Below are 249,710 nucleotides of genomic sequence, written 5' to 3' on the forward strand. Positions count from 1 at the left end.
TGTGGAAATAAAAAATGTCTAAATGTGAAGAAAAATATTATTGGGAATATTACATATGTTCAAGTTATTTAAATGTTAATAGGCAGGAAAACATTTACGGTGGTCACTGGTGTGAAATCTCTTATTTGAAATGTATAGGCCTTTTTTACTTAAGTTTTGGTGCGTGTGCATTGCACCGTCTTCAAATCAAAGTTTATTTGTCACGTGTGCCGAATACAACAGGTTAGAGCCTGAAATTCTTGCTTACAGGCTCTAACCAATAGTGCAAAAAAGGTATTAGGTAAACAATAGCTAAGTAAAGAAATAAAACAGTAAAAAGACAGGCTATATACAGTAGTGAGGCTATAAAAGTAGTGAGGCTACATAGACACCGGTTAGTCAGGCTGATTTTGAGGTATTATGTGCATGTAGATATGGTTAAAGTGACTGTATATAATGATCAGAGAGTAGCAGTAGCGTAAAAGAGGGGTTGGTGGGTGGCGGGACACAATGCAGATAGCCCGGGTAGCCAATGTGCGGGGGCACTGGTTGGTTGGGCCAATTGAGGTAGTATGTACATGAATGTGTAGTTAAAGTGACTATGCATATATGATTAGCAGCAGCATAAAAAAGTGGGCGGGGGGGGCACACAATGCAAATAGTCCGGGTAGCCATTTGATGACCTGTTCAGGAGTCTTATTGCTTGGGGGTAAAAACGGTTGAAGCCTTTTTGTCCTAGACTTGGCACTCCGGTTCTGCTTGCCATGCGGTAGTAGAGAGAACTGTCTATGACTGGGTTGGCTGGGGTCTTTGACAATTTTTAGGGCCTTCCTCTGACACCGCCTGGTGTAGAGGTCCTGGATGGCAGGCAGCTTAGCCCCAGTGATGTACTGGGCCGTACGCACTACCCTCTGTAGTGCCTTGCGGTCGGAGGCCGAGCAATTGCCGTACCAGGCAATGATGCAACCAGTCAGGATGCTCTCTGTTGCAGCTGTAGAACCTTTTGAGGATCCCAGGACCCATGCCAAATCTTTTTAGTTTCCTGAGGGGTAATAGGCTTTGCCGTGCCCTCTTCACGGGTGTGTTTGGACCATGTTAGTTTGTTGGTGATGTGGACACCAAGGAAGTTGAAGCTCTCAACCTGCTCCACCACAGCCCCGTGGATGAGAATATCTAGCCTCCGCCCACCTGCCTGTTGGATCAATGGTTGATCATCTGCTCGCACCAACATGATATTTTGCACCGTGCGCTAGATTTCCTGCTGCTGTTATTCTCGCAGAAACTGATTTGATTAGATAGTCTTCACTGCATCAACAGCTAACATTGTCAAATAACATAGTGTGCCGTAGGATCGACGACATGGGCGTTGATCTTGGGGTGGAAAAAATTATTCCAGTCTATTTTCTCTGCAGTTGGCCGAATCAACTGATGTCAGTGGGGAAGCCCAGTTGATTGTGTGTGTGCGATACAGGACATTTTTGGAAATTTAATTGAGCACATTCTGTTCACCAAGAAGCTAACGGGGAGAACTACAGGTGAGAATGTGTTTCACGTTGACTGCATTTTCTAAGAGCACAATCTGGATTGGAAATCCTGTCTTCATGTGTATGGATTTTGTTGCATCAATGCCTGGGAGAGTGAAATGAAACTATCATTCACAGGAAGGCATTGGCCAGCAAGAGGAGTCCTGAGTTACGTGATATTTTGAATGACCAAGTGAAAATTCTTAACTTTATCCAGTCTAGGCCTCTGAATTACCGACTATGAAAGGCTGTGTGATGACAGTGGGACTGAGCACCAGCAGCTACTGCTTCACACTGACGTCCGTTGGCTATCCAGAGGGAGAACGCTACAGAGGCTTATTGAGCTGCGCACCAGTGATTTTCTGTATGAGCACTCATGCCCCCTTTTGGATGTGTTCACGGACACAGACTGGGGAGCCTGCCTTGCCAATCTTGCGGAAATCTAACTCTGCTAGGTAAAGACACACATTCTAAACATGTATGACAAAGCGTGTGGATTCATGAAGATCAAACTCTGGGAAAGGAACTGTGAAGATATCAGTTGTTTACAGCAGCTTGACACCTACCTTTCTATATGTGATGTTGACAGAGCTCCTATGGTGCAAATAGAAAGTTCACATTTATCCAAACTCAACACTGAGTTCAACTCCTACTTCCCTGACATTGAAAACAAGTCTGCCAAACTTGACTGGGTGCGTAAACCTAATTTTGGTCAAATGTATACCTAATCTATGAATCACAACGGTCGCATGAGGGGGTATTTCTAGTGTTTAGAGCGTTGGGCCTGAGCGTTGGTCCAGCTGACAAGGTAAAAATATGTTCTGCTCCTCCTGAGCAAGGCAGTTGCTGGTTCAGTTGGGTTAAATGCGGAAGACACATGTACAACTGAATGCCTTCAACTGACAACTGACTAGCTATTTCCCTTTCAGGCAGGTCAGTGTTTTAGGGGTACAGTACCCCAAAACAGTTGGGAACCCCCGCTCAACATCACTCGGTCATTCATTTAGTTATCATTTTGTTCCTCAACACAGTCAGCTGTGTACCCAACCTTAAGTTTGCCAACATTGTTCCATGTCTTGTGTTTTGGTAACACTTTACATTAAGATACCCTTTAAAGGGGTTCTTAGTTAAGACTGTTAAGAATCATTTAATATGAATTAGAATTTAATGGGTTAAAAAATATAAATGCAACATGTAAAGTGTTGGTCTGTTTTCCATACACACAAAAAAAGCTTATTTCTCTCAATTTTGTGCACCAATTTAGAGCGCATTTGTGAGAGCATTTCTCCTTTGCCAAGAGTCAATTCACCTGACAGGTGTGGCATATCAAGAAGCTGATAAAATAGCATGATTATTACACAGGTGCACCTTGTGTTGGGGACAAAAGGCCACTCTAAAATGTGTAGTTTTGTCACACAACACAATACCACAGATGTCTCAAGTTTTGAGGGACTGCGGGAATGTCCACCAGAGCTCTTGCAGGATAATATGAATGTTAATTTCTCTACCACAGGCTGCCTCCAATGTCGTTTTAGAGAATTTGGCTGTACGTCTAACCGGCCTCTCAACTGCAGACTTGTGTATGGCGTTGTGGCCGAGCGGTTTGCTGATGTCAACGTTGTGAACCTAGTGCCCCATTGTGGCGGTGGTGTTATGTTATGGGCAGGCAAAGCTACAGACAATGAACATAGTTGCATTTTATCAATGGCAATTTGAATGCACAGAGATACCGTGACGAGAACCTGAGGTCCATTGGTGTGCCATTCATCCGCCGCCATCAACTCATGTTTCAACATGATAATGCATAGCCCCATGTCACAAGGATCTGTACACAAGTCCTGGTAGCTGAAAATGTCCCAGTTCTTACATGGCCTGCAAATTCACTAGATATGTTACCCATTGAGCACGTTTGGGATACTCTGGATCGATGTGTACTACAGCGTGTTCCAGTTCCCGCCAATATCCACAAACTAACCGCCATTGAAGAGGAGTGGGACAACATTCCACAGACCACAATCAACAGCCTGATCAACTCTATGCAAAGGAGATGTGTTGCGCTGCGTGAGGCAAATGGCGGTCACACCAGATACTGACCCACGCCCCTACCTTTTTAAGGTATCTATGTGACCAACAGATGAATATCTTTATTCCCAGTCATGTGAAATCCATAGATTAGGGCCTAATTCATTTATTTCTAATGACAGATTTCTTTATATGAACTGTAGCTCAGTAAAATCTTTGAAATTGTTGCGTTTATATTTTTGTTCAGTGCATCTATAAAGTAATAATTAACTACTAATGTAAACCTTTAACAACCCAATTAGTGTTCTTTAATGTAAGGAGTTACCAATGTTTTCATATCATGCCTTTAGGCCTATTTCGGCAAGTCTTCAGTTTTTCCCCTTTAGATGTAAGTAATTATATTTATTGTAAAGCCTCTTCTGATGTTCCATTATCTTTTTTTCTCTCTAATTTAGCTTAATAGACATCGCCAGCTTGTAATCCTAAAACCTGGAAATTAGTTACCTCTGGTTCGTTCAGCCATCCCCTATGGGAAAAATTAATAGGGTTTTGGAATAAAAATAAGGTCTGAGGTATGAGATAATAGCAGTCAGTTAACATGACCTTTATGAATTATGAAGCCTTTATCTGGTTTTTATTATACGAATGCTTCAAAATTCACAGTGACGTTAGCTGATGAAGATTAATTTCATAGGAAATCTTGTACATTTTGTTCTATCACGGAACAGAAACCGGCTGCGCCATCGTGCATAAATGTACACTGCTCAAAAAAATAAAGGGAACACTTAAACAACACAATGAAACTCCAAGTCAATCACACTTCTGTGAAATCAAACTGTCCACTTAGGAAGCAACACTGATTGACAATAAATTTCACATGCTGTTGTGCAAATGGAATAGACAACAGGTGGAAATTATATGCAATTAGCAAGACACCCGCAATAAAGGAGTGGTTCGGCAGGTGGTGACCACAGACCACTTCTCAGTTCTTATGCTTCCTGGCTGATGTTTTGGTCACTTTTGAATGCTGGCGGTGCTTTCACTCTAGTGGTAGCATGAGACGGAGTCTACAACCCACACAAGTGGCTCAGGTAGTGCAGCTCATCCAGGATGGCACATCAATGCGAGCTGTGGCAAGAAGGTTTGCTGTGTCTGTCAGCGTAGTGTCCAGAGCATGGAGGCGCTACCAGGAGACAGGCCAGTACATCAGGAGACGTGGAGGAGGCCGTAGGAGGGCAACAACCCAGCAGCAGGACCGCTACCTCCGCCTTTGTGCAAGGAGGAGCAGGAGGAGCACTGCCAGAGCCCTGCAAAATGACCTCCAGCAGGCCACAAATGTGCATGTGTCTGCTCAAACGGTCAGAAACAGACTCCATGAGGGTGGTATGAGGGCCCGACGTCCACAGGTGGGGGTTGTGCTTACAGCCCAACATCGTGCAGGACGTTTGGCATTTGCCAGAGAACACCAAGATTGGCAAATTCGCCACTGGTGCCCTGTGCTCTTCACAGATGAAAGCAGGTTCACACTGAGCATGTGACAGAGTCTGGAGACGCCGTGGAGAACGTTCTGCTGCCTGCAACATCCTCCAGCATGACCGGTTTGGCGGTGGGTCAGTCATGGTGTGGGGTGGCATTTCTTTGGGGGGCCGCACAGCCCTCCATGTGCTCGCCAGAGGTAGCCTGACTGCCATTAGGTACTGAGATGAGATTCTCAGACCCCTTGTGAGACCATATGCTGGTGCGGTTGGCCCTGGGTTCCTCCTAATGCAAGACAATGCTAGACCTCATGTGGCTGGAGTGTATCAGCAGTTCCTGCAAGAGGAAGGCATTGATGCTATGGACTGGCCCGCCCGTTCCCCAGGCCTGAATCCAATTGAGCACATCTGGGACATCATGTCTCGCTCCATCCACCAACGCCACGTTGCACCACAGACTGTCCAGGAGTTGGCGGATGCTTTAGTCCAGGTCTGGGAGGAGATCCCTCAGGAGACCATCCGCCACCTCATCAGGAGCATGCCCAGGCAGGTCTCGTCACGTGGAGGCCACACACACTACTGAGCCTCATTTTGACTTGTTTTAAGGACATTACATCAAAGTTGGATCAGCCTGTAGTGTGGTTTTCCACTTTAATTTTGAGTGTGACTCCAAATCCAGACCTCCATGGGTTGATAAATTGGATTTCCATTGATTATTTTTGTGTGATTTTGTTGTCAGCACATTCAACTATGTAAAGAAAAAAGTATTTAATAAGATTATTTCATTCATTCAGATCTAGGATGTGTTATCTTAGTGTTCCCTTTATTTTTTTGAGCAATATATTTTGTCCCCCCACACCAAACGCGATCACGACACGCAGGTTAAAATATCAAAACAAACTCTGAACCAATTACAGTGGGGGGAAAAAAGTATTTGATCCCCTGCTGATTTTGTACGTTTGCCCACTTACAAAGAAATGATCACTCTATAATTTTAATAGTAGGTTTATTTGAACAGTGAGAGACAGAATGACAACAAAAAAATCCAGGAAAACGCATGTCAAAAATGAGGGAAATAAGTATTTGACTCCTCTGCAAAACATGACTTAGTACTTGATGGCAAAACCCTTGTTGGCAATCACAGAGGTCAGACGTTTCTTGTAGTTGGCCACCAGGTTTGCACACATCTCAGGAGGGATTTTGTCCCACTCCTCTTTGCAGATCTTCTCCAAGTCATTAAGGTTTCGAGGCTGACGTTTGGCAACTCGAACCTTCAGCTTCCTCCAGATTTTCTATGGGATTATGGTCTGGAGACTGGCTAGGCCACTCCAGGACCTTAATGTGCTTCTTCTTGAGCCACTCCTTTGTTGCCTTGGCCATGTGTTTTGGGTCATTGTCATGCTGGAATACCCATCCACGACCCATTTTCAATGCCCTGGCTGAGGGAAGGAGGTTCTCACCCAAGATTTGACGGTACATGGCCCCGTCCATCGTCCCTTTGATGCGGTGAAGTTGTCCTGTCCCCTTAGCAGAAAAACACCCCCAAAGCATAATGTTTCCACCTCCATGTTTGACGGTGGAGATGGTGTTGTTGGGGTCATAGGCAGCATTCCTCCTCCTCCAAACACGGCGAGTTGAGTTGATGTCAAAGATCTCCATTTTGGTCTCATCTGACCACGACACTTTCACCAGTTGTCCTCTGAGTCATTCAGATGTTCATTGGCAAACTTCAGACGGGCATGTATACATGGGCTTGCTCCTACCTATCTTTCCGATTTGGTCCTGCCGTACATACCTACATGTACGCTACGGTCACAAGACGCAGGCCTCCTAATTGTCCCTAGAATTTCTAAGCAAACGGCTGGAGGTAGGGCTTTCTCCTATAGAGCTCCATTTTTATGGAATAGTCTGCCTACCCATGTGAGAGACACAGACTCAGTCTCAACCTTTGTCTTTACTGAAGACTTATCTCTTCAGTAGGTCCTATGATTAAGTATAGTCTGGCCCAGGAGTGTGAAGGTGAACGGAAAGGCTGGAGCAACGAACTGCCCTTGCTGTCTCTGCCTTGCCGGTTCCCCTCTTTCCACTGGGATTCTCTGCCTCTAACCCTTTTACAGGGGCTGAGTCACTGGCTTACTGGTGTTCTTCCATGCCGTCCATGGGAGGGGTGCGTCACTTGAGTGGGTTGAGTCACTGACGTGGTCTTCCTGTCTGGGTTGGCGCCCCCCCTTGGGTTGTGCCATGGCGGAGATCGTTGTGGGCTATACTCGGCCTTGTCTTAGGACGGTAAGTTGGTGGTTGGAGACATCCCTCTAGTGGTGTGGGGGCTGTGCTTTGGCAAAGTGGGTGGGGTTATATCCTGCCTGTTTGGCCCTGTCCGGGGGTATCATCGGATGGGGCCACAGTGTCTTCTGATCCCTCCTGTCTCAGCCTCCAGTATTTATGCTGCAGTAGTTTGTGTCGGGGGGCTAGGGTCAGTCTGTTACATCTGGAGTATTTATCTTGTCTTATCCGGTGTCCTGTGTGAATTTAAATATGCTCTCTCTAATTCTCTCTTTCTCTCTTTCTGTCTTTCTCTCTGAGGACCTGAGCCCTAGGACCATGCCTCAGGACTACCTGGTATGATGACTCCTTGCTGTCCCCAGTCCACCTGGCCGTGCTGCTGCTCCAGTTTCAACTGTTCTGCCTGCGGCTATGGAACCCTGACCTGTTCACCGGACGTGCTTGTTGCACCCTCGACAACTACTATGATTATTATTATTTGACCATGCTGGTCACTTATGAACATTTTAACATCTTGACCATGTTCTGTTATAATATCCACCCTGCACAGCCAGAAGAGGACTGGCCACCCCTCATAGCCTGGTTCCTCTCTAGGTTTCTTCCTAGGTTTCTGGCCTTTCTAGGGAGTTTTTCCTAGGGAGTTTTTCCTAGCCACCGTGCTTCTTTCACATGCATTGCTTGCTGTTTGGGGTTTTAGGCTGGGTTTCTGTACAGCACTTTGAGATATCAGCTGATGTACGAAGGGCTATATAAATACATTTGATTTGATTTTGATGTATATGTATTCTTGTGCAGAGGGACCTTGCGGGCACTGCAGGATTTCAGTCCTTCACGGCGTAGTGTGTTACCAATTGTTTTCTTGGTGACTATGGTCCCAGCTGCCTTGAGATCATTGACAAGATCCTCCCGTGTAGTTCTGGGCTGATTCCTCACCGTTCTCATGATCATTGCAACTCCACGAGGTGAGATCTTGCATGGAGCCCCAGGCTGAGGGATATTGACAGTTCTTTTGTGTTTCTTCCATTTGCGAATAATCGCAACAAATGTTGTCACCTTCTCACCAAGCTGCTTGGCGATGGTCTTGTAGTCCATTCCAGCCTTGTGTAGGTCTACAATCTTGTCCCTGACATCCTTGGAGAGCTCTTTTGGTCTTGGCCATGGTGGAGAGTTTGGCATCTGATTGATTGATTGCTTCTGTGGACAGGTGTCTTTTATACAGGTAACAAGCTGCGGTTAGGAGCACTCCCTTTAAGAGTGTGCTCCTAATCTCAGCTCGTTACCTGTATAAAAGACACCTGGGAGCGAGAAATCTCTCTGATTGAGAGGGGGTCAAATACTTATTTCCCTCATTATAATGCAAATCAATTTATAACATTTTTGACATGCGTTTTTCTCTTTTTGTTGTTATTCTGTCTCTCACTGTTCAAATAAACCTACCATTAAAATTATAGACTGATCATTTCTTTGTCACTGGGCAAACATACAAAATCAGCAAGGGATCAAATAATTTTTTCCCCCACTGTAGGTATTTGTAGTTGTCCACATATTCTAGGTCAGAACCGTTCAGAGTAGTGATGCTAGTCGAGCGGGCAGCAATCGGTTGAAGAGCGTGCACTTAGTTTTACTAGCATTTAAAGGCAGTTGGAGGCCACGGTAGAAGTGTTGTATGGCGTTGAAGCTCGTTTGGAGGTTTGTTAGCACAGAGTCCAAAGAAGAGCCAGATGTTTACAGAATGGTGTCATCTGCATAGAGGTGGATCAGAGAATCACCAGCAGCAAGAGCGACATCATTGATATATCCAGAGAAGAGAGTCGGCCCGAGAATTGAACCCGGTGGCACCCTCATAGAGACTGCCTGACGTCCGGACAACAGGCCCTCCGATTTGAAACACTGAACTCTTATCAGAGAAGTAGTTGGTGAACCAGGCGAGGCAGTCATTTGAGAAGCCAAGGCTATTGAGTCTGCTGATAAGAATGTGGTGATTGACAGGGTCGAAAGCCTTGGCCAGGTTGTTGAAGACGGCTGCACAGTACTGTCTTTTATCGATGGCGGTTATGATATCGTTTAGCACCTTGAGCGTGGCTGAGGTGCACCCATGACCAGCTCGGAAACCAGATTGCATAGTGGAGAAGGTACGGTGGGATTCAAAATGGTCGGTGATCTGTTTGTTAACTTAGCTTTCAAAGATTTTAGAAAGGCAGGGCAGGATGAATATAGTTCTATAACATTTAGGGTCTAGAGTGTCTCCCCCTTTGAACTGGGGGATGACCGCGGGAGCTTTCCAATCTTTGGGGATCTCAGACGATACGAAAGAGAGATTGAATAGGCTAGTAATAGGGGTTGCAACAATTTCGGGGGATAATTTTAGAAAGAGAGGGTCCAGATTGTCTAGCCCAGCTGATTTGTAGGGATCCAGATTTTGCAGCTCTTTCAGAACCTCAGCTGTCTGGATTTGGGTGTAGGAGAAGTAGCGGGGGCTTGGGCAAGTTGCTGCAGGGGGTGCTGAGATGTTGGCCGGGGTAGGGGTAGCCAGGTGGAATGCATGGCCAGCCATAGAAAAATGCTTATTGAAATGATCCATTATCATATATTTATCGGTGATGACAGTGTTTCCTATCCTCAGTGCAATTGGCAGCTGGGAGGAGGTGTTCTTATTCTCCATGGACTTTACAGTGTCTCAAAACTTTTTGGAATTAGTGCTACAGGAAACAAATTTCTGCTTGAAAAAGCTAGCCTTAGCTTTCCTAACTGACTGGGTATATTGGTTCCTGACTTCCCTGAAAAGTTGCATATCGCGGTGGCTATTCAATGCTAATGCAGATCGCCACAGGATGTTTTAGTGCTTGTCAAGGGCAGTCAAGTCTGTGGTGAACCAAGGGCTATATCTGTTCTTAGTTCTAAATTTTTTTGAATGGGCATGCTTCTTTAAGATGGTGAGGAAAGCACTTTTGAAGAGCAACCAAGCATCCTCTACTGATGGGATGAGGTCAATGTCCTTCCAGGATACCTGGGCCAGGTTGATTAGAAAGGCCTGCTCGCTGAAGTGTTTTAGGGAGCGGTTGACAGTGATGAGGGGTGGTCGTTTGACTGCGGACCCATTACGGATGCAGGCAATGAGGCAGTGATCGCTGAGATCCTGGTTGAAGACAGCAGAGGTGTATTTAGAGGACAGGTTGGTCAGGATGATATCTATGAGGGTGCCCATGGTTACGGATTTGGGGTTGTACCTGGTAGGTTCCATGATAATTTGTGTGAGATTGAGGGCATCTAGTTTAGATTGTAGGACAGCCGGGGTGTTAAGCATGTTCCAGTTTAGGTCACCTAACAGTACGAACTCTGAAGATAGATGAGGGGTGATGAATTCACATATGGTGTCCAGGTCACAGCTTGGGGCTGAAGGTGGTCTATAACAAGTGGCAACTATGATGTTTCTGGAAAGGTGGATTTTTAGAAGCTCGAATTGTTTGGGCACAGACCTGGATAGTATGACAGAACTCTGCAGGGGTGGAACAAAAGGGGGGGTGGAACAAAAGGGCTAGCTAAGGCGTATTGAGCAGGGCTGGAGGCTCTACAGTGAAAAAATACAAAAATCATTAACCAAAACAGCAATAGAGAAGGCATATTAACATTAGGGTGAGGCATGTGTAGCCGAGTGATCATAGGGTCCAGTGAGTAGCTAGGCGAGCTGGAGACACGGCAATTCAGACAGCTAGCAGGCCGGGGCTAGCAGCAGGCTAGCAGATGGGCCTCAGGGGGACGTCGCAATGGAAGAGCCTGTTGGAAACCCCCTCGGACGGTTACATCGGCAGACCAGTCGTGATGGATCGGCTGTGCTCTGTGTCTGCAGCAAAGGGTCCAGGCCATATGGCAAAAGAGGTATTGAAACCCAGGAATTGTCTGATGGATCTCTTCGGCTAGCCGAGAGATAGCCTGGAGCTAGGCCCAACTGTTGCTTGCTTCGGGACAGAGACGTTAGCCAGGAGTAGCCACTTGGATAGCTAGCTAGCTGCGATGATCCGGAGTAAAGTTTCAGAGCTTGCGGTAGGAATCCGGAGATGTGGCCGAGAAAAAGCAGTCCAATATGCTCTGGGTTGATATCGCGCTGTGCCGACTGGCAGGAATTGACCTGGCTGAGGCTGGCTGATGTCCGAGTTAACGGTGACCGCTAGCAGTGGCTAACTGACTACTAGCTAGTAGCTAGTTAGCTGGCTAGCTTCTGATGGGGGTTCCATGTACTGTAGTTATTACCACGCATGAGATCCCCCACATTGTAGCCTGTACATTGAATATATTCACTGATCATGTACACTTCCTTGGCAAATAAAGGTGCAGTTCAGATATGAATCTTTGAGACATTATTTTTCAGTCATATCAAACTCCATTATTTGAATGATGCTGTGTCTGCATGTATATTACATTTATACACTTCAACAGTGTTTACACCACTCCTGCTCCTGGGACATCAATGATTACACATTAGTCTATTGTATAGTTACAGAAACATGATTTAAGTAAAGGCTGATTTGTAATTCATATATACAGAAAAAAACCTATGCATATCTAACTCCCTTCATCTGCATTAATCTGAGGACACAGAATAGAATTTCAATGAGAAACTTAATTTCAACCAGTGGAGAATCTGAAGTGTGCATTATAAAACGAGGAAGAAAGACGAGGTAGGGAGAGAGGTGTAGAAGACAGAGGGAAAGAGGTAAGAACAGCGGCAGACAGCATGTGATTCATGAATTAGTGCTACCCTAATATCTCACATCAAAACATACCTGCAGACAAGAGACAGATGGATAGAGAGAAAGCATGATTAAGCCTTGTTTTTTTATTCCAACACTGTCAGTCATCTTAAATCAGGTGAAATGCAAAACTGACCTTGGATCATTAACTCTGGGACTACTACATCTCTATCTGTATTTCAATGTAAAGCATCTCTTTAATAATACCTCCTGTTGACCCGACCAACTGACCTCTCACCTATGATCATGCTGTGCCCTCTGTGTCAGCCAGTTCAAATGTGGGAGGGTTTCACCAAAACAGCTGATATAACCTAGAGGATTTAGGGAGACGGGAGAGAGGGATGAAGTGAAGAAGAGAGACTGTTATTGTGTGTGTGGTCTCACCTGGTGTCCACACTAAGTGGCCAGAGTACTTTATGCTGAAAAACAGACACATGAGGACAAACAATAGAAGATTATGTCAATAGAAGATACTGTATGTGACGCAGACACCTATCGGAGTGTACCTGAAACATTTAAATATAGAGGGCTATGTGTCTCACCACTTGGTTATTGCAAGGCTAACCACCAGGGAAATCATGACTTGGCAGCAACAGATAAACAGAGCCATTGTCACTGGACTATGTGGTGTAAATCTGAAAATTAGCAGCTGACATCTTAAGGGTTTTTTAATGAAACATTGTGAGACAGGTTCCATGTACAACAAGATAGGAAGAGAGAAAAAGAACACAGAACAGTTTAATTACCTCTGGTTATGGACACTTTTGCCAGCAATAAAGCTTCCACGGCCTGTTCCTCGGACAGTTAACATCTGGCAATATCTACATTTTTGACGCCTTGGTCAACTCGCTCTCTGAAATTAAAGAAAACGTTATTTTTTATAGATATGAAAACAATAACTGAGTTATGATCGTTCAATCTAAACCAGCGGATGTCATTTTTAAGATATGTCAATACAGCCCAGTGTTGCTTACCTGAGATGCCATCTTCGTAGGTGTCCGCTTTGACTTCCTTTGTGTCTGAAAAAAGTAGCTTTCAGAACAATTTTCATTGAAAATAAAAAAGGTTTTGCTCTCGACAAAAAGACAAATTTACCTCCATAGCATATAACAATTTGCCTGTGAATAACCACACCTTCATACAAACGTGGTACTGTAAGCAGAATTCTTGACGCACAACCGAAGATGCTGCCATATCCTGCCAGCACGCCCACAAGCGAGCCACTCAGAATGATGCGTGGAAGAGGGAAAGGAATGAGATGGGAACAACAATTTGTTGTAACTTGGGGAGGAGGGCTAATAGCTGAACAATAGACTATTCAACCTTTACTAAAGAATAGTCTAAAAGCCGAGCTAGGTGTGAAAACCCCCCCTCCTAACACAGACCAGATTTGCCCTAACGACCAAGGGGTAGCTTCCTATTCAATGTAATAAAGTAATGACTTTTCAAATAAGTTACCTTACACGTTATGTTGGCTGACAATTTGTTCGCTACGCTGTCCTTACGAACCACATAGCATATCATTACAGCAGTATGTACCGGTATGTTAGCTACCTACCTAAAGTTAGTAGTTATATATCAAACTTGCCAGTATATTAACTATAGGCGATCTAACTACCCAACGTTTATTGTCTTGATTATTCTCGTCATTCTTAGTTTCGATAAATGGTATAATCGTTGTGCTTTCTCAATGGACATTCGGGTGCTTTTTTAAAATTCACTCTGGCTATCTATAGGCTGGACAATAGAACGAGTAAAAATTCACCCAAAGCTGAAAAATGGTTTAAGAACATTGGCTAAACTGGAACACTAGCGCGAGCCCATAGCAAATTAATGGAATCGAACGTTCGCAGAGCCTGTTTTGACTGGAGTGATGCTTAGAATTCCATAAAAAATGTATCTCTTTTTATTTTACCACTACAATCTGTTTGTCGGACCAAACTGGAAAAAACAACTTGTGCAGAAAGTAAACATCCGCACCTCGATGGTGTCAACTGTGCTTATGTCTGCGTAATAAAATTCCCTACTTTTTCTTTAGCTTCTGACTATTTCTGGTCTAGCAATCGATGACAAATGAGCTCGCTGCCCAGACTTAAAATGGTGCCCGTGTAACAGTTTTGCTTCCGTCCCTCTCCTCGCCCCTACCTGGGCTTGAACCAGGGACCCTCTGCATGCATAGACAACAGCCACCCTCGAAGCATCATTACCCATCACTCCACAAAAGCCACGGCCCTTGCAGAGCAAGGGGAACAACTACTTCACGGTCTCAGAGTGAGTGACGTCACCAATTAAAACGCTATTAGCACGCACCCCGCTAACTAGCTAGCCATTTCACACCGGTTACACCCGACTTGAAAAATATAAATATACACATTGTGAGATATTTGGCGAAATAGACAATATTTCCCCTATAGGAAACAATGGGAAGACCACAGAGTTCCAATATTATTTTTGTTGTTTACATTTTGTTGTTTACATTTTAACTATAAAACAATGTGAGCAGGTCTCGTTGCCAACAATGGCGAAGCAGGCATTGTGATGTTGAACAATAAGCTGGGAATAGAACGTTCGGAAGGCGAGTTGGTGCCACGGTGCTCAATAGAACTAATAGGAGCTTGCAGGGTGAAAAATGCACTAAAATAAGGCCTGTTTTTGCGCGATTACTTCAAAATGGCGGCAAGCAGCTGGGAAATATGGTCATATTATGAAACTGGGCTCCATGGATGCAATGAACTAGTTTTTAATCAGAAAAGAGCGTTGTTAAAAATGTCATGTGTCCAGCCAACTATCTACACGGATTTCAGAGCACTCTCGTCTGAGTGTACCAGAGCGCAGAATAATTACTTTATGAGCGCTCAACACCCGTTGAATATGGCCGCTGTCAGTAAACTTCGGAAAAAAGCACAATTAAATTGTTTCCAGCAGCTCACTCTGGTTAACACGAAAACTGCCTTACCTGCTCTGCTAGGGCAAGTAAAATGGTCAGAGTGGTCTCATTTGTGTCTGGAAGTAGCTATCCAACGTTAGCTTGGGTGCTTGACTGCCGTTGTGAGGTCAGAACGCTCAAATCAACCCTACTCCTCGGCCCGAACGTCCAGTGTGCGCTCTGAGATCGAAACGGTCTGAATTTACAAACTGACAATTTTTCTCTGAATTGAAACACCAAAATATTAATCAAATTAATTAAGCCAAGTTTCTTAAAATCAATTTCATATACAATGTTATTACAAAAAAGGTTTTAAATTATCTAGTAATGCCAATACGGAATACTATCAAATGCTTCTCATAGCCCTCTGGTGGTCAAACTAGCAATAACTTGCAGTAGTAGAAGAAATGGCTGAAAATTAAATAACTTGCCACAGAATGCTGCAGCAGCACGCAAGGTGTGCCGCAGTATGACACAACTTTTAAAGGACAAACCACTGTATGTATCTTAATCTTTGAAAATGTTCCCAGAGCTTCCCACAACAATCTGTTGTAAATCACAGTATTCAGGATGATGGTATAACTGCAACTCAATTTTGTCTGTCATTTTAGATCCATTACTTCCATTCCCTGGAGGGGAAGGGACCTCAACACCATGGTGTGCAAGGTCCTCTGCAAAAGTTCTACCAAAGATGTCCTCAAACATTACAGCTTGAGAGGGTGGAGGGAGAAGCGATCCTTCCAGGACCTGGTGATTTGCGGGATAATAACCAGTAGGTTCAATACTATCCTACACTGATTGTAGAAAACATTAAGAACACCTTCCTAATACCTTCCTAATATTGAGTTGTTGCCCTCAGAACAGTCTTAATTCGTCGGGCATGGGCTCTTCAAGGTGTCGTAAGGGTTCCACATGGATGCTGGCCCATGTTGGCTCCAATGCTTCCAACAGTTGTGTCAAGTTGGCTGGATGTCCTTTGGGTGGTGGACCATTCTTGATACACACCGGAAACTGTTGAGCGTGAAAATCCCAGCAGCGTTGCAGTTCTTGACACAAACCGCTGTGCCTGTCACCTACTACCTTACCCTGTTCAAAGGAAATTCATGGCCGAGCAGCTGCACACAAGCCTAAGATCTCAACGAGCAATGCCAAGCGTCGGGCTCGAGTGGTGTAAAAGTTCTCCGCCATTGGACTCTGGAGCAGTTGAAAAGCGCTGGAGTGATGAATCACGCTTCACCATCTGGCAGTCCGACACACGAATCTGGGTTTGGCGGATGCCAGGAGAACGCTACCTGCCCCAAGTCATAGTGACAACTGTAAAGTTTTGGTGCAGGAGGAATAATGGTCCGGGGCTGTTTTTCATGGTTCGGCCTTGGCCCCTTAGTTCCAGTGAGGGAAATCTTAACACTACAGCATTCAATGACATTCTTGACGATTCTTTGCTTCCAACTTTGTGGCAACAGTTTGGGGAAGGCCCTTTCCTGTTTCAGCATGCGCACAAAGCGAGGTCCATACAGAGAATGGTTTGTCGAGATCGGTGTGGAAGGACTTGACTGGCCTGCACAGAGTCCTGACCTCAACCCCATCAAACACCTTTGGGAAGAATTGGAACGCCGACTGCGAACCAGGCCTAATCGCCCAACATCAGTGCCGACCTCACGAATGCTCTTTTGGCACTCACTTGATTTGATTTACAGTTAAAGCTTGGTGTTTCTTTTCTTAAATTCATAATTGCAATATGTCTTAATACACCACTTGAGTATGTTTCATCCTTCCTCAGAGCGTGTCCAGTTCTTACACTTGCTTCCTGGCCCCATCATGACCAGATGTTTGATGGTTAGCAAGGGCTATTGGTTTGGTTGAGAGGCAGGCAGCAATGTTCCTGAGCAGCCAGAATAGATCCCTCTTCTTGTAGAAAGGTAATATTCCCCTTGTGCATTTCCTTTCTTTTGTACACTGCTCCAATGAGTGACCATCTTCACAGATCAAACTACATACATGGGGTGTATTTTCAGTTAGCGTTAGGAGAGTTTGACTTATGGGTTTCACGAACGGCCTGAGTCTACTGGTGGAATCAAGGGCTCTGACAGATACATGGTTGAGCACAAACATTTCTGGGGGTCTGATTGAGACATGGGCCAGAGGCCTAGGAGAGTCAGGGGGTCTGGAGGAGGATTAATATTGTCCTTGGTCCTTCTGTGTGTATATCCTATCCTTAGGCTGCACCAGTGCTTAATTGGTAAATCGGGAGGTGACGGCACAAAAAGTGAGCACGAGAGGGGGGTGACCTGGGGAGCTCTGTGGTACCGGAACGCATGAGAAAAAAAATCACCTTTTATAGTAAAGCATTGCATGCACTACATTTGAGTAGTGGCGTAGAGTAGAGGCACTTAGAAGACGTTTTTGACCTTTTTATAAACGCATTTCATGCAATTCTACATCCTTTTGCATGACTGGAGACTTCGCTATAATCTTTTTAAGGCCCCTGATGGGTACTGATTTCTGAACTTGAAATATCCTTATTCATGTTATTGATGGAGAGAGGGGAATATGGATTGTTTACTTTCTGTAAGAACATGTTATTGTTAGGCGGCAACCGAAAGGTTTCTGGATTGAATCCTAGAGCTGACAAGGTAAAACATCTGTTGTTCTGCCCCTGAGCAAGGCATTTTTAACTGTTCCCCGGGTGCCGTGGATGTCGATTAAGGCAACCCCCTGCACCTCTCTGATTCAGAGGGGTTAGGTTAAATGCAGAAGACACAATTCAGTTGAAGGCATTCAGTTATACAACTGACTAGGTATCCCCCTTTCCTTATAAGGTATCCTATGGAGAGGAGAAGGACCACAGTCTGGTTCCAGTCAACAGGACAGCCGTGAGTTAGGTATCCTATGGAGAGAAGGGCCACAGTCTGGTTCCAGTCAACAGGACAGCCGTGAGTTAGGTATCCTATGGAGAGAAGGGCCACAGTCTGGTTCCAGTCAACAGGACAGCCGTGAGTTGGGGAGGAGTGAGGAATTTGGGCCAAGGTCAGGTCAGATGAAGTGAGAAAGAACAGGCATCACTAAAGTCCTGTCCAGCAACAGAGATGTATTGGTTGTCCAGATGTGTAAGGAGACTCAGCATAGGAGGAAGGAATACATATATGTGCTTGTGTTAATGTCTTTGTAGCTTTTTGACCCAGGTTGTGAATAAACTTTGTTTGAGCTTCCCCTAGTTGTCCGATTTGTTTATGTAGAACCTGAGTATTAACTAACATCGCGTGCAAAAGAACTGGGAACTCTGAGCTAGGAAAACTTTGACTTCCGACTTCAGTGTGTTCAAGACTGGGAAATCTGAAAAAAGTAGCTCCGACTGGGAAAGTTTGCTTTGAAAGGTCATTCAACTGGGAATTCAAATTGGGGAATTTCTAGAGCTCCGACTTTCCGACCTGAAGATCACCAACACCATGATTCAACCTCGTTTTTCTTCTCACGAGTTCCCAGTTGTCTTGAAAGCACCCCATAATACCACACAAATTACCGAAATGACAGGCCACTTTGACACTGACTAACTGAGAATCTGAGATCAATGAAAACGACCTTGTCTTGAATCCATCATTAGCCTAGGCCTAGGTGTGTGGTGTTGTATGCTATAATTTGGCGACGAAATAGGTCCTAAAAATGCTTTCCAGTTTCACTAATGTGCAGCTCACTCGCCGGTGAGGCACTCATGCCAACAGACAGCAGTAACTCTATAACTTAGGCACATTTATTTCAATTCATCAGGTGTGCTGCAGCTCCTCCAGAACCATTCACGTGGCTCTATAAGGAAATAAATTATTCTAGTTCTGTGAGAGATACAGGTGGGGGGGGGCACGAAAATTAACGAAGCGGTAACTCGAATGAACTTTGATCGCATTCATTCAAATTTTTACTTGCAAAAAGTGACAATTATATTTCATGCCACGAGAGGTACCGGATCTGGCCAAATACGTTCCGGAAATAAACAGTCCAAAACGGAGAGGTGCCGAATCCTGTTCTAGCAGGATCTTGCTCAAATTAAGCACTGGGCTGCACATTCTGAGTGTGTGACATGGAATTAGAGTTTGTGTTTTGTTTCAGTGTTAGCCATTGAGCAATTCGTTTTTTTGTTGAGTCCATCCTAGCGGGAGCTATCATGTCATCTCAAGTCACTCCTCTACTCATTGCTTTTAAACATTGAGGGCATTAGTATTGCTAGATACTGTTTGTTTTCTCTCTCATTCCTTCAACACAAGTTTCTCTTCGAGAGTGTGTACAGCAAGAGTTGTCATTGTGAGTGCAGAGGCTTTTGATGATGCAGGATAAATGCTTCCTCTCCTTACATTTACGTCATTTAGCAGACGCTCTTGTCCAGAGCGACTTACAAATTGATCCTTTGATTGCACAATTTGAGGCACTGCCATTACAACCAATGTCACTACTATACAGAAAGTAATCAACCTCAGGGCGCTTTGCCGTTTTCACGACCACATATTGGCAAAATACACCAAAATTACACCAACAGTCAGTGACAATAATTTGTCACAGGTGGTGACCATCTTTCCTGGTCAGGGTTCTGCCGAGGTCCTTCTCCCAGTCTGCTTCCTGACCAATACAGCATTCTTTCTCTCATCATCTTTGTGTATGTGACATGATTTGTGTTATGTCCCGATTCTCTACCTCAGAGGTTCAGTCGAGACCCAAATTAGGAATTAACTGTCCAACAACCCAAATTAAGAAGAAATAGTATATGTGATTATCAATGTATTAACTTGTGACCCACCTCTCACATACCCAGTGCCTACTTTGGCTCCTGACCCATAGTTTGAGAAACCTTGCTAGACCTCCCTAAGTGTGCACCAGTGGCACCCCTCATTAAAGCATTGGATTGAGTCATGTTTTATTTTTTTATTCTGGTTGGGATTTAAAACCCAGCAAATGTATATGATTTTTGATTTCTGGTCAAAGCACTGAACATTTTTTAAGCACAAGTTAAATACCAATGCGCAATGATAGATTTTGGGAAGGACACTATCCTTAAGAACCCTAATATTAGTATTTAACTAATTAGGAACTCTTTGTTTTACAGGTTGCAGGGGAGGTGGTGGAAGAGTGAGCTCTTGAGTCCCCTGTACCATAGACAGTGTTCAGATGACACAATTATGTAATCCCGTGTGTGTGTTAATCAGATTGCAGATTCATGAATTGTTAACTAAAATTGTAAGTGTTAACTGTTAATATTGTACTTTTTTTGTAAAAAATTAAATACATTCTAACAATACAAACGACATCATACCATTACAAACAATTATCAACGACAGCACACCTGGCCAGACCCACCTGCTCACAACCCATCTATCTCCAGCGCTTGTATCACTCTACGCCACATGACTTCAAACTGCAACATTTTGTTTCTGTCGCCCACGCACTTTCAACATTTAGATAATAAAGTATGATAATAAAGTATTATCAGTATGATAATAAAGTATTATCCAACCCGTCAGGTACCTCACTGCTCACTCTTATGGCATGTCTTGAAGTATGCAGATGGATTAAAAGTACATTTACATTGTAATACTTCTGACAGACAACTTTCTAACTCCACTGATAACTTTTGGACTTAATAGCATTTGCAGAAGGCCTGGATTATTGAGTCATTGTTAGTTTTACACTAAAAACATGACTGCCGTTGTGCTGTAGAATTTGTGATTTCCCCTGTAGGATACATTCTATACATTAGTTTATACTGGATTAAGTGTACTTTTGTTAACTGTAATTTTGTTAGTGATGTTCCAATATACTCTTCATCTTGTGCCAATATCAGTTATTTTTACGTTTTGGAAGACTTAAAATGTATCTTTTTATTCTATGAGTTTTATTTGCCCATATAAAGTGTTATTTTTTTGAAAGTCTTTTGTATTACCGAGAATAAATAAGAACTGTTCATATTTAATTGTTCCAGCCTGTTTGTGTGTGTGTGTGTATATATACAGTGCCTTGCGAAAGTTTTCGGCCCCCTTGAACTTTTCGACCTTTTGCCACATTTCAGGCTTCAAACATAAAGATATAAAACTGTATTTTTTTGTGAAGAATCAACAACAAGTGCGACACAATTATGAAGTGGAACGAAATTCATTGGATATTTCAAACTTTTTTAACAATAAAAAAACTGAAAAATTGGCCGTGCAAATTTATTCAGCCCCTTTACTTTCAGTGCAGCAAACTCTCTCCAGAAGTTCAGTGAGGATCTCTGAATGATCCAATGTTGACCTAAATGACTAATGATGATAAATGGAATCCACCTGTGTGTAATCAAGTCTCTGTATAAATGCACCTGCTCTGTGATAGTCTCAGAGGTCCGTTTAAAGCGCAGAGAGCATCATGAAGAACAAGGAACACACCAGGCAGGTCCGAGATACTGTTGTGGAGAAGTTTAAAGCCGGATTTGGATACAAAAAGATTTCCCAAGCTTTAAACATCCCAAGGAGCACTGTGCAAGCGATAATATTGAAATGGAAGGAGTATCAGACCACTGCAAATCTACGAAGACTCGGCCGTCCCTCTAAACTTTCAGCTCATACAAGGAGAAGACTGATCGGAGATGCAGCCAAGAGGCCCATGATCACTCTGGATGAACTGCAGAGATCTACAGCTGAGGTGGGAGACTCTGTCCATAGGACAACAATCAGTCGTATACTGCACAAATCTGGCCTTTATGGAAGAGTGGCAAGAAGAAAGCCATTTCTTAAAGATATCCATAAAAAGTGTCGTTTAAAGTTTGCCACTAGCCACCTGGGAGACACACCAAACATGTGGAAGAAGGTGCTCTGGTCAGATGAAACCAAAATCGAACTTCTTGGCAACAATGCAAAACGTTATGTTTGGCGTAAAAGCAACACAGCTCATCACCCTGAACACACCATCCCCACTGTCAAACATGGTGGTGGCAGCATCATGGTTTGGGCCTGCTTTTCTTCAGCAGGGGCAGGGAAGATGGTTAAAATTGATGGGAAGATGGATGGAGCCAAATACAGGACCATTCTGGAAGAAAACCTGATGGAGTCTGCAAAAGACCTGAGACTGGGACGGAGATTTGTCTTCCAACAAGACAATGATCCAAAACATAAAGCAAAATCTACAATGGAATGGTTCACAAATAAACATATCCAGGTGTTAGAATGGCCAAGTCAAAGTCCAGACCTGAATCCAATTGAGAATCTGTGGAAAGAACTGAAAACTGCTGTTCACAAACGCTCTCCATCCAACCTCACTGAGCTCGAGCTGTTTTGCAAGGAGGAATGGGCAAAAATGTCAGTCTCTCGATGTGCAAAACTGATAGAGACATACCCCAAGCGACTTACAGCTGTAATCGCAGCAAAAGGTGGCGCTACAAAGTATTAACTTAAGGGGGCTGAATAATTTTGCACGCCCAATTTTTCAGTTTTTTATTTGTTAAAAAAGTTTGAAATATCCAATAAATTTCATTCCACTTCATGATTGTGTCCCACTTGTTGTTTTTTCTTCACAAAAAAATACAGTTTTATATCTTTATGTTTGAAGCCTGAAATGTGGCAAAAGGTCGAAAAGTTCAAGGGGGCCGAATACTTTCGCAAGGCACTGTATATAAACTATTGGTCGATTAATCCAGAGAAATTATGGACCATGTAAAAAACTGTTGGTCACTAAATCCGTCTAGAAGGACCACGTAAAAACAGTTGGCTGGCATGCCCTCACCCGTCTGAGCGGTCGGCTGTGAATACCCTCACCCGCTATATACTTCTAACTGATTGGTTTGGTTCTGTAGTGTTGCTCGGTTAGAACATGATGTTGAGGCCTATCACTGTACTCTTGATAGTCACCACCACACGCAGACACAGCTGTCTCCATTTGAAGACGTTTATATGATTTTGGTAATCCAAATGACTTGGAATCTTATTGGTGTGGTTCTATAAGACAAAGGTATGCACACGTAAACAGTATAAGGGTTATATAACTATGCAATATACATAAACTCAGCAAAAAAAGAAATGTCCCTTTTTCAGGACCCTGTCTTTCAAAGATAATTTGTAAAAATCCAAATATCTTCACAGATCTTCATTGTAAAGGGTTTAAACACTGTTTCCCATGCTTGTTCAATGAAATATAAACAATTACCGTAAATTCCGACTATAAGCCGCAACTTTTTTCCCAGGCTTTGAACCTCGCGGCTTAAACAATGACGCGGCTAATATATGGATTTTTTCCCGCTCAGTTTTTTGGCGGCATGAAGCTTTCATTAGACCAATGAAATTGCCGAACGGGTTAAGGTCAAACAACTTTTTTGTTTACTGTTTAGATTAAATCGAGCGCTCTCAAACTTCCCATCATTCTGATTACGGTAGTCATTTTGTCACCCTCATCATGGCAAAGACACGGAGAAATGCATATGATGCAGCTTTCAAGTTGAAGGCGATTGATCTGGCTGTTGGAAAAGGAAATAGAGCTGCTGCACGGGAGCTTGGTCTTAATGAGTCGATGATAAGACGTTGGAAATAGCAGCATTAGGAATTGACTCAGTGCAAAAAGACAACTAAAGCTTACTGCTAATTTTTTTATTTTTTGTTACAAGCCGTGTTTCGTTAAAGCCTGTGTAAAGTTCATTTGCTTCAATGTACCGGTAGGCACCTGCGGCTTATAGACATGTGCGGCTTATTTATGTTCAAAATAATATATATTTTTTAATTCAGTGGGTGCGGCTTATTCAGTGGGTGCGGCTTATAGTTAGGGGGAGTGATGAGCTCTACAGCAGAGTCTCACAACTCAATCGCTGGTTGAAAACTGTTTTCTGCCCCTCCCAAAAGATAGAATTTGTAGATAATTGGCCCTCTTTCTGGGACTCACCCACAAACAGGACCAAGCCTGGCCTGTTGAGGAGTGACGGACTCCATCCTAGCTGGAGGGGTGCTCTCATCTTATCTACGAACATAGACAGGGCTCTAACTCCTCTAGCTCCACAATGAAATAGGGTGCAGGCCAGGCAGCAGGCTGTTAGCCAGCCTGCCAGCTTAGTAGAGTCTGCCACTAGCACAGTCAGCGTAGTCAGCTCAGCTTTTCCCATTGAGACCATGTCTGTGCCTCGATCTAGGTTGGGCAAAATTAAAAATGGCGGTGTTCGCTTTAGCAATCTCACTAGTATAAAGACCTCCTCCATTCCTGTCATTATTGAAAGAGATTGTGATACCTCACATCTCAAAATTGGGTTACTTAATGTTAGATCCCTCACTTCTAAGGCAGTTATAGTCAATGAACTAATCACTGATCATAATCTTGATGTGATTGGCCTGACTGAAACATGGCTTAAGCCTGATGAATTTACTGTGTTAAATGAGGCCTCACCCCCTGGTTACACTAGTGACCATATCCCCCGCGCAAAGGCGGAGGTGTTGCTAACATTTACGATAGCAAATTTCAATTTACAAAAAAAAAAACAATTTGAGCTTCTATTCATGAAATCTATGCAGCCTACTCACTCACTTTTTATAGCTACTGTTTAACGGCCTCCTGGGCCATATGCAGTGTTCCTCACTGAGTTCCCTGAATTCCTATCGGATCTTGTAGTCATAGCAGATAATATTCTAATTTTTGGTGACTTTAACATTCACATGGAAAAGTCCACAGACCCACTCCAAAAGGCTTTCGGAGCCATCATCGACTCAGTGGGTTTTGTCCAACATGTCTCTGGACCTACTCACTGCCACAGTCATACTCTGGACCTAGTTTTGTCCCATGGAATAAATGTTGTGGATCTTAATGTTTTTCCTCATAATCCTGGATTATCGGACCACCATTTTATTGCGTTTGCAATCGCAACAAATAATCTGCTCAGACCCCAACCAAGGAGCATTAACCTGTTGGGTCTAGGGGGCAGCATTTGCACGTCTGGATAAAAAAAATGTACCCGATTTAATCTGGTTACTAATCCTACCCAGTAACTAGAATATGCATATACTTATTATATATGGATAGAAAACACTCTAAAGTTTCCAAAACTGTTTGAATGGTGTCTGTGAGTATAACAGAACTCATTTGGCAGGCAAAACCCTGAGACATTTTCTGACAGGAAGTGGATACCTGATGTGTTGTATTGACTTTAAACCTATCCCATTGAAAAACACAGGGGTTTAGGAATATTTTGGCACTTCCTATTGCTTCCACTAGATGTCACCAGCCTTTACAAAGTGTTTTGAGTCTTCTGGAGGGAGATCTGACCGAACAAGAGCCATGGAACGGTGATGTCCCATTAGACACCTGGCGCGCTACTTCATGTTGGGTACCCTCGTTCCAATACGTTATAAAAGACTATGCATTCGTCCACCTTGAATATTATTCATGTTCTGGTTAAAAAAGGCCCTAATGATTTATGCTATACAACGTTTGACATGTTTGAACGAACGGAAATATATTTTTTCCCCTCGTTCATGACGAGAAGTCCGGCTGGCTTACATCATGTGCTAACGAGACGGAGATTTTTGGACATAAATGATGAGCTTTTTTGAACAAAACTACATTCGTTATGGACCTGTGATACCTGGAAGTGACATCTGATGAAGAGAATCAAAGGTAATGGATTATTTACATAGTATTTTCGATTTTAGATCTCCCCAACATGACGTCTAGTCTGTATCGCAACGCGTATTTTTCTGGGCACAGTGCTCAGATTATTGCAAAGTGTGATTTCCCAGTAAGGTTATTTTTAAATCTGGCAAGTTGATTGCGTTCAAAAGATGTAAATCTATAATTCTTTAAATGACAATATAATATTTTACCAATGTTTTCTAATTTTAATTATTTAATTTGTGACGCTGACTTGACTGCCGGTTATTGGAGGGAAACGATTTCCTCAACATCAATGCCATAGTAAAACGCTGTTTTTGGATATAAATATCAACTTGATAGAACTAAAAATGCATGCATTGTCTAACATAATGTCCTAGGAGTGTCATCTGATGGAGATTGTAAAAGGTTAGTGTATCATTTTAGCTGGTTTTATGGTTTTGGTGACCCTGTCTTTGACTTGACAAAACATTACACACAACTCTTGTAAATGTACTGTCCTAACATACTCTAAATTTATGCTTTCGCCGTAAAACCTTTTTGAAATCGTAAAACGTGGTTAGATTAAGGAGATGTTTATCTTTCAAATGGTGTAACATAGTTGTATTTTTGAAAAATTTGAATTTTGACATTTATTTGGATTCAAATTTGCCGCTCTTGAAATGCACCTGCTGTTGATGGAGTGCACCACGGGTGGCACGCTAGCGTCCCACCTAGCCCCAAGAGGTTAAAAGTCGTGCTATAAATTCTCAGACAACCCAAAGATTCCTTGAGGCCCTTCCAGACTCCCTCTGCCTACCCAAGGACGTCAGAGGACAAAAATCAGTTAACCACCTAACCGAGGAACTCAATTTAACCTTGCGCAATACCCTAGATGCAGTTGCACCCCTAAAAATTAAAAGCATCTGTCATAAGAAACTAGCTCCCTGGTATACAGAAAATACACGAGCTCTGAAGCAAGCTTCCAGAAAATTGGAACGGATATGGCGCCACACCAAACTGGAAGTCTTCCGACTAGCTTGGAAAGACAGTACCGTGCAGTATCGAAGAGCCCTCACTGCTGCTCGATCATCCTATTTTTCCAACTTAATTGAGGAAAATAAGAACAACCCGAAATGTCTTTTTGATACTGTCGCAAAGCTAACTAAAAAGCAGCCTTCGCAAATGGAGGATGGCTTTCACTTCAGCAGTAATAAATTTATGAACTTCTTTGAGGAAAAGATCATGATCATTAGAAAGCAAATTACGGACTCCTCTTTAACCTGTTAGGGCTAGGTGGCAGTATTTACACCGCCGGATAAAAAACGTACCCGATTTAATCTGGTTACCACTCCTACCCAGTAACTAGAATATGCATATACTTATTACATATGGATAGAAAACACCCTAAAGTTTCTAAAACTGTTTGAATGGTGTCTGTGAGTATAACAGAACTCATTTGGCAGGCAAAAATGTGAGAAGGTTTCATTCAGAAAGTGGCCTGTCTGACAAGGTGTCGTTCTTCTTGTCTCTGTTTATTGAAGAGTGAGGATCTTAGCTGTCCCGTGACACTTCCTACGGCTGCCATAGGGTCTCAGAAGGCGGTAAAAAGCTGAATCGTGGCTTTGCAGGCTCTGGCTGAAAAAAAGTAGCGCGTTTGGGTAGTGGCTGGTTACAGTACTGTGAGACTCAGGCTCGTGCCCGCGTCGACCGAAAGCTTTGTTTACTTTCCTCTGTTTAGCTAAATGGACATTCCCGGTCGGAATATTATCGCTTTTTTACGAAAAAAATGGCATAAAAATGGATTTTAAACAGCGGTTGACATGCTTCGAAGTACGGTAATGGAATATTTCGATTTTTTTTGTGACATTATATGCTAGCTTGAAAAATGGGTGTCTGATTATTTCTGGCTTGGTACTCTGCTGACATAATCTAATGTTTTGCTTTCGTTGTAAAGCCTTTTTGAAATCGGACAGTGTGGTTAGATTAACGAGAGTCTTGTCTTTAAATAGCTGTAAAATAGTCATATGTTTGAGAAATTGAAGTAATAGGATTTTTAAGGTTTTGAAAATCGCGCCACAGGCTTCAACTGGCTGTTACGTAGGTGGGACGAATTCGTCCCGCCTAGCCCAGAGAGGCTAAATCTGGGTATTCCTCCAAAGCTCCATTGTCCTGAGTCTACACAACTCTGCCAGGACCTAGGATCAAGGGAGATACTAAAGTGTTTTAGTACTATATCTCTTGACACAATGATGAAAATAATCATGGCCTCCAAACCCTCAAGCTGCATACTGGACCCTATTCCAACTAAACTACTGAAAGAGCTGCTTCCTGTGCTTGGCCCTCCTATGTTGAGCATAATAAACGGCTCTCTATCCACCAGATGTGTACCAAACTCACTAAAAGTGGCAGTAATAAAGCCTCTCTTGAAAAAGCCGAATCTTGACCCAGAAATGATAAAAAATATCGGCCTATATCGAATCTTCCATTCCTCTCAATTTTTTTTGAAAAAGCTGTTGCACAGCAACTCACTGCCTTCCTGAAGACAAACAATGTATACGAAACGCTTCAGTCTGGTTTCAGACCCCATCATAGCACTGAGACTGCACTTGTGAAGGTGGTAAATGACCTTTTAATGACGTCAGACCGAGGCTCTGCATCTGTCCTCGTGCTCCTAGATCTTAGTGCCGCTTTTGATACCATCGATCACCACATTCTTTTGGAGAGATTGGAAACCCAAACTGGTCTACATGGACGAGTTCTGGCCTGGTTTAGATCTTATCTGTCGGAAAGATATCAGTTTGTCTCTGTGAATGGTTTGTCCTCTGACAAATCAATTGTAAATTTCGGTGTTCCTCAAGGTTCCGTTTTAGGACCACTATTGTTTTCACTATATATTTTACCTCTTGGGGATGTCATTCGAAAACATAATGTTAAATTTCACTGCTATGCGGACGACACACAGCTGTACATTTCAATGAAACATGGTGAAGCCCCAAAATTGCCCTCGCTAGAAGCCTGTGTTTCAGACATAAGGAAGTGGATGGCTGCAAACTTTCTACTTTTAAACTCGGACAAAACAGAGATGCTTGTTCTAGGTCCCAAGAAACAAAGAGATCTTCTGTTGAATCTGACAATTAATCTGGATGGTTGTACAGTCGTCTCAAATAAAACTGAAGGACCTCGGCGTTACTCTGGACCCTCTCTTTTGATGAACATATCAAGACTGTTTCAAGGACAGCGTTTTTCCATCTACGTAACATTGCAAAAATCAGAAACTTTCTGTCCAAAAATGATGCAGAAAAATTAATCCATGCTTTTGTTACTTCTAGGCTGGACTACTGCAATGCTCTACTTTCCGGCTACCCGGATAAAGCACTAAACAAACTTCAGTTAGTGCTAAATACGGCTGCTAGAATCCTGACTAGAACCAAAAAATTTGATCATATTACTCCAGTGCTAGCCTCCCTACACTGGCTTCCTGTTAAGGCAAGGGCTGATTTCAAGGTTTTACTGCTAACCTACAAAGCATTACATGGGCTTGCTCCTACCTATCTTTCCGATTTGGTCCTGCCGTACATACCTACACGTACGCTACGGTCACAAGACACAGGCCTCCTAATTGTCCCTAGAATTTCTAAGCAAACGGCTGGAGGTAGGGCTTTCTCCTATAGAGCTCCATTTTTATGGAATGGTCTGCCTACCAATGTGAGAGACGCAGACTCAGTCTCAACCTTTAAGTCTTTACTGAAGACTTATCTCTTCAGTAGGTCCTATGATTAAGTATAGTCTGGCCCAGGAGTGTGAAGGTGAACGGAAAGGCTGGAGCAACGAACCGCCCTTGCTGTCTCTGCCTTGCCGGTTCCCCTCTTTCCACTGGGATTCTCTGCCTCTAACCCTTTTACAGGGGCTGAGTCACTGGCTTACTGGTGTTCTTCCATGCCGTCCATGGGAGGGGTGCGTCACTTGAGTGGGTTGAGTCACTGACGTGGTCTTCCTGTCTGGGTTGGCGCCCCCCCTTGGGTTGTGCCGTGGCGGAGATCGTTGTGGGCTATACTCAGCCTTGTCTTAGGACGGTAAGTTGGTGGTTGGAGACATCCCTCTAGTGGTGTGGGGGCTGTGCTTTGGCAAAGTGGGTGGGGTTATATCCTGCCTGTTTGGCCCTGTCCGGGGGTATCATCGGATGGGGCCACAGTGTCTTCTGATCCCTCCTGTCTCAGCCTCCAGTATTTATGCTGCAGTAGTTTATGTGTCGGGGGGCTAGGGTCAGTCTGTTACATCTGGAGTATTTCTCTTGTCTTATCCGGTGTCCTGAGTGAATTTAAATATGCTCTCTCTAATTCTCTCTTTCTGTCTTTCTCTCGGAGGACCTGAGCCCTAGGACCATGCCTCAGGACTACCTGGTATGATGACTCCTTGCTGTCCCCAGTCCACCTGGCCGTGCTGCTGCTCCAGTCTCAACTGTTCTGCCTGCGGCTATGGAACCCTGACCTGTTCACCGGACGTGCTTGTTGCACCCTCGACAACTACTATGATTATTATTATTTGACCATGCTGGTCATTTATGAACATTTTAACATCTTAACCATGTCCTGTTATAATATCCACCCTGCACAGCCAGAAGAGGACTGACCACCCCTCATCGCCTGGTTCCTCTCTAGGTTTCTTCCTAGGTTTTTGGCCTTTCTAGGGAGTTTTTCCTAGGGAGTTTTTCCTAGGCACCGTGCTTCTTTCACATGCATTGCTTGCTGTTTGGGGTTTTAGGCTGGGTTTCTGTACAGCACTTTGAGATATCAGCTGATGTACGAAGGGCTATATAAATAAATTTGATTTGATTTTGATTTGATTTATATTCAGGTGCGCTTAATAGTCCGGAAATTACGGTAATGAACATGCGCCTGTGGCACGGTTATTAAGACACTAATGGCTTACAGACAGTAGGCAATTAAGGTCACAGTTATGAAAGCTTAGGACACTAAAGAGGCCTTTCTACTGACTGAAAAACACCAAAAGAAAGATGCCCAGGGTCCCTGCTCATCTGCGTGGACATGCCTTGGGCATGCTGCAAGGAGGCATGAGGACTGCAGATGTGGCCAGGGCAATAAATTTAAATGTCCGTATTGTGAGATGCCTAAGACAGTGCTACAGGGAGACAGGATGGACAGCTGATCGTCCTCGCAGTGGCAGACCGTCTGTAACAACACCTGCACAGGATCGGTACATCCGAACATCACAGCTGCCCGAGTTACACCGGGAACGCACAATCCCTCCATCAGTGCTCAGACTGTCCGCAATAGGCTGAGAGAGGCTGGACTGAGGGCTTGTAGGCCTGTTGTAAGGCAGGTCCTCACCAGACATCCCAGGCAACAACGTCGCCTATGGGCACAAACCCACCGTTGCTGAACCAGACAGGACTGGCAAAAAGTGCTCTTCACTGACGAGTCGCGGTTTTGTCTTACCATGGGTGATGGTCGGAATCGCGTTTATCGTCAAAGGAATGAGTGTTACACAGAGGTCTGTACTCTGGAGCGGGATCGATTTGGAGGTGGAGGATCAGTCATGGTCTGGGGCGGTGTGTCACAGCATCATCGAACTGAGCTTGTTATCATTGCAGGCAATCTCAACGCTGTGCGTTACAGGGAAGACATACTTCTCCCTCATGACATGACCCTCCAGCATGACAATGACACCAGCCATATTGCTTGTTCTGTGCGTGATTTCCTGCAAGACAGGGATGTCAGTGTTCTGCCATGGCCAGCGAAAAGCCCGGATCTCAATCCCATTGAGCACGTCTGGGACCTGTTGGATCGGAGGGTGAGGGCTAGGGCCATTCCCCCCAGAAATGTCCGGAACTTGCAGGTGCCTTGGTGGAAGAGTGGGGTAACATCTCACAGCAAATCTGGTGTAGTCCATGAGGAGGAGATGCACTGCAGTACTTAACCTGTTGGGGGTAGGGGGCAGTATTTGCACGGCCGGATAAAAAACGTACCCAATTTAATCTGGTTATTACTACTGCCCAGAAACTAGAATATGCATATAATTATTGTCTTTGGATAGAAAACACCCTAAAGTTTCTAAAACTGTTTGAATGGTGTCTGTGAGTATAACAGAACTCATAAGACAGGCAAAAACCTGAGAAGATTCCTTACAGGAAGTGACCTGTCTGACAAGTTTTTGTTCTTCTTGGCTCTGTTTATTGAAAACTGAGGATCTTTGCTGTAACGTGACACTTCCTACGGCTCCCATAGGCTCTCAGAAGGTGGGAAAAAGCTGAATGATGTAATTCCAGCCACTGGCTGAAAAACATTATCGCCTTTGGTAAGTGCTCTATCAGAGGACAATGGGACGGAGGCGCGTGCACGAGTCGACCCCATGTTTTTATTTTCTCTCTCTTTGAACCTAAACACGCTTTCCCGGTCGGAATATTATCGCTTTTTTACGGGAAAAATGGCATAAAAATTGATTTTAAACAGCGGTTGATATGCTTCGAAGTACGGTAATGGAATATTTATAAATTTTTTGTCACGAAATGCGTCGTGCGAGTCACCCTTCTTTACCATTCGGATAGTGTCTTGAACGCACGAACAAAACAGAGGATATTTGATCATAACTATGGATTATTTTGAACCAAACCAACATTTGTTATTGAAGTAGAAGTCCTGGGAGTGCATTCTGATGAAGAACAGCAAAGGTAATAACATTTTTCTTATAGTAAATCTGACTTTGGTCAGGGCTAAACTTGGTGGGTGTCTAAATATCTACTTAGAATATTGCAAAATGTGCTTTCACCGAAAAGCTATTTTAAAATCGCACATAGCGAGTGCATAGAGGAGTTCTGTATCTATAATTCTTAAAATAATTATGTTTTTTGTGAATGTTTATCATGAGTAATTTAGTAAATTCACCGGAAGTTTGCGGGGGGTATGCTAGTTCTGAACGTCACATGCTAATGTAAAAAGCTGGTTTTTGATATAAATATGAACTTGATTGAACAAAACATGCATGTATTGTATAACATAATGTCCTAGGGTTGTCATCTGATGAAGATCATCAAAGGTTAGTGCTGCATTTAGCTGTGGTTTGGGTTTATGTGACATTATATGCTAGCTTGAAAAATGGGTGTCTGATTATTTCTGGCTTGGTACTCTGCTGACATAATCTAATGTTTTGCTTTCGTTGTAAAGCATTTTTGAAATCGGACAGTGTGGTTAGATTAACGAGAGTCTTGTCTTTAAAATGGTGTAAAATAGTAATATGTTTGAGAAATTGAAGTAATAGCATTTCTAAGGTATTTGAATAACGCGCCACGGGATTCAACTGGCTGTTGAGTAGGTGGGACGATTTCGTCCCGCCGACCCTAGAGAGGTTAATGCAGCTGGTGGCCACACCAGATACTGACTGTTACTTTTGATTTTGACCCCCCCCCCGCCCCTTGTTCAGGGACACATTATTCCATTTCTGTTAGTCACGTCTGTGGAACTTGTTCAGTTTATGTCTCAGTTGTTCAATGTTGTAATGTTTATACAAATATTTACACATGTTAAGTTTGCTGAAAATAAACACAATTGACAGTGAGAGGACGGTTCTTTTTTTGCTGAGTTTATGTACACTGCTCAAAAAGATAAAGGGAACAGTAAAATAACACATCTTAAATCTGAATGAATGAAATAATCTTATTAAATACTTTTTCTTTACATAGTTGAATGTGCTGACAACAAAATCACACAAAAATAATCAATGGAAATCCAATTTATCAACCCATGGAGGTCTGGATTTGGAGTCACACTCAAAATTAAAGTGGAAAACCACACTACAGGCTGATCCAACTTTGATGTAATGTCCTTAAAACAAGTCAAAATGAGGCTCAGTAGTGTGTGTGGCCTCCACTACAATGCCTGGGCATGCTCCTGATGAGGTGGCGGCTGGTCTCCTGAGGGATCTCCTCCCAGACCTGGACTAAAGCATCCGCTAACTCCTTGACAGTCTGTGGTGCAACGTGGCGTTGGTGGATGGAGCGAGACATGATGTCCCAGATGTGCTCAATTGGATTCAGGTCTGTAAGCACAACCCCCACCTGTGGATGTCGGGCCCTCATACCACGGGCTCTCATGTAGTCTGTTTCTGACCGTTTGAGCAGACACATGCACATTTGTGGCCTGCTGGAGGTCATTTTACAGGGCTCTGGCAGTGCTCCTCCTGCTCCTCCTTGCACAAAGGCGGAGGTAGTGGTCCTGCTGCTGGGTTGTTGCCCTCCTACGGCCTCCTCCACATCTCCTGATGTACTGGCCTGTCTCCTGGTAGCACCTCCATGCTCTGGACACTACGCTGACAGACACAGCAAACCTTCTTGCCACAGCTCGCATTGATGCGCCATCCTGGATGAGCTGCACTACCTGAGCCACTTGTGTGGGTTGTAGACTCCGTCTCATGCTACCACTAGAGTGAAAGCACCGCCAGCATTCAAAAGTGACCAAAACATCAGCCAGGAAGCATAGGAACTGAGAAGTGGTCTGTGGTCACCACCTGCAGAACCACTCCTTTATTGGGGGTGTCTTGCTAATTGCCTATAATTTCCACCTGTTGTCTATTCCATTTGCACAACAGCATGTGAAATTTATTGTCAATCAGTGTTGCTTACTAAGTGGACAGTTTGATTTCACAGAAGTGTGATTGACTTGAGTTACATTGTGAAACATGGATTACCACAGATAACACTGCTACTCCTACTGCTCTCTCCTCGTCTGCACCCCGTGTTCCCGCATACCCCGAGAGCATCTGGCCAGCGGGGTGGTGGCAATGGAATCCTCATCTCTCCCAAGTGGACATTCTCTCTTTCTCCCCTGACCCATCTGTCTATCTCCTCATTTGAATTCCATGCTGTCACAGTTACCAGCCCTTTCAAGCTTAACATCCTTATAATTTATCGCCCTCCAGGTTCCCTTGGAGAGTTCATCAATGAGCTTGACGTCTTGATAAGTTCCTTTCCTGAGGATGGCTCACCTCTCACAGTTCTGGGTGACTTTAACCTCCCCACGTCTACCTTTGACTCATTCCTCTCTGCCTCCTTCTTTCCACTCCTCTCCTCTTTTGACCTCACCCTCTCACCTTCCCCCCCTACTCACAAGGCAGGCAATACGCTTGACCTCATCTTTACTAGATGCTGTTCGTCCACTAATCTCATTGCAACTCCCCTCCAAGTCTCCGACCACTACCTTGTATCCTTTTCCCTCTCGCTCTCATCCAACACTTCTCACTCTGCCCCTACTCGGATGGTATTGTGCCGTCCCAACCTTCGTTCTCTCTCTCCCGCTACTCTCTTCTCTTCCATCCTATCATCTCTTCCCTCTGCTCAAACCTTCTCCAACCTATCCCCTGATTCTGCCTCCTATACCCTCCTCTCCTCCCTTTCTGCATCCTTTGATTCTCTATGTCCCCTATCCTCCAGGCCGGCTCGGTCCTCCCCTCCTGCTCCGTGGCTCGACGACTCATTGCGAGCTCACAGAACAGGGCTCCGGGCAGCCGAGCGGAAATGGAGGAAAACTCGCTTCCCTGCGGACCTGGCATCCTTTCACTCCCTCCTCTCTACATTTTCCTCTTCTGTCTCTGCTGCTAAAGCCACTATCTACCACTCTAAATTCCAAGCATCTGCCTCTAACCCTAGGAAGCTCTTTGCCACCTTCTCCTCCCTCCTGAATCCTCCTCCCCCTCCTCCTCCCTCTCTGCGGATGACTTCGTCAACCATTTTGAAAAGAAGGTCGACGACATCCGATCCTCGTTTGCTAAGTCAAACGACACCGCTGGTCCTGCTCACACTGCCCTACCCTGTGCTTTGACCTCTTTCTCCCCTCTCTCTCCAGATGAAATCTCGCGTCTTGTGATGGCCGGCCGCCCAACAACCTGCCCGCTTGACCCTATCCCCTCCTCTCTTCTCCAGACCATTTCCGGAGACCTTCTCCCTTACCTCACCTCGCTCATCAACTCATCCTTGACCGCTGGCTACGTCCCTTCCGTCTTCAAGAGAGCGAGAGTTGCACCCCTTCTGAAAAAACCTACACTCGATCCCTCCGAAGTCAACAACTACAGACCAGTATCCCTTCTTTCTTTTCTCTCCAAAACTCTTGAACGTGCCGTCCTTGGCCAGCTCTCCTGCAATCTCTCTCAGAATGACCTTCTTGATCCAAATCAGTCAGGTTTCAAGACTGGTCATTCAACTGAGACTGCTCTTCTCTGTGTCACGGAGGCTCTCCGCGCTGCTAAAGCTAACTCTCTCTCCTCTGCTCTCATCCTCCTAGACCTATCTGCTGCCTTTGATACGGTGAACCATCAGATCCTCCTCTCCACCCTCTCCGAGTTGGGCATCTCCGGCGCGGCCCACGCTTGGATTGCGTCCTACCTGACAGGTCGCTCCTACCAGGTGGCGTGGCAAGAATCTGTCTCCGCACCACGTGCTCTCACCACTGGTGTCCCCCAGGGCTCTGTTCTAGGCCCTCTCCTATTCTCGCTATACACCAAGTCACTTGGCTCTGTCATATCCTCACATGGTCTCTCCTATCATTGCTATGCAGATGACACACAATTAATCTTCTCCTTTCCCCCTTCTGATAACCAGGTGGCGAATCGCATCTCTGCATGTCTGGCAGACATATCAGTGTGGATGACGCATCACCACCTCAAGCTGAACCTCGGCAAGACGGAGCTGCTCTTCCTCCCGGGGAAGGACTGCCCGTTCCATGATCTCGCCATCACGGTTGACAACTCCATTGTGTCCTCCTCCCAGAGTGCTAAGAACCTTGGCGTGACCCTGGACAACACCCTGTCGTTCACTACTAACATCAAGGCGGTGACCCGATCCTGTAGGTTCATGCTCTACAACATTCGCAGAGTACGACCCTGCCTCACACAGGAAGCGGCGCAGGTCCTAATCCAGGCACTTGTCATCTCCCGTCTGGATTACTGCAACTCGTTGTTGGCTGGGCTCCCTGCATGTGCCATTAAACCCCTACAACTCATCCAGAATGCCGCAGCCCGTCTGGTGTTCAACCTTCCCAAGTTCTCTCACGTCACCCCGCTCCTCCGCTCTCTCCACTGGCTTCCAGGTGAAGCTCGCATCCGCTACAAGACCATGGTGCTTGCCTACGGAGCTGTGAGGGGAACGGCACCTCCGTACCTTCAGGCTCTGATCAGGCCCTACACCCAAACAAGGGCACTGCGTTCATCCACCTCTGGCCTGCTCGCCTCCCTACCTCTGAGGAAGCACAGTTCCCGCTCAGCCCAGTCAAAACTGTTCGCTGCTCTGGCACCCCAATGGTGGAACAAGCTCCCTCACGACGCCAGGACAGCGGAGTCAATCACCACCTTCCGGAGACACCTGAAACCCCACCTCTTTAAGGAATACCTAGGATAGGATAAAGTAATCCTTCTAACCCCCCCCCCCCCCCTTAAAAGATTTAGATGCACTATTGTAAAGTGGTTGTTCCACTGGATATCATAAGGTGAATCCACCAATTTGTAAGTCGCTCTGGATAAGAACGTCTGCTAAATGACTTAAATGTAAATGTGTTGTTTAAGTGTTCCCTTTATTTTTTGAGTAGTGTACATTAATAAATGGAAAATGGCATTACACTAATAAAGGGCTATAAACACAGCATCAATATAAACATACGGCACTGGGCGAGGCTAGCAGAACTTAGGTACAGCCCCCTTAGTTACATGTAGCATGGCTGTGATACCTTATATCATTCCTAGCTCTGGCTGAAACACAGAGAAATATTTTTCACACAAACCATCTACTGTCTCTACAGCTGTTACTCTGTGTACACGTGACCAGTCTAGCTTCAACTGACTGATCCAGTCTCTACCAGGCAGGGCAGAACCATTTCAACTGACTGATCCAGTCTCTACCAGGCAGGGCAGGACCATTTCAACTGACTGATCCAGTCTCTACCAGGCAGGGCAGAACCATTTCAACTGACTGATCCAGTCTCTACCAGGCAGGGCAGAACCATTTCAACTAACTGATCCAGTCTCTACCAGGCAGGGCAGAACCATTTCAACTCACTGATCCAGTCTCTACCAGGCAGGGCAGAACCATTTCAACTGACTGATCCAGTCTCTACCAGGCAGGGCAGAACTATTTCAACTGACTGATCCCGTCTCTACCAGGCAGGGCAGAACCATTTCAACTGACTGATCCAGTCTACCAGGCAGGGCAGAACCATTTCAACTGACTGATCCAGTCTCTACCAGGCAGGGCAATAACCATTTCAACTGACTGATCCAGTCTCTACCAGGCAGGGCAGAACCATTTCCTTTTACCACCAGCAAGTCTAACATTTTAGTTCTCCCATTACACTTGACCTTTACTGAGATTTTCCCTCCTAGAACTAGTGACTGTTTACTGTATGTTTTAACATACAATTTGCGGGGCTAAATTTAGCCTTTTTGAACCTGTGGTTGTACAACCTCGTACAACCTCTCTTTTATAACAGACACTGCTACGCCTGTATCAACTTCCATTTTGAGTCTCACATCATCTATCCTTACATACACATAATACGGTTAGTAATGTCTTTACCTGTATCTAATGCAAACAGTTCAGTTCCTTTTATGTTACCCAACTCATAGTCAGTGGTGAAAACGGCTGAGGTCCCTTTATCAGATGTCTGATTTGAGATGTAATGCTCATCACTCTGGCACTTGAGTGCGATGCAATGTTCCTCTCTGTTGCAATGACGTTCTTGTCCTCTCTCTCACTGGTGTGCGTTGCCCTGGTGCTGATCATCGTTGCTCCTCTCGTCTTCCTGCAGTCACAGTAAGGAGGCCTCTTCCTCAGTAGCATCCAGGTGCTTGTTCCATTTCGCTTGCTTTGTGCCATTGTTTCCCACTTGACGCGAGTGGCATGCCCTGGCTATGTGTCCTTTCTTCTTCTACTCCTGACACTCAAATCCTTGTAGCGGCACTCATCTGGCTTGTGCCCATTTCCCGCGCAACGGTAACATGGTTTACCGGTCACCTCCGTTTTCTTGGCAACGCTTTGCTTCAACTGCATTTGCTTTATTTTGTGAAAACAGCTGTGCACCTTTCCTTGTTACTTCAAAAGAAAAGCCCATATCCACAGCCTGTACTAATGTAAAGTCTTTTGTGTGAGTTATGTTGAGTAAACGGTCTCTCAGCTCGGCACTTTTAACACCGCACACATCTATCATGTAATGACTCTTCAAGAAACTGACCAAATTTACATATGGCTGATAGTTTTCTTAAACTAGCCAAGTACTCACTAATCGACTCACCTTCGAGTTGACTCCTTGCATGAAACTTGCATCTTTCAGCAATAAAATTTGTCCTCGTATGTAGGGACTTTTCAACAGCGTGACCAACTCTGTCAACGTTTTTTCACTTGGTTTCTTGTGCGCACATCAGTCCATTAACAAATTGTGAGTCTTTCTCCCAACAATTGTCATTAAAATGGCTTTAGACTTATCATCCTCGAGCCCATTAGCTTCAAAATACTTTTCCAACCTTTCCAAATAGGCTTCAAAACTTTCCTCACTTTCCTCGAAATGATAATCCTCGGCCTTGCCGAACGACATTTTCCATCGAGACTGTCTTGATGGAGCTAGCACTTGCTTGGTCTGTTCCCCTTCGGACAAAAACTCTGGTACCTAGTGCCAATATGTTGCATCCCCAGTTAAAGGAAGCAGATTCTTTTTAGTTATTATAAAGAGAAACTCGACAGTAAAAAGCATTAACATCACGAAGAGGTTTATTTCCAAGATGACAGTGGATACTGCATAGCCGGTTCCAAGCTGAGTCCATCTGCATCCGCTCAAAGGAAACACAATTGAATACCTTGGCCAACAACCAATGAGGCCTGCCAATAAAACTATGTGCATCCAATCAGATACATAATAATCATGCACTGAACGCGTGCATACCATTTCAACCAGGTGTGCATAATAACATGCTGCTTATCTTTCAAACACTACAGTAATTTTGGGGGCGGCAGGTAGCCTAGTGGTTAGAGCGTTGGGTCAGTAACCAGCAGGTAGCCTAGTGGTTAGAGGGGGCGGCAGGTAGCCTAGTGGTTAGAGCGTTGGGTCAGTAACCGAAAGGTTGCTGGCTCGAATCCCCGAGCTGACAATCTGTCGTTCTGCCCCTGAGCAAGGGGCATTGTAAATAAGAATGTTGTTGTTAACTAGCTAAATAAAGGTTAAATTAAAAAAACTATAATTACCTATTATTACACAGCATATAAACCACCCCTGCAATTTACAATTCGATGCACGCACAACATTCAGACATTCTGTCGACAATAAAAAAGTCCCCTTCGGACAACGATAACACTGACCTGAGTGGGCGGGTGCAGTGTCCAGATGTGCATTTCCAAACGCTCTGATTGGTTGGAAATGGGAAGGCTATGGATGAGGGATAACTTAGGTAGGCTGAGCAGCCAAACTAACAGGATTTAAGGGAAACTGAAGTGACTGTGAGGTGAAGTTAGGTAGAGAGGAGAGAAGCAGGATGGCCTTTTTTACAGCCGCCCCAATATTTCTTATGACAATATTAACATCCACAAAACGGCTTCAAAACGGCCTCTAATGGGGGACACAGTACTTAATAATTGTAATCAGAAGATACTATTTACATGTAAATATTATTGGTAACAGAATAAATAGCAGAAGAATAACTGCAGATTTAATAATGCTGCAATTGAAAATTGTACAACCAATGTGGGCTTTATTTTGTACCTTATGTTGTGATTCTCACACTGTTCAAACCCCATAATCGAATAATCAGGTTTTGAAGCTCTCTTAGCCTATAGATCACATATTGCAAACAAATAATCTGAACTAAAAACATTCTATTTGGACTATTTGCTAATCGATTTCCAAAAAAAGCACGTTTCTTTTCCACGAACCTGCACATCATCATCTTCTCTCTTTTGTGGCACCAACGTGAGGGGTTATGGGCAGGGGAAACAGTGTTGTAGTCAGTGGAGGCTCCTCAGAGGAAGAAGTGAAGGACCAACCTACTCAGTGAATTTCATAACAATTAAAATAGTAAGACATTTACAGAGTTAACCTTTTTAGATAAAACTACACTAAATATTACATAATTACATAGTAATTGTGACAACTTCCAGAGGACGTCCTCTAACCTATATGAGCATAAACTGACATGTTGTCCATCCAATCAGAAGATCAGAGAATGAATCTAGTACTGAAAGCTACAGCAAGCTAGCACTGCAGCACATAAAAAGTGGTGAGTAGTTGACTCAAAGAGGCAAAGACAATAGTTGTAAGGTTTTGAACAAATTAATTAAGAAAATGAAGAAGCGAGAGAGCAAGAGATTTTCAGTTTCAGTAACTTTTAGCTAGCAAATGCAGCTAGCTAGTTTAGCCTACTCAAACAGAGGGATGCTATGTTAGCTAGCTGGCCATGACTATCCAACACAACACTGGAACTGTTCCAAGTCAAGGTAAGTTTTTGGTTTAACTAATTTATTGCCACGGGGCCCACTGGTGTAAGTGCTAAACTGCTTACTGACTGTACACTGTAAGTAACGTTACTGTATGATTGTAGCGGGTTTACTAACGCGTTAGTTCTATTAGCTATGATGACTATGATGTTACTTTAGCTAATATGGTGACAACGATGTAGGCTGTGTGTAGCGGTTATGATATGGTTTGTAAAGTTTTTTGGGGCTGGTCACATACAGCTGATGTGTTGTCCATTGAAGTCCACAAGTGAAGGGAAAAGGTGAGAGGAGGAAAGTGCATAAATACGAGAAGGAATACAATGTGGCTGCTATGAAAGTGAACTGTGTTTACGCGTGATCAGGGGTATATTAAATAGCCGGTTCTGTTGAAAAACATGTCTTTAACGGAAATAAACATACCTGAATTTGTCCAATAGAAACTCTTGTTTGCAATGATTTTTACCAATATTTAACTAGGCAAGTCAGTTAAGAACAAATTATTATTTACAATACCTTGTTCAGGGGCATAACAACAGATTTTTACCTTGTCAGCTTGGGGATTCAATCCCACCCTAGATCTCACCCTTACACCCTAGATCAGCTAGATGCAGGCAAGAGTGTCACTCTCTGTCGCCTCCAATTTCTCTCGACCTGTCCGCACCTACGTTGTAAACTTTCATTCACACGCTAGGTTGTAGCAACCTCATGATGGGTATAGGGAAAATTTGAGTATCATGTAGTAGCCTACACTTATCGCTGTTACATTGAACGTAATATAAATGTGTCACGACCGTCGTATGAATAATTGGACCAAGCCGCAGCGTGAGTAGAGTTCCACATTTTAATGATGGTGAAACTTTCAAAACAACAAAGATTTAACGACCGTGAAATACGTAGCACACATAGGCACTCATACAAAACAATATCCCACATAGCAGGTGGGAAAAAGGACACACTAAGTATGATCCCCAATTAGAGGTAACGATATTCAGCTGCCTCTAATTGGAAACCATACACACACACCAACATAGAAATATAATACCTAGAAACCCCCCTAGTCACGCCCTGACCTAAAACACCATAGAGAACCCCGAGGGCTCTCTATGGTCAGGGTGTGACAGAATGACAGTCATCCAATATGCTGTAATAGAAATAAGGCCTTGCGCATGAAATAAAAACGTCTTAAACAACACCAACTGCCACTGGTTGCAGTAGTCTAGTGTGTGGAGTGGAAATAATGACAAGTGAACCCTAAAAAAGGGAACCAGACCGAGGAATTCAAGCAACCCGAACTCTCCAGATGGTCTCAGTTTGGTTCGCTTCGGGGGCTCTTTTGAGGGGTCTGAGTTCCTTTGGAGTGTTCACACTTGACAAAAAAATTAAGCGAACCGCACTGAGATCACTAAAATTGTCTGATAGGAACCAAGTGTGAAAACAGCTAAGGCACATTTTGGATAGCAAGCAACCAAACTAGCAAACTTTACTGGGTGTGGAGGCGGTTCAACAAAGCTGAGCTGTGACTGGGTCAGAGATGGTAGAAGATAGTGATGGAGGAGAAACTGAAGCGAGTATGGAGCATAGTGGTGCAAGGAAAGGGGGGAGAGGGAAAGAAAGAGAAGGCAGGAGCAAAAGGGAGTACCGGTAGTAGGGGTGTGAAGGGGAGCGAGAGGTCTATGGACGGGAAGATAATTAAGAAAATGAAGCTAGCAACGTAGTTTCCAACGCCAGTTCATAGGGAGAGAGTGGCGAAGACTAAGGGCAAGCTACACCATGAGGAGATCAATAAGGGCCCAGTTTCCCAAAAGCATCTTTCCTACAACTCCCGAAAATGTAAAATGTATTTCCAAAAACACCACAGAGAGTGAATAGTCGCTAAGTGCGTTGTTGGAGCATGTGTCAATACTGATAGGATCAAAAGAAAGGGTGTACTGGTCTTGGATAGGCTTTCTCCATTCAAATATTTCCTTAACATTAGAATAATTTCATAATACTGACGATGGATCAGCTCCTAGAGAGATATTATCACCTATGGCTGCAAATATTGAGGCAGCTTATTTTTACCCAATAAAAATGCACTAAATCACTGATTTGGCACATCATTGCGCTCGTTAAGCCACACATCATGAAATATATTGAGACAAATTACAGACAGTAGGCTACGAGTAGAAAATTAGAACTCAATTGATTCAACATGAAATGTAGGCCTACTTCAATATGATTGAAATAGACCTATAACCTACTGTTCATTTTAATGCATGTGTAACAGTTTTGCATGTGTAACAGTTTTGCACACATCAACATCTGACACCCTCGAAGTATCGTTACCTATCGCTCCACAAAAGCCGCAGCCCTTTGTTAAGTCGCGTCAATTCGAATCTGGTATCGGAACAAAATAGTCAGCACATAGTAACTTCTGATTTCTTTGTACTTTAATTAATGCAAACACTTGAAGGGTAAATAGGTGGTTCGTATATACAGGGTCGCTGTGTCACCACGCAGGGCAAACAGAGAACTGAGTTACACATCCTTTGCTTTTCATTAAATACTCTGACAGAGATAGTTCCCGCTCACTGCTGGCCTGTCAGAGGGAGGATGAGCGTGGTTTAAACTTACTCATCCTATCGTTGGCGTGCAGGTTGGTCCCAACCTCGAGACGCCTCCTGTTGCCGGGCGTAGTTATTATCTTTGGCAGTTGATTTATCTTGTGACTGCACAATGCACAGTTCTCTAAAACCCCGACACCCCTCTGCATATACATTTCACCCATATCCTGCCCTTATCTTTTAACAAGCTCTTCCACATCCCTGATTCACAGCATCTGCATTCTTTCCATATGACTCACCATCCCATGAGCCCCTTCCTCTCACACAGCAGTATGCTGTTATCATATAGAGTATAAACTTAATATTATAGCATAGCTTCTTTGTTATATTATATAGGTTATGCAAACAAATAGTTGGTCAAACCCTAACACCTTGCAGAGCAAGGGAAACAACTACTTCAAGGTCTCAGAGCAAGTGACGTCACCAATTGAAACGGTATTAGCACGCACCGCTAACTAGCTTGCCATTTCACACCAGTTACACTTGGCAGTCATCTCGGTTTTCTTTCTTGTTTGTATCAATTGCAAAGTGTGTGTGCGCGTGTGCATGTGTGAGTGAGAGAGAGTGAGGCAGGCGTTTTCAAGTGAAAAGTTAATAACAATGATTTTGGGAAACAGCTCAGAGATTTAACGATGCTCCTACGAAGGTTCTAACGAGGAACTTAGCCTTAAGATGCTTTTGGGAAACTGGGCCCAGGTGAGGAGCATAAAGTGACTCTGAAGTTTGAGGAGGAATGGGGGAGTTCGAACTATGAATCCGATTAGGTTGACTGTGATAAAAGATTTGATTGGGGAAGTTGTCAATGCTAAAGTGTTAAGAAATGGGAGCTGTGAGTAGGCAGGGCAAACCCATTGAGCTGTTGAAACTACTACAACTAAAAAAAAACATGGTAATCAGAGATTTTTACATCACTGTTTAGAGGACACCCTGCAGAACACAGTCAGCTACATTTTGGAATGTTGCATTTTGATATGAGGGTCACGAGAAAACAGAAGAAACCTGAACACTGCTCTTGCTTGTATCACTGCTCTTTATTAAGCTAACGTATCGGCCTCAAGTTCTTCGTCAGATATTGGTTTACTTTAGGTAATATATGTGATGTCACGATAAAATGTGTTAATATTTGTACGAAAACAGCATTTAACAGTTAGCTAGCTTGATGCTAACCAAATTTAGCTTGGCTAAGCACTAGTTAGCTCTTGGCTAGTTGGTTTCAGTCAATGTTAGCTTACATGTTAGTGGTTAATAATGTAATGGTTGTAGCATTGTTTCGCATAGACCTTCAGTAATTTATAGTTAAAAAAAATAAATGACACTGATAGTACAGAGAGTTATATATAATGTGAATGTGTAGATGTATAGTGACGCCATGGGCAAGTCCCTTGACAGGTACGAGGAATGATGGGAGGACAATATGAAGGTAATTATCTTTCCACACAACAGCAGCGTCCAGGCCTCCAGAGTACTCACCCTATCGCCAGCTGTATGGACGGGAGCCGCAGCTGTTTACTGAGGTATACAATGCAATTGTATATACAATTATTGCATATACTGTAGTATAAAAAAATTGTGATTGACTTAGTGTTTGTCTATTTCTATTTTTGTATAACGTACTTTGAGATCACTGAAACTCCACCTGATGTGGTGGAAGTTGTCGAACCAGATCAGAACGCCTTCGAGGACCACCGTCAGGCACAGACTGAAGGATGTGGAGGTTTCTGACTAGGTAAAAATGATTGTCCACTGTTGATTTATTTTTTGGCCTTCCAAGAGATCTATAAGATATGTATTTGTAATAATAGGAAATATAATTGCATTTATTTCTATTATCAATCAAGGTGAGACTGAACAAAGACAAGGCGCAGGAGAAACAGAAGAGCCACTGGAGGAGAATCAAGGGGACCAAGTGCTTCGACATCCGGGCGAATGACTTGGCTTGGAAGAAGGACAAAAGGAAGGCGAGACCTGGGAAATATTGCTGCTCTTTCGCTCCTAGCTGGGGTCACCATCCGTTGAGGTGGATATAAAAATCTCAGATGATAACTATTTGTATTTGCCACCTCGTGATGGGCAGCATCGCCATGCTGTCAGCAGTACCAACTCTGGCCCAGGGGTTTCTCCAAATAGTCAATCTCAAGGTTAACCACTGGGTCACATTAAGTAACCGCCGCTTCCAGGTAGGTATAGTTAAGGTGTATGACTCCAGTGGTTATGACACCACCCCGGGAGTTTCTCACAACTCATATTTTCCAGGGACCATCCCTTACCTCCCTCATCAACCTCACTAACAAAAAATGACATACAGGTATCCTTTCTTTTCTGTCTGTCATTAACATTATTTAATGTCTAAACAAACATTTAAATTAACTGTATTATTACATACCTGATAAATCTGTAACCTGTTTTTGCTTGTTTACGTCTGTCTCCTACCCTGTTCTCTTTACTCTGCTCCTGTTCTCCAGGAGCTAGGGGTTCTGCCCAACATCCAGACCCACCTGATGTCCTCCATTACCTGTTCTCCAGGACCTAGGGGTTCTGCCCAACATCCAGACCCACCTGATGTCCTCCATTACCTGTTCTCCAGGACCTAGGGGTTCTGCCCAACATCCATACCCACCTGATGTCCTCCATTACCTGTTCTCCAGGACCTAGGGGTTCTGCCCAACATCCAGACCCACCTGATGTCCTCCATTACCTGTTCTCCAGGACCTAGGGGTTCTGCCCAACATCCAGACCCACCTGATGTCCTCCATTACCTGTTCTCCAGGACCTAGGGGTTCTGCCCAACATCCAGATCCACCTGATGTCCTCCATTACCTGTTCTCCAGGACCTAGGGGTTCTGCCCAACATCCAGACCCACCTGATGACCTCCATTATCAACCACCCTCCAACTTTTCATTATATCAGCTACTGTTATTGTCATGTTGTCATTATTTGCTAAGAAAGAGCAAGAAAACTATCAGACTTGGCACATAATGTGAGATGCACAGATTAGCTAAAAACACTAGCACTGCAAACACTCAGAACAAAGAGAGCAGCAGTGCCTGGACTTTTGCAGTCTCCCTCTTCGAGCCCCCTTCCGAGACTGACTGCCTGTTGAAAACAAGTGACCGGCAGAACCTCCCATCCACACAGCACCCACCTCCTCTCTATTCCACACACCATAATTCAGTTTTTCAGTCTTTGATGGCCATGTGAGTATGCAAAAAAATCTGTGAAAGTAAATTGACAGAAATGTACCAAAAAATATCAACGTTTATATATTTAAATCTAAAATATTGTTTTTCACAGCTGTTTCATAAAGTGTTCATTATTGTAAATTGTAACGTATCCCTTGATGGTATTTGTTAGTTCAACATGAATTATTGTTGTATCATAGGACATACAATAGATATATATTCAACCACAAGGATGTACTAATGAGCTATGGTTTTATTAAAATGTATAAAATTATTAAAATATTATTTCAGTGTAGATAAGGGAAGGTCTGTTTAAAATGAAAACATGCCAGCTAGACAAGCCAGTGTATTAATCAAATGTGCATATGAATGGAGTGGAAATTAGCTGACTTTGTGATCTGTAAGGAAAGCAACGATAATGTGTGGGGGGGCATCGAAATGATATTATTTATCCCCGATAACTGTTTATTCATTAAAAAAAAACAATCACAATGCTATGGCCTATGCAAATGAATAGGAAAACAAAAGCTTATTATATATTTTTTGTATATTTTATTTGAAAGGATTTTCGTTTGCAATTTAGTACAAAACAAAAGCACACAAGAAACAAAAATGAAAAAAAAAACACAGCTGCCAGACATATGAAATTAAGTATTGCATAGGCAAGACATGGGACAAGAATAGAGCAACAATGACAGTTACAACAACAGTAAGTGTACCTAGTCAGTTTTCACAGTCAGTCTCTGTCCAGATGGTCCAGAAACGGACCCCAAACATTGACAAATCTGATGGAGCTGTTGGTCCTAAAGAAATTAATATGTTCCAAGTTAATTTACTGTTAATCATTTCTGCTAGCCATCTTCTGAAGGAAGGGGTAGACTTCCATTTTGTCAGGATAATTTTTTGGGGCAGCCACCGTTCCAAACATCAGAGAATGTTTGGAACGGTCTTAGAACAGACTCTAAGCAGCCAAAGAGAGCGAGTTCTGCGTCAGGGTCAATGGCCCTCTCATATACCTTTGAGTACCAATCAAAGATGTTCCTCCAATAATTATTGAGTAGGGGCAGAGCCAAAAAAGATGAGTTAAGGAACCCTTTGAGGCTTTACACTTGTCACACAGTGGGGAGACCTGTCCGTAAATTCTATTTGGTTTTGGAGTAATGAAGTCTTTGCATGACTTTGTTTTGTATCAATTAATATCTGGCTTTGATGGAACAGGAGTGAATCCTAGACAGGGCTTCTCCCCATAGATCATCTGCGATCTCAATATTAACTCTTTACCCCAGGTGTCCTTGAGATGACTAGTAGAGGCCTGTGTGAAGTTGGAGAACAAGGAGACAAACTGAGATGAGGTGTTTTGAATTGGGAGGGCGCTGTAGAAAATCATAAAATGAATGTTGTACAGGGAGGGTGTCAGCATTTTGAATAGGTAAACAAAAGCTTATTAATAGGAATATATTTAGCCTAATTGGTGACAAATGACATGGGGAAAAGTCAGGATCCTAGTCAGGTTATTGTTTGACAAATCCATATTAATTATAGGCCTTCATGTGTATAAAATCTGTATGCGATTTTGGGCTAAATCAATAACAAACAGCTGAAATGTTCAGAATTCATTATGATCTGTGATAAAAACAGGGTGGGGTGTTTTCGGTTCCGTTAAGGTTATGCGTAAGAACGCAACTGCACTGAAATTAATAGCCTGATGCAATGGGATTTTCCTGAATAAAAAATATTTTATCTGTTAAGCTGTTTGGTCTATGCATAGACCCATACCGATTCAATCTTTTTGGTATTTTGCAGTAGGCATAGCCTACCACTAATATTCTAAATTGCGGAGCATTTAATAAACCAACCACATTTTCCTGTGATGTTGAGGCTGAGCAAGACCTTTGATAGGCTAGTAGAGTGTGGAAATAATCGTGGAGTTAATCATTGTTAGAGCTTAGATCTCTTTATACAATCTGGGCCGGTGATTTTTTCATAGGCTATGCACTAACTGCACACAAAAATAACGTTCTAAAACCAAGAAAACAATCTATAATCTACCTCCTCTGTCTACTGTAATTTGAAGAAACTAATTTTAATTGAATAATATAAAAAAAAATGCTCAACTATCACTTTTCAATCTCTATGTCACCAACTCACCAAGCTTCTCAACACATAGAACCCCCCATAATGCTCTGCGGCACAACTCCAATACAACAGACAATGTTCATTCTCTGATCTTAACCCTATGATTGGATGGACAACATGTCACTTCATACTGCAAAAGCTTTGATTGGTTGGAGGTCGTCCTCCAGAAGTGGTCATAATTACCATGTAGATCTATGGAAGGGGGTGAGGCCTACGAGCCTCCTTGGTTTTGTATTGAAGTCAATGTACCCTGAGGACAGAAGCTAGTTGTCCTCCGGCTACACCATGGTGCTACCCCAGGGAGTGCTGTTGAAGTTACAATAGACCTTCATTGCAAAACAATGTGTTTTAATCCTCCTCTGAGGAGCCTCCAGTGCTGTATGAATTTTATGGTAGAAACTGCCACAGACATAATATTATGGAAAACTGTCTAGACGGAAATTTCACAGTTGAAACATGTCAAATGACATCTGCTAGTCCTGTACAAGTGTTATGGTAGAAAGTGATTAAAACAGGATTTTTTTAGCATGTTAATGACCAATGGTTTAAAGCTGTTTAAAAATATATTTCACAGTTGTTAAATACAACACAGTCTCCTATCATTTCAACAAACATCTCCTACCAGTCGTGTTAAAGTTTTATGGAAGAAAAAAGTGCAAACATATGTGACTCGTTTCAGGAAACTAGACGCATGTTGCGCGTCACTACTTCACAGGAGCACCATTTGAACGTAAACTTTTTTTTAATCAAAATGCTTTTTTTTCCCCAGAATTGCCTTCGGGAACATTTGAACTTTCATGTGCCTTAATAACAAACTTGTATGCCATCTGTAAATATGAATAACATTTTTAAATTAGGAGCCTAGTTGGTTTAGCAACGGAAAATGACATCAACCTTCCCGCTAGCCATGATTGGCTGGGATAATGAGTGGGCTAGACATGCAGAGAGATGAGTTCGGATTGGTTTTCCATGTAGCACGCTACTGTCTATAACATGAGTATGTGTAGGTAATCCTTTCTAAAGCGGCTTTTTTGAAAGATATCATGTAGTAAAACTGCTTAAGTGTTGCTCTCCACTTTCTGGAGGACCGAGTTTTGAAATTCTGACATTTGATTGAAAAAATGCAGACGGAGTCGAAAAGAGAACACACAGAAAGCTGTTGTATAAAACACCTGTCTCCGGATTACATCTTCAAACTAAGGGCAACCATGGCATCTGTGACAGTGAGCGAGAGAAGCGTCCATCCATGTATACGGGTAAGAGAGTCTAGCTAGCTACATTTTCAGATATTACACGTTTCTAATTTTGTCAGAAAGTCATTTTCATTTCAAGTTAGTGTACTGTTAGCTAGCTAGCTAACATCAGCTAACATTAGCTGGTTGGCTAGCTAACGTTACGTGTATGATCTGTGTAGTGCTATTATTTGTGTCTCAGAGCCATTTGCATTGCTAGTTTTATCCTAATGTTAGCTAGCTAACATTGAACCTGGTTGGTTCACTACCAGCAGATTCATGCAGTAACATTATGAGTTAGGATTATGGTTAATTGTTTTGCTAGCTAGTTAGCAACATGCCTAAACAAAAGACTCCACAATGCAAGTAACTATTTTAATAGAATGTTTATGACGTCACAGCGACAACTGTCGATAGACGTAGGTGGTAAATTCTCTGGGTATCTACTCCAATTTCAGAGCACTCTCGTCTGAGTGTGCCAGAGTGCAGAATAACTGACGAATTTACGAACGCTCAAAACCCCTTGAATATGGCCGGTGTCAGTAAATGTTGGCAATAGAGGGTAATTAAATTGCTGCCAGCAGCACAGTTGCCATCACCAACTCTCTGCATAACATGAAAACAGCCTAACCAGCTCTGCTAGGGCAAGTAAAATGGTCAGTGAGCTGTTCTCTCATTTGTGTCTGGAGGTAGCTAAAAAGCTAGCCAACTTATGCCAGTTAGCTTGGGTGCCTGACTGCTGTTGTTAGGTCAGAAAGCTCTAACCCACCCTACTCCTCGGCCAGAGCATCCAGTGTGCACTATGAACACTCCGAGAGCAAAACGCTCTGAATTTAAGAATGGACAATCTGAGTTTACAAACGCCCAGAGCACACCCTGGCACTCCAGATTAAATTTACTAACACACCCGTAGTATAAACCAGCCTTTAGTCTTGAAATGTTTGATTGTTTTGTACATAGCCTCACTATCAAGGCACAAATCAAGACCCAAATGCAGACACAGGAGGCAGATGGTTGGAGTCTTACAATGTTTATTAATCCAAAGGGGTAGGCAAGAGAATGGTCGTGGACAGGTAAACAGGTCAAAGTCCAGGAGCTACAGAGTCGCAGACAGGCTCGTGGTCAAGGCAGGCAGAATGGTCAGTCAGGTGGGTACAAAGTCCAGAAACAGGCAAAGGTCAAAACTGGGAGGACTAGAAAAAGGAGAATGCAAAAAGCAGGAGAATGGGGAAACCGCTGGTTGACTTGGAAACATAAAAGACGAACTGGCACAGAGAGACAGGAAGCACAGAGATAAATACACTGGGGAAATAAGCGACACCTGGAGGGGGTGGAGACAATCACAAGGACAGGTGAAACAGATCAGCGTGTGACACTCACATGTGAATCCTTAAAGAGATGGTTGGGGCTAAAGCTTAAGAGGCTGTGATTGATGCTGAATGGGTGTAGACAAAGAAAAGCTCTCTAGTTGGTACCAAAACATTCAAGGGCCATTTCCTCAAAAGTGAGGTTACAAGTTGATCAACTTTTCCATTGTTGCGCCTCCCGAGTGGTGCAGTGGTCTAAGGCACTGCATCGCAGTTGCTAGCGGTGTCACTAGAGATCCTGGTTTGACCGGGAAACCCATGGGGAGGTGCACAATTGGCCCAGCGTCGTACAGGTTAGAGGAGGGTTTAGCCGGCAGGGATGTCCTTGTCCCATCACGCTCTAGTGACTCGTGGCGGGCCAGGCGCATGCACACTGACACGGTCGCCAGGTGTACGGTGTTTCCTTCAACACATTGGTGTGCCTGGCTTCCGGGTTAAGCGGGCATTGTGTCAAGAAGCAGTGCAGCTTGGTTGGGTTGTGTTTCGGAGGACGCATGGCTCTCGACCTTCGCCTCTCCCGTGTCCGTACGGGAGTTGCAGCTATGTGACAAGACTGTAACTACCAATTGGATACCATGAAATTGGGGAGAAAAAGGGGGTTTAAGTAAAAAATTAAAAACACTTTCCCATTGATCCTCAACTGTAGTTTATGATATACCATTTTCTAACTCTGTGTCTGTACTTTTATCCAACGTAAAAAAAAAAAAAAACTTTTCAAATTTTGCTACATCAGACTTTGTGGCTGTGTTATCTAGTGGAAATAGCTCTGTCCTTTCCTGGTTGCTAAAATTCTACGCTGTTCACTCAATTTCAGGCTGTGAGAGAAAACAAGGGATTCATTGTGCCATCTAAATCGCTAAGAAATACATTTTCAATAAGAACATTTTTTGCATTTTTACTGCTGTTTTGAAGTTGGTGGACCAAAACCGAAAGCTACAAGTTACTTTTGGTTTTGGTCCACAAGCTTCAACCAGAGGTTTTGGTCTATTGAAAATATATTTTACAGTGATTTAGAGGGTAATGTTGGGTTCTGAGAATATGAAATATACTTATAAATATATTCATGTCACTGAGGGAAAGCGATCACGTGGCAGGCATTGATGTGGGGAGAGAGCCATGGATTACTGATGAAGGGGGGGGGGAAATCGAGATCAGGTCAGGTCACATTAAGGGAGAAATAAAAGTGTATGGCCCGTATCACTTTGTGTCCTGCCTAGCAGTAAAGATACAATGTTTGTTCAGATGTGTAGGAGAGAGTCAGCCTAGGAGAAAGGGTTAAATATCAGTGCTTGTGTGAAAATGTTTGTCTAATGCAGCTGTTTTGACCCTCTGGGAAGAATAAACTTGGTTAAGCTTTCCGTTGAGTTTTTTACTCTGAGAATTAAAACCTAACAGTACATGAAGTGAAATTGAGTAAACTGTGTAGAATCTTTGCAACCAGGAAATGACAGAATGATTTCCACTAGACAACACAACCACAAAGTCAGAACAACTTTCACATTTTGACAACAGATGCTGCTCCAGCTGGAGAAATCATTAGGGCGAATATCACAGCCAATCAGAACACTGGCGGATGAGTAATACTGTGAAACACTATCATTCCACTATTACTGCAGATATATTATGGACATTTTCTCAAATTACAATGCACATTTTTTTTTTTATATCCTATGTGTCCTATGTGTTTTTTCTATCCAACCTTTAACAAAAACATAATTATGGAATTGAAACACGTGCACATGTCTGTTATTACCAGTTTATTATCACCACTTTATTATCGCCAAGTGGACCTTTAACCCCTGTTCTAGGGCTGCATTTCAAACTCATAAAAGACACACCCTCGTCCACTTACCCTCGCCTTACGCCCTTGGGGAATACCGTCACCATCTTGGACGTCGGTACAAATGATTAGCCAAACAAGGGAAGTTCGCAACGTAAGCCTCTCAGCCCTCATTTTTGATCGAGTTTGCGAGTGTACAATTATGTTCACCTCGGGGCCTTAAATGCCCCATAATTCAATTCACGATGATTGTACTTCCGCTAACAAAAATCAGCCGAAACTTAAAACCTCAACGTCAGATCCTCCTCTCCACCCTCTCCGAGTTGGGCATCTCTGGCGCGGCCCACGCTTGGATTGCGTCCTACCTGACAGGTCGCTCCTACCAGGTGGCGTGGCGAGAATCTGTCTCCGCACCACGTGCTCTCACCACTGGTGTCCCCCAGGGCTCTGTTCTAGGCCCTCTCCTATTCTCACTATACACCAAGTCACTTGGCTCTGTCATATCCTCACATGGTCTCTCCTATCATTGCTATGCAGACGACACACAATTAATCTTCTCCTTTCCCCCTTCTGATAACCAGGTGGCGAATCGCATCTCTGCATGTCTGGCAGACATATCAGTGTGGATGACGGATCACCACCTCAAGCTGAACCTCGGCAAGACGGAGCTGCTCTTCCTCCCGGGGAAGGACTGCCCGTTCCATGATCTCGCCATCACGGTTGACAACTCCATTGTGTCCTCCTCCCAGAGTGCTAAGAACCTTGGCGTGACCCTGGACAACACCCTGTCGTTCTCCACTAACATCAAGGCGGTGACCCGATCCTGTAGGTTCATGCTCTACAACATTCGCAGAGTACGACCCTGCCTCACACAGGAAGCGGCGCAGGTCCTAATCCAGGCACTTGTCATCTCCCGTCTGGATTACTGCAACTCGCTGTTGGCTGGGCTCCCTACCTGTGCCATTAAACCCCTACAACTCATCCAGAACGCCGCAGCCCGTCTGGTGTTCAACCTTCCCAAGTTCTCTCACGTCACCCCGCTCCTCCGCTCTCTCCACTGGCTTCCAGTTGAAGCTCGCATCCGCTACAAGACCATGGTGCTTGCCTACGGAGCAGTGAGGGGAACAGCACCTCCGTACCTTCAGGCTCTGATCAGGCCCTATACCCAAACAAGGGCACTGCGTTCATCCACCTCTGGCCTGCTCGCCTCCCTACCTCTGAGGAAGCACAGTTCCCGCTCAGCCCAGTCAAAACTGTTCGCTGCTCTGGCACCCCAATGGTGGAACAAGCTCCCTCACGATGCCAGGACAGCGGAGTCAATCACCACCTTCCGGAGACACCTGAAACCCCACCTCTTTAAGGAATACCTAGGATAGGATAAAGTAATCCTTCTAACCCCCCCCCCCCCTTAAAAGATTTAGATGCACTATTGTAAAGTGGTTGTTCCACTGGATATCATAAGGTGAATGCACCAATTTGTAAGTCGCTCTGGATAAGAGCATCTGCTAAAGGACTTAAATGTAAATGTATATGGATAAGTGTCACGACCGTCGTATGAATAATTGGACCAAGGCGCAGTGTGAGTAGAGTTCCACATTTTAATGATAGTGAAGCTTCCAAAACAACAGCGCTATAACGATCATGAAATACGTAGCGCACTCATACAAAACAATATCCCACATAGCAGGTGGGAAAAAGGACACACTAAGTATGATCCCCAATTAGAGGTAACGATATTCAGCTGCCTCTAATTGGGAACCATACACACACACCAACATAGAAATATAATACCTAGAAACTCCCCTAGTCACGCCCTGACCTAAAACACTATAGAGAACCCAGAGGGGTCTCTATGGTCAGGGTGTGACAATAAGTCAACATACAAGTAAGTAAAAACGAATTTAAAAAGGTTATAAATTGTGCTACTAATGCACATGATGGCACAAACACGTCTCGTAAAAGTAATGATGTTTTTGTATGGTTAACTTTTGGAAACACTTTCCTTCTTCAGAAGTTCCAGCTAGGCAGGCTAACATTAGTTAGCGAATTAATATGCTAGCTATCATACAGTAGGTGTATATTAATAATTATAAAGTTAATTTAAGTAGACATGCAATCATAATTGACTGCAGCGCATATAAAGCACCCACAAGCTACCGGTGGCTGAAAACACAATCATCGCGTAATGAACGGATGACAAATTTCCGGGCACCGGCAGTCCATTTAAAAATCATTCCTTCCTCCCTCGCCCCTCAAGTGTATACTCGGCAGACGTCATGATACGTCATCATAAGTGTCCACTTAATTTGAGGGCTGAGGGAATAGGGTGTGTCTTTTAAGTGTTTGGAATGCAACCTATGTATCTTCCACAGCCACAACTAAAATAGACCACATCCTGTCCTTTCCAATGGGAGGCAAGTGAGCCGAGTAGGTGGGATCAAGTGTTGAGATGGGTTTTTCAAAGTCGCGTTTATTGGTCTATCAGATGTCGGTCAGATGGTGTCGTGGAAATATTCAGTCAATAATATTTCACAAATACCAGAGCCACCGTTATCTTATTGCCTTACACTAATTTTAGTTTGGTTTCATATTAGGGCATGGAAACTTTAGAGCCACACCAATAGTTAAAAAATACAGACATGTTCTCGACTAAGATAGGTGCATGCATGTAGGACCATAGCAACAGCCGATAGAAATAACCAGACATGTCATCCTGCTAGCTCCTCTGAAGGTAACACCCACGTTCTGGAAAAGTCCCAAAAGGTGTAAGCAACAGTACATATTAGGCCATAACACAGTTACAGAAATAACCAGTCATGTCCACTCCCCAGACAGGTGCATCTCTAATGGTGTCTAATGACCCAGAGCACATATGGAGTGCACTAGTCTTGCTAGCTCTTCTGAAATAAATAATTGCCACACGTTCTGGAAAATTCTCACTAATGGCTTAGTGACGTCAATAAAATACATCGTCATCATATTCAAATGAAGTTCAAAATGAGATGCAGACGTTGGACTGGAGATTTGAAGAGGGACTTCAACACTTGATTTGATGTAGCTAACTTTAACTATTCGTTGTTGAGACTGTTATAACGCCACCAAGATGGAAAAGTTACAAATATATAGTTTAATGTTATATAAATTAGATATTAAAACTTTTTTAGTGGGCGTTAACTGTTTGGCTAGCTATTTTCCGTTAAAACACGCTGAGGAATAGTAACAGTAACATTAAGTTAGCTAACAGTTAAATCAATAACGTTAAATTAGCTGGGCTCTGCACATGCAAGAAACTAGCTGAGGACTAGTTAAAAAACCTCTATGGGCTAGGTGGGACGCTAGCGTGCCACCCGTGGTGCACTACATCAACAGCAGGTGCATTTCAAGAGCGGCAAATTTGAATCCAAATAAATGTCAAAATTCAAATTTTTCAAACATACAACTATTTTACACCCTTTGAAAGATAAACATCTCCTTAATCTAACCACGTTTTACGATTTCAAAAAGGTTTTACGGCGAAAGCATAAATTTAGAGTATGTTAGGACAGTACATTTACAAGAGTTGTGTGTAATGTTTTGTCAATTCAAAGACAGGGTCACCAAAACCATAAAACCAGCTAAAATGATGCACTAACCTTTTACAATCTCCATCAGATGACACTCCTAGGACATTATGTTAGACAATGCATGCATTTTTAGTTCTATCAAGTTCATATTTATATCCAAAAACAGCGTTTTACTATGGCATTGATGTTGAGGAAATCGTTTCCCTCCAATAACCGGCAGTCAAGTCAGCACCACTAATTAAATAATTAAAATTAGAAAACATTGGTAAAATATTATATTGTCATTTAAAGAATTATAGATTTACATCTCTTGAACGTAATCAACTTGCCAGATTTAAAAATAACCTTACTGGGAAATCACACTTTGCAATAATCTGAGCACTGCGCCCAGAAAAATACGCGTTGCGATACAGACTAGACGTCATGTTGGGGAGATCTAAAATCGAAAATACTATGTAAATAATCCATTACCTTTGATTCTCTTCATCAGATGTCACTTCCAGGTATCACAGGTCCATAACGAATGTAGTTTTGTTGAAAAAAGCTCCTCATTTATGTCCAAAAATCTCCGTCTTGTTAGCACATGATCTAAGCCAGCCGGACTTCTCGTCATGAACGAGGGGAAAAAATATATTTACGTTCGTTCAAACATGTCAAACGTTGTATAGCATAAATCATTAGGGCCTTTTTTAACCAGAACATGAATAATATTCAAGGTGGACGAATGCATACTCTTTTATAACGTATTGGAACGAGGGTACCCAACATGAACTCGCGCGCCAGGTGTCTAATGGGCCATCATCGTTCCATGGCTCTTGTTCGGTCAGATCTCCCTCCAGAAGACTCAAAACACTTTGTAAAGGCTGGTGACATCTAGTGGAAGCAATAGGAAGTGCCAAAATATTCCTCAGCCCCTGTGTTTTTCAATGGGATAGGTTTAAAGGTAATACAACACATCAGGTATCCACTTCCTGTCAGAAAATGTCTCAGGGTTTTGCCTGCCAAATGAGTTCTGTTATACTCACAGACACCATTCAAACAGTTTTAGAAAATGTAGGGTGTTTTCTATCCATATGTAATAAGTATATGCATATTCTAGTTACTGGGTAGGAGTGGTAACCAGATTAAATCGGGTATGTTTTTTTATCCAGCCGTGTCAATACTGCCCCCTAGCCCTAACAGGTTTTAACAATTGTCATTTTGCGAATCAATACTGGAGACTATTGGTGAAATATAATTGAGTGAGGTTATTAATAGCTAACCTGTTACTCTTCTCTTAATACGTACAAATTTCTCATTGGCAAGAAGAGAGAAATAGTAGCTAGCTTAATATATACAATATTATATATTTCTCAGCTAACGTTAGCTAGCTAATGTTGCTGTAGCGCAACAAATACGATTCTGCACGTGTCAGAAAAATAGCAGAGTAACTAGCTAGTCTAGCTAGCTAATCATTCAGGACCGCACATCTGAGAGAGAACAGGACGTAAGTTATGTTTACTCGTAGAGCTACAAATCGCTAGAACATGGATGAGCACGGACGAACAGCATTTGTATGAATGAATGCACTCTCTACAGTACTGCATTGTTACACTTCAAAAGAGCTAGAACCAGGTGTTGGAACCAAAATTATTCTACAATTGTTTTGAACAGAACCATTACCAGGCGGACATTGGAATTTGTTTCTGAGTGACAGTGATGACAAAGTACTGTTCCCCCAACTCGCGGGCCGAATTTGGCACATGGGTGGTTTTATTTGGCCCCCAAAGTTGAGGTAATTTAAAATATATATGTTTTATTGTTGTACATAAGACTGGAAAACACCAGGAAATCAGCTCCAAGTGATTTTTATTTAAGAATCTATTAATGTTATCATAACACAAGGCGAGACCCAGATGCAGACACCGGAGGCAGATGGTGGGAGTCTTACAATGTTTAATAATCCAAAAGGAGTAGGCAAGAGAATAGTCGTGGACAGGCAAAAGGTCAAAACCAGATCAGAGTCCAGGAGGTACAGAGTGGCAGAAAAGCTTGTGGTCAAGGCAGGCAGAATAGTCAGGCAGGCGAATACAGAGTCCAGAACAGGCAAGGGTCAAAACTGGGAGGACTAGAAAAAAAGAGAAGAGCAAAAGGCAGGAGTACGGGAAAACCGCTGGTTGACTTGGAACATACAAGACGAACTGGCACAGAGAGACAGGAAACACAGAGATAAATACACTGGGGAAAACAAGCGACACCTGGAGGGGGTGGAGACAATCACAAGGACAGGTGAAACAGATCAGGGTGTGACAAATGTATTCTCATGCATAATAGACACCTGATCGTATACAATTGTAAGCAAGGTTTGAATTATTATTTTATTCAAACATTTTATTTTTTGGGGCTTCTTCCAGTCAATTTGCAGTCTACAAATTATTTGTAATTATATTCCGGTCCCCCAACCATCTGCTCAAGAAAAAATTGGCACACAGCTGAATCTAGTTGATGATCCCTGGGATAAAGGGAATGGATGACTCCCCTTTTCTCTGTTTGTTTTTGTTCTCTTCACCAGGATAGTGAGACAGGAGAGTCCAGGCACCAAAAGGAAAGTACTATCCGGTGAAACAGTTTTTGCTGTGCTATGGTTTTTGGTTAGTTAACTTCACCATGTTTTTTTCTAAGCTGTGCTCGCATTCTACACAGGGTGCATTTCTTTATAATTTTTTCTATAAGGGGTAGACATGCTCGACATGGCCTTCCAGGATGAAATCAAAGGCACTAGATCTAAGTAAGACGACTCTTAGTACTTGCACAATGCCAGTTTTTGCCCAGAGACTGCTAAGGGGTTTTGTCAACTATTTTTTTGTTATTCCAATCTATAAGATGACTATGCCTACTTTGCATTTGCTGTTGTTTTTTTGTTTTTTTGTGATTTTGACAGCTTCTTTTCTAGGAGTTGTATTCTCTTAAAGTAACATCTGTATGAGATTAACTTTGTGATATTTTTCCTTCAATGTGTGTGTATTTGTTATTATACTATAGACCTCCTTCAATTGGATGATGGCCTCCTGCATGACACCTTTGCTACATGCTGCTTCCTTTGACACCTGAGCTTCTTCTATGCTCGTGAGGATGACTCCTTCCGCCACCTGTCACCTGACAGACCACCTCCTGTATGCTTGTGAGGAAGCCTCCTGCCACCCCTGTCACCTGACAGACCACTTCCTGCAGACCACCTGAACTAAATTCAGTATCTGCTGCTTTCTCTACTGGAGCTGGGTCGCCTTCACTCTCTTGTTCTCTCTGTCTTTCTCACCTAAAACTCCTACATCTGCATCCCTGTCCTCTCCTTCAAAAATAGACAATTTAAGACTTTAATCCTGTTGATATAAAATAATAACGATGCATACTTCTGGACCTTCTTTGGACACTGTGTTAACCTGTTGAGGACAGACGTTCCGCTAGCGGAACCCTGTTCCGCCTGCGGAACCCCGTTCCGCCTGCGGAACCCCAAGCCAACAGCCAATGGCATCGCACGGCGCGAAATACAAAACCAACTAAAATACCACAATTCAATTTTCTCAAACAATCAACCATTTTACACTGTTTCTGGGCAGGAGTAGTAACCAGATTAAATCAGGTACGTTTTTTATCCGGCAGTGAAAATACTGCCCCCTATCCCAAAGAAGTTTTAACTAACCTCCAGACGAGCTTCAATGCCATACAACACTCCTTCCGTGGCCTCCAACTGCTCCTAAATACAAGTAAAACTAAATGCATGCTCTTCAACCGATCACTGCCCGCCCGTCCAGCATCACTACTCTGGACGGTTCTGACTTAGAATATGTGGACAACTACAAATACCTAGGTGTCTGGGTAGACTGTAAACTCTCCTTCCAGACTCACATTAACATCTCCAATCCAAAATTAAATCTAGAATCGGCTTCCTATTTCGCAACAAAGCATCATTCACTCATGCTGCCAAACATACCCTCGTAAAACTGACCATCCTACCGATCCTCGACTTCGGCGATGTCATTTACAAAATAGCCACCAACACTCTACTCAACAAATTGGATGCAGTCTATCACAGTGCCATCCGTTTTGTCACCAAAGCCCCATATATTACCCACCACTGTGACCTGTACGCTCTCGTTGGCTGGTCATCGCTTCATACTTATCGCCAAACCCACTGGCTCCAGGTCATCTACAAGTCTCTGCTAGGTAAAGCCCCACCTTATCTCAGCTCACTGGTCACCATAGCAGCACCCACCCGTAGCACGCGCTCCAGCAGGTATATCTCACTGGTCACCCCCAAAGCCAATTCCTACTTTGGCCGCCTTTCCTTCCAGTTCTCTGATGCCAATAACTGGAACGAACTGCAAAAATCACTGAAGCTGGGGACCCATATCTCCCTTACTAGCTTTAAGCACCAGCTGTCAGAGCAGCTCACAGATCATTGCACCTGTACATAGCCTATCTGTAAACAGGCCATCCAACTACCTCATACCCATACTGTATTTATCTTGCTCCTTGCACCCCAGTATCTCTATTTGCACATTCATCTTCTGCACATCTACCATTCCAGTGTCTAATTGCTATATTGTAATTACTTCGCCACCATGGCCTATCTTACCTCATTTGCACTCACTGTATATAGATTTTTCTTTTTTTCTACTGTATTATTGACTGTATGTTTGTTTAGTCCATGTGTAACTCTGTGTTGCTGTATGTGTCGAACTGCTGTGCTTTATCTTGGCCAGGTCGCTGTGCTTTATCTTGGCCAGGTCGCAGTTGTAAATGAGAACTTGTTCTCAACTAGCCTACCTGGTTAAATAAAGGTGAAATACATTTTTTAAATATCTTTAATTGCTACGAACGTTGTTGTTGGCTTACTTATTTTTCTACTACAACGTGCATCTGTTGCAGATTGAGGGGGTGGAGTCATGCAATTTAATCTGGTAAGTACTGCTTCAGAGGACAGTGTCTTCCAGAAAAGTATTTTTATTCACAAAGATAGTCAATAATCAGAATAAAATACTCTTCAAAGTGTTCCTCGCACATACTGTAACCCCCTTTCTTCAGGTCCTCAAAGAACTTCTTCAGACTGATGTCCCTACGCCTGATGTTTCTCAGCCACATCGTCCTCCTGAATAATTACAAAAGTGTGTAAGGTTTAATCTCACATTTTATTATACTATATTTTGTGTTATTCTCACTTAAAATCTGATCACAGGGCAACAGAACATAAGTAGTTGCCTATATAACATTTTACAGACCTCTACCATCATTTAAGAGGTACTTAATGGTGTTCTACAACTCGATAAATTACTTTGCAATGACCCAGTGTCACAAATGATGGCTTCTATTGATTGTGCAGCATACGCTGGGATGGCCTTGGATGTAATATGGCTGTGCACATTGGTAAACTAACATTAACTAGCCATGCTGCCTTATGCTAGTTGTGTTAAACCCTGCTATAGATTTCTTTCATTACTGGTAGCTAGCATGTTTTATCTATCAGTGATTATTGCTTTGGTGATTGATTCGATGGGTAGTCATGGATACAGCACACTACAGAGTACATAGTCAACAACGTGTGCCTCATCATGCAATAATTACTCCAAATGCATCTTCTCGTTATTTATGACATACCTTTCAACGTCTGTTGGAAACGTGGAAAAGGGATTTTCCACCCTTCCATTTTACAGTTAACAAGGTATTTATTGATGACGTGTTCTTATCATGAAAAATAGTTGATTCACAAAAGGAGTACTAGTAGTGGGAAAACTTTCAAAGAAATCGATTTCTAGCTATTTAAGTCAAGTATGTATTTGTGTTTTTAGTTGTGAATTAGCTAGCCAGCTAGATATCTACTTGGGACAGCTAGCTAGCTACCGCCAAGTAGTGGATTTAGACTATTTGTGCCTTACTGAATATGCATGACGTTCATTAGGAAAATGCACTCGTCATAAAAAATGTATCTCCATAAACAATTAGGTAAGTCAAGTCTACCAAACTTTTCTATAACTGTTTGTTATAGATTCTAGTTTTGGAAACAGAAACCTGTATGGAGATCAACTGTTTCATTTATGAGAAAATGTGCAGAATATCGGCCAAAATCCATCTAGCTCAATCTTCTCCCACTGCCAGCCACTGGGCTTCCTGTCACATTTATACCTCCGGTGAAATATCTGTCTCGTCTATCTGTGGTAAAACCATGTCTTATTTTCATTCAGGCAGAGTAAGGGCAGCCATTGGGTCCCTCTCGTGAAGGGGGAGGTGACGTTGACGTCAGAGAGGAAGAGGCGAAGCGAGAGGTTTCACTCTTGCTAAAAATCTGTCCAAAATAAACCCAATAAGTTTCGATGGGTTTATTTTGGACCTAAGCTTGTCGCCTGCCTTCCCGCCTTTGGGACAACGACTCCCATTGTTAGGGCGGAGACATGAGCATCTCGCCATTATATATTTTTCTAAGTGAACGGGGAACTACCCTGAGATTCAACTTTCATAGGATGACAGCTGATTCCAAGACTATGACACACATGTTGGCAAGCGACTTTTTTGTAATGTGTGTAACCAATTAGCTTTGGAAGTGATTTGTAGACCGTGAACGTGTCTGTTTTGTAAAGAACATTTTATCTTACTTGCAGTAGGCGGTGGATGTGGCCGCAGAATTTTTCGCCTGAGTATAAACGAAAGACAGCAACACGGACCGAAAGTTGGATAACTTGCCAGACTGAAATATAAAGACTTGATTTGACCACTTCGGTAACTTCATCACGGATGCTACAGGTAAGCGTTCAGGAGGCAACTTTTGCTTTTATTATGCTTTTACATCAGATGCATTTTCTTTTCATGCAAGCAAAACGCATGAACGATCACATGATGAGCGACATATGTCCAGCCGATCAGTTGTCACATTATAGGCTACTTTGTAACAGTCACATACTTACCACGAATATAGGCTGCTACATTGTATTTTAACTGCTGCAGCTATGGCGATATTGGTACCTCTACAGATGTCTTTCCTCTCCAATAAGTGATCATGAAATCAGTTGCAAATTGTTATGCGTTTTACAAAACGCATATACAATTAACATGTTTTAAATTATTGCTTAATATTTGAAAAGTAATCAATTACTGTCGTAGGGCTATAGGCTACTCAACCACGTCAACAGAACCCACACGTTCTTAGGGCTACTTAACGAGGGACGTGGACTGATGTGTATAGGTTGAGAACGAGGCAGTGGATGGCATTACCAGTCATCTGACAAACGTAGCCTCGTCGTTGTCAAGGTTTGTAAGGCTAGAGAAAACATTGACAAAATATGATGCCTGCAGGCCTAGGCTGAAACCTAGGCTGAAACCTAGGCCTGCGACGTGACGTTGGAATAACCCATGCCGACAAAAAAGACGTGTAGCATGTTTTTTTATTTACTTTCCAAAAGCATAATTTGTCTTCTGTCAAAGCCTATACTTGTTTGTACACAACAGATACCCACCCTACCGTTACGCTTGTTTACACTAAGTGTGTTTTCATATATAGTCCTCTTTAAAATAACCGATTGCACTGTGGGGTAAAAAAAAAGCTAAATAACTCCGTTATTTGTATTCACACTGCCCTGGCATTTGAATGAGGACTCAATCATTTTTCCAGTTCACTATACGTATTTTGTGGTATGAATCAGCAATGTGAATTCAAAGCTATGTTTAGAAAGGACCCAAGATCATTTCCCAAAATTAACTCAATGCACTCTGGGTTTTTACAAAGTGCAAGACGAGCCATTCTATCAGAATGGTGTTATTGGACAGTTAGATATACCAACTTACATTTTGGAAGCTAATAGATTGCATTTAATTAAAATATGAGACATAATTACTTAGAAGATAATTTTAACATGTAAATATTATTGGTAACTGAACAAATAGAAAATTAATAACTAACTGCAGACTAAATAATGCTGTAATTGAAAATTGTACTCTCAATGAAGGCTACTGCCCTTTAAGAGTAGCTTTTGTACACTTTGTTGTGATTCTTACCAAGTATGTTTTCTTCTCACGCTATTCAAACCCCACAATCAAATAAACGGCTTATGAAGATCTCACCCTATAGATCACATATTGCAAACAAATAGTCTTCAACTAAAAACACATTTTGGAATTTCTGTTCATACTTGACAGTCATTATCCAAAAACGGCACTTTTTTTTCTCTAAAATATTTCACTTATATTAGTTTTTATTTGATTACTTTATTTTTCATTCCTTAGTCATCATCATCTCCACTCAGGCAGTAGCAGGCAAAAAGCCAGACAACGTTCTCTGTGATCCCCATATTGTACTGTCTTTAGACAAAATCATTTTTACTCGTTCTTCAAAGTAGTTAAGGCATACTATCCAAATCAAATTTATTTATATAGCCCTTCTTACATCAGCTGATATCGCAAAGTGCTGTACAGAAACCCAGCCTAAAACCCCAAACACCAAGTAATGCAGGTGTAGAAGCACTATCCCTCTCTCGAAGTTGCGTTGTGTTTATTCCTGTCACATTTGGTCTATGCGGTCTGTGGGTACCTAACCGGCGTAAAAGTGTATCCATCTCTATCTGAGCTGTAAATATCAGGCGCAATGGATTATGGTCATTGTAGGTAATTACCAAATTTCTGTGCTGAACTAGGTTAAATATTTGCTTAAGGAAAACTACAACTCCCTTCAGCCCAGCAACACTCAGTTCTTGATTTGATTTCTCTCTAGAGAAATGGCAAGTCGGTCTCACAAAAAAACTAAACTAAATGGAATTAAAGTATTTGAACCGACGTCAGTCAATAAGTTGTTTAATAACCAGAATAAATACTGAAATGTCTGTTAATCACTCAGCACTAGTTCACATTGCACTTCAATTCCACAGTCCGGTTCCCTTTTTAAATGAGCCAAACTCGGACCATCTCTCGATGGTCTCAGTTTGGTTCGCGGGAATCTTTTGAGGGGTCTGAGTTCCTTTGGCGTGTTCACACTACACACACAAGTTTTAAAAAGTTGCCTGAAAGGGACCAATTGTGAAACACCCTAAGCTTCACTGAGGTCGGAATGCAATCATGGTTACATTTTAAGACACCGTGGAGCCGGAGCGAGATAAGGGTCGGAAAACGTACCTCAATGCAGGGATGGGATATGCCACTCTACTTCAAATGTTACTTTTATCCACACTGATACATTGAAGATACTGCTAGTTTTTCTAGGAAACTGCCCTTTTCATCTTAATGCTTGCTAGCATTTGGCACTGCATCAAATATTGGAATGGCAGTGTCAGTGTAAAAACTGCCCGCTGGAATCGTCTGAGCGCTTTGCTTTTGAGCTTACCCGTTAGTGACTGAATGCTGATATACTTGGTTCTGACTCGCTACAGGCTGTCCAGCAAGAACAGTATGGATGCTTCTCCGTCCAGAACTTTCATTATCTTCATCACTACCGCACACTATAGTATTCCCACTGAAATCATTAGTGTACATAGGATGGACTTGTGGTTCTAAAGGGAAGAAACATATACATATGACAGTATTAATATAGTTGTACGTGCAATAGGAATATACAACAGGAACAAAAAGCATATTCACATAGCAGCATATACAGTACACATCAGCAAAAATTGGCCCGCGGGCCGACAGCCCATCCCTGGGCTAGATTTATGGCCCCTCTCTCACGACTTGGTGTTTCTGGTGCCACAGAGTTGTAAATCTGTGCATGCAGAGCTCAGAGGAACATCTCCAAGACTTCTTTCTAGCAGGTTCTAGAATTCACCAGAGCATAACAATTGCGTGAACTATGACAGCGCAGTGGTATTGTGCTCATACAAATAACCACCTGTTAACAGTATAATCTACTGTATTCAACGGAAATGTGTCTTCCGCATTCAACCCAAACCCCTCTGACTCAGAGGTGCGTGGGGCTGCCTTATCCGACAGCCAGGGATAGTTGCAGCGCGGGGTGGAATAGGCTATATAGGATTCGTAGTTCTTTGACTGTGTGCAATTTTAATAAATATAAAATTGCAGAAATGCTTTAAACAGCTACTGACTGCAGCATTTATTTTCACTATAAATGTGATCAAACTTGACTTTTATTCTCAAATGTGAGTGAAATGCTTGCGTTGTGGAGCCCTGACCACCCGCCAACGTGGCTGGTGAAAAATATATATTTGCCACTGCTCAACAACAAAGATCTTGGTTGACCAACAAACAATCGACCAGTCGACCAAATGGGGTCAGCCGTAATTTCAACATATTTATTAGAGAAACCAAAGTGCTGTAACAGCCATACATTTAAATAAAAAAGCCTAGTACACAGCAAAACCTTTCCAATCAAAAGGCTATTGCACAGAAAAACGAGGGCAGTCGGATGCATTGCAAATTCAGAACCGGGACAATTGGACAGCCACATAATAAACTAAAGCACTGACCATTGGGAACAAGATCAGAATGACTCCTTATTAAAAGAAGGCTTGATCCATGAATTCAATATTTAAATTGGTAGCCTAGCCTACAAAACCAAAACCAAAATCAAATAACACGGCCATATCCTTACCCCTCTACACAATCAGAAATGTTTAGGTTACATGAAAGGCTATGCAATTCAACACAATCCCGACATAAAAAAGCCTATTGCAGAGAATTGCATAACTATTTTTGCCATGCCTGTTGAATAACCGAAAAATAGGCTACCTAATTAAATGCTCTCCGTAGGCTAAGTAAAACAATTATTTAAGGACAAATAAACATTGCCATTTTTTTTTTTAGGTATTGATCATTATTTCGATTTTTAAAAGATGGAGTGAAAATTGTGTTAAATGAGGAAATTGTCAGTCACAGGATCTCTCTCGCATTGCAAATTCAGCACATGTACTCACAGGCCTGAAATAGCTAAAGTACTGATTAACAGAAGATGGCGCCGATAGAGATGGCAGCTTTGCTTCTAGTCCTTAGGAAACAGTGTTTAAAAAAACAAAAATGTGTATTATTTATTACATTGTTGGCCCAGAAACATACAACCAGGAAGGACTATTGGATATCAGAGATGTCAATTTACAAGCACCACCAGCACCATGACCAGGAATACGACTTTCCCAAAGCGGATCCTTTTGTCTGCACCGCCCAGGGCATTTTATCTGATTCCAGAGGCCGACCCAAAACAACGCTGCCGGAGGAGAGGGTGCCGGAATGGTCTTCTAGTGAGGCTTCGGATGCGCGCACACCACCCACCGCTCCCGAGTACGTTGATCGCTAATGTCCAGTCCCTAGTTAACAAAGTTGACGAAATTAGGGCAAGAGTTGCTTTCCAAAGAGATATGCGGGATTGTAACATCTCTGTTTCATGGAAACATGGCTAGCTGGGGACATGCTGTCGGAGTCCATACAGCCAAAGGGATTTTCAGTGCATTGTGCCGACAGGAATAAACATCTCTCCGGTAAGAGGAAGGGCGGGGGTGTATGTTTCATGATTAACGTGTCATGGTGTAATTGTAACAACATACATGAACTCAAGACCTTGTGTTCAACTGACCTAGAATTCCTCAGTCAAATGCTGACCGTATTATCTCCCAAGAGAAATCTCCTCGGTTAATTCACGGCTGTGACGATATCTCCCCGCAAGCGGATACCAAGATGGCCATCAAGGAACTTCACTGGGCTTTATGCAAACTGGAAACAAGATATCCTGAGGCTGCATTTATTATAGCTGGGTATTTTAACAAAGCTAATTTGAGAACAAGGCTACCGAAATTCTAGCAGCATATCAATTGCTATACACGAGCGGGTAACACGCGCGACCACTGCTACTCTAACTTCCGTGACGCATACAAGGCCCTCCCCTGCCCTTCTTTTGGCAAATCTGACCATGACTCCATCTTGTTGCTCCCCTCCTATAGGTAGAAACTAAAACAGGAAGCGCCCGTGCTTAGGTCTATCCAATGCTGGTCTGACCAATCGGATTCCACACTTCAAGATTGCTTCGATCACATGGACTGGGATATGTTCCGGGTAGCCTCCGGCAATAACATTGACGTATACGCTAACTCTGTGAGCGAGTTTGTAAGGAATTGTATAGGAGATGTTGTACCCACTGTAACTATTAAAACTTCCTAACCAGAAACCGTGGATTGATGGCGGCATTTGCGCAAAGCTGAAAGCACGTATAACCGCATTTGTAAGTCGCTCTGGATAAGAGCGTCTGCTAAATGACTTAAATGTAAATGTAATGTAATGCATTTAATCATGGCAAGGCGACTGGAAATGTGACCAACTACAAACAGTGTAGTTATTCTCTCCATAAGGCAAGCAAACAAGCCAAGTGTCGGTATAGAGTGGAGTCTCAATTCAACGGCTCAAACACGAGATGTATGTGGCAGGGTCACCGCCTGGTACGGCAACTGCACCGCCCACAACCGCAAGGCTCTCCAGAGGGTGATGCGGTCTGCACAACGCATCACCGGGTGCAAACTACCTGCCCTCCAGGACACCTTCAACACCCAATATCACAGGAAGGCAAAAAAGACCAAGGACAATAACCACCTTTTAAAAATATCCCATTACAAATGAACAGTTCTGTGTCCTTGAGCAAGGCACTTAATCCTAATTACTCCTGTAAAGATAGGCATTTTCTTCCCAAGATGGCGTAGCAGTTCAGACGTCCTTTGTCTTCCTCTTGCCGTGTCATTCATATATATATATATATATATATCTTTTTACATTTTTTTTTTCTTCTAAAAACTCAAGCTCAAAACACTCTCCTGCAATCCGACTCACCAATTAAAAAAAAAAAAAGAATTATTTACCTCATCTGAAATCCACAACAGAAGCTAGCCAGAGGGTAGCCAGTTCACTGGCTAACGTTGGAGTTCAGCTAGCCACCGTTAGCGGTCCTCAGCTATCCATTAGTTCGAAAAGCTATCGACAGTTTTTGTACAGCGCGACTCAGACCAGAGCATACCGGACCTATTCTCTCTCCATATCCCCGGATTTCTACCGCAGGCTCTGGACATTTACACCTGGATCTTGCAGCTAGCTAGCTGCTACCTGAGTGAAATTGTCAACGTCGGTCCCGGACTTAACCTGTTGGGTCTAGGGGGCAGCATTTGCACGTCTGGATAAAAAAAATGTACCCGATTTAATCTGGTTACTAATCCTACCCAGTAACTAGAATATGCATATACTTATTATATATGGATAGAAAACACTCTAAAGTTTCCAAAACTGTTTGAATGGTGTCTGTGAGTATAACAGAACTCATTTGGCAGGCAAAACCCTGAGACATTTTCTGACAGGAAGTGGATACCTGATGTGTTGTATTGACTTTAAACCTATCCCATTGAAAAACACAGGGGTTTAGGAATATTTTGGCACTTCCTATTGCTTCCACTAGATGTCACCAGCCTTTACAAAGTGTTTTGAGTCTTCTGGAGGGAGATCTGACCGAACAAGAGCCATGGAACGGTGATGTCCCATTAGACACCTGGCGCGCTACTTCATGTTGGGTACCCTCGTTCCAATACGTTATAAGAGTATGCATTCGTCCACCTTGAATATTATTCATGTTCTGGTTAAAAAAGGCCCTAATGATTTATGCTATACAACGTTTGACATGTTTGAACGAACGGAAATATATTTTTTCCCCTCGTTCATGACGAGAAGTCCGGCTGGCTTACATCATGTGCTAACGAGACGGAGATTTTTGGACATAAATGATGAGCTTTTTTGAACAAAACTACATTCGTTATGGACCTGTGATACCTGGAAGTGACATCTGATGAAGAGAATCAAAGGTAATGGATTATTTACATAGTATTTTCGATTTTAGATCTCCCCAACATGACGTCTAGTCTGTATCGCAACGCGTATTTTTCCGGGCGCAGTGCTCAGATTATTGCAAAGTGTGATTTCCCAGTAAGGTTATTTTTAAATCTGGCAAGTTGATTGCGTTCAAAAGATGTAAATCTATAATTCTTTAAATGACAATATAATATTTTACCAATGTTTTCTAATTTTAATTATTTAATTTGTGACGCTGACTTGACTGCCGGTTATTGGAGGGAAACGATTTCCTCAACATCAATGCCATAGTAAAACGCTGTTTTTGGATATAAATATCAACTTGATAGAACTAAAAATGCATGCATTGTCTAACATAATGTCCTAGGAGTGTCATCTGATGGAGATTGTAAAAGGTTAGTGTATCATTTTAGCTGGTTTTATGGTTTTGGTGACCCTGTCTTTGACTTGACAAAACATTACACACAACTCTTGTAAATGTACTGTCCTAACATACTCTAAATTTATGCTTTCGCCGTAAAACCTTTTTGAAATCGTAAAACGTGGTTAGATTAAGGAGATGTTTATCTTTCAAATGGTGTAACATAGTTGTATTTTTGAAAAATTTGAATTTTGACATTTATTTGGATTCAAATTTGCCGCTCTTGAAATGCACCTGCTGTTGATGGAGTGCACCACGGGTGGCACGCTAGCGTCCCACCTAGCCCCAAGAGGTTAACATAAATTATTCAGGAGCTAGCCAGCTGAAGCGTTCCATCAGCCTCTCCTGGGCTACTAACTAACTATTTTGCCAATTGGACTGGTCCCCCCCTACGACACGGAACCCCACTAATCTACAGACAGAATCGCACGAGGTGGCTAAAAACAGACCTCCCTCCATCTTCTACCAGCTTGCTACCTATGGCTCGGCTAGCTATCTAACTCTCACTGGAGCCTTTGATCACTCGGCTAAGCATGCCTCTCTTTAATGTCAATATGCCTTGTCCATTGCTGTTCTGGTTAGTGTTTATTGGCTTATTTCACTGTAGAGCCTCTAGCCCTGCTCATTATACCTTATCCAACCTCTCAGTTCCTCCACCCACACATGCTATGACATATTCTGGTTTCAATTATGTTTCTAGAGCCAATATCTCTCTCATCATCACTAAATGCCTAGGTTTACCTCCACTGTACTCACATCCTACCATACCTTTGTCTGTACATTATACCTTGAAGCTATTTTATCACCCCCAGAAACCTGCTCCTTTTTCTCTCTATTCCGGACGTCATAGACGACCAATTCTTATAGCTTTTAACTGTACCCTTATCCTCATCCTTCTCTGTTCCTCTGGTGATGTAGAGGTGAATCCAGGCCCTGCAGTGCCTAGCTCCACTCCTACTCCCCAGGCGCTCTCTTTTGATGACTTCTGTAACCGTAATAGCCTTGGTTTCATGCATGTTAACATTAGAAGCCTCCTCCCTAAGTTTGTTTTATTCACTGCTTTAGCACACTCTGCCAACCCGGATGTCCTAGCCGTGTCTGAATCCTGGCTTAGGAAGTCCACCAAAAACTCTGAAATCTTCATCCCTAACTACGTTTTCAAACAAGATAGAACGGCCAAAGGGGGCGGTGTTGCAATCTACTGCAGAGATAGCCTGCAGAGTTCTGTCTTTCTATCCAGGTCTGTACCCAAACAATTTGAACTTCTACTTTTATCTCTCTAAAAACAAGTCTCTCACCGTTGCCGCCTGCTATAGACCACCCTCGGCTCCCAGCTGTGCTCTGGACACCATATGTGAACTGATTGCCCCCCATCTATCTTCAGAGCTCGTGCTACTAGGTGACCTAAACTGGGACATGCTTAACACCCCAGCCATCCTACAATCCAAGCTTGACGCCCTCAATCTCACACAATTTATTAATGAACCCACCAGGTACCACCCCAAAGCCGTAAACACTGGCACCCTCATAGATATCATCCTAACCAATTTGCCCTTTAAATACACCTCAAACGACCTCCACTCATCACTGTCAAACGCTCCCTGAAACATTTCAGCGAGCAAGCCTTTCTAATCGACCTGGCCCTGGTATCCTGGAAGGATATTGACCTCATCCCGTCAGTAGAGGATGCCTGGTTATTTTTTTTTAAATGCCTTCCTCACCATCTTAAATAAGCATGCCCCATTCAAGAAATTTAGAACCAGGAACAGATATAGCCCTTGGTTCTCCCCAGATGTCCTTAACCTGTTAGGGCTAGTATTGACACGGCTGGATAAAAAACATACCCGATTTAATCTGGTTACCACTCCTACCCAGTAACTAGAATATGCATATACTTATTACATATGGATAGATAACACCCTACATTTTCTAAACCTGTTTGAATGGTGTCTGTGAGTATAACAGAACTCAAATGGCAGGTCAAAACCTGAGAGATTCCTTTACAGGAAGTGGCCTGTCTGACCATTTCTTGAACTTCTTTTCCATCTCTATCATTTACTAAGGATCTCTGCTCTAACGTGACACTTCCCACGTCGTCCATAGGCGCTCAGAGCCCGGGAAAAAACAGAATGTCGTCATTCCAGCCCCAGGCTGAAACACATTATCGCCTTTCTCAAGTGGCCCATCAAGGGACACTGGGCTTATGCGCGTGACCCGACCGCCCCCGCCTTTGGGATTTTTTTCCTCTGTTTGCCGAAAAGGAGATTCCCTGTCGGAATATTATCGCTTTTCTACGAGAAAAATGGCGTAAAAATTGATTTTAAACAGCGGTTGACATGCTTCGAAGTACGGTAATGGAATATTTAGAATTTTATTGTCACGAATTGCGCCATGCGCGCGACACTTCTTTACTATTTCGGATAGTGTCTGGAACGCACGAACAAAACGCCGCTATTCGGATATAACGATGGATTATTTTGGACCAAACCAACATTTGTTATTGAAGTAGCAGTCCTGGGTGTGCATTCTGACGAAGACAACAAAAGGTAATCAAACTTTTATAATAGTAAATATGATTATGGTGAGTGCTAAACTTGCCGGGTGTCTAAATAGCGAGCCCGTGATGCCTGGGCTATGTACTTAGAATATTGCAAAATGTGCTTTCACCAAAAAGCTATTTTAAAATCGGACATATCGAGTGCATAGAGGAGGTCTGTATCTATAATTCTTAAAATAATTGTTATGCTTTTTGTGAACGTTTATCGTGAGTAATTTAGTAAAATGTTAGCGAATTCCCCGGAAGTTTGCGGGGGGTATGCTAGTTCTGAACGTCACATGCTAATGTAAAAAGCTGTTTTTTGATATAAATATGAACTTGATTGAACAAAACATGCATGTATTGTATAACATAATGTCCTAGGGTTGTCATCTGATGAAGATCATCAAAGGTGAGTGCTGCATTTAGCTGTCTTCTGGGTTTTGGTGACATTATATGCTGGCTTGAAAAATGGGTGTCTGATTATTTCTGGCTTGGTACTCTGCTGACATAATCTAATGTTTTGCTTTCGTTGTAAAGCCTTTTTGAAATCGGACAGTGTGGTTAGATTAACGAGAGTCTTGTCTTTAAATAGCTGTAAAATAGTCATATGTTTGAGAAATTGAAGTAATAGGATTTTTAATGTTTTGAAAATCGCGCCACAGGCTGCAAGTGGCTGTTACGTAGGTGGGACGAATTCGTCCCGCCTAGCCTAGAGAGGTTAACCAACACAAAAACATCCTATGGCGTTCTGCATTAGCATCGAACAGCCCCCGTGATATGCAACTTTTCAGGGAAGTTAGAAACCAATATACACAGGCAGTTAAAGCCAAGGCTAGCTTTTTCAAGCAGAAATTTGCTTCCTGCAACACAAACTCAAAGTTCTGGGACATTGTAAAGTCCATGGAGAATAAGAACACCTCCTCCCAACTGCCCACTGCACTGAGGATAGGAAACTCTGTCACCACTGATAAACCCACTATAATTGAGAATTTCAATAAGCATTTTTCTACGGCTGGCCTTGCTTTCCACCTGGCTACCCCTACTGCAGTCAACAGCACTGCACCCCCCACAGCTACTCGCCCAAGCCTTCCCCATTTCTCCTTCTCCCAAATCCATTCAGCTGATGTTCTGAAAGAGCTGCAAAATCTGGACCCCCTACAAATCAGCCGGGCTAGACAATCTGGACCCTTTCTTTCTAAAATTATCTGCCAAAATTATTGCAACCCCTATCACTAGCCTGTTCAACCTCTTTCGTGTCGTCTGAGATTCCCATAGATTTTAAAGCAGCTGCTGTCATCCCCCTCTTCAAAGGAGGGGACACTCTTGACCCAAATTGCTATAGACCTATATCCATCCTACTACTCTGCCTTTCAAAGGTCTTCGAAAGCCAAGTCAACAAACAGATTACCGACCATTTCGAATCCCACCGCACCTTCTCCGCTATGCAATCTGGTTTCAGAGCTGGTCATGGGTGCACCTCAGCCACGCTCAAGGTCCTAAACGATATTGTAACCGCCATCGATACGAAACAATACTGTGCTGCCGTATTCATTGACCTGGCCAAAGCTTTCGACTCTGTCAATCACCACATCCTCATCGGCAGACTCAATAGCCTTGGTTTCTCTAATGATTGCATCGCCTGGTTCACCAACTACTTCTCTGATAGAGTTCAGTGTGTCAAATCGGAGGGCCTGTTGTCCGGACCTCTGGCAGTCTCTATGGGGGTGCCACAGGGTTCAATTCTTGGGCCAACTCTTTTCTCTGTATACATCAATGATGTCGCTCTTGTTGCTGGTGAGTCTCTGATCCACCTCTACGCAGACGACACCATTCTGTATACTTCTGGCTAGAGGTCGACCGATTATGATTTTTCAACGCCGATACCGATTTATTGGAGGACCAAAAAAGCCGGTACCGATTAATCGGCCGATTTTATTGTTATGATTTTTTAAATGTGTGTGTGTGTATTATATTATATACACTGCTCAAAAAATAAAGGGAACACTTAAACAACACAATGTAACTCCAAGTCAATCACACTTCTGTGAAATCAAACTGTCCACTTAGGAAGCAACACTGAATGACAATAAATTTCACATGCTGTTGTGCAAATGGAATAGACAACAGGTGGAAATTATAGGCAATTAGCAAGACACCCCCAATAAAGGAGTGGTTCTGCAGGTGGGGACCACAGACCACTTCTCAGTTCCTATGCTTCCTGGCTGATGTTTTGGTCACTTTTGAATGCTGGCGGTGCTTTCACTCTAGTGGTAGCATGAGACGGAGTCTACAACCCACACAAGTGGCTCAGGTAGTGCAGCTCATCCAGGATGGCACATCAATGCGAGCTGTGGCAAGAAGGTTTGCTGTGTCTGTCAGCGTAGTGTCCAGAGCATGGAGGCGCTACCAGGAGACAGGCCAGTACATCAGGAGACGTGCAGGAGGCCGTAGGAGGGCAACAACCCAGCAGCAGGACCGCTACCTCCGCCTTTGTGCTAGGAGGAGCAGGAGAAGCACTGCCAGAGCTCTGCAAAATGACCTCCAGCAGGCCACAAATGTGCATGTGTCTGCTCAAACGGTCAGAAACAGACTCCATGAGGGTGGTATGAGTGCCCGACGTCCACAGGTGGGGGTTGTGCTTACAGCCCAACACCGTGCAGGACGTTTGGCATTTGCCAGAGAACACCAAGATTGGCAAATTCGCCACTGGCGCCCTGTGCTCTTCACAGATGAAAGCAGGTTCACACGGAGCACGTGACCGACGTGACAGAGTCTGGAGACGCCGTGGAGAACGTTCTGCTGCCTGCAACATCCTCCAGCATTACCAGTTTGGCGGTGGGTCAGTCATGGTGTGGGGTGGCATTTCTTTTGGGGGCCGCACAGCCCTCCATGTGCTCGCCAGAGGTAGCCTGACTGCCATTAGGTACCGAGATGAGATCCTCTGACCCCTTGGGAGACCATATGCTTGTACGGTTGGCCCTGGGTTCCTCCTAATGCAAGACAATGCTAGACCTCATGTGGCTGGAGTGTGTCAGCAGTTCCTGCAAGAGGAAGGCATTGATGCTATTGACTGGCCCGCCGTTCCCCAGACCTGAATCCAATTGAGCACATCTGGGACATCATGTCTCGCTCCATCCACCAACGCCACGTTGCACCACAGCCTGTCCAGGAGTTGGCGGATGCTTTAGTCCAGGTCTGGGAGGAGATCCCTCAGGAGACCATCCGCCACCTCATCAGGAGCATGCCCAGGCGTTGTAGGGAGGTCATACAGGCACGTGGAGGCCACACACACTACTGAGCCTCATTTTGACTTGTTTTAAGGACATTACATCAAAGTTGGATCAGCCTGTAGTGTGGTTTTCCACTTTAATTTTGAGTGTGACTCCAAATCCAGACCTCCATTTGTTGATAAATTGGATTTCCATTGATTATTTTTGTGATTTTGTTGTCAGCACATTCAACTATGTAAAGAGAAAAGTATTTAATAAGATTATTTCTTTCATTCAGATCTAGGATGTCCCACCTACTCAACAGCCAGTGTAATCCCGTGGCGCGTTATTCAAATTCCTCAAATGCAAAAACTTCAATTTTTCAAACATATGACTATTTTACACCATTTTAAAGACAAGACTCTCGTTAATCTAACCACACTGTCCGATTTCAAAAAGGCTTTACAACGAAAGCAAAACATTAGATTATGTCAGGAGAGTACCCAGACAGAAATAATCACACACCCATTTTTCAAGCTAGCATATGTCACATAAACCCAAACCACAGCTAAATGCAGCACTAACCTTTGATCTTCATCAGATGACACACCTAGGACATTATGTTATACGATACATGCATGTTTTGTTCAATCAAGTTCATATTTATATCAAAAACCAGCTTTTTACATTAGCATGTGACGTTCAGAACTAGCATACCCCCCGCAAACTTCCGGTGAATTTACTAAATTACTCACGATAAACGTTCTTAAAAAGCATAACAATTATTTTAAGAATTATAGATACAGAACTCCTCTATGCACTCGATATGTCCGATTTTTAAAATGGCTTTTCGGTGAAAGCACATTTTGCAATATTCTGAGTAGATATCCCAGCATCACAGGGCTAGCTATTTAGACACCCAGCAAGTTTAGCCCTCACAAAAGTCAGATTTACTATAAGAAAAATGTTATTACCTTTGGTGTTCTTCGTCAGAATGCACTCCCAGGACTTCTACTTCAATAACAAATGTTGGTTTGGTTCAAAATAATCCATAGTTATATCCAAATAGTGGCGTTTTGTTCGTGCGTTCAAGACACTATCCGAAGGGTGACGCGCCCGATGCGTTTCGTGACAAAAAAATTCAAAATATTCCATTACCGTACTTCGAAGCGTGTCAAACGCTGTTTAAAATCTATTTTTATGCGAGTGTTCTCGTAAAAAAGCGATAATATTTCCGACCGGGAGTTGTTTTCGTTCAAAGAGAGAGAAAGTAAACATGGTGTCGGCTCGTGCACGCGCCTCCAGTCTCAATGTCCTCAGATCGACCACTATCCAAATGCGCTAATGTTTTTCCACCAGGACCTGCAAAGCCACCATTCATCGTTCTGGCGCCTTCTGAGAGCCTATGGGAGCGTTAGAAAATGTCACGTTATGCCAGAGATCCCCTGTTTTGGTTAGAGATGATCAAGAAGTTCAAGAAATAGTCAGAGCGCTTCCTGTTTGGAATCTTCTCAGGTTTTGGCCTGCCAAATGAGTTCTGTTATACTCAGACACCATTCAAACAGTTTTAGAAACTTTAGGGTGTTTTCTATCCAAATCAAACAGTTATATGCATATTCTAGTTACTGGGCAGGAGTAGTAACCAGATTAAATCGGGTACGTTTTGTAACGTGACACTTCCTACGGCTCCCATAGGCTCTCAGAACCCGGGAAAAAGCTAAATGATGTCGAGGCAGCCCCTGGCTGAAAAACATTAGCGCCTTTGGTAAGTGGTCTATCAGAGGACAATGAGACTGAGGCGCGTGCACGAGGCGACCCCATGTTTTTATTTTCTCACTCTTTGTACTAAAACACAGATTCCCGGTCGGAATGTTATCGCTTTTTTAACGAGAAAAATGGCATAAAAATTGATTTTTAAACAGCAGTTGACATGCTTCGAAGTACGGTAATGGAATATTTAGAATTTTGTCACGAAACGCGTCGGGCGCGTCACCCTTTACACTTCGGATAGTGTCTTGAACGCACGAACAAAACGCCACTATTTGGATATAACTATGGATTATTTTGAACCAAACCAACATTTGTTATTGAAGTAGAAGTCCTGGGAGTGCATTCTGACGAAGAACACCAAAGGTAATAACATTTTTACCAAATAAACAAAAGTAATTAAAAGCAACAATAACGAGGCTATATACAGGGGGTGAGTCAGTGTGCGGGGGTACAGGTCAGAGGTCATTTGTACATGTTGGTAGGGGTGAAGTGACTGCATAGATAATAAACAGCGAGTTGCAGCAGTGTACAAAACAAATGGAGGGGAGGAGAGTCAATGTAATAGTCCGGTGGCCATTTGATTAATTGTTCAGCAGTCTTATTGCTTGGGGGTAGATGCTGTTAAGGAGCCTTTTGGTCCTATACTTGGCGCTCCGCTACCACTTGCCGTGCGGTAGCGGAGAAAAGTCTATGACTTGGGTGACTGGAGTCTCTGAAACTTTTATGGGCATTCCTCTGACACCGCCTATTATATAGGTCCTGGATTGCAGGAAGCTTGGCCCCGGGGATGTACTGGGCCGTACGCGCTACCCTCTCTAGCACCTTACGATCAGATGCCGAGCAGTTGCCATACCAGGCGGTGATGCAACCGGTCAGGATGCTCTCGATAGTGAATTTTCTACAGCTGCACGACTGTCTTGGTGTGTTTGGACCTTGATAGATCGTTGGTGATGTGGACACCAAGGAACTTGAAACTCTCGACCAGCTCCACTTCAGCCCCATCGATGTTAATGGGGGCCTGTTCGGCCCTCCTCTTTCTATTGTCAATGATCAGCTCCTTTGTCTTGCTCACATTGAGGGAGAGGTTGTTGTCCTGGCACCACACTGCTAGTTCCCTAACCTCTTCCCTATAGGCTGTCTTATCGTTGTGTCGTCAGCAAACTTAATGATGGTTTTGGCGTCGTTCTTGGCCACGCAGTCATGGGTGAACAGGGAGTACAGGAGGGGACTAAGCATGCACCCCTGAGGGGCTCCGGTGTTGAGGATCAGCATGACAGATGTGTTGTTGCCTACCCTTACTACCTGTGGGTGGCCCGTTAGTCCCAGGGTTCTTAGTTTACTGATGAGCTTTGTGGGAACTATGGTGTAGTGTAGTAGACTACAGCTGAGCTGTAGTCAATGAACAGCATTCTCACATAGGTGTTCCTTTTGTCCAGGTGGGAAAGGGCAGTGTGGAGTGGGATTGAGATTGCTTGATCTGTTGGGACGGTATGCGAATTGGAGTGGGTCTAGGGTTTCCGGGATGATGCTGTTGATGTGAGCCATGACCAGCCTTTCAAAGCAGTAAATGGCTACCGACGTGAGTGCCACGGGGCGGTAGTCATTTAGGCAAGTTACCTTCACTTTCTTGGGCACAGGGACTATGGTGGTCTGCTTGAAACATGTAGGTATTACAGACTTGGTCAGGGAGAGGTTGAAAATGTCAGTGAAGACACTTGCTAGTTGGTCCGCGCATGCTCTGAGTACACGTCCTGGTAATCTGTCTGGCCCAGAGGCCTTGTGAATGTTGACCTGTTTTTAAGGTCTTGCTCACATCGGCTACAAAGAGCATGATCACACAGTCGTCTGGAACAGTGTTGCTTGCCTCGAAGCGATAATAAAAGGCATTTAGCTCATCTGGTAGGCTCGCGTCACTGGACAGCTCATGGCTGGGTTTCCCTTTGTAGTCCGTAATAGTTTGCAAGCCCTGCCTCATTCGATGAGCATCAGAGCCGGTTTGGTAGGATTCAATCTTAGTCCTGTATTGACACTTTCCCTGTGTGATGGTTCGTCTGAGGGCATAGCAGGATTTCTTATAAGTGTCTGGATTAGTGTCCCGCTCCTTGAAAGCCGCAACTCTAGCCTTTAGTTGGTGTGGATGTTGCCTATAATCCATGGCTTCTGGTTGGGATATGTACGTACATTCACTGTGGGGACCACGTCGTCGATATACTTATTGATGAAGCCGTTGACTGATGTGGTATACTCCTCAATGCCATTGGACGAATCCCGGAACATATTCCAGTCTGTGCTAGCAAAACAGTCCTGTAGAGTAGCATCCGCGTCATCTGACCACTTTCGTATTAACCTGTTAGGGCTAGGGGGCAGTATTGACACGGCCGGATAAAAAACGTACCCGATTTAATCTGGTTACTACTCCTGCCCAGTAACTAGAATATGCATATAATTATTGGCTTTGGATAGAAAACACCCTAAAGTTTCTAAAACTGTTTGAATGGTGTCTGTGAGTATAACAGAACTCATATGGCAGGCAAAAACCTGAGAACATTCCATGCAGGAAGTGGCCTGTCTGAGAAGTTGTTTCATCTTGGCTCTTTTTATTGAAGACTTGTAGTGATTCATATGTTTATGATGTAGAGAATATTTGTTGGTTCGTGGTGTGTAATGAAGAGCAAACAGACGATGCACTAGACACATGTATGAAATTCCTTATTCCAGTTACTAATAAGCACGCACCCAATAAGAAAATGACTGTAAACTTAAATCTCCTTGGATTGATGAGGAATTGAAAATTTGTATGGATGAGGCAAAAGGTATGGCAGCCCAACTGATCAGCAAACATACTGCAAATTAAGAAATCATGTTACTAAATAAAAACAAACTATGCTCAAACAAGTTAAATACAATTTTGGGGAAAAAGCCATCTCGGCTCCATCATTCATTGAATCAGATGGCTCATTCATCACAAAGCCCACTGATATTGCCAACTACTTTAATGACTTTTTCATTGGCAAGATAATCAAACTTAGGGATGACATGCTAGCAACAAATGCTGACACTACAAGTATAATTGACCAAATTATGAAAGACACAAATTGTACTTTTGAATTCCGTAAAGTCAGTGTGGAAGAGACGAAAACGTATTGTTGTCTATGAACAATGACAAGCCACTAGGGTCTGACAATCTGGATGGAAAATTACTGAGGATAATAGGGGACGATATTGCCACTCCTATTTGCCACATCTTCAATTTAAGACTACTAGAGAGTGTGTGCCCTCAGGCCTGGAGGGAAGTTATTCCGCTACCCAAGAATAGTAAAGCCCCCTTTACTGACTCAAATAGCCAACCAATCAGCCTGTTACCAACCCTTAGTAAACTTCTGGAAAAATAGTTTGACAAGATACAATGTTATTTCACAGTAACAAATTGACAACAGACTTTCAGCACACATATAGGGAAGGACACTCAACAAGCACGGCACTTACACAAATGGCTGATAATTGGCTGAGAGAAAGTGATGATACAATTATTGTGTGGGCTGTCTTGTTAGATTTCAGTGCAGCTTTTGACATTATTGATCATAGTCTGCTGTTGGAAAAACATATGTGTTATGGCTTTACACTCCCTGCTATAATGTGGATAAAGAGTTACTTGTCTAACAGAACACGGGTGTTCTTTAATGGAAGCCTCTCAAAAATAATCCAGGTAGAAGCAGGAATTCCCCAGGAAGGCCTGTGTGTCTATGTATGCGGATGACTCAACACTATACACATTAGCTACTTCAGCGACTGAAATGACTGCAACAATTAACAAAGAGCTGCAGTTAGTTTCAGAGTGGGTAGCAAGGAATAAGCTGGTCCTAAATATTTCCAAAACTTAAAGCATTATACACTGCTCAAAAAAATAAAGGGAACACTTCAACAACACATCCTAGATCTGAATGAAAGAAATAATCTTATTAAATACTTTTTCTTTACATAGTTGAATGTGCTGACAACAGAATCACACAAAAATAATCAATGGAAATCCAATTTATCAACCCATGGAGGTCTGGACTTGGAGTCACATTCAAAATTAAAGTGGAAAACCACACTACAGGCTGATCCAACTTTGATGTAATGTCCTTAAAACAAGTCAAAATGAGGCTCAGTAGTGTGTGTGGCCTCCACGTGCCTGTATGACCTCCCTACAACGCCTGGGCATGCTCCTGATGAGGTGGCGGATGGTCTCCTGAGGGATCTCCTCCCAGACCTGGACTAAAGCATCCGCCAACTCCTGGACAGTCTGTGGTGCAACGTGGCGTTGGTGGATGGAGCGAGACATGATGTCCCAGATGTGCTCAGTTGGATTCAGGTCTGGGGAACGGGCGGGCCAGTCCATAGCATCAATGCCTTCCTCTTGCAGGAACTGCTGACACACTCCAGCCACATGAGGTCTAGCATTGTCTTGCATTAGGAGGAACCCAGGGCCAACTGCACCAACATATGGTCTCACAAGGGGTCTGAGGATCTCATCTCGGTACCTAATGGCAGTCAGGCTACCTCTGGCGAGCACATGGAGGGCTGTGCAGCCCCCCAAAGAAATGCCACCCCACACCATGACTGACCCACCGCCAAACCGGTCATGCTGGAGGATGTTGCAGGCAGCAGAACGTTCTCCACGGCATCTCCAGACTCTGTCACGTCTGTCACGTGCTCAGTGTGAACCTGTTTTCATCTGTGAAGAGCACAGGGCGCCAGTGGCGAATTTGCCAATCTTGGTGTTCTCTGACAAATGCCAAACGTCCTGCACAGTGTTGGGCTGTAAGCACAACCCCCACCTGTGGACGTCGGGCCCTCATACCACCCTCATGGAGTCTGTTTCTGACCGTTTGAGCAGACACATGCACATTTGTGGCCTGCTGGAGGTCATTTTGCAGGGCTTTGGCAGTGCTCCTCCTGCTCCTCCTTGCACAAAGGCGGAGGTAGCGGTCCTGCTGCTGGGTTGTTGCCCTCCTACGGCCTCCTCCACGTCTCCTGATGTACTGGCCTGTCTCCTGGTAGCGCCTCCATGCTCTGGACACTACGCTGACAGACACAGCAAACCTTCTTGCCACAGCTCGCATTGATGTGCCATCCTGGATGAGCTGCACTACCTGAGCCACTTGTGTGGGTTGTAGACTCCGTCTCATGCTACCACTAGAGTGAAAGCACCGCCAGCATTCAAAAGTGACCAAAACATCAGCCAGGAAGCATAGGAACTGAGAAGTGGTCTGTGGTCACCACCTGCTGAACCACTCCTTTATTGGGGGTGTCTTGCTTATTGCCTATTTCCACCTGTTGTCTATTCCATTTGCACAACAGCATGTGAAATTTATTGTCAATCAGTGTTGCTTCGTAAGTGGACAGTTTGATTTCACAGAAGTGTGATTGACTTGGAGTTACATTGTGTTGTTTAAGTGTTCCTTTTATTTTTTTGAGCAGTATATTTGGGACAAATCATTCACTAAACCCTAAACCTAATCTACGTCTCGTAATGAATAATGTGGAAATTGAGTAAGGTGAGGTGACTAAACTGCTTGGAGTAACCCTGGATTGTAAACTGTCATGGTCAAAACATATTGATACAACAGTAGCTAAGATGAGAAGTCTGTCCATAATAAAGCGCTACTTTTTAACAACACTATCAACAAGGCAGGTCCTACAGGCTTTCATTTTGTTGCAGCTAGACTACTGTTCAGTAGTGTGGTCAGGTGCCACAAAGAGGGACTTTAAGGAAAATTGCAATTGGCTCAGAACAGGGCTGCATGGCTGGCCGTTAAAAGTACATGGAGAGCTAACATTAATGACATGCATGTCAATCTCTCCTGGCTCAAAGTGGAAGAGATTGACTTCATCACTACTTGTTTTTGTAAGAGGTGTTAAAGCTGAATGTACTGAGTTGTCTGTTTTAAAATACTTGCACACAGCTCAGACACCCATGCAAACCCCACAAGACGTGCCACCAGAGGTCTCTTCACAGTCCCCAAGTCCAGAACAGACTATGGGAGGCTCACAGTACTACATAGAGCCATGGCTACATGGAACTCTATTCAACATCAGGTAACTGATGCAGCAGTAGAATCAGATTTAAAAAGCAGGTAAATATACACCTTATGGAACAATGGGGACTGTGAAGACATACACACACAAAGGTACAGACCCATTCCTGCGCACATATTGTTGTATGATGGTATTGAACAGTCTCTGTTGTGGATATGTGCTGGTTTAGGGGTGTTGTATAATGTACTGTTTTATCTTTAGCTCATTTAGTACAAACGTAGTTCACTGTTTTTCATATGGAATGTGGGTGCTTTGGTGTGTTTGGACCTTGGTCTTTGACCTTCCTGCCTTGGCAGCAGCTAATGGGGACCCCTAATACATACAAATTGTTTTCCTCTTTGATGTTGAGTTTACTATTGCAACCTTTTGATGGCGATTTATTTAATAATTCAAATCTACTCTATAGGCTAGTTGCTGAGGGTCGACTTTTTCTGTTTGCACTGCGAGAGATCAAGCAGATAACGGCGCTATCGTTGCACCACAGTATTTGTTTATGTAAATTAGACATTTTTCTGCTGTTAACGTTGATAGCCGTAAATTGTTGCTACGAATAAAAGGGTGGCAGGCCCAGCGGCCACGACAGTTTGATATTTCGATTACATAAATTACGTTACGGAGTCTGGCTTTAACCTGTTGGGGATGGGGGGCAGTATTTACACGGCCGGATAAAAAACATACCCGATTTAATCTGCTTACTACTCCTGCCCAGTAACTAGAATATGCATATAATTATTGGCTTTGGATAGAAAACACCCTAAAGTTTCTAAAACTGTTTGAATGGTGTGTGAGTATAACAGAACTCATATGGCAGGCAAAAACCTGAGAAGATTCCATACAGGAAGTGACCTGTCTGACAAGTTCTTGTTCATCTTGGCTCTTTTTATTGAAGACTGAGGATCTTTGCTGTAACGTGACACTTCCTACGGCTCCCATAGGCTCTCAGAACCCGGGAAAAAGCTGAATGATATCGAGGCAGCCCCAGGCTGAAACACATTATCGCCTTTGGTAAGTGGCCGATCAGAGGGCTTAGGCGCGTGCACGAGTCGACCCCATGCTTTATTTTCTTTCGTCTTTTTACCTAAACGCAGATTCCCGGTCGGAATATTATCGCTTTTTTACGAGAAATTGCATAAAAATTGATTTTAAACAGCGGTTGACATGCTTCGAAGTACGGTAATGGAATATTTAGAAATGTTTTGTCACGAAATGCGTCGTGCTCATCACCCTTCTTTACCCTTTCGGATAGTGTCTTGAATGCGCGAACAAAACGCTGCTATTTGGATATAACTATGGATTATTTGGGACCAAACCAACATTTGTTATTGAAGTAGAAGTCCTGGGAGTGCATTCTGACGAAGAACACCAAAGGTAATAACATTTTTCTTATAGTAAATCTGACTTTGAGTGTTAAACTTGCTGGGTGTCTAAATAGCTAGCCCTGTGATGCCGGGCTATCTACTCAGAATATTGCAAAATGTGCTTTCACCAAAAAGCTATTTTAAAATCGGACATATCGAGTGCATAGAGTTCTGTATCTATAATTATTTAAATAATTGTTATGCTTTTTGTGAACGTTTATCGTGAGTAATTTAGTAAATGTTTAGTAAATTCACCGGAAGTTTGCGGGGGGTATGCTAGTTCTGAACGTCACATGCTAATGTAAAAAGCTGGTTTTTGATATAAATATGAACTTGATTGAACAAAACATGCATGTTTTGTATAACATAATATCCTAGGGTTGTCATCTGATGAAGATCATCAAAGGTTAGTGCTGCATTTAGCTGTGGTGTGGGTTTATGTGACATTATATGCTAGCTTGAAAAATGGGTGTCTGATTATTTCTGGCTGGGTACTCTGCTGACATAATCTAATGTTTTGCTTTCGTTGTAAAGCCTTTTTGAAATCGGACAGTGTGGTTAGATTAACGAGAGTCTTTTCTTTAAATGGCTGTAAAATAGTCATATGTTTGAGAAATTGAAGTAATAGCATTTCTAAGGTATTTCAATAACGCGCCACAGGATTCCACTGGCTGTTACGTAGCCGACCCTAGAGAGGTTAAGGGAGTTTAGGCGACATCACATTTTGTTAAAAGTCAGTGGATCAATAAGGACACATGAAAATGTAAGTAACATTTTATCCTGAATCAAAAGAATGTCAACACATCAGTGTATTGCAAAGGCCACATTTGAAAGGGCAACAAGTACTTACTTGCCAAGTACTTTGTGTAATATTTTATATTGCAAGTTCAAGAGATGAAACTCTGGGAGAGGTTGTAGTTGCTGAGGCATGTGTGTTTGTCTAATTGATGAGCAGGAGTGTGGGTGGCAGCTTATCTGCTGACTGGCCATGTTATTTATTGAATTGGGTCCATCTCATGCCAACAATGAAGCCTCTGCCGCTCCCTCTCCCAACAGAACAATAGCAACACACACACCAAGCGGTAGAACCCTCTAGACTGGTCATGGTGCAGTTGTAGCCTTTTTTATTTCTAATAGGTTGTTTACTGACTGCTCATTGTACTTCAGGCCAATGCAGCCCTCTGGGGTGCTGCATCCACTACAATGTATTCAGTTAAAAGCAATGTGCCCAACAGGTATGCCAGTGGATCATTCTAGATATTAACAGAGGACATTTGTCCTTTTTTCCCCCAACTTGTCTTTCAGCCCGTGATGGGGAGTTATGTCTGAGCAGCAGTTGTCAAATGAGCTCATATTGCATGGCTAGCCATGTGCTCTGGCATGCTTTGTGATTTTCATTTGTCAGATAATTTTAGGTGCATAAATTACCAAGTATTAACTAATGTACATTTTCAATTTTTAGAGAAATGTTAAGACTTGCTTGAACTCTTTTAAAAGTATTTTTGTGGCAGAATATAGTCTAAGTTAAATTTTAGTAAAACCATTGTTCTGATTATGTTGATAAAATATTATATCAAACTCAACTTTGTATTGTGGGGCAGGTAGATCATTTCATCAGAAATAACTACACTCAGACTACACTTTCATACACTCTCCTACTAGCATACCACAGTATGTGAAACCTGTAATTATAGAGTACAGAAGACCCTTGGCATTGATGTTTTAAAGAGAAGTTTCAAAAGATTTCTACTTCATATTCATCATCTCCAGCACCGCCCCAACATCAACATATGTGAAAATGGCGCATATCTTTTTGTGTGAAAAAGATATTGTCAACCAATTAAGAGGCAATTGATTGTGTGTTGTAGTGGGCACACATAATGTACTTTTTCACTTACGTTTCCATGTACCGAATAAAAATCTAAAGTTCGATGTGTTTTCAATTCTATGGATTTTTGTCACAAACTGTTGCATTTAAATAGTAAATGTGCCTACTCTGGTCTTGGCATGTGTGCTCTAGCCAACAGCTCGCAGATACAGTGCGGGTAGGCTAGTCTACATGAGATTATGGATAAGATATTTTTTTTATTTGTAAATGGCAGTCAAGCATCGATCATCAGAATAAGACCCTCGATATTTATTGGAAATGAGCATCAAGATCACTGCATTTTCACCACCATGTAAAGTTCATAATATATTTCATGTATAGCCTAATAAACTGCATGGTTTCCCGAGTCATCGTAGTGGGAGGACCACATACCATATCATCACCTAACTCCAAGTTTACTTCCATATGATGGTTATTATACACTACATGACCAAAAGTATGTGGACACCTGCTCGTCCAATATCTCATTCCAGAATCATGGGATTTAATATGGAGTTCCCCCCCTTTTGCTGCTTTAACAGCCTCCACTCTTCTGTGAAGGATTTTTCTAGTAGATGTTGGAATATTGCTGCAGTGACTTGCTTCCATTCAACCACGAGCATTCGTGAGGTTGGGCACTGATGTTGGAAGATTAGGCCTGCACGCAGTCGGCATTCCAATTCATCCCAAAGGTGTTCGATAGTTGAGGTCAGGGCTCTGTGCAGGCCAGTCAAGTTCTTCCACACCAATCTCAATAAGCCATTTCTGTATGGACCTCGCTTCGTGCATGCGGGAATTTTCATGCTGAAACAGGAAAGGGCCTTCCCCAAACTATTGCCACAGAGTTGGAAACACAGAATCGTCTAGAATGTCATTGTATGCTGTAGTGTTAAGATTTCCCCTCACTGAAACAAAGGGGCATAGCCCGAACCATGAATAACAGCCCCAGACCATTATTCCTCCTACACCAAACTTTACAGTTGGCACTATGCATTGGGGCAGGTAGCGTTCTCCTGGCATCATTTTACTTTCACGTCCACATGGAAGGGGTGGTATGGGGAGGGTTTTCTCCGGTCACCGGGAGTGGTGCAGGAGGGAAGATGGAAAAGCATCCTCTATTGACAAACAACCTTGGATGTATGGAGGGGTAGAATAGATGGGGTGGGGACTGACAACCAACCTGTGTTGCTTAGAAGGGGTGGGAAACATGGTTTCGGGGTGGTGGACAGAGACATGGGGGGGCTGGGGGTAATAGGATGAGGGAGTTTGGAGCGTAGGCCCCCTTGTTTAAATAATAATAATTGTACATAGCATTTTTACTCTTACAAAATCCTGTTTTGGTATCCAATGTGATCATCTCGCTGTATGCATTTCTTAGTTTTTTGTTTTACTTTTAAGTGGCAGCCCACTGTTATATGAATTGTAATTTATATTGTACCTGTAAACCCCCCAAACGAACAATTACAACCCCCCCCCCCCCCCCCCCCCCCCCAAAAAAAAGATCTAACGATACAGATGTTTTAGTAACTTCATTAACACATCTTCCCCCAACTATTTACAAACTTAAGTTTGGACCACTTTCCTGGCAGTTGAGACAAAAGCTTTGGTTGGGGATGACATCTTGGTCTACTTCTTTGATAATTATGTTATGATTCCAGATTTAAATAGCATCTATCAATCAAAAGTTTAAGGCTGACCCCAATTAGTCGAAGCCGTGGTTTACAGGCAACATCCGCACCGAGCTAAAGGCTAGAGCTGCCGCTTTTAAGGAGCTGGACACTAATCCAGACGCTTATAAGAAATCCGCTATGCCCTCAGACGAACCATCATTCAGGCAAAGCGTCAATACAGGACTAAGATTTAATCCTCCTACACCGGCTATGACACTCGTCGGATGTGGTAGGCCTTGCAAACGATTACGGACTACAAAGGGAAACCCGGCCGTCCTGTGACGCGAGCCTACCAGACGAGCTAAATGCCTTTTTTATTATCGCTTCGAGGCAAGCAACACTGAAGTATGCATGAGAGCACCAGGTGATCCGGACGACTGTGTGATCACGCGCTCCGTAGACGATGTGAGCCAGACCTTTTTAAACAGGTCAAAATTCACAAGGCCGCTGGGCCAGACGGATTACCAGGACGTGTACTCCGAGCATGCGCTCACAAACTGGCAAGTGTCTTCACTGACATTTTCAACCTCTCCCTGACCGAGTCTGTAATACCTACATGTTTCAAGCAAACCACCATAGTCCCTGTGCCCAAGGAAGCGATGGTTACCTGCCTAAGTGACAACTGCACCGTAGCACTCACGTCAGTAGCCATGAAGTGCTTTGAAAGGCTGGTCGTGACTCACATCAACATCATCCCAGAAACCCTAGACCCACTCCAATTCGCAGACTGCCCCAACAGATCCACAGATGAAGCAATCTAAAACGCACTCCACACTGCCCTTTCCCACTTGGACAAAAGGAACACCTACAGTGCCTTGCAAAAGTAATCATCCCCCTTGGCGTGTTAACTATTAACTATTGTATCAATACAACCTGTAATTTAAATGGATTTATATTTTGAGATCATGTAATGGACATACACAAAATAGTCCAAATTGGTGATGTGAAATTATTTTTTATTTTTTTAAACTGAAAGTGGTGCATGCATATATATTCACCCCTTTGCTATGAAGCCCCTAAATAAGATCTGTTGCAACCAATTACCTTCAGAAGTCACATAATTAGATTGCACACAGGTGGACTTTATTTAACCTCTTAAGGATCTGCCCCTTCAATTTTCGCCTAAAATGACATACCCAAATCTAACTGCCTGTGGCTCAGGCCTTGAAGCAAGGATATGCCTATTCTTGGTATTATTTGAAAGAAAACATTTTGAAGTTAGTGGAAATGTGAAAGGAATGTAGGAGAATATAACACATTCGATCTGGTAAAAGATAATACAAAGAAAAAAACTTTTTTGTACCATCATCTTATGAAACAAGAGAGAGGCAATATTGTATTATTCCAGCCCAGGTGCAATTTTACTAGATGGCATCAGTGTGAAGTTTGAGACTGATTCAATGAACCATTGCATTTCTGTTCAAAATGTTGTATCAAGAGTGCCTAATTTGTTTATTAATAACTTTTCATGTTCAGAAAAAAAAATGCTTTTTGGCCATCAAAGAAAACACTGTCTGGTGCAAACTCAACACCTCTCATCACCCTGAGTTAACCATGTTAAACAATGTTTTTCATCGGCAGGGACTGGGAAACTGGTCAGAATTGAAGGAATGATGGATGGCGCTAAATACAGGGAAATTCTTGAGTGAAACCTGTTTCAGTCTTCCAGAGATTTGAGACTGGGACGGAGGTTCACCTTCCAGCAGGACATTGACCCCAAGCATAGTGCTAAAGCAACACTAGTGGTTTAAGGGGAAACATTTAAATGTTCTGGAATGGCCTAGTCAAAGCCAGACCTCAATCCAATTGAGAATCTGTGGTATGAGATTACTCTACACCAGTGGAACCCATCCAAATTGAAGGAGCTCGAGCAGTTTTGCCTTGAAAAATGGGCAAAAATCCCGGTGGCTAAATGTGCAACGCTTGTAGAGACATACCCCAAGAGACTTGCAGATGTAATTGCAGCAAAAAGTGTTTCGACAAAGTATTGACTTTGGGGGGGTGAGTAGTTATGCACGCTCAAGTTTTCTGGTTTTATTTGTCTTATTTCTTGTTTGTTTCACAACTATTCAAATTATAGAAACCCCCAAAAATACATGTAAATTCCAGGTTGTAAGGCAACAAAATAGAAAACATGCCAAGGGGGTGAATACTTTCGCAAGCCACTGTATGTGAGAATGCTGTTCACTGACTACAGCTCAACGTTCAACACCATAGTGCCCACAAAGCTCATCAGTAAACGAAGAACCCTGGGATAACAGGCCACCCACTGGTAGTAAGGGTAGGCAAAAACACATCTGCCACTCTGATCCTCAACACTGGGGCCGCTCAGGGGTGTATGCTTAGTCCCCTCCTGTACTCCCTGTTCACCCACGACTGCGTGGCCAAGCACGACTCCAACACCAAGTTTGCTGACGACACAACAGTGATAGGCCTGATCACTGACAATGATGAGCCTATAGGGAGGAGGTCAGACACCTGGCAGTGTGGTGCCAGGACAACAGCCTCTCCCTCAATGTGAGCAAGACAAAGGAGCTGATCGTGGACTAAAGGAAAAGGAGGTCCTAACAGGCCCCCATTTACATCAACGGGGCTGTAGTGGAGCATGTCGAGTTCCTTGGTGTCCACATCACCAACAAACTATCATGGTCCAAACACACCAAGACAGTTGTGAAGAGGGCACAACACCTTTTCTTCCTCAGGAGACTAAATATTTGGCATGGGTCCCCAGATCCTCAAAGCTGCACCATCGAGAGCATCCTGACCGATTTGCATCAATGCCTGGTATTGCAACTGCTCGGGCATCCGACTGTAAGGCGCTACAGAGTGTAGTGCGTACGGCCCAGTACATCACTGGTTCCAAGCTTCCTGCCATCCAGGATCTATATACTAGGCGATGTCAGAGGAAGGCACCTAAGACTGTTCTCTCTGCTACCACACGGCAAGCTGTACCGGATCGCCAAGTCTAGTTGCAAAAGGCTCCTTAACAGCTTCTACCCCCCAAGGCATAAAACTGCTGAACAATTAATCAAATGGGCACCCGGGCTATTTACATTGACACCCCCACTCCCTTTGTTTTTACACTGCTGTTTTATTATCTATGCATAGTCATTTTACCCCTACCTACATGTGCAAATGACCTCGACTAACCTGTATACCCGGTGTATATAGCCTCATTATTTTGTTACTTTTTATAAAAAATGTTACTTTTTAGTTCGTAAATATTTACTTTAAAACTATATATTTACCCCTTTTTCTCCCCAATTTCGTGGTATCCAATTGGTAGTTACAGTTTGATCCCATCGCTGCAACTCCTGTACGGACTCAAAGGCGAAGGTTGAGAGTCGTACGTCCTCTGAAACACAACACAACCCAGCCAAGCCTCACTGCTTCTTGACACAACGCCCGCTTAACCCAAACAAAGGTTCTGGCTCTATTGTCATTAAAGATCCATGAGCACGTATTTCAAGAGTAAGGGTGAGAACCCTGGTGTCTTGGCTTAAATTCCCAACTTGCCCGTCTTCATGGCCATTTTTACATTTGAGTCATATAGCAGATGCTCTTTGCAACTTAGTTAGTGCATAATCATCCTCAGCTTCCAGTTGGGTCATTCAGCCCCTCTTTTCCCCCTGCAGCTATTGCCTAAATTGTTGCTATAAATGACAGTGTCAGTGTCAACGCATGGTCAAATATGCTTGAAACAAATAAATCATTGATTACTATCCATCATTCTCTCTCTGTTCAGGCGATGAGTGATGGAGCCAGGTTCGGTGGTCCGTGCCGTGTTTGAGTTCCTGCCCAGCGTCTCTGAGGAGCTGCCCCTCTTCACTGGCGACGTCATCGAGGTGCTCAACGTGGTGGATGAGTTCTGGTTGCTCGGAAACAAGGATGGAGTCACAGGTGGGGGTCAGGGTTTGAGATTAGCGGTCACAAATTCTCTGACCAGATTAAAGAATCACGTCACTGATCTTTCCTTTTCTCCTCTGACTTATTTTGTCTTTTCTTCTTCCTTTTTCTCATCTCAGTTTTTTGCTCCATCTCCCTCTCCAGGCCAGTTTCCCAGCACTTTTGTGGAAGCAGTCACCATCCCCAGCACCAAACCAGAGGATAAACTGTATGTGTGTATCAATGACTTCAGTACTGCAATGCCAGGGAGCCTACCCCTGCAGAGAGGTATGTGCAAGCACACACACACTTCTTTACTAGTACATAAATAGATGGTCGCTTCAAAAAGGGTAGAAAAGGGTGCTCTCCAATTAATCAAAAGTTTGGGTATGTGGGTCTTAAAATGCGAGCAAGAATTGTGCTCTTGAAAAATAATCCCCTCAGAAAGATGACAGAGGCGGACACAATGTGGAAGTAGATAGCTAGGCTAATTATAGCCATAGCAAGTCAGTGGTTATGTGCTTGTAACGCTAACGTTAGCTGTAATGGCACATGCAAACTACTTACTTGAGAAATACATTCATTGAAAATGTCCTCCTCGAGCTCCATCTAGCTAGCTGCCAATTTTGTGTCTGGTGGGGATGTTTACACCAGAGCACAAATGGATAAGGCTCTGGATGGGTTTCCTGCGCGTCCCATTTCTGCCAAATTATGGAACCCAACCGATTCTAGTATTGTGTGCAGACGTGTCAGAACATTGTAAATGTGGGAGGCAACCCGTCTGCCTATGGAGACTACTATATTACTGAATGAATGAGCTCAACTGAACTGTAGGATCTCAGGTGAAAGAACAGGGATGCAGTATTATTGACAACCAGTGACCAGTCCGGAAAACAATACCATTTCTGAATGCTGGTAGTTAAAGGTGCAGTATGTAACTTTGTGCATAACCCAACCAAATTCACATAGAAATGTGAGTAATAGACAGAGGTCGATAGATGGGGCTTCTTTGCATCTGTGCCCTAATTGCTTCTGTGATAGCATGTGGAGCGCCATTGAGGCGTTCTACATTTTAAAGAAGTCTCCTTCTTTAACTTGTTGTTAATCCAGCCATGGTGTCAGATTTCAAAAAGGCTTTACGGCGAAAGCAAACCATGCAATTTATCTGAGGACAGCGTCCAGCACACAAATGCATAACAAATCATTTTCAACCAGGGAGTTGCGACACGAAAGTCAGAAATAGCGATATAATATATGCCTTACCTTTGAAGATCTTCTGTTGGTACTCCAAAATGTCCCAGTTACATTACAAATGGTCCTTTTGTTCGATAAATTCCTTCTTTATATCCATAAAAACTCAGTTTAGCTGGCGCGCTTCAGTCAATAATCCACTCGGTTTCCTTAAATGCATACAAAATGAATCCCAAACGTTACCAATAAACTTATCCAAACAAGTCAATCAACGTTTATAATCAATCTTTAGGTACTCTAATATGCAAATAAACAAAATTTAAGACGGAGAATCGTTATTGTCTTTACCGGAGATAAACAAAAAGAATGTGCCCTCTCTGCCATGCGCTTGGAAACACTACAGCCAAAATGGGAGCCACTAGAAAAACTACAATTTCTCCCTAATTTTTACAAAAACCAGCCTGAAACTCTTTCTAAAGGCTGACATCTAGTGGAAGCCCTAGGAACTGCAATCGGGGACGATTTAGCCCTATTATAAAAGTGCCAGGCATTGAAATCAGTGGTATGCTAAATTAAAAAAAATTGTATGGTTTGTCCTCGGGGTTTCGCCTGCCATTTCAGTTCTGTTATACTCAGACATAACAGTTTTAGAAACTTTAGAGTGTTTTCTATCCAAATCTACCAATTAAATACATATCCTAGCTTCTGGGCCTGAGTAGAAGGCAGTTTACTTTGGGCACGCTTTTCATCCGGATGTCAAAATACCGCCCCCTATCCCAAAGAAGTTAATCCAGCCGCTGTATTAGATTTCAAAAAGGCTTTACGGCGAAAGTACACCATGCGATTTATCTGAGGACAGCGCCCCGCTTACAAAAGCATACAAACATTTTCAAGCCATTTTCAAGCCGAGTCATGAAAGTCAGAGATAGCGATAAAATGAATCGCTTACCTTTGATCTTCATCTGGTTGCAGTCCCAAGAGTCCCTGTTACACAATAAATGTTCGATGAAGTCCCTCTTTATTTCCCAATAACTCAGTTTTGTTGCCACGTTTTGTTCAGTAATCCACTGGCTCAATGGCAGTCACAACATGCAGACGAATACATCCTTATAGTACTGGTAAAGTTCGTCGAAACATGTCAGACAATGTTTATAATTAATCCTCAGGTTGTCTATTGTCTAAATCGATAATATTTTAACTGGACAATAGCGTATTCTAAAGAAAAAGAACGAAGTGTGCACAATCGGTCACATGCGCAAACCAGCTCTGCTTCATTCTACAGTCCACTTACGAAATGGACTCATTCTTCCTCATTTTTTTCAGAAAACAAGCCTGAAACAATGTCTAAAGACTGTTGACATCTAGTGGAAGCCATAGGAACTGCAATCTGGGTCCTAACCCATTACATACTGTATAGGCATTCCATTGAAAACTACATATCAAAAATATCCCACATCCTGGATGGATTTTCCTCAGGTTTTCACCTGCCATATCAGTTCTGTTATACTCACAGACATTATTTTAACAGTTTTGGAAACTTTAGAGTTTTCTATCTATTCTATTATATGCATATCCTAACTTCTGGGCCTGAGTAACAGGCGAAATCGAAATACTGCCCCCAAGCCATAACAAGTTAACTACTTCTGAGTCTGTAAACAAACTGAAAGGGTGCATCCTGCCACCTGGAGTGTGTTGTCTGAACAGGTATAAAGCCAAGGTTGGTGATTTACTGCCAGCTGAAGTTATGGAATGTTTGTTCAGGAGTATAATTCATTGGCTAATTTCTCCTGAGTCCTGATGATCTGGATATGATTGTTATCTTTCCTTAACCCTTAGTAAGTCCCACCCAGTTGACTACTTCTAAATGGTGAAAGTCCTCAAGCTACAGATGATGGTTCAATACCCGTGCCGGCCTCGACTGGGAGACCCATGAGATGACTGTAGGTTTTTGGTTTCTCTCCCTCTAAAAACAGAAATAAAATATTCTAAATAACAAACTGGATTTATTTACAAATTACTAACAATGTCCCACCCCATGTTCAAAAATTGCCTTTTTCTTGCTCGTTTTACATTATTTGAAAACAAAATAATCTCTTTTTTTTTTTAAACAAAGCTATTTATTATTATTAATTTAGAATTATATAAAAGCCCCGTGGATATTCTCACAGATATATTATTAACCCTGTTATTAGCAGGACAATATATATTGGTCATGGCTCCGGAGTGGCGCACAATGGGATTGCCTTGCAGTTCTCCAGCTGTATCCACTGAAACAGTGGTGGGCGCAAACGGTTCAATGCAAGGGGCATTGGGATGGGCCCGCAGAGCCGTGCACAGAAGATGGACCTAGCCCATGTGCTACCCGCCCCACTGGGTAGCACAGAGCAACAATTTTTAAGGGGCATTGCACTAATAATGGCGCTGACTGGGGAAACGTTCCCGTTGTTCTTAGTTCCAGTCTGCACGTTAAAACTAAAATAATGTAACTAATAACAGTGTGAAAAATGCCCCTTTCAGATATGAATTGGGATGGCAGATATTATTAAATATTAAAGCATTAGACCTCTCACTAAAGGCGTCACTCAAAAGTTATACTTAAATCCGAACTGGATTTAATGAAAAATGACATGAAAAGCACACATTTGTAAATCCCAAACTCTGAAAGGCAATTGGAAAGGTAGATACAAATTATTTGTGACATTGGGGTTACAATAAAGAATGTAAACAAGATGCTGTGCTTTTATTTACAGTAGTGATGGACAGCTGGTGGCATTTTGAAAACAGGTTTTCAAACACTTGTAGCCCGATTAGCAGGACAATAGACTCTTCATAGCCCAGCTACTGTAGGTGTGAACATCCCCCTTCCTGCAAAAAATGACATTGCGACCAAAGAGAACAGACGAAATGGACATTTGTTTTCATCAAGCCAGCTTCTTTCTATGGTGCTACCCGTTCCAGGGTTTGGACCGTAACCACAAGAGGACTTGAACATAAGCCGGAGCTCAGAGGATCACCAAAACTAAAGGTATTTGGTTTCGGTGCATTTTCTTAATATTTTTTTTTATATAGCCTTTCAATGTGTAAGCGTACTGTGTAATAAAATCGATAAATAAATAAATAAAAACATTTTTAAAATCTTGTGTAATAAAAACATGAATGCTTTTTTCCAGAGTATACAAACATGCCTACAACCATCTGTGGAGATCAGTGGACAAAGAGCTGGACAATGGGCCGCACCGAAAAAACGCATGGTTGTCAAGAAAGCGGTTAGTTTTGCTAGATTCTTAAAATGTGTACACAGCATTTGTGTGTTGGAGTCACTTTTTTAATTCTTAATTGATCTACCGTTTCTCTCATAGGCCACTGTAATCGATGGGGGCTCAGGGCAGTATTCTGCTCATCTGATGAAGGTGCACATGGATCAGATTCAAACTTTGAAGACCGAGATGGAGTCATTGAAGGCAGACCAACAGAAAGAGAAACATTATCTGAGGGCAGAGATATGGGCGATTAGCTGATCCATTGGTCCAGAGCCAGGCGGCATTGGCGGAGAAACGGGCGGAGAATGACGCGTTGAAGAGGGCGAGGAATGAGATGGAGTCACAATCCATGCCAGGCACACCTGTGAGCTCTCGAACTCCACCTCCAACAGGCGGAGTCAACATACCTGGCGGGTTCATCAAGTTGTGTGTTCACTCTGACATTTCCATTCCTCTTCTCACAACAGAACTTGACCAACTGCTCACCATGCACAGCAAGGGCTGTCCGGACCGTTATACTGTTCTGCTAAAGCCTAATAAACAAATGCAGGGGGCTTATATCTTCAAAATGCTTTATTATTCAAATGTAAAAGCATATACTGTTCTGTATTTCTTCATCAGCATCTTTATGCTTTTGTTAATAAAAATAATGATAAATACTTTCAAAATGCCGATGTTTATTTAGTTATAGATCCATAATGAATTACTAAGGGAATAAATATCACTGAATTACAGAAATATTGGAACAAAATTGTCTAATGAAGGTAAACATTGTTGCTTACTGGAAAATACTTGTTGTACAGCGCCATTATGGCTATTAGCAGGGCTATATTCTGGCCTTTATGGGCGGTGCACAATTGGCCCAGCGTTTCTCTCCCTCTAAAAACAGAAATAAATGTTTTGGCCTTTACAAATATATTATTCTGGCCTTTATTCAGATTACATTTGTTCTCCTTCATTAAAAAAAAATAATAATAACCTCAAAAATATCGTTATATATTATCAAGTTGATGACAGTCATATAGCCGGCACCTACATAAAGCTGAGTGACTCACGGCTTTGGATCAAAATAAATAAGTACCAACATTTTGTCTGATAGTTAGTCTTTTAATAAAGAACTGTTTTGGTTATCCTGACCAGGACACCATGTACAGTATTTTAATAGTCCATTATGGGCTATTAGCAGGACAATATACTTTTACCAACACCTCTCTGTATTTTGATACTTTGTGGATGGGGGCTCCCGCAGTGCAAAACGCGTTGCTACAGATGCAGGTTCGATACCCGTGCCGGCCGCCACCGGGAGACCCATGAGGTGGCTTTTGGTTTTAATTTAGACTCTATGAAATTATTGGCAGAGAGTCATGTCATATATTTTTTGATATTCTGTAGGCCTTACGTAGGCGACATGAGTCTCACTGGTGTTGAGTAATGTGCTGTTAAAAGTGGTGTAGGTCTTATTGATTTAAAGAGCATATTGAAGATAGACACAATGGGATTTGAAGCAAAACCCTACAACCATTTTAGCAGTTTCGTGCTGCTCTGAGACAAGCATGGGGACTGGTCTTGATCAATCAATGAGATTTTTATTTTTACTTAATCTCCGTTTGGGTATTGGCTAGACTACAATTAGGGTGTAGAAATGTTATGCTCTTAGTGTAACCTTTTATTTAACTAGGCAAGTTCGTTAAGAACAAATTATTAGTTACAAGGACAGCCTACTGAACCCCAGCCTCCCATGTGCCCGCATGACACAGGGATTATTTTAGCTAAATTGCCCAGTACTGTAGCCTAGTCCCGACCATCACGTTGTACAGCGCCATATTTTTCGTTCCATCCTAATGGAAATCCAGAGGGTTTATAATATTAATCAAATTAATTAAGCAACATTTCTTAATCAGTCCCATATACTATGTTTGTACAAAAAAAGGTTTTACATTCTCTAGTACAGCCACTATTGAAGGCTATCAACTGCTTCCCAAAGATGCCCTCTGGTGGTCAAACTAGCACTAACTAGCATTAATGGTACCAGTGGTTGGCACTTAACGTGCCATAGAATTCTGCGGCACCATGCATGCTGTGCCGCAGTACACTGCAACTTTTAAAGGACGAACCACTGTATAGAGGTCCTGGATGGCAGGGAGCTCAGCCTTAGTGATGTTCTGGGCCATACGCACTATCCTCTGTAGCGCCTTGCGGTCCGATGCCAAGCGGTAATGCAGCCAGTCAATATGCTCTCAATGGTTCAGCTGTTGAACTTTTTGGGGATTTGAGGTGCCATGCCAAATCTTTTCAGCCTCCTGAGGGGAAAGAGGCTGGCCAAATAATAATCACAGTGGTTTTAGAGGGTGCAACTGGTCAGCACCTCAGTTGGCTTTTCATAGCTAAGCATTGAGGTCGAGACAGCAGGTGCGGTAGAGCGAGTGAGGGTTAGAGAGAGGGTTGAAAAAGCAGGTCCAGGATTGAGTAGCACGTCTGGTGAATAGCTCAAGGTTCCATAGCCGCAGGCAGAACAGCAGAAACTGGATCAGCAGCACGACAAGGTTGCACATTCTGTGAACAGGAAGAACCTACTCAAGTCGAGTATAGTGAAAAAAGCCTGGCAAGACATGATGCGCCCATGGGAGAGCACTAGCATGCCAGCGACTTAGGGTCAAAGGTAGAGAATCCCAGTGGAGGGGGGAAGCCTGCCAGGCAGACCGCAAGGGTGGTTTGTCACTCCAGTGCCTTGCCATTCAACTTCGCACCACGGAGCCAGACTACACTCAATCATAAGACCTACTGAAGTGATATGTTTGCAGTAAAGAGTTAAATGATGAAACTGAGTCTCTCTCACATGGATCGGCAGTCCATTCCATAAAAATGTAGCTCTATAGGAGAACCTTGCTTCAAGCCCTGTTGAACCCCAGTATGTTGATTTCTTCATCTCTAAATTTGTGCCAGCTTTGCCAGCCTTTTTAGGAGATACCAGGGATGTGCTTAAGATAATCAATAACTATAGATGCGACACCAAAAGCATCTTGGTAACACTTGACGTTCAGTCTCTCTATATGACACAGGCCAACGAGTGCTCTCTTGCTATCTCAACACTAGACCAGAGGGTGTCTTACCTCTGTCTAACTTTATTCGGTCTCTCATTGAAAAAGCCCTCACATCAAATTACTTCCATTATGCGGGCAGTTTCTGCCAATGGGTTTGGGGTACTGTGATGGGAGCTGCATTCACTCCTAACTATGCAAATGTATTAAAGGGACACTGGAGGAGACCTTAATTTATGATGTCCAGGAAAAACCCATATTTCCAGAATGTTGCCCTTAGGAAAAGATACATAGATGACAACCTACTGGTATGGAATTGTACTGATGCTCTCCTCTGAGTTAATTTGTTATGTTCATTTATCTGACCCAATATCAAATTCACAGTAGACAGAAGTCGGGGAAAAAATAGATTTCTCGGATCTTACAGTCCAAAAAAATAACGAATTAGAGTGTACTATCTTCCGCAAGGCGCAGAGTAGGAATAGACTTTTCCGTGCAAACAGTAACCACCTGGTACACCGTAAGCGGAACATACTGGTGGGTCAATTCCGAAGACTCTGACCTAACTGCAGTACCGACATAGATATATACTGATGGGTCAATTCCGAAGACTCTGACCTAACTGCAGTACCGACATAGATTTCGAGTGCAAAGCTAATGATATGCCATCCAGGTTCCCGCCACGCAGGTATGATAAGAATGTCATCAGTCTACTCGCTGGCACTAATAGAAACCAGGACCAAACGTTTTTCCAGTACAGCCCATGTGCCGGTCGCGTCAAATCTGTCGTGTTGAAACACTGGAACATCCTCAAAAGTGATCCAAATCTATGAGAGTTCACAACACTGCCCCATTGCCTTTGTTTTCAAACATGTGCGCAATCTAGCCGATTCCATTATGCACACAATGCAACTACCCAAGAAGTGACACATGGCTCGCAGGCCTGCCCAATGGTAATTACAAGTATGGCCACTGTGATCAATTGTGACAATACAACCAATACTAAAAAAAAATGTAACCAGAGAACAGGTAAAGAATACAAAATCCAAAGCTTCATTAATTGTAGCACCACAAATGTCATATACTTGGACAAATCACACAGGACATTGTGATGGCGCCGGAGGAGATAGCTACCATTTTACGGGCTCCTAACCAATTGTGCTATTTTGTGTGTGTTCGCATTATTTGTAACTTATTTTGTACATAATGTTTCTGACACTGTGTCTTATGACTGAAAAGAGCTTCTGGATGTCAGGACAGCGATTACTCACCTCGTACTGGACAAAGATTTTTTTCTTTAACGAGTTGGACATGGATAACATACAGCTGGCTGGGTTTTTGGTCCATCGGCAAGGTTGTTTTTGTGGACTGTAAGAATGAGGCGACAGGTAGCCTAGTGGTTAGAGCGATGGGCCAATAACCGAAAGGTTGCTGGATCGAATCCCCAAGCTGACAAGGTAAAAACCCACTGTTCCCCGAGCTATACAGTAATGTATAGCAACCCCAGGTGTAAAATAGTAAATAACGGATACTTCTCAGTTTTGAATTGCCAAGAGGAGTTAAACAAGGGTGTCCGCTGTCACCATATCTATTCGTTATGGCCATCGAAATGCTAGCTATTAAAATCAGATCAAATAACAACATTAGAGGATTAGAAATCCAAGACTTAAAAACAAAGGTGCCATGTATGCTGATGACTTGCTTTATATCAAGTCCGCAAGCTAGATCTCTGCATTGTCTCATTGAAGATCTAGATAGGTTTTAGTCCAGAGTCCAGAAAAGCTCATTATGATAACTCAATATTACATATTGGATCTTTAAAAAAGACAACTTTTACATTACCTGGGGCAGCAGGTAGCCTAGTGGTTAGAGAGTTGGGCCAGGAACCGAAAGGTTGCTGGATCGAATCCCCAAGCTGACAAGGTAAAAATCTGATGTTCTGCCCCTGAACAAGGCAGTTAACCCACAGTTCCCCAGTAGGCCATCATTGTAAATAAGAATTTGTTCTTAACCTGTTATGGATAGGGGGCAGTATTTTCACGGCCGGATAAAAAACGTACCCGATTTAATCTGTTTATTACTCCTGCCCAGAAACTAGAATATGCATAGAATTGTTTGATTTGGATAGAAAACACCCTAACGTTTCTAAAATGGTTTGAATGGTGTCTGTGAGTATAACAGAACTCATATGGCAGGCCAAAACCTGAGAAGATTCCAAACAGGAAGTGCCCTCTCTGACCATTTCTTGGCCTTCTTTATTCTCTTTATTGAAAACAGAGGATCTCTGCTGTAACGTGACACTTTCTAAGGCTCCCATAGGCTCTCAGAAGGCGCCAGAACGTTGAATGATGACTTTGCAGTCCATGGCTGAAAAACAGTAGCGCATTTGGATAGTGGTCGATCTGAGAACAATGAGACGGGCGCGCGCGTGCACGTGAAGAGTCCATTTTACATTTTCAGTCTTTGAACGAAAACAACGACTGCCGGTCAGAATATTATCGCTATTTTACGAGAAAAATCGCATAAAAATTTATTTTAAACAGCGTTTGACATGCTTCGAAGTACGGTAATGGAATATTTTGACATTTTTTGTCACGATATGCGCGGGCGCGTTACCCTTCGGATAGTGTCTTGAACGCACGAACAAAATGCCGCTATTTGGATATAACTATGGATTATTTGGAACCAAACCAACATTTGTTGTTGAAGTAGAAGTCCTGGGAGTGCATTCTGACGAAGAACAGCAAAGGTAATCCAATTTTTCTTATAGTAAATCTGAGTTTGTTGAGTACCAAACTTGGTGGTTGTCAAAATAGCTAGCCTGTGATGGCCGGGCTATCTACTGAGAATATTGCAAAATGTGCTTTCACCGAAAAGCTATTTTAAAATCTGACACGGCGATTGCATAAAGGAGTTCTGTATCTATAATTCTTAAAATAATTTATGTTTTTTGTGAACGTTTATCGTGAGTAATTTAGTAAATTCACCGGAAGTGTTCGGTGGGAATGCTAGTTCTGAACGTCACATGCTAATGTAAAAAGCTGGTTTTTGATATAAATATGAACTTGATTGAACAAAACATGCATGTATTGTATAACATAATGTCCTAGGTGTGTCATCTGATGAAGATCATCAAAGGTTAGTGCTGCATTTAGCTGTGGTTTTGGTTTTTGTGACATTATATGCTAGCTTGAAAAATGGGTGTCTGATTATTTCTGGCTTGGTACTCTCCTGACATAATCTAATGTTTTGCTTTCGTTGTAAAGCCTTTTTGAAATCGGACAGTGTGGTTAGAAAAAGGAGAGTCTTGTCTTTAAAATGGTGTAAAATAGTCATATGTTTGAAAAACTGAAGTTTTCGGATTTTCGAGGAGTTTGTATTTCGCGCCACGCCCTATCATTGGATATTGGAGCGGTGTTCCGCTAGCGGAACATCTAGATGTAAGAAGTTAACTGACTTGCCTTAAATAAAGGTTAAATAAAAATAAAAAATGACCCTGCAGTTTACCTAATAAAATGGGCTGATGGTGAAGTAGACATACTTGGTATTCATATCACTAAATTTATGAGCTCTCCACAATGAATTTCAATAGAAAACTTGTAGAAATAGACATATCTCAGTTTACTCACTTATGTCACTGCCTATTCCTGATGATTCGTTGTGAGCAAAAAATATTTTGCTTTATCTTGGACGCTAAACCAGACAAGGCATATAATGAATATGAATTGGGGGGGTTGAGATTATTACATATAAAAGCACTAAACCTCTCTGAAAGTTTTACTTGAACCCTAAATGGTTCTCAGATAGATTACTAACAAAAGCTCATCCATTGTTTAAAAATTTCCTTTTTGCCTTTGTGCGGATTGCCATTTCTCATTTTTGATTAATTAAAAATAAAACCTTTTTCAAAGTATCTCTCTTTTTCAAACAAGCATTGCAGAGCTGGCTTCAATGTCATCCCCCTGAAAAGATAGGACAAATATTATGGCAACTCAAATGTTCTGGTTGATAAAATACCTGTAGTTATGGAAAAGATGTTTGAAAAGGGTATTTTGTTTTTAAATGTAAATTGGAATGGTAGAGTTATGTTTTTCATTTGGAAGGTCTGCTCAATCCAAGATTACAACCAATTTATTACAGCATTACCACAAAAATGGAGGAGGCAGGTGATAGGGAACTTGTCTGTCTGCCCAATATACACTGCTCCAAAAAATAAAGGGAACACTAAAATAACACATCCTAGATCTGAATGAATGAAATAATCTTATTAAATACTTTTTTCTTTACATAGTTGAATGTGCTGACAACAAAATCACAAAAAGAATCAATGGAAATCCAATTTATCAACCCATGGAGGTCTGGATTTGGAGTCACACTCAAAATTAAAGTGGAAAACCACAATACAGGATGATCCAACTTTGATGTAATGTCCTTAAAACAAGTCAAAATGAGGCTCAGTATTGTGTGTGGCCTCCACGTGCCTGTATGACCTCCCTACAATGCCTGGGCATGCTCCTGATGAGGTGGCAGATGGTCTCCTTAGGGATCTCCTCCCAGACCTGGACTAAAGCATCAGCCAACTCCTGGACAGTTTGTGGTGCAACGTGGTCGTTGGTGGATGGAGCGAGACATGATGTCCCAGATGTGCTCAATTGGATTCAGGTCTGGGGAACGGGCGGGCCAGTCCATAGCATCAATGCCTTCCTCTTGCAGGAACTGCTGACACACTCCAGCCACATGAGGTCTAGCATTGTCTTGCATTAGGAGGAACCCAGGGCCAACCGCACCAGCATATGGTCTCACAAGGGGTCTGAGGATCTCATCTCGGTACCTAATGGCAGTCAGGCTACCTCTGGCGAGCATATGGAGGGCTGTGCGACCCCCCCCCCAAAGAAATGCAACCCCACACCATGACTGACCCACCGCCAAACCGGTCATGCTGGAGGATGTTGCAGGCAGCAGAACGTTCTCCACGGCATCTCCAGACTCTGTCACATCTGTCACTTGCTCAGTGTGAATCTCCTTTCATCTGTGAAGAGCACAGGGCGCCAGTGGCGAATTTGCCAATCTTGGTGTTCTCTGGCAAATGCCAAACGTCCTGCACGGTGTTGGGCTGTAAGCACAACCCCCACCTGTGGACGTCGGGCCCTCATACCACCCTCATGGAGTCTGTTTCTTACCGTTTGAGCAGACACATGCACATTTGTGGCCTGCTGGAGGTCATTTTGCAGGGCTCTGGCAGTGCTCCTCCTGCTCCTCCTTGCACAAAGGTGTAGGTAGCGGTCCTGCTGCTTGGTTGTTGCCCTCCTACGGCCTCCTCCACGTCTCCTGATGTACTGGCCTGTCTCCTGGTAGCGCCTCCATGCTCTGGACACTATGCTGACAGACACAGCAAACCTTCTTGCCACAGCTCGAATTGATGTGCCATCCTGGATGAGCTGGACTACCTGAGCCACTTGTGTGGGTTGTAGACTCCGTCTCATGCTAGCACTAGAGTGAAAGCACCGCCAGCATTCAAAAGTGACCAAAACATCAGCCAGGAAGCATAGGAACTGAGAAGTGGTCTGTGGTCACCACCTGCAGAACCACTCCTTTATTGGGGGTGTCTTGCTAATTGCCTATAATTTCCACCTGTTGTCTATTCCATTTCCACAACAGCATGTGAAATTTATTGTCATTCAGTGTTGCTTCCTAAGTGGACAGTTTGATTTCACAGAAGTGTGATTGACTTGGAGTTACATTGTGTTGTTTAAGTGTTCCCTTTATGTTTTTGAGCAGTGTATAAAGGATCAAAACTGGTGGAGGAATAAAAATTAGCATAAATAAGAAAGTACACCAGTTTAATTTGAGGACCAGGATGTTGACAGATGTGCCATACAGATGGCAAAGTAGTTGGGAAGAGATTTTTGATTCCATGGTACAGGGTGTATGAGTTGATATGTGACTCACCACCTGGATTTGTTTTTATGTAGCAACATTTGAAATTGTGTTTTTCCATTGGATAAAAGTAGAGACTCGGAGCTACAAAATGTTATATCATACATTTTTGAGGAACAATGGGAAAGTAATTATGCTTTGAAAGTTGATAAACTTGTATCCTCACTTTTGAGAAAATGGCCTTTGAATGTTTTGGTATCAAGTGAAGTTGTCTACACCCATTCAGCAATGTTCACACTCTCTTAAGCTTTAGCCCCACCCATCTCGTTTCACTCTCAGAGCATTCAGAGCGCACACTTGACACTCTAGCCGATGATAAGTTTACCTCTGGATAACATGAATACAGCCTAACCAGCTCTGCTGGCAACAATTTCATTACGCTTTTTTGCCGACGTTTACTGACACCGGCCATATTCAACAGGTGTTTTACACTTTAGCTTAAGACATGTAGATCGCTAGGTAAACAATGTGTAAGATCGCACATGTCACGTTAGCTAACGAGCCAGCCAGCTAATGTTAGCAAGTTAAACAACAATGAACATAGTGCCCAGCATGAATCTACTGCGAGCTAACCAACCATTTTCAATGTTAGCTAGCTAACATTAGGCTCTAACTAGCAAAGCAAATGTTTCTGGGATACGAATAATGTCATACACGTAATGTTAGCTTGGGAGCCAGCCGGCTAACATTAGCTAGCTAGCTAAAAGTTCACTTTAGCTTGAAATGAAACCACTTTCTGTCAATTGGAAATGTGTAATATCTGAAAATGTAGCTAGCTAGACTATCTTACCCGTATACATCATGATGGATGCCAAGGTTGCCCTTAGTTTGAAGATGTAATCTGGCGACAGGTGTTTTCTCCATCTCCTTAGCTATCGTACTCGAGTTCCACAGATTTCAAAACTCGGTCCTCCAGAAAGTGGAGAGCAAAACGTATGCAGTTTTACTACTACACTATAAAAAAAAAATTAAAGCCGCTTTAGACAGGATTACCTAGACATACTGACCAGCTCAAATAGACAGAAATATGGCAGATAGGGCTGGGCAATATGGCCAAAATATAACATCACGGCATTTGTAAAGAAAATTGGACGGTATGACGGTAGTTGACGGTATGTTGAGTTTTTGAATAATAAAAGTTCTACATTTGCTCTATGAGTAGTGAGTGATCCTAGAGTGCAACACATACATTCTAAGGGATTTCATTGAGTCTTTCTCCATTTTGATTGTTTTATACTGTTCATTTCAACTTCAACAAAAACAGATTTCAGCCCTTTAATAATTTCAGCATTTCCTGCACTCAATTGCAGTGGTGGAAAAAGTACCCAATTGTCATACTTGAGTAAAATGAAGTAAAAGTGAGTCACCCAGTAAAATACTACTTGAGTAAAAGTCGAAAAGTATTTGGTTTTAAATATACTTAAGTATCAAATGTAATTGATAAAATGTACTTAAGTATCAAAAGTATACATTTCAAATTCCTTATATTAAGCAAACCATTTTCTAGTTTATTTTATTTACGGATAGCCAGGGGCACACTCCAACACTCAGACTTAATTTACAAACAAAGCATTTGTGTTTAGTGAGTTTTACAGATCAGAGGCAGTAGATGACTAGGGATGTTCTCTTGACAAGTGCTTGAATTTGACCATTTTCCTGTCCTGCTAAGCGTTCTGCTAAGTATTTTTAGTTGTCAGGGAGTTGTATGGAGTAAAAAGTACAGTATTTTCTTTAGGAATGTAGTGAAGTAAAAGTTGTCAAAAATAAAAATAGTCAACTACAGATACCAAAAAACACCTTAAGTAGTACTTAAAATAATTTTTACTTAAGTACTTTATACCACTGCTCAATTGAGAATTTTCACACTGCCACGTAGAGCTACACGATATGGGCAAATAATCTAGGACTTATTTTTAACCAAATGTTGCAATTGCGATTTGACTTGCGAATTAAAGCAAAACTGTTGGAATCATGGAAATATAATGACTAGTCTAATTCTTTAGTTAGAATATAATAGTGGGCACTTTGAATACAATGTTGTTTGAGATGACAGTGAATGAAAATGCCAGGGAGGAGTTATTGTGACAGGGTAGGAACTAAGTGTTCATACGTATTTCCTGGGACCCTATAAGCTTTGGCTGCATTGCATGTTTTCTCTTAGCTACTTCATGTAGCTAACATATTCTTGCTTTGCATATTCCTCTTTGATTTAGAAGATACTGTTGCACAAACAACAGGCTGATTTAGGTCTACACCATCACTGGTACTATCAGGCTGTATTAGCTAGCTATGTTTCCTCTTACTCAGTACATTTATTAGCTAGCTAGCTATTAGCATTAGCGGCTAACAATTAGCGTCTCACAAGATTTAGGGCAACTTGCTAAGAAAAGACAAACTAGCTGTTTGCTGATGTAAGAAACACAAACTAATAGTGTCTTTATAGAATGCTAGTATATTTATATTAAGCAAAGTGAAAACAGCATTGTTGTCATCAACGTTGTTGCATGTGCTGCATTGACCATGCAGACTGATTTCAAGTGTCTCATGGTTGAGGAACATCAAATGCGCTCCTTGAGTGACGGGGCGTGGCTAGGTCTATGTGGAAAGTGGCACGGAGAGAAGGAGCGGAGAGAGATGCCTCAAGTAGCAAAGTAAACTATAAAAATTGACATTACACATGGCGTATCACATTTAACAAACCAAACATTCAAATACCGGTGTAGAAGGTAAAGTAAAAACCCAAACCGGTCCCTGCATCAATACCGGTATATCATAAAATACGGTATACCGCCCAGCCCTAATGGCAGACCAATCCAAACTCATCTCTCGGGCATTTCCAGCACACTCATTATCTCTGCCAATCATGGCAAGCGGGAAGGTTGCCTCTTTTTCTGTGGCTAAACCAACTAGGCTTGTAATTTAACCGTTTTATTCATATTTACAGATGGCATACAAGTTTCTTATTAAGGCACATGAGAGTTCACATGTTCAAGAAGGCATTTCTTCCCAAAAAAAGTTTACGTTCAAATGTCTCCTGTGAAGTAGTGACTCGCGATATACGCCTAGTTTCCTGAAACGGGTCACAAATGAGGCCCAGAGTCAAGTTACATTTCTACCACCTGCTGTGACAGAATTCTCAAGCCATACAATATCTCATCTGACTTCTGCTCTTCTTGCTCTTCCTCATTCTTCCCTCTCTTTATTTCTTAATACCTTCATCTTCTTCCTCTCATATCTTTTCTTTTGCTCTCCCCTCCCTCTCTCTCTTGTTAGGTGACGTGGTGGCAGCCGAGAGCAGCGTGGACCCAGGGACAGCCTGGCAGAGGGGGCGTAATGCCTGGGGTGCTCGTGGCCTCTTCCCTGTGTCCTGCGTGAAAGAGCTCCACCTGTCAGGCCGCTCCAGGCAGCTGTCGGAGCGCAGCGCTCAGGCCCAGGCTTCCGAGCTCCCCCCATATGCCTTCGGCCAGGCCAGGGCACTCATGGGCCTCCATGCACAGCTCCATGAGGAGTTAGACTTCTGCAAGGGGGACCTTATCACCATCATCGGCCTACCCGAGCCTGGCTGGTTCCAGGGAGAGCTGGTCGGACGCAGGGGGGTGTTTCCTGAGGGATTCGTGGAGCTTCTGGGGCCCCTGAGGTCCCCACATGATAAAGAGGTTGACCCCATGAACTACAAGACTGATCCTTTGACCTATGAGCCCTACAGTAGTGGGAAAGGGATTGAGGAGGTGTTTTCCAGGGAGGTTGAAGAAGAAGAGGAGGAGGATGGTGTATATGGGGTAGCACTGCACGACTTTCGGGCCATGGAGCCAGGAGAGTTGGAATTCGACGTGGGGGACCGTATCCGGGTGGTGAACACCCTGGAGGACGGTTGGCTGTCGGGCGAGCTGAGAGGGCGATGTGGGGTCTTTCCTCATCGCTTTGTCAAGATTGAGGATTATGGGCAAAACATGAGGGAAGACATGGAAGCTGTAAAAAGGGAAGGGGTAGAGGAGTATAGCAGCTACACCTTGGACTGCAGCTCTGGTCAACAGGACCATAGCGAGACGAAGTATGGTTCTGAGTGGAGACCCCAAGAGGACCACACTGTGTGGGACCTGGATTACTTTGATAGGGCGGAAGAAAGGATGTGGCAGGGGGACTCTGTCAGCGAGCGTCTTTCCCAGGAGACTGCAGGGGAGCAGACCCAGGACAGGGGAGAGAGAAGAGATGGGGCTAAAGCGCAACCTCACAGGCCTACAGCCCCCCATGGGCCCCAGAGACCCAGCTCTGTCCCTCAGGCAAGGCCCAGGCTTCTCCCTCGACCTAGTGTGCCAACTCTGGGCCACAGGCATCACATCAGCCCTAATGCCACCAATAATGGTAGTAGGACTAGCCACCCTGATACGACCCTACCACCACTACTCAACAGAGCCTTTAGCCTAGCTACACCTAGCACCCAGTCTGCCTGGTCCAAAGGTAATGGCCACTACCTCGGAGCACTAGAGGGCGCCACCAGCAATGGCAAAGGTCCTAGTCTGGGCAAGGAATTGTTAAGTCTAGTGGTGGAGGGCCACAGGCTGAAAAAGCTGACCCGCCACTCCAGCGTCAACGATGCCGACTTGCTACTTGGTTGCCGTGGTGAGCGCAGGGTGCTGTCCCAGCGGAAAGGACAATGCTCCAATGGTCTCCTGCCCGCTTCCCTCACTTTGGATTCCCTGGCAACATCAGCCGGTGACCTGGAGACCAAGTTATCCCAGCAGCTCTTGCAATTTGAGAGGAGCCTGCCGGGGCACGGAGGGGTTGATGTTGTCGGGGCTGCTGCTGGGGATGTTGTCGGGTCTGCTGCCGAGGACAATGGAAGCCGACAATCCAACATCTCCCGTCACTTTTCCATAATGGACTTCAGTAGCGAGAGCGACATCATGCGAGGCTCCTCCCACTCCCAACTGACCCTCCTCCAACCCTCTTCCTCATCGTCCTCCCTGGAGAGGTGCAAAACCCTTCGCCCCCCTCCCCCTCGTCCAAGAATCCTCCAACCCCCAGTTCGAGCTCCCTACAAACCGGCACGCCCTGCGCCTCGCCCACCTTGTCCCCGGCAAACATCCCCTCCCCTTAACAACCTCCAGCCCTTTGGACCCCTCTTCTACACCCGCGAGGAGGGGGAGGGGTATGTGTCAGAGACTGAGAGCAGAGAAGAATCTGAACCTGCCTTCGGTGACCTGGCTCTGGAGCAAGAGAAGGAGATGGAGCAGCACCTTGAGATGGACAGGGATATCAAGATTGAGAGGCAAAGAGAGATGCAGCAAAAGGAGGAGTACAGGCTGCTGCTGCGGCTGCAGGAGATAGAGAAGGACATGGAGGCGTACGCCCACACAGCCTCAGAGCTGAGGGCCATGCTGGAGGAGGAAGAGGAGGAGGATGAGGATGAGGATGAGACGTCCTGTCTGCAGACCCTGGAGAACCTGGAATTCTGCACTTACACCCTGTCAACTCTGGCCCTGGAACAGCAGCATCTACAGCAGCAGCTACAAGGTAAATGGCTTCACTTATTCCACAACAAGTTCACAAGAGGTCCACAAAAGGCTTTTTCAGAAACAACCCTATAAGCCCTATCCTTTAGGCACTCTTGTAGATCTGAAAGGAATATATATTGTTTAAGCAATATGGCAAAATTCCACTTACTCTATCAGAGGGCAAAGGTGAAGCTACTACCATATTCTCTACACCCATCCAAATCTTTCAGATCTGAACAACGGCAGCAGCTACTAGGACAGAGAGAGATTCATATAACAGGCACTGAATATGGAACGGCAACAGATTAGGGAGCCAATGTTGAATTTAAATGATTGGGTTTCAAACTCGGATCGTCTGCTCAATTTAATGCTTTTCTGCTTCGCTAAAGGCTAGGTATGCTGCATGCAATCAATTCATATTAGTGCCAAAATTGACCTCTGAACACTGACCCAGGAAAGCAGCTGTTATAAAGTATGGGTTATGTTTACAATTGGGGAGATTGATGCCAGAGTTGGCTCATAAAACCAGTTAGCAACCTGGCCCTTAGACCAAAACCTGATGTTGTCACCAAGTGTCACATTTTAAATTCATTCCAGAATTGGCTTGGTCTCCCAAATCCCTGTCAGCACCCCTGGGATAGGTGCTGTGTAAGGTAAGGTCAAAGGGTCCCCTCTAACACTGGCCAAACAAATCCCTGGTTAGCAGTAGAGAAAAGAGACTTGTTCTGCACCCACTGTAGTTTCTTTTAGGTTGGCTGCTGCATCTTCAGTCCAATCGCTAATCTCACAGAGAGACAAACACACCGAGGCTAATCTCAATGTGGTAACCACATCTTATTTGAATAACTGGGCTATCTATATCTCCACAATCATCGCAGGCCACAAATGGGGATGTACATACATTTGCATAATGTTTAAATGACTGTTAACCTCTCTAGGGTATGTGGGACGAAATTGTCCCACCTACTCAACAGCCAGTGGAATCCCGTGGCGCGATATTCAAATACCTTAGAAATGCTATTACTTCAATTTCTCAAACATATGACTATTTTACACCATTTTAAAGACAAGACTCTCATTAATCTAACCACACTGTCCGATTTCAAAAAGGCTTTACAACGAAAGCAAAACATTAGATTATGTCAGCAGAGTACCCAGCCAGAAATAATCAGACACCCATTTTTCAAGCTAGCATATAATGTCACATAAACCCAAACCACAGCTAAATGCAGCACTAACCTTTGATGATCTTCATCAGATGACAACCCTAGGACATTATGTTATACAATACATGCATGTTTTGTTCAATCAAGTTCATATTTATATCAAAAACCAGCTTTTTAAATTAGCATGTGACGTTCAGAACTAGCATATCCACCGCAAACTTCCGGTGAATTTACTAAATTACTCACGATAAACGTTCACAAAAAACATAACAATTATTTTAAGAATTATAGATACAGAACTCCTTTATGCAATCACTATGTCCGATTTTAAAATAGCTTTTCAGCAAAAGCACATTTTGCAATATTCTGAGTAGATAGCTCGCCATCACGGGCTAGCTATTTTGACACCCACCAAGTTTGGCCCTCACCAAACTCCGATTTACTATAAGAAAAATTGGATTACCTTTGCTGTACTTCGTCAGAATGCACTCCCAGGACTTCTACTTCAATAACAAATGTTGGTTTGGTTCAAAATAATCCATAGTTATGTTCAAATATCCTCTGTTTTGTTAGTGCGTTCAAGACACTATCCGAAGGGTGACGAAGGGTTACGCGCCTGACGCGTTTCGTGACCAAAAAAATCTAAATATTCCATTACCGTACTTCGAAGCATGTCAACCGCTGTTTAAAATCAATTTTTATGCGATTTTTCTCGTAAAAAAGCGATAATATTCCGCCCGGGAAACCCTGTTTTCGTTCAAAGACGAAAAAATAAAAACATGGTGTCGGCTCGTGCACGCGCCCCCAGTCTCATTGTTCTCTGATCGACCACTATCCAAATGCGCTACTGTTTTTCAGCCTGGGCCTGCAAAGTCATCATTCCCCGTTCTGCCGCCTTCTGAGAGCCTATGGGAGCCGTAGGAAGTGTCACGTTACAGCAGAGATCCTCAGTTTTCAATAAAGAGAGTGTAGAAGGCCAAGAAATGGTCAGAGAGGGCACTTCCTGTAAGGAATCTTCTCAGGTTTTTGCCTGCCATATGAGTTCTGTTATACTCACAGACACCATTCAAACAGTTTTAGAAACTTTAGGGTGTTTTCTATCCAAATCAAACAATTTTATGCATATTCTAGTTTCTCGGCAGTAGTAATAACCAGATTAAATCGGGTATGTTTTTTATCCGGCCGTGCAAATACTGCCCTCTACCCTAGAGAGGTTAAAGTGTGTGTTTGTAGGAAAAGGAAGGGGATACCTAGCAAGTTGCAAACTGAATGCATTCAACCGAAATGTGTCTTCCACATTTAACCCAACCCCTCTGAACCCTTGAGCACATAACACATTCTGGCTCCTAGCCACCCAATTAAAGGAATCATGTAACAATTAACTCATTAGGAATTTGGGGCACCACATAATACGTTTTTTAATGAGTTAAAATCTCCCGAATTAAACTCTAGAAGATATATAAGTTATATATTGATAACAGTCAATTATTAAATCATTACCTCATATCAATTCTCATTCTGAATACTCGTAACCTTTTTGGATCTGCACAAACCCCAGCCTTGAGCATTATTCAGTACTACACAAATTGGTTTAATTATTTATTTACTAGCGAACTAAATAATAACACAGAATACACATACACACTTACATGAGACAAAGGTCCCTAGTGGACTGACAAGATATGACAGCTTATTACACAGAGATGGAGAAGGGGGTGGGGAAAATAGAGAGAGAAACTGACATTTATCGTGGATACATTCTAGGACTGTCCTCACATTAATCATATGCCTTACACACGAACCGCCACCCATTTGGAATAAGAAAATAGTTAATGTATTTGCGTGTTGAATGCATTTAGTTCGTTGTTTATCTCGGTCGGAACCAAGCCCTCTCAGAAAGTTGTTTCCTGTGGGCCACTTGTACATGCTCTGATTGTCCACCAGAGGTCACAAGGTCCTTCTTCTTAGTTGTCTGGTTTCCAATGGGCTGCTTCCGAAGAACAGCTACTTAGCTGTACCAGTGATTGTCTGAGAGGGGAGTTTTCTTCTCCTCTTCCTCGGGTACATAGTCAAAGTTCCAAACCACTTTACATGTGCACCTGCAGACTGGCGGTGTCCTGGTCTGGTAAGTTTGTTTTCTTCACCTCGTGTTGAGTTTCAGAGTCTCTAATTATTTCAACGTGTGGACCACAGTCTCATGTCTTTCTGGTCTAATGGTTGATTATTCAGGGTTCAGCTCCCGACCACTTTACATGCCACCAGTAACTCGGCAATGTACTGGTCTGATATGTTAATTCTTAGCCAATTCTTTTTTAACCCCACACATGTATGTATGTATGTATGTATGTATGTATGTATGTATGTATGTATGTATGTATGTATGTATGTATGTATGTATGTATGTATGTAGTGTGTGAATGAAAACCTGAGTTTAAATGTTTTTGGCTAAGGTGTATGTAAACTTCTGACTTGAACTATGTGTATATATGTGTGTGTGTGTGTATATATATATATATATATATATATATACATATATATATATATATATATATATATATATATATATATATATATATATATATCATACATACATACATACATACACACACACACACACACACACACACACACACACACACACACACACACACACACACACACACACACACACACACACACACACACACACACACACACACACGTGTACGTGTGTATATGTGTGTGTGTTGGCCAGCATCCCGGAGTTGCCTCTTCACTGTTGACGTTGAGACTGGTGTTTTGCGGGTACTATTTAATGAAGCTGCCTGTTGAGGACTTGTGAGGCGTTTGTTTCTCAAACTAGATGTACTTGTCCTCTTGCTTAGTTGTGCACCGAGGCCTCCCACTCCTCTTTCTATTCTGGTTAGAGTCAGTTTGCGCTGTTCTGTGAAGGGAGTAGTACACAGCGTAGTACGAGATCTTCAGTTTCTTGCCAATTTCTTGCATGGAATAACCTTAATTTATCATAACAAGAATAGACTGATGAGTTTCAGAAGAAAGTGCTTTGTTTCTGGCCATTTTGAGCCTGTAATTGAACCCACAGCTGATGCTCCAGATACTCAACTAGTCTAAAGAAGGCCAGTTTTATTGCTTCTTTAATCAGGACAACAGTTTTAGCTGTGTAAATATATTTGCAAAAAGTTTTTCTAATGATCAATTAGCCTTTTAAAATAAACACAGGAGTGATGGTTGCTGAAAATGGGCCTATGTAGATATTCCATTCAAAATCAGCCGTTTCCAGCTACAATAGTCATTTAAAACATTAACAATGTCTACACTGTATTTCTGATCATTTTGATGTTCTTTTAATGGACAAAAAATTGCTTTTATTTAAAAAACAAGGACGTTCTAAGTGACCCCAAACTTTTGAATGTGTGTATATGTATGTATGTGTATATAGTCATATATATATACTGCTCAAAAAAATTAAGGGAACACTTAAACAACACAATGTAACTCCAAGTCAATCACACTTCTGTGAAATCAAACTGTCCACTTAGGAAGCAACACTGATTGACAATAAATTTCACATGCTGTTGTGCAAATGGAATAGACAACAGGTGGAAATTATAGGCAATTAGCAAGACACCCCCAATAAAGGACTGGTTCTGCGGTGGTGACCACAGACCACTTCTCAGTTCCTATGCTTCCTGGCTGATGTTTTGGTCACTTTTGAATGCTGGCGGTGCTTTCACTCTAGTGGTAGCATGAGACGGAGTCCACAACCCACACAAGTGGCTCAGGTAGTGCAGCTCATCCAGGATGGCACATCAATGCGAGCTGTGGCAAGAAGTTTTGCTATGTCTGTCAGCGTAGTGTCCAGAGCAAGGAGGCGCTACCAGGAGACAGGCCAGTACATCAGGAGACGTGGAGGAGGCCGTAGGAGGGCAACAACCCAGCAGCAGGACCACTACCTCCGCGTTTGTGCAAGGAGGAGCAGGAGGAGCACTGCCAGAGCCCTGCAAAATGACCTCCAGCAGGCCACAAATGTGCATGTGTCTGCTCAAACGGTCAGAAACAGACTCCATGAGGGTGGTATGAGGGCCCAACGTCCACAGGTGGGGGTTGTGCTTACAGCCCAACACCGTGCAGGACGTTTGGCATTTGCCAGAGAACACCAAGATTGGCAAATTCGCCACTGGCGCCCTGTGCTCTTCACAGATGAAAGCAGGTTCACACTGAGCACATGTGACAGACGTGACAGAGTCTGGAGACGCCGTGGAGAACGTTCTGCTGCCTGCAACATCTTCCAGCATGACCGGTTTGGCGGTGGATCAGTCATGGTGTGGGGTGGCATTTCTTTGGGGGGCCGCACAGCCCTTTATGTGCTCGCCAGAGGTAGCCTGACTGCCATTAGGTACCGAGATGAGATCCTCAGACCCCTTGTGAGACCGTATGCTGGTGCGGTTGGCCCTGGGTTCCTCCTAATGCAAGACAATGCTAGACCTCATGTGGCTGGAGTGTGTCAGCAGTTCCTGCAAGAGGAAGGCATTGATGCTATGGACTGGCCCTCCCGTTCCCCAGACCTGAATCCAATTGAGCACATCTGGGACATCATGTCTCGCTCCATCCACCAACACCACGTTGCACCACAGACTGTCCAGGAGTTGGCGGATGCTTTAGTCCAGGTCTGGGAGGTGATCCCTCAGGAGACCATCCGCCACCTCATCAGGAGCATGCCCAGGCGTTGTAGGAAGGTCATACAGGCACGTGGAGGCCACACACACTACTGAGCCTCATTTTGACTTGTTTTAAGGACATTACATCAAAGTTGGATCAGCCTGTAGTGTGGCTTTCCACTTTAATTTTGAGTGTGACTCCAAATCCAGACCTCCATCGGTTGAGAAATTGGATTTCCATTGATTATTTTTGTGTGATTTTGTTGTCAGCACATTCAACTATGTAAAGAAAAAAGTATTTAATAAGATTATTTAATTCATTCAGATCTAGGATGTGTTATTTTAGTGTTCCCTTTATTTTTTTGAGCAGTGTATATATATATATATATATATACACACACACACACACACTTAAAAATATTTTTTAATATACCTTTATTTTTCCCTGCAAACTCTACCACCCCTCCCCCAATTGGCATAAACTAATAAACAGTAACACTTAGGCTTCTACTTCCAGCTTATACGTACTATACACATTTTACAAACACAATCTATTTTACAATAGTTATATTTTGTTTGTTTTTAGTCCTTGCCATCCAGTTTGATTTCTATTTGCAATATATTTGTAACTGCTGTTTCACAAATGTTCTGAACCTATATACATTTTACAGACCCATATATTTTACATTTGTTATCTTGTTATTAGTCCCACCCTTAAGCTCCATTCAACCCCTCCCATCTATTTCTTAACACCATCCATATTGGATTTATATTTGCCATATATTTTTCATCTGTGCCATGATGCTTCACAAAAGGTTGACTTTTGACATTATCTTGTTTTTTGGGGATTGCTGAAAATGTATCAGAATTATTTATTTATGCCAACTACATAGCTCTGATTTTAAACCAGTTACTAATTCCCCCCGTGATAAGGAAGTAAAATAAAAATGTAGTGCCTCAGGCTGAGGCCAGTTCCATTTAGTTTTCATTTGGGGTACTTTCAACTGGGATTACTGTAGTATGGCAAATATTTCTGAGCAGACAAGATGCAACCAACCAGCTTTTTGATACGATTTTTATCAATTACATTTACATTACATTACATTTAAGTCATTTAGCAGATGCTCTTATCCAGAGCGACTTAAAAATGGTGCATTCACCTTATGATATCCAGTGGAACAACCACTTTACAATAGTGCATCTAAATCTTTTAAGGGGGGGGGGGGGGGGGGGTTAGAAGGATTACTTTATCCTATCCTAGGTATTCCTTAAAGAGGTGGGGTTTCAGGTGTCTCCGGAAGGTGGTGATTGACTCCGCTGTCCTGGCGTCGTGAGGGAGCTTGTTCCACCATTGGGGTGCCAGAGCAGCGAACAGTTTTGACTGGGCTGAGCGGGAACTGTGCTTCCTCAGAGGTAGGGGGGCCAGCAGGCCAGTGGTGGATGAACGCAGTGCCCTTGTTTGGGTGTAGGGCCTGATCAGAGCCTGAAGGTATGGAGGTGCCGTTCCCTTCACAGCTCCGTAGGCAATCACCATGGTCTTGTAGCGGATGCGAGCTTCAACTGGAAGCCAGTGGAGAGAGCGGAGGAGCGGGGTGACGTGAGAGAACTTGGGAAGGTTGAACACCAGACGGGCTGCGGCGTTCTGGATGAGTTGTAGGGGTTTAATGGCACAGGCAGGGAGCCCAGCCAACAGCGAGTTGCAGTAATCCAGACGGGAGATGACAAGTGCCTGGATTAGGACCTGCGCCGCTTCCTGTGTGAGGCAGGGTCGTACTCTGCGAATGTTGTAGAGCATGAACCTACAGGATCGGGTCACCGCCTTGATGTTAGTGGAGAACGACAGGGTGTTGTCCAGGATCACGCCAAGGTTCTTAGCACTCTGGGAGGAGGACACAAGGGAGTTGTCAACCGTGATGGCGAGATCATGGAACGGGCAGTCCTTCCCCGGGAGGAAGAGCAGCTCCGTCTTGCCGAGGTTCAGCTTGAGCTGGTGATCCGTCATCCACACTGATATGTCTGACAGACATGCAGAGATGCGATTCGCCGCCTGGTTATCAGAAGCGGGAAAGGAGAAGATTAATTGTGTGTCGTCTGCATAGCAATGATAGGAGAGACCATGTGAGGATATGACAGAGCCAAGTGACTTGGTGTATAGCGAGAATAGGAGAGGGCCTAGAACAGAGCCCTGGGGGACACCAGTGGTGAGAGCGCATGGTGCGGAGACAGATTCTCGCCACGCCACCTGGTAGGAGCGACCTGTCAGGTAGGACGCAATCCAAGCGTGGGCCGCGCCGGAGATGCCCAACTCGGAGAGGGTGGAGAGGAGGATCTGATGGTTCACAGTATCAAAGGCAGCAGATAGGTCTAGAAGGATGAGAGCAGAGGAGAGAGAGTTAGCTTTAGCAGTGCGGAGAGCCTCCGTGACACAGAGAAGAGCAGTCTCAGTTGAATGCCCAGTCTTGAAACCTGACTGATTAGGATCAAGAAGGTCATTCTGAGAGAGATAGCAGGAGAGCTGGCCAAGGACGGCACGTTCAAGAGTTTTGGAGAGAAAAGAAAGAAGGGATACTGGTCTGTAGTTGTTGACATCGGAGGGATCGAGTGTAGGTTTTTTCAGAAGGGGTGCAACTCTCGCTCTCTTGAAGACGGAAGGGACGTAGCCAGCGGTCAAGGATGAGTTGATGAGCGAGGTGAGGAAGGGGAGAAGGTCTCCGGAAATGGTCTGGAGAAGAGAGGAGGGGATAGGGTCAAGTGGGCAGGTTGTTGGGCGGCCGGCCGTCACAAGACGCGAGATTTCATCTGGAGAGAGAGGGGAGAAAGAGGTCAAAGCACAGGGTAGGGCAGTGTGAGCAGGACCAGCGGTGTCGTTTGACTTAGCAAACGAGGATCGGATATCGTCAACCTTCTTTTCAAAATGGTTGACGAAGTCATCCGCAGAGAGGGGGGGAGGGGGAGGAGGATTCAGGAGGGAGGAGAAGGTAGCAAAGAGCTTCCTAGGGTTAGAGGCAGATGCTTGGAATTTAGAGTGGTAGAAAGTGGCTTTAGCAGCAGAGACAGAAGAGGAGAATGTAGAGAGGAGTGAGTGAAAGGATGCCAGGTCCGCAGGGAGGCGAGTTTTCCTCCATTTCCGCTCGGCTGCCCGGAGCCTTGTTCTGTGAGCTCGTAGTGAGTCGTCGAGCCACGGAGCAGGAGGGGAAGATCAAGAGTATAAAGTTGTTTTTGTTGGGACAGTTCAATCCAAAGTCAAAGTTCAGGTCTACCTCAAAAGTGATCATGAGATTTCAACCTTTATTCACCCACTCAAAAAGACAGACAGAAGTTTGTTGAATTCCCAATGTGTTATCACTATGCTTTCAAACATCTAAAAGCACAACCAAATTCCAATGGAGGACTTAATTCTTCCTGCTGCCGCTGATATGACTGAGACAGTGCTGGGGAAAAGGCCAACAAAAACTATACAGACAATGCCTTCATCAAACAACGCGGTTTCACGACGCATCAGTGACATGGCAGGAGATGTTTTGAAACAATTACTACTTCGCATACAAGCCAATGAATTCTATGCGTTAGAGCTGCATGAGTCAACAGACGTGGCGGGCCTGGTACAGCTCCTGGTATATGTCTGTTACGTTTATGGGGGGTCAATTAAGGAAGACATCCTCTTCTGCAAACCGCTGGAAACCAGGACAACAGGAAAGGATATTTTTACTGGACAGCTTTGTGACATCAAATGGACTTGGGTGGTCAAGATGTATTGGTATCTGTACTGATGGCGCAAAAGCCATGACAGGAAGACTTAGGGGTGTCGTAATGCGCATACAAGCGGTTGCTCCTGACGCCACTTGGGTACACTGGAGCATCCACCGAGAGGCTCTTGCTGCCAAAGGAGTGCCTGACAGCTTGAAAGACGTTTTGGACACGACAGTGAAAATGGTTAACTTTGTTAAAGCAAAGTCCCTGAACTCTCGTGTATTTTCTGCACTATGCAATGATATGGGAGGCGACCATGTAACAGTTTTACAACATACAGAAGTGCGCAGGTTATCAAGGGTAAAAGTATTGACACTTTTTTTTAATTGAGAGACAAGCTTAAAGTTTTCTTTACTGACCATAATTTTCACTTGTCTGACCACTTGCATGATGACAAGTTTCTCACACGACTGGCCTATCTGGGTGATGTTTTTTCTCACCTCAATTATCTGAATCTAGGATTACAGGGACTCTCCGCAACTATATTCAATGTGTTGGGAAAATTGAGGCTATGATTAAGAAGTTGGAGCTCTTTTCTGTCTGCATTAGCAAGGACAACACAGGTCTTTCCATCATTGTATGATTTTTTTGCGTGCAAATGAACTCAAGCTTACGGACAATGTCAAATGTGATATAGAGAAGAACCTGAGTGAGTTGGGTGCGCAGTTACGCAGGTACTTTCCCGAAACAGATGACACAAACAACTGGATTCTTTATCCCTTTCATGCCCTACCTCCAGTCCACTGAACAAGAGAGCCTCCTCGAAATTGCAATAAGCGGGTCTGTGAAAATTGAATTTAATCAGAAGCCACTGCCAGATTTCTGTGTTGGGCTGCGCTCAGAGTATCTTGCCTTGGCAAATCGTGCTGTTAAGACACTGATGTCCTTTGCAACCACGTACCTATGTGCGAGTGGATTCTCGGCCCTCACCAGTATGAAAACTAAATACAGACTGTGTGTGGAAAATGATTTAAGACTGAGACTCTCCCCAATACAACCCAACATTGCAGAGTTATGTGCATCTTTTCAAGCATACCCTTCTCATTAACCTGTGGTGAGTTATTCAAATTTTTTGAAAAACAAATTAGGTTTTTATGGCTAAATAAAGAGCAAAATGATTTATTATTTGTGCCCTTGGTCCTATAAGAGCACTTTGTCACAACCCGGCTCGTGGGAAGTGACAAACTCACACCCATTCTTATGTTTAATAAATTTATCATGTAGCTTGTGTGTGGCAGGCTTACAATGATGGCAAAAAACAACATTTGAGAGTGCGCTAACCCTGGTGCTAGAGGGGGTACGCAGCTGGAGGTTGAATGTTTGAAGGGGTACAGGACTATAAAAAGTTTGGGAACCACTGGTGTAGATGAAGGGAAGGAGACCTGTTAAAGAAGGATTTTTCAGCCTTGAGACAATTGAGACATGGATTGCATTTGAATGCCATTCAGAGGGTGAATGGGCAAGATAAAAGATGTAAGTGCCTTTGAAAGGGGTATGGTAGTAGGTGTCAGGCACACCGGATGGTGTCAAGAACTGCAACGCTGCTTGGTTTTTCCTGCTCAACAATTTCCTGTGTGTATCAAGAATGGTCCACCACCCAAAGGACACAACTGTGGGATGCATTGGAGCCAACATGTGCCAGCATCCCTGTGGAATACTTTTAACCTGTTAGGGCTAGGGGGCAGTATTGACACGGCCGGATAAAAAACGTACCCGATTTAATCTGGTTACTACTCCTGCCCAGTAACTAGAATATGCATATAATTATTGGCTTTGGATAGAAAACACCCTAAAGTTTCTAAAACTGTTTGAATGGTGTCTGTGAGTATAACAGAACTCATATGGCAGGCAAAAACCTGAGAAGATTCTGAACAGGAAGTGGCCTGTCTGACAAGTTGTTGTTTATCTTGGCTCTTTTTATTGAAGACTGAGGATCTTTGCTGTAACGTGACACTTCCTACGGCTCCCATAGGCTCTCAGAACCCGGGAAAAAGCTGAACGATATCGAGGCAGCCCCAGGCTGAAACACATTATCGCGTTTGGATAGTTGCTGGTCAGAGTACTCTGAGACTCAGGCTCGTGCACGAGGGCACGAGATGTTTTTATTTTCTCTCTCTTTGTACGTATACACGCTTTCCCGGTCGGAATATTATCGCTTTTTTACGAGAAAAATTGCATAAAAATTCATTTTTAACCTGTTATGGCTAGGGGGCAGTATTTTCACGGCTGGATAAAAAACGTACCCGATTTAATCTGGTTACTACTCCTGCCCAGTAACTAGAATATGCATATAATTATTGGCTTTGGATAGAAAACACTCCAAAGTTTCTAAAACTGTTTGAATGGTGTCTGTGAGTATAACAGAACTCAAATGGCAGGTCAAAACCTGAGAGATTCCTTTACAGGAAGTGGCCTGTCTGACCATTTCTTGAACTTCTTTGCCATCTCTATCTTTTACAAAGGATCTCTGCTCTAACGTGACACTTCCTACGTCTTCCATGGGCGCTCAGAGCCCGGGAAAAAACAGAATGTCGTCATCCCAGCCCCAGGCTGAAACACATTATCGCCTTTCTCAAGTGGCCGATCAAGGGACTGTGGGCTTAGGCGCGTGCCCTAGCCGCCCCCGTCTTTGTGATTTTTCCTCTGTTTGCCGAAAAGGAGATTCCCGGTCAGAATATTATCGCTTTTTTACGAGATAAATTGCATAAAAATTTATTTTAAACAGCGGTTGACATGCTTCGAAGTACGGTAATGGAATATTTAGACATTTTTTGTCACGAATTGCGCCATGCGCACGACCCTTCTTTACCATTCGGATAGTGTCTGGGACGCACGAACAAAACGCCGCTATTCGGATATAACGATGGATTATTTTGGACCAAACCAACATTTGTTATTGAAGTAGCAGTCCTGGGAGTGCATTCTGACGAAGACAACCAAAGGTAATCAAACTTTTATAATAGTAAATCTGATATTGGTGAGTGCTAAACTTGCCGGGTGTCTAAATAGCTAGCCCGTGATGGCTGGGCTATGTACTTAGAATATTGCAAAATGTGCTTTCACCAAAAAGCTATTTTAAAATCGGACATATCGAGTGCATAGAGGAGTTCTGTATCTATAATTCTTAAAATAATTGTTATGCTTTTTGTGAAAGTTTATCAAGAGTAATTTAGTAAATTGTTAGCAAATTCCCCGGAAGTTTGCTAGTTCTGAACGTCACATGCTAATGTAAAAAGCTGTTTTTTGATATAAATATGAACTTGATTGAACAAAACATGCATGTATTGTATAACATAATGTCCTAGGTGTGTCATCTGATGAAGATCATCAAAGGTTAGTGCTGCATTTAGCTGTCTTCTGGGTTTTTGTGACATTATATGCTAGCTTGAAAAATGGGTGTCTGATTATTTCTGGCTTGGTACTCTGCTGACATAATCTAATGTTTTGCTTTCGCTGTAAAGCCTTTTTGAAATCGGACAGTGTGGTTAGATAAAGGAGAGTCTTGTCTTTAAAATGCTGTGAAATAGTCATATGTTTGAAAAATTGAAGTTTTTGTATTTTTGAGGAATTTGTAATTCGCGCCACGCCTATCATTGGATATTGGAGCAGGTGTTCCGCTAGCGGAACGTCTAGATGTAAGAGGTTAACAGCGGTTGACATACTTCAAAGTACGGTAATGGAATATTTCAAAAAAAATTGTCACGAAATGCGCCATGCTCGTCACCCTTATTTACCCTTTCGGATAGTGTCTTGAACGCACGAACAAAACGCCGCTATTTGGATATAACAATGGATTATTTGGGACCAAACCAACATTTGTTATTGAAGTAGAAGTCCTGGGAGTGCATTCTGACGAAGAAAAGCAAAGGTAATAACATTTTTCTTATAGTAAATCTGACTTTGGTGAGTGCTAAACTTGCTGGGTGTCTAAATAGCTAGCCCTGTGATGCCGGGCTATCTACTTAGAATATTGCAAGATGTGCTTTCACTGAACGTTTATCGTGAGTAATTTAGTAAATTCACCGGCAGTGTTCGGTCGGAATGCTAGTCACATGCTAGTCACATGCTAATGTAAAAAGCTGTTTTTTGATATAAATATGAACTTGATTGAACAAAACATGCATGTATTGTATAACATAATATCCTAGTGTTGTCATCTGATGAAGATCATCAAAGGTTAGTGCTGCATTTAGCTGTGGTTTGGGTTTATGTGACAATATATGCTAGCTTGAAAAATGGGTGTCTGATTATTTCTGGCTGGGTACTGTGCTGACATAATCTAATGTTTTGCTTTCGTTGTAAAGCCTTTTTGAAATCGGACAGTGTGGTTAGATTAACGAGAGTCTTGTCTTTAAAATGGTGTAAAATAGTCATATGTTTGAAAAATTGAAGTTTTTGCGGTATTTCAATATCGCGCCACGGGATTACACTGGCTGTTGAGTAGGTGGAACACCAAGATTGACAAATTCGCCACTGGCGCCCTGTGCTCTTCACAGATGAAAGCAGGTTCACACTGAGCACGTGACAGACGTGACAGTCTGGAGACGCCGTGGAGAACGTTCTGCTGCCTGCAACATCCTCCAGCATGACCGGTTTGGCGGTGGGTCAGTCATGGTGTAGGGTGGCATTTCTTTGGGGGGCCGCACAGCCCTCCACGTGCTCGCCCGAGGTAGCCTGACTGCCATTAGGTACCGAGATGAGATCCTCAGACCCCTTGTGAGACCATATGCTGGTGCGGTTGGCCCTGGGTTCCTCCTAATGCAAGACAATGCTAGACCTCATGTGGCTTGAGTGTGTCAGCAGTTCCTGCAAGAGGAAGGCATTGATGCTATGGACTGGCCCGCCCGTTCCCCAGACCTGAATCCAATTGAGCACATCTGGGACATCATGTCTCGCTCCATCCACCAACGCCACGTTGCACCACAGACTGTCCAGGAGTTGGCGGATGCTTTAGTCCAGGTTTGGGAGGTGATCCCTCAGGAGACCATCCACCACCTCATCAGGAGCATGCCCAGGCGTTGTAGGGAGGTCATACAGGCACGTGGAGGCCACACACACTACTGAGCCTCATTTTGACTTGTTTTAAGGACATTACATCAAAGTTGGATCAGCCTGTAGTGTGGTTTTCCACTTTAATTTTGAGTGTGACTCCATGGGTTGATAAATTGGAATTCCATTGATTATTTTTGTGTGATTTTGTTGTCAGCACATTCAACTATGTAAAGAAAAAAGTATTTAATAAGATTATTTCTTTCATTCAGATCTAGGATGTGTTTAAGTGTTCCCTTTATTTTTTTGAGCAGTATATTTTAATGTATATGCCATCGGAAATGATTCAGACCCATTGGCTGTTCCACATTGTGTTATGTTACAGCTTTATTCTAAAATGGATTTCAAGAAATTTACTCAACAATCTACCCACAATACCCCATAATGACAAAGCGAAAACAGGTTTAGAATTTTTTTAGCTCAGTTGCATCCTGTTTCCATTGATCATCCTTGATGTTTCTACAACTTGATTGGAGTCCACCTGTGGTAAATCCAATTGATTGGGCATGATTAGTTAGGCAAACACCTGTCCATCTAAGATCCCATATTGGACAGTGCATGTCAGTGCAAAAACCAAGCCATGAGGTTGAAGCAATTGTCTGTAGAGCGCCGAGACAGGATTGTGTCGAGGCACAGATCTGGGGAAGGGTACCAAAACATTTCTGCAGCATTGAAGGTCCCCAAGAACACAGTGACCTCCATCATTCTTAAATGGAGAAGTTTGGAACCACCAAGACTCTGCCTAGTGCTGGCCGCCCAGCCAAATTAAGCATTTGTCAGAGAAGGGCCTTGGTCAGGGAGATGGTCACTCTGACAGAGCTCTAGAGTTCCTCTGTGGAGATGGGAGAACATTCCAGAAGGACAACCATCTCTGCAGCACTCCACCAATCAGGCGTTTTATGGTAGAGAGGCCAGACGGAAGCCACTCCTCAGTAAAAGGCACATGACAGCGCGCTTGGAGTTTGTCAAAAGGCACCTAAAGATTCTCAGACCATTTTTTGTTAGTAAAGCGTCACGTCTGGAGGAAACCTGGCACCATACCTACGGTGAAGCATGGTGGTGGCAGCATCATGCTGTGGAGATGTTTTTCAGCGGCAGGGACTAGGAGGCTAGTCAGGATCGAGGCAAAGATGATTGGAACAAAGTACAGAGAGATCCTTGATGAAAACCTGCTCCAGAGCGCTCAGGACCTCGGACTGGGGCGACGGTTCACCTTCCAACAGGACAACGACCCTAAGCACACAGCCAAGACAATGCAGGAATGGCTTCGAGTCAAGTCTTTCAATGTCCTTGAGAAGCAAAGCCAGAGCCAGGACTTGAACCCGATCGAACATCTCTGGAGAGACCTGAAAATAGCTGTGCTGCGATGCGCCTCATCTAACCTGAGGATCTGCAGAGACTAATGGGAAAAACTCCCCAAATACAGGTGTGCCAAGCTTGTAGCGTCATATCCAAGAAGACTCGGCTGTCAAAGGTGCTTCAACAAAGTACTGAGTAAAGCGTCTGAATAGTTATGTAAATGTGATATTTCATTTATTTATTCATTTTTATTAGCAAAAAATTCTAAACCTGTTTTTGCTTGTCTTTATGGGGATTTGTGTGTAGATGTTATAAGAATTTTATATCTTGATGATAATAATCAATAATCAATTCACCTTGACTAATGCCCAAGGTTTGTAAGACAATGGGTTAAAATAATTAGGCAAGGACTCAGCTTTCTGCAAAAGGTTTCTGTAGCTTTATTCAGAGAACGTTCTGGCGTCAGGATAACAAAACAGTCATTATATAGTTCTTGCTTACTTACGCACATGCATTTACACACAATCCGTTGGTGACCTGCAACCCCCATAAACTTCTCACACTGTTTATCACCTTCTGACTCAGCCTGTTCCTTTCCTTCAAGGTTAGGAACTCTCTGAGGTTTTACTCCCTTGACCATCTGCTTCTCTATCTCTCTATACTAATTGCATACACACATTTCTTTCCCTCTCCAGTGGTTCCTGGACTTTCCGGAACTAATCAAACTAATCGATCCCTACATTGATCATTACATTGATTATTCATTAAACCTGCTGTATGACTAATAATTCATCATGGTTTATTGATTCATTTACCTTTATTAGATAATTCTCTTATCAGTAGATTGATGAGGAAAAAAACATTTAAATCAATTTTAGCATAAGGCTGTAACGTAACAAAATGTGGAAAAATCAAGGGGTCTGAATACTTTCGAAATGCACGGTAAAAGCGCTCACCTGCCAATTCTCGTATGTAGCGCAGTCTATGCCTCCCCCTAGATGGCTATAGCGCCAATGGTCTGATCAGAAAACAATATATTTTGCCCATGCTGTCACTCCTCTTCCCTTTTGACTGGTGAAGTCGGTCCTTCCACACACGCAGGAGAGGCAATACGGACACGACTGGTGGCCAAAATTGATGACGTATGTCATGCAGCGAGAGTTAAGTGGGGACTTGGGAGAGTTTAGTTTTGTTTATTGAGATCCCCATTAACTACTGCACATGCAGCAACTACTCTTCCTGGGGTCCACATAAAACGTACAAATGCATGGCAAAGTACAGTAAAGTTATAGACAATGACAACAAAATATATTACATTAAATTCAAAATTAAAACAAAATAACAGGGATGTAAATAAATGTCTGCACAAAATGTGAGAGAAGTACACTTTCTGTATTTGGAAATACACCGAGACAAAAAAAAAAAAAAAGTGTTTCTCTCAAATTTTATGCACTCATATCTTTACATCCCTGTTAGTGAAAATGTATCCTTTGCCAATATAATCCATCTACCTTACAGGTGCGGCATATCAAGACGCTGATTAAACAGCATGATCATTGCACAGGTGCACTTTGTGTAGGGGACAATAAAAGGCCACTTTAAAATGTGGAGTTTTGTCATACAACACAATGCTACAGATGTCTCAAGTTTTGAGGGTGTGTGCAATTGGCACACTGACCTGCAGCAATGTCCACCAGAGCTGTTGCCAGAGAAATGAATGTTCATTTCTCTACCATAAGCTGCCGCCAACGTGTTTTAGAGAATTTGGCAGTGCATCCAACCGGCCTCACAACTGCAGACCACGTGTAACCACGCTAGCCTAGTGCCTCCACATCCGGGATTCTGATGAGTATTTCTGTATGTAATAAATTTCTTTTGTGGGGATAAACTCATTCTGATTGGCTAGGTCTGGCCAGTGTGAGGGACTGGCTGCCAAGTGGGTGGGCCTATTCCCTCCAGGGGCCCACCCATGGCTGCACCCATGCGACGCATGAAATCTGTTTTTGGTTTGGGTACCGTGAAGAAACCCATAGTGGCGTGTCTGGTGGGGTATGTATGTATGTATGTATGTATGCATGTCTATTTGAATTGTATGCAAATAGATTATATAAGTTGTTAGGCATTTTCAACACGTTTTTTTAAAAGACTAACCCTCAAATATGAAAGACTATCATGCATGTTGTTAGTTCTGTGTGTGCAATTAAGGGCAAGGCATAAGACTTTGTTTTGAGCCAGCTGCAACTTTCTTAGGTCTGAGTAAACTCTGGTGGCAGAGCATTCCAGGATGCCATGGCTCTATACATAACTGAGCAACACATGTTTTTGGTTTGGGTAACGTGTAGAAATCCATAGTGGCGTGTCTGGTGGGGTATGTAGGTCTGTTTGAAGTGTATGCAAATAGATTATACAAGTGGTTAGGCATTTAACACACAAATGTTTCTTAAAAAGACTAGAAGAGAAGTAGTCAATTTCTCCTCAACCATGAAAGAATATCATGCATGTTGTTGTTCTGTGTGTGCAGTTAATGGCAAGGCGTTCTGCTTCAAGCCAGCTGCAACGTTGCTAGGTCCATCTTTGCTGCACAAGAACATATTACCGGACAGTAATCAAGTTGGGACAAGATCAGAGCTTGAAAAAGTAGTAGTCCTGTTGATATTTGTGTCGGAAACACAGATTATCTTTTTATAACAGACATACCTCTCCCCATCTTCACAACAACTTTGTTAATATGACTTGACCATGATAACTGACCATCCAATGTTACTCCTAGGAGTTCAGCTCCTTCAACTTGTTCAGGGGTCACAACCTTTATGCACAACTCCAGTTGAGGTTTAGTTCTGAGTGAATGCTTTGAACCAAATACAATGTTTTGGGTTTAGATGTATTTAAAACCAGTTTATTGTTAATTACCCATTCCGACATTGACTGGAACTCCTTGATAAGTCTGGTGCTGATGAGTAGAGAGTGCAATCATCAGCATACATAGTCATTTTAGCTTCTTGTAAGACAAGTGGCAAATCATTTGTAAAAATAGAGAAGAGTAATGGCCCAAGGCAACTGCCCTGAGGGATACCACACTGTACATAGCTGATGTTAGAGAAGCTTGCATTGAAGAATACTCTGCGTTCTATTGGATACTTAATCCTCCAACCAAGTGATGGCAGGTGATGTAAAGCCATTACAATTGAGTTTTTTTAAATACAAAATGATGATCAATAACATAAGGCTGCACTGACATCTAACAGTACTGTTCCAACTATCATCTTCTTGTTAGCCAATCATCAGTCATCTGAGTAGGTGCAGTACAAGTTGTGTGCCATTCCCTACATGCATGCTGAAAGTCAGTAGTTAACTTGTTCTTTGAAAACTAGCATTGTATTTGGTACACAATTTTCTCCCTCAGTTTACTAAAAAACAGGCAGCAAACTGATTGGGTGCATGTTAGAGCCAGCAAAGGATGCTTTACTATTTTTTAGGTAGTGGATAAAAGTATAATTTTTTTCCGGCATCCACTTCCTTATGTCTGAAACACAGACTTCCAGGGAGGGCAATTTTGGGGCTTCACCATGTTTAATCGAAATGTACAGCTGTGTGTGGTCCGCATAGCAGTGAAAGGTAACATTATGTTTCCTAATGACATCACCAAGAGGTAAAATATATAGTGAAAACAATAGTGGTGCTAAAACGGAGCCTTGAGGATCACCGAAATGTACAGTTGATTTGTCAGAGGACAAACCATCCACAGAGACAAACTGATATCTTTCCGACAGATCTAAACCAGGCCAGAACTTGTCCGTGTAGACCAATTTGGGTTTCCAATCTCTCCAAAAGAATGTGGTGATCGATGGTATCAAAAGCAGCACTAAGATCTAGGAGCATGAGGACAGATGCAGAGCCTCCATCTGACGCCATTAAAAGGTAATTTACCACTTTCACAAGTGCAGTCTCAGTGCTATGATGGGGTCTAAAACCAGACCGAAGATTTCGTATACATTGTTTGTCTTCAGGAAGGCATTGCGTTGCTGCGCAATAGCTTTTTTAAAAGATTTTGAGGGGAATGGGAGATTCGATATAGGCCGATTTTAGTTTTTTATACACTGCTCAAAAAATAAAGGGAACACTAAAATAACACATCCTAGATCTGAATGAATGAAATAATCTTATTAAATACTTTTTTCTTTACATAGTTGAATGTGCTGACAACAAAATCACACAAAAATAATCAATGGAAATCCAATTTATTAACCTCTATGGGCTAGGCGGGACGAATTCGTCCCACCTACGTAACAGCCACTTGAAGCCTGTGGCGCGATTTTCAAAACCTTAAAAATCCTATTACTTCAATTTCTCAAACATATGACTATTTTACAGCTATTTAAAGACAAGACTCTCGTTAATCTAACCACACTGTCCGATTTCAAAAAGGCTTTACAACGAAAGCAAAACATTAGATTATGTCAGCAGAGTACCAAGCCAGAAATAATCAGACACCCATTTTTCAAGCTAGCATATAATGTCACCAAAACCCAGAAGACAGCTAAATGCAGCACTCACCTTTGATGATCTTCATCAGATGACAACCCTAGGACATTATGTTATACAATACATGCATGTTTTGTTCAATCAAGTTCATATTTATATCAAAAACCAGATTTTTACATTAGCATGTGACGTTCAGAACTAGCATACCCCCCGCAAACTTCCGGGGAATTCGCTAACATTTTACTAAATTACTCACGATAAACGTTCACAAAAAGCATAACAATTATTTTAAGAATTATAGATACAGACCTCCTCTATGCACTCGATATGTCCGATTTTAAAATAGCTTTTTGGTGAAAGCACATTTTGCAATATTCTAAGTACATAGCCCAGCCATCACGGGCTAGCTATTTAGACACCCGGCAAGTTTAGCACTCACCATAATCATATTTACTATTATAAAAGTTTGATTACCTTTTGTTGTCTTCGTCAGAATGCACTCCCAGGACTGCTACTTCAATAACAAATGTTGGTTTGGTCCAAAATAATCCATCGTTATATCCGAATAGCGGCGTTTTGTTCGTGCGTTCCAGACACTATCCGAAATGGTAAAGAAGGGTCGCGCGCATGGCGCAATTCGTGACAAAAAAATTCTAAATATTCCATTACCGTACTTCGAAGCATGTCAACCGCTGTTTAAAATCAATTTTTACGCCATTTTTCTCGTAGAAAAGCGATAATATTCCGACAGGGAATCTCCTTTTCGGCAAACAGAGGAAAAAATCACAAAGGCGGGGGCGGTCGGGTCATGCGCCTAAGCCCAGAGTCCCTTGATCGGCCACTTGAGAAAGGCGATAATGTGTTTCAGCCTGGGGCTGGGATGACGACATTCTGTTTTTTCCCGGGCTCTGAGCGCCTATGGACGACGTAGGAAGTGTCACGTTAGAGCAGAGATCCTTTGTAAAAGATAGAGATGGAAAAGCAGTTCAAGAAATGGTCAGACAGGCCACTTCCTGTAAAGGAATCTCTCAGGTTTTGACCTGCCATTTGAGTTCTGTTATACTCACAGACACCATTCAAACAGTTTTAGAAACTTTAGGGTGTTTTCTATCCATATGTAATAAGTATATGCATATTCTAGTTACTGGGTAGGAGTGGTAACCAGATTAAATCGGGTATGTTTTTTATCCAGCCGTGTCAATACTGCCCCCTAGCCCTAACAGGTTAACCCGTTGGAGGTCTGGATTTGGAGTCACACTCAAAATTTAAGTGGAAAACCACACTACAGGCTGATCCAACTTTGATGTAATGTCCTTAAAACAAGTCAAAATGAGGCTCAGTTGTGTGTGTGGCCTCCACGTGCCTGTATGACCACCCTACAACGCCTGGGCATGCTCCTGATGAGGTGGCGGATGGTCTCCTGAGGGATCTCCTCCCAGACCTGGACTAAAGCATCCGCCAACTCCTGGACAGTCTGTGGTGCAACGTGGCGTTGGTGGATGGAGCGAGACATGATGTCCCAGATGTGCTCAATTGGATTCAGGTCTGGGGAACGGGCGGGCCAGTCCATAGCATCAATGCCTTCCTCTTGCAGGAACTGCTGACACACTCCAGCCACATGAGATCTAGCATTGTCTTGCATTAGGAGGAACCCAGGGCCAACCGCACCAGCATATGGTCTCACAAGGGGTCTGAGGATCTCATCTCGGTACCTAATGGCAGTCAGGCTACCTCTGGCGAGCACATGGAGGGCTGTGCGGCCCCCCAAAGAAATGCCACCCCACACCATGACTGACCCACCGCCAAACCAGTCATGCTGGAGGATGTTGCAGGCAGCAGAACATTCTCCATGGCGTCTCCAGACTGTCACGTCTGTCACATGTGCTCAGTGTGAATCTGCTTTCATCTGTGAAGAGCACAGGGCGCCAATGGCGAATTTGCCAATCTTGGTGTTCTCTGGCAAATGCCAAATGTCATGCACGGTGTTGGGCTGTAAGCACAACCCCCACCTGTGGACGTCGGGCCCTCATACCACCCTCATGGAGTCTGTTTCTGACCGTTTGAGCAGACACATGCACATTTGTGGCCTGCTGGAGGTCATTTTGCAGGGCTCTGGCAGTGCTCCTCCTGCTCCTCCTTGCACAAAGGCGGAGGTAGTGGTCCTGCTGCTGGGTTGTTGCCCTCCTACGGCCTCCTCCACGTCTCCTGATGTACTGGCCTGTCTCCTGGTAGCGCCTCCATGCTCTGGACACTACGCTGACAGACACAGCAAACCTTCTTGCCACAGCTCGCATTGATGTGCCATCCTGGATGAGCTGCACTACCTGAGCCACTTGTGTGGGTTGTAGACTCCGTCTCATGCTACCACTAGAGTGAAAGCACCGCCAGCATTCAAAAGTGACCAAAACATCAGCGAGGAAGCATAGGAACTGAGAAGTGGTCTGTGGTTACCACCTGCAGAACCACTCCTTTATTGGGGGTGTCTTGCTTATTGCCTATAATTTCCACCTGTTGTCTATTCCATTTGCACAACAGCATGTGAAATTTATTGTCAATCAGTGTTGCTTCCTAAGTGGACAGTTTGATTTCACAGAAGTGTGATTGACTTGGAGTTACATTGTGTTGTTTAAGTGTTCCCTTTATTTTTTTAGCAGTATATTTTCTTGGTCAAGGTTTGGCTTTTTCAAGAGAGGCTTTATTACTGCCACTTTTAGTGAGTTTGGTACACACCCGGTGGATAGTGAGCTGTTTATTATGTTCAACGTAATAGCACAGGAAGTAGCTCTTTCAGTAGCTTAGTTGGAGTAGGTTCCAGTATGCAGCTTGAAGGTTTAGAGGCCATGACTATTTTCATCAATGTGTCAAGAGATATAGGATTAAAAAACTTGAGTGTCTCCCTTGATCCTAGGTCCTGGCAGTGTTGTACAGACTCAGGACAACTGAGCTTTGGAGGAATACACAGATTTAAAGAGGAGTCCGTAATTTGCTTTCTAATGATCATGATATTTTCGTCAAAGTATATGAATTTATCACTGCTGAAGTGAAAGCCATCTTCTCTTGGGGAATGCTGCTTTTTAGTTAGCTTTGCGACAGTATCAAAAATACATTTTGGATTGTTCTTATTTTCCTCAATTAAGTTGGAAAAATAGGACGATTGGGCAGCAGTGAGGGCTCTTAGATACTGCACGGTACTGTCTTTCCAAGCTAGTGGGAAGACTTCCAGTTTGGTGTACCGTCATTTCCGTTCCAATTTTCTGGAAGCTTGCTTCAGAGCTCGGATATTGTCTGTATACCAGAGTCTTATGACAAATGCTGTTAGGGGTGCGACTGCATCTAGGGCATTTCGCAAGGTTAAATTGAGCTCCTCAGATAGGTGGTGGTTAACTGATTTTTGTACTCTGTCGTCCTTGGTTAGGTAGATCAAGTCTGGAAGGGCATCTAGGAATCTTTGGGTTGTCTGAGAATTTGCTGCCAGCAGCATACCACCTTGCATCCCACTGCTGGCTTGCTTCTGAATCTAAGCAGGGTTGGTCCTGGGCAGTCCCTAGATGGGAGACCAGATGCTGCTGGAAGTGGTGTTGGAGGGCCAGTAGGAGGCACTCTTGCCTCAGGTCTAAAAAAACATATCCCAATGCCACAGGACACTGCCCTGTGTAGGGTGCTGTCTTTCGGGTGGGACGTTAAACGGGTGTCCTGGCTCTCTGTGGTTACTAAAGATCCCATGGCACTTATCGTAAGAGTAGGGGTGTTTACCCCGGTATCCTGGCTAAATTCCCAAGCTGTCCCTAATACCATCACGTTCACCTAATCATCCCCTGCTTATAATTGGCTCATTCATTCCCCTCCTCTCCCCTGTAACTGTTCCCCAGGTCGTTGCTGTATATGAGAATGTGTTCTCAGTCACCTTACTTGGTAAAATAAAATAGCACAGCTTTTGATGATCCTTGGTTGGGGTCTGAGCAGATTATTTGTTGCAATTGCAAACGTAATGAAATGGTGGTCCGATAGTCCAGGATTATGATGAAAAACATTAAGATCCACAACATTTATTCCACGGGACAAAACTAGGTCCAGAGTATGACTGTGGCAGTGAGTTGGTCCGGAGACATGTTGGACAAAACCCACTGAGTCGATGATGGCGCAAAAATCCTTTTGGAGTGGGTCTGTGGACTTATCCATGTGAATATTAGTCACCAAAAATGTGAATATTATCTGCCATGACTACAAGGCCCAATAGGAATTCAGGGAACTTAGTGAGGAACACTGTATATGGCCCAGGAGGCCTGTAAACAGTAGCTATAAAAAGTGATTGAGTAGGCGGCGTAGATTTCATGACTAGAAGCTCAAAAGACGAAAACGCAGTCATTTCTTTGTAAACGGAAATTTGCTATCGTAAATGTTAGCAACACCTCCGCCTTTGCGGGATGCACAGGGGATATGGTCACGAGTGTAACCAGGAGGAGAGGCCTCATTTAACACAGTAAATTCATCAGGCTTAAGCCATGTTTCAGTCAGGCCAATCACATCAAGATTATGATCAGTGATTAGTTCATTGACAATAACTGCCGTGGAAGTGAGGGGTCTAACATTAAGTAACCCTATTTTGAGATGTGAGGTATCACAATCTCTTTCAATAATGACAGGAATGGAGGAGGTCTTTATTCCAGTGAGATTGCTAACACCGCCATGTTTAGTTTTGCCCAACCTAGATCGAGGCACAGACACGGTCTCAATGGGGATATCTGAGCTGAATACACTGACTGTGCTAGTGGTAGACTCCACTAAGCTGGCAGGCTGGCTAACAGCCTGCTGCCTGGCCTGCACCCTATCTCATTGTGGAGCTAGGGGAGTTAAAGCCCTGTCTATGTTCGTAGATAAGATGAGAGCACCCCTCCAGTTAGGATGGAGTCCGTCACTCCTCAGCAGGCCAGGCTTGGTCCTGTTTGTGCGTGAGTCCCAGAAATAGGGCCAATGATCTACAAATTCTATCTTTTGGGAGGGGCAGAAAACAGTTTTCAACCAGCGATTGAGTTATGACACTCTGCTGTAGAGCTCATCACTCCCCCGAACTGGGAGGGGGCCAGAGACAATTTCTCGATGCCGACACATCTTTCTAGCTGATTTACACGCTGAAGCCATGTTGCGCTTGGTGACCTCTGACTGTTTCATCCTAACATCGTTGGTGCCAACGTGGATAACAATATCCCTATACTCTCTACACACGCCAGTTTTAGCTTTAGCCAGCACCATCTTCAAATTAGCCTTATCGTTGGTAGCCCTGCCCCCTGGTAAACAGTGTATGATCGCTGGATGATTCGTTTTAAGTCTAATACTGGGGGTAATGGAGTCGCCAATGACTAGGGTTTTCAATTTGTCAGAGCTAATGGTGGGAAGCTTCGACATCTCAGACCCCGTAACGGGAGGAGTAGAGACCAGAGAAGGCTCGGCCTCTGACTCCGACCCTTTGCATAATGGGGAGAACTGGTTGAAAGTTTCTGTTGGCTGAATGGGCGACACCGATTGAGCATTCCTACAGCATTTCCTTCCAGAAGCCATGAGAAAATTGTCTGGCTGCGGGGACTGGGCGAAGGGATTTATACTACTATCTGTACTTATTGGTGGCACAGACGCGGTTTCATCCTTTCCTATACTTAAATTACCCTTGCATAACGGTTGTGTCTGAAGCTGGGCTTGCAGCACGGCAATCCTCACAATAAGGCGATCGTTCTCCGGTATATTATGAGTACAGCGACTGCAATGAGAATGCATAATGCTAATGTTACTACTTAGCTTCGGCTGGTGGAGGTCCTGACGAACCACGTCCAGATAAAGCGTCCGGGGTGAAAAGGTTGAATGAAAAAAGTTGAGCGAGGGGAGAAAATAAAAATATACAACGGTAATTAAAGTAAAAACCGTAAAGTTGACAGGTAGCAAAGTAAGGTAATGAAGCATGCATGAGAGGACCAGCTGTTCTGGATGACTGTGTGATCAAGCTCTCCGTAGCCAATGTCACAAGACATTTAAATAGGTCAAGATTCACAAGGCTGCGGGGCCAGACGGATTACCAGGACATGTACTCAGAGCATGTGCGGACCAACTGGCAAGTGTCTACTCTGACATTTTCAACCTTTCCCTGACCTAGTCTGTAATACCCACATGTTTCAAGCAGACCACCATAGTCCCTATGCCCAAGAATGTCAAGGTAATCTGCCTAAATGACTACCGGCCCATAGCACTCACGTCGGTAACCATTAACCTGTTGGGTCTAGGGGGCAGCATTTGCACGTCTGGATAAAAAAAATGTACCCGATTTAATCTGGTTACTAATCCTACCCAGTAACTAGAATATGCATATACTTATTATATATGGATAGAAAACACTCTAAAGTTTCCAAAACTGTTTGAATGGTGTCTGTGAGTATAACAGAACTCATTTGGCAGGCAAAACCCTGAGACATTTTCTGACAGGAAGTGGATACCTGATGTGTTGTATTGACTTTAAACCTATCCCATTGAAAAACACAGGGGTTTAGGAATATTTTGGCACTTCCTATTGCTTCCACTAGATGTCACCAGCCTTTACAAAGTGTTTTGAGTCTTCTGGAGGGAGATCTGACCGAACAAGAGCCATGGAACGATGATGTCCCATTAGACACCTGGCGCGCGAGTTCATGTTGGGTACCCTCGTTCCAATACGTTATAAAAGAGTATGCATTCGTCCACCTTGAATATTATTCATGTTCTGGTTAAAAAAGGCCCTAATGATTTATGCTATACAACGTTTGACATGTTTGAACGAACGGAAATATATTTTTTCCCCTCGTTCATGACGAGAAGTCCGGCTGGCTTACATCATGTGCTAACGAGACGGAGATTTTTGGACATAAATGATGAGCTTTTTTGAACAAAACTACATTCGTTATGGACCTGTGATACCTGGAAGTGACATCTGATGAAGAGAATCAAAGGTAATGGATTATTTACATAGTATTTTCGATTTTAGATCTCCCCAACATGACGTCTAGTCTGTATCGCAACGCGTATTTTTCTGGGCGCAGTGCTCAGATTATTGCAAAGTGTGATTTCCCAGTAAGGTTATTTTTAAATCTGGCAAGTTGATTGCGTTCAAGAGATGTAAATCTATAATTCTTTAAATGACAATATAATATTTTACCAATGTTTTCTAATTTTAATTATTTAATTTGTGACGCTGACTTGACTGCCGGTTATTGGAGGGAAACGATTTCCTCAACATCAATGCCATAGTAAAACGCTGTTTTTGGATATAAATATGAACTTGATAGAACTAAAAATGCATGCATTGTCTAACATAATGTCCTAGGAGTGTCATCTGATGGAGATTGTAAAAGGTTAGTGCATCATTTTAGCTGGTTTTATGGTTTTGGTGACCCTGTCTTTGACTTGACAAAACATTACACACAACTCTTGTAAATGTACTGTCCTAACATACTCTAAATTTATGCTTTCGCCGTAAAACCTTTTTGAAATCGTAAAACGTGGTTAGATTAAGGAGATGTTTATCTTTCAAATGGTGTAAAATAGTTGTATTTTTGAAAAATTTGAATTTTGACATTTATTTGGATTCAAATTTGCCGCTCTTGAAATGCACCTGCTGTTGATGGAGTGCACCACGGGTGGCACGCTAGCGTCCCACCTAGCCCCAAGAGGTTAACTTCTCTAGGGCCAGTGGGACGATTTCGTCCCACCTACGTAACAGCCAGTGGAATCCCGTGGCGCGTTATTCAAATACCTTAGAAATGCTATTACTTCAATTTCTCAAACATATGACTATTTTACACCATTTTAAAGACAAGACTCTCGTTAATCTAATCCACACTGTCCGATTTCAAAAAGGCTTTACAACGAAAGCAAAACATTAGATTATGTCAGCAGATTACCCAGTCAGAAATAATCAGACACCCATTTTTCAAGCTAGCATATAATGTCACAAAAACCCAAACCACAGCTAAATGCAGCACTAACCTTTGATGATCTTCATCAGATGACACACCTAGGACATTATGTTATACAATACATGCATGTTTTGTTCAATCAAGTTCATATTTATATAAAAAACCAGCTTTTTACATTAGCATGTGACGTTCAGAACTAGCATACCCCCCGCAAACTTCCGGTGAATTTACTAAATTACTCACGATAAACGTTCACAAAAAGCATAACAATTATTTTAAGAATTATAGATACAGAACTCCTCTATGCACTCGCTATGTCCAATTTTAAAATAGCTTTTTTCGGTCAAAGCACATGTTGCAATATTCTGAGTAGATAGCCCGTCATCACAGGGCTAGCTATTTATACACCCAGCAAGTTTAGCACTCACCAAAGTCAGATTTACTATAAGAAAAATGTTATTACCTTTGCTGTTCTTCGTCAGAATACACTCCCAGGACTTCTACTTCAATAACAAATGTTGGTTTGGTTCAAAATAATCCATAGTTATATCCAAATAGCGGCGTTTTGTTAGTGCGTTCAAGACACTATCCGAAGTGTAAATAAGGGTCATGCGCACGACGCATTTCTTGACAAAAAAATTCTAAATATTCCATTACCGTACTTCGAAGCATGTCAACCGCTGTTTAAAATCAATTTTTATGCCATTTCTCGTAAAAAGGCGATAATATTCTGACCGGGAAAGCGTGTTTACGTTCAAAGAGAGAGAAAATAAAAGCATGGGATCCCCTCGTGCACGAGCCTGAGTCTCATAGTACTCTGACCGGCCACTATCCAAACGTGCTAATGTTTTTCAGCCAGGGGCTGCCTCTATCATTCAGCTTTTTCCCGGGCTCTGAGAGCCTATGGGAGCCGTAGGAAGTGTCACGTTACAGCAAAGATCCTCAGTTTTCAATAAACAGAGCCAAGAAGAACAAGAACTTGTCAGAGAGGGCACTTCCTGTAAGGAATCTTCTCAGGTTTTTGCCTGCCATATGAGTTCTGTTATACTCACAGACACCATTCAAACAGTTTAATAAACTTTAGGGTGTTTTCTATCCAAAGCCAATAATTATATGCATATTGTAGTTACTGGGCAGGAGTAGTAACCAGATTAAATCGGGTACGTTTTTTATCCGGCCGTGTCAATACTGCCCCCTAGCCCTAACAGGTTAAGTGCTTTGAAAGGCTGGTTATGGCTCACATCCACGCCATCATCCCGGAAACCCTAGACAAACTCCAATATGCATACCACCCCAACAGATCCACAGATTACACAATCTCAATCACACTCCATACTGTCCTTTCCCACCTGGACAAAGGGAACACCTGTGTGAGAATGCTGTTCAACACCATAGTGCCAACAAAGCTCAGTAAGCTAAGGACCCTTGGACTAAACACCTTCCACTAAAACTGGATCCTGGACTTCCTGACGGGCAGGCAACAACACATCTGCCACGCTGATCCTCAATGCCGGTTCTCCTCAGGGGTGCGTGCTTAGTCCCCTCCTGTACTCCCTGTCCACCCATGACTGGCCAATCACGACTCCAACACCATCATTAAGTTTGCTGATGACACAACAGTGGTAGGCCTGATCAGTGACAATGATAAGACAGCCAAGACAAAGGACATGATCGTGGACTACAGGAAAAGGAAGGCCGAACAGGCCCCCATTTTGCGTCGACAGGGCTGATATGGAACGGGTTGAGAGTTTCATGTTCCTTGGTGTCCACATCACCAATGATCTATCATGGTCCAAACACACCAAGACAGTCGTGAAGAGGGCATGGCAACACCTTTTCCCTCTCAGGAGACTGAAACGATATGGCATGGGTCCCCGTATCCTCAACAAGTTCTACAGCTGCACCATCGAGAGCGTCTTTACCGGTTGCATCACCGCCTGCTCGGTATCTGACCGTAATGCGCTACAGAGGGTAGTGCGTATTGCCCAATACATCACTGGGGCCAAGTTTCCTGCCATCCAGGACCTATCAGGCGGTGTCAGAGGAAGGCGCAAGAAATGTTCAGACTCCAGTCACCCAAGTCATAGACTGTTCTCTCTGCTACCGTTCGGCAAGCGATACCGGAGCACCAAGTCAAGGTCCAAAAGGCTCCTTATTAACAGTTTCTACCCCCAAGCTATAAGACAGCTGAACAATTCATCAAATGGCCACCTGGACTATTTACATTGAGCCACCCCCCCTCCTTTTGTTTTTACACAAGAAATCAGCCAAGACCTCAGAAAAATAATTGTTGACCTCCACAAGTCTGGTTCATCCTTGTACAAACAATAGTACGCAAGTACTAACACCATGGGACCATGCAGCCGTCATACCGCTCAGGAAGGAGACGCGTTCTGTCTCCTAGAGATGAACATACTTTGGTGCGAAAAGTACAAATCAATCCCAGAACAACAGCAAAGGACCTTGTGAAGATGCTGGAGGAAACAGGTACAAAAGTTTTTTAGTGGCTTCATTGCAAAGGGGTGAATAAAAATGCACGCACCACTTTTCCCCCAAAAAAATTTTGAATTTTTTGAAACAAGTAATTTTTTTCATTTCACTTCACAATTTGGACTATTTAGTGTATGTCCATTACATGAAATCAATTTAAATTGTAGGTTGTAATGCAACAAAATAAGAAAAATGAATACTTTTGCAAGGCACTGTATGGGATGAGTAATTTGAGATATGTAAACATTCTTAAAGTGGCATTATTAAAGTGACTAGTGTTCCATTTATTAAAGTGGCCTATGATATCAAGTCTGTAGGTAGGCAGCCGTCTCTCTGTGCTAGTGGTGGCTGTTTAACAATCTGATGGCCTTGAGCTGTTTTTCAATCTCTCTGTCCCAGCTTTGATGTACCTGTACTGACCTCGCCTTCTGGATGAAGCGGGGTGAACAGGCAATGGCTCGGGTGGTTATTGTCCTTGATGATCCTTTTGGCCTTCCTGTGACATCGAGTGCTGTAGGTGTCCTGGAGCGCAGGTAGTTTGCCCCCGGTGATGCTTTGTGCAGACCGCACCACTCTCTGGAGAGCCCTGCAGTTGTGGGCGGTGCAGTTGCCGTACCAGGCGGTGATACAGCCCGACAGGATGCTCTCAATTGTGCACCTGTAAAAGTTAGTGAGGGTTTTCAGTGACAAGCCACATTTTTTCAGCCACCTGAGGTTGAAGAGGCGCTGTTGCGCCTTCACCACACTGTTTGTGTGCGTGGACCATTTCAGTTTGTCGGTGATATGTACACCGAGGAACTTAAAACTTTCCACCTTCTCCACTGCTGTCCCATCGATGTGGATAGGGGGTGCTCCCTTTGCTGTTTCCTGAAGTCCACGATCATCTCTTTGTTTTGCAGACATTGAGTGAGAGGTTATTTTCCTGACACCACACTCTGAGGACCCTCACCTCCTCCTTGAAGGCTGTCTTGTCGTTGTTGGAAATCAAGCCTACCACTGTAGTGTCGTCTACAAACTTGATGAATGAGTTGAAGTTGTGCATGGCCACGCAGTCGTGGGTGAACAGGGAGTACAGGAGAGGGCTGAGAACGCACCTTTATGGATCCCCAGTGTTGAGGATCAGCAGAGTGGAGATGTTGTTTCCTACCTTCACCACCTGGGGATGGCCCGTCAGGAAGTCCACGACCCAGTTGCACAGGGTGGGGTTGAGACCCAGGGTCTCAAGCTTAATGATGAGCTTGGAGGGTACTATGGTGTTGAATGCTGAGCTGTAGTCCATGAACAGCATTCTTACGTAGGTATTCCTCTTTTCCAGATGGGATGGGGCAGCGTGCAGTGTGATGGCGATTGCATCGTCTGTGGACCTATTGGGGCGGTAGGGCAAATTGGTGTGGGTCTAGGGTGGCAGGTAAGGTAGAGGTAATATGATCCTTGACTAGTCTCTCAAGCACTTCATGATGACCGAAGTGAGTGCTACGGGGCGATAGTCGTTCAGTTATCTTAGCTTTCTTGGGAACAGGAACAATGGTGGCCATCTTGAAGCATGTGGGGACAGCAGACTACGCTAGGGATTGATTGAATATGTCCGTAAACACACCAGCCAGCTGGTCTGCGCATGCTCTGAGGACGTGGCTAGGGATGCCGTCTTGGCCGGCAGCCTTGCGAGACTTAACACGTTTAAATGTTTTACTCACGTCGGCCACGGAGAAGGAGAGCCCAGAGTCTTTGGTTGCGGGCTGTGTCGGTGGCATTGTATTGTCCTCAAAGCGCACAACAAAGTTTAATTTGTCTGGCAGCAAGACATTGATGTCTGTGACGTGGCAGGTTTTCTTTTTGTAACCCGTGACTGTCTGTAGACCCTGCCACATACGTCTCGTGTTTGAGCCCTTGAATTGCAACTCCACTATGTCTCTATACTTATGCATTGCTTGTTTGATTGCCTTACGGAGGGAATAACTACACTGTTTGTATTCGGCCATGTTTCCAGTCGCCTTGCCATGATTAAATGTGGTGCTATGTGCTTTCAGGCAAACGTGTCAGTGAACAGCATGCTGACAAAACAGGCCTTTTGCAATATTTCAAATACAGTCGCGGGAAAACACAGGTTGGACACCAAAGAGAAGACTCTAATCTGTCTGCTGTAGGCAAACAAAATATTTGATAAACTTCCAAATATTATTTTACAAAGTAAAACAGCGAGATATTGGCTTTTGGCACGAACACAATGGCCATCACCGGCGAGTGAATGAATATTTGTCTCAACACACCTAGGCCTATGCTATTGATGGATTCAAGGTTGTTTTTCTTGATCGCAGATTCTCACGTCAGTGTCAAAGTAGCCTGTCATTTCGATAATTTGTGCGGGATTAAAAAATATTCTGCCAAAGTCTACAGTCACATAACTCATGTAGAATTGCATGAAATGCGTTTATAAAAGGCCACATTTCTGCCGGACCCTAGGCTTAGGCTACTAAAATGTTCCACTGCTCTATGCCACTATGCAAATGCAATGAGATGCATGCAATGCTTTGATTATTTAAAAACAGACATTATTACACGTGGCGGAGTGGCGTAACATATTTAACAAACCAAACATTAAAATACCGTTATATAAGGTAAAGTAAAAACCCAAACCTGTCTGTGCATCAATACCGGTATACAGAGCATTCAGAAAGTATTCAGACTCCTTGACTTTTTCCACATTGTTACGTTACAGCCTTATTCTAAAATTGATTACATTTTTTCACCTTATCAATCTACACACTATAGCCCATAATGACAAAGCAAAAACTGGTTTTTAAAAATGTTAGCAATTTTTTTTTAAATATACTGAAATATCAGTATCAGAACCTTTACTCAGTACTTTGCTGAAGCACCTTTGGCAGCGATTACAGCCTTGATTCTTCTTGGGTATGACGCTGCAAGCTTGGCACAACTGTATTTGGGGAGTTTCTCCCCTTACTCTCTACAGATCCTCTCAAGCTCTGTCAGGTTGGATGGGGAGCGTCGCTGCACAGCTATTTTCATTTCTCTCCAGAGATGTTCGCTTAGGTTCAAGTCCGTGCTATGGCTCGGCCGCTCTGGCTTGGCCACTCCTGTGTTGTCTTGGCTGTGTGCTTAGGGTCGTTGTCCTGTTGGTAGGTGAATCTTCGCCCCAGTCTGAGTTCCTGAGCGCACTGGAGCAGGTTTTCCTCAAGGATCTCTGTACTTTGCGCTGTTCATCTTTCCCTCGATCCTGACTAGTCTCCCAGTCCCTGGCGCTGAAAAACTTCCCCACAGCATCATGCTGCCACCACCATGCTTCACCTGGAGGGATGGTGCCAGATTTCCTCCAGACATGACACTTGGCATTCAGGCCAAGGAGTTCAATCTTAGTTTCATCAGACCAGAGAATCATGTTTCTCATGGTGTTCTTGGACACTGTGTTAACAAACCTCCAGGCGAGCTTCAATTCCATACAACACTCCTTCCGTGGCCTCCAACTGCTCTTAAATGCAAGTAAAACTAAATGCATGCTCTTCAACCGATCGCTGCCCGCACACTCCCGGCCATCTAGCATCACTACTCTGGACGGTTCTGACTTAGAATATGTGGACAACTACAAATACCTAGTTGTCTGGTTAGACTGTAAACTCTCCTTCCAGACTCACATTAAGCATCTCCAATCCAAAATGAAATCTAGAATCGGCTTCCTACTTCGCAACCTAGCGTCCTTCACTCATGCTGCCAAACATACCTACCAATCCTTGACTTCGGCGATGTCATCTACAAAATAGCCTCCAACACTCTACTCAGCAAATTGGATGTAGTCTATCACAGTGCCATCCGTTTTGTCACCAAAGCCCCATATACTACCCACCACTGCAACCAGTATCTTTACTCAGTACTCAGCCCTCGCTTCATATTCATCGCCAAACCCAATGGCTCCAGGTCATCTATAAGTCTATGCTAGGTAAAGCCCCGCCTTATCTCAGCTCACTGGTCACCATAGCAGCACCCACACGTAGCACGTGCTCCAGTAGGTATATTTCACTGGTCATCCCCAAAGCCAACTCCTCCTTTGGCCGCCTTTCCTTCCAGTTCTCTGCTGCAAATGACTGGAACGAATTGCAAAAATCACTGAAGCTGGAGTCTTATCTCCCTCACTAACTTTAAGCATCAGCTGTCAGAGCAGTGTACCAATCATTGAACCTGTACACAGCCCATCTGTAAACAGCCCACCCAACTACCTCATCCCCATATCCCCAGGGTGGCATGTAGCCTAGTGGTTAGAGCGTTGGACTAGTAACCGGAAGGTTGCAAGATTTAATCCCCGAGCAGACAAGGTAAAAATCTGTCTTTCTGCCCCTGAACAAGGCAGTTAACCCCCTGTTCCTAGCCTGTCATTGAAAATAAGAATTTGTTCTTAACTGACTTGCCTAGTTAAATAAAGGTGAAATAAAAAAAATTACTAACAAAAAAGCGGGCTGTCATATGACTTTAACTGAGGATTGGCTTCCCATCTGGCCTCTCTACCATAAAGGCCTGATTGGTGGAGTGCTGCAGAGATGGCTGTCCTTGTGGAAGGTTCTCTCATCTCCACAGAGGAACTCTGGAGTGACCATCGGGTTCTTGGTCACCTCCCTGACCAAGGCCCTTCTCCCCCGATTGCTCAGTTTGGCCCGGTGGCCAAGTCTTTGTGGTTCCAAACTTCTTCCATTTAAGAATGATGGAGGCCACTGTGTTCTTTGACAAAGAAACACACATACACAGCTGTGCACACATCTTGGCTGATAAGTGTGTTTTCTTTTGAAGACCTTTACTGTGATCGAGAGGTAAGAGGGGTTCTCATGAGGCATCTGAAAGGGCACCAATTCCTTAAAACAAACCACTAGGGAACTGGTAGTACTTTTCTCTCCTCACCCCTGATACAATTAAAGTGCCTTCGCTTTCTCTTCTTTTCAATTAAGTTCAAAATGCTTTATTGGCATGACAAAAGTGCCAAACCAACAGACATACAAAATATTTAGGAACATTGATGAGAATTTGTTATATGTACTGAATTGTGTAATGAACTACACAAGTATGAAAAACAAATTGGATAGAAAATAACATTAAAATGACATGAAGTGCAGATAAATTAATATTACTGCAGTTTTTATATTATTCACATACATTTTTTCTTTCTCAATATTATTGGGTGTGGTGATTGTTTGTGCTATAGATCAAATATTGTGATTGTTATACATCTTAATGTTATCACTGTTCTGTGATCAGTGAAGCTACAGTAAAAAAAAAACACATCTTAATTGTGACTTTATTTAGGTTTGCTCATATACTTGTATAGAATCATGACACAATAATAGCTTCAAATATGAACAGGGTTTGTAATCACGTCACTGTTTCTCTTTATTAAGTGATACTTTCCTTACAGTAACCAGGTTTCCATCAAACCCTTTTATGTGAGTAAAGTGCATGTCGGATAAAAAAGTTCATGACGGGCCCGGGGGAAACAGAACATTTTTTGTTAAACTTTCCAAAATTCATTAGGATTCAGTTATAGTCACAGCCGTGTATATTCCCCCTCAAACCGATACCATGACGGCCCTCAAAGAACCAAACTGTAAACCACATATCCTGAAGTCGCATTTATTGTAGGTGGGGATTTTAAAGCAAATTTGTGGAAATGCTACTGAAGTTCTATCAACACATTGACTGTAGTACTCGCGCAGCTAAAACACTCAACCACTGCTACTCCAACTTCCGAGATGCCTACAAGTCTCTCCCTCGCCCTCCCTTTGGCAAATCTGATCATGACTCCATTTTGCTACTCCCTTCCTATAGGCAGATACAAAAAAATTAAGTACCAGTGCTAAGGAGTATTCAACGCTGGTCTGACCAATCGGAATCCACGCTTCACAATTGTTTTGATTACGTGGACTGGGATATGTTCCGGGTAGCCTCCGAAAATAATATTGACGAATATACTGCAATGGTGACTGAGTTTATCTATTAAAACCTACCCTAACCAGAAACCTTGGATAGATGGCAGCGTTCACTCCAAAACAAAGCACGAACCACCACATTTAACCACGGCAAGGTGACTGGGAATATAGCCGAATACAAACAGTGTACTTATTCCCTAAGTAAGACAATCAAACAGGCAAAAGTCAGTATAGAGACAAAGTGGAGTCGCAATTCAATGGCTCAGACACGAGATGTATGTGGCAGGGTCTACAGACAATCACGGACTACAAAGGGAAAACTTCCGGACATGCTAAACACCTTCTTCGCCGTCTTTGAGGATAATACAGTGCCACCGACGCAGCCCGCTACCAAGGACTGTGGGCTCTCCTCCGTGGCCGACGTAAGACATTTAAGCGCATTAATCCTCGCAAGGCTGCCGGCCCAGACGGCATCCCTAGCTGCGTCCTCAGAGCATGCGCAGACCAGCTGGCTGGAGTGTCTACGGACATATTCAATCTCTCCCTATCCCAGTCTGCTGTCCCCACATGCAAGATGTCCACATGTCCACCATTGTTCCTGTTCCCAAGAAAGCAAAGGTAACAGAACTAAATTACTATCGCCCCATAGCACACTTCTGTCATCATGAAGTGCTTTGAGAGACTAGTCTCAAAGCCCCAATAGATCCACATATGATGCCATCGCACTGCACACTGCCCTATTCCATATGGACAAGAGGAATACCTATGTAAGAATGCTGTTCATTGACTATAGCTCAGCATTCAACACCAAAGTACCCTCCAAGCTCATCATTAGGCTCGAGGCCCAGGGTCTGAACCCCACCCTGTGCAACTGGGTCCTGGACTTCCTGACGGGCCGCCCCCAGGTGGTGAAGGTAGGAAACAACACCTCCACTTCACTAATCATCAACACTGAGGCCCCAAGAAGGAGCCAGTACTACCTGTTCACCCATGACTGCGTGGCAACGCACACCTCCAACTCAATCATCACCTCAGTAGTAGGCCTGATTACCAACAATGACAAGACAGCCTACAGGGAGGAGGTGAGAGCCCTGGGAGTGTGGTGCCAGGAAAATAGCCTCATACCCAACGTCAGCAAAACGAAGTAGCTGATCTTTGACATCAGGAAACAGCAGAGGGAGCACCCCCCATATCTACATCGATGGGACCGCAGTTGTTGGAGCTAGAAACACAAGCCTTTCACTACACCCGCAATAGCATCTGCTAAACACGTGTATGTGACCAATAATATTTGATTAAATAAATTATGATGAACTTCACAGGGTGGTGGAAGTGCAGGTCATGAGCTTGATGCTCCTTTGTAATAAATATTGTGGGTCTTATTCTGGTGACATGTTCATTGATGCTTGTCTCCCATTTGACAAATAAAAATAATCTTGCTCTTTTGTCCATAATAATCTCATCATGTAGGCTATACGCTCTAGCCAAAAGCACACCCTGCACCCATCAGTAGGGTTGAAAATGCGCTTGGAAACCCATTTAAGTTGTATTTGTTTATTCGGTATATGAGAATTTAACCGCATAAATTATTTTGACGTGCACTATGACATCACGCACAGCATTTTATCTGTAGTATAGCACAACAAGTCAATTTGCTGGTATCATGTCTCTGGTGGGAAAAAGTGCATATTGTTTTTATGTAGATTTTAGAATATCTGCATGAAAATCTGTCAAAGTGTATGGAAACCTAGCTAGTGGTAAAGCACGCCTCAAAATTATATAATCACATTCTTAGGAGTTCAAGTGGTAGTGTGTGTGTGTCACTACTGTGCATGGTGTTGTTGCAGTGTGTGTAAGAGTGTTTTCTTTGATCTAACAGGGTGTGTGAGTTGCTCAGCTCGGAGTCTGAGATACCTGTGCACTGTAAAGTCCTGATTGTTGTGTGAATAGAGGAGAGGATTTTTAAAGAAAAGCACATATGAAGAGGTAGACTGACAAATAGATGACAAATATACTTAAAATAAAATACTCCGTCACTCTTTTCTGTTATCTGTTATCATCAAATCAAATGTATTTATATAGCCCTTCGTACATCAGCTGATATCTCAAAGTGCTGTACAGAAACCCAGCCTAAAACCCCAAACAGCAAGCAATGCATGTGAAAGAAGCACGGTGGCTAGGAAAAACTCCCTAGGAAAAACTCCCTAGAAAGGCCAAAAACCTAGGAAGAAACCTAGAGAGGAACCAGGCTATGAGGGGTGGCCAGTCCTCTTCTGGCTGTGCCGGGTGGATATTATAACAGAACATGGTCAAGATGTTAAAATGTTCATAAATGACCAGCATGGTCAAATAATAATAATCATAGTAGTTGTCGAGGGTGCAACAAGCACGTCCGGTGAACAGGTCAGGGTTCCATAGCCGCAGGCAGAACAGTGGAGCACCCTCGAAACTGGAGCAGCACCACGGCCAGGTGGACTGGGGACAGCAAGGAGTCATCATGCCAGGTAGTCCTGAGGCATGTTCCTAGGGCTCAGGTCCTCCGAGAGAAAGACAGAAAGAGAGAATTAGAGAGAGCATATTTAAATTCACACAGGACACCGGATAAGACAAGAGAAATACTCCAGATGTAACAGACTGACCCTAGCCCCCCGACACAAACTACTGCAGCATAAATACTGGAGGCTGAGACAGGAGGGATCAGAAGACACTGTCGCCCCATCCGATGATAACCCCGGACAGGGCCAAACAGGCAGGATATAACCCCACCCACTTTGCCAAAGCACAACCCCCACACCACTAGAGGGATGTCTCCAACCACCAACTTACCGTCCTAAGACAAGGCCGAGTATAGCCCACAACGATCTCCACCATGGCACAACCCAAGGGGGGGCGCCAACCCAGACAGGAAGACCACGTCAGTGACTCAACCCACTCAAGTGACGGACCCCTCCCATGGACGGCATGGAAGAACACCAGTAAGCCAGTGACTCAGCCCCTGTAAAGGGGTTAGAGGCAGAGAATCCCAGTGGAAAGAGGGGAACCGGCAAGGCAGAGACAGCAAGGGCGGTTCGTTGCTCCAGCCTTTCCGTTCACCTTCACACTCCTGGGCCAGACTATACTTAATCATAGGACCTACTAAAGAGATAAGTCTTCAGTAAAGACAAAGGTTGAGACTGATGCTGCGTCTCTCACATTGGTAGGCAGACCATTCCATAAAAATGGAGCTCTATAGGAGAAAGCCCTACCTCCAGCCGTTTGCTTAGAAATTCTAGGGACAATTAGGAGGCCTGCGTCTTGTGACCGTAGCGTACGTGTAGGTATGTACGGCAGGACCAAATCGGAAAGATCGGTACGAGCAAGCCCATGTAATGCTTTGTAGGTTAGCAGTAAAACCTTGAAATCACCCCTTGCCTTAACAGGAAGCCAGTGTAGGGAGGCTAGCACTGGAGTAATATGATCAAATTTTTGGGTTCTAGTCAGGATTCTAGCAGCCGTATTTAGCACTAACTGAAGTTTGTTTAGTGCTTTATCCGGGTAGCCGGAAAGTAGAGCATTGCAGTAGTCCAGCCTAGAAGTAACAAAAGCATGGATTAATTTTTCTGCGTCATTTTTCGACAGAAAGTTTCTGATTTTTGCAATGTTATGTAGATGGAAAAAAAGCTGTCCTTGAAACAGTCTTGATATGTTCTTCAAAAGAGAGATCAGGGTCCAGAGTAACGCCGAGGTCCTTCACAGTTTTATTTGAGACGACTGTACAACCATCCAGATTAATTGTCAGATTCAACAGAAGATCTCTTTGTTTCTTGGGACCTAGAACAAGCATCTCTGTTTTGTCCGAGTTTAAAAGTAGAAAGTTTGCAGCCATCCACTTCTTTATGTCTGAAACACAGGCTTCTAGCGAGGGCAATTTTGGGGCTTCACCATGTTTCATTGAAATGTACAGCTGTGTGTCGTCCGCATAGCAGTGAAATTTAACATTATGTTTTCGAATGACATCCCCAAGAGGTAAAATATATAGTGAAAACAATAGTGGTCCTAAAACGGAACCTTGAGGAACACCGAAATTTACAATTAATTTGTCAGAGGACAAACCATTCACAGAGACAAACTGATATCTTTCCGACAGATAAGATCTAAACCAGGCCAGAACTTGTCCATGTAGACCAATTGGGTTTCCAATCTCTCCAAAAGAATGTGGTGATCGATGGTATCAAAAGCGGCACTAAGATCTAGGAGCACGAGGACAGATGCAGAGCCTCGGTCTGACGTCATTAAAAGGTAATTTACCACCTTCACAAGTGCAGTCTCAGTGCTATGATGGGGTCTAAAACCAGACTGAAGCGTTTCGTATAAATTGTTTGTCTTCAGGAAGGCAGTGAGTTGCTGTGCAACAGCTTTTTCAATTTTTTTTGAGAGGAATGGAAGATTCGATATAGGCCGATAGTTTTTTATATTTTCTGGGTCAAGGTTTGGCTTTTTCAAGAAAGGCTTTATTACTGCCACTTTTAGTGAGCTTGGTACACATCCGGTGGATAGAGAGCCGTTTATTATGTTCAACATAGGAGGGCCAAGCACAGGAAGCAGCTCTTTCAGTAGTTTAGTTGGAATAGGGTCCAGTATGCAGCTTGAGGGTTTGGAGGCCATGATTATTTTCATCATTGTGTCAAGAGATATAGTACTAAAACACTTTAGTATCTCCCTTGATCCTAGGTCCTGGCAGAGTTGTGTAGACTCAGGACAATGGAGCTTTGGAGGAATACCCAGATTTAAAGAGGAGTCCGTAATTAGCTTTCTAATGATCATGATCTTTTCCTCAAAGAAGTTCATAAATGTATTACTGCTGAAGTGAAAGCCAGCCTCCATTTGCGAATGCTGCTTTTTAGTTAGCTTTGCGACAGTATCAAAAAGACATTTCGGATTGTTCTTATTTTCCTCAATTAAGTTGGAAAAATAGGATGATCGAGCAGCAGTGAGGGCTCTTCGATACTGCACGGTACTGTCTTTCCAAGCTAGTCGGAAGACTTCCAGTTTGGTGTGGCGCCATTTCCGTTCCAATTTTCTGGAAGCTTGCTTCAGAGCTCGTGTATTTTCTGTATACCAGGGAGCTAGTTTCTTATGACAGATGTTTTTAATTTTTAGGGGTCATCATCTAAAGCCTCTTCAACAATATTTTCACATGTACACATTTTTTTACTATTTTCTACATTGTAGAATAATCGTAAAGACATAAGCATGAAAAAACACATGGAATCATGTATTAATCAAAAAAGTGTTAAACAAATCAAAATATATTTTATATTTGAGATTCTTCAAATAGCCACCATTTGCCTTGATGACAGCTTTGCACACTCTTGGCATTCTCTCAACCAGCTTCACCTGGAATGCTTTTCCAACAGTCTTGAAGGAGTTCCCACATATGCTGAGCACTTGTTGGCTGCTTTTCCTTCACTCCACGATCCGACTCATCCTAAACCATCTCAATTTGGTAGAGGTCGAGGGATTGTGGAGTCCAGGTCATCTGATGCAGCACTCCATCACTCTTCTTCTTGGTCAAATAGCCATTACACAGCCTGGAGATGTGTTGGGTCATTGTCCTGTTGAAAAACAAATGCCAGTCCCACTAAGCCAAATAAAGATGGGATTGCATATCGCTGCAGAATGCTGTGGTAGCCATGCTGGTTAATTGTGCCTTGAATTCTAAATATATAACAGACAGTGTCACCAACAAAGCACCGCCACACAATAACACCGCCTCCTCCATGCTTCACGGTGGGAACCACACATGCAGAGATCATCCGTTCACCCACACCGCGTTTCACAAAGATATGGCGGTTGGAACCAAAGATCTCAAATTTGGACTCCAGACCAAAGGACAAATGTCCACCGGTCTATGTCCATTGTTCGTGTTTCTTGGCCCATGCAAGTCTCGTCTTCTTATTGGTGTCCTTTAGTAGATGTTTCTTTGTAGCAATTTGACCATGAAGGCCTGATTCACGCACTCTCCTCTGAACAGTTGATGTTGAGATGTGTCTGTTACTTGAACTCTGTTAAGCATTAATTTGGGCTGGTATCTCTAATGAACGTATCCACTGCAGCAGAGGTAACTCTGGGTCTTCCTTTCCTGTGCAGTCCTCAGTTTCATCATAGCGCTTGATGGTTTTTGCGACTGCACTTTTCTGTATTGACTGACCTTCTTATCTTAAGGTAATGATGGACTGTCGTTTTTCTTTGCTTACTTGAGCTGTTCTTGCCATAATATGGATTTAGTATTTTACCAAATAGGGCCATCTTCTGTATACCCCCCAACAATTTTTTGTTTACTACATGATTCCATATGTGTTATTTCATAGTTTTGATGTCTTCACTATTATTCTACAATGTAGAAAATAGTAAAAAAAAAAGAAAGAAAAACCTTTGAATGAGTTGCTGTTCTAAATCTTTTGACCGGTAGTGTATATCCAGCCAATATATCTTTATGGAGTAGAATTCAGTAGAGTTGTCTGAAGTTATGGAAACCATGTTGTGTGGCAAAGAAGTGGCAGAGTAAAAAAGAACACCATAAATGAGAAGACTAAGAGGAAAGAAATGAAAAAGAGCGTGATGCTCTCCCCACTCATTCCCTGAGGTGGGTGCTTTTGTCCTCGTCCAAATGGGAGTGCCTGGTGTTGGGTCCTGTTCCGGGAGAGTGCCTCCTCCAGTATAAAAATCTAATGTTATTTGTCACATGCACTTAATACAACAGGTGTAGAACTTACACACACTAACACATACAGTAAAATGTGTGTATCTGTATTCTGACTATCCCAGTACCTGCCTCCATTTACCACTCTCTCTCTCTTTCTCTCTCTCTCTCTCTCTCTCTCTCTGGGAGGCTATGTTATGCCCTGGACATTATATGTATCAAAGAAGTAGATATATAAGAAGTAGAAAATAAGCATCAAATAATGTCAGTTTACATTAAATTATGTTTCACAATTGTGTTATGAAAGTAATGAAGTGTGTTACAAATGATGAGCCTGTGAAAGCTGTTGTTGCTGACAAGTGAAGGTTTCTGGCCAGATATGAGAGATCGTAATGTTGCCATTACTGGTACCAGCAAAGTTAGATAGCTAAAATATGGTGGTCCCCTCAATCTTAGTTAGCTGGCTAAAGTTATACTGCATCTCAAATCAAATTGTATTTGTCACATGTGCCAGCAGCGTGGGGAGGGGCAAATAGTCTGGGCAGCCATTTGATTAGCTGTTCAGGAGTCTTATGGCTTGGGGGTAGAAACTGTTTAGAAGCCTCTTGGACCTAGCTCTGGTACCGCTTGCTGTGTGGTAGCAGAGAGAACAGTCTATGACTAGGGTGGCTGGAGTCTTTTTTTTGGGGGGGTTCTTCCTCTGACACCGCCTGGTATAGAGGTCCTGGATGGCAGGAAACTTGGCCCCGGTGATGTACTGGGCTGTACGCACTACACTCTAGTGCCTTGCGGTCGGAGGCAGAGCAGTTGATCTGAGGACCCATGCCAAATCTTTTCAGTCTCCTGAGGGGGAATAGGTTTTGTCGTGCCCTCTTCACGACTGTCTTGGTGTGCTTGAACCATGTTCATTTGTTGGTGATGTGGACGCCAAGAACTTGAAGCTTTCAACCTGCTCCACTACAGCCCCGTCGATGAGAATGGGGGCGTGCTCGGTCCTCCTTTTCCAGGAGTCCACAATCATCTCCTTTGTCTTGATCATGTTGAGGGAGAGGTTGTTATTCTGGCACCACACGGCCAGGTCTCTGACGACCTCCCTATACGCAGTCTCATTGTTGTCGGTGATCAGGCCTACCACTGTTGTGTCATCAGCAAACTTAATGATGGTGTTGGAGTTGTGCCTGGCCTTGCAGTCATGAGTGAACAGGGAGTACAGGAAGGGACTGAGCGCGAGGGGCACTCGTGTTGAGGATCAGCATGGCGGATGTGTTACTACCTACCCTTCCCACCTGGGGGCGGCCTGTCAGGAAGTCTAGGATCCAGTTGCAGAGGGAGGTGTTTAGTCCCAGGGTCCTTAGCTTAGTGATGAGCTTTGAGTGCACTATGGTGTTGAATGCTGAGCTGTAGTCAATGAATAGCATTCTCACATAGTTGTTCCTTTTGTCCAGGTTGGAAAGGGCGGTGTGGAGTGAAATAGAGATTGCATCATCTGTGGATTTGTTGGTGCGGTATCCAAATTGGAGCGGGTCAAGGGTTTCTGGGATAATGGTGTTGATGTGGGCCATGACCATCCTTTCAAAGCATTTCATGGCTACAGACGTGAGTGCTACGGGTTGGTAATCATTTAGGCAGTTTACCTTAGTGTTCTTGGGCACAGGGACTATGGAGGTCTGCTTAAAACATGTTGGTATTACAGACTTGGACAGGGAGAGGTTGAAAATGTCAGTGAAGACACTTGCCAGTTGGTCAACGCATGCTCGGAGTACACGTCCTAGTAATCCGTCTGGCCCAGCGGCCTTGTGAATGTTGACCTATTTAAAGGACTTATTCACATCGGCTGCGGAGAGTGTGTTCACACAGTCATCCATGCATGTTTCATTGTTACTTGCCTCGAAGCGAGCATAGAAATTATTTAGCTTGTCTGGTAGGCTCGTGTCATTGGGCAGCTCTCGGTTGTGCTTCCCTTTTGTAGTCTGTAATAGTTTGCAAGCCCTGCCACATCTGACGAGCGTCGGAGCCGGTGTAGTATGACTTGACCTTAGTCCTATATTGACGCTTTGCCTGTTTGATGGTTCGTCGGAGGGCATAGTGGGATTTCTTATACGCTTCTGGGTTGGAGTCCCGCTCCTTGAAAGCGGCAGCTCTGCCCTTTAGCTCAGTGCGAATGTTGACTGTAATTCATGGCTTCTGGTTAGGGTATGTACGTACAGTCACTGTGGGGACGACGTCCTCGATGCATTTATTGATAAAGCCAGTGACTGATGTGGTGTACTCAATGCCATTGGAAGAATCCCGGAACATGTTCCAGTCTGTGATAGCAAAACATTCCTGTAGTTTAGCATCTGCTTCATCTGACCACTTTTTTATATACCGAGTCACTGGTGCTTCCTGCTTTAATTTTTGCTTGTAAGCAGGAATCAGGAGGATAGAGTTATGATCAGATTTGCCAAATGGAAGGCGAGGGATTGTGATATCCTAGTCACTTTTACCCCTACCTACATGTACACATTACCTAAACTACTTCGTACCCCTGCACATTGACTCGATACCGGTGCTCCTTGTAGCCTTGTTATTGTTATTTTATTGTGCTACTATTTACTTTTTTTAATTAGCACATTTTTTTAAACTCTGAATTGTTGGGAAAGGGCATAAGTAAGCATTTCACAGTAAAGTCTATACCTGTTGAATTTGGGGCATGTGACAAATAAAATTTGATTTGAGCTAGCTAGCTGGTTAGCTAACGTCAGCTATGCTAGCGATAATGGTGATAATGATTATCAATATATACATAACCAGCAATCTATGGTCTAGCTACCTCTTTACTCACCATCAGTGGGGACCAACAAACTCCAACCACCTATTCCTCATGAAAGGGTCCTTTGGCACGGCATGCAAACCACAGTTAGTCAATCCGTATAGGGCTTTTCAGTCTCAAATGGCTGTAACCTTTGAAATCGTTGGGGGCGATGAAACAACAGAGCCCCATTCAATGAAGGGAAGCGAAGTGGGCAGTGGGGCGATTTACACGTGGAGCTTGGCAAAAGGGGGCATGATTTGTTGACATAATTGTAATCCATTTACTCGTTGTGACACTGAGGTTCCAAATTCCATTTTAGACGAGACTTACTTAATGACCGAAATAATAATTTGGACACTTTGTATTCCATTTTGACACTAGAATAATCGTTTCTGACTCATATTGATGGCACATACGGCGTTTTCAAAGGAATTAGTTGGTTTTTAGGGGCAGTCACTCTCTTTAATCTGACTTTCCATTGCAACCAATTCATTTCCAGGTTGACTGAGTAAATCTCTTTAACCTGCGTGGTATCACCTGTCACATGGATATCAGGGTATGTGTTCTGTTTGACAGGATATTCAGACAATTCTCAGAAAGACTGGCAACTAAATGACAGAAACCTGCCTTGCTTAACAATACAGAACTGGAATGTTGCACCTGATCCCCCTGAAGTAAATGAGAATCCCCCCCCCCCCCCCCCCCCCCCACACACACACACACACACACACACACACACACACACACACACACACACACACACACACACACAGTTTCGGTTGGGTCCCTGGGATTGGGAGTTAACCTGTTTAGGATAGGGGGCAGTATTTTCACGGCCGGATAAAAAACATACCCGATTTAATCTGGTTATTACTCCTGCCCAGAAACTAGAATATGCATATAATTGTTTGATTTGGATAGAAAACACCCTAAAGTTTCTAAAACTGTTTGAATGGTGTCTGTGAGTATAACAGAACTCATATGGCAGGCCAAAACCTGAGAAGATTGCATACAGGAAGTGCCCTCTCTGACCATTTCTTGGCCTTCTATAGCCTCTTTTTGGAAAATAGAGGATCTCTGCTGTAACATGACATTTTCTAAGGCTCCCATAGGCTCTCAGAAGGCGCCAGAACGGGGAATGATGACTCTGCAGTCCCTGGCTGAAAAACAGTAGTGCATTTGGATAGTGCTCGATCTGAGAACAATGAAACGGGTGTGCGCATGCACGTGAAGAATCCATTTTACATTTTCAGTCTTTGAACGAAAACGACGTCTCCCGGTCGGAATATTATCGCTATTTTACAAGAAAAATCGCATAAAAATTGATTTTAAACAGCGTTTGACATGCTTCGAAGTACAGTAATGGAATATTTTTTATTTTTTTGTCAAGATACGCGCCGCCGCGTCACCCTTCGGATAGTGTCTTGAACGCAAGAACAAAACGCCGCTATTTGGATATAACTATGGATTATTTGGAACCTAAACAACATTGGGTGTAAACTAGAAGTCCTGGGAGTGCATTCTGACGAAGAACAGCAAAGGTAATCCAATTTTTCTTATAGTAAATCTGAGTTTGGTGAGTGCCAAACTTGGTGGGTGTCAAAATAGCTAGCCATGATGGCCGTGCTATCTACTCAGAATATTGCAAAATGTGCTTTCACCGAAAAGCTATTTTAAAATCTGACACCGCGATTGCATAAAGGAGTTCTGTATCTATAATTCTTAAAATAATTATGTTTTTTGTGAACGTTTATCGTGAGTAATTTAGTAAATTCACCGGAAGTTTCGGTGGGTATGCTAGTTCTGAACGTCACATGCTAATGTGAAAGCTGGCTTTTGATATAAATATGAACTTCATTGAACAAAACATGCATGTATTGTGTAACATAATGTCCTAGGAGTGTCATCTGATGAAGATCATCAAAGGTTAGTGCTGCATTTAGCTGTGGTTTTGGTTTTTGTGACATTATATGTTAGCTTGAAAAATGGGTGTGTGATTATTTCTGGCTGGGTACTCTCCTGACATAATCTAATGTTTTGCTTTCATTGTAAAGCCTTTTTGAAATCGGACAATGTGGTTAGATAAAGGAGAGTCTTGTCTTTAAAATGGTGTAAAATAGTCATATGTTTCAAAAATGGACGTTTTTGGATTTTTGAGGAGTTTGTAATTCGCGCCACGCCCTATCATTGGATAATGGAGCGGTGTTCCGCTAGTGGAACATCTAGATGTAAGAGGTTAACCTCTATGGGCTAGGTGGGACGCTAGCGTGCCACCCGTGGTGCACTCCATCAACAGCAGGTGCATTTCAAGAGCGGCAAATTTGAATCCAAATAAATGTCAAAATTCAAATTTTTCAAAAATACAACTATTTTACACCATTTGAAAGATAAACATCTCCTTAATCTAACCACGTTTTAGGATTTCAAAAAGGTTTTACGGCGAAAGCATAAATTTAGAGTATGTTAGGACAGTACATTTACAAGAGTTGTGTGTAATGTTTTGTCAAGTCAAAGACAGGGTCACCAAAACCATAAAACCAGCTAAAATGATGCACTAACCTTTTACAATCTCCATCAGATGACACTCCTAGGACATTATGTTAGACAATGCATGCATTTTTAGTTCTATCAAGTTCATATTTATATCCAAAAACAGCGTTTTACTATGGCAGTGATGTTGAGGAAATCGTTTCCCTCCAATAACCGGCAGTCAAGTCAGCGTCACAAATTAAATAATTAAAATTAGAAAACATTGGTAAAATATTATATTGTCATTTAAAGAATTATAGATTTACATCTCTTGAACGCAATCAACTTGCCAGATTTAAAAATAACCTTACTGGGAAATCACACTTTGCAATAATCTGAGCACTGCGCCCAGAAAAATACGCGTTGCGATACAGACTAGACGTCATGTTGGGGAGATCTAAAATCGAAAATACTATGTAAATAATCCATTACCTTTGATTCTCTTCATCAGATGTCACTTCCAGGTATCACAGGTCCATAACGAATGTAGTTTTGTTCAAAAAAGCTCATCATTTATGTCCAAAAATCTCCGTCTCGTTAGCACATGATGTAAGCCAGCCGGACTTCTCGTCATGAACGAGGGGAAAAAATATATTTCCGTTCGTTCAAACATGTCAAACGTTGTATAGCATAAATCATTAGGGCCTTTTTTAACCAGAACATGAATAATATTCAAGGTGGACGAATGCATACTCTTTTATAACGTATTGGAACGAGGGTACCCAACATGAACTCGCGCGCCAGGTGTCTAATGGGACATCATCGTTCCATGGCTCTTGTTCGGTCAGATCTCCCTCCAGAAGACTCAAAACACTTTGTAAAGGCTGGTGACATCTAGTGGAAGCAATAGGAAGTGCCAAAATATTCCTAAACCCCTGTGTTTTTCAATGGGATAGGTTTAACCTCTATGGGACCGGCGGGACGAATTCGTCCCACCTACGTAACAGCCACTGCCAGCCTGTGGCGCGATTTTCAAAATCTTCAAAATCCTATTACTTCAATTTCTCAAACATATGACTATTTTACAGCCATTTAAAGATAAGACTCTCGTTAATCTAACCACACTGTCCGATTTCAAAAAGGCTTTACAACGAAAGCAAAACATTAGATTATGTCAGCAGAGTACCAAGCCAGAAATAATCAGACACCCATTTTTCAAGCCAGCATATAATGTCACCAAAACCCAGAAGACAGCTAAATGCAGCACTCACCTTTGATGATCTTCATCAGATGACAACCCTAGGACATTATGTTATACAATACATGCATGTTTTGTTCAATCAAGTTCATATTTATATCAAAAACCAGCTTTTTACATTAGCATGTGACGTTCAGAACTAGCATACCCCCCGCAAACTTACGGGGAATTCGCTAACATTTTACTAAATTACTCACGATAAACGTTCACAAAAAGCATAACAATTATTTTAAGAATTATAGATACAGACCTCCTCTATGCACTCGATATGTCCGATTTTAAAATAGCTTTTTGGTGAAAGCACATTTTGCAATATTCTAAGTACATAGCCCAGGCATCACGGGCTCGCTATTTAGACACCCGGCAAGTTTAGCACTCACCATAATCATATTTACTATTATAAAAATGTCATTACCTTTTGTTGTCTTCGTCAGAATGCACACCCAGGACGTCTACTTCAATAACAAATGTTGGTTTGGTCCAAAATAATCCATCGTTATATCCGAATAACGGCGTTTTGTTCGTGCGTTCCAGACACTATCCGAAATAGTAAAGAAGTGTCGCGCGCTTGGCGCAATTCCTGACAATAAAATTCAAAGTATTCCATTGCCGTACGTCGAAGCATGTCAACCGCTGTTTAAAATCAATTTTTACGTCATTTTTCTCGTAGAAAAGCGATAATATTCCGACAGGGAATCTCCTTTTCGGCAAACAGAGGAAAAAATCCCAAAGGCGGGGGCGGTCGGGGTCACGCGCATAAGCTAGTGTCTCTTGATGGGCCACTTGAGAAAGGCGATAATGTGTTTCAGCCTGGGGCTGGAATGACGACATTCTCTTTTTTCCCGGGCTATGAGAGCCTATGGAAGACGTGGGAAGTGTCACGTTAGAGCAGAGATCCTTAGTAAATGATAGAGATGGCAAAGAAGTTCCAGAAATGGTCAGACAGGCCACTTCCTGTAAAGGAATCTCTCAGGTTTTGACCTGCCATTTGAGTTCTGTTATACTCACAGACACCATTCAAACAGTTTTAGAAAATTTAGGGTGTTTTCTATCCATATGTAATAAGTATATGCATATTCTAGTTACTGAGTAGGAGTGGTAACCAGATTAAATCGGGTATGTTTTTTATCCAGCCGTGTCAATGCTGCCCCCTAGCCCTAACAGGTTAAAGTCAATACAACACATCAGGTATCCACTTCCTGTCAGAAAATGTCTCAGGGTTTTGCCTGCAAAATGAGTTCTGTTATACTCACAGACACCATTCAAACAGTTTTAGAAACTTTAGAGTGTTTTCTATCCATATATAATAAGTATATGCATATTCTAGTTACTGGGTAGGATTAGTAACCAGATTAAATCGGGTACATTTTTTTTATCCAGACGTGCAAATGCTGCCCCATAGCCCTAACAGGTTAAAATCTTAAATACTAATAATAAAAGAGCATTACACAAGAAAACTATATCCTTTAAAGTAGGTACTGTATGTTTCCAATTGGCATCCGATTTTTATGCAAATATTCAAAAATATGCATAAAGAAAATATGTGCATTTTCCCAACAGAGCTGTGTTTCCAACAAGCTGACTTGTTGCAGATAACAATCAGTGTGTGATGATATAGTGCACACAAATGTAGTTTTTCACTTAAGTTTTCATGTATTGAATAAAAATCTAGTTTGATGTGTTTACATCGCATTTACAACTATACCAATAGTTTTGTCTTGGCAAGTGCACTCTAGCCAGCAACTCACAGATGCTGTGCAGCTAGGCTAGTCTACATGATGAGATTATTATGGATAAGCTCAAGAATCATTTTTATTTGGCAAATGGCAGTCAAGCATTGATCATCATGCCACCACAATAAGACCCTCGATATTTATTGGAAAGGAGCATCAAGCTCATCACCGTGCACTTCAACACCCTGTGAAGTTCATCATAACTTATTTCATTTGTCGTTCATCTGCATGGTTTCCCGAGTCGTAGTGGAAGGACCACACACCATATCATTGTGTGACTCTAAGTTTACATCAATATGATTGTTATTATATTAATATTTGCGCATAAAGGCGTTTCCACCTCCATTTCTCACATAATTAATTTTACAGACTAAGATCCCACCATGTCGAACAAACAAATTCTGTCGGCATTTATACAATTGTACCAAAACTTTGTTTCCATCACAGCTGTCGTGATTTTTTTTTTATAGGGTTTGACTAATGCATTGTTGTACAACTGACTAGGTCTTTCCCTTTCCCATGATCGACAGCCATACTCGCATAAAAACTGGATGGAAACGTGGTTAGTGTAGGGTTTCTGCCTAGTGCTCAACAACTGCATTGATTTCACTGTCATGAGTAGTTTGAAGAAAGCTATTTTTATCCAATGAATAAGCTTAACTTCAGTTTCTCCCATTTCTCTATTTCCCTCTACATCAGTAGGGGATGGTTGGGAGATGGAGAGATACTGTTTGTGTGGGGAAGGGGCGCTGTAAAAGTCGACCATCTTATAATTGGCTCTTTGATGGAAGGGAAAGGGGGGATATCCTATACCCCAACCTTATGAATAGGCCTGGGTTTTTTCTCACACTGAAATATACCGTAGCCTCTGAAACCAGGGACAGGCTTTCAACAATAGCTCATTGTAGATTGAAGAGACACTTTCCAGTACACTCTAGAATAATCAGCCCCTGTCCCCAAAGCCTTTTCCACCTCCTTTCACTCTCTCGGTCACAGACACGCACATTCCAGCCTTTTTTTTATGAAATCATGTGAATGTGTTCATGCGTAAATTCATTATTCCACTCCAAATGTAGGGCAAACAGGGCCTCATACACTGTTGATTTGCTATTATAACTGGTTCCGTGTTTACTTTGACCAATCTCCAACATAAGACAACTTGATTCGCCTTAAGTTCTGAGGAACTAAGAAAACACATTAGTCTGGAAGTTTACCCAGATAATGTGGAGAATTTGATTAAGAAATTGACCTTTTTCATAATGTGTAAATGAAAGAAAAACAAAAGGAACATTCTCTGAAGTGGAAGTTGCTTGGTGCCAAGTTTCACACACACCAAAGGCATTCTCTTGAAAAGACCGTTAGTCTCCTTCCTCCGGAGAAGGAAATCTGCCCAGCCAGCCTGTGTTTTCCTGCAAACATAGCAACTGCCCAATGAAAACACTGAGAGGGGCTGACTGTAATCCACCACTCATGTGACTACTGAATGATTTACCAAGAATGGCCCCTCCTCCCTTCACCTGCCCCTCCCCACTGACGTGATTCACCGGGCTGCCGGGGGAGGGAAGGATTTTGTAACACAGAAACTGGGAAGTGCCTTAGCAGGGCAGTCCAGTTCAGGCAGCCCTAAGAGAAGGAGTGAGAGCGATCAAGAGAGAGTATGTCTGACAAGTGGTTAAGTCTCCCACATTGCTGTGCTCTGGAATGCCATAGTTTGGGGAGATAGAATAAGACATCACATCGTAGTAGGAGCAACGGCAGCACTGAGAGCTGTATCAGAAACGGCACCATGAAGGGTCAGGTAGTTAATGGCTTCCAGGCTGAGATTGGACCCTTGGACTGGAGCTACGGCACTGGGATGCCCCCTCGGAGGGGCAAGAGTATGGAAGAGTTGGGGAATTGTGGCTGTGCCAGGGAGAGTATGGTCCATCTGCAACAGCAACTACAGTTCCAGCAGAAGCAGCAACAGGTGGTTGGATACCACGGCTATAAGCTAGCTCCAGCGCCAGTGCTGGCCCCTGTACCGGTGGCAACTCCAAGGTCTGTGCCAACTCCTTGGCCAGGGCAATGGGACTACCAGGCCAACCTGAGGCAGGGGAATGCCGGTCGGCAGGCCAGCTGGGAGTATGAGGACTATGACAGAGTGCTCTATAGAGACACAAGGCCTCAAAGCAGGGGCCTTTATTTTCGCTCTGCCTCAGATAATGGCCACCTGGAACCCAGGAGAGTGCAAGAGTGGTCTGGTAACCATTGCTTCTACCCAGGCCCAGAGGACCACAACTACCAGGAGCACAACCGAGAGACACAAATCAAGGATTACAGGGATGTCCACAGAAGTCAGGCGCAGTATGACATCGACAGGGACAAATATGACCACAAAGAGGAGGACTATCACTACAAACAGTGTGACCTCTACAAAGATAGAGATGGGGACCACTATGACTGCAAAAAACAGGACTATTGGGACCTGGAAAATGAATTTTATCAAGAACATGACCGTTATGATCGCAAAGAGTCAGACCAGTATGATCACACAGACCGGTACAACCCTAGGGATATAGGCCACCATGACCGCAAAGATGGTGACCAGTACGACCTTAAAGATCAGGAATATTTTGACCGCAGGAGACAGAGCAAGAATGACCACACAGAAAATGATTATTTGGACTACAGACAAGACAATAGGAAAGATGACCACTACGTAAAATACCGCTATGTTCGCAGGGAGGATTATTATGACCGTAAAGAGAAGACCCATTATGATCGCAGAGAAAAGGACCACTGTGACCAAAAGGATAAGGACCACTATTTGCTTAAAAAGAGTGATAGTTATGACCACAAGGAAAAGGACCACTACAACTACAAAGGAAAGGACCACTGTGATCGCAGAGAAATGGACCACTATGATCACAAGGAAAAGGACCACTACAATGACAAGGGAAAGGACCACTATGATCGTAAGGAAGAAGACCATTACAGGGATTTGCGATCATTATCTATGGACTCCAGGTATGAGGAGTACCCCGGCAGTGGGAAGCACTGTGAAGAATGGGTTGAGGACCGGTGCCACAATCAGCCCGAACGGGAGCGACGGTCCTACGACCTTCACCTGTGCCACAACAAGGACAGCGAAAATGGGTCCCAACTGGATTCTGGTAGCCTCATGGGGACCGTGAACCACCCCAGGCGGGCACGTAAGCCCCTCTACATGGGCTCCCTTGACCGTAACAGTTTCTACAGGAAGACCGCCCCCAGCTCTCTGCGGAGGTCAGAGTTTGCCATCAACAGTAAGCAGAAACAAGGTAAACATCTGTGTGCTGGGAAGGATTCAGGTATGTAAAGTAGGCAGAGGCCAGACCATGGGGTTATAGGAAGTTTTCCTCTTTATTGCTGATCTAGGATCAGCTTTCCTGACACCAATCCATTGAGCGCTTACAAAATAAAAACTGTTTTTGGGGAGCAACCCAGCCGCCCAGCAACAACGAGTCACCAGTTCATTTCCACTCACGATTGGATCGTATGAACATTTCACCAAGATTGAATTGTAAGCCATAATTGTAATGTGTAGTGTCCTGTAATTTCCAAAGTCTCAACCTCAGAAAAATGACCTTTAGTTGCACTTACAATGGACGTCTAAAGTGTTGTCGCCTGGGGCCTCATTTATTAAAACGTTGCATATGTACAAAATATACCCCAAAACGAGCGTGCGATAGTTTTCACTCATTTATAATAACTGAAACTTGACGTTAGAATGTTCTTACCTCCACGCAAACTTTAGACCATCCTACAAAAAAAATTCTAGGGGTTGTAGTATTGCATTGAAACCAGGTAAGTAAGTATATTGTGCAAATGGGCGATATGATGACACACTTATTGATTTAAAAAAAAAATGAAAAACTGGAAAATATAATAACAAAATACAAACATTTGCCGTTAGTGAGAAGAGCGAAAATATTTTTATTTTATCTTTTCAATCTAAAATAACAATGGATTTATTTCCATGATCATTGTACAATACATTCCTTCTCTTTTCTGACTGTGATGAACGTAGCCTATACAATAAATGGAGATACTATTCGTCCCATCTCTTATTTAATTGGACCTACTTCATCGTAGTAATAGATGGGCTGTTTCAAGTATTTTGCTCTATATGATCCTTCTGTTTTTATACCTACTTATTCTTTTCAGAAATGGCTACGCAGATATTTAGTAGGCAACTTTTATAAATGAGGCCAAGGTGCTCACTCACTCTCCAGGCATGTGTGTGTCAGACATAGTCTGAGGTTTGTAGCGTGTGGTGGTTTCGCCTATTGTCTTAGGAAGGTGAACCTGAAAGTATTTTAGTGTGGGGGAACCAGTCAAGCGGGTTATGTTGGTTCTTGGTTTTTGTTGGCTCCTTTTCTCCTCTCTCTCTCTCTCTCTCCTCTCTCTCTCTCTGTCTCTGTCTCTGTCTGTCTGTCTGTCTGTCTGTCTGTCTGTCTGTCTGTCTGTCTGTCTGTCTGTCTGTCTGTCTGTCTGTCTGTCTGTCTGTCTGTCTGTCTGTCTGTCTGTCTGTCTGTCTGTCTGTCTGTCTTAAAATATGCACAGAAGTAGTGGCATTTGTCATCAGTCTCTTGCTCAGGTGTTTCACATGACTCATTCCATTGCTGTCTTAAAGGGATAGTTCACCTAAATTGCATATTGGTTTCCGTACCCTGTAAGCAGGTTATAGACTACGTAAGACACCAATCCATGCTTTGTTTTTGTTTACCTGGCCACTGTTTCCAAAGGCACAAATCCAATGCAAGTTATTGATACCAATATTTGCATTTTTCACACTTCATTTTGTCATTTGGGTGAACTATCCATTTAATGGTGGGGCTGCTCTTAGACGCTCTGTCAAAGTAGGACTTTGTCCTGGCTGGATGGAATGTCTGTGGCAGGTGTTAAGCACCGCAGATTGCCATACTGAGTGAGTATTTGTGTGTGTGTGTGTGCCTAAATATGTCAGAGCAAGAGAGCACTTCTCAGGAGTTTGCTTGTTAGAACAAGCAGGTGAAGCACCCTAGTGCTCAACACAGCCTGGGACCAGACAGAACTCACTACCTTCTCTCCCCCCCAAACACACACACTGACCATGTTTCCAACCAGTAATCCCTAACGTCAACATAGTGAGGAGGAAGAGAAGGTAGTGAGTTCTGTCTGGTCCCAGGCTGTTTTCAACACGAGGGTGACTCCTCCACAGAGGGACTGAATTTCAAGTTGCATGTACCAAGAGTGTGCGTGCGTGTTGGTCTGTGGAGGTGCCTGTTGCTGGTCTCCGTAGTAATCCATGAGCAGCAGCTGCTGATAGGCAGATGGGGGATTAATCAGAAAATCCTTAGACAACATTCTCACAACGTTCTGGTAACATTCTGTCTAGGGGCCAGCCTGGCAGACAAATGCCCCAGGTCTGGAGCCGAGGAGGGAATTAGCCAGCTAATGTAGGTCAGAAACACTGCACAAGCTCTCTGACACAAACACTGACATCTGGTCTCTCACTATCACACACACACACACGTTTTCCTGTTACATGTATTTGAAATAACTTCACTATGTGCTGGTACATTCCCTAATTTGTTTTTACACAAATTAACAAGCTAGTTAGCACATTATCTTGTGAAACTGTTGAAGTAGCTAGCAAGCGATAAGATTTGCCAAATAACAGACTATAATGTCTTCTACAGTGGCACATACTTTGCAATGTGCAGAATACAATCACTCATCGGGGGTGATTTCTTCTAAACAGCTGATCTCCTGCACTAGTTTTGGAGAATTAATACAAAAGTTTTATATCGATACGAAGCTTAGACTCCACTTTATTTATTTTGACTTATTGTGATCTATATATATATATATATATATATATATATATATATATATATATATATATATATATATATATTTGCTCTTCTCACTAACGGCAAATGTTTGTATTTTATATATATATATATATATAGATATATATATAGAGTACCTACTGTTTGTACATTTCATTTATTTGTATTTTCGTCTGACACACACATGCCTGGAGAGTGAGTGAGCACCTTGGCCTCATTTATAAAAGTTGCCTACTAAATATCTGCGTAGCCATTTCTGAAAAGAATAAGTAGGTATAAAAACAGAAGGATCATATAGAGCAAAATACTTGAAACAGCCCATCTATTACTACGATGAAGTAGGTCCAATTAAATAAGAGATGGGACGAATAGTATCTCCATTTATTGTATAGGCTACGTTCATCACAGTCAGAAAAGAGAAGGAATGTATTGTACAATGATCATGGAAATAAATCCATTGTTATTTTAGATTGAAAAGATAAAATAAAAATATTTTCGCTCTTCTCACTAACGGCAAATGTTTGTATTTTATATATATATATATATATATATATATATATATATATATATATATATATATATATATATATATATATAGATCACCTACTGTTTGTACATTTCATTTATTTGTATTTTTATGTTAGGGTGTGAGGCGAACCAAGGCCCGTAGACCTCTGGGGCAGCTTGGGGCACTTAAAAAAACAGTATTTCTTAAGTTTTGCATTGCGCTAAAAACGTATCTTCTCGCGTGCTTGACTATGATGTTGATTGTCTTTGATTTTTACAGTGTTCTGAAGTTTAATTTACCATAGGAATCAAAATCTATGTCAGTGTATCGCAGGAGGAATATTGCTGTGTTTCTCAAACTTTTCAATACAGGTTTTGATTGAACAGGATCTGGTATTTTGTAATTTCATTTGCTGAACTAGAGCAAATCAATTGTCTTTTTTCACAAAAATGGGACGAGGGGTCATAAGAAATTCAGTTCGAGGTAACTCATGCAAGGATTAAACATTTTTGTTCCACTTAGAATTCTAAATTGGAAATTAGACTATTAAAACTATTGTCATTTCATTTCACCTTCCATAAAAGGTTGTGTTATCAGTGAGTAAAAGGATTTGCATCAGCATATTTTATTTACTGCAAGTACTTTACTCAGTGAAAGTAACTACACAGTGCATGTTTTGAAAGAACCCCAGTGGTCTTAAGTGGATTTGTGAGTGGATAGAAGAAACACTGGTGCAACTCAGGCTTGGGTATGTGAATGCCCTGCACCCTACTTCAGAGACACCCAACAGCATTTGGAGTTTTCAGTAGGGTTAACTAGAGAGCCAACATGGACCTTTTGACCTTTAAGCTGTTGGAGTAAACAGAGGTATCCTACTGTCCAACATGTGGAGTGTCTTCGTTTCCTGTGGCCCATCTCACTGCTTGTTGAAACCAGTGTGGTGGAAGTTTAATTATACTGTGTGCTCTAAGGAGTTGGCCCATGTTTGTTTTATTTTTCCCAGCTCTTGTGAACTTGTAGGGTCCATAATTAAGAACTCTTGCTTACACCTCAAGTCTAAACCTTTTGGAACAAATATGCTAGCTGTTAGTCACTTATATTTCCGGGAACAAATAAATCAACCAATGAAAGATGTAGACTCTAATAACACACCAACCAATGGAATTTCCCAAAATAGGTGAACTTGCCCACGTGAGGTCTGGGATAACTGGACCAAGATACACTGAGTATACCAAACATTAAGAACACCTGCTCTTTCCATGACAGACTGACCAGGTGAATCAAGGTGAACGCTATGATCCCTTATTGATGCCACTTCAATCAGTGTAGGTGAAGGGGAGGATACCGGTTTTAAGCCTTGACACAATTGAGACATGGATTGTGTATGTATGCCATTCAGCAGGTGAATGGGCAAGACAAAAAATGTAAGTGCCTATGAACGAGGTACAGTAGTAGGTGCAGTAGTAGGTGCCAGGCTCACCGGTTTCTGTCAAGAGCTGCAACGCTGTTGGGTTTTTCATGCTCAACAGTTTCCCGTGTGTATCAAGAATGGTCCACCACCCAAAGGACATCCAGCCAACCTGATACAACTGTGGGAAGCATTGGAGTCAACATGGGCCAGCATCCCTGTGGAACACTTTCAACACCTTGTAAAATGAGGCTGTTTTGAGGGCAAAAGGGTGGGGGGGTGCAACTCGATATTAGGAAGGTGTTCCTAATGTTTGGCATGGATCCTAGACTACGAGACAAAATTCAAAAGGTACATGTTTTCATCTATAACAAAATTCCACGTTCCATGTACGGAAAAAGATGTAAGACCTTTATGAAAAATGTCAGTTTGTATTTATACATCGTAAAAAAAAATCTGAGAGACTCATGGTCTTGACAAATAGCAGTAATCCACCCTCCCTTATCACTACCAGATGATGTCCTTAACTAAAGCGGTAAGCTCTGAAACTTTTGGATACTGTAAGTGTGCTTTTTCACTTTGCTCGTACACGCTGCTTGTTCACAATGTTCATCACGCTGCTCGTGAGTAAGCAAATGCTCCTGTCACCTGACTGTCTCTCCGTAACTTGTTGACCGGTGGTTTGGCTTACTGCCCCGCAATTTACTGCTTGAATCTACAGCACCAGCTTGCCAGTAGGTCATCTCCCTCTTGTACAGTGTGTGTGTGCAACCAGGATCCATCCAGAGAGCAAGTCCTCCACTTTACTCTCTGTTTACTGTAGCTGGTGTGTGATTCAGGTGTGTGTTGCTTGCCTGTGTTTGCCATTTCACTGATTTCATGACTCTCAAAAGCCGCTGTTTACTTCTGAAGATCACTTTAGCACCGCCCTAAAAACCCAATTCAAATTGGACACAAACCTTCAAATAGGTATGTAATGACACATTATATAAACTCTTTATAGTGTTTTATTTACATTTGAGGCGATAAGGTGATAAGTTGGACAGATCGAGTGAATAAAGATGTTTCCCCACACGACATCTCTCCTCACTATCACGCAATAGGTTTCGCTTCCCCAACCGCAATTTTTAAAGACCCGAAGGAGCTCATTGCCTTCTTGAATCATGCAGAGATGGGCATCATGAAGGTCTCGTCATTGATTTTGTTGGAAAGGGGAGAAATTGTGCTTTACAATGGTATTGATATTACAGTTGATCTGGAAGTATTACTTTTTGGGGGCGCTAAAATAAGGTAAATTGTACGGACCAGCGCGATGTACAAAAGTGAGTTAGTTCACGTTATATGTCTTAAGCTAATGTGTACTGTTAGCTAGCTAGCTAACATTAGCTGGCTGGCTCCCTAGTGAACATTTTTATTTGTTTCCCAGAGCTGTTTGCTTTTCTAGTTAGAGCCTAATCTTAGGCATTGTTGGCACTTGGTTCATTGTTGGCACTTTGTTCATTGTTGTTTAACAAGCTAACATTAGCTGGCTGGCTCGTTAGCTAACGTTACGTGACGTGTGTACAACACCCTTTGAATATGGCCGGTGTCAGTAAACGTCTCCAAGAAGTGTAATGAAATTGTTGCCAGCAGAGCTGGTTAGGCTGTTTTCATGTTATCCAGAGGTAAACAAATCATTGGCCAGAACGTCAAGTGTGCACTCCTAGAGCGATGCGAGATGGATGGGCTAAAGCTTAAGAGAGTGTGAACGATGCTGAATTGGTGTAGACAAAGAAGAGCCCTTCACTAGATTCAAAAACATTCAAAGGCGATTTCCTCAAAACTGAGTTTACAAGTTGATCAACTTTCAAAGCAGAATAACTTTCCCATTGTTCCTCAAATGTAGTGTATGATATACCATTTTGTAGCTCTGAGTCTCTACTTTTATCCAATGTAAAAAAACACCATTCACATTTTGCTACATAAAACCAAATCCAGGTTGTGAGTCACAAATGGTAGTACAATCAAATGATGGTAAATCAGCTTTTTTAGTACTAATGTGGATTAGCACCCATGGGTCTCCCGTTCGCGACAGAGCCTGGACTCGAACCAGGATCTCTAGTGGCACAGCTAGCACTGCCGTAGACCACTGCGCCACTCGGGAGGCTATTATTTACTTTTCTAATGACGTTTTGATAAGAATTAAGTTGATGTTTTGCTAGACACTACGCTAAGTTGACTGTGCCTTTAAACAGCTTGGAAAATTCCAGAAAATGATATCATGGCTTTAGAAGCTTCTGATAGACTAATTGACATAATTTGAGTCAATTGGAGGTGTACCTGTAGATGTATTTCAAGGCCTACCTTCAAGCTCAGTGCCTCTTTGCTTGATATCTTGGGAATATCAAAAGAAATCAGCCAAGACCTCAGAAAACAAATTCTAGACCTCCACAAGTCTGGTTCATCCTTGGGAGCAATTTCCAAATGCCTGAAAGTACCATGTTCATCTTTACAAACAATAGTACACAAGTATAAACACCATGGGACCACGCAACCATCATACCGCTCAGGAAGGAGACGCGTTCTGTCTCCTAGAGATGAACATACTTTGATGCGAAAAGTGCAAATCAATCCCAGAACAACAGCAAAGGACCCTGTGAAGATGCTGGAGGAAACGGGTACAATTTAATTATTTATTTATTTGTTTACCTTTATTTAACCAGGTAGGCTAGTTGAGAACAAGTTCTCATTTACAACTGCGACCTGGCCAAGATAAAGCAAAGATCATACTTTTTGGAGAAATGTCCTCTGGTCTGATGAAACAAAAATAGAACTGTTTGGCCATAATGACCATCGTTATGTTTGGAGGAAAAAGGGGGAAGCTTGCAAGCCGAAGATTACCATCCCAACCACGAAGAACGAGGGTGGCAGGAACCTGTTGTGGGGGTGCTTTGCCGCAGGAGAGACGGATGCACTTCACAAAATAGATGGCATCATGAGGCAGGAAAATTATGTTTATATATTGAAGCATCATCTCAAGTCATCAGTCAGGAAGTTAAAGCTTGGTCGCAAATGGATCTTCCAAATGGACAATGACCCCAGCATAGTTCCAAAGTTGTGGCAAAATGGCTTAAGGACAAAAAAGTCAAGGTATTGGAGTGGCCATCACAAAGCCCTGACCTCAATCCTATAGAAAATTTGTGGGCAGAACTGTAAAAAAGTGTGTGCAAGCAAGGAGGCCAACAAACCTGACTCAGTTACACCAGCTCTGTCAGGAGGAATGGGCCACAATTCACCCAACTTATTGTGGGAAGCTTGTGGAAGGCTACCTGATACGCTTTACCCAAGTTAAACAATTTAAAGGCAATGCTACCAAATACTAATTGAGTGTATGTAAACTTCTGACCCACTGGGAATGTGATTTAAGAAATAAAAGCTGAAATAAATCATTCTCTCTACTATTATTCTGACATTTCACATTCTTAAAATAAAGTGGTGATCCTAACTGACCTAAGACAGGGCATTTTTACTAGGATTAAATGTCAGGAATTGTGAAAAACTGAGTTTAAATGTATTTGGCTAAGGTGTATGTAAACTTCCGACTTGAACTGTATATGGGCAACTTTAATGTATTGTGAGTTTCAGAATAGGAACAAGATGAGATTATATTCACTGGCACACATTCAGGGGAAGAATAGGCTTTGTGTATTTTTTTTAAATGTTTACACCTTACTTCATGCATGCCACAGACTGAAAGACTATTTTAAAGAGAAGAAATGTACATGCTGAATTTTGGCATTGTGACTAGACTTGTACACTTTTTTCCCTTCAGCTTTTTTACTCTGTTCCACAATCTATAATTCCGTTCCAGCGAAGCCACTCCCCACACTCCAAAGCTTGGCTTGATTATAAGAGGCCCCCATGCTATTATGGTTGCCACAGCAACAGGGCGTTCTTGTTTGAACTTTGGGTCGAGCACACAGCACTTATTGTGCGCGACCTTCGACTTCACATTGAAACACAAACTCAGCAGGTAACATCTAGAGAGTGTTGCATGTTCCACATGAAACATGACTCAGGAATTCACAGATCACATTTATCAGAAAAAATGTTTGACTACATTTCCCCCCCACAAAAATATTTGTCTCAAATGAGTATGTCATACAATGTTGCCAACTAATTTCTCTGTGATTTATCATTTAAATGTTGATATGAGACACATGCTGCAAGTTCCTTATAACAGTTACACACAGACAGTGAGAGAGAGAGAAATGTGGGACCTGTTTGAGATCCTTAAGATGGTATTCAGCCTGTTGGGGGTGTAGTTGTGTCAGTTATTGGGCCTAGTTCCGATTTAAAATGCAGAGCCCGGTTTGCAAATCAGACTGGACCAGGCGTGTGTGTCAGAAAGGGAGTGTTGTGGGTGTTTAAGTTGGCCCTGTCCAGAAACCACCTCTTCTCCCTAGACAGTGGGTCTATATCTGAAAACATTACACACCATCAAATCCTTGCTTCCTCTGTCCTTGTTTTTTTGCATTCCTCGCCTCCTGTCTTTCCCACTTTGAGAGGAGAGTACTGGAGAAAACAAGGATCAAGGATACAAGGATGATTGTTTTCAGATACAGCCTTGTTGCGTGTGTGCATGCAGATAAACAGATCTTACATACCCTCTCAAACCGACCCCTAGCCCCTACTACACCCAGTCACTCCTGTAGGTCTGTGCAGATTGGATAGAACCCCTAGCCCCTACTACACCCAGTCACTCCTGTAGGTCTGTGCAGATTGGATAGAACCCCTAGCCCCTACTACACCCAGTTACTCCTGTAGGTCTGTGCAGATTGGATAGAACCCCTAGCCCCTACTACACCCAGTCACTCCTGTAGATCTGTGCAGATTGGATAGAACCCCTAGCCCCTACTACACCCAGTCACTCCTATAGATCTGTGCAGATTGGATAGAACCCCTAGCCCCTACTACACCCAGTCACTTCTGTAGATCTGTGCAGATTGGATAGAACCCCTAGCCCCTACTACACCCAGTCACTCCTGTAGATCTGTGCAGATTGGATAGAACCCCTAGCCCCTACTACACCCAGTCACTCCTGTAGATCTGTGCAGATTGGATAGAACCCCTAGCCCCTACTACACCCTGTCACTCCTGTAGGTCTGTGCAGATTGAATAGATGTATAATATATTATTAAGCATTATAGTGAACGTTCTACAGGATTGGAGTATGTTCTAAGGGTCTATTTGGTATTCAGAAACACACAGTTTTTCTTCATGGACATGAATAATCCAGTCCAGACATAGTCCAGTTCAAGTCTTCACTGTGCACCGGGGTGTCTGCGTGCACTGGGTTGTGTCTAATCATGGAGGGTTTCCATTAATTCTCATGGTAATGTGGGAACAGAATAGAGCCTGTGCACTGAGACGAATAGAGAAACCCTTCCATGAGGCTAGAGCAAGACAGGGAAACTACAAGTGGGGCTGTACTTTGGAGAGTAGGCTACCTAGGAATGACTGGGCTGACTTGAACCTGTTTGTGGGAGTGTGTGGGCGTGGGGCAGGGTGGAGCAAAGGTGCTTGGCTACAGGTGGGTCTCTCTCTGTCTCTTTCCCTCTTTCATTCACTTAAATGTTTTCATCTGTTGAGATTGTTAATGTCGGTCTTCACAATGGTAGCAGTATCTGTTCTCTGAATTTTTAAGAAAGGAAGTCATTTTTTAAGATAAATATGGGCTGTATAGAAACATATCCTGATTTTAGAGTGAAGATTGTTGGCCTGTGTTTGACCCAAGGTCTTTCAATGTAGCATTTTGTGGCGTTAATTGAAGTCTTGTAAAAACAAATCCTAATGCGGTCTATAGAGGAGTGTGAAGTTAAATGCCGCATCCTTGGCAAAGGACTGATCCAAAAGCATAACTTTCACTGGTGTTAAAAATGTGTGTTAACATTTCCCATCCAGTTCGCATAGAGGATATTTGTGCTCTACCTCTCATCTCAAGTTTGTCCTGCAACCCAGGCTTTCATTTGGTTCAGAGAACTAGCTTAATAAGTAAACTTGCCTGAGACCTGAAGACACACATTTACGCGTCAAACACTTGTGGAGAAGTCTGTCCATAATAAAGCGCTGCTCTGCCTTCTTAACAACACTATCAACAAGGCAGGTCCTACAGGCCCTAATTTTGTCTCACCTGGACTACTGTTCAGTTGTGTGGTCAGGTGCCACAGAGGGACTTAGGAAAATTGCAGTTGGCTCAGAACAGGACAGCACGGCTAGCCCTTAAATGTACACGGAGAGCAAATATTAAAGACATGCATGTCAATCTCTTATGGTTCAAAGTAGAAGAGAGATTGACGCCTTCACTGCTTGTTTTCGTTAGAAGTGTTGACAAGCTGAATCAAATTAAATCAAATTTTATTGGTCACATACACATGGTTAGCAGATACCGAAATGCTTCTAGTTCCGACAGTGCAGTAATGTCTAACAAGTAATCTAACAAATTCACAACGACTACCTTATACACACAAATGTAAAGGGATGAATAAGAATATGTACATATAAATATATGGATGGGTGATGGTCGTGCGGCATAGGCAAGATGCAGTAGATGATATGGAGTACAGTATATACATATGAGATGAGTAATGTAGGATATGTAGACGTTATTAAAGTGGCGATGTTTAAAGTGGCTAGTGATACATTATTACATCAATTTATTAAAGTGGCCAGAGATTTGAGTCAGTATGTTGGCAGAAGCCACTCAATGTTAGTGATGGCTGTTTAACAGTCTGATGGTCTTGAGATAAAACCTATCTTCTAAAAGCTTCTAACTTAACTGCCCTTCACTGACATGGAGGTAGTCTATTTAAAGAGTGCAAGATATATAGCAGCCTATAGCCTAATTCTGTCTGTCAAACAGGTAGACCTACCTCTTATTTCTTAAATAGGAAGAAATAGGCTCCAACACAAAGCCCTGTTGTTAGTAAAATCTAATAATAATTTTGACGGTTGGAATTAATTGTGCCTACTCGAATTTGCCTACTTTCAACAACATGAGCTGTCCATTTCCGATTGATTGGGCCACGGCTGCTGCTTCAAGTTTCAGTACCACAAAGTAAATTACTCAAATCTGGTTTATTGTGAGGTCAATAACTCTGATAAATACATCATAAGCAAGAAACATATGGTTTTTATTCAAATCAATTATAGTAGTAGCAAGCTATCAAAGTTGACCTCCAGTCCTCCTCCTCATCTTTGCCCTTTTCTTCTCAAACAGAACATAGGCTATAGGCTAGTCCACATGCAAGATATTACATTTTTTGCAAAAAAATTAAAAATAATTATTTGACTCTCCTGAACTGCCTACACAGTATTGGTTAGGCAGAGCAAAAAAACTATCAACAAGAGCAGAGCATGCCTGAGCTCAAGTTTGCAATATCTATTGCAGTGTGCAATGCAGCCTAGTTTTATTTACACTATCCCAGTAGTGCAAAAGACTCAAGTCAATTTTCTTAGAAATATATCTTTGCTCTGTTCTTCTCCGCGCATGCACTTCTTGTGGACTATGGATCATTTGATTGAGACCACACTAAATAGCCTATAGGCACACTTGATATTTCATCCCTTAATTACCCATTCTGACACTCACTGTAACTCCTTGCTAAGAGTCTCAGTGAGCTCACTGGCTGTAGGTGATTATGTGTAGAGTGCGCAATCATCAGTAAACATAGTCATTTTAGCTTCTTGTAAGACCAGTGGCAAATCATTTGTAAAAATAGAGAAGAGTAACGGCCCAAGGCAACTGCCCTGAGGGATACTGCATATCTGATGTTAGAGAAGCTCCCATTAAAGAATACTCTATGAGTTCTATTGGATAAGTTACTCTCCAACCATGTGATGGCAGGTGATATAAACATTTTCAATAACAAATTATGATCAATAATGTCAAAGGCTCCACTGAAAGCTAATATTCAAAGGCCGGTGTCATCTTAGGAAGGATCTGGGTTGGCCTTTCAGCGGAACGCTTGTAAGGCTCTGATTGTCCGAAAGGGTCCGGACAAGTCTCTTCTATTGTTGTTCACTCTGAAAGATAGCCAGCCATGTCGACTGTTCCCATTGTTGATGGTGGTGGGAGAATATGGTGATTTGAGACTCGTAGTAGGATGGGATGGTTTGGAGAGTCGTAGGATGGTCCCTCTTAGATTCGCTTTTCTCTATCTGACTTAGGACAGCTAATCAGCCATACCAGTGATTGAATGGGAGATGAGCTTCTCGCCTACACCTCGTGTCGATTATTCAGGGTTCAGGATTCAGATCACTTTACATGCACAGCTGCAACCTGGCAATGTTCTGGTCTGAAGATTGATTTCTCTCCCAAGCCTTTATGCACTCTAGGCAAAAGGGGACAGTTCTGTCAGTCTGACACACTCTCTGTCCTTACTCGGGGCGTGGCTACTTAACTTGCAATCATATCCTTTGCACATTATCTGTTATGACTCCTAAAATCATTCATATCTTAACAAAAATACTTTCATAATTGTTCATATTATAAGCACAGCGTATTGGAAGGAAGCTTGAAAGATAAAGTTCAAGTTACAGTATTTAATCTATACAATTTAATGACATCACAAAATGAAAACCCATATGACTTTAGTTTTCTATAGCTCCCCACTGACCTTTCCCCACATTGTTATGTTAAAAATTTTGTACAAATATTGTTTCACTATTCACATTTTTGAACGTGTTAGTTTCGGCAGGAAAAAGTCTGTTAACAAAGAATATTCCCTGGGTTAAATACTGGAAGGGAAAAGAAAGTCTCCTTCTCCTGTAATTTACAACAGGGTGTAAACTGTTGACCATCCAGCAGCCCCCTCTGTGGGAGAGAGAGAGAGACCTGGTTACTGTCATCCCACGCCAGTCTGATCCTCACAGGACTGTCATGACATGGGTATATATTTTATATTATTTGTATTGCCTGGCAGGTAGTCGTTACCTGAGCCTCCCTGCCACCTATTGCATCCTAGGATAAGCAGCCAGAAGAACCACAGCCCTTGCACCTGACTTTCTGTTGTCCTCACCCCAACTATCTTAACCTCTCTGGGCTAGGTGGGATGTTTGCGTCCCACCCTAGTCAACAGCCAGTGGAAAGCACATTTTGCAATATTCTGAGTACATAGCTCGGCCATCACAGGCTAGCTAATTTGACACCCACCAAGTTTGGGGCTCACTAAACTCAGAATTACTATTAGAAAAATTGGATTACCTTTGCTGTTCTTCGTCAGAATGCACTCCCAGGACTTCTACTTCAACAACAAACGTTGTTTTGGTTCCAAGTAATCCATAGTTACTTCCAAATAGCTGCGTTTTGTTCGTGCGTTCAGGTCACTATCCGAAGGGTAATGCTCGAGCGCATTTCGTGACAAAAAAATTCTAAATATTCCATTACCATACTTAGAAGCATGTCAAACTCTGTTTAAAATCCATTTTTATGCTTTTTTTCTCGTAAAATAGCGCTAATATTCCACCCGGGCAACGTTGTATTCATTCAAAGACTGAAAGAAAAAAATGGAGAAGTCTCGTGAATGCGCATCTGTCTCACTGTCCCCAGGCTGACCACTTACAAACTCTGCTGCTGTACTTTACCCAGAGACAGCAGACACCCCATTCCACTTTCTGGCGGCTTTAGAGAGCCAATGGAAGCCTTAGAAAGTGTCACGTTACAGCACAGATGCTGTATTTTCGATAGAGATGCAACAGAAGGACAATAAATTGTCAGACAGGGCACTTCCTGTATGGAATCTTCTGCCATATGAGTTCTGTTATACTCACAGACACCATTCAAAGAGTTTTAGAAACTTTGGAGTGTTTTCTATCCAAATCTACTAATTATATGCATATTCTCGTTTCTGGGCAAGAGTAGTAACCAGTTTAAATCGGGTACGTTTTTTATCCGGCCGTGAAAATACTGCCCCCTATCCCAGACAGGTTAACCACTGACTCAGTGAGCCAGTATTGTCAGACACAGACGAAAGTGCATACCCTTACCAGGAGCAACACCAGATGCACTGGGAGCTCAACTAGACCCATGAGACAGAGATAGCGAGAGAGACCGAGAGATTAAGAGGCGGAAAGAGACAGGGAGAGAAAGAAAGACAGAGACAGACACAGAGAGATACACCGAGAGACACACAAAGACAGAGTTAGGAAGAGACAGACCGAGAGACACAGAGAGTGTGAAAGAGGGAGACAGAGACACAGAGAGGCACAGATACACCCGGGGAGAGACGAGAAAGAGAAAGACAGAGAGTGAAAGAAAGGCAGAGAGAGAGACTGAATGAGAGACAGAGAGAGAGACGGACATTGAGAGAGACGGAGAGAGACAGATTGAAAGAGACACCCAGCGAGAGAAAGACAGACAGAGATAGACCGAGACACACAGAGCGGGACGGGGAGAGAGACACCAAGAGAGAGAGACACAGAGCAAAAGAAATAGACACAGAGGGATGCACAGAGACGGAGGCACAGAGACTGAGGCACAGAGACTGAGGCACAGAGACGGAGGCACAGAGACGGAGACACAGAGACGGAGGCACAGAGACGGAGACACAGAGCAAAATAAACAGACACAGAGACGGAGACACAGAGCAAAAGAAATAGACACAGAGACGGAGGCACAGAGACGGAGGCACAGAGATGGAGGCACAGAGATGGAGGCACAGAGACGGAGGCACAGAGACGGAGGCATAGAGACGGAGGCACAGAGACGGAGACACAGAGCAAAAGAAATAGACACAGAGGGAGACACAGAGACGGAGACACAGAGCAAAATAAATAGACACAGAGACGGAGGCACAGAGACGGAGGCACAGAGACGGAGACACAGAGACGGAGACACAGAGCAAAAGAAATGGGCACAGAGACGGAGGCACAGAGACGGAGGCACAGAGACGGAGACACCGAGCAAAAGAAATAGACACAGATCCCCCGGACGGCACAGAGACGGAGGCACAGAGACTGAGGCACATTGAGAAACACAGAGAGAAAAAAAGAGAAAGAGACATACTGGGACAAGGAGAGAGAGACACAGAGAGACACACTCAAAGAGAGTGAGAGAGAAAGAAAGAAAAGGCAGAGCGAGAGACTGATGGAGACCAAGACAGAGGGAGAGAGACACACGGGAGACTGAAAGAGAGAGACAGAGAGACACACAGAGAAAGAGAGAGATGCACACAGAGGGAGAGAAAGAAAGACAGAGAGAGACAGAAAGACAGACACAGAGCGGGGGAAAGAGACACAGAGAGACACAGAGTGAGGAGAGAGGGAGACACGGAGAGAGATAAAGAGAGAGAGACAGATACCGGGACACGGAGAGAGAGGGAGACGGAGAGAGAGAGAGACACACAGAGAGTGAGAGAGAGAAAGAAATAAAAGACACAGGAAGAGAGATACGGAGAGAGAGGGAGACACAGAGAGAGAGACACACAGAGTGAGAGAGAGAGAGAAAGAAAGAAAAGACAGGGAGAGAGCGAGACACGGGGAGAAAGAGACACGGGGAGAAAGAGACAGGGGGAGAGAGAGACACATGGGGAGAGAGAGACACAGGGGGAGAGAGAGACACAGGGGGAGAGAGAGACACAGAGGGAGGGAGAGAGCGAGACAGAGGGGGGAGAGAGCGAGACAGAGGGAGGGACAGAGAGACACAGAGGGAGGGAGAGAGAGACACCGAGGGAGGGAGAGAGAGACACCGAGGGAGGGAGAGAGAGTCACAGAGGGAGAGAGACACACAGAGGGAGGGAGAGAGAGACGCAGAGGGAGGGAGAGAGAGACACCGAGGGAGGGAGAGAGAGACACCGAGGGAGGGAGAGAGACACAGAGGGAGAGAGAGACACACAGAGGGAGAGAGAGACACACAGAGGGAGAGAGAGACACACAGAGGGAGAGAGACACACAGAGGGAGAGAGACACACAGAGGGAGAGAGACACACAGAGGGAGAGAGACACACAGAGGGAGAGAGACACACAGAGGGAGAGAGACACACAGAGGGAGAGAGACACACAGAGGGAGAGAGACACACAGAGGGAGAGAGAGACACACCGAGGGAGGGAGAGAGAGACACCGAGGGAGGGAGAGAGAGACACACAGAGGGAGAGAGAGACACACAGAGGGAGAGAGAGACACAGAGGGAGAGAGACACACAGAGGGAGAGAGACACACAGAGGGAGAGAGACACACAGAGGGAGAGAGACACACAGAGGGAGAGAGACACACAGAGGGAGGGAGAGAGACACACACAGAGGGAGGGAGGGAGAGAGACACACACAGAGGGAGGGAGGGAGAGAGACACACACAGAGGGAGGGAGGGAGAGAGAGACACCGAGGGAGGGAGAGAGAGACACCGAGGGAGGGAGAGAGGGAGAGAGAGACACAGAGGGAGGGAGAGAAAGACACAGAGGGAGGGAGAGAAAGACACAGAGGGAGAGAGAGACACACAGAGGGAGAGAGACACACAGAGGGAGAGAGACACACAGAGGGAGAGAGACACACACGGAGGGAGGGAGAGAGACACAGAGGGAGGGAGAGAGACACACACAGAGGGAGGGAGAGAGACACACACAGGGAGGGAGAGAGACACACACAGAGGGAGAGACACACAGAGGGGGAGAGACACACTTTTCAGGGAAGTTAGGAACCAATATACACAGGCAGTTAGGAAAGCTAAGGCTAGCTTTTTCAAACAGTAATTTGCATCCTGTAGTACAAACTCAAAAAAGTTATTGGACACTGTAAAGTCCATGGAGAATCAGAGCACCTTCTCCCAGCTGCCCACTGCACTGAGGCTAGGAAACACTGTCACCACCGATAAATCCACTGCACGGCTGGCCATGCTTTCCACCTGGCTACCCCTAGCCCAGTCAACCCCCCCACAGCAACTCGCCCAAGCCTTTCCCATTTCTCCTTTTCCCAAATCCAGATAGCTGATGTTCTGATTGAGCTGCAAAATCTGGACCCCTACAAATCAGCCGGGATAGACAATCTTGACCCTCTCTTTCTAAAATGATCTGCCGAAATTGTTGCAACACCTATTATTAGCCTGTTCAACCTCTCTTTCGTATCGTCTGAGATTCCCAAAGACTGGAAAACTGCCGCGATCATCCCCCTCTTCAAAGGGGGAGACACTCTAGACCCAAACTGCTCAAGACCTTTATCTATCCTACCCTGCCTTCCTAAGGTCTTCGAAAGCCAAGTTAACAAACAGATTACCGACCATTTTGAATCCCACCGTACCTTCTCCGCTATGCAATCTGGTTTCAGAGCTGGTCATGGGTGCACCTCAGCCACACTCAAGGTCCTAAATGATATCATAACCGCCATCGATAAGAGACATTACTGTGCAGCCGTATTCATCGACCTGGCCAAGGCTTTCTATTCTGTCAATCACCACATTCTTATCAGCAGACTCAACAGCCTTGGTTTCTCAAATGACTGCCTCGCCTGGTTCATCAACTACTTCTCTGATAGAGTTCAGTGTGTCAAATCGGAGAGCCTGTTGTCCGGACCTCTGGCAGTCTATGGGGCTGCCACAGGGTTCAATTCTCGGGCCAACTCTCTTCTCTGTATATCAATGATGTCGCTCTTGCTGCTGGTGATTTTCTGATCCACCTCTACGCAGATGACACCATTCTGTATACTTCTGGCCCTTCTTTTAACTAACCTCCAGACGAGCTTCAATGCCATATAACTCTCCTTCCATGGCCTCCAACTGCTCTTAAATGCCAGTAAAACTAAATGCATGCTCTTCAACCGATCGATGCTCGCACCTGCCCGCCCGTCCAGCATCACTACTCTGGACGGTTCTGACTCAGAATAAATGGACAACTACATATACCTAGGTGTCTAGTTAGACTGTAAACTCTCCATCCAGACTCACTTTAAGCATCTCCAATCCAAAATTAAATCTAGAATCGGCTTCCTATTTCGCAACAAAGCATCCTTCACTCATGCTGCCAAACATACCCTCGTAGAACTCACCATCCTACCGATCCTCGACTTCGGCGATGTCATCTATAAAATAGCCTCCAACACTCTACTCAGCAAACTGGATGCAGTCCATCACAGTGCCATCTGTATTGTCACCAAAGCCACATACACTACCCACCACTGTGACCTGTACGCTCTCGTTGGCTGGCCCTCGCTGCATACTCGTCGCCAAACCCACTGGCTCCAGGTCATCTACAAATCTTTCCTAGGTAAAGCCCAGCCTTATCTCATTTCACTGGTCACCATAGCAACACCCACCTGTAGCACGTGCTCCAGCAGGTATATCTCACTGGTCACCCCCAAAGCCAATTCCCCCTTTGGCTGCCTTTCCTTCCAGTTCTCTGCTGCCAATGACTGGAACGAACTGCAAAAATCACTGAAGCTGGAGACTCATATCTCCCTCACTAGCTTTAAGCACCAGCTGTCATAGCAGCTCACAGATCACTGAACCTGTACATAACCCATCTGTAAATAGCCCATCCAACTACCTCATCCCCATACTGTATTTATTTATTTATTTATCTTGCTCCTTTGCACCCCACTATCTCTATTTGCACATGTGTTGTTGTATGTTGTCGAACTGCTTTGCTTTATCTTGGCCAGGTCGCAGTTGTAAATGAGAACTTGTTCTCAACTAGCATACGTGGTTAAATAAAGGTGAAATAAAATAAATAAATAAAAATATGTAATGATGTCTGTGTATGTGCGCTACCGTTCAAAAGTTTGGGGTCACTTAGAAATGTCCTTGTTTTTGAAAGAAAAACAATTTTTTTTGTCCATTAAAATAACATCGAATTGATCAGAAATACAGTGTAGACATTGTTAATGTTGTAAATGACTATTGTAGCTGGAAACGGCTGATTTCACAAGTCCTCAACTGGCAGCTTCTTTAAATAGTACCCGCAAAACGCCAGTCTCAACGTCAACAGTGAAGAGGTGACTCCGGGATGCTGGCCTTCTAGGCAGAGTTGCAAAGAAAAAGTAATATCTCAGACTGGCCAATAAAAGATTAAGATGGGCAAAAGAACACAGACACTGGACAGAGGAACTCTGCCTAGAAGGCCAGCATCCCGGAGTCTCCTCTTCACTGTTGATGTTGAGACTGGTGTTTTGCAGGTACTATTTAATGAAGCTGCCTGTGGAGGACTTGTGAGGTGTCTGTTTCTCAAACTAGACAAGTGTGCCTTGTTAGTTTGTTGAATTTATTTCCTTCTTAATGCGTTTGAACCAATCACTTGTGTTTTGACAAGGTAGGGGTGGTATACAGAAGATAGCCCTATTTTGTAAAAGACCAAGTCAATATTATGTCAAGAACAGCTCAAATAAGCAAAGAGAAATGACAGTCCATCGTTACTTTAAGGTGTGGTCAGTCAATACAGAAAATATTAAGAACTTTGAAAGGTTCTTCAAGTGCAGTCGCAAAAACCATCAAGCACTATGATGAAACTGGCTCTCATGAGGACCACCACAGGAAAGGAAGACCCAGAGTTACCTCTGCTGCAGAGGATAAGTTCATTAGACTTACCAGCCTCAGAAATTGTAGCCCAAATAAATGCTTCACAGAGCTCAAGTAACAGACACATGTTCAGAGAAAACTGCGTGAATCAGGCCTTCATGGTCGAATTGCTGAAAAGAAACCACTATTGAAGGACACCAATAAGAAGAAGAGACTTGCTTGGGCCAAAAAACACGAGCAATGGACATTATAGCAGTGGAAATCTGTCCTTTGGTCTGGAGTCCAAATGTAAGATTTTTGGTTCCAACCACCATGTCTTTGTGAGACGCGGTGTAGGTGATCGGATGATCTCCGCATGTGTGGTTCCCAACGTGAAGCATGGAGGAGGAAGTGTGATGGTGCTTTGCTGATGACACTATCTGTGATTTATTTAGGACTTAGCACTGAATGAAATGAAAAAAGGTACTAACCACATTTGGCTAAAACTTACTGAAGGTACTATCTATTGGGACTTTGATGTATACATATGTGCCATTTATGCTCCTTCAGATTCATCATATTATTATTAGTTTTTTGACAATCTCCATACAGAAATCATTCAATTTCAGGCAGAGGGTAAAGTGCTTCTTTGTAGAGATTTCAATGGAAGAACAGGTTCTGAGCCTGACTACACTAATGCGGGAGGTAACCACCAGGGTTGGGGAGTAACGGATTAAATGTAATCTGTTACATGTAAGGGATTACAAAAAAAACAATTTGTAATCCGTTACGTTACTAGCAAAAATATTGTAATCAGATTACAGATACTTTTGAAAAACTAGATGATTATTTCGAGGATTACTTTTACATTCAGAATGGATGTTTGCGAGAGAAAAAAAGTCTGACACTTCTCTGTTTTCTCAATGACATTTAAATCAGCATTGAAAAAAGACACACGTTTAAGTTTGTTCCACCTGAGCGTAGGGCTGGGCTTTATGGCCAACATCTCATATCACGATATAGGTCATTTCATATCCCGATAACAATACATATCACGATATAGCACATTTTCTGTAAATTCGATGAATAGTTTATATAAAATGACCACATGTAAAGGCCTATTTCTTACATTTTGAATTATACTCAACAAATAAAAGGTACTTACTTGTATTTGATTATTTCTCATTTTATTTAGAACCTTTGTACAAATTTTCAATTAAGCATGTAACAAAATATTAATGTATAAAATCTGAAAATGTAAATAGAAAACACTTAAACTACAGTTGCAAACAAAATAAATATAGGCCTAAAATATATATATATATATTTTTGGGGTCTTGCCTGTTTTGCATGTTATTTTGGCATTAATACGTGTCACATTTCAATTTGCATTTGGTATCTTGGGTCGAGTGTTAGCACCAACTCACGAAACCATCGTTTCCTGACCGTGTAATTTGGGGCCTTGTCTTTGCAGATGTAAGTTGTAACGGCAGCTGTTATCTCCTTCCATCTTTGTGATTCTTTGCCATATGGTGTGTCGCGGGCAAAAGCTTCTTGCAACGTCTGAGTTGGGGGTTTGTTTTGCGCACTCGACTGTACTTTTTTGGGTCTCATCTATAGACTCTCTCCGTACTGTTTCACATGAATCTTGCGTAGGTGGTAAAATAGGTTAGTGGTGTTTGAGCCTGTTGTCGTGACCGGCCCGCGGCATATTTTGCAGAGGATGATTTTCTGGTCCATGTCAGACTTTTCATACCCAAACCACATCCATGCGAGCGAAGTAGCCCCTCTTTTAGGTACGAGCTCTGTGTCACGTTCACTCTCCTCCATGTTTGTTTGTGTTGCAAATTTCCTTTCACATGGCACGTGTGGACGCAAAGCGTCGTCCAATTAACTACAAATATTGCCTTAAAGAGTGTGATTTGCGACACAACAAAATAAACGATAGAGCATAATATGAAACGATAGACGTTTTTCTATCGTCACACGATATATATCGCCCAGCCCTACCAGAGCGTGTTTGACCACAAGTTGACCACTATGATGACACACCAAATGTGTTTGATGGATGGCGGGAAAAAAGCAAGAATAGGCTTTTATAAGCTACTGTCCAAGCTATGTCTTCCAATGGTGCGACTGCTGTCAGCAACCAAAGATTATCCAACTTGAATAAATGCTTGGAGGTAAGGATGACAGTAGTGGTGTAGTCTACGGCAATAAGGACATCACTTATTATTGATATCTACATAGCGCAACGATGTGAATCACACTCCTGCTCTCTCATTTAGCTATTTGCGCCTTATGGATTGTGGTTGTTGTGGATGGCTGATCACAAATCTAAATGTGTATTTGAACCCAATAATGGTTGAATTCAAGAAGTTTAAGCTGCCTATCAATCAATGTTTTTTAAACCAGTGGACAGCCAGTGAAAACCCATAAAATAAAATGTAACATCCATATATGGCCAACTATATCAACTTTAATATTGATTAATCCTGCAATAGATGTCGTTCAATTGGTAACACACATTTTTCTCTTCTTCTAAAGCCTCTTAAGGGGAAAGTAAAAGTAACTGAATGTAATCAGATTACGTTACTGAGTTTGGGTAATCCAAAAGTTACGTTACTGGTTACAATTCTGGACCGTTAACTAGTAACTGTTAAGGATTACATTTAGAAAGTAACCTACCCAACCCTGGTAACCACTTCATATTTGGACACCCTCCTTGTACAGTAGCCCTATTATTAATAATAGAAACAGTCCTGACCAAATACTGAACAAAAACAGGAAGGAGTTAGTGCATCTCTGTCAAGCCTTAGGCCTGTACAGGGTTTGGTGGCTTTGCTAATTTAAAAACAACACTCTTCTAATGATTCAGCAACGTTACACATTTGCTGTGGTGTAGTGACACAGGTTGACATTATATCTACTCCTGAGACCCCCTCCTAGTAAAGAAAAAAAATGTAATGTTTTATTGTCACATATACCGGAGGGGTGCCGTGAAATGTGTTGTTTGATAATGACTGTAATTATATTTTAATAGACACACACACACCGAATGACCCTAATCTGATAATATATTATACTTTTGGTATCAACCCTGGTCCCCTTGCCTTTATCCTCTGTCCATCCTCCCCCCACTCCTAAATTCCCAGTTTCCGTCTGTCCCATCCACACTCCACTCTCTCCTTTTTGCTTGATTGTATATCTTTGTTTATGCTTTCCATATTCCCAGATTTATTATTAATCCATTATGCCTTTCTTTCTCCATCTCCCTCTTTCCTTTATCCATGTCCCTCCTCTTCCTTATGTTCTTCACTCTCATCTCTCTATCTATGCTCCCACGCACTGTTTATGTACTCATGATAGTTTCCATTCCCACATCCCTTCCTTTCCCACCCGTTCACTCCTGACTTTCTTTCTCCCTCTATCCCCAAAGTCCTCTTTTCTCCTCTCCGTTCCCAAAACTGTCCTCCTTCCCATCCCTTGTCTCTCCGCTGTCCCACTGAGGCCTATATCTCACTAGCTGCTGTCATAGTCTATTGTGCCATTGACAAAGAGCTGAGTCCACTCCAGTCCATAGCCCATTCAGAAGGCTCAGCAGTGCGTGAAACAGACTCTCCGTCCGTTCCCATACACCACAGAGACCAGCCATTGACACCAGAGATCTAGATGAAAGTCTAGCCTGACATGTCTAAAGAAAATGGGTCTTGTTCGAAAATTGTTTTGAACCTTTTTGTATAAATGCCTAATCAGAAGAGTGGAATTAATTGTATTTTTCTCCACTGCTCCTCAGGTGCTTAACGTTCACGGCAAGTATGCTTTGTTGACAGGCTAACTTTCACATTCAATTCCATTCACTAACCATGAAATCTCTTTCTCTCTTTTCCCCCTCTCTATCTTTCAGAGATGACCCTCCTGTCGACCCAGCCCAAGTGCCTGGAGTCAGCCCCGGTCTCTGCAGTGGTGGCCATCGAGGACCCCGAGCAGAGGATGCTGGAGAAAAGGTCAAAGGTCATAGAAGAGCTGCTGCAGACAGAGAAGGACTACATCAAGGACCTGCAGATGTGTGTCAAGGAGATTATCCAACCACTCCAACGCAAACAGGTACACACACTATTAGAACTAGTAGAAGAAGACAATTGACTACTTCAAAATGGTGATGCCTCCATGGCGCTGGCTGTGCGTTCACAGTCGCCATAATGGGACAGATACAACATTGCTTCCTCTATCATTCTTTATGGATTTTAATGGTCAGCTTCATAACAATAAATATTACACCCAAATTAAGAAGACATATGCCACTATTATAAACATTGTAAGCTTCACAGAGCTTATGTATTGCACATCTAACTTATATAAACACACGCACCTACGCACACACTATTATGTAATTCGGAAATGTTTACCCACCTGCCCAGAGACAACATATAAAAACCAAATACATCTGGCACATTTGCAGAGTTGTTGATTCATGTGCATTGTCCATGTAAAAAAATTATTTAAAAAGTTCAGTAAATATTTCTGTACCTCTGCTCTTCCTAAAGGTGCAGAACATTGACTTTGACGGTCTCTTTGGCAACATCAACTCTGTAATCGACCTCTCGCGTCGTCTCTTCAAGACCCTCCAGGACACTGACTCCATTGGTAATGCAAACCCTAGACTGTTTTTATAGCAAACGTAATGACTCAATTATTAGAAAAACTTGAAAGATGTGCCTCCCACTTAATCTGACTGAGACCCAACTCAAAGTCCTCTTGGAGAGGCTGTTTTGGCACGATGCATCGATAATAAAGGGGTATGTGCTTTAACTGGTTGGTTCTTTCTCACTCAAACACCCACATGTACAGCCACACACAGCCCCTGAGCGCTGCTCCCTTCCATGACAACTGTTGTATTTTCAAATCCTAACAATGAGAGGTCTCAATCCCTCAGGGAAAAATAACATTTGAGAGAACCAATTCAAAATCTCTCAATTTCAAGGCGAATATTGCATCAACAAATGGACTCCTTTCCAGACCAGTGTGTCTCAGCTCTCCCTCGCTGTGTACCTCGTGGGTCACGTCAGCCAGGCTTCCTCCCACTATGGCAATCACACACTTGACTTTGGGAGATGCTGTTTGGTGGGACATGGTAGACTTAAAGAAATAATCTAGACACGTTAATAAAAGTCCCAAACCAGTTTTCCATGACTTTCTTTAAAGGATAAGTTCATATTTTTTCAACCAAATCTCCATGTTTGATGTAAATGGCATGTTATAGAAGAGTCCAGACATGTTTTTGGCGATATCACTTGGTTTTGAAAAATTTACTTATGCTCATTCTGCAGTGCACTATATTCCATTGTGTTGGACCCGAGCGATACTTCTCTGTGTAGCCAGCACATGCACACACGGTAAAGTATCACTCGAGTCCAACAAAATGGAATATAACATTGCGGAAAAAGTTTAGAATTACACAATGTCATCTGTAAAACATCTAAAGACCTGCATCACTATACTGAGAGCGTTGTCGTTTCTAAAATGCCGTATTTGGGTGTTATTGGAGCTTTTGTTCATGCTTTAGCCGTGCCCTGGTAGTGCAGAATGAGCATGAGGGACTATATCGCTGGTTGGGGTAAGTTTTTCAAAACCAAGTGACTCTTCTATAACATGCTATTTACATAAAACATTTAGATTTGGTTGAAAAATATGAACTTTACCTTTAAGAATTGATAAATGAGGAACAATAGAATGACAGTGGTATTGCTCTGTTGCATTTCCCAGGAAAGGTGTTCCTGGACTTTAAGGTAGAGCTCGAAGAGGTGTACAAGATCTACTGTCAGAACCACGATGACGCCATCTCTCTCCTGGAGATGTACGAGAAGGACGAGAGCATCCAGAGACACGTGCTGGAGTGCCTGGAGAAACTCAGGTGACTACACACAAACAAAACAGAGCAGATTTAAAGCCTGAGAGAGAGACCACAGTCCCGTCCAGAAGCCCATACCGCCATGGGCAGATCTGAAATAATTAGATAAGTGTAAGCAATATGGCGAAAATTCCACCTGAGGTAAATTTAGAGGTACTACCACATTGCTTGAACCAATCCAACTATTTCAGATCTACACGGGTGTCTAAGGGGTAGAAGTTAGTGTTTTTTGGGACAAGGCCAATAAGTGCTATCAGGTCAATTCCATTTTAATGCAATGCATTTGGGAAATAAATAGTCATTCAAATTAAGGTTTTAAAAGTACAATTTTCAATTAGGAATATTTTATTTTATTGTAATTTCAGTTAACTTCCTGATTTCACTGGAATGAATGACATTGACTCCAACCCTGCTCTCAACAATGTATTGTGCCTTCTTTTTTCCATCTCCTCTCTTTCAAAATGCTGGATGCCAACCAGGATTTTTTTTCCCTACATGTACCCAGTAATTTCACATAAATGTTGATGAAGAAAAGGAGACGAGGAGAGGAAGCCACTTTAGATTGTTGAGATGTACCCCATGGTTGAGTCACAATTCTCTTACATAACCTCAACCCAACCTTTCCATTGCTTTGGATTGAAACCTGTTTTTTAGTTTACCAGCAACCATCAATGAAAGGACACAAGGAATGGGAGTTATATTCAAAAGAGAATTGGGACATACTAAAACAAAGCATTTTTTTATGAGACATTGTACTATTATGACTTGCATGTGAATTGATAGAGAAACCTTACTCACCCTTCTGCAATGAGTGGCGTGTGTTTGTGTGTGAGCCTGTCTACTTGTGACATCAACATCTAGAAAAAAATTCTACATTGACCATATGGATGCACCATGTTGTTGAAAATGGATTGTAATGGAAACCGTATTGTTGTCCTAGAAATCTCACCTCATTGAGGTTGAGAGATGGAATACTTTGTACTGGGTTTTTAGACTTATGGAATAGTATATTCTGATCACATTCTCCCCAATAGACAACCTGTAGTTGCCTGACGACTCATCTTGAATTTAATTCCACTGCTCTATTGTCAAACTGCTGGTGTCAAAAAAAGGTCCGTTGTACAAAACAAATTAATCGGCGATTCGATCGTCTCGAACCAATCAGAGTATCAAAGCCAATGACGTGATTCATGAAGGCCGGATCTGGCCCACCCATCGGTTTCTGGGAACAATTAGAATGGTCAAGATGTGTTGGCATTCTGCATTCTACAGCATTCTGCTGGGGAGGAAAGCAAATCCAGACTCATTGTGGAGAAGAAACGCTAGTGGGCGTGGCGTTTGGTCAGAGTGACCTGTAGTGCTTTCCGAAGAGATTTTTTTAAGCCACTAAATATATTCCGAACCATCTTCTAGTTTTTCTTTTGTTGTGGTCCCCTATTTGCATAACGCTAGATAGGGGGTTACAAGCAAATCTGTGTTTTAGTCTGACTCGAGTCCCGATATTCGTGACTTGGACTCAACCATTGGTGACTTGGACTTTGACTCGCTAGGCTATGAACAGAATATTAACAGCACTAGATACGCAGCACAGCCTGGTGAGCTGTGGGGGAAGCAAGCAATAAATGTGGGAAGACAGGCAGGCTCCGCTCTGCTCTGGCTCCGCCTCCAATCATACTCATTGAGCAAGCGACTATTGCGTCCCCGTAACCAGTCACCGGCCTACTATTTAGCTATCCTTTGCCTGGTTAAGAAATACAAAGCTGCTTTACCAAATGAAAAACAGTACTATTGAGTTTAATTGTAAAACAACAGTCCAGCTATGTTGTCTCTCTCCCACTTTCACCCCTGCTTCCCAATTTCTGACAATTCGCCCCCTTTAGTTCACACTCTGCAATAAATATCAGTGGGCGTTTTACAAAAAACGTCTGAATGCCTGTTGCAGTAATTGCAAATAGAAGACTCCAGCCAAATTGATAGGAGCAATAGCCAATTCCGTCTGGAGACCATTCATTCACTACTGAACTTAATATTTATATAAAATATGTGTGTGAGCCTGTGTATGAAGGACTTATTAGTTTCATAGGCTATTGCATATTGCAAGCAATGATGACCATTGGGCAATCGGAGGAAAATATTTGCATATATTTAATGTAACTAGATTCTCGCCTCTATTGATTGAGCTCGGATTTGGTCATGGTAGAAGAAATCTGCCTAGCAACTAGTAATGTTATACATGCCTTGTTTTAAATGGAGCTACTTTGCCATGCTTCCATACTTTGAACTCATCTCGAGCATAGGCATTGAGGTCATTTGGCTTTATATCACACACGCACACTCACGCACGAACACTATGTATGAGTAGTCCAATTCATGGGATGTCCTTTCTGTCCCAGTACATTTTAATCATGTGGAGTTTGAAGAATGTGCCCTGCCTAGTTTCACCTCTCCAGTCTTGTTTCACCCAGTCTTTCAGCAGAGACTACGGCATTCCGTAGTAACACCATTTTGTTTATCCACTAGAGTGCTGGCGTGGGCTTTGTTTGAAGCAAGAAACTATGATTCATTTAACAAGAAGGGCCTGGTCAACGGCGTTCTGTGTTCAACTTGGCTCAACTTTCTTCACAATTACCTAGAATACATGTCGTAAGTAAGCTTGATGTACAAATACACACCCTGAAAAGAGGGCCTTACCTAGGGCTGTGACCGTATTTCCGCCAAACCGGCAGTCATGAGTCATGGCCGCAGTCAAATTCCATGAGTCATGTTAATCTCCTTTGGCTTGGTCCTAATGGCCTGGTACTCAGGGCTCTAATGTCCCTCCATCAGGTCCTAATGGCCTGGTACTCAGGTCTCTAATGTCCCTCCATCAGGTCCTAATGGCCCGGTACTCAGGGCTCTAATGTCCCTCCATCAGGTCCTAATGGCCTGGTACTCAGGGCTCTATTGTTCCTCTAACCACTCTGATATCAATGCAAATGGTTCAAAAGTCACGTCAAACACTTATCATCAAAACAGTATCATGCTTTTAAAACTCACTATTGGACTACATTTTTTGACCTCACTAACCACGTTTCTATCCCACCATTTTATGCAGATTAATTACCTGATGCATCAAAAAAGTCACAACCGGGCTAATGGAAACATGAAATGCCGGGACAATTTTATAAATGCCGATGACAATTTTTTTATTCAAAATGATAGGATCTTTTTGTGTCTGTAACATTAATTATGTGAGAAATGGTGACGGAAATGCCTTAATATTGATATAATAACCATCATATCGAAGTAAACTTGGAGTCACACAATGATATGTTGTGTGGTCCTCTCACTACGACTCGGGAAACCATACAGATTATTAGGCTACAGATTAAATAAGTTATGATGAACTTTACAGGTTGGTGAAAGTGCAACGTGATGAGCTTGATGCTCCTTTCCAATAAATATCAAGGGTCTTTTTGTGGTGACATGAGGATCGATGCTTGGCTGCCTTTTGACAAATACAAATAATATCGCTCTTATCCATAATCTCATCATGTAGACTAGCCTAGCTGCACTGTATTTGCGAGCTGTTGGCTAGAGCGCATGTGCCAAGACTAGAGTGGGCACGTTTGCTATATAACAGTTTTTGTGACAAAAACACCAATAAAGTTGAAAATGCTATGGAAACCCATTTAACTTGTATTTTTCATTCGGTACATGGGAATTTAACAGTAAAAGTCATTTTTATGTGCACTATGTCATCACGCACAGGCTTTTATCCACAAAAAGTAAGTTTGATGGAAGCATCTCTGAAGAGAAAATGTGCATATTGTTTTATGCAAAAAATATATATATTAGCATGAAAATCTGTCGCAAATTAGATGGAAACCTAGCTACTGTGATGATCAATTTGAAGAAAGAAGTTCAAGAATAGGTTGAAACTGAGTGGAAAACTTGGTCGTTGTGGATGCTGATTCTAAGCCAAACACAACTAAATGGACAGCGCTTCAAAGGTGATGATTAATTCGGTAACACGTTTTACTTGACACCCAGCGGCATAACACATTATCACACGGTCATAATGTCGTGGAAATTCCAACCAACTCAGTGCACCATAGTACACACGTCAATCAGGAGCTCTCCCTGGGCAGACCCAGCAGTTGTCTAGTATACAGCTATACACAGACAAGTTATATTTGCATGATTTAGCATAATTCATTAATCATTACTGTTTTGTTTCATTCATGTGACAGACCAATATTGGTTCATAACAAGTGACAGACCAATACCTCACGAGGTTTCTTCTCTCTAAGCTGAGACCTTGAAACTGAGCTCTTTCGTTCATTCTCAAAACAAGGTCTGGGCGTACTGCCAAATTGCTGCTACTGATAGTGAGGATTTGTACAGTCAGCCACTTGATGAACACATAAATGAGTTATAAGATAAGCACAAACATTAAAATTCCCTTACATTAACCATGTCATATGTCATAACAGTTTAAATAACTTGTCATAACCTGTTATAATATGGACATAACACTGTCATGACACGTATTTAGACCTGTTAATGACAACTACATAAGTGTCAAAACACACAACCTACCACATAAGGTAAAACATTCCATTACACTATAGCCTACGTGTCTTCAGTATGTTTTGACATTGAAATTGACCATATGAAATTAGTATTGTTATTGCGCACACATTGATGTCAGATATGCACCTGCCCAAATGCTATGTTGCTGATGACTGGGATGAATGCAGGAGAAGATTTCAGGAGCTCCCACTTTTTGATTGATGACTGATTTGTGCGTGTGTGCATACATACGTGCACAGGCACACGTGAGTGTCCGTGGATACAGAGGAGTAACATGTCATATATTGCTTGTCTAAAGAGCTTTATAGGGCCCCAGGAAGGGTTTAAGAACAAATTCTTATTTACAATGACGGCCTTCCCCGGCCAAACCGTAACGGCACTGGGCCAATTGTGTGCGGCCCTATGGGGCTCCCAATCACGGCCGGTTGTGATACGGCCTGAAATTGAACCAGGGTCTGTAGTGAGATGCAGTGCCTTAGACCGCTGTGCAACTCAGGTGTACTACAACTTGTGCTACGACAACAGCCATTGCTATAGCATTGGACAGTTTATTAACTCTAACTTGGATTCATGGATTTCTGCATTTGAACTATAACCCTTAAAGCTCTTAAAATTAGCACTCCAGGGTGAAGTTTCCTCTAGGTACAGATCTAGGAACAGCTTTCCTTCCCCCAATCCTAACCTTAACCATTGGTGAGGGAAATGGAAAACTGACCCAAGATCAGCATGTAGGGGCAACTTTACCCTACACCCAAACTTGGCACTACAGTATATGTTACAAGGGTATGCAAGGCTAGATTAGAAAAGTGTATCCTCTCATAATTGAGTGTAGCATCGAAATTGACATTGGCTTACATTTAATGTAGTGTATTTTGACCTCTGTACGGTTTACTGCTGTGCTTCCTAAGGTTGTTTGTGTGATCCTCCCAAAGCCTGGAATGTAGCTGTGGTCCTAGAGATGAACAATACCAACGTTCCTATCACAGCTTAGTGCTAATAAACTCTGAACTGCTAGACAATAGCGGTGACTCTCTGTTAGGGAAACACCTGTTTACTGGACAGACAGGTATAATGTCAAAGACCCAGGCCATATGCTCTTTAGCCAAGCTTTATAATGTCTGCTGTATGTGTTCTTGTCTCACTCTCACTCTCCCCATCCCTCTGCTTCTCCCACCCTCTTCCCCATCCCAGGGCGGTGTATCGCGACTGGTAAGTCTCCCTAAAGAGTGTTGCTATGATATCTGCATGAGAAACCGCCGGACTGCATGCCTGTGGCTCACTAACCCCATAATAAGCTTTGTCTACATGTGTTTTCTCCTTTAATAGTTTTAAAGCTGGTGTGTGTGTGCTGAAAATCTTTATATTACTTAGATGCACTTGATTTAAAGTGCCTTCAGAAAGTATTCATACCCCTTGTTACAGCCTGAATTCAAAATGGAATAAATATATATTTTTCCTCACCCATCTACACACAATACCCCATAATAAAAGTCAAAACATGTTTTTATAAATGTTTTCAAATTTATAGAAAATTAAATACAGATATATAATTTACATAAGTATTCACACCCCTGAGTCAATACTTTGTAGATGCACCTTTGGCGGCGATTACAGCTTTGAGTCATCTTGGGTATGTCTGGATCAGCTTTGCACATTTTGATTTGGGGATTTTCTCCCACTCTTCCTCAAGCTCTGTTAAGTTAGATGGGGAGTGGTGGTGAACAGCAATCTTCAAGTCTTTCCACAGATTTTCATTGGGATTCAAGTCTGGGCTTTGGCTGGGCCACTCAAGGAATTTCACATTTTTGTTATGAAGCCATTCCAGGGTTGCTTTGGTTGTATGCTTGGGGTCATTGTCCAGTTGGAACGTAAATCTTCGCCCCCAGTCTAAGGTCGTTTGCACTCTGAAGCAGATTATCATCTGTCACCACCATGCTTCATGGTAGGGATTGTGTGGCATTGATTTGGCATTCCGGCCAAAGAGTACATTTTATGTCTCATCAGAACACAGAATCTTTTATCCTTCTGGCAGGTTCTCCCATTTCTACCAAGGAGCTCTGTAGTTCTGTCAGAGTGGTCATTGTGTTCTTGGTCACCTCCCTGACCAAGTTCCTTCTTGCCCAAGGAATTTGGTCAGTTTGGTCAGATGCTAGACAGAGTCTGGGTAGTTACATATTTTTTCCATTTCCCAATGATGGAGACCACTATGCTCTTGGACTCTTTCAACACTCTAGAGATTGTTTTATACCCTTCCCCAGATATATGCCGCATCACAATTCTTGGAGCTCTACGGACAGTTCCTTGGACTTCATGGTATAGGTTCTGCTCTGACTTGCACTGTCAACTGTGGGACCTTATGTAGACAGGTTATTTTTTCCTATATCATGTCCAAACAATTGAATTGGCCACAGGTGGACCCCAATCAAGTTGTAGTGACATCTCAAGGATGATCCAAGAAAATGGGGATGTACCTGAGCTCAATTCATAACAAAGGGTTGTGAATACTTATATAAATGAGATATTTCTGTATTTCATTTTCAAAAAACATTTTTTCATTTTGTCATTATTGGGTATTGTGTGTGACAAAGAAATAAATTTAATACATTTTAATTCAGGCTGTAACACAGAAAAATGTGGAATAAGTTAAGGGGTATTAATACTTTCTGATGGCACTTGTAGCTTGCCTCGGGTCCAGAGGGGCAGGGTTTGCAAATATGAGACTATTCCATTAGTTCCATTGTATCGGGGGAGTTAAATCAAGCACACCTTAAGTATTTGAGAGAAAGCAAATACTATTTTGGCACAAGTCTGGAGCTCACACAATGTGCTGCTGTGTTTTATGCTCTGTGTGTGTGTATGTGCATCTGTGTTTACTGTTGTGACTGCCTTTGGTAAAGTGAAATGTTGACTTCTGTTTTGTGGGTCCAGTTTTCTAAGGGCCAACAAAGATTGTTGTTGGTGACTGAACAGACGTAATGCTATCTAGTGGAGTACAGCAGTAATCCCTTCACCATTTCCGTATTGACAATATTTTATTAACTGAAATAATCTACTTTAAGATATTCATCAGAAAATTGCTTTTAAAGCAAATAATATAACATTCCCAGTATACAGATCTTCATTTGCTTTGCTGTAATTAGCTTTACATATTGTATCTTACCTATAGATTAAATATCAATCATTGAATCCTGTGTAAGGTTGCCTAAGTTGCTTTTTCTCTTGGAATACATTAAACTAAGCCAATAAAGGTGGATGTTATATAGTTACTGGACAAATGTTGAGTCCCTCCATTTCCACATAAGTGTCATCATAAAAATATATGCACTTGTGATGATAATGATTGTATATTGAATGGCCAGCACGTTCCTTACATTCACTAAATATACAAAAGTATGTGGACACCGCTTCAAATTAGCAGATTCGGCTATTTCAGCCACACTCGTTTCTGACCGGTGTGTAAAGTCGAGCACACAGCCATGCAATTTACATAGAAAAACATTGGCAGTAGCCTTACTGAAGATCTCAGTGACTTTCAACGTGGCACCATCATAGGATGCCACCTTTCCAACAAGCCCTGCTAGAGCTGCCCCGGTCAACTGTAAGGGCTGTTATTGTGGAGTGGAAATGTCTAGGAGCAACGATGGCTTAGCCGTGAAATTGTAGCTCATAGAACGGGAACGCCGGGTGCTGAAGCACCAAAACATTGGTTGCAACACTACCACTACTACCACTACTCCTTGGTTGCAACACTACCGAGTTCCAAACGGCCTCTGGAAGCAACGTCAGCACAACAACTGTTTTATCAATGGAGCGTCATGAAATGGGTGTCCATGGCCTAGCAGCCGCACACAGGCTTTAGATCACTGTACGCAATGCCAAGCGTCGGGCTGGAGTGGACTCTGGAGCCGTGGAAACGCGTTCTCTGGAGTGATCAATCACGCTTCACCATCTGGCAGTCCGACGGACGAATCATCTGGGTTTGGCGGATGCCATGAGAACGCTACCTGCCTCAATGCATAGTGCCAACTGTAAAGTTTGGTGGAGGAGGAGTAATGATCTGGGGCTGTTTTCATGGTTCAGGCTAGGCCCCTTAGTTCCAGTGAAGGGAACTCTTAACGCTACAGCATACAATGACATTCTAGATGATTCTGTGCTTCCAACTTTGTAGCAACAGTTTGGGGGAGGCCCTTTCCTGTTTCAGCATGACAATGCCCCTTTGCACAAAGCGGTTTGCTGAGATTGGTGTGGAAGAACTTGACTGGCTTGCACAGAGCCATGACCTCAACCCCATCAAACACCTTTGGGATGAATTGGAACACAGACTGTGAGCCAGGCCTAATCACCCAACATCAGTGTCCAACTTCACTAATGCTCTTGTGGCTGAATGGAAGGAAATCCCCGCAGCAATTTTCCAACATCTAGTGCAAAGCCTTCCCAGAAGAGTGGAGGCTGTTGAAGCAGCAAATGGGGCACCAACTCTATATTAATGTCCATGATTTTGGAATGAGATGTTCGACATGCAGGTGTCGACATACTTTTGGTCATATAGTGTATGTAGGGCCCTATACAATCTGTGATGTGGAGAACGTGGAAGGAATCATGAAATCTAGACATTAAAAAGGAATTCAACAATATTCAAAAATGTATTGAACTTAGTAGGGAATCAACTAAATGTATTGAAAATGTATTAATTTGCAGAATGCATCAGTGATTCGTATTTCCTGCAACTTTCTGAAGAGGCATTGAGATTTCCCCCTGTTTGTGTATGTGCATGCATCTACCACTTTGTGTAGCATTTAGCGATGATGTTAATGAAAAGTCTTCTGGTAGATGGAAAGGCTTTCCCAAAAACCATGTCAATTAAATGTTAACTACACTGAACAAAAATATAAATGCAACATGTAAAGTGTTGGTCCCATGTTTCATGAGCTGAAATAAAAGATCCCTGAAATTTTCCGTATGCACAAAAAGCTAATTTATCTCATATTTTGTGCACACATTTGTTTACATCCCTGTTAGTGAGCATTTCTCCTTTGCCAAGATAATCCCTCCACCTGACAGGTGTGGCATGTTAAACATCGTGATCATTACATAGGTGCACCTTGTGGTGGGGACAATAAAAGGCCACTCTAAAATGTTCAGTTTTGTCACACAACAGAATGCCACAGATGTCTCAACTTTTGAGGGACCGTGCAATTGGCACGCTGACTGCAGGAATGTCCACCAGAACTGTTGCCAGAAAATGTAATGTTAATTTCTCTACCATAAGCCGCCTCCGTCATTTTAGAGAATTTGTCTGTACATCTAACTGGCCTCACAACCACACACCACGTATGTGTATGGGGTCGTGTGGGTGTACAGTTTGCTGATGTCAATGTTGTGAACATAGTGCCCCATGGTGGCGGTGGGGTTATGGTATGGGCAGGCTCAAACTATGGACAATGAACACAATTAATTTTATCAATGGCAATTTGAATGCACAGAGATACCGTGACGAGATCCTGAGGCCCATTGTCGTGCCATTCATCCGCCGCCATCACCTCATGTTTCAGCATGATAATGCACGGCCCCATGTCGCAAGGATCTGTACATAATTCCTGGAAGCTGAATATGTTCCAGTTCTTCCATGTCCTGCATACTCACCAGACATGTCACAAAAGGAGTTCCCGCCAATGTCCAGTAACTTCTCACCCCTCTTCAATGGCTGTATGACAACATTCCACAGGCCACAATCACTGCATGAAGCTAATGGTGGTCACACCAGATACTGACTGGTTTTCTAATCTACGCCCCTACCTTTTTTTAAGGTATCTGTGACCAACAGATGCATATCTGTATTCCCAGTCATGTGAAATTCATAGATTAGGGCCTAATTAATTGATTTAAATTGACTGATTACCTTCTATGAACTGTAACTCAGCAAAATCTTTCAAATTGTTGCATGTTGCGTTTATTTTTTTCAGTATACGAAGTAGTCTATTCTTACCTGGCAAAATGGTACCCACTGGATTGATCCAGTATTTGTTTTGCAAACTCTACCATCAAATGACTCTAAACTCTACAAAAACACAGCTAAACAAAATCTTGCTAGGAATTAAGGGGTAATCCAGACCTCAGAAGTGTTCTCCTGGTGTGGTTTGTTCTGGACTTAGAACATCACATTTAGGTTTTTTTTTCTATTAAAAAAGTGAATTTGAGAGGGGAAAACGGAAACCTGGAAAATCATTAAGGAGAAAACTGAATTTGGGGAATATTTTTGTATTTTTTTTATAGGGCCCTACAGTACATATGCACTTGTAACTGGATCAATGGCACAAATGTGAGCGTGTGTTCAGTGTCATTGATGAAGGGCAGTGGTCACCAACCTTTTCTCTGTCAAGATCACTTCCGGAGTCAAAATGCAAACCGAGATCTACCACGCAGATTTTTTTTATCTATAGGCCCAATACATTATCACTGCATATTGGCTATGTTTGAATTGCCCTGCCAATGTTGTTCTTTTCAGACCATTTTGAAATTCTATATTTTTTTAAGTTAGGTATATGATCACACTGGTAATATAAATGTTTTTGTATTACTTGTGAGGCACGGCTGAGTGAGCATAATGATTTCCTTTTTTTCTGGATTGATGGCCTGCATCTGAGGGTCAGACTGAGGAGAGGGAGGGAGGTGCGGTGAGGCTACCTCGAGAAAAGGGGAAACAGTCTTCCAGCTGATGGCAAAACTAGTTGCACTGCATTATTTCTGTCTCATGCACCAATTCATGTTGTTAGCTACTCCTATGAACATAAATATTCCTCGATATAAAAAAAGACACAAGCCGCAAAATAATAACAATGCAAGCATAATTCATTGCAGATGCAGTGCTGTGTGAGTGGAAGTAGGGAGAAAGTGCATTTTATGGCGTATAAGTGTTGACAGTGCTGAATAACAACTTAAACGTAACATAAAAACAGCAGCTTTTCGCTGTATTCGTTGAGTCTCTCCAGTCATGATTTTAAATGTTTTGAAATCTCACAGTATCGACTTTGCTGTGCATTCGAGTCTTCTTTTTAGTCAGTGGTTCAAGGAAACTGTGCAGACATGGTAATCTGAGCTATCTGATTGGCCAGTGTTAGGCCTATATTGTAGGTGCACTTGATTTGCTCTCTAGGCCTACCGGGTATCGTTGGGTTTTACAGAAATGTTTGGTGATTGACTAGGAATACCTTGGAAATCGACCGGTTGGTGACCACCGATGTAGGGCATCACTTGGCGAGGGACGTGTTAAGTGATGTCAGAGTTGGTGGGTGTAGCCAGCTTGTTTTGTGGTTGTGTCCCTTCCCGAAGTGACTGGTGGGTGTAGCCAGCTTGGTTTGTGGTTGTGTCCCTTCCCGAAGTGACTGGTGGGTGTAGCCAGCTTGGTTTGTGGTTGTGTCCCTTCCCGAAGTGACTGGTGGGTGTAGCCAGCTTGGTTTGTGGTTGTGTCCCTTCCCGAAGTGACTGGTGGGTGTAGCCAGCTTGGTTTGTGGTTGTGTCCCTTCCCGAAGTGACTGGTGGGTGTTCCAAAGCATCTCTTGCTCACATTCTAATTCTCTCTCTGTTTTGAATTTCAATCCTGTCCTTTCCCATTCTCCTTACTCCTCCTTTACCTTCAAACTCTCTCTCTGTATTTCTTCATCCCCAATCCCCACCACCTTTCTCTCTTTCTTTCTCACAATCTCCTTCCTATTATCCCCCCTCTCAGGGGGAAGACCAACTACATCAACCTGGGCTCATTCCTGATCAAGCCAGTGCAGAGGGTGATGCGGTACCCACTGCTACTAATGGAGCTGCTGAGTGCCACGCCCGAGTCTCACCACGACAGGCCCCTACTGGCCCAGGCACTGCTGTCCATCAAAGAGATCAATGTCAACATAAATGAATACAAGAGGAGGAAGGACCTGGGTATGAGCAAAAGCCTGCACACGCTGGTCCCCTTCTAAAACTGAAGTCGGAGACCCTTGCTTTAGTTTACTAGTGTATTTAGCAACAGTTTTTAACTCGTGTCCCCTCTCCTGTCCACAGTGCTCAAGTACAGGAAAGGGGACGAGGACACCCTCATTGACAAGATCTCCAAGCTGAGCATGCACTCCATCATTAAGAAGTCCAACCGCGTGAGCAGCCACCTCAAACATCTCACCGGGATCTCCCCCCAGGTATGACTAAAGGGTGACCAAAGGTGACCTCCATGGTCACAGTATATTTGTCCATGACTACATTGATTGAGTGTAAAATAGAAGTGGCCGTAAGTCTCACTATGTCTGTTACATACATCTTTAAACATCTCAAAACTAGCGACAGTGTTCCCTTTCCTTTGCACTCCTATTTGAATTTGGACTGGTGATGAAATCTGTAGTTGCTGATGGTTCTCCACCTCCTTTTCTTCAGATCAAAGATGAGGCGTTTGATGAGGCAGAGAAGAGGTTCCGACTCCAGGAGAGACTCATCAAGTCCTTCATCAGGGACATCTCTCTGTACCTGCAGCATATTCGGGTAAATAGTAATATCCTACTACATACAGTCACACTATAATATGTAGAATCACACTTCAAATTCATTCATTCACATACAAGTGAATTGGTCATTCAAATACAAGCATTCAGAATTAATGCAAGCAGAAGACAAACATGTTTGCTGGCCTCCCGATTGGCGCAGCCCTCTAAATCACTGCATCATAGCAACGGCTGTTGTCGTAGCACAAGTTGTAGTACACCTGAGTGGTGCAGCGTTCTAAGGCACTGCATCTCAGTGCAAGAGGCGTCACTAAGGTCCCTGGTTCGAATCCAGGCTGTATCACATCCGGCCGTGATTGGGAGTCCCATAGGGCGGTGCACAATTGGCCCAGCGTCGTCCGGGTTTGGTTGGGTAGGCGTCGTTGTAAATAAGAATTTGTTCTTAACTGCCTAGTTAAATAAAGGTTAAGTAAATAAAATAAAAATATGTGCATATCAAAAAGCACATATAATGAATGGTATGCACTATTGCTAATGTTCAATCACTATCAGCGATACCCACCTAGACTGTTTCTACTGCACTGTAAACTTGCTCCAAAATGGACTTTTGACCAGGGTTTTCTTCCTTCGGGCATACAACTGAAAACATTTTTTTTTTTTTAAGTCCCTTTCTGCCTCAGTCCATTTTCTTCCATTTGGTGCCTAATGAACACAACCCAGATCAATTACTCTACTTCTATCATGTCATTGGCTGGCCCCTGTGTTGACTGGCGTGTGTGTTGTCCAATAGGAATCGGCCTCAGTGAAGGTACTGGCTGCTATCAGTTTCTGTGACATCTACACAGACCGGAGCCAGCTGGACCCTGAACGATTCCAGAGAGCCCACCGTTCCATTAGCGACAAGCAGTTCCCCCACTTTGTGAGTGTTGACATCCAATTTTGTTCTAATCATAAGACCGTTATGAAGCATGTCCCAATATAGAAAACAAACTAAAAGGTTCTTCCCTTTCCCGTTTGTGTGTGTGTGTGTGTGTGTGTGTGTGTGTGTGTGTGTGTGTGTGTGTGTGTGTGTGTGTGTGTGTGTGTGTGTGTGTGTGTGTGTGTCTGTGTGTGTGTGTGTGTGTGTGTGTGTGTGTGTCCGTGTGTGTACGCGTGTGTGTGCGCATGCGTGTACACGTGTGTGTACGCGTGCGTGTATGTGTGTAAGCAGAAGGAGCGAGCGGAAGCCTTGGTCATCTTCCCTCTCACCCAGCTTCTGCTCATGTTTGCCGGGCCCCACAAGCTCATTCAGAAGCGCTTTGACAAGCTGCTGGACTACGACAACTGCAAGGAGCGCGCTGAGCGCCTCAAAGACCGCCGCGTCCAGGATGAGCTGCAGGCGGCACGCAACAACTACGAGGCGCTCAATGCCCAGCTGTTGGACGAGCTGCCCAAGTTTCACCGTGCCGCTGAAGACCTGTTTACTGGCTGTGTGAGAGCCTTTGCACAGGCCCAGAGAGATTTTACCAAGTTGACGCTAGGGCAGCTGCAGCCTTTGCTACAGGTAAGAGGTGTGTGTGTGTGTGTGTGTGTGTGTGTGTGTGTGTGTGTGTGTGTGTGTGTGTGCGCGCGCGGGCGTGCGTGTGCGCTAGAGGGTGACATTATGTTGGGACTTGAATCCTGCATGTCATATGGGGATTATTCAAAATCAAATTCAGGACAGGACATGTTGGACACCACAGACGTGGACAATACAGGAATTATTAAGAACTGCGACATACAATATATATTTTTGTATTCTTGATATTCAGAATTCAACTTTGGAGTGCAGAGTGCTAGAGGTATTATAGTATCACATCTATGCATTATTGGCATAATTGATCTAGCTCCCAGTTGAGTGAATGGGATCTGCATAAGACCACATTCATTTCTAGTTAATGTCTTACTGGCACACAAGGGTTATCTGCTGGCTTTAGTAACTAGTGTCTATGGCTTTTTTCTCTCTCTTGATTCTCTCTTGCTCCAGTTATCATGCATTGGGGGCAATGAGGGGAACCTGATATCATTGTTCCAAGAGGAGTATGGTAGAGTCCTCCAGCTTCTACAGCGCTTCAGTTTCTGCCAAGAGAGCCTGCCACCCTCCACCTCCACACGCAAGCCTCTTGACAAGAAGACCCTGGAGAAACAGACCTCCAAGAAGCAGTTGCAGGGACCGGTGAGTGTTTCTGCTTACCTAGATGCCAGTTCCACCCACAAGACTAGTAGTATAATGATATACTAATGGTGTTGAATGTCTGTTTCTCTCTTGATATCTTAGCCTAACTACATCCTGCAGACAGATGAGCAGAGAGCGGGACTGTTGGCCCGGTATGGCCCAGAGAAGCTCTTCCAGGCGGAAAGGAACTTTAACGCGGCCCAGGAGTTGGACGTGTCCATATTAGTGGGAGACATTGTGGGTGTCATCAAACAGCAGGACCCCATGGGCAGCAACAACCGCTGGCTCATCGATAATGGGGGTAGGTATGGGGTGCTACACAAGAAGCAGAGCTATTGAGATGGACAATATTGATTGGGAAATAATGGGGCTGTATGTACTACGAAATCATGTGGTAACAATAGATAGTTTTGCGTACTTACTTGATTGTACGTGCTTGTTTCGATCCCAAAACCCTTGACTGCAGACCGTAAAATAAAGTGTAACTTGTTATTTTTGTTTACACTGAAATTTGTTGGTGGTAGCAGAACTCATTGATTAGTGTCGTATAGTGTAAAAATTAATATGATTCTGTGAATCTGCATTGGCATGATTGCTGATCAGTGATTAATTCATATTTTTTCTCTCTGCAGTCTCCAAGGGCTTTGTATACAGCTCCTTCCTGAAACCCTACAACCAACGCAGGAGCCAATCGGATGTCTCCATTGAGAGCCAGTCCTCCAATGAGTCAGGCTATGGTGGCTCATCCCCTGTGTTCTCCCGCCAGAACAGTAACAGCACGCTGACCTTCAACCAGGAAACGTCTGCCGTCAGCTTCTCCACTGCCCCTCACACAAGCCACTCCTCACCCCGCCCCAACCTTGACCTAACCCAGGACCCCACCCTCTCCCGCAGAACCCACCACAGAGACACTCCCTCGCCAAACCGCAATCCTGCAGACTCCCCCAGAAATCCCTCCAATCACCGGGACCTGTTGGACCCTGCGCTCCGAAACTCCCCCAATCACAGAGACATTACAGACCCCACCTACCAACAGTCCTCTAATCACAGGGACTCGTTCGACTCAAGTAAAACAACACCAACCAATCACAAGGAGCTGTCTGACTCTTCGGAGACAGAATCTTGTTCTTCGCACAGAAACAACCGTTTGGGTCTTTCTCAGAGATCTGGCCAAACTGAGGCGGCCCTTGGCTCGTACCAACGGAATGGAGACTGTGGTGATCAGAGGAGGTCCCCGTACTCAAGGGATGGGTTCATTGAACCAGAGGCGGAGCCCAAACCTGAGCTAGAGTCAGAGCTCGATGGGCATCAGGTATGACTGGCCTACAATAGGACTGCGAAATAAAGTCTGTTATTAGAGGAATGTATATAAAGAGTTTGTAGATAAATCAGTCATTTGATAAATGGTTATGTTGTGTATTTATTATGTTGGAATAGGTATTCAAGTATTCCTCAAAAAATTATTGTTTGAAACCATCTTGAATGCAGTATTATAATTGTACATTATTCCTTTGTTCAGACATTGTTAACAGAAGACAATCTAATAATTTTTTCATTCTAGATTTACTATGCCATCTACTCATTCACTGCCCGCTGTGCTAACGAGCTGAGCATCTCGGCCAATCAGCGTGTCCGCATCCTGGAGTTCCAGGACATGAACGGCAACAGCGAGTGGTGGCTCGGTGAGGCGGGGGGCAGGCGAGGCTACATCCCCTCCAACTATATTCGCAAGTCTGAGTACACCTGAAAAATTACCCTGGGGGAAGGTGCCCCCTAACCCCCAAAGTCAGAGCCCCCACACTAGAATGAGCTCACCCCGTGATAGAAAACAGCTCTCCAGACTCCAAACAACAACAAACATACAAACAAACACTTAAACAAATGAACAAACCATCAACAGGATATCTGGTGCCTTAATATTGAAGGGGATCTGTGGTTGAGTTTTTTTTGGGGGGGTGGGGGGACTTTACCGTGCTGCTGATCCACTTCTTTGAAAGTTGTTAAATGACTATACTGTATTTATAGACTTTTTTTCATTTTTGTTACTACTTGGGAGTGTCTCTTCTCTTTTCCCTCATATGCTGTGATACACTTGTGAGTTGCCCAGGCTCAGAACCAAATACACTGGGTCTATAGAGTTGGTTATTTGTTAGATAACCTCATTGGGGAAGCTTATTGGGCTGTGAGTTAGGAATTTGAAGGGGTTTAGTTCAGACTTCAAAACTCAAATATCCTGAGGCATAAACTCAGACAACAGTATAACAGTATGACTTCCAGTATAACATTTCAATTGTGTGTATGTAATTTAGAGCATTACCCTACAAAGTGAACAACAGTGAGATGAGGATGATAATGATTTTGTGCAGTATATAATCTACTTGTGAGACAATGGGGCTACATTCCAATTCTCTACCCTTCTCCCGAAGTGTGCACCCATTCACTGCTCCTCATGGATTTAAAAGGAATGGACTAGTGTGAGGAATATGTTGGTGGAAACTCTTCAGCCGTGCTTGCACCAATCCAATGCTTTTAAATTAATGGGGGGGGTGGGGGTTAACGAGTGCACACTTCTGGAGAAGGGTAGAGAATCGGAACTCAGCCCAGGTTAAAAACCGCCGGTATTGTGAGTATGAAGTGGCCTTGAGAAGCAGGTTGGGTTTAGAGCAGTGGAGGCTGCTGAGGGGAGGATGAATAATGTCTGGAACGGAGCGAATGGAATGGCATCAAACACATGGAAACCATGTGTTTGATGTATTTGATACCATTCCACCTATTCCACTTCAGCCATTACCACGAGCCCGTCCACCCCAATTAAGGGTGCCACCAACCTCCTGTGGTTTAGAGCATTGAACACTATTGTGGGTTGATCAAAAGGTAATATCTACTGTAGGTGTAGTTTCCGACCTAAAGCCCATAAAAAATGTAAATAATCACAAACATGCTCTTATTTAAATTTCAAAGATCAAAGGAACAAACAAGGATTGCAAGCACTCCTTTAAAATGATCTGTTTGTAGCTTGAATCTGAATGGTTCTGTAGCTCCATTCAACTGGGTTTGACAGAGTGTGTAAAAGCTGAGGGTGATGAAAGGTTTTCCTATAGTGAGGGTGGGAGTTTAACCAATAGGGACAAAGACGATCTGGCTCTGATTGGTCTCTCACTCTCCTCATACATATACGGTACCAGTCAAAAGTTGGGACACACCTACTCATTCAAGGGTTTTTCTTTATTTTACAATTTTCTACATTGTAGAATAATAGTGAATACATCAAAACTATGAAATAACACATATGGAATCATGTAGTAACCAAAAAAGTGTTAAATCAATCAAAATATATTTGATATTTGAGATTCTTCAAAGTAGCCACCCTTTGCCTTCATGACAGCTTTGCACACTTGGTATTCTCTCAACCAGCTTCATGAGGTAGTCACCTGGAATGCATTTCAATTAACAGGTGTGCCTTGTTAATTTGTGGAATTTTTTTCCTACTTAATGCGTTTGAGCCAATCAGTTGTGACAAGGTAGGGGGTGGTATACAGTAGATAGCCCTATTTGGTAAAAGACCAAGTCCATATTATGGCAAGAACAGCTCAAATAAGCAAGGAAAACGACGGTCCATCATTGCTTTAAGACATGAAGGTCAGTCAATGTGGAAAATTGTGCAGTCACAAAACCATCAAGCGCTATGATGAAACTGGCTCTCATGAGGACCGCCACAGCAAAGGAAGACCCAGAGTTACTAGACTCAGAAATTGCAGCCCAAATAAATGTTTCACGGAGTTCAAGTAACATACACATCTCAACATCAACTGTTCAGAGGAGACTGTGTGAATCAGTCCTTCATGGTTGAATTGCTGAAAAGAAACCACTACTAAAGGACACCAATAAGAAGAAGAGACTTGCTTGGGCCAAGAAACATGAGCAATGGACATTAGACCGGTGGAAATCTGTCCTTTAGTCTAATGAGTCCACATTTGAGATTTTTGGTTCCAACCGCCATGTCTTTGTGAGACGCAGAGTAGGTGAACGGATGATCTCCGTGTGTGTGGTTCCCACTGTGAAGCATGAAGGAGGAGGTGTGGGTGTGCTTTGCTTGTGACATGGGTCTGTGATTTATTTAGAATTCAAGGCACACTTAACCAGCATGGCTACCGCAGCATTCTGCAGCGATACACCATCCCATCTGGTTTGCGCTTAGTGGGACTATCATTTGTTTTTCAACAGGACAATGACTCAACACACCTCCAGGTTGTGTAAGGGCTATTTGACCAAGAAGGAGAGTGATGGAGTGCTGCATCAGATGACCTGGCCTCCACAATCAACCGACTTCAACCCAATTGAGAAAGTTTGGGATGAGTTGGACCGCACAGTGAAGGAAAAGCAGTCAGCAAGTGCTCAGCATATGTGGGAACTCCTTCAAGACTGTTGGAAAAGCATTCCACGTGAGGCTTGTTACAAGAATGCCAAGAGTGTGCAAAGCTGTCAAGGCAAAGGGTGGCTACTTTGAATAATCTAAAATATATTTAGATTTCTTTAACTTTTTTGGTAACTACATGATTCCATATGTTACTTCATAGTTTTGATGTCTTCACTATTATTCTACAATGTAGAAAGTAGTAAAAATAAAGAAAAACCCTTGAATGAGTAGGTGTGTCCCAACTTTTGACTGGTACTGTATATCATGCTGTATATTGAGAATGTATTACTTACTGCACTCCATTGTCAAGTGATGTTTTCATTTGAATAAAAAAGAAAATCAGCTTAGCTGAAAAATATCCCCTGGGTTCTGTGTTTTTACTTCATTGTTATGGGCTGCTTTGTTAAAGGCCCAGTGCAGTAAACATTACGTTTACCTGTGTTTTGTGTCATTTTGTACAACAAGTGATGAAACAAACACTGTCAAAGTGTGAAAAGGTATTTCCTGATCAAGTGTGACGTTGTGCTGAAGGATGGCATACTCTCTAAAGTCAAGTCATGTCAGTCACATTACACCTAATTTTGTTCGCAGACACTTCCAGCCAACTTGGCTCTTTGTTAGTTAGGGTTAGGTTTAAAATCTAATTTTAAGAAGATCGATTGTGGATATGTGTAGGGTTTTGCCATAATTATGACTTTGACTGTGTTAACTAGTGACGATGACAAATACTTTACTAAGGTCACTCCTATAGAATTATATGGTCACTCCCATTAAGGCCAACTTTGAATGATTGATATCCAAGACTTATATGTGCTGTGTGTGCAATAGCCTGGGGAGGATGCTACACCAATAAATACTTACCTTGATGAAAGCCCCCAACCTAAAGAAATTGAAAGTGGCTTTCTTCTGGAACCAAGTTACATGTTCCTCAGTTCCCAAACACAACAAACACGAGCCATACTGTGCGGTGCTGGGTCCAGTCAGGTCTTTGACACATTTAGCCACTGGAAGATCAGCCACAAAATGTTGGCACCATTGTAACAGGTTGTAATCAAGCCATGGTCTCCAGCATGGGAAACGAAGAGGAATAACGGGTGCAGTAATCTCATGTTGCAAGCAATCCTTTAAAATGATCTGTTTGTAGCTTGAATCTGAATGGTTCTGTAGCTCCATTCAACTGGGTTTGACAGAGTGTGTAAAAGCTGAGGGTGATGAAAGGTTTTCCTATAGTGAGGGTGGGAGTTTAACCAATAGCGACAAAGACGATCTGGCTCTGATTGGTCTCTCGCTCTCCTCATACATATATACGGTACCAGTCAAAAGTTTGGACACACCTACTCATTCAAGGGTTTTTCTTTATTTTACAATTTTCTACATTATAACTCCCCTAGCTCCACAATGAGATAGCCAGCCTGCCAGTTTAGTGGAGTCACTGCCACTAGCACAGTCAGTGTAGCCAGCTCAGCTATCCCCATTGAGACCGTGTCTGTGCCTCGACCTAGGTTGAACAAAACTAAACATGGCGGTGTTTGCCTTAGCAATCTCACTGGAATAAAGACCTCCTCCATTCCTGTCATTATTAAAAGAGATTGTGATATCTCACATCTCAAAATAGGGCTACTTAATGTTATATCCCTCACTTCCAAGGCAGTTATTGTCAATGAACTAATCACTGATTGATATAGCCCAATTGATGTGATTGGTCTGACTGAAACATAGCTTAAGCCTGATGAATTTACTGGGTAAAATGAGGCCTCACCCCCTGGTTACACTAGTAACCATATCCCCCGCGCATTCCGCAAAGGCGGAGGTGTTGCTAACATTTACGATAGCAAATTTCCATTTACAAAAAAAAAGACTGTGTTTTCGTCTTTTGAGCTTCTATTCATGAAACCTATGCAGCCTACCCAAACACTTTTTATAGCTACTGTTTACAGGCCTCCTGGGCCCTATACAGGGTTCCTCACTGAGTTCCCTGAATTCCTATCGGGCCTTGTAGTCATGGCAGATAATATTCAAATTTTTGGTGACTTTAATATTCACATGGAAAAGTCCACAGACCCACTCCAAAAGGCTTTTGGAGCCATCATCGACTCAGTGGGTTTTGTCCAACATGTCTCCGGACCTACTCACTGCCACATTCATACTCTGGACCTACAGTGGGGGGGAAAAGTATTTAGTCAGCCACCAATTGTGCAAGATATCCCACTTAAAAAGATGAGAGAGGCCTGTAATTTTCATCATAGGTACACGTCAACAATGACAGACAAAATGAGGAAAAAAAATCCAGAAAATCACATTGTAGGATTTTTAATGAATTTATTTGCAAATTATGGTGGAAAATAAGTATTTGGTCACCTACAAACAAGCAAGATTTCTGGCTCTCACAGACCTGTAACTTCTTCTTTAAGAGGCTCCTCTGTCCTCCACTCGTTACCTGTATTAATGGCACCTGTTTGAACTTGTTATCAGTATAAAAGACACCTGTCCACAACCTCAAACAGTCACACTCCAAACTCCACTATGGCCAAGACCAAAGAGCTGTCAAAGGACACCAGAAACTAAATTGTAGACCTACACCAGGCTGGGAAGACTGAATCTGCAATAGGTAAGCAGCTTGGTTTGAAGAAATCAACTGTGGGAGCAATTATTAGGAAATGGAAGACATACAAGACCACTGATAATCTCCCTCGATCTGGGGCTCCACGTAAGATCTCACCCCGTGGGGTCAAAATGATCACAAGAATGGTGAGCAAAAATCCCAGAACCACCGGGGGGACCTAGTGAATGACCTGCAGAGAGCTGGGACCAAAGTAACAAAGCCTACCATCAGTAACACACTACGCCGCCAGGGACTCAAATCCTGCAGTGCCAGACGTGTCCCCCTGCTTAAGCCAGTACATGTCCAGGCCCGTCTGAAGTTTGCTAGAGAGCATTTGGATGATCCAGAAGAGGATTGGGAGAATGTCATATGGTCAGATGAAACCAAAATAGAACTTTTTGGTAAAAACTCAACTCGTCGTGTTTGGAGGACAAAGCATGCTGAGTTGCATCCAAAGAACACCATACCTACTGTGAAGCATGGGGGTGGAAACATCATGCTTTGGGGCTGTTTTTCTGCAAAGGGACCAAGACGACTGATCCGTGTAAAGGAAAGAATGAATGGGGCCATGTATCGTGAGATTTTGAGTGAAAACCTCCTTCCATCAGCAAGGGCATTGAAGATGAAACGTGGCTGGGTCTTTCAGCATGACAATGATCCCAAACACACCGCCCGGGCAACGAAGGAGTGGCTTCGTAAGAAGCATTTCAAGGTCCTGGAGTGGCCTAGCCAGTCTCCAGATCTCAACCCCATAGAAAATCTTTGGAGGGAGTTGAAAGTCCGTATTGCCCAGCGACAGCCCCAAAACATCACTGCTCTAGAGGAGATCTGCATGGAGGAATGGGCCAAAATACCAGCAACAGTGTGTGAAAACCTTGTGAAGACTTACAGAAAACCTTTGACCTGTGTCAGTGCCAACAAAGGGTATATAACAAAGTATTGAGATAAACTTTTGTTATTGACCAAATACTTATTTTCCACCATAATTTGCAAATAAATTCATTAAAAATCCTACAATGTGATTTTCAGGAATTTCTTTTCTCATTTTGTCTGTCATTGTTGACGTGTACCTATGATGAAAATTACAGGCCTCTCTCATCTTTTTAAGTGGGAGAACTTGCACAATTGGTGGCTGACTAAATACTTTTTTTCCCCACTGTAGTTTTGTCCCGTTGAATACATGTTGTGGATCTTATTGTTTTTCCTCATAATCCTGGACTATCCGACCACCATTTTATTACGTTTGCAATCGCAACAAATAATCTGCTCAGACCCCAACCAAGGATCATCAAAAGCCATGCTATAAATGATCGGACAACCCAAAGATTCTTAGATTACATTCCAGACTCCCTCCACCTACCCAAGGACGTCAGAGTACAAAAATCAGTTAACCACCTAACTGAGGAACTCAATTTAACCTTGCGTAATACCCTAGATGCAGTCGCACCCCTAAAAACAATAAACATTTGTCATAAGAAACTAGCACCCTGGTACTGAAGCAGGCTTCCAGAAAATTAGAACAGAAATGGCGCTACACTAAACTGGAAGTCTTCCGACTAGCTTGGAAAGACAGTACCATGCAGTATCGAAGAGCCCTCACTGCTGCTCGATCATCCTTTTTTTAACTTAATTGAGGAAAATAAAAACAATCCTAAATGTATTTTTGATACTGTCGCAAAGCTAACTAAAAAGCAGCATTCCCCAAGAGAGGATGGCTTTCACTTCAGCAGTGATAAATTCATGAACTTCTTTGACAAAAAGATCATGATCATTAGAAAGCAAATTACGGACTCGTCTTTAAATCTGCGTATTCCTCCAAAGCTCAGTTGTCCTGAGTCTGTACAATACTGCCAGGACCTAGGATCAAGGGAGACACTCAAGTTTTTTAATCCTATATCTCTTGACACATTGATGAAAATAAACATGGCCTCTAAACCGTCAAGCTGCATACTTGACCCTATTCCAACAAATCTACTGAAAGAGCTGATTCCTGTGCTTGGCCCTCCTATGTTGAACATAATAAATGGCTCTTGGTACCGGATGTGTACCAATCTCACTAAAAGTGGCAGTAATAAAGCCTCTCCTGAAAAAGCTAAACCTTGACCCAGAAAATCTAAAAAACTATCGGCCTATATCGAATCTCCCATGCCTCTCATTTTTTTTGAAAAAGCTGTTACGCAGCAAAACACTGCCTTCCTGAAGACAACCAATGTATACGAAACACTTCAGTCTGGTTTTAGACCCCATCATAGCACTGAGACTGCACTTATGAAGGTGGTAAATTACCTTTTAACCTGTTAGGGCTAGGGGACAGTATTGACACGGCTGGATAAAAAACGTACCCGATTTAATCTGGTTACTACTCCTGCCCAGTAACTAGAATATGCATATAATTATTGGCTTTGGATAGAAAACACCCTAAAGTTTCTAAAACTGTTTGAATGGTGTCTGTGAGTATAACAGAACTCATATGGCAGGCAAAAACCTGAGAAGATTTCATGCAGGAAGTGGCCTGTCTGACAAGGTGTCGTTCTTCTTGCCTCTGTTTATTGAAGACTGAGGATCTCTGCTATAATGTGACACTTCTTACGGCTCCCATAGGCTCTCAGAAGGCAGCAAAAAGCTGAATCGTGGCTTTGCAGGCTCTGGCTGAAAAAAAGTAGCACGTTTGGGTAGTGGCTGGTTACAGTACTGTGAGACTCAGGCGCGTGCCCGCGTCGACCGAATGCTTTGTTTTCTTTCCTCTGTTTACCTAAACGCAGATTCCCGGTCGGAATATTATCGCTTTTTTACGAGAAAAATGGCATAAAAATGGATTTTAAACAGCGGTTGACATGCTTCGAAGTACGGTAATGGAATATTTAGCATTTTTTTGTCACGAATTGCGCCATGCTCGTGACCCTTATTTACACTTCGGATAGTGTCTTGGAACGCACTAATAAAACGCCGCTATTTGGATATAACGATGGATTATTTTGGACCAAACCAACATTTGTTATTGAAGTAGCAGTCCTGGGAGTGCATTCTGACGAAGAACATCAAAGGTAATCAAACTTTTGTAATAGTAAATCTGACTTTGGTCAGGGCTAAACTTGGTGGGTGTCTAAATAGCTAGCCGTGATGGCTGGGCTATCTACTGAGAATATTGCAAAATGTGCTTTCACCGAAAAGCTATTTTAAAATCGGACACCTCGATTGCACAAAGGAGTTCTGTATCTATAATTCTTAAAATAATTGTTATGTTTTTTGTGAACGTTTATCGTGAGTAATTTAGTAAATTCACCGGAGGTTTGCGGGGGGTATGCTAGTTCTGAACGTCACATGCTAATGTAAAAAGCTGTTTTTTGATATAAATATGAACTTGATTGAACAAAACATGCATGTATTGTATAACATAATGTCCTAGGGTTGTCATCTGATGAAGATCATCAAAGGTTAGTGCTGCATTTAGCTGTGGTTTGGGTTTATGTGACATTATATGCTAGCTTGAAAAATGGGTGTCTGATTATTTCTGGCTGGGTACTCTGCTGACATAATCTAATGTTTTGTTTTCGTTGTAAAGCCTTTTTGAAATCGGACAGTGTGGTTAGATTAACCTGTTAGGGCTAGGGGGCAGTATTGACACGGCTGGATAAAAAATGTACCCGATTTAATCTGGTTACTACTCCTGCCCAGTAACTAGAATATGCATATAATTATTGGCTTTGGATAGAAAACACTCCAAAGCTTCTAAAACTGTTTGAATGGTGTCTGTGAGTATAACAGAACTCAAATGGCAGGTCAAAACCTGAGAAGATTCTGTACAGGAAGTACCCTGTCTGACCATTTCTTCCCCTTCTTGATTATCTCTATCCATTACAAAGTATCTCTGCTGTTACGTGACACTTCCTACGGCTCACATGGGCTCTCAGAAGGCGGCAAAAAGCTGAATCGTGGCTTTGCAGGCTCTGGCTGAAAAAAAGTAGCGCGTTTGGGTAGTGGCTGGTTACAGTACTGTGAGACTCAGGCGCGTGCCCGCGTCGACCGAATGCTTTGTTTTCTTTCCTCTGTTTACCTAAACGGAGATTCCCGGTCGGAATATTATCGCTTTTTTACGAGGAAAATGGCATAAAAATGGATTTTAAACAGCGGTTGACATGCTTCGAAGTACGGTAATGGAATATTTAGAATTTTTTTGTCACGAATTGCGCCATGCTCGTGACCCTGATTTACCATTTCGGATAGTGTCTGGAACGCACGAACAAAACGCCGCTATTTGGATATAACGATGGATTATTTTGGACCAAACCAACATTTGTTATTGAAGTAGCAGTCCTGGGAGTGCATTCTGACGAAGACAACAAAGGTAATCAAACTTTTGTAATAGTAAATCTGATTTTGGTCAGGGCTAAACTTGGTGGGTGTCTAAATGGCTAGCCGTGATGGCTGGGCTATCTACTGAGAATATTGCAAAATGTGCTTTCACCGAAAAGCTATTTTAAAATCGGACACCTCGATTGCACAAAGGAGTTCTGTATCTATAATTCTTTAAATAATTGTTATGTTTTTTGTGAACGTTTATCGTGAGTAATTTAGTAAATTGTTAGTAAATTCCCCGGAAGTTTGCGGGGGGTATGCTAGTTCTGAACGTCACATGCTAATGTAAAAATCTGGTTTTTGATATAAATATGAACTTCATTGAACAAAACATGCATGTATTGTATAACATAATGTCCTAGTTGTGTCATCTGATGAAGATCATCAAAGGTTAGTGCTGCATTTAGCTGTCTTCTGGGTTTTTGTGACATTATATGCTAGCTTGAAAAATGGGTGTCTGATTATTTCTGGCTGGGTACTCTGCTGACATAATCTAATGTTTTGCTTTCGTTGTAAAGCCTTTTTGAAATCGGACAGTGTGGTTAGATTAACGAGTCTTGTCTTTAAAATGCTGTAAAATAGTCATATGTTTGAGAAATTGAAGTAATAGCATTTCTAAGGTATTTGAATAACGCGCCACAGGATTCAACTGGCTGTTGAGTAGGTGGGACGAATTCGTCCCGCCTAGCCCAGAGAGGTTAATGGCGTCAGACCGAGGCTGTGCATCTGTCCTCGTGCTCCTAGACCTGAGTGCTGCTTTTGATACCATTGATCACCACATTCTTTTGGAGAGATTGGAAACCCTAATTGGTCTACACGGACAAGTTCTGGCCTGGTTTAGATCTGTCGGAAAGATCAGTTTGTCTCTGTAGATGGTTTGTCCTCTGACAAATCAACTGTAAATGTCGGTGTTCCTCAAGGCTCTGTTTTAGGACCACTGTTGTTTTCACTATATATTTTACCTCTTGGTGATGTCATTCGGAAACATAATGTTAACTTTCACTGCTATGCGGACGACACACAGCTGTACATTTTGATGAAACATGGTGAAGCCCCAAAATTGCCCTCCCTGGAAGCCTGTGTTTCAGACATAAGGAAGTGGATGGCGGCAAATGTTCTACTTTTAAACTTGGACAAAACAGAGATGCTTGTTCTAGGTCCCAAGAAACAAAGAGATCTTCTGTTAAATCTGACAATTAATCTGGATGGTTGTACAGTCATCTCAAATAAAACTGTGAAGGACCACGGCGTTACTCTGGACCCTGATCTCTCTATTGACGAACATATCAAAACTGTTTCAATTACAGCTTTTGTCCATCTACGTAATATTGCAGAAATCAGAAACTTTCTGTCCAAAAAATGATGCAGAAAATTCAATCCATGCTTTTGTCACTTCTAGGTTAGACTACTGCAATGCTCTACTTTCCGGCTACCCGGATAAAGCACTAAATAAACTTCAGTTAGTGATAAACACGGCTGCTAGAATCTTGACTAGAACCTAAACATTTGATCATATTACTCTCTACACTGGCTTTCTGTTAAAGCTACTGCTGATTTCAAGGTTTTACTGCTAACCTACAAAGCATTACATGGGCTTGCTCCTACCTATCTTTCCGATTTGGTCCTGCCGTACATACCTACACGCACGCTACGGTCACAAGACGCAGGCCTCCTTATTGTCCCTAGAATTTCTAAGCAAACAGCTGGAGGCAGGGCTTTTTCCTATAGAGCTCCATTTTTATGGAATGGTCTGCCTATCCATGTGACAGACGCAGACTCGGTCTCAACCTTTAAGTCTTTATTGAAGACTAATCTCTTCAGTAGGTCCTATGATTGAGTGTAGTCTGGCCCAGAAGTGTGAAGGTGAACGGAAAGGCACTGGAGCAACGAACCGCCCTTGCTGTCTCTTCATTTCACATTTATTTAACCAGGTAAGCTAGTTGAGAACAAGTTCTCATTTACAACTGCGACCTGGCCAAGATAAAGCAAAGCAGTGCGACACAAACAACAACACAGAGTTACACATGGAATGAACAAGCGTACAGTCAATAACACATAGAAAAAAATAGAGTCTATATACAGTGTGTGCAAATGGCGAAATGAGGTAAGGCAATAAATAGGCCATGGTAGCGAAGTAATTACAATTTAGCAAATTAAGACTGGAGTGATGGATGTGCAAGTAGAAATACTGGTATGCAAAAGAGCAGAAAAGTACATAAAACAATATGGGGATGATGCAGGTAGATTGGGTGGGCTATTTACAGATGGCCTATGTACAGCTGCAGCGATCGGTTAGCTGCTCAGATAGCTGATGTTTAAAGTTAGTGAGGGAAATATAAGTCTCCAGCTTCAGCAGTTTTTGAAATTCGTTCCAGTCACTGGCAGCAGAGAACTGGAAGGAAAGGCGGCCAAAGCAGGTGTTGGCTTTGGGGATGACCAGTGAGATATACTTGCTGGAGTGCATGCTACGGGTGGGTGTTGTTATCGTGACCAATGAGCTGAGATAAGGTGGAGCTTTACCTAGCATAGACTTATAGATGACCTGGAGCCAGTGGGTCTGGCGACGAATATGTAGTGAGGGCCAGCCGACTAGAGCATACAGGTCGCAGTGGTAGGTATAAGGGGCTTTGGTGACAAAATGGATGGCACTGTGATAGACTGCATCCAGTTTGCTGAGTAGAGTATTGGAAGCTATTTTGTAAATGACATCGCCGAAGTCGAGGATCGGTAGGATTGTCAGTTTTACAAGGGTAGGTTTGGAGGCGTGAATGAAGGAGGCTTTGTTGCGAAATAGGAAGCTGTTTCTAGATTTAATTTTGTATTGGAGATGTTTAATATGAGTCTGGAAGGAGATTTTACAGTCTAGCCAGACACCTAGGTATTTGTAGTTGTCCACATATTCTAAGTCAGAACCGTCCAGAGTAGTGATGCTAGTTGGGCGGGTGCGGGCAGCGAACGGTTGAGAAGCATGCATTTAGTTTTACTAGCGTTTAAGAGCAGTTGGAGGCCACGGAAGGAGTGTTGAATGGCATTGAAGCTCGTTTGGAGGTTAATTAACACAGTGTCCAAAGAAGGGACAGATGTATACAGAATGGTGTCATCTACGTAGAGGTGGATCAGGGAATCACCCACAGCAAGAGCGACATCGTTGATATATACAGAGAAAAGAGTCGGCCCGAGAATTGAACCCTGTGGTACCCCCATAGAGACTGCCAGAGGTCCGGATAACAGGCACTCCGATTTGACACACTGAACTCTGTCTGAGAAGTAGTTGGTGAACCAGGCGAGGTAGTCATTTGAGAAACCAAGGCTGTTGAGTCTGCCGATAAGAATGCGGGGATTGACAGAGTCGAAAGCCTTGACCAGGTCGATGAAGACGGCTGCACAGTACTGTCTTTTATCAATGGCAGTTATGATACTGTTTAGTATCTTGAGCGTGGCTGAGGTGCACCCGTGACCAGCTTGAAAACCAGATTGCACAGCAGAGAAGGTATGGTGGGAATCGAAATGGTCAGTGATCTATTTATTAACTTGGCTTTCGAAAGACTTTAGAAAGGCAGGAGAGGATAGATGTATGTCTGTAACAATTTGGGTCTAGAGTGTCACCCCCTTTGAAGAGGGGGATGACCGCGGCAGTATTCCAATCTTTAGGGATCTCGGACGATACGAAAGAGAGGTTGAACAGACTGGTAATAGGGGTTGCAACAATGGCGGCGGATCATTTTAGAAAGAGAAGGCCCAGTTTGTCTAGCCCAGCTGATTTGTATGGGTCCAGGTTTTACAGCTCTTTCAGAACATCTGCTATCTAGATTTGGTTGAAGGAGAAGCTGGGGAGGCTTGGGCAAGTAGCTGTGGGGGGTGCGGAGCTGTTGGCCGGGGTTTGGGTAGCCAGGAGGAAAGCATGGCCAGCCGTAGAGAAATGCTTCTTGAAATTCTCGATTATCATGGATTTATCGGTGGTGACAGTGTTACCTAGCCTCAGTGCAGTGGGCAGCTGGGAGGAGGTGCTCTTATTCTCCATGGACTTTACAGTGTCCCAAAACATTTTGGAGTTAGAGCTACAGGATACAAATTCCTCTTTGAAAAAGCTAGCCTTTGCTTTCCTGACTGTCTGCGTGTATTGGTTCCTGACTTCCCTGAACAGTTCCATATCTATTCGATTCTATTGCTGTCTGCCACAGGATGTTTTTGTGCTGGTCGAGGGCAGTCAGGTCTGGTGTGTTCTTAATTCTAAAATCTTTGAAAGGTGCATGCTTATTTAAGATGAAGAAATTACTTTTAAAGAACGGCCAGGCATCCGCAACTGATGGGATGAGGTCAATATCCTTCCAGGATATCCGTGCCAGGTCGATTAGAAAGGCTTGCTCGCTGAAGTGTTTTACGGAGCGTTTGACAGTGATGAGGGGTGGTCGTTCGACTGCGGACCCATTACGGACGCAGGCAATGAGGCAGTGATCGCTGAGATCCTGATTGAAAACAGCAGAGGTGTATTTGGAGGGCAAGTTGGGCAGGATAATATCTATGAGGGTGCCCATGTTTACGGATTTAGGGTTGTACCTGGTGGGTTTGTGGGAGAAAGGTAGACGTGCTGAGGGAAGGAAAGATAGAAATACATTAGCTAGCGAAAGAGGAGACTGGCAGCTGACCCTGAGTGGAGATAACAGGTGGCCATACATCCCCAAGTAGGAACCACGGAACGGCCAGGCAAGCTGAATGTATGGCCATGACTAAATATATGCCAAGCGTAAGCATGCAATGCATGCATTATTTTCATATCCTTATGAGGAGAGTCCAGCCACTACTATGTTAGAGCTAAAAGCAGATATGGGCGTTATCCAGCCACTACTATGTTAGAGCTAAAAGCAGATATGGGCGTTATCCATTGGGTTGAAAGAAAATGGTGGCAGAACGCATAGGGGGTTTTACTTCATTTACATAAAGGATGGATCTATGTATTGTATGTGCATAAAAGCAGAGCCGGGGCCTAAGGAAGGCAGTTGTTGTCCGCGGACCGGCTCGGCTTTATTACTCTGTATTAAAGTCTATATAAGTGTTATTCTTAAGACAATTTTCCACGACATATTTTGGTGAGCTTGCCAGGAGTCTGAAGGGACCTCAGATAACAGCGTTTTTGGTTGGTGACGGTTTCTCTGGACAGTCTCACAAACAGGTGGCTACCCAACTATAATAAGGTAAGCTTGTTCTTACAATAGTTGAAATGTTTGTGTAGATTGCTTCAGAGATTCAGTCTCAACGAAGGGGACGCCACGTAGGTCTCTCTATTTAAAGAACTCCTAAAAACCCAGTAGTACTAAAAGAACTTGTGAATTCAATAAAACTGCATGCATGCATGAATTGGGGGATTGTTAAATGTAATATGTGTACATTTTGTTAGGATTACATGCGTAGTAAGTTGTGAACCTGCTGGTGTTGGGTGTTTAGCGGGGAGGGCTTGCGCTTGCGCTGATTGGAACATTCTAACGAACCCACATGTGTGGTTTGGTTGGGTGGGGTTGTCCCATCTGATTCTACTTGGCCGAGTTCGACTGTTTCAGGACCTGTTTTGGGATGTGCGTGAACACAGCCCAATCAACCTGATCAGGCGATTCGTGTTGGGTGTGTGATTCGGGTTGCTCCTCTCGCGAGACCACTCATCTGGGGACCTTGTGTGGCCCGGGAAGTGTGTGCGTTTGCTCTCTTTTGACTGAACTGCCTGACCTAGTGTGGGGCTACTGCTACTGCGTGCGTGTGGTCAGAACAAAAAAAATAAATAGATAGAAAATCCTGTGATACCGCTTCAAACAATAGTTAGCGAAGGACTGCTTGGACAGGTTATTTGGCTATGTGGCTCTGCTGGGTTGAAAGAGCTACATAAATAAATAGATAGAAAATCCTGTGATACCGCTTCGAACAATATTTAGCGAAGGACTGCTTGGACAGGTTATTTGGCTATGTGGCTCTGCTAGGTTAAGAGAGCTACATAAATAAATAGATAGAAATCCTACACAATCGCGCCTAGGAGAAAATTAGAAGGCTTGATTGGGTGGGCTGTTCACGAAATCGCTCGAGGAACGAGGATCTGTATGCAGTGAACAGATAGGGTGCAGGAGAATTTCGACTTAGGTAAGCGAATGGGAACTGCAAAAAATTTGTCCTACAGATAATAACGTTCCGCTTTGCTAACGGCGCCGGAAGATCAGTAGGGTCCACCGCGTAGCTGCTCTGAGGAACAGAGGACAGTACGAGGGGGGGAAAACAGTGTGAAGGGAAGCTGACTCAATTAAGCAGAATTTCCGACATACTACAAAAATCCTATGAATACAAAGTTATCCTGTGTTGAGGAAGTGTATCAGGAATAGACTGAGGTTTATAGGTCGCTTTATGAAAGGCGAGGTGTGAATGAACGAATGTGAATAAAGATTGTATGAATGCAAATAAAAGACTGAATGAGTGAAAGTTTCTCTAGGTTGAGGAAGTATATCAGAGCGAGCCAGAAGTGTGGAGCAAGAAGGAAAAATATTGTGTGTGTGTGTGTGTGTGTGTGCGCTATTTTGGGACATAGGAGGAACTGTGAGGCTCCGCTGTGACAGCCGCTTGATATATGATATAGGAGGGAGAGTCGGGTTAAACTCTCGTTGGGGAAAAGGGGACAAAACCAATAGATAACGGATAAGGAAAGCTATATGTAAAAGTAGAACATTGATATAATAAAGTATGTTAAACTGATAAAACTGGGAAATACATAGGATACGACAAAAAGGCAGTAAACACATACACATAGTATACATGGTGTGTAGGGAGGAAAGAAAAAACATACGAATAAAATATAAACTACAGTGAGTAGTTAAATAAAGCCAAGTTAGTTAGAATAAAATAAGATAAAATACCGAACCGCGATATAAAGTTATAGCATTCACGAATCGGATAGCATAGAGCAGTAGAAACACTAGTAAAGAATAAAATGCCATAGAGCTGCTGGATCCCTAGGGGGCCGCAGCTTAGGGAAAAAGGATCAGATTACGATAACTAGGAGAGACAGAGAGGGTCTGGGGAAACCCTGAAAAATAGGAACCAGGACTAAGATAGACAGAATAAAATAGGAACGAAGCAATAAGAAGCAATCGGATAAAATAGCGAGCAAATAAATATAAATAGAAAAGAATAGACATTATAAGGAATAATAAAAAAAAATGTTTAAAAAAGGATTTAATAAAGTAAAGCTGAGGTATAGATAGCCCTCAAAATAAATAGGACGCCGGTAGAGACCTTGGGGGCCAGACACCCCTTAAGTAAAGATGAAATAAAGAAAACGTCTGAAAAATGGGAAAAACGCACCAGGGAATTGAACACAAAGTGGCCTGCAGTGGGGACATTGGATGTCTCTGTGTGTGAGGAAATGGAGATTTTAATAAAGAACTATAAACCAAACGACAAAAGAAGAAAGCAGGACACTATAGTCTAGTTCTGAATAAACAATGTCCAATCCTGATTAGAGGAAATCAAGGACACTACATACCATGGGCTACGCAGGACCTGGAAGGGTTGGTTGCCCGGTTGCCGGACCTCCATGAGGGAGCTGGAAAGTGGATCAGAACCTTTGAAGAATTTACAATGGGGAAATTGCTGGCGGTGGGCGACATAAGGGCATTGTTGGCAAGGGTAACGAGCGTGCAGAGAATGGGAGAAATCATGCAGGATGGAGGAATCAACGGCACAGAGTGGGAGGTGTCAAGGGATGGACTGATGTTTGACAGGTATAGGCCTGCCGTCTGGAGGGCCCTAAGGGCAGCATACCCAACAAAAGTGGACCCCAAGGCACTAAGGGGAGAGGCCATTGGAGCTACAGAAAACCCGGCTGCGTACCTGCATGGACAATTGAAAAATGGAGAATGGAAACAGAACAGGACCGGAGGAAAATGAACTGATGACAACAATGTTCCGGACCTCAGTGGTGGAAGCCATGCCCCAGCCGGTGAGGAACCGACTGGAGGACGTGGTGGGACTTACTTCAAAACCTTACAAAGAATTCTGTGACTATGTAATTCACGCTGTGGAGAAACATAGAAAGGAAGAACAAAAACAAGAGAAAAGCTGGCCCAGTTGCAGCTGGATGAACTGACCAAAGGGAAGAAGAAAATCCAGGCCTCGGTAACCACTCCTGTGCCCGAGATAGGAACAATGGCTGCTGTTTCCCCAGGAGGGCCACAACCGTTAACCCCTGGCCGGACCCAAGTGCCTGCCCCATTGCCAGTAGCAAATGTGTATGCACAGCCCCCGAATTGGAATAGTGGGAATGCTAGTGGAAACCAGAATGGCTGGGGCCCTACTGGTGGATGGCAGGGCAACCAAAACCCACCCCCGGGCCCTGTGAACCCATGGTCGGGACCTAATCAGACATACTAGGGATGCCCAGAGAATCCTAAAGGGGAGGGTCAGTTCCCAATAGTAACCACGAGAGCTGACCAAGAACCTATGCTGCAGGTTCAAATAGAAAATAAAGGCATACCCATGATGATAGATACTGGAGCCACTTACACATGTTCTATACCGACTCAGCTTATGCACATGGGGTATGTCATCTGTTTGGCGCAGTCTGGAAACAAAGAGGGTTTAAAAAAAAATTAAAAAATATTTACAAAAATTAAATAAAAAAATAAAAGTGAATGAACTAACCATCCAACATCATGCACAAATCATTAAACTAATGACAGCTTTAATGTACCGCAAGAAACTGGCAATAATAAAATGTCAAGCTCATAAAAAAGGTAATGACTTTGTTATTAGGGGCAATAATGCAGCTGACGAAGATGCTAAAAAGGCATCTAGATGTATTGTCCCTATTTTAACTGCACCGTTGCTAGATGTAATCGGAATCGCACCGCTTACAACTCCAGCTGAGTTAACTCAAATTCAGGCTCGTGCCTCGATTACTGAGAAAAATACCTGGATACAGAGGGGAGCCTCTATGGATAGACATGGGGTATGGAGAACACATGATGGTGCCATACTTGCCACCACCACCTTATTGGTTTTGCTTATTAATGATGCGCATGATCTAGATCATTGTGCAAGGGGGGAGGTGGTAAGACAAATCAGAAAACAAGGTTTTTGGTCTCCTTATCTACAGGCAACAGTAGATGACGTCCTGTCAAAATGTGAAATATGCGCGAAAAACAACATACGTAAAGGCATAACCACGCCCATAGGTCACATACCGGTCCCAGAAGGTCCATTCCGACACATTGTGATGGATTACGTAGTTATGATAAAACCTGCATATGGTAAAAGATACATGTTAGTCATCATAGACAGGTTTAGCAGGTGGATAGAAGCAGTACCGTTGGCTGATCAAGGAGCAAGCACCGTGATAAAATTCTTATCAAAAGAAGTAATACCTAGGTTTGGTATTCGATCAGAAATCAGCTCAGACAATGGCGCAGCGTTTATACAAAAAGATTTGCCTATCCACAGGGCTTAACTGGGTAGATGCTTTGCCGCTTGCACTAATGAGCAGTCGCATGGAAACTAACAGAAACACGCACTTGTCACCGCATGAAATGCTTACGGGTGAAATGCTTACCCATGCCTGTGCCAACACTAGGGGGACTGTACAAAGGTCCCTCTTTAGACATACTAGAAACAGAACTAAAATCATATGTAAAGCACCTAACCAAGATACATGAAGCTATATATTCACAGGAGAAAAAGAAGGAACCGGAGCAGAGACCAGAGGGGCCACGCCAGGTAATACCAGGGGACCTGGTCTACATTCGGGTGTTCCAGAGAAAGTGGGATCAACCAAGGAGAGAAGGACCCTACGAGGTGGCCGAAGCAACATCAACAGCCGTCCAGCTGAAAGGAAGCAAGACGTGGTATCATCTCAACCACTGCACCAGGATCCCAACAGAAAGGAGGAAACAACCAGATAGAAATGAGGACCCAGAGGATGCTGAGGATGCTGATACACCAAACGGGGGCACAACAGGAGAAGGAGCAGCGGAAGAAATCGTGGCTCCAAAAGGAAGCCAGGAAGCTAACAGGCCAAGTGGAAGCCAAGAGACAACTGATGCACCGCCAACTGCTCTCAGAAGAAGTAAACAAAGAGACAGGGCGGGAGAAGAAACCGGCCAACCAACAATATTCAAACCTGTGGGACCAGAGACTCCAGGGTGGGGGGTAAACGATATGCCTGATACTCCTGGTGATATGCCTACTGTGGCAGATATCTATGGCGAAAGCCCAATACAATGGGACCCAGAAGTACACCCCAGAGAATGGGAACAATTCTTCCCTGGAATTGATGCCTACCCAGATGGGGAGCCAGGTGGATCAGAGGAGGGAGATCCACAAACTAAAGAAGGAACTACCCCTACAGGAGCCACTGAAGAAGAAAATATCCCAACAAAAGCTACTGAAGGAGAGACGAGCCCAACAGGAGCTGCCGAAGGAGAAACTACTCAAACAGCAGGAGGAGAAACTTCCCAAAGGAGAAAAGAGGGAGACGTTCGAAGGCCAAGGGACTTTTCCCACAATTGACTTCTCGACACTCACCCGGTCCCCTTGATGAACAATTGAATAGTAAAAAAGAGAGGAACCTGCCAAACAACCGGGTAGGACAAACAAGGTTAGCATTCCAGTCCCACCTCAGATCATAACGGAAACAGGAGAACAAAGATCGGTCGCAATATACAGGGTAAAACCCCTACCTGAAGTCGCATACTGTGGATGGACTCATCATCAGACGAAGGGAGAAGTGATTTGGGATCCAAAAGGATGTGACTTAACAATAACCAAAGAAGAAAATGAATGGGTGCTCAGCATAAATAACATTGAACCCGTTGAAGGAGAAGAATTTATAGTTGAACTGGCACGTACAAGACTGACTGAATGGAGCAGTTCAATCACCATGAAAATCGAATTCACACCGGCACCCAATCTAGAGGTGCTTACAACGACTAGAACCACGACGACTGTGGCAGCTGCTGTAAGCACCACAGTGGTCATCACCAGAGTACCAACTACTACTCTGGGTGAGAAATCCACTATACCTACAACGAAACCAAAAGCATCAGAAACAGGAGGGTTCTTTACTGACATTTGGAACTTGTTGACAAAACCCAACAGTCCACCTCAAAAGGACTACGCGGATGAAACAGCAACTATGTTAGAACCAGAACCGCTCAAGGACAAAACATTGGAAGAAGCGGTAAAAGAATGATTGGTATAAATGGGCTAGGTATACGGCGGACAGACATAGAATGGACAATTGTATCTTGTGCAGCAAATCACCTTTGTCTGAAGTGTTAATAGTACCTGAACCTGCATCATTTGACAGTTGTGCTAATTGGAAAAATGCTAATTGCAATCCGGGAAAGTACCATATTCCTTTGTGTGACATTGAATGCAGAATGGCCTTGGGCAGTACTAGGGGTAAAACTATGTTAAATGAGACTGTACTGGCTAATAAGGAATGTGCTGCATACAACATTAAAACTGATTTAACTAGACCTCAGATAGACAAAAGTATTGTGGTTATGGGAAAATATGAATGTTTCTATAACTATGGTATTGGTGGGATTAACGTAGGAAACACAACTGTTAAATGTGACACTATCTGGGTGTTAGAGATTGCAGGGATTCGCAAATTTGATGAGAAAGGATTAATTACCAATAGGAGGGGTTCGTGTGGCCACATCACTCAGGTTGCACCATCTCTTACTATGTTAAAAACCCAAGATAAAGGTATTGCTGATAGCTTTTGGATGTGTGGGAAAAACAAACTTCTGAATGTTCTTCCTGAAGAATGGACTGGATTATGTGCTTTAGTCAGAGCAGTCCAACAGGTTACCATCATCAAAACACCACAGGAGGAGCATGTTAAAACTAGAACTAGGAGGGAGTATGAATCAGATCCTAGAGTGTACCTTGATTCAATTGGACAACCCAGAAGTGTGCCCAATGAGTTTAAGGCCAGAGATGAGATTAAATCTGGATTTGAATCTATATTTTTGTGGGTAACACCCAATAAGAACTTAGAGTGGATTAATTATATATATTATAACCAACAAAGATTTATTAATTATACTGACTCTGCCTTGACAGCCTTAGGAGAACAGGTAAAGGCCACAAGTCAGATGACATGGCAGAATAGGGAAGCTCTCAACTGGCTATTGGCAGAGAAGGGGGGAGTTTGTGTAATGTATGGAGATGCTTGTTGTACTTTTATTCCCAACAACACTGCACCTAATGCAACATTTTCCCTAGCTATGAATAAACTTAAAGGGTTAAGAGCAGAAGTAAAGGCGAATGCTGGGTTTGATTCTCATGCCTGGGATTGGTTGGACCTGGCTTTGGGAAAATGGGGTGCTATGTTTACTAGGCTGGCAATTATGATGGGTGGAGGTCTAGTGACATTGGGCATTGTATTTTGCTGTGTGGTGCCCTTGGTTAAATCACTTGTGGTCAAAACCACTGTTAAACAGATGTCAGTACATGGAGCAGACCCTAGACATAAGAGGGGGTCAAGAAAGAAGTTTAAGGAACATATACTGGATCCACCTCTCATAATCAATCCTGTCCCTGGTAACCCTGGACATTACACGGACAAGAATGGAAAACCTTGCAATGCTGTTGGAGGACCCCTTGATTGCCCTTTTGGTAATCCTAACTGTCGTCATGGGGTAATTCTTGGGGGAGGTTATGAGTGCCATGATTGGCGTCCTGGTGGGTTTCCTGTGTATGCCAAAGACCCCGATTCGGATGAGATAGTGCTTGTCCATGTACACAAAAAATGTCTGCAACCCAGGCGTTGCAAGTTGTGCTCCCAAGAGGACCATGATGGACATTACCATCATCCTGAACCCTTATTCTGTGCAATGTGCCAACGAGAGGATTGCCCTATATGTGGAAATGAGGAATGTGCCCCTATGATGTAAATTCTGGTATGACTTTGAACAAACCTTAACCTCTATGGGCTAGGTGGGACGCTACCTACTCAACAGTCAGTGTAATCCCGTGGCGCGTTATTCAAATTCCTCAAAATTGCAAAATCTTCAATTTTTCAAACATATGACTATTTTACACCATTTTAAAGATAAGACTCTCGTTAATCTAACCACACTGTCCGATTTCAAAAAGGCTTTACAACGAAAGCAAAACATTAGATTATGTCAGCAGAGTACCCAGCCAGAAATAATCAGACACCCATTTTTCAAGCTAGCATATAATGTCACATAAACCCAAACCACAGCTAAATGTAGCACTAACCTTTGATGATCTTCATCAGATGACAACCCTAGGACATTATGTTATACAATACATGCATGTTTTGTTCAATCAAGTTCATATTTATATCAAAAACCAGCTTTTTACATTAGCATGTGACTAGCATGTGACTAGCATTCCCACCGAACACTGCCGGTGAATTTACTAAATTACTCACGATAAACGTTCACAAAAAGCACAACAATTATTTTAAGAATTATAGATACAGAACTCCTCTATGCACTCGATATGTCCGATTTTAAAATAGCTTTTCTGTGAAAGCATATTTTGCAATATTCTCAGTAGATAGCCCGGCATCACAGGGCTAGCTATTTAGACACCCAGCAAGTTTAGCACTCATCAAAGTCAGATTTACTATAAGAAAAATGTTATTACCTTTGCTGTCTTCGTCAGAATGCACTCCCAGGACTTCTACTTCAATAACAAATGTTGGTTTGGTTCAAAATAATCCATAGTTATATCCAAACAGCGGCGTTTTGTTCGTGCGTTCAAGACACTATCCGAAAGGGTAAATAAGGGTGACGAGCATGGCGCAATTCGTGACAAAAAAATTCTAAATATTCCATTACCGTACTTCGAAGCATGTCAACCGCTGTTTAAAATCAATTTTTATGCAATTTTTCTCCTAAAAAAGCGATAATATTCCAACCGGGAATCTGCGTTTAGGTAAACAGACGAAAGAAAATAAAGCATTCGGTCGACTCGGGCACGCGCCTAAGCCCATAGTACTCTGATCGGCCACTTGCCAAACGCGATAAAGTGTTTCAGCCAGAGCCTGCCTCGATATCGTTCAGCTTTTTCCCGGGCTCTGAGAGCCTATGGGAGCCGTAGGAAGTGTCACGTTATTGCAAAGATCCTCAGTCTTCAATAAAAAGAGCCAAGATTAAACACAACTTTTCAGACAGGCCACTTCCTGCATGGAATCTTCTCAGGTTTTGGCCTGCCATATGAGTTCTGTTATACTCACAGACACCATTCAATCAGTTTTAGAAACTTTAGGGTGTTTTCTATCCAAAGCCAATAATTATATGCATATTCTAGTTACTGGGCAGGAGTAGTATCCAGATTAAATCGGGTACGTTTTTTATCCAGCCGTGTCAATACAGGTTAACCCCTGTGCGGCCTCGGACGGACATCCAGCGAAAAATCGCCATTGAAAAAAAAAAGTGTTACATTTTGTTATGCTAATTTTTTTCTCCAAATTATATCGTTTTATAGATACACCTCTCCTGAATCGAACCACGTTGTCACATTTCAAAAAGGCTTTACAGCAAAAGCAAAACATTAGATTATGTTAGAGAAGTATATCGTAAAAGTAGCCACATAGCCATTTTCCGACCAACCACATGCATCACAAATAACCAAAAAACAGCTAAATGCAGCACTAACCTTTGACAATCTTCATCAGATGACACACCTAGGACATCATGTTACACAATACATGCATTATTTTGTTCGATAAAGTTCATATTTATATATAAAAACAGCATTTTACATCGGTGCGTAACGTTGACTAACTATTTTCCCTCAAATGCATCCGATGAAACAGAGCTACAATTTACTAAATTACTATTCGAAAACATTTTTAAAATGTAATATTGTCATTCTAAGATTTATAGATGAATATCTCTTGAAAGCACCTGTAATGCCAGATTTAAAAATAACTTTACTGGGTAATCACACTTTGCGATAAAAGGGGATGCGATACTCAGAACAATAGGCTAGCAATAGCAATAGGCTAGCCATCTTGGAACAATCGCATATCACATCTAGTCTTGTATACTATTGTCAATAATCCCTTACCTTTGGTTGTCTTCATCAGAAAGCACTTCCATTTCGAGAAAAAGCATTTTTTTCCCATTTAGGTTCGTTCAAACATGTCAAACGTTGTATAACATAAATCTTCAGGGCGTTTTTCAACAAGAGAGCCAATAAGATTCGAGGGGGACGATTGCATTGTGTTTCAAAACGTTTCGAAAGGGGAGGGTAACCAGGGGCGCCGGCGTCATAATGGTGATGGCCCTCTCCGTGTGACCACGTTCCACAGCGGTCTCATTAATTCAGTTTTAACAGTAGAAGGCTCAAACCAATTTGTGAAGACTGGGGACATCTATTGGAAGCAATAGGAAGTGCTCAATGAACCATAGCTCACGGTGTGATTAATAGGCAACGTGATGAAGTTGAGTTCGCAATTCAGAATTCCACTTCCTGTTTCCATCTGTCTCGGGGTTTTGACTGCCATATGAGTTCTGTTATACTCACAGACACCATTCAAACAGTTTTAGAAACTTTAGGGTGTTTTCTATCCACAAGTATTAATTATATGCATATCCTAGCTTCTGAGTTTGAGTAGGAGGCCGTTTAAAATGGGCACAAATTATTTTCAAAAATCGCTTTAGCGCCCCCTATCCTAGGGGAACGCCAAGAGGTTAATAAATGTGGCATAACTGTGTGACCTAACCACCAATGTCAAATGTGACACAACCCACTATGTGAAATATGACATAAACCTGGGCTTTATAAAGGGTGGTATAAGCACAAATTCTGAGATTTCCATCCCCAACTACAACATTTTCCGTCAAGATAGAACTGCCAAAGGGGGAGGAGTTGCAATCTACTGCAGAGATAGCCTGCAAAGTTCTGTCATACTTTCCAGGTGTATGCCCAAACAGTTCGAGCTTCTAATTTTAAAAATGTATTTCTCCAGAAATAAGTCTTTCACTGTTGCAGCCTGTTATAGACCCCCCTCAGCTCCAAGCTGTGCCCTGAACACCATATGTGAATTGATTGCCCCTCATCTATCTTCAGAGTTCGTTCTGTTAGGTGACCTAAACTGGGATATGCTTAACACCCCGATAGTCACACAATCTAAGCTAGATGCACTCAATCTCACACAAATTATCAAGGAACCTGTCGTGGAAAATTGTTTTAAGAATAACACTTCTTACAAGAACTTGTAAATTCAATATAGACTTTAATACAGAGTAATAAAGCTGAGCCGGTCCGCGGACAACAACTGCCTTCCTTAGGCCCCGGCTCTGCTTTTATGCACATACAATACATAGGTCCATCCTTTATGTAAATGAAGTAAAACCCCCTATGCGTTCTGCCACCATTTTCTTTCAACCCAATGGATAACGCCCATATCTGCTTTTAGCTCTAACATAGTAGTGGCTGGATAACGCCCATATCTGCTTTTAGCTCTAACATAGTAGTGGCTGGACTCTCCTCATAAGGATATGAAAATAATGCATGCATTGCATGCTTACGCTTGGCATATATTTAGTCATGGCCATACATTCAGCTTGCCTGGCCGTTCCGTGGTTCCTACTTGGGGATGTATGGCCACCTGTTATCTCCACTCAGGGTCAGCTGCCAGTCTCCTCTTTCGCTAGCTAATGTATTTCTATCTTTCCTTCCCTCAGCACGTCTACCTTTCTCCCACATAAATCCCTCCCCTGGGACATCAAACATGATTAAACTAGAGACAATAAGGATGGAAGCAAAATAATATACTATGAAGAAGCATGAGCATGTAGTACATAGCCTTGCCTGAGGTTATCTCAGTTATGTACAGTATAGATAGAATATAGAAAATAATAAAATGAATATAACAAGAATTTAAAAGAATAATAAACATAATAGACCTAATTAAAGTTAATATTCTTACTATGATTCTGAACAAGACCTAAGTGAGCAAAAATAAAAGTTACATACAACATTCCAAATTGAGACACTCTAACATGATTCTCCCTCGCGGACCCCTCTGTAACAGAAATTAAGCATGTATCACTCATTACTGCTAGAAGATTAAGGGCATGGTCCGTAGACACTTGTAACCGGAATACCTTCTGTTACCTAGCGTGTAATAAATGATCCTCATTTTAGGAAGGCAAAACTGGCTTGAATTTAAAAGAAAATGCATACATTTATATATGTATGAAAACCATAAAACAAACATAAAATACAACATACACTTAACCTTATATAAAGCATGACATACGGTTATAGATGATTTGTAAAACATTTATGTAGCGTTTATGACACCTTTATAAGCTGCACTTCATTTAAAGCTGAACGTTCAGATCTTCCCTTCTCAACGTTAAAGAAATTACAATAGTAAGTGCCTATTAAGTGCCAAATAAAGTAACAGGGTTGACGATTTCTTAAATCAACCATCTTGTGACAGGGGGAATTTAAGCTTTTTGTGTGCAACAGGGAGTGGCAAAAGGGGGAATGCATTTCTAGCCTGTCTATGGGTAACAGGGTTGACGTGTTACACTCGACCAAAACACCAGAAAATGGCCACCTGCTTTTACTCTATGATTTGACTACTAGATGGTCAGTGTTTATTTTTACCTACATACATTTTACATTAATCACTAATCACATGAGCAAAATCATCTTCAGAAATTACTTTGTCAAAGCAACAAAATAACTAGGGCTTGGTGAAACTTGGAGCAATGTTGGGATTAAGTGGGTTCAAATCTTCCTAGAAGTGACACGGTGTCACGGTTGTTATAAGGAGCGGACCAAGATGCAGCGTTTTCGTAGTTCCACATATTTATTAAAAGTGAAACTGAATGCAATACACTGAATAATAAAGGAAACCAACAACCCGTGAAGCAGAGGACAACACACTACTCAAAAGACAATAACCCACAAACAACAATGAGAAAAACCCCTACTTAAATATGATCTCTAATCAGAGGCAATGAGGATCAGCTGCCTCCAACTAGAGATCAACCCCAAACAATCCCAAAATAGAAATAGAAAACTAGAATTTAAACATAGAACTAGAAAACATAGATCAGACACACACAAAAACCCTGTCACGCCCTGACCACTCTACCATAGAAAATAACAACTTATATTGGTCAGGACGTGACACACGGTTGACGGAGGGACGTCAAAATGCTGAATTTCTACATTTAAGCAAGCCTTTATTCATATAAAAAAATCAGATTAATTGAATTCTCCATGTTGTCTATATTAAAGAGCACTTCATTTAATATAACAGGCATTTGAAATTCTAAATTGGTGTACAATGTCTTCTTAAAATATCGAAGGGCAACCCTTCCGTGGAATGACACATGAGTGCATTATAGACTATAAGGGTAGTTCAATTACAAAAATCTAATTTCACAGTTGTTATTATGAGATGATTACAAAACCTGTGTCGAGCTGTTCATCAAATTTGACCTCTGAGTTTTCTTACAAAGCCTGCTAAACAAACACACTTCAATACCTAGGGCTCAATTCAATCCGTTTTGCGGAATATCTGCAGTATAGTGCAATTGAAATTTAAAGGGATAGTTCATGCAAAATCTGTATTTGGGTCAAATTACCCTTGAGAAAAAAGAACAAACACACACTTTATTAAGCTTTACGTATCGACCTCAAGGCCTTCTTCAGAGCTTTTGTGAGTGTTTTAAATTTGGACCCTTATGTAGACTTTGCTCCACCTACATCCGTTCAACTCATCAAATGGGGTTGGAGTCAAGGGAAAATAAGCATGTGTTACCAAATATAACAATGTGCATTTAATAAGTATTCTAATAAAGTGTGTACATAAAACGTATTAAACACGTCTGTAAAACCACTATGAGGACATTGACCTATCAAGTAAGTTTTCATAAATCATTGGGTACAGCGCAAGAAAAAACATAAAAGTAGGCTGAAGTGGTGGCATTAGTTCATGTTCTCATTTACAGCATAACATGCATTTCATCATTAAGACCTTTTGGGATTCTGGAGGGTGAATCCAAAAACATAATATTTTTCTCAGAGTATTATTCTATCTGATATCTTGACTTTCTCTAAGTCACAAAATCTAAAGGTAGAAATGTCAGGTCTTTGGACATTAAAATGTACTGCGACTGGATAATCCCTGTTGTTTCAATCGAATTTCAATCAGATGTATTGATAAAGCACTTTTTACATCAGCCAATGTCACAAAGTGCTATACAGAAACCCAGCTTAAAACCCCAAACAGCAAGCAATGCAGATGTAGAAGCATGGTGGCTAGGAAAAACTCCCTAGAAAGACAGAAACCTAGAGAGGAACCAAGATCTCAGGGGTGGCCAGATCTCTTCTGGCTGTGCCGGGTTGAGATTACAACAGTACATGGCAGCAAGGAGTCATCAGCCCAGGTAGTCCTGAGGCATGGTCCCAGGGCTCATATCCTCTGGGAGGGGAGGGAGAGAGAGAGAATTAGAGGGAGAACACTTAAATTCACACAGGACACCAGATAAGACAGGAGAAATACTGACCCTAGCCCCCCGACACAAACTATTGCTGCATACATACTGGAGGCTGAGACACGAGGGGTCGGGAGACACTGTGGCCCCGTCCGATGATACCCCCGGACAGTGCCAAACAGGCAGAATATAACCCCACCCACTTTGCTAAAGCACAGCCCCCACACCACTAGAGGGATATCTTCAACCACCAACGTACTACCTTGAAACAAGGCTGAGTATAGCCCACAAAGATCTACACGTGACTCTTCTACAGACACAGACGACTAAATATTTTCACCACCGGGAATGGTAAAGGATGAAACTGATCTGTTAAAATCAATAAATGACAAACTGGGTATACTTGAATTAGTCAGTAAGGATATTAAAGAGTTGAAGGCAAGCCTCGAGATGACTGACAAAAAAGCTGCGACATTGGAGAAGGAAACAAAAAAGCAAAAAGTGACAGTCAATAAGATTGAAACCGAAGTGAATGAACTTAAAAAGGAGAACATTGTTCTGTGAGAAGCCTTACTTAACATACAGACTAGATCCATGAGAAAGAATCTGGTACTTACAGGTATCCAGAAGAAAGAAGGAGTAGTTCCTGAATCCGTAGTTAGAGAGTTTCTCCTTACAGCGCTTCAGATTCCACGCGAAGCTATCGACAAAATCCAACTCGAACGTGTACATCGCTTCGGACAGAGAGGGCAGAGGTATGAACGCCCAATCGTTGCGAAATTTTCGTCATTTACAGATAAAATAATGGTTAAAACCCTGGGTAAAGACTTGCTGGGACCAAAATTGGCATGAATGACCAGTTCCCGAAGGAAATTGCAGAAGGGCATAAAGTTCTGTATCCAATTTTCAAGGAAAATAGATAAAAAGGGAAACGAGTTGCTCTCGTTGTCGATAAACTATACAGCGAGGGAAAAAAGTATTTGATCCCCTGCTGATTTTGTACGTTTGCCCACTGACAAAGAAATGATCAGTCTAGAATTTTAATAGTCGGGTTATTTGAACAGTGAGAGACAGAATAACAACAAAAAAATCCAGAAAACGCATGTCAAAAATGTTATAAAATGATTTGCATTTTAATGAAGGAAATAAGTATTTGACCCCTCTGCAAAACATGACTTAGTACTTGGTGGAAAAACCCTTGTTGGCAATCACAGAGGTCAGACGTTTCTTGTAGTTTGCCACACATCTCAGGAGGGATTTTGTCCCACTCCTCTTTGCAGATCTTCTCCAAGTCATTAAGGTTTCGAGGCTGACGTTTGGCAACTCGAACCTTCAACTCCCTCCACAGATTTTCTATGGGATTAAGGTCTGGAGACTGGCTAGGCCACTCCAGGACCTTAATGTGCTACTTCTTGAGCCACTCCTTTGTTGCCTTGGCCGTGTGTTTTGGGTCATTGTCATGCTGGAATACCCATCCACGACCCATTTTCAATGCCCTGGCTGAGGGAAGGAGGTTCTCACCCAAGATTTGACGGTACATGGCCCCGTCCATCATCCCTTTGATGCGGTGAAGTTGTCCTGTCCCCTTAGCAGAAAAACACCCCCAAAGCATAATGTTTCCACCTCCATGTTTGACGGTGGGGATGGTGTTCTTGGGGTCATAGGCAGCATTCCTCCTCCTCCTCCAAACACGCCGAGTTGAGTTGATGCCAAAGAGCTCCATTTTGGTCTCATCTGACCACACCATTTTCACCCAGTTGTCCTCTGAATCATTCAGATGTTCATTGTCAAACTTCAGACGGGCATGTATATGTGCTTTCTTGAGCAGGGGGACCTTGCGGGCGCTGCAGGATTTCAGTCCTTCACGGCGTAGTGTGTTACCAATTGTTTTCTTGGTGACTATGGTCCCAGCTGCCTTGAGATCATGGACAAGATCCTCCCGTGTAGTTCTGGGCTGATTCCTCACCGTTCTCATGATCATTGCAACTCCACGAGGTGAGATCTTGCATGGAGCCCCAGGCCGAGGGAGATTGACAGTTATTTTGTGTTTCTTCCATTTGCGAATAATCGCACCAACTGTTGTCACCTTCTCACCAAGCTGCTTTGGCGATGGTCTTGTAGCCCATTCCAGCCTTGTGTAGGTCTACAATCTTGTCCCTGACATCCTTGGAGAGCTCTTTGGTCTTGGCCATGGTGGAGAGTCTGGAATCTGATTGATTGATTGCTTCTGTAGACAGGTGTCTTTTATACAGGTAACAAACTGAGATTAGGAGCACTCCCTTTAAGAGTGTGCTCCTAATCTCAGCTCGTTACCTGTATAAAAGACACCTGGGAGCCAGAAATCTTTCTGATTGAGAGGGGGTCAAAAACTTATTTCCCTCATTAAAATGCAAATCAATTTATAACATTTTTTACATGGGTTTTTCTGAATTTTTTTGTTGTTATTCTGTCTCTTACTGTTCAAATAAACCTACCATTCAAATTATAGACTGATCATTTCTTTGTCAGTGGGCAAACGTACAAAATCAGCAGGGGATCAAATACTTTTTTCCCTCACTGTATATCCTCAAATTTCAATCGGCTGGCCCTATGTCCTCGCTTGAGAAATTAATAATGACCGAGTCTACCCATTCTGAAAAATGAGAGACAGAAATAGCATGTTTGGCCCAACGCGTCTATTTCTCAAATTTCTATAATTAGCTGGATTGTTATCCAAGTACTAGAAATATAATCACTAACTTTACCAACTCCTAAGACACCCTGGCGTCATCAGATACGTGACACCGGGACAACTTCTATGGGCAAACAGACACAACTGTAACGAGTGCGCTGAGAGTCGGAAAGCAAGTACAGGGAGTGAGTGTTTTAATAAATAAACACGAAACACAAACAACACACCGACATGAAACAGAGTCAATAACACCTGACGAAAGAACCAAGGGGGGTGACAGATATAGGGAAGATGATCAAGGAGGTGATGGAGTCGATGGAGTATACGTGACAACAACCAATAAGTCCTGTTGGCAACTCTCATGCTCTATCACATAATCTGGGTGTATAATGCAATCTGCTTTTCAGTTTTATATAGGCTGAATCAAAATAAATTCCTTATGCTATCTTAGATTCCTCGAATGGGGTGTCAAAATGCTGTGTCTGTGACTATCGTTAAATGTGAAGACTGTTATTTTATCAAATCAATTTTCTATCTGTAATTATTATTACGTGATTAAACTAATCATGTAAACTTTAATTAACTAGGAAGTCGGGGCACCACGGGAAAATGTCTCTATTTCCCGAATCGACTCTTCAGATATTGTCATATCTTATCAAAACAGTCTTGTATTAATGTATTATTATTACCTCATCAGTCATATTCTGAATGTCGCAAACCCTTGGATATCTGCACGAACCCTAGCATAAATTATGAATCAGCAAAATACAAATTAGCTTAATTATTTATTTACTAACTAACTAACTCATCAAATCACAGAAATACATGAAACACACTGTCACGTCCTGACCAGCAGAGGGAGTAATTTTATTAGTTTTGGTCAGGATGTGGCAGAGGGTTTGTGTTTTTGTATGTATTTCTGCGTTCTGTCTTGTTTAGTTTTCTATGTTTAGGTTTGGGTGTTGGACTCTCAATTGGAGGCAGGTGTTTCTAGTTGCCACTGATTGAGAGTCCTATAATTAGGTGTGTGTTTGGTTTGGGTTTTGTGGGTTGTTGTTTTTGCATTGCTTTTAGTATAGCCTGCAAGACTGTTGTACTGTCGTGTTTCTTTGTTTCTTTCGTGTTCACTAATAAATAACAATGATGAGCACACAACCCGCTGCGCCTTGGTCCATTCCTGACGACAGATGTGACAGAACTACACACCATACCAGGACCAAGCAGCGGAGGAATTCTGGTGAGGACTTGGGAACACGGCGGGTAAGGGAGCCCGAGAGGCAGCCCCAAGACATTTTTTGGGGGGGCACAAGGGCTGTTTGGCGGGGCGAGATTGGAGACCCAGGCCAGCTCCCCGTACCCTTTTTGGACAGAAACAGACTGGACAGGTCCCGTGCTTTGGGGTAGGTGCTGTGGTGAGGCCTGGTATTTTCAGGCCGGTATGCGCAGTACCAGCGCCCCACATGTGCCAGGGGAGAGTGGGCATCGAGCCTGAAGGGGTGATGCCAACCCTGCGCTCGAGACCGCCAGTGCGCCTCTACGGTCCAGCGTTTCCCACTACACGCACTAGCCTTGAGGTGCGTGTCTCCAGGCTGGCACATCCTGTACCAGCCCCACGCATCAGGCCTCTAGTGCGTCAGCCCAGCCTCACCAGTCTGGGGCCGCCAGAGTGGCCCGCCTGTCCTCCGGCCCAGCCAGAGTGGCCCGCCTGTCCTCCGGCCCAGCCAGAGTGGCCCGCCTGTCCTCCGGCCCAGCCAGAGTGGCCCGCCTGTCCTCCGGCCCAGCCCGAGTGGCCCGCCTGTCCTCCGGCCCAGCCCGAGTGGCCCGCCTGTCCTCCGGCCCAGCCCGAGTGGCCCGCCTGTCCTCCGGCCCAGCCCGAGTGGCCCGCCTGTCCTCCGGCCCAGCCCGAGTGGCCCGCCTGTCCTCCGGCCCAGCCCGAGTGGCCCGCCTGTCCTCCGGCCCAGCCAGAGTGGTCCGTCTGCCCGGGTCAGCCAGAGGGGCCCGTCTGCCCGGCGCAGCCATCGGCGTCACCTAAGTGGGCGACGCCGAAGGTGGAGCGAGGTCCACGTCCCGCACCTGAGCCGCCTCCTATATAGGTGGGTTGGGGAGGGGGGGGGGGGGGGTGTAGCACAGTGCCGTCGTTGACGGCAGCCACCTTCCCTTCCCTCCCTTTAGTTTAGGGGGATGTTTTTTGTTGTTTGGGGGTTTTTGTCTTTTCCTTTAGGTGCAGTCGGGGTCTGCACCTTTAGGGGGGGTACTGTCACGTCCTGACCAGCAGAGGGAGTAATATCATTAGTTTTGGTCAGGATGTGGCAGAGGGTTTGTGTTTTTGTATGTATTTCTACGTTCTGTCTAGTTTAGTTTTCTATGTTTAGGTTTGGGTGTTGGACTCTCAATTGGAGGCAGGTGTTTCTAGTTGCCTCTGATTGAGAGTCCTATAATTAGGTGTGTGTTTGGTTTGGGTTTTGTGGGTAGTTGTTTTTGCATTGCTTTTAGTATAGCCTGCAAGACTGTTGTACTGTCGTGTTTCTTTGTTTCTTTCGTGTTCACTAATAAATAACAATGATGAGCACGCAACCCGCTGCGCCTTGGTCCATTCCTGACGACAGATGTGACACACACACACAATTAGTTCATACATTGAGTATTACATGATACAAAGAAAAAGTCCCTAGTGGACGAAACCGATATGATGGCTTGGTAGACAAAGGAAAGGGGGTGTGGACCGCTCAAGAGCGGGAAACTCATAGGTGATAACTACACTCATAGAAATTGCTAATACTTTACATGAACGACCACTCAATCGAAAAGAAATTGCAATTGACATATTTACGAGTGTATGTTTTGTGGTCGCCGGTCCATCTGCTGGAGAGTCAATCAACAGAAAGTCTCTAGTTGTGTTTATAATGGATACGTCAGGCATACCCATGGTTGTCGCATAGAATAGATTTTTCAGCGGTTGTCTGTATTCTTGTCCTAGGCTTCGTACATTTCCGACTGCAGACTTGTAGTTTGACGGCCTAGGATTGCTTACTTCTGTAGTGAATTGATAGTCTCAGAGTTGAACCATTTCCAGGCGTGTAGCCAATGCTCCATGCTGTATGGTCTTGTCCATTGGTAGAGTTGTAGTGCCAACCATTTCAACATGTAGCTACCGCTTCATATTTTCTTTTCTTAGAAATTCAACCATTTGCAACCATTTCCAACCTTAGCTTACACCGTGGTTTGGCGTCACGGGGGCTTTTATTCTTGGGTAGAAAAGGGCCATCTCATCATGTTTGTGCCCACCTGGGCGTGGCTACTGACTGTGCATAAGTTACCATAAAACAACCAATTCTCATTTAGAAGACTAAATCACATTTTCATCTTTTCAAATGTATTCTTATACTTATTCATCCTATACAACCTTCAGATGTAAACCTGACAGCTGGGAAATGTACACATTAAGAGATATAGTTATGTGTCTTTCCTGTCCCTCATGAGATCACCAAATGAAACAAACGCGACATGACTGTCCCTTAAGTGTCCACGGAGCCTTCCCACATTCTCAAAAATTGAAATATTGTTTAATTCTCCAATTTTGAGGATTAGGAGTTTTGGGAAGAAGAATGTCTTAGTTCTCCATAGGCTCTCTCCCTCCATACTCTGTGGCAGAGAGAGAGTTTCTGGCATTAATTTATGACCGTTGTAGAACCTGATGTGGGAGAGAGAGTGAGAGAGGGGGGAGCCACGATATACACCCCAAAAGGGCCACGTCGTGACATAATCATATACAGTACATAAACACATTATTCTAATGATCTAATTTGTCACAGTGACTCGAGGACCATGTATTACATTTTTTTTGGGGGGGGGGACCTGGGTGGGTCTCGAAACCTTGCTTTGCTGTATCTAAAAATTCTGAGCAGACCACCTTAGTGGAGGACACCCCCTAACAGTGATAATGTTGGGAGGTAAATGACTTCTATTTGACAACAGCGTTTGCCTCAGATTTTTTTTTTATAACAGTAAAAGACAAATATGTACATTTTGGACACTGAGTAAACCAAACATTTGGGAACACCTGCCTAATATTTAATTGAATCCACCCATTTGCCCTCAGAACAGCCTCAGTGGCAGAAGGTAGCCTCGTGGTTAGAACGTTGGGCCAATAACCGAAAAGTTGCTGGATCGAATCCCCAAGCTGATGTTGTTCTGCCCCTGAGCAAGGTAGTTAACCCACTGATGTCGATTAAGGCAGCCCCCTTCACCTCTCTGATTCAGAGATTAAATGCGTAAGACATTTCAGTTGAAGTCATTCAGTTGTACAACTGACTAGGTATCCCCTTCCCAATTGGAGCATGGACTCTACAAGGTGTCAAAAGCATTCCACAGGGATCCTGGCCCATGTTGACTCCAATGCTTCCCACAGTTGTGTCAAGTTGGCTGGATGTCCTTTGGGTGGTGGACCATTCTTGATTCACACATGAAACTGTTGAGCATAAAAAAAACAGCAGCGTTGCAGTTCTTGACACACTCAAAGCGGTGCGTCCAGCAGGTTAAAGAAGGATACCCTATTCAAAAGAAACTTCAATCTTTTGTCGTTCCCATTCACCCTCTGAATGGCACACATATCCTTCTTTATCCTGTCTCCTCCTTTCATCTATACTGATTGAAGTGGATTTAACAAGTCCCAAAAAGGGATCATAGCTTTCACCTGGTCAGTCTATGTCATGGAAAGAGCAGGTGTTCTTAAAGTTTTTTTTCAGTAAAAGCACACAGATGTGTGTGTAACTAATTAGCAAAAACTTTGAACTTTGTCAAGAATACAAAAACATGCCCTTTGAATTTTGTCAAGAATGCATTCAAAAGCCTCCCGAGTGGCGCAGCGGTCTAAGGCACTGCATCACAGTTCTAGCTGCATCACTACAGATCCCGATTCGATCCCAAGCTGTGGACCGGGAGACCCATGAGGTGGCGCACAATTGGCCCAGTGTCATCCGGGTTAGGGGAGGGTTTGGCCGGCTGGGTTGTCCTTGTCCCATCGTGCTCTAGCGACTCCTGTGGCGGGCCAGGCGCAATGCACGCTAACACGGTCGCCAGGTGTGCAGTGTTTCCTCCGACACATTGGTGCGGCTGGCTTCCGGGTTAAGCGAGCATTGTGTCAAGAAGCAGTGCGTCTTGGCGGGCTCGTGTTTTGGAGGACGCACGGCTCTCGAGCTTCCCCATTTCCCGAGTCTGTAGGGAGTTGCAGCGATGGGACAAGAATGTAACTACCAATTGGGGAGAAAAAGGGGTAAATATAAATACAATTCTGAAAAAAAGAATGCATTCAATATATAGTATCAGTCAAAAGTTTGTACACACCTACTCATTCATTTTCTTTCTTTTTTACTATTTTCTATATTGCAGAATAATATTGAAGACATCAAAACTATGAAATAACATATGGAATCATGTAGTAACCAAAAAACTGCTAAACAAATCAAAATATATTTTATATTTCAGATTCTTCAAAGTAGCCACCCTTTGCCTTGATGAAAGCTTTGCACACTCTTGGCATTCTCTCAACCAGCTTCATGAGGTAATCACCTGGACTACCTCATCTACAATGTAGAAAATAATACAAATAAAGAAAAACCCTGGAATGACTAGATGTGTCCAAACATATGACTGGTACTGTATATTGGTCCATCCCTCCCAGACAAGAGGAACGAAGTAAAACCTTTTAGCCTTCTCCCTCTGTTGGGCAAGTTGACCTATTTTAAGAACTTTGATTGATTCAATCAATCAAATGTATTCATAAAGCCCTTCTTACATCAGCTGATGTCACTAAGTGCTGTACAGAAACCCAGCCTAAAACCCCAAACAGCAAGCAATGCAGGTGTAGAAGCACAGTGGCTAGGAAAAACTCCCTAGAAAGGCCAGCACCTAGGAAGAAACCTAGAGAGGAACCAGGCTATGCTGGGTGGAGATTATAACGGAACATGGCCAAGATGTTCAAATGTTCATAGATGACCAGCAGAGTCAAATAATAATAATCACAGTGGTTGTCGAGGGTGCAACAGGTCAGCACCTCAGGAGAAAATGTCAGTTGGCTATTCATAGCCAATCATTCAGAGTATCTCTACCACTCTTGCTGTCTCTAGAGAGTTGAAAACAGCAGGTCTGGGACAGGTAGCACGTCCGGTGAACAGGTCAGGGTTCCATAGCCGCAGGCAGAACAGTTGAATCTGGAGCAGCAGTAGGGCCAGGTGGACTGGGGACAGCAAGGAGTCATCAGGCCAGGTAGTCCTGAGGCATGGTCCAAGGGCTCAGGTCCTCTGAGAGAGAGAAAGAAAGAGAGAAAGAGAAAAAAAGAATTAGAGAGAGCATACTTAAATTCACACAGGACACCGGATAAGACAGGAGAAAGACTCCAGATATAACAGACTGACCCAAGCCCCCTGACACAAACTACTGCAGCATAAATACTGAAGGCTGAGACAGGAGGGGTCGGGAGACACTGTGGCCCCCTTCCGATGCACATCTACTAATACTGGAAACATAACTGTGCATTTCATGCTGGTCAGATGTTCATGTTAGAATAATGGTTAAGTGGCTAATGTTTTCTTATTGGAAAAGCTACCAGCTACTATGGTTAAACCTTTGTAAGTATGGACCCGTAGCATTTACTCCCAGTCCAGCTTTAAGTTCTTACCAGAACATTGTCACAAAGCTGATCCTGCCAGACAAAACACAGTATATCAAATACCAACTCAATATATCAAGTTCTCAGTGAGCATCACCAAGAAAAACACCAGACCTAATGATAAAACAGCAGGCAGTGTTTTGAGCTAGAATTGTGCCCACAAGAAATTTGCAAAAAAATAATGTATATTCACTTAAGGTCAATTAAAGTTAACGTGTTAATAATGCATTAACGCACGATATTGTCACGCCCTGATCTGTTTCACCTGTCCTTGTAATTGTCTCCACCCCCTCTAGGTGTCGCTTATTTTCCCCGGTGTATTTATCACTGTGTTTCCTGTCTCTCTGTGCCAGTTCGTCTTGTATGTTCAAGTCAACCAGCATGTTTTTCCCATGCGCCTGCTTTTCTATTCTCTTTTACTAGTCCTCCCGGTTTTGACCTTGGCCTGTTTTTCTGGACTCCATTCCCACCTACCTGATCACCCTGCCTGCCCTGACCATGAATCAGCCTGCCCTTTGGTACCTATTGGACTCTGAACTGGTTTTGACCTTTTGCCTTTCCACGACCATTCTCTTGCCTACCCCTTTTGGATTGTTAATAAACATCTTGGACTCTAACCATCTGCCTCCTGTGTCTGCATCTGGGTCTCGCCTTGTGCCCTCATAGACATGTTTATATGCAGGTTTGTTTTTACGCCGTTAATCCCGTCTCGATTTCCTTACCGCATGGAACCTTTTAAGTACACGTTCTTCAGCACAGATCCTTTAAAACACAGAACACAACACGGAACACAGCTACAGTCAATGCTTGCTACATTGCTGTCAACCGTGTGCCTCTAGTCAAAATCATGTAAAAGGTATACACAATATTACCGTAGCTGTGTTTTTTTTCTTTCTGCCGAGGATTCGTGTGCAGGTCGGGCCTTTTTTAAACTACTCACGAGCTGCTACATTTTGGTTTGATAACAAACAACATTATTTTGCTAGTTATGCTAGCTAGCTAGATAGCTAGCAACCTGATAACTTGACCACTGGCTATGCAAACGTTTAGATGGCAC

At 43.0% G+C, this 249,710-nt stretch overlaps 1 protein-coding gene and 3 long non-coding RNA genes across 9 annotated transcripts; 2 read left to right on the top strand and 2 right to left on the bottom strand.

The window, feature by feature from the left end:
- The first annotated feature begins 38,830 nt into the window (after positions 1–38,830).
- LOC106578349 (uncharacterized) lies at positions 38,831–48,537 on the top strand. 2 transcript variants are annotated; one of them, XR_001322429.3, is made up of 3 exons: positions 38,831–45,123; positions 45,230–45,335; positions 45,448–48,537. It is a non-coding gene; the product is annotated as an uncharacterized LOC106578349 (long non-coding RNA). The 2 variants fall into 2 exon arrangements; XR_001322428.3 differs by lacking the exon at positions 38,831–45,123 and having other exon boundaries at positions 45,131–45,335.
- Positions 48,538–58,785: 10,248 nt separating this feature from the next.
- LOC106578352 (uncharacterized) lies at positions 58,786–63,135 on the bottom strand. The gene is made up of 3 exons (XR_001322430.3): positions 62,502–63,135; positions 61,913–61,995; positions 58,786–58,974 (listed from the first exon to the last, which is right to left on the bottom strand). It is a non-coding gene; the product is annotated as an uncharacterized LOC106578352 (long non-coding RNA).
- Positions 63,136–63,269: 134 nt separating this feature from the next.
- dnmbp (dynamin binding protein) lies at positions 63,270–213,231 on the top strand. Of its 5 annotated transcripts, XM_014157049.3 has the most exons (18): positions 63,270–63,417; positions 63,500–63,641; positions 93,328–93,482; positions 93,633–93,755; positions 110,167–112,407; positions 191,210–191,409; positions 191,850–191,949; positions 193,069–193,216; positions 198,980–198,997; positions 205,515–205,714; positions 205,835–205,965; positions 206,198–206,302; positions 207,053–207,181; positions 207,473–207,805; positions 208,268–208,456; positions 208,559–208,757; positions 209,089–209,768; positions 210,018–213,231. In XM_014157049.3, exons 3-18 carry the CDS (start codon positions 93,338–93,340, stop codon positions 210,201–210,203), a joined length of 5,127 nt encoding a protein of 1,708 aa, XP_014012524.1. In that variant the 5' UTR covers positions 63,270–63,417; positions 63,500–63,641; positions 93,328–93,337; the 3' UTR covers positions 210,204–213,231. The 5 variants fall into 5 exon arrangements, with proteins under 5 accessions (XP_014012524.1, XP_014012526.1, XP_014012527.1 ...); XM_014157051.3 differs by lacking the exon at positions 198,980–198,997 and having other exon boundaries at positions 63,272–63,641; XM_014157052.3 differs by lacking the exons at positions 63,270–63,417; positions 63,500–63,641 and having other exon boundaries at positions 93,366–93,482; positions 93,608–93,755.
- LOC123728980 (uncharacterized) lies at positions 151,180–158,814 on the bottom strand. The gene is made up of 2 exons (XR_006760659.2): positions 158,647–158,814; positions 151,180–151,677 (listed from the first exon to the last, which is right to left on the bottom strand). It is a non-coding gene; the product is annotated as an uncharacterized LOC123728980 (long non-coding RNA).
- Positions 213,232–249,710: the final 36,479 nt, after the last annotated feature.

Source organism: Salmo salar, chromosome 19 (assembly GCF_965601325.2).
Source record: "Salmo salar chromosome 19, fSalSal1, whole genome shotgun sequence".
Taxonomy (NCBI): domain Eukaryota; kingdom Metazoa; phylum Chordata; class Actinopteri; order Salmoniformes; family Salmonidae; genus Salmo; species Salmo salar.

Bases quoted from the DNA above. Each gene is read 5' to 3' on its own strand.
- dnmbp (XM_014157049.3), top strand. From the start codon at position 93,338: ATGGAGCCAGGTTCGGTGGTCCGTGCCGTGTTTGAGTTCCTGCCCAGC. The intron at 93,756-110,166 runs GTATGTGCAAGC...CTCTCTTGTTAG, and splicing joins GAGCCTACCCCTGCAGAGAG to GTGACGTGGTGGCAGCCGAG. The intron at 207,182-207,472 runs GTGAGTGTTGAC...GTGTGTAAGCAG, and splicing joins ACAAGCAGTTCCCCCACTTT to AAGGAGCGAGCGGAAGCCTT.